Source organism: Lepus europaeus, chromosome 2 (assembly GCF_033115175.1).
Source record: "Lepus europaeus isolate LE1 chromosome 2, mLepTim1.pri, whole genome shotgun sequence".
NCBI classification, from domain to species: domain Eukaryota; kingdom Metazoa; phylum Chordata; class Mammalia; order Lagomorpha; family Leporidae; genus Lepus; species Lepus europaeus.
In genome coordinates, this window is record NC_084828.1 from 86,138,892 (window position 1) to 86,427,249 (window position 288,358).

General features: G+C 40.5%; 2 protein-coding genes across 2 annotated transcripts; one reads left to right on the top strand and one right to left on the bottom strand.

The window, feature by feature from the left end:
- The first annotated feature begins 917 nt into the window (after nucleotides 1-917).
- Nucleotides 918-101,183, top strand: ATP13A5 (ATPase 13A5). Its single transcript, XM_062181248.1, has 30 exons — nucleotides 918-986; nucleotides 2,504-2,677; nucleotides 3,205-3,351; nucleotides 3,575-3,645; nucleotides 3,736-3,816; nucleotides 7,165-7,234; nucleotides 10,004-10,138; nucleotides 17,022-17,094; nucleotides 18,371-18,499; nucleotides 24,611-24,781; nucleotides 27,312-27,469; nucleotides 29,021-29,209; nucleotides 35,802-35,863; nucleotides 38,023-38,173; nucleotides 40,922-41,008; nucleotides 41,600-41,756; nucleotides 43,830-43,947; nucleotides 60,376-60,500; nucleotides 61,596-61,756; nucleotides 64,316-64,441; nucleotides 65,865-65,944; nucleotides 69,672-69,714; nucleotides 72,850-72,959; nucleotides 74,838-74,934; nucleotides 77,483-77,555; nucleotides 88,611-88,785; nucleotides 91,065-91,267; nucleotides 96,461-96,549; nucleotides 98,800-98,880; nucleotides 100,923-101,183. Exons 1-30 carry the CDS (start codon nucleotides 918-920, stop codon nucleotides 101,181-101,183), a joined length of 3,666 nt encoding a protein of 1,221 aa, XP_062037232.1.
- Nucleotides 101,184-105,429: 4,246 nt separating this feature from the next.
- PLAAT1 (phospholipase A and acyltransferase 1) lies at nucleotides 105,430-131,369 on the bottom strand. The gene is made up of 4 exons (XM_062177369.1): nucleotides 131,269-131,369; nucleotides 120,568-120,706; nucleotides 112,636-112,901; nucleotides 105,430-105,670 (listed from the first exon to the last, which is right to left on the bottom strand). Exons 2-4 carry the CDS (start codon nucleotides 120,704-120,706, stop codon nucleotides 105,569-105,571), a joined length of 507 nt encoding a protein of 168 aa, XP_062033353.1. The 5' UTR covers nucleotides 131,269-131,369; the 3' UTR covers nucleotides 105,430-105,568.
- Nucleotides 131,370-288,358: the final 156,989 nt, after the last annotated feature.

Consider the following 288,358-nt stretch of genomic DNA (forward strand, 5'->3'; position numbering starts at 1 on the left):
GAGGAAATTTCCCCTGGAGGGTGATAGTCTTGAGGAAGGAACTCTTATAATGCTTCTCGTTTTGTAGAGGGGAAAATCAGGCTACTGCAGAGGAGAAATGATTTACTTAAGGTCACATGGTTGACACAGCGCAGAGCAGTGACTGAAACTTAACTCTTCTGTTATTTACCCAGGACCTGTCCCCCACATTTAAGACTTACTTTCAACAGCCCAAATATGAAATTAAAATAGTTAAATTGTTAATTTTATTAAATTAAAATTAAATTTTATTAAATTAATAAAATTAAAATATAAATATACAACAATAATATTATTGCATTATATTTATGTTATAATCTTGATCTCTTACAGAGGTATGACAAAAGCTAATGAAAATGACAACCTTGAAGATGAAAACTTCCAAAGAGTTAGGCCAAGAGAATTGTATACAACGGCATGCTCTGAAATGTCATAATTCCATGATCAAAAGTGCTATAAAAACTCAGTAAAATGTAATTCATCAATTTATTTGAGAGACAGAGGGAAGAAAGAGAGACAGACAGGGACAGAGAGCTCCCATCTGCTGGTTAACTCCCCCAAATACCCACAACTGCTGGGCCTGGGCTGGAACAGAAGCTGGGGTCTTGAGAGTTCAATATAGCTCTCCCATGTGGGAAACAGGGGCCCCATTCCTTGAGCCACTGTGGCTGTCTCCCAGAGCTTCAACGGGCAAGAGGCTGGAACTGGGAATGGAGCTGGTATGGAGCCCAGGTAGTCTGGGCTAGGGTGCAGGCATCTCCACTGGCGTCTTAACTGCCGGGCTGAATCTGTACACCCCACAACCTGTTTTCTTGACACTGTAGTTTTATGATCTGGATATGGGGGTCCAGAGTCACAGAAAAAAATAAAAAACAGCAGGATCCGGGATAATAGTAAAGATGTCATTCATCACCACCATCCCTCAGGGTCTTCAAAACACACTACAATTCAGTCTTCGAGATAAAAGAGTGATGTTATGAAATTTCCTTATAAGAGTTAAGAACAAGGAATCAGCTTCAAGTAAACAAAACTTCCTTTGGGAGGAGGACTATTTTTTTTCCCTAAAACCATATCTAAAGTTTTTATTCAATTTAAGAAAACTATTAACCAAAATGCTACTAAAAGTACAAAATTTTTAGCATGCTACCCTCCAGTTAAATAAATATAAACTGTGTTTTGAGGCATGTTGTGCCCAGACATAATCTCTAAATTTATATCATCATTTTTTAAAAGATTTATTCATTTATTTGAAAGTCAGAGTTACACAGAGTGAAGAGAGAGGAAGAGAGAGAAAGAGAGAGAGAGAGAGGTCTTCCATCCGATGGTTCACTCCCTGGTTGGCTGCAATGGCCGGAGTTGTGCCGATATGAAGCCAGGAGTCAGGATCTTCCTCCAGGTCTCCCACGCGGGTGCAGGGGCCCAAGGACTTGGGCCATCTTCTACTGCTTCCCCAGGCCACAGCAGAGAGCTGGATTAGAAGAGGAGCAGCCAGGACTAGAACCGGCGCCCATATGGGATGCCAGCACTTCAGGCCACAGTGCCGGCCCCCATCATATTGTTTTGAGAAACCGTACATTTATTCATACTTCCAGTCGTTCTCAATCACGCTATCATAAAATAAGCCTGAATGTGGATAAAGCTGGATACATGAGTGTGAGTCATATCCATTATAATTTTATCATTTTCTTCCAAAAATGATGTTAAAACATTTTATTGGGTCAACAACAGGAGCCACTGTGCACTTGCTCCTCATGTGGGATCTCTGTCCTTAATGTGCTGTACATTTTGATTTGATGCTATAACTAGTACTCAAACAGTATGTTTCACTTTGTGTGTCTATGTGGGTGCAAACTGTTGAAACCTTTATACTAAATTGATCTTCTGTATATAAAGAGAATTGAAAATGAATCTTGATGCAAATGGAAGGGGAGAGGGAGCGGGAGAGGGGAGGGTTGCGGGTGGGAGGGAAGTTATGGGAGGGGAAAGCCACTGTAATCCATAAGCTGTACACTGGAAATTTATATTAATTAAATAAAAGTTTAAAAAAAAACATTTTAAATATATTATAAATTAATTAATTAATTAAAATCTGGTCCAAAACATGACATATTTTGTAAAGACCTGAGATGACTCTTTTTCTTTTTAGAAGATTTGTTTATCTGAAAGATAGTGTTACAGAGAGAGAAGGAGACACACAGCTGGAGCTGGGTGGATCCAAAGCCAGGAGCCAGGAGTTTCTTTGGGTCTCCCATGTGGATGCAGGGGCCCAAGCACTTGGGCCATCTTCTACTGCTTTCCCAGGCCATAGCAGGAAGCTGGATCGGAAGTGGAACAGCCAGGACTTGAACAGGTGCCCATATGGGATGCTGGCATTGCAGGTGACAGGTTGACCCGCTATGCCACGGTACCAGCCCCAGTTTGTGTTTCTTGAAACAAAATGATATAGGAGAAAGAAAACTCGAGTGATCTTTGATTTACTCCCCAGGAGGTGTTTGGTTACCGTACCCAGCGTCTACGGCGAGCCCTCTGCCTCCTCACATCTGTGCTGACCTGTGGGCTTCTTCAGCTGGTATTCTACTGGAGGCCCCAATGGGGAGTATGGGCCAGCTGCCTCCAGTGCCCCTTGAAAGAAGCAGACACTGTTTTGCTGAGAACAACCGTATGTACTATGCTTATCTTTGTCAATTGTCATGATCCTGCTCGTCGCATCGCTTCTGCCAGTGATTGATCACTTTCCAGAGAGTGGATCTTCCTTAGCTAAAGAGCTTCCTTAGGCCAAGACAGGAGATGGCCAAACTATTTCTCCACTCTGCAGTCTCTCCTTTTGACCCAAGAATGAAGGGCACTTTCTCCAATCCAGCAGCAGAAATTCCTGTCATATCAAGCTAATGAGCTGAGCTCTTAGCTATTACACTATTAGTGACAGTGTTAGGACCCAAAATATGAGGATCATCAATTATCCTCCCCCTACCCCCTACCCCAAGTTTCTGATTCAGTAGATCTGAGATAGGACTAAAAATTTATCTTTTTGTTAAGTTCTGAGATAATGCTGATTCTCTTGTTTGGAATGAAGTTTTGTCCCAAACTTTGAGAATCACTGGTCCAGCACTTGGTAGGTAGTTGGTTGGTCTGGCACCTTATTGACTAACAATTTAGAATTTCACAAACTTTGTTTGCCTTTCCCAGGATGAATTTCAAAGGTATATGAGGAAGAAGGTTTTCTGCCTCTACTTATCCACACTGAAGTTTCCTATAAGCAAGAACCCAGAAGAACCCCTAGTGGCTGATCGCCACTCTGTCATAAACCAAGCTGTAATGAAGCCAGAATTAAAAGTAAGTAGTTCTAAGAGTGACATTATGGCATGTTTGCAGGGAAACAATAAAAATAAGTGTTACTGAATGAAAGGTCTCAACGCGACATTGTTGGGCTGGGAATAATGACAGTTATAAACTGAAGAAAATGAGACTTGTGACAACTTGCATTTAACCACATTCTCTTCTCTTGATGGGCTTTACCTTGTGAATGACACCTGTTCTCTAACATTTGTGATTGCAGCTGCGATGCATTCAAGTGCAGAAGCTCAGGTATGTTTGGGTCAACTTGGAGAAGAGATTTCAGAAAGTTGGGTGAGTATGACTTCTTAGCACTACATCAAGACGTGGGGGAAGAACCCTGCCGTGAGCTGAAATGTGGTTTCTGTCCTGACCACACCCTAGATTGTTAGAAGACAGCAACTCCTGCTATGACATCCATCATACATTTGGATTGGGCCTGACCAGTGAAGAGCAAGAGGTCAGGTAGGATTCATAATAACCCCTGAGAGTCCGCTCTGCCAGCAGAAAATGAACTCTCCAATAGGTCATCATCAGGGCGTTGTTGGCATAACGCTTCATCAACTTGACATAATCCCACTTCACTTATTGGCAGCAGAAAGATATTCTAAATTATTCTCCTCTTAGGCAAACTCATTAAAAAAGACCAAAAGAGTAAAGTAATCCAATAAAACTTGATCTCTTCTCCTTGGCTTGGAGAATAGTCTTCTTTGTGTTATCTTTCTCATTCTTTCCTCAGATACTTTCAAATAACTCCATAAACACCAGCTTCTTAATACTCCAAATCTTCAGAGAGACAATAGTGTGATTGCATTATATTGTGAACAGAGGATAAGGTTGTTTGCTCAGCTAGTTGTGTTATTCACTTTTGTGTCTGCAACACCAAGAGGAGATCCTGATTAATGGATCTCCAAAGATAGCTGCAGAATAAATAAAATGCATTCATTGATTTATTAACTAAATACCTGTAATGTGCCAGGTACTTTGCAAAGAACTAGGGATCCAAAAATAAAGATTTAATTATTGTCTAGGAGACTTAAACTGAATAGTGAGAGAGGTAAAACTAGTGTCACACAGGAGACTGTACCTATAGATGCACACAGATTGGGAAATGCTTACACAGCTTAGTAATTCACAGTGATATATGGTCCCTGCTTCCTTCAATGGCTTTTAGAGATGGCAGATCCTGGTGCATCTGAAAGGGAAGCATTACATATCATCCTCAGAATCTTAACAGTCACCTTTCTTTTCTCACTTTTTTTTTAAAAGATTTATTTATTTATTTGAAAGTCAGAGTTAGAGAGAGACAGAGAGAGAGACAGAGAGAGGGAGAGACACAGAGAGGGACAGAGACACAGAGAGGTGTCCCATTTGACAGTTTACTCCCCAGATGGCCACAAGGGCAGGGGCTGGGCCAGGCTGAAGCCAGGAGGCAGAAGTGTCTTCCGGGTCTCCCACGGAGGAGGGACCCAAACATTTGGGACACCTTCCACTGTTTTCCCAGATGCATTAGCAGGGATTCTGAGCAGGATCAGAAGTGGAGCAGTAGGAACATGAACTAGAGGTGGCTTTACCCTCTACACCACAATGCCCTCTCCACTCACTTTTTTTTAAGAGACATTACCTGCCTAAACTTTTTGGCTGTCAGCCAGAAACACCAACTCTTAAGAAGAAATCTGGTACTTAATGTACAGGTTTTGGGCTCCTTTCTTTTAGTCCTGTTAACTCGGTAGAAGCAAAGGTTTTTTATTGGGGTGAGAGAATGGAGGAATTCTGCATTGTTAGCTAGCAACCCTGTAATTCCTATACACACTGAATATAAGAATTCCTGATTTGTTGTTTTTAAAATTTCTCTCTTCCAAAAAGACACTTATGCTTGGAAAATATTGCAAAAGGCCATAGAAATTGTATAACTATACAAGATTTCAGATGCAATGCTTAATACATGGAAATACAAAGTTTTCAAAGTCATTAAAAACACACTGGTTTAATAGCACAAAATGTTTAAATGACTGATTTGATACATTTAAGAATTCTTGTTGATAGATGTAGATATATTCTGCTAGGAAACCATTTCTGCAGCCAAGATTTCCCATCCGTGTAGCTACTTCATGTTTGTCCTTATTTATCAATTGTCAAGCTTTAATAAACACCATACATAGTTAAATTTAAATCTGGTCCACACAGTGAAGAACATGACAATCTAATAAGCAAGAGAAAGAGTATCCTTTTTGAAATGTGAGGAATAGAGGAGTATTTCTAATATTTATAAACAGGCATATTTTATTCTATAGCTATGTCTATTTGGAAAGTAAAAGAGAGTATGTAGAATACGGGGCATTTGTTTCCATTGGCAAAACAGGCTATCAACCCTGTCTTTTGGATTATTGTGAGAATCCAATGGATTTTTGTAAGAACTTTGTGAATTATAATATGTTATACAAATATGAGAGCTTCTGATTGTATTGTTTATGTGCATTACCCCTTGTGAGTAATGTATGCACGAGATCTCCAAAAAACTCATGGAAATATGTTTTGTTTAAAGATATGCATGAATTTTTAAATTTAGGGTCATCAAAAAAACTTATCTTTTAATTCTATTTTCTTTTTTTAAAAGATTTATTTATTTATTTGAAAGGCAGAGTGACAGAGAGGCAGAGGCAGAGAGAGAGAGAGAGAGAGCGATAGAGATAGAGAGAGGTCTTCCATCTGCTGGTTCACTCCCCAGATGGCCTCAGATCCGAAGCCAGGAGCCAGGAGCTTCTCCTGGGTTACCTATAGGGGTGCAGGGGCCCAAAGACTTGGGTCACCTTCTATTGCTTTCCCAGGTCATGGCAGAGAGCTGGATTGGAAGTGGAGCAGCCAGGACTTGAACCGGCGCCCATATGGGAGGCTGGCACTGCAGGCATTGGCTATACCTGCTACACCACAGTGCTGGCCCCTACTTCTATTTTTCACAGACTTTTTGAAGTGTGCTGGTATATTTACAAGGTGATGAAGGTCATATATTATCTTTCACTTCATTTGGAGTCATTCATTTATACATTCATTCAGTTCAGTGCTAAGAGCCTGCCCTGGGTGCTGGAGATACCAAGGTAAATCAACATGATTTCAACATCAAGGGCAATGAAGAACACCTGACTATATGAAGAAACTATTCATTTATGTGTTTTTAGCACTCTTAAGATATAATCAGGTTTTTTTTTTTCATGATTTATTTCTTTGTTTGAGAAGCAGAGTTACAGAGCGATTGAGGGAGAAACAAAGAGACGTCTTCTATCTGGTTTACTCCCTAAATGGTCGCAATGGCTAGATCTGGGCCAATCAAAAGCCATGAGCCAGGAGCTTCTTCCGGGTCTCCTACATGGGTTCAGGGGCCCAACACTTAGGCCATCTGCCACTGTTTTCCCAGGCCGCTAACAGGAAGCTGAACTGGAAGTGAAGCCACCAGGACTTGAATCAGCACCCAGATGGGATGCCAGTGCCACAGCTGGAGGCTTAGCCTGCTAGGCCTCAGTCAGTCAGATTATTTTTCAACAAATAACTCACAATATTGCTATAACTTCATTTTGATTCCTTGGGTTGTAACAAAGGCATTTTTTTTATACTAGAAAAACAACTTTATCCATCATGCTCTGACTTTTCATTATAAAAGTGTGTGAGTATTTTAGGAATACGTACTTACACATTATTTTTTATTGTAAGCCACAAAAATCTCTAAAGAGCATAGAAGTTAGTGGTGATTAGTCAGGTCTGAACTCACTATCAGTGAGCTTTTAGGGGAGACACTAACGGATATTCAATCTCCTGCAGGAGATTAGTGTGTGGACCCAACACCATTGAAGTTGAAATCCAACCCATATGGAAGCTGCTTGTCAAACAGGTAACTAACTCATTTTTTTGAAGAGTTATTGTGTGTCCATTACTTTTTCCTTTCTGGCACTCAGGGGAATTTTAAGGAGCACATGAATGTTTTGATGTAAATAAACTTTGTGTTGCAAATTTTATCTATACTTATCTATTAATGGTAAATAAATTGAAAAAAAATTTATATACACGTTTCTTCTATGATTTATAACTGGCTCTTTTCAACAACTAATTATTTTCTATTGAAATCCATTTTAAAGTTTCTTCCCAGTATGAGGGACAGATTTCTGTTTCTAAAATCTGTTTATTTGATTGGTTAGGTTTTTCAAGTTTTTCATAGTGGTTGTAGTGGTGGTGGTGCAGTGGTGTCTTAGCTTGGTCTGCTATAATAAGTATTACAGACTGGTTTCTTTGATCAACATCTTTCTCATGGTTTTGGAGGCTGAGAAGTCCATGCTCAAGGTGTCTGCATGCTCAGTTCCCGTGGACGGTCCTCCTACTGGCTTGCAGATCACCAGCTTCTCACTGTGTCTTCACATGAGGGACAGAGAGAACTTGTGCTGGCCTTTGTCCTCCTATAGGGATGCTAACCCCATAATGGAGGCCCTACTCTTAGGGTTGAATCTCACCTTAATTACCTTCCAAAAGCCCCACCTCTAAGAGCATCCCAAGGTGGGACAGGGCTTTGCTATAGGGATTTTGGGGAACATAGACATTGAGTCCATAGCATGGGGGCAAGGTATGCCTTCTGTAATTTCTGAGGATTTGAAGCATATTGCTTTTGGTCTTTTTCGAATTGCTGTATTACTTCCATATCTTGAGAATGGCGTCTCCATTTGTTAGTGGCTTTGTTTGCTATTACCTTATTTTTCTTTTGTGCTTTGAATTCATTATTATTTCACTGTAAGTGAGGTATCTTTTTCCCACCATTTTCCTTCTCCCCTGTGCTTGCCTTTGCTGTTTTAAATTTTACTTTTTTGGTGTAGTTTTTGGTTCACGGTAAAATTGAGCAGGAGGTACAAAGATGTCCCATATACTTGGTGTCCCCACATGCATATAGCCTCCGGAAGTATCAAAAAGCAAGTAATTTTTTAAACTTCTTTTTTTTTTTTTTTTTTTGGACAGGCAGAGTTAGACAGTGAGAGAGAGAGACAAAGGTCTTACTTTTCCATTGGTTCACCCCTCAAATGTACGGCCAGAGCTACGCCGATCCGAAGCCAGGAGCCAGGTGTTTCCTCCTGGTCTCCCATGAGGGTGCAGGACCCAAGCACTTGGGCCATCCTCCACTGCATTCCTGGGCCACAGCAGAGAGCTGGACTGGAAGAGGAGCAACCGGGACAGAATCCGGCACCCCAACCGGGACTAGAACCCAGGGTGCCGGCACTGCAGGCAGAAGATTAGCCTAGTGAGCTGCAGCGCTGGCCCTTTTAAACTTCTTAATCAAGTACATTTTCTAATAGCCAAAACTCTCCCCAGTGTCAGTCTGGTCTCTTAGGAAAGCAGTTAATATTTTCTGGCACGTATTTAATAGACCTTTATTAGAAAATATGCAAGTAAGACTTTCTTCACATCTGGTTTCAAAAGAATACTGAATAAGGGACAAATTAATTATGATGGTGCTTCATCTCCAAGAACTATTTAACCAATTTTCTGCTGGATTTGTATAAACTCAAAATCCTATTATCATTAGTGCATAATCTACAATTAGAGCACTATGTACCAAGCAAACATAATAGCTATAATTTGTAAGTAAAACACTTGGGATGGAGATAGTAAGAAACATTAAGGAACAAAAGCTTTTTAGTGAACAAAATATATCTAAGGGTTTAAGAAACCCTTGAGATACAACCTATTAACTCATTAACAGATGCTGGTTCATTTTTAGGATTAAAAGAGAAATTAATTATAGACAGTTGAGGTAAGAAAGTGTACCAGTGGTTGGGTCATTATTTCATCTGAATTATAATAACCATCAAGAGACATTCCTCAAGAAGAGAAATCTTGCTTTGTTCTGCTCACTGTATGTGTATCATCCAACATCGCTCCAGCTCCTCAAATCTGTCCTCTGTACTTTAATCATTAATAGAAGTGTCAACCTAACCAAAATAGGAAAATTGTGGGAATTTAAAAACATGTGAAGTTACCCAAAACCTCTGGTATTTAGTATGAGATCAAAAATGTGCATGCATGGATGACTGGTTTCGGACCTGGACCTGGTGACACCATCTGTCCATCACTTGTCCTGGAAGCCTTGGGTAAGACCTTCTCTTCAGGATCCCTCCTGAAGGGAAAGGCCATGCTAAGTCAACCAACTCTTAGGGACCTTTGACCTAAAGAATATGTTATTTTAAATGACCCAAGTAAAAGTAAAATCTCTCATCTTCAGTGGACAACTTTATTAAATCTGTCCCATGTGATTATATGAAAAATAAACCTACAATAAAAATGTTCCAAATGGAAGTTCATTTTTTAAAAAAGACTGAAGCATGTTTGTCTTCCATTATATATTTGTTTAAGTTGGTAAATTGTTGGATTTTGTATCTGGTAAAATATTTTTGAAAATCCCAAATAAATAATTGAATTATTGAATTGTGAGCACGGCTCTTTATAATTAAAATAATTTTGCTTCCAATGTATCAATATCTATGTGCTTAACATTATCTATACCCAGATTAATGGAGTTTTATGTGAATTCTTAAATAATAAAGGTTACCTTATGTTGTGGAAAATGGAAAAAAAATTCTATAAAAAGATGACATTTTCTTGGCTCTTTTTGTACCTGCAGGTTTTAAATCCATTCTATGTGTTTCAAGCCTTCACACTCACGTTGTGGCTATCTCAAGGTTACATAGAATACTCTGTGGCCATCATCATCTTGACTGTTATGTCCATTGTCTTGAGTGTATATGATTTGCGACAGGTAAGAGTTGAAATCTCATTTGGATTTTATTACGTTGGATTCTATTTAGCATCTTGCTAAGGAAGGAAAGCTATGGAATTTCCATTGAGAGCAAGGAGTTGCTTTGTCAAATGTAAGTCATCAAAAAACAAAATGCAAGGGTTTACCAAACATGGCATCTCGGGAGAAGGGCATTAGAAAGGCCAAGTAGATTTTGTCTTTACCAACTCTGATTATCAATGGAAGTCTTCATGAATGCTGTCTTCAGATGGACTCTGAGAGTCAAGGACAATGGTGCCCTTGACTTAAATACTGCTTTTATTCTCCACATTTCGCAGACAATGCTTGTGACAAATTTCAGTCTCTCTCTTAAAATTCTTTCATAATGTCCATTTACACAATTGGAATTCAGGCATATCTTTCTTTTTACAATTTATTTGCTTTTAAGAAACATTAAAATGTTTTTTGAATAATAACCACTATATAAGTTTATGGAGTACAGTGCAATATTTTAATACACATACATCCTGTGTGTTGACCAGATCATGGGAATTAACATTTCTACCTCTTTGTCGTTACTTTACTACTGGACCTTGGAGTTCATCTCTTTTTTTCTGGCTAAGAAAATATATAATAGATTATTGTGGACTATAGTTACCCCACTGTGCTGTATAACACTAAGAACTAATTCCATCTATCTGACTCTGATCATGTATATATCCATTTCTTTAAGGGTACCCAAAAGAAATAGGAATTTTTGCTTGGAATTTAGGGGAAGGATTGTAGGGGAAAAATAGGTTTGATTCTATATACTCTGTAGGACAATGTTTCAGGGGGAAAATTATCTGACATTCCTGAGCTTCCAGCCTATGGAATCAAACTCTCCTTAGTGATAGATAGTAAGAATCTGCCATTTGGAGAAATTTTATAGCAAGTGATTATTGCATTCCAAATACCTAAAAGTTACTGTTATAAGGAAAACCACCAAAGAAGTCCAAACACCACCATCCCAAATACATGAATTTATTAATATCATCATCAGCTGAATGTATTTTCTCATCCTTTTTACTCTGTTAAGTGCACATACATATACAAATTTCTATAGAGATTTGATTACTTTTTAAATTAAAATAAGGTCTTACCATGCACATTAACCTGGCACTTCCATTTTCCACATTACTATATATAGGTAATGGCAATCTAGCAAGTAAATGAACAATTCCAAATCATGCTTAAAAATAAAGCTATGATCATCCATGTTATATCATAATTTATTCAACCATTCTGTTATTTGTGAGAAAAAAGGTTATTTCTCAAAAATTTTGCCACCACAAATATCATTGAATTAAACTTTACTACAGTATAGGTATGTTCTTACATATGAGTGTTTTTTTTTTAAAGTTTTATTTATTTGTTTGAAAGACAGAGTGTTGAAGAGAGAGAGAGAGAGTGTTGCAAGCAACAGCTTAACATGCTGCACCACATCCCCAGCCCCTGCATTTAGCATAGCAATCAAAAGCCCAGATACTGAATTGAAGGATATGTGTAATTTGAGTTTTAATAGATGTTGCTGTAAGAGGAGTCTTCAAAAAGTTCATGGAAAATGCATATTATGAAAAAAAATTTCATGAATTTCAAAATGGTTGCACCAAAATAAACTTCTCTTTGAATTCCATCTTTATGAACTTTTTGAAGTACCTTCATATTATTTTCTTGAAGTGAAATAATTCCTTCTCTCGGCAACATACAAAGCATCGATTTTCCCAGGTCCTGACCAGTATTGGCTATTATATATTAATACTTAAAAATGTTCAGCTTTGTGTGCTTTTACAAATTGATGTTTTAATTTACACTTCTCTGATTAACAGAGCAAGTATACACATTTCCTTTGTTTAATGGAGTTTTGCATTCTCTTCTTGTGTGAAGCTATCTTCTATGTGGGAAAGTTCTTTTTCATTCTCCCTTTTCTTCATTGGACTTTGACTTTTGCCATACTTTAAAAAAAATTTTTTTTTTTGACAGGCAGAGTGGATAGTGAGAGAGAGAGAGAGAGAGACAGAGAGAAAGATCTTCCTTTTTTGCCATTGGTTCACCCTCCAATGGCCGCTGTGGCTGGCGCATCGCGCTGATCCGAAGCCAGGAGCCAGGCGCTTCTCCCGGTCTCCCATGAGGGTGCAGGGCCCAAGCACTTGGGCCATCCTCCACTGCCTTCCCGGGCCACAGCAGAGAGCTGGCCTGGAAGAGGGGCAACTGAGATAGAATCCAGCGCCCCAACCGGGACTAGAACCCGGTGTGCTGGTGCCGCAAGGTGGAGGATTAGCCTGCTAAGCCACGGCGCCGGCCTAATACTTTAAAAATTATGTAGTGTCAAATATGGTTTTTTTCTCTCTTTCTTTTTAATGACTTCTGAGTTTCCTGATTTGTTTATGAACTTCTCCCCTTCCCGAGTTAGGTAATCCCTGCTTTTTCCATTTATAATTTGCTTATTATTTATTTTTAAATCCTCAATGGAATTTAGACATTCAGGTTCTGCATCTTTAACAGATCCTTAATTTGCTTTGCTGAAAACAGGGGCTGACATGGGAATTGCAGACTTGATGGCAGCATTGCAAAGTCTTTCTTTGAAAAAATGAAAAGGTATTAGAGGACAAACACTAAATCCATTAACAGCTGGTATTTGTTAATCAAAGCTTATCTGACGCAACCTGGAAGGCATCTTGTAATAATACTGTACACAAGGGGCCGGGCTCCTGAAGCTGTCTTTCAGTTTAGATCACAAGTCCTTAACAATCAATATCTTTCAGAACTATACAGTTCACAATGGGTCCCCACATTCGTGATTATGTGTGCGGGTTGCGGGAAGTGGCAAACTATAAAATGAAAAAGACACTATTTTTCTGTACTCCTGCCCCAGAGAGGGAAGTACTGGGTGGTCCAGGCGGCCAGGTGCCTTGCTCACACTCACTCAGAAACAGTAGCCCTGGGCTTCCTGACTCCTAGTCACGTACTCTACTCTCCCAGGAGCACAATCTCAAAGTGACCTGTGAACTGCGCAGCAACAGGGAGATTTGGGGATGGGGTTGGCAAGAATGAAAGAGGAGCCTCTATCTCCAGCTCCACATCATGCTACTAAGCCACTGCGAAGTTCGCCATTTCACTGAATTAAAGACTTAGCTAAACAAACATAAGCTTTTGAAAATTTAAGAGGAGAGGCATTTGCTGAAGTCCAAAAAGCTATTTTCCTGCATCTACCCTTACCGTCTAAGCTACAAACACTCCTGCAGACTAGTTTAGAGCAGGTGTGTGTGACAAGCTTGGCACTCAAGTACCTACAGTGCACTGCGCTTGCATGCTGCATTGCTGGGCTCTGCCATGGGTGGCTGCTGGAAACAGCTCTGAGGGCTTTGCCTTCAGTCATAACTGAGCAGGCTCAAGCGGCCCCTGAGTTAAAGCCCTCATTACTCGATGGTGGAGGAAATCAGCCACAGCAAACACAAGGAAGAGCAGCAACAGATGCTGAATAATAACAATATGCAGATTAGCCTTGGAAACTGATCCTGGTCCCACTGAACAGGGACTGCAGAAACCAGAGGGGGCCTGATGAAAATCAGGCAACGAGCCTCACAATCATAGCAAGCATCGCAGCGCTTGCCTTCTCCCGGCTGGTTAGTTGTCATAGAAACCTGTTTGTAGAGTTTCTGAGTGTGCATTAGCTCAAAGAGGATGCTTGTATTATCCCGCTCCAGCGCCGTTGGCAGAAGCAGAATAATTCGCTTCCATAAAATACCTATTTGCTGAGGATCTCCTATGTGAGAGACCCTAGTAGAGCCATAGAACTGCCCTGACAGCAAGGAGCTGCTTCGCCTGGCCATCGGTGCCCCAACACAGGTGGAGACACAGGAAGTAGAACGATGCATGTTCCTGGGAATGGTGGGGATGTTAGGAGTGGAGGTGGCATTGGAGCAGGGCTTTCTATGGAGGTTTAGAAAGCATCTGCTAGAAGCAAAGTGGGTTGGACATTCCAGGGAAGAGCACAAGCAGGTGCACGGAGCATGGCAGGTTACACAGAATGCTAAGTCTGTAACCCAGCCTTACAGTGTAGTGAGTTTGGAGAGCTGCAGTCAAGTATTATTAACTCCTACTTTCCCACTTCCAAATGTTTTGGTTTTCCCCCTCTTGAGTTATGCTGAAGTTGTCATGGCATTGACTGAGAAGATTCACTAAGCAAAACAATAACTTCGGATACACTTGGAAGGAAAGAGATTTCTCTCCTCACAGGAAGAGGTGCTGTTTTCAAACCCCAGATGAACTTATTCATCATCAGAAAAGGCTTTAGCATCAGATGGACCTAAGTTTAATGATCAGTCTTAATATTTCATAAAGGATGGTGAGAAAGCTACTTTAACATTTCTAACTCCATTGTTTTTGTTTCTTATATGTTCACTGGCGATCATAGGATTGCTTTGAGTATTAAAAAGAAATCAGACAATATAGTTGAAGCACTTGGAACATAATAGGTACTTGATATTTTAAACTACTTAAACAATAACAATAATTTGATGGGGCTGGTGTTGTGGCACAGTGGATTAAAGCCCTGGCCTGAAGCACCAGCATCCCATATATGCGCCGGTTCTAGTCCCAGCTGCTCCTCTTCCTAGCCAGCTCTCTGCTATGGCATGGGAAAGCAGTAAAAGATGGCCTTGGACCCCCACACCTACATGGGAGACCCAGAGGAAGCTCCTGGCTCCTAGCTTCAGATCAGCGCAGCTCCAGCCGTCGCAGCCATCTGGGGAGTGAACCAACAATGGAAGACCTTTCTCTCTGTCTCTACCTCTCTGTAACTCTGTCTTTCAAATAAATAAAATAAATTTTTAAAAAATAATAATAATTTGAGGGATGGGCACTGTGGCCTAGCAGGTAAAGCCACTACCTTCAGTGCTGGCATCTCACATGGGTACCGGTTTGAGTCCCGGATGTTCTCCACTTCCAATCCAGCTCCCTGCTAACGTGCCTGGGAAAGAAGTGGAAGGTGGCTCAAGGACTTGGGCCTCTGCACTCATGTGAGAGACCCGGAAGAAGCTCCTAGCTCCTGGCTTCAGCCTGGCCCTGCTCTGGCTGTAGTGGCTATTTTGGGGAGTGAACCAGTGCATGGAAGATCTCTCCCTCTCCCTCTCCCTCTCCCTCTCCCTCTCCATCTCATCTCTGTTTCTCCCTCTCTGTAGCTCTGCCTTTCAAATGAATAAGTCTTTTAATAATACTAATAATTTCAGTCATTTATGTACTTTCTAGATTTCCTTGTAAGCTAGGCAGAAGTTAAAATGGCAGTGACTGAAGGAGTTTGCTAAGCAAGAAGATAACCTCAGAGACATTTAGGAGGAAGGATGTTCATCTCCTTAGAGAGACCCATGTGTGTGACTGATTCATGCACAGGCCTGGTGGGCGTTTCGGAATCCTGCCTGACTCCAGGGTTCTAACTACAGAACTGCACCAACTTCGCCAACTTCGCAGCTGCTTCTATCATGGAAATGTGCAACCCAGCAGTCCAGCCCCAAGGAGCCGTGTGAGGGCAAATATGTAACCCACAGCTGCAGCACCTCTTCCTTTCAACTGGTCCAAATTAGTGACATTTAGCTTTTCGTGCCATGTGGAAGTAAAATATATATATTTTTTCCTTTTGAATGTTAACACTACATTCATTATGTTCTCTTAAGGTGAAAGTTACCTAATTGTGTGTAATGTTTGTTTTAGCTTAGTGACATCTATAACATTAAACATTATCAGCAGAATCGATCAAAATACTTTGACACTTAAAAAAGTCATATATTTGAATTTGAGGAAGCCGCATTTAAGTACTGTTGATAACTCAAAGCCTCTTCTAGTGAGAGGATCTAAGTAGCTGGCATCCATACTCAAAGGGGAAGTGCTTCCTAGGCAGCATAGTCCTGCTCCAGTTGGCCTGGCACTGAGCTCTTTCAGGCTACTGGTGTCCCATTGATCAGTTTGGGGAGCTGGATGGATGAAATCCCTCTGACCGCTGCCTTCCCATCCCATGCATTATCCTGGGAGACCTGCCTCCAACTATCTGGTCTCCTTCTATTTCCTCCACTTTCCATGGAGTCCTAGCTCAATCATAGCTTATGTCTCAATATCAGGAAAAGTTTTCTGGTTGTTATAGTCTCACAACTGCTTCTCCAGCAGCAACTGTCTTTTTTATATTATTATTGTTAATCACTAACACTTATGAGCTGTTAACTCGGTTTTGTACATAAAAGGCCTTGTAAGAATGAACTGACTTAAAACTTAGCCCATCTCCCTCTTCAGATAAGAAAAAAATGGGTTAAAATGGCTAAATAGCACCGAAGCAGCATCACTGGGATTTAAAACAGAGCAGTGGGAGTCCAGTATGCCGATTTATCCAGCAGGAAAGTTGGCTTCATAAAGGAAAGGATGGCTGCTCCATACGCCATCAAAGCAAAACCCAGATAGTCCCAGGCTCTTGCAAGTACAGCCTGGTAGAGATCCCCTGATGTTCCACAGACAAGGGGACAGAGGCACGGAGAGGGAAGTAAGCTATCCACAATCTCATTGTTCTTCCTTCTGTTGATTGTGTATCTTGGAGAAGCGAAGCCTTGGTCCCTGGTATTGATCCTTGGGACAATTGCTATACCTGGTTTTGCATGGGAGTAAAGTAGAATTAAACTCACAAAACATTGGCTGCTGCCAGTAAGGGGTACAGTGGAGGCAGTGGTTGGAGCAAGGAAGCCACGGCACCAAAAGTAGAACCTGAGTCCTTTGCCCAGAGTTGTTTTGGCTGTGACAGCAGGCTGCTCATTTTCTGTACTGAGATCTTGGGGTTTTCAGGATACGCACTCTCTAATCCTTGAACTTGACTTTAAATTGGCAGCAATCAGTCAAGCTGCACAACCTTGTGGAGGAACACAACAAAGTCCAGGTTACAATCATGGTCAAAGACAAAGGTAAGTGATATGTTCTGCTAGCTTCACCATCCTACTCTTTCAGGGTGGAATCAGTCTCTGTTTGTCCTTGATTATTAATTAACCAAGGAAGAAGGGCTTTTCTGATAGAACACAGGACTCGGAGTCGGTGAGACAAAGGAGGCATCAAAGATGTGAAATTTAAGGAGGCAAGGCCATGCAAATCCTGAGCCAGCATCTGCAGTGCCTGACAGTGAGTGCCTTGTTAGGTTTTATGTCCTAGGCCCCTAGCTTGCCTCCCTCTCATCCCAGCTCTGAACGATTCCTGTCCAGTGCCTGGGTCACTTCAAGTTACCACTGCCCTTCACATTTCATCCATTTGAATACGAGTGGATAAACTTTTTTTTGACAGGCAGAGAGAGAGAGACAGAGAGAAAGGTCTTCCTTTGCCGTTGGTTCACCCTCCAATGGCCTCCGTGGCTGGCGTGCTGCAGCTGGCGCACCGCGCTGATCCGAAGGCAGGAGCCAGGTGCTTCTCCTGGTCTCCCATGGGGTGCAGGGCCCAAGGACCTGGGCCATCCTCCACTGCACTCCCTGGCCACAGCAGAGAGCTGGCCTGGAAGAGGGGCAACCGGGACAGAATCCAGTGCCCCGACCAGGACTAGAATCCGGTGTGCCGGCGCCTCTAGGCGGAGGATTAGCCTGTTGAGGATAAACCTTTTTTAAGGACCTTTTGTTTCCCCAACGGACCATCTGGAAGGACCCTCCATCATGTGTTTTGAACTGCCATCTGGAACCTGGGCCTGGATGGGACTTCTGGATGCTGAATGTGCACTTGCCATTTGCTCTGAGCTAGCCTGAGGTGGGGTGGCCTTGGCTCTCTGCAGAGAGTGAGGAGTTGTACCCCAGGGCAGCAGGTGCTTTTTGAACAACTTACCTAAGGCTCCAATCCAAGGAGACAGAGATTACCATGGGGGATCAAGATCCCTGCCAACAAAAGCACACAGGAGCCAACGAGCACTTTTCCTTTGACTAAAGCCCCTGAGTACTCCCTGTGGGCAGGGCACTGGCTGCATACTAAGATCCAGATGGGATTCTCTTACTGAGCTAATCTTTTGCTGTGTCCTAAGAACCAGTTTCCTAATCCTTGTTCTCCTGGAATTTTCAGTTGAGAGAAAGAGGCTTGAGTAGATGAACAGGCAAACTGTTTGCTCTTGGCAAGCAGGTTAATAAGTATTCTTGGCCACTTTATTCATTCTTAAGTGAAAACAGGACAAAAGAAAAGCCAGGTCCTCATGGACACTTTGCTGTTGTGCAGGTTTACAGGAGCTGGAATCACGTCTCCTGGTCCCCGGAGATATTCTTATTCTTCCAGGGAAGTTTTCGTTGCCGTGTGATGCTGTTCTGATTGAAGGGAGTTGTGTGGTGAATGAAGGCATGCTCACAGGTAAGCAAGTGTTCTGGAGCCTCTGCTCCCCTATCCAACATCTAGGCCAGGTGTTAGTGAATTAGATCCATGTAGACTTACCTGCCTTCCAAGATGCTCATGAATAGATGAGGGGGACCAGCATTGTGGGACGGCGGGTTAAACTGCAGCTTGAAACACAGGCATCCCATAGGGGCAGCAGTTCAAGTCCTGGCTACTCTTCTGAGCCAACTCCCTCCTAATACACTTGAGAAAGCAGTGGATGATAGCCCAAATGCTTGGTCCCCTGCCACCCAGATGGGAGATTAGGATGGAACCATGGCTCTTGGCTTCAACATGGTCTAGACCTGGCATTATGGCCACTTGGCAGGTGAAACAGTGTTTGGCAGATCTCTCTCTCTCTCTCTTTCTCTCTCTTTCTCCATCCATGTTGTTCTGCCTTTCAAATATGTATATATGTATGTATATATATATATATATATTAAAAAAGTAACAGATGAGACAGACACAGTCATCTCTGTCCTTCCAATGGAGACATGATACACACAAGCAGGAAGCATTTAACAATTTCTAAGTTAAGCCACAATAGATACAAAACTAGAATTGTTTCATACCAAAGGTGATTAATTGCCCTATGGGTGAGGCTTAGAGTTCAGAGGAGGGTGAGACCCTATACAGTCTGAAGCATAATTTCCTTATAGATGTGAGATGAGTTTCTATATTATCCAAACAAAACACAGGCCAAAACACCAAACCTCCCACGAGTGGGAGGGTGTGGAGATTCTGCCCAACCCTGTCCTCCATGAATGGGAAGCTACTGAGACCCAGGTTTCCCGGGCTAGGAGTCAGAGCTGCACCTTAGGGCAGAGACACTTGACCAGTTCTAGGGTCCTTTGTGCTCATCTTTCCAACCGATCTCTCAGAGCAGGAGACTTGTCCTCTAATCACAATTCATTCATGCAGCCCTAGTTTTCATTTGTTGCTTGGAAAGTCTGCTTGTATGTGTGTAATTAGCAAGACATAATTTGTAAAATACTCTTCAGGCAAAAACAACCCTACAAAGCACAGAACATTCTAATGAGAGACCATATAGCCATACAGAAAAATAAAAGCTATTGGTCTTTTGTACTTACAAATTGTTGAATTTTTCTGTTTCCAAATGGTATAAGGATGGGAGGCAAAAAAGCACACACAAAACTCTTTAACATCTCCAAAATTTAATGGTCATCCCTTACAGTTTCCTGAATTGTGCACCACCAGCAGATTTCACTTTAAAAATGGGTCTGCTTAATTTAAAATTGAGACAAGAAAATGTCGTAAACATGAAGATGACCGTATAATTACCAAATACTTCTGTAATGCATTGAAATCTGGCTGCCTTCTAATAATGGTGATGAGGATTTGCATGCAGATCATATCTCTTATCCACAATGTTGCCATAGTACCGAGCGGGCCAGCCTCACACGCAAGACCTGCCCTGCTCACGCCGAGGCAGCCGCTGCTGCACGCAGGAATGGCTTCTCTCCAGCATGGCAGCACACACCGGGGGGTGGGGGTGGGGGAAGGGCTGGGAAGGCTCACTGCCCTGGCTCTGCTCTTTCTCTCTCACTGACTGCGGTGTACAGACCTTGGTAGATTCTCAGGAAAACTCAGAGTTCCACAGCAGTAGAAATGGTGCACACTACTGCGTTTGAAATGTACAGAACTGACCTAAAATGACCTTAAAAGGCCAGGTGGCTTTTCCTGGTGACTGTTTCCAGAAAAACAAAGTCAGTAGCATTAATATCTGTGCAACCTGAGAACTTATAAAAATACATTTGGAGACGCACACACACACACACATTTCTTTTTCATTAACTGCTTCAAGAAACTCTACTTCCCAGAATGATCTAAATACTTTATTGCATAGCCTACATAAATCCTCCCACTCCTGTGCTTGTTTGTGGAAAGGCTTCTGGTGGAACAACTGAGCACCGGGATTAGATTCCTGAACCAGCAGACGTCTTCCTGGGACATTTGTCTGTAAGTGTAACTCGAGTATTTTCTCCCTGTGTGCAAAAGTGGTTCTTAGCATACAGGAGTCTTTATGGAAGAATGAAAATAGCAACGACTGCATTCCTAGCATCTCTATAGCAACTTACATTTAATAAATAAATTTTACATCTCACTTCGTCTTGCCATAAAACAAATTAGAGTAGAAGTTATTATAATATCAGCCTACAAATGAGAGAACTGAGTTGCCACGAGACCAGGGCTGTGGAGTTAGCAAGCAAAAGAATCAGAACTGGGGGTGGCACCCGCTCCCAGACATCAAGGACCTTCGGTGAGGACAGCAAGGCTCCGGGGGGCAAAGCCGCTGACTTGGTTTCGGTGCCAATGGCTGGCATTCCCATCCACGGCAGCTGCTCCACCTCCTGCGCCTCCTCCCAGTGCCACAAGCTCATCTGTGCACCTGATTTTATTTTGGCTACAAAGTTCGCCTTTCCTGAACACATCCAGTAGGAAGGGTCTGGCGCAAGCCAGTTCTCCCCATCCTCAGCAGGTCTCCCAGCTCCTACCTGGGTACCCTGAGTTCTGCAAGACGTTGGCGAGGTGGGTGTGGGAGGGAAGCCCTTATACCTGTTGCTCCCACTCCCCTCTGGGTCTTGCAAACCTGACGCCTTCAACCCGGATGGTGCATGTTCTCATTTGCTGCTGTGAGGCAGGTGCCTCCTCTCAGGGCCACGAAACAAGGAGGTGTCCATGGGCCTCTCTTCCTCCTCGCAGTCCAGGGATGTTTCTGCAGCTAGCGATGCAGTAGAGGGAAGGAATGGCAAGCAGAAAGCTTTGTCTTCCCTCTCAGAAAGTCCCTGGACTATGTGATCCAATGATGAACGACCTTTGAAATTCCAAAGCCAGATACCAACGCTCCTGTCATTTTTTTTCTGCCTCTTTTCCCAAGGCCTTGAGCCCATTCATGATGTAGTTCCTCCCAAACAAGAGGAATTAAGAGGCAAAAAATAATCATCGTGAGGCAGGGAGGATGGAAATCTAATATTTTGAAACTTTCTCTTAGAATAGTAGCTCATTTTTCTTAGTCCTCACATGTATGAAGCATCCTGCTAACATTTTACATGTATTTTTTTCATGTAATTTGCAACTCTATCAATCTGGGTGCATCTGAGGCCTGGGGAGGGTAAGTGATTTGCCCAAGATCACACAGCTTAAAAGTGGTGAAGCTGGAATGTGGGTGCATTTGTTCATTCATTCATTCATTCATTCATCCCATGGGTGTTTAGTAGCAGGCACGCTCCTGGAGATACAGCCATGACGGAGAAGATACAATTTCTGCCCTCACTCTAGCTGACACTACAGGATGAGACAGAAGACATGAGAGTACATACATGGCACACATGTCAACAACTGTGACTTCTGCGAAGAAAATGCACAAATCCAGGCATTTTCGTTTCGAGCCTGTTCGTGAACCTACTACTTCTTCATTTTCTTAGGGTTAATTATGGGGCGGAGCGGTGGCACCCACCTCCTCCCTGTCTAGTCATCAAGTTACTGACTTATTTGAGACACACGTTCAGAAACCACGCAGGGACCTGCACTGGGTATTCAGGGCTTTCCATAAGCAGTTCTTTCACATCAATGTCAGGTCAGACAGGTGTAGCTGAGAGACCAAAAATGTTCTTTTTTTCATTTTTTCCTTTCTTCCTGTTTTTCACGTGCTTTCTCCCTTTCTTTGGATCATTCATTTCATAAAAGTCCAGAAATGCCTGCTATGTGCCAGGCACCGTGTTACCCGCAGGGGTCACCAAAATCACAGAGAAACATCCCCTGCTCTCAAATCCTGTGCAGTCCACAGGTATCAGAATGGAAATAAACAAGGACCGAGTATTTCAAACATTGGCACCGTGTGGCGGTCTCTGGTCCCTGGCGGATGAGGAAGGGATCTCCACTTGGTAGCAGAGTGTTCTCTGGGTGCCAGGAGGCAGCCCCACAGTGGAGAAGGAACCAGAAGTGCGTCCCTAAACTGTCTCCAGCCATCCTAGGAACCCCATCTTTAGTAGGAGAATTCATCCTTTCTTGGAATCCCAAGACAGACAAAGACATGAGATTTATTTATTTATTTATTTATTTATTTATTTATTTATTTTGACAGGCAGAGTGGACAGTGAGAGAGAGAGAGAGAGACAGAGAGGAAGGTCTTCCTTTGCCATTGGTTCACCCTCCAATGGCTGCCGTGGCTGGCGCGCTGTGGCCGGCGCACCGTGCTGATTTGAAGCCAGGAGCCAAGTGCTTCTCCTGGTCTCCCATGCGGGTGCAGGGCCCAAGCACTTGGGCCATCCTCCACTGCACTCCCGGGCCACAGCAGAGAGCTGGCCTGGAAGAGGAGCAACCGAGACAGAATCCGGCACCCTGACTGGGACTAGAACCCAGGGTGCCGGCGCCGCAGGTGGAGGATTAGCCTATTGAGCTGCAGCACCGGCCGAGATTTATTATTGATATGTGAACAGTGTAAAGAAAACATGGGAACCATCTCTGTATAAAATTATCTTATTGTAACGTTGTCTCCGGAATATTATCTTTAAATGATTTTCATCTTTGATTAATATCTGCCTGTCCAAATTCATTGTGTGAGTGTGTGTGTGTGTGTGTGTAAAACTGCACTAATATTGGCTCAGTGTAAGCTTATATTGTGGATTAATGGTCTGTGATCCAAAGGAAGACAAACATTTGAGGTTATTTACTAGTATTGGCCATTTACAAAGGCCGATTTTCAAAAAACAATGTGGCATGGTGATTAGAGATTTGTCTAGAGGTCCTTTTTCTTTTTCAAAGCCATTCTATAAAGCCACACAATGGGTGAATATCATAATTGTCTTAGAGAAAATGGTACAGGCACAATTACTTGGATAAAGAGTTTCCTGATCAATATGCAATCACTAATAAAAACTTTATAGCTTCTTGCACCTTAGGATGTAAAATAAGCATCATGGTAAAAAACTAGTTTATTAAACCATCATAGAAAACCCTGTAATTGCTTTTATTTAATTTATCCAATAATTCAGAAGAAATTTATATTTCAAACCTATTATATACAACTATGGAAAATGAGGTGCAGAAAATATGACATAGTCCTTGCCTTTAGCTATTGCCTAGAAATAGAGATAAGACCTAAATTTGTATAAATATAATCAGCATAATACTATTTCCAAATTAGAATGATGATGTGTTACCATGCTAATTGAACAGTTAGCAAAAGATTGATGAAATTTTAAATTCATTCTAGTGCTCTTTAAATCTAAGAGCCAAGCGATGTCATTAACATTTTTATTTTGTCTCTGAAATTAATCTTTTTTGAACTCAGAGCTAATTTTCCTTGTACTTTAAATATCCTGCTTTGCAGCCACCAAGGAAAGGCAGAGGACTGGGGCCAGCAAAGATTGGGAGTCAACAAAAGGAAATACATGTGTGCTACTTCGGCTGGAGCTTGTGTGGTGGGATAAGAGGCAATGATGTCTGGATTATGGTGGGCTTGGGCAATCTAGCAAGAGGGTTGGCCTTTATTTAGCAAGAGCAGTGGGAATACCAAAGGAATTTTGAGCAAAATAATGGGATGACAAAAGGGGGCTTTAATAGGAGTCACTTGGAAATGGTGTGGACGACCACACCTAGCTCAACTCACTGAGTTTAGGAGGTCACTCTTGTGTGTCATTATATTCCCAGAACCCAGCACAGGATAAGTGCTGAAAAATATTTGGTGAGTGAGCAGGTAAATGAGTGGGTGAATGACAGGAGAGCAATGATCATCCATCTACTTTATAGCTTTCATTGCCTAAAATGGTGCTGGGCTTGACACATACTTGGGAGAATAGTTACTGACAACTCAGCTCTCATAATCTGCTTTGTAGATTATGGCAAGAAGCCACACAGGCTAGCTGTAGGAAAGATGAGTCTGTCTTCAATAAATATCTGAACAGAATCAAGTCTACCAGCATCCCTAAGAACAATCATCAGAATCATGGAATACGGGTATTAAGACAGCATTTGTAGCGGTTTGTAACATTTCTTGAAATTGGCAAGTTCTGGTTTTCAGTAACTACTTGAATTTACTTAGAATTAACCAAATACCGTCTTCTTTAGGAGAAAGTATCCCTGTCACCAAGACACCACTGCCCCAGATGGAGAACACCATGCCCTGGAAATCGCACAGCTTGGAGGATTACCGGAAACACGTCCTTTTCTGTGGGACGGAAGTTATCCTGGTCAAGCCCTCTGGGCAGGGGCCTGTAAGGGCAGTTGTTTTGCAAACAGGTTAGTGGATCCCACTTTTGTAAACTCATTCCTTCCTTTGAAGTGGGGAAGAGTTGGAGCTGTGAAATATTGTTGAGGATTACAGAGTCTGCCACATCTGGTAATGGCCGTCACATCCTTCCAATCAATTGTATTCTAAGTTGTCCCCATTTGTAACTACATAACTCATTGTTGAAACCCTTGTATGTCATGAAGGATAAAGAGGGATGAAGCAAATTTGCTTAAAGATAAAGCCATGCTCCTGTCTTCGGTTGTGTACATAGCCCTCTCCTCTTTTCCCTCTGCATTTCCCCTGAGGATTACCAAGAAAGCGATGTCAACCGCAGTGACTGTGAGGATTTGCTCCTTTCCAAGACTTGCTTTCTGGGCTGAATTTCCAACTCTCTACTGGATACCTCCACCTGCATGCCCTATAGAGACATCGAGTTAAGCAAACAGGCGTGAGACCTTGCTCCTCCATTGCTTCTTTCTGCTAACAGCATCACCACTTAGCTAGTGATAACACCTCATTTCCCCCCATACCAAATGGGGTACCAGATCACAAAGATTCTACAAATTCTTCCTGAATCCTCGTTCCTGTGTTTCGTTTCCATGGCTGGTGTTCTGTGCTGGCTTTCATCATCTCATGTCTAAACTATTAGAATAGAAACAGTCTTTTGACTGTTTCCTTTTTACTTGGCCCCAACTTTTATCTAACCTGACCTTCAATCTGTCACCTAAGCACATTTCTAAGACACAGTTTGGAGCAGCCGGGACCTATCATGCCCAAAGCTTGTGTTGCAGCTAGCCATGAGAGTCCCAGGCTTTCACAATTTTCCCCACCAAGGCCTTCCATGGCCTGGTCCTGGTTTATCATTTCTGCCACCCCACAGAGTCACATAGTCACAGGTACAAGATACACTTTGAACCTTGGTATTGCTGGGTTTGGTTTGGTCTGTGATTCAATAACTGAACATTTTTTAAAAATATGCATTTATTTATTTGAAAGTTAGAGTTACAGAGAGAGAGGGAAAGACAGAGAGAGGGAGAAACACAGAGATCTTCCATCCACTGGTTCACTCCTCCAGATGGCCGCAATGGCCAGGGCTGGGCGAGGTCAAAGCCTGGAGCCAGGAGCTTTGTCTGGGCCTACCACATGGGAGGCAAGGTGCGAACACTTGGGCCATCTTCTGCTGCCTTTCCCAGGACAATAGTATGGACCTGGATGAGAAGTGGAGCAGCTGGAACGTAAATGGGCAACCAAATGGGATGCTGGCATTGCAGACGGTGGCTTTACTGGCTATACCACAAACCCACCCTCACTGAACATTTTTTAAATTAAAATGCAAAGTTTTTTAAATGTTAAACCTCTTTAGTGGGCATTAGAGCATCCCCAGTCTACTGCCTAAACAGAGGCTAACGGTAACACATGCTGGAAATCCCATGATTACTCATAAAATGCTCAGGCAGAGGGTTAGAGGAAACCATTCTTCTCCTCCACAGGCAGCAAAGCCACGTTTGAGGAGACCAAGCATTCATCAACAATGGGGATAAGGCATGATTTATAGTTACAGTACTGCCTCATCTCTAGAACAGAACAGGAAAAGATTTTTAACCAGTAATTTAGATGCTAACGAGTGTGCACTATGTGCTATGCCCTTAAGACGACAGAAGAACTTTGTGAGATAACCCTGAAGAAAGTCATGGACTGCTGCAGGAGACAGCTGGACATACAGCTAACTGCAACATGGAGAGAAAAAAGCCATAAGACCAAGAGTCATGGAGACTCCAGAGAGTGAGAAGTAGTGCTTTGGGTGCATGGCGCAGGAGTAGAGTTCTGGAAACATTGATTTGTCGAGGTGGCATTTTGAGCCATGCCTGATGGAGTGTGGAGGGTTTAGCCAATCACATCAGAGCTGGAAGGACATGCTAGTGTTTGCTTCCAGAGCACAAAAGGAGTGCCCAGGGGTCTCCCAGGGCCAGTGAGCAGCTAAGAGATCAGCTTTGCAAGCTAGGAGCAGATCAGAGGGAAGGGGACCTTGAGAGCCATGCCTGGAAATTTGAACTTCACTCTAAGAAAATGGGGGTTGCAGCAGGTGTTGAGCATGAGAATGACATGATCAGAGGCCTAAGCATATATATTTTTAAAGAAGCTACTTGCCTTGTGCATTCCTTTTTATTTTTGCTCTTTTTCAACACTGCATCTATTTTCAACATATATCTGCTTTAAAGTCTTTTCTCAGCATCTCACTTTCTTTGATTCTTCAGCTCCTTAGTCCTCTTTTCCTCCACCTTGTGAGTGAGTGAGTGAGGAGCTGCCCATGTGAGCCACTGAGGCACTGATGCCTTGAGCAAGAGAAATCAAACAGAACAATGTGAATGCTGAGGCTTGCTCCCGCTGGCCTGTAACAGCAAGGAATGCAAGCACACTTCGAAATCCCGGCAATGCTGTTTCCATTCCGTACTCCAATGAGTCACTTAACGATTCTTAATCATTCAAACCACTTTCAGTTTGGGGAGAAACTAAATTAATGTGATTATCTTCATGTAGGTTATAACACAGCCAAAGGGGACTTGGTGAGATCCATCCTCTACCCCCGGCCTCTGAACTTCAAACTATACAGTGATGCCTTCAAGTTCATGGTATTCCTGGCCTGCCTTGGTGTCGTGGGCTTTTTCTATGCCCTAGGGGTATACATGTACCATGAAGTAAGTATCAGATAAGTTTTTCAATAGTATAGCTTTTTCAAAGAGCTTGTCCTGTCTCAAGAGGGTTAGGCAAAGCTATCTCTTGATTTCATTGGGCAAAGAGCATGTCCAGTTGTAATTGTTACTGAACTTGGACCAGTATTTCCAATACTCAAAAAAATAAGTGCATGGCTAAAATGATGGTTAGTTTCAAAAAAGTGTAGTCAAGGTTGTAGAGGGAGAAGCCTTAATACTGAGAGCATATGAGAAATCTCTGAGCACAGCTTTGCGGGCTGCTTCTGCAGACCTGGCAGGGACCCTGACACACAAGAATCGGCCGATGCTATCACACAGGACTCACGTGTTTGTGCCCTGGTGCCTGACAAACAAAGGTTCAGATCCTCACACTTACTAGCATGTAGCCTTGAGGAAGTTTTTTTTTGTTTGTTTTGTTTTTGTTTGTTTTGTTTTTGTTTGTTTGTTTGTTTGTTTGGTAGGCAGAGTTAGACAGTGAGAGAGACAGAGAGAAAGGTCTTTCCTCCGTTGGTTCACCCCCCAAATGGCCACTACTGCCTGCATGCTCTGCCGAAGCGAAGCCAGGAGCCAGGCGCCCCCTCCTGGTCTCCCATGTGGGTGCAGGGCCCAAGCACTTGGGCCATCCTCCACTGCACTCTTGGGCCACAGCAGAGAGTTGGACTGGAAGAGGAGCAACTGGGGCAGAATCCGGCACCCCAACCGGGACTAGAACCCGGTGTGCCAGCGCCGCAGGCGGAGGATTAGCCTAGTGAGCCGCAGTGCCGGCAGAGGAAGTTGTTTAATTTTTCATGCCCAGGTTCCCTCATCTGTTATGTGGAAAAAATAACAAGTATTTATATTCTTAGCTGGTTGAGAAGAGTAATTAAATAAGATATCTGTCCCAACACAGCAGCTGCTCCAGTGTTACAGTCAAGTGAGGGAAAGCTCACTTGATGATTGTCTTCCCTACAGCTATGGCGAGAGCTAAGCAGAATCTTGTTCTAGATCTAGTGGGTTGGCATTCGATCAAACTGTGTTTTGAACACAGCACCTTCTCTGTGTCCAAGTCTGTGCTAGGCCTTCTTTCTAGAATGAATTCTACAATGAATTCGCAGATGAATTCAAAGCTGAATGAGCCACAGCTGCCACACCCAAGAAGTTCGGCCGCTGAGCCAAGAGATTTAGACACCAATGGCCAAGGCGCTGAGTGCAATATCACACCCAAGTTTAGCTCCAGCATCCTGGTAGCCTCCAATATGCTTGAAAGTAGGAAGAGCAGAGAAGGCATGGTGTTTAAGCGGAGGGCATGCCAGGAGGAGAGAGAGTCAGGAAAGGGCGGAGTGGACTTGGAATAGATGAGGGGTCTCCTTGCTTCTGCACTGGGAGGTAATGCACCCATTCCTTAGTCTCAGCCAGGAGAAGGCTAAGCCCTGCAGCAGAGCCAGAGAGCCCGCTCACTATGAACATGCTGCCTGAGGGCTTTAGGGTTCCTCGTGGGTTGCAGCGGAGGGTGCCTGGAAGTAAGCTTACCTGCATGCATATTCCTCCTCTCCCCAGGTGCCTCCAAAGGACACTGCAACCATGGCCCTGATCCTCCTCACTGTCACGGTGCCCCCCGTGCTGCCAGCTGCCCTGACCATGGGCATCGTGTATGCCCAGAAGAGGCTGAAGAAGAAGGAAATCTTCTGTATCTCACCCCAGAGAATCAACATGTGTGGGCAAATCAACCTTGTGTGCTTTGACAAAGTATGATCTGAAATTCCAGGTTGGAGGTTAATGGTTTCAAGGTGCCCCAGGGCTGGGGAGGGCCTTGGAGGGGAACGCTGATGCCAGAGGTGGTGACACAGTGAGTTAGTGGGAGATGACGTTCTAGAAGCCTGCTTCCCGGACTCTTTGGATAGTGGCTTAGCGGTTACATCATGATCCTTTTCTTGTGAAATTTAGTATTTTGCTCCTGTTTTGCACTTTAAAATAATCTCTTACTATAATGGCTTCTGTGGCTGATTGACTTTTTCTGGCAAAAAGTGTGAGGAAGATTTCTGTTCCCTGAAGCACTTTTCTGTAGCTGAAGTGAACATAGCCCTTTCTCCCTGTCTGCTTCTGGAAAGGAAAAAGGAGGGTGCACAATGGCCTGGGTTCGCATCCTCCTGCCATTGCTTTCCTCTTTGCTCTGGACTAAGGGAATTGACTCTGTGCATAGGGACCTGGAAAGCTGGCAGTGGAGGAGCAGATGCCGGGCCACGGGGGTGGGAGTAGGGGGGTGCACTGCTGCTAAAGGGGCAGGTCCCAAAAAAGCAGGTCCTATGGGGCACCTGGGGGAATGTCAGGGTCAGCTGCATGCTGTCCAGACCCTGCCCTCAGCTTGGACAGGTCACCTTGCCTGCTTGCTCGCTCTCTCTCGTCAATTCATCTGTATTTGAAGCATCTGTGTTTTGCCAGTTTGTAGTTAACCCCTTTGTCAGAGGGCCACTGCTCTGTGCAGTGCTGGTGGAGAGACCCATTCATGAGTTGCTCCCAACTCTTGAGCAGCAGAAGGAAGAAGCAGGGAGACAGGAGTGTAGATGTGATCGTGTCACAAGACGTGCGCTTCATAGACACGTGAGGAACGCATCAGGCACAGTGGTTACAGCCCCTCCCCAGGTGGGAGGCAAGCTCTGATCATCAGAGTGGGCCGCAGCTCAGAGGTGAGCAGAATGAAGGCAGGACTGCGACAGGCCTGCCCATGTGGGGAACAGAAGCCAGTGGGCTGTAGCTATGAAGGAGGTTGTTTGCTAGAGAATGAAGTGGAAGAGAGGGATCCCAAGTTAAGGGCCTGATATGCCAAGGGAGGCAGTGGGGCCTTGTCTTGAAGGAGAATGGAAGCCCTTCTCATTGTGTAAGATGACTACAGTGACATTTGTGTAGGTGTTTTGTTTATTCTATGTTGCTGGAAGCAATCGACCGAGGCCGGTGTCACAGGCTAAGAATTCACCAGAGCAGCAGCTAGGTTTGTTGAACACACTGCAAGGGAGCAGTGAGCTTGCAGGTGGGTAGGGATTGGCTACTGCTGTAACACAGAGGGGTGCGCCTGTAGTGTCAGTCCCTTCTTAGGGTGACTGTTGCCATATGCTTGCAAGGGGACAGTAGGCAGGACAGTCAGTGTCTGTTACAAAGTGGACTACAATCAAAGGAGTATATTTGTAACTGCAATAGTTCCTCACTGAGAATGGGTTTTCTAGAGATGAACTGAATTAGTCTGTTCAAAAGGGGAGGCCCAAGAGTTAGGGCAAAGAGGAGAAATATTAGCAGAATCATTAGGAGCAGGAGAGAAAATAGAACTTACAATTGAAATCTGAATTGTTTGTTCTGAGGCGTCACATTTCTTGATCAGCAAATGTAGGCATAAACGTCCATGAAGAATTATCAGGTTGTCACAGGTGGCTGTTATTCTCAGACACATCAGCCAGCCTTGGGTGACAATGTGTGAGAATAGTAAGTATCATGTCCCGTTGGCATCTCTTTTGAAATGGGGCCCTCTGTAGAGGGTGTAATTCTAACAGAGTTTGCTGTGTGAGTTACTATCAGGAAATCATGCAGAAGAACCCTTCCTTTATAACCTCTTGGTGTTATCTAATTTTGTTTAAGGTTGACACCAGTGACACCATCTTGATTTTCATTCCCTTCTTGAGATCAATAGCGTTTTCTGAGCATATGCGTGATCAGTCACCCTGGAGCTGGGTTCTGTGTTTCCCTCATTGCAGACTGAATTAGACCCGCCTGCTAATCTGGTCCAACATTGACAGAGATGATTTGACCACCAGGAGTCAGTGTCAGAAACCATTTCAGCCACATTTGAGCAGCAAAGAGAATTTAGAAGGAGTGGTGCTTAGGTTAACTTTACCTGGAGTCCACTGTTACACTTAGCTTTATCTGTTCTATAGGCACAGGTCATCATCTCAGAATGCCAGGGCAACATTATCTTGTTGGGAATTGTAGTTCTGTAGCACAGAGCTCAAAAAGGAAAATATATTACGAAACCAACAAAAGTGTCAAGATTAGCCGGGTTACAAACAATGAGTTAAACTAAAAGCATGTGTATTATAGTTTGTTGATCTACATTAAGCTAGTAACAAAAGTTGCTTTATCATATAATAATCTCAGATTTGAAAAATTCTCAAACTGAAATGTTATTCCAAGGCAGATTTAGATTTTTTAAACTATAGTTCCTAATCTTTTGAAGTTTTAGGGGTTACTAAGAAGGACAACTCCATTTACTCACTGCAATGCTGAGGGCCCATGAGGCCATGCATGATTTTTAGATTTGCCAGTGTTTTCAACTATATCTTGTTTTGAGTAGAACAGATTCTTACTGAACTTATGAAACAATCACATTGCTATGAAAAACCAAATAGCCTCATAAGTTTTGAATTTTGGAGGAAGTAAGTAGAGTAGAAAAGGTAAACCCTTTTATCTCTTTGCCAAAGCACTGTAAACAATAGAAATCACAGGTAAGTTTTCTTGAACATAGAAGCTGAGGCATTCAAATACAGAGCAAACAATATTCCCATCCATTTTAAAGCAGTCAGAAACCTGCAGTCAAGAACATTTGTTAACTCTTTAAGACTCAGCTTTCCCAAAAGGAACTGGAAAACACCAGAGAGCACAAGAGAGTTTACCCGAGAAGTCTGAATTTAACAGAATGCTGAGATCACAAGAGATTACCTTAAAGCTCACAGCAGAGATGGAGCTGAAGGACACATGTTCCCATTTTGGAAGTGTTTATTGGGGCTTAACAAAAGAAAACTAGAAAAATTTATTTTTTGGGTCTGGTGTTAAACTGATCCAAATTAAGGCAACTGTCACTTTCTTCAAAACCATTTAACCAGGGAGCAGGGCGCAGGGTGACTGTGTCAGTGGGGCACCCCTCCACGGAAGGGGAGCTACTGATGCTGCTTTGGTGAAAAGAAGCTTGGGTACTTCCTCAAGAAGGAAAGACTCTGATGCTGGGGAGCAAATCCAGGTTGGAAAGGGACCAACAAAGAGAGCCATACTCACCCTTGAACTGTCAAGTCTAGCAGTCCAGGATGGTTCTACCAGAGTGTCAGCCCAAAAAGGAAGGCACACGCTGGGCTTTCAACCTCGGTGAAGGACAAAGGGAGCCTATACTGGAATAGAAGGCGTCCTCACTCCTAAGGGCAATCGGTACCAAGCACCCAAGAATGGAGACCTTCCGACTCCAACAGAGATTCACCCTGGCTAACAATCCTCAGTTGCCCCTGCACAGGCAAGCTGTTCTCTGAGACAGAGTATGGAGAAGCCAGGTCCTCACCTGTGATTGCAATGGGTACAAGGTGTGTGAGAACAGGGGCCTTTCATTTCTGCCAGAGAGCGGCCCTGGCCAGGAACTTTCCGTTGCTCCTGCACTGGCAAACTGGTTGCTGAAGACCAGACTGAAAAAGAAGCTGTGAGCATGATCAAGGGGACAATGGCTTGTGTGGGTTCTCTCAGATGAGCTGCTGCTGCCTGTTGGGCCACACTTTGGAGGCTGGCTCCTGTGATTAGAAAAGTCCCCATATGGGTCATCAAAATGTCAAGGGCAGCTACTGATGAAGGCCAGCATCAGGGGTTCTGCCCTGGGGGCCAACCTCCACATTCTATATGGAGGAACTGGCAAGATGGGATGAGAGGGAAGGGGTTAGAGGGAGGGGACCATCTGAGGACAACTGAGGAGATCACTCATGGTCCTAGAAAAGAGGATAAGGACGGAGACACACCAGGAGTAGATTTGACAAGTGAGGGGAGTCTTGGTCCAACTTGGAAGTGGTCTGTATCTTAGACAACTTCAGTCCTCTTTCTCTTCCTGTTTCATTTGTAAAAGAAAGTCCTCAGTTATCACCAGTCAGGGGCCAGAATGGCTAATGTCAAAACAGCTTCATGTTAGATACATGATCAGATAACAACTCCCTGTAAGTTTTCTAATGGGGATTCTTTTACCTTACCCAGCAGTCTAGAGTATAGGAGGGAGATGGATAAAGCATATTTATTACATATTTGTTTCTAAAACAATTTTTCCCAGCAGCTGTTCCTTTTACTTCCTGTCTCAAACTGTGTCTTCTGTGTTCTCACGAGCTCCTCTGCTGTGTTGGTGGAGGTCCTGCTCCTGGGCTTTCTTGGTGAAACACCATATGCCCTGATGGCACATGACAGTGCCAAGACCTCTGGCTTGGGAATCAGCAACGGAAGAAATCCAATGCTGAATCCGACCCTTAGCTTCTGGGTGGATTTTTAGTCCAAGAAGGCTAAACCTCAATTTTCTTTGAGTTTCTTTCTAGTGTTCACATTAGAAAACTCCATCACCATGATGTTGCAATAAAGCACTCCACAATTAATAGAATATCCATCTAGTGTTGTTTCAATCCAGGTCTATTCTTGGGCTTCTGAGTACACAAGATTACTCCAAAAAGTCCTTAAAAAGTGGAATTCAAAGATAAGTTTATTTTGGTTCAAAATATTTTAAAATCCAGGCACTTGAGGAAACATCAGAAAGTTCATGGAAAACATCTATTATTTAAAAAAAAAACTGTACATGAATTTCAAAAGTTTTTACATCAAAATAAACTTCTCTTTGAATTCCATTCTCATGAACTTTTTGATGTCCTCTTGTATTTGTTCCCATGTGTATTTCTATTTTTTGTTGTACTGTTAAATATTCTCTATGACAAGCTCTTTTATGTTCAGGCCTGGGCTTGTATTTATGCTAAGAGATTTTCTTTTCCTATCTTATTCCCTTTAGAACCTCAACTATAATTTCATTTTCCTTCTAGTTTTTGTTAGTTTTATTGAATAAGGATCATTTTCACATAGAGAAAGTATATACTTCCATTTCTGTTCTGCTTCAGAAACATCTCTGTTTTCATGTTTGAAATATTGATGTTTAAAAACATAATCTTGTCATCAGGAAACTATTTCCGTTTGAATTAACTTGCTGTTCTTGAAATGGAACAACTCAAGAGGATTTGGAAACTAAACACACAGTTTGGGGCCCTATAACAGGAGGGAGATAAATGAAGCAAATAGCTTTAAAAAATAAAGTTGCTCAAGGGGTAACTCATGCCAACATGTTAGCTCTTTCTTTATGAAGTCTGAATGAATTAATGAAACAAAGACTCCTTCCTTTTTTTAATGTAGGACCCCAGAACAGGCATTTGTCTTTCCACATGCCTTGCATAATCCACCTAACAAATCAAGTGATGGAAGATTCCAAAAGGACTGCATTCTGGTCCTACATCTAAAATCTATAGTCCACTGTGTTCTTGGGCTGCTTACTTCACATCTAACTTGTGTCTACTTATTCTACTCAGTCATGAGACGGAGAGACTGTCAGCACTGCACCTTAAAACATTATGCTAATGTGATATGCTATGGGTAAAGATGACGTCATTTGATGGAAAACTAGAAAATTCAGTGTCTTACGACAGAGATGATCTTAAAAAGTCATGTGAGAGGTTGGAGTGTCAGTGTTGAAACATGGTGTTCCATGGTGCTTGGGAACACTGCACTGCTTGGGTAGTGCTGAGACAGTGGTGGCCACTCCACTTACCCTCCTCACCTTGGGCATTCAACAGGCCCAGTGCAGTGGGATTCCACACCAAGACACCAGGGTTGAGTTAACGGGCAACTATGAGCCAATGAGGAAATAGAAGTGATAGTGCTGAAAGTGCTGAGTTCTGTTTTGCTCTGTCTGCTATAATATCTGACAAATACTCTCACATAATACAGCAAATCACATCTCCTGACCATTTTCCTCTTGATTGAACAATCAAACTCATTCATGGACATTAATTAATATTTGTTATTAGCACTTAGTTTCTCTCTACAGTCTCAAAGTCCTTTATCAACAGTTTATTATCAATCTAGACAGTCATCATTTTTAGAAAAATTACTGCAAGCCAGATGGCAAACTGTGAACTAAACTGTCTTGGAAAGAAAGAAAAAATTCTGAGTTCTGTTTTGGAAAGACAAGAGTTGCCAATTAAAGCGTCAAACTTGGGCTGGTTTTGTTGAGTTGTCATGTACTAAACCTCCCCCGTTTAACAACACAGCATTCACAACAATAAACAAACAGAACAACAGAAAAAACACTTGCATTTTGTTGTCAAAGTTAGTAACTAGAATCACTAATTATGAACATGAGATTCCAGGGATCATTTATCACCTGATTTAAAATTGGATGTTTACAAACATGGGATTTTGACACCTGGATCTACCATTATTTTTTTGGAAGCTTGGGATTTTTTTTTATCATCATATAATTAAAAACTTGAAATCTTATGCTAATCCCAATTTAATTTTTATGCAGACTGGCACTCTAACAGAAGATGGGTTGGACCTCTGGGGGACTGTCCCTACTGCTGACAACTGGTAGGTCCCTCAAGTGCAGATGGGGTGTGTGATTGGTGAGGCTACTTTGGTGGTATTCAAATTATCCCTCCCTTCTTGAGGGATGGATATATAAAATAATTGGCTGGAACCCACTCCCAATTATTCTAACTTTAATTAAATGAGTTCTAAGTTCAGAATCAGATATAAGGAGAGTAGAACTTCAAAGTCCACATGAAAAATGAAATAGAATAAGGTGGATAATTAAGGGGATAAATGAATGTAACAGAAGAATAAGTGGAATTGAGACCAGGCTTAATTAAAAACTACAAAGGCTTCTTTCTGGATGGCTTAGTGGGACAAGTATTGGGGGTGGGAGTATTTCCAGGAAGGAATGACTCCATCTCTTCCCTCAAGGTGTTCACAGTTTAGTGGGATAAAAAATTACAAATTACAAATGCACCCTCTTTGAAAGTACAATACAGACTATGGGAATTTTGCTATTGAGACAGATGTAGCAGAATGAAGAGAAGCAGCAATAAGGATTAATTCAAGTGTCACAGTCCTGACTTTTATAACATCGTGGGTGCAGGTAGAAATTAGTTGTGACATTCAATGGATCAAAGAAAGTCACTTGATTGACATGCCCCTTGGGGCCAATTTTGATGGATGTGTAGCTAGAAATTTTACAGAGTGGCTAAAAGCTGGCAGTAGGGAGAGGAGAGCACAATCACATAGATGTATACCCCTGAAAGGGCTGGAGGGGGAGCAGGGCCCCTCCTTAGGCAGTATCCCCAAGCTGTATCTCCATTCTGCTGGACTGCGGCCAGTCGCCACTGATGTTAGCCTTGGGATACCCTGTTTTGGCTCCACACAGTGGCTGATGCTGCTGAAGTCAGCAAATGTCCTTTATGCTCTAGAATCCAGGACACGAAGGACATGAATATGAATAGAAACTGTACATCAAAGTAGAACCGGAGCAGACAGGACACTGAATTCCACACTAAGAAGTTTGGACTGCATCAGCCAGAGCATAGGGAGCCTTTGATGGCTTTGATCATAAGGGCTATGAGACTGTAGCTTCATCTAAGCATGCAGGGACTTCTCAAGAAAGTGATGGAGCCAGCTGCAGCATAAAAAGGGCAACCAGTGTGCTGTTGCAAAAGATACTCTGGGTTGGGGCTCGGTGAACTACCTGCAAGGTAACCCAACACAAGTGTCTCTGCTCTGTCCCAGCCAGATCTTAGTCCAGTCAGGCAGGGCCTCTATTGACTAAAGCAGTGTAAGGAGAAAAGGCTGCTTGCAGCTTCCATCCCTCAACTCCCTCCCTTGCCCTAACACTCTGAAGCTTTGGGGGATACGGAAACAGAGAGATATAACCCAACCACTATTCAGTTCTAAGGTGGGGGGAGAGGAAGGTGAACCTTACCAGTCTGTCCTGCCCAGGAGGACAGCAGGTGGGAGGTCCAGGCTGGGAGTTTCAGGAAATGGACCAAACTACACAGGGGTGACCAGTGAGCACCCTTAGAGCTCAAGCATGCTCTTACTTACCTGAAACCACTAGGTAGTCTTCTTCCTAACCCTACCGCCCTATTTATCTAGAGACTTCTGGCCTAGGGTACATGATGTTTTAGAGGTGGCTCTATAGGATGTGCAGCGGCAGCTCTGAGCTGCCTGTTCTTGTGCCTTCTAGAAACGCCGCCATTGTGTGGGCTGATTACAAGTAACTCAACAAATTCCCTGTGATGACATCTAAACCCTCTGCAGTTACAGTATTGATTGACCAGTGGCAAACTGTTGAGAAGAAAATTCATGTCCAACTCAAAGAAGGGTTTTTATAAATATCACTCTGCAGGCAGAATGGTCTGGTTAAAACTAAAGAAATTGAGTGAGCAGGGGCTTGAGGGCAGTGAAATCTCTGGTCTAGGAGAGAAATAGCAAGAAGTTTAAGTTGGCTCTAGAATTCAGGGCACGAAGGACATAAGGAAGAGTGGAAGCTATAGATGTAGGTAGAGCTGGAGCAGAGAGGACATTGAATACCAGGTTAGAGTTTGGACTTTATCAAATGGAGTGTGGGGAGCTTTTGAAGGGATTGGAATGTAAAAGTTAGGTGATTGTAGCTCTAATCTTAGTAAGATTAAGGGAAAATGTGAAAAAATATTTTATTGAAAATTTTAACTTTTAAATATTTTCTCCACCAGTTTCCAAAAAATCCACAGCTTTGTCTCAGGCAAGGCTTTGCCGTGGGGCCCACTGTGTGCGGCCATGGCCAGCTGCCACTCTCTCATCCTCCTTGATGGGACCATCCAGGGAGACCCCCTGGACCTCAAAATGTTTGAGGGCACTGCTTGGGTAAGATGGGAGTTCGTTCCACTGAATGAGCAGAACTTGAACAAATCCTTACTAGGGCTATGGCGGCATTCTCTCTTCTCTTTTTACTTATACAAAGGGAACAAATTTCATCTATACATACAGCTTTAAGAGCCTAATGATGTTTCCCATCCTACCCTCCCTGCCTTTCTCATGCCCACCCTAACTCCTCCTCCTTTTCCTACTTTTCTTTTAATTTTTACAATGACATATTTTCAAGTTACTTTATAATCACAAGGTTAAAACCCAGAGAAGATTCACAGTAATGCATGAATGCGGGTTTGATGCCACCAGCATTTCCCAAGCACTGCTCCAAAGAACTCTGCTAATGAATGCAACACGAAAGAGGGTTCCTTGATCAAATGAATTTAGGCACAGTTGTTTAAACAGTTAGGCTGATATCTTGACTGTAGGATTTCTGTAATATATGGTGATGTCATGTGAATACTCAAGAGGGAATATAATATGCAGCATTTACCAAAACTTTCTGACAATTAAATCTTACCGATAGGCCATAATATAGTACAAATGTTCTCCAAACAATTCTCAGAGAAACAGTCAAAGCAGTGCCATTGGTTGGTACTGAGCCCAGAAAATGCAGCTCTGCAACTGAGGAATTCAGTGGTTGATTTTATTTCGTTTACGTTTAAATAGCCACAAGTGGCTCCGAGCTCTGTTTTGTACACCACAGGCCTAGACACGGAACAGGGGGACCTTCATGCCAACTGGCTCAATCTCCTGAGCTGGATATGAATGGCAATTGGAGGGTAGAAACTCATCATGGATTCTGGCAACACAGTGTGAAGAGTTCTGCCCTCTGCCACACTCTGGCTGCAGGATCCTGAATCCAAAACCATGACTGAGTGTCTTCCCTCATTTATGCATTGGAGATAGCAATGCCTCATTTGTGGAGGTGTGGTGAGCTTTGAGAAGACGAACATCAAGGGGCTTTGAAGATTATGAAGTGACAAACAAATAGAAGATATTCTTTCATTTGTCCCTTAGTTTGTTAATTACATTTGCTGCCCTCCACAAAAAGCAAAGCAAAATAAAACAAAACTAAATATATGTGGCAGATCTATATAGCTGAAAAAGAATAGAAGCAATTGCAGGAGCATGATGGACACCTCGAAAGAAGCTGATAGAGGGGCCGGCGCCGTGGCTCCTCATTTGGTTAATCCTCCACTTGCGGCGCCGGCATCCCATATGGGCACCGGGTTCTAGTCCCAGTTGCTCCTCTTCCAGTCCAGCTCTCTGCTGTGGCCCATGAGGGCGGTGGAGGATGGCCCAGGTGCTTGGGCCCCTACACCTGCGTGGGAGACCAGGAAGAAGCACCTGGCTCCTGACTTTGGATTGGTGTAGCACCAGCCATAGTGGCCATTTGGGGAGTAAACCAACGGAGGGAAGACCTTTCTCTCTGTCTCTTTCTCTCACTGTCTAACTCTGCCTGTCAAATAAAAAAAAACAGAAGAAGCTAATAGAATGTTGGCTGGGGAAAATTTTTAGCTTTTTAGAGGCCAAATTAATAAAAGGACAAATAGAGTAATAGGGGAATTTCTTGGTATCAGAAAGTTAAAGTGAGAATACTTGCTGTGGAAAAATTGCGGACACAAAGCAAAACAGTAATAAGTCTCCTGGATCTTGATGTACAAGATCCAGTGTCCTCATTATAAAGCCATGTCCTTAACAATGTCCCTGGAATTAACATAGGGCTGTGTTACAAAGTCGTTGGTGTTATATGTGAGCTTGATCCTGGTCCTAGAAAGTGTCCCTTCTCCATCAGAAGATGGTTGATCTAAAGAAGCTGGGATCTTGTTTGGGAACATCTATCTTTAGTGCTAGCTCTGTAAGAACAATTGTACCTACCTCAAACAAAGAACAAAAATGCAAGGTTGTTCACTTAAAAAAAGTTTAAAGCTGGGTCAGAAGCAGTTTCAAGTTAATGTTCCTAACTTTGGCAGTTAGGAACATTCCACTAAACATAAGGGGAAAGGAACATGTTCTTACAAATTCCTGAGAATTTCAGTGCTAGAAGGGGTGTCAGGATATTCTTCAGAAGAAACTGATGTCTGGAGAACTGAAGGGATATGCTCAAAGTTAAGCAAGTTAATTGACGTAGTGGCAACTGAATAATATCTTCTATTTTCTGACCTTTAATCTTGTATGTATGACTGTCTTTCCCATATTGTAATGTTAGTTAATAGTGTCTTTTCAATGCTGTTAACTTCTATTGTAACATCCAAAGATTATAAATTTTCATATGTGACTCTAATTTGCTAGTAGCTGACTTGCTAACTCTCTAGTTAACTAAATTAGGAGAGTAGCATAGATACAGCATAAAGAAGTGATTCCATTGTAACCGGGCCCACTTCTGTGTCATCTGAAATATACTGTGCTCAGCAGTGTTGGAGGGTAGATCTGCACTGCATCCATCCTCCTGTTACTCAGCACAACCACTTAGGAGAAGCCACTGAGCTGTAGCTAACACTTCTTTACCAGTGCTACTTAAAATGTATTCATAATATTTCTGGCTTTTTGACATTCTACAATAAGTTCCTTAATATGAATCAACACAACAGCCATCTGACAATGACTGCATTAAGATAATTGGCCTGAAAGAAAATATGTGAAAAGGGCTTTGAAGAGATTAAAGTGTTATGCAAATAAGAAATATTTCTTTCTTATTATTTTTCTCCAAGGAATCTTATGAATGTTTTCATTTTATAACAGAAAATGGAAGAGCGCAATGTAGACTCCTGCAAATTTGGGTTGTCAGCTTCCAACATAACAATAAAACCGGGACCCAAAGCCAGTCAGGTATTATGTGCTTCTTCATATCATATGATGCTTACCCCTTAGACCTGGTGAAACTTCTCTGACTTTTGCATACTTTTATATTCCCATTACTTGGCCTTATCCTAACAATTTTCATTGGTTTGGTCACTTCTGAACTCATCCATGAATTTATTGAACAAATACTGAATAGTTACGTATGCTGAGGCACTTTTCCAGGTTTCAAAAATAAAATGTGATGGGCTCTGTGCTGGAGGAACACAGAGACTCAATTTAGGCCCAAATTAGTGTTATAGGGTATGCCAAGTGCTGTAACAAAGGCTGAAGAAAGAACTGTGGGAGACAGAGGTGGGAGTGACCAGGAGAGGTGACCTGAGAGCTTGGCCTGGAAGGTGATCAGGGTTTCAACAGACAGTCCAGGGATAGGGTCTTGCAGGCCAGACAGCTCATGGAAGGAATTACCTAAGAAGCAGCCAGACAAACCTGAATATTGTGACAAATGCACCACTTCATGATGTCGCTGGGCTCACTCCAAGGCAAACCCCTTTGGTTCTTGCGCATCTGCTAGACATCGTCTGAAGCTCTAAAAGCTCACTTTCTTTGATGCCCATGTAGAGTCCTGTGGAAGCCATCACCATTTTGCGTCAGTTTCCCTTTTCCTCAAGTCTGCAGAGGATGTCTGTGATTGCTCAGCTGGCTGGGGAAGATCACTGCCATGTGTACATGAAAGGAGCCCCGGAGATGGTGGCCAAGTTCTGCAGATCTGATACAGGTACTGGCACATTTCTCTCTCCAGAGGTGAAATGTTTTAGAAGACCAAGCACCTAAAGCAAACACAGACACACACACATGCACACACACACCCCTCCCCCCCTATACACACAAAGCTGCATGGTCCATGAATGCCATGGTGGTTGTTTTCTAGGTAGGTGGAAAGGGGGCCCAGTTGATCCTATAAGGTAAGAGTGACAATTTCAAGGCACAGAGGCAGAGAGTAATTTCTGGCCATCGTTCAGGCAGAAAAGTAAAATCCCCATGAGGTACCAGGGAGGGAGCATCAGGACCCCAGAAAAGGGGTCGATCCAGGGGTCAGAGAACCAGGTAGGGTGAGAATGAGCAGCAATTAGAAGGAATCAAAGGGAAAGTTCTGCATCCTAGACTGGTTTCACAGACAAGGGGCTCAGACAGATTGATGGAAGGAGAATAGAGAGAAAATAAATCTTTTAGAAAAAAAGTGATTAGAGGAAATTAGATCATATTAGAGCAGGCTAATTGATCATTTTCACAGCAAATTCATCTTTCTGGGCCAGGTTTTTAGCTGTTTTGTATTGTCTCTTAGTTTTACAAACATATGCATTCTCTAAGCAGCAGCCAAATTTATAATATTCTTGCATTCAAATGAGTTCATTTGGATAAAATTGGCCTTTTTTTCATCCCATCTTTCATCTATATTCTCCTTATGATAGTTGATAGCCATCAACTTGTGTACAGAATTCCTGATTTGGCAAATGGTTGCTTGAATTTCTTTATTTGGAGCCTGTTTTTAACCTTAGAGATACCTCCTTTTTCTCTTTGATCATCCTCATAACTCCCACTACTTCTAGCTTTCACAGATCATAGACTAAGCTTTGTTTTGTTTTGCTTTGTTTTGTTTGCAACCACATGGACAAAAGTGAGCATCATGTAGACATTTAAACTGATATCTGCTGCACCTGCTCTGTCAGTAAGAATTTGGACCACTACTTGCCACCGCTTCTCCTTGGGTTGCCCTTCCAAATCATCCTGAGGTCCCAACATTTGATCTTTGACATATGCTAACGCCATCTTCAGTGACTTAAGAAATAGAGAATTAGTGGCATCACTGAAGCTAGATCCCTACCTCAGGGAGTATGTTAGAATTATAGAAAGACTGAAATTAGTGAGGACGTAGAGATCTGCAGCCCTTTAATTTAGTAGCTGAAAAGTTGAGGTGCAGAAAAGACGTGATCTGATCAGGGACAGAAAGCCAGTTGGGATGGGATGGAGACTAGAACTTGATTACCTAAAACACTTACCCATCCTCACACCAATTGTGCTGTGCTTTGTTCAATAGCTTTATAAGATTTATAAATATATGAAAATAGTTGCAATTTCTGTGGCAAAACATAAACGTTTGCGTAGTGTCATTATCCAAAGCCAGGGTTGGCCAACTTTTCTGTACAGAACCAGAGCATACATATTTTAGGTTTGGCCAGCTACATAGTATATATCTCAACTACTCAACTATGCCTTTGTAGATCCAAAGCTATCATAGACAATAAGCAAACAAATGGGCATGACTGAATTACAATTAAACTTTATTTACAAAAGCAAATGGTGGTCAGATGCTTCTCAGTTTACTGACCCATGATCTAGAAAATTGTGTTTCTCTCATTTCATCCACGTAGACATAGTCCAATGGTCTATTCTCACTGAACCCAGCTGTATTTGAAACCTGATTTGCATAACACTATATGTGTACTGTAACAAAATACAATAGATAGGCTGGTGTAAACAACAGAAATTTATTTCTCATAGTTCTAGAGGCTTGGAAGTCCAATATCAAGGTACTGATCAATTTGGCTCCTGCTGAGGTGAGCCAAATTTTTCAGGTTTGCATATGTCCACTTCTTGCTGTGTCCTCACATAGTGAAGAGAGAGAGAAGAGAGGGAGAGAGAAAGATCATGTGTGTGTTCTCAGGGCACTAACCCCACTTGTGAGGGTTCCACCCTCACAAATTAATTACTTCCTTGCATCCTAGAATCTGTCTTAGGAGTGGGAAACCTTCAACTTGACTTCACACGTGCCCCTTCCTCTCTCTGACAGTGCCCAGGAATTTCCCACAGGAGCTGAGGAATTACACAGTGCAAGGCTTCCGTGTTATTGCCCTTGCCCATAAAGCCTTGAAGATGAAGAAGCTTTCAGAAGTGGAGCATTTAGCCAGGTAAGGGCCTTGGAAATTGGCACAAGGTCAGACTCTGTGCACACGGAGTGAATGAGTGACTATTCTGGAGGTAGACAGGGGGACACTCAAGTCACTGGGAGGTCTCTTGAAGATAGAGAAGCAATCACATTCAGATCTGAATCAGAGCTGATCAATTATAGGTGAGGCTGGGTCATGATGCTGGTTGAAATTTCTGACTCATATATGCCAGCGTGGTATCTCTGTTCTGCCCTACATCATGTCCACCATGATCTCAGCTCTAATCCCACCAAAACCACTGAATCCTTTAACATTAGAGCATTCTGTGACTGGCTTACTTGGTGTTCCATCTATAGAGACGTTGAGAGGAGACAGCACTTTGAAAGATTTTCAGAATCCTTAGACTTGGCTTCTATCAGGTATCAATACTATACCTTCTTCGGATGCTGGGGCAGTACTGAGTGCAAATTGAAGAAAGAAAATGTGGTATCCTTAATTACACTAAGAGGATAAATTGTCCTCATGAGAGGTTAATGTGTAGATTATTTTTTCACTCAGTATTCCTTAGCTTTTAAAAAAAATCTTTAACATTTTATTATAAAAATTACCAAATGTACACAAAAGTACAAACAAAATAAACCTCACATCAGATATTTCCATAGCCATTAATTTTATGCCACATCTGTTTCATCTATGCGGTCCTTCTGGTTTTTATTTTTAAGATTTATTTATTTATTTGAAAGGCAGAGTTGCACAGAGAAAGAAGGAAAGAGAAAGAGAAAGAGAGAGAGAGAGAGAGAGAGAGAGAGAGAGAGAGAGAGAGAGAGAATGAGATCTTCCATCTTCTGGTTCACTCCCTAATTGGCTGCAATGGCCGGATCTGTGCCGATCCGAAGCCAGGAGTCAGGAGCTTCTTCCAGATCTCCCATGTGGGTGCAGAGGCCCAAGGACTTGAGCCAGCCTCCACTGCTTTCCCAGGCCATAACAGAGAGCTGGATCAGAAGTGGGGCAGCTGGGAATCGAACTGGCACACACACAGGATGCCGGCACTTCAGGTGGTGGCCGCACCTGCTATGCCACAGCGCCAGCCCCTCCACTTTTAAAGATTTATTATATTTATTCAAAAGATAGAGTTACAGAGATAAGTAGAGACAGAAACAGAGAGAGTGAAATAGAGAGAGAGAGACTGAGAGAGGGATCTTCCATCCACTGTTTCACTCCCCAAAAAGCAGCAATGGTAGGAGCAAAGCCGATCCAAAGCCAGGAGGCAGGAGATTCTTCCAGGTCTCTCAAATGGGGGCAGGGGTCCAAGGATTTGGGTCATCATCTGTTGCTTTCTGATATACATTAGCAGGGAGCTGGATCGGAAGTGGAGTAGCTGGAATTTGAATTGGTGCCCTTATGGGATGCTGAAACTGCAGGCTGGGGCTTTAACCCACCGCACCACAGTGCTCGACCCCCAAGCTACATTATGAGTTCTGATAATCTCTTGCTGTAGTCTTTTGTGACCCTGTATGTACAATCACGTCATATGAAAGCAGGGATAATTTGACTTGCTCTCTCCAATTTGTATCCCTTTGATTTCTTTTTCTTGCTAAATTGCTCTGGTTAAAACTTTCAGAACTATATTGAATAGCAGTTGTGATATTGGGCATCTTTTATGGTTATGGATCTTCGTGAAAGGGCTTCCAAAATTTTCCCCATTCAATATGATGCAGGCTGTGGGTTTGTCATAGATTGCCTTGATTGTGTTGAGGCATGTTCTTTCTATATCCAATTTGTGTAAGGTTTTTTATCATGAAAGGGTGTTGTATTTTATCAAATGTTTTCTCTTCATCTATTGAGACGGTTATATAGTTTTTATTCAATTTGTTAATGTTATATATCAAATCTATTGATTTGCATATGTTGAATCATCCCTCTTGTTCCAAGTGAATCTTTCTGATGTGTTGTTGGATTTGATTAGCTAGTAATTTGTTTATGATTTTTGTATCAATGTTCATCAGGGACATTGAGCATAATTCTCTTTCTCTCTTGTATTTTTTCTGGTTTTGGAGTTAAGGTGATGCTGGCCTCATAGAAGGATATTGAGAGGATTCCCTCCATTAAAACTATTTGAATATACTGAGAAGAATTGGAGTTAGCTTTTATTTAATGGTTTTATAGAATTATCAATAAAGCCATCTGGTTCTTGGCTTTTCTTTGTTGTTAGAATCTTTATTATTGACTTCATCTCTGTCTTGGTTATTGGTCAGTTTTAGTTTTCTATGTCCTCCTGACTCAAGGTTGGTAGATTGTATGTGTCCAGGAATCTATTCAATTCTTCTAGGTTTCATGATTTGGTGACAAATAGTTTCTTGTAGTAATTTCTGATGATTTTTTTATTTCTTTGGTAACTACTATAATACCTTCTTTTTCATCTCTGATTTTATTAATCTGGGTCTTATCCCTTTTTTTTTTCATAAGTTGGGCCAAAGGTGTATCAGTCTTGTTTATCTTTTTAAACAAGTGGCTCTTTATTTCACTTAACGTGCTTTATCTTTTTGAAATACAATTTTGTTTATTTCTTTTGTAATTTTAATGATTCCTGTCTTCTGACCAATTTTGGGTTTGTTTTTTATTGTTCTTCTAAGTGCTTGAGATCCATTGTTAGATCATTTATTTGATGCTTTTCCAATTTCTTAATGTAGGCACTTATTGCTACAATTTTCTTCTTAACACTGTACTGCTTTTGCTGTGTCCCATAAGTTTGTATGTGTTGTGTTGTCATCTTCATTCATTTCTAGAAATATTTTAATTTTAATTTTGATTACTTCTCTGGCCCACTGTTCATTCAAGAACATATTGTTCAGTCTTCATGTGTGTGTGTATTTTCTAGAGTTTCTTTTGTTGTTAATTTCCAGATTCTTTTTATTGTGGTCCAAAAAGATACATGGTATGATTTCTTTTTTTTAAGCAATTATTTTAATAAAAGGAGAAGAAAGAACAGTAGTATGATAAAGCTTGAGAAACAACAAGATGATTGCATTTTGTTTGTTTTTTTTAAACTTTTATTTAATAAATATAAATTTCCAAAGTACAACTTTTGGATTAGAGTGGTTTTTCCTTCGCATAACCACACCCACTCACAAACCATCCCATCTCCTACTCACTCTCCCATCCCATTCTTCATTAAGATTCATTTTTAATTATCTTTATATACAGAAGATCAACATAGTATATACTAAGTAAAGATTTCAACAGTTTGCACCCACACAGACACACAAAGTATAAAGTACTGTTTGAATACTAGTTTTACCATTAATGCGCATAGTACAACACATTAAGGACAGAGATCCTACATGAGGCGTAAGTGCATAGTGACTCCTGTTGTTGATTTAACAATTGACACTCTTATTTATGACATCAGTAATCATGCGAGGCTCTTGTCATGAACTGCCAAGGCTATGGAAGCCTCTTGAGTTCGCAAACTCTGACCTTATTTAGACAATGCCATAATCAAAGTGGAAGTTCTCTCCTCCCTTCAGAGAAAGGTACCTCCTTCTTTGATGGCCCGTTCTTTCCTCTTGGATCTCATTCACAGAGATCTTTAATTTAGGTATTTTTTTTTTTTTTGCCACAGTGTCATGGGCTTTTTAGCCAGATCTGAATGCCTTAAGGGCTGATTCTGAGGCCAGAGTGCTGTTTAGGGCATCTGCCATTCTATGAATCTGTTGTATATCCTGCTTCCCATGTTGAATCATTCTCTCTCTTTTAATTCTATCAGTTATTATTAGCAGACACTGGTCTTGTTTATGTGATCCATTTGACACTTAATCCTATCTTTATGATCAATTATGAACTTAAACTGATCACGTTGACTAGTAAGATGGCATTGGCACATGCCAACTTAATGGGATATGGAATTCTATGGCACATTTCTAGTTTTACCATTAGGGGTAAGTCCGAGTGAGCATGTGCTGAATGTACATCTCCTCCCTTTCTTATTCCCACTCTTATTTTTAACAGGGATCAATTTTCAGTTAAATTTAAACATGTAAGAATAATTGTGTGTTAATTAACAAGTTCAATCAATGGTAATAAGTAGAAAAAGAAAATATAAAAAGGATAAAATAGTAAGCTGTTCCTCGACAGTCAGGACAAGGGCTGATCAAGTCATTGTTTCTCATAGTGTCAGTTTCACTTCTACAGGTTTCCTTTTAGGTGCTCAGTTGTCACAGATCAGGGAGAACATATGATATTTGTCCCTTTGGGACTGGCTTATTTCACTCAGATTCCTCCTTTTTTTTTTTTTTTTTTTTTTTGCAAATGAGTGGACTTCATTTTTTTTACCGCTGTATAGTATTCTATAAACTACATATCCCATAATTTCTTTATCCAGTCTTCTGTTGATGGGCATCTAGGTTAATTCCATGTCTTAGCTATTGTGAATTGAGCTGCAATAAACATTGAGGTGCAGATAGCCTTTTTATTTGCCAATTTAATTTCTCTTGGGTAAATTCCGAGGAGTACAATGGCTGGGTAAAGTGGTAGAGCTATATTCATGTTTCTGAGGAATCTCCAAACTGTCTTCCACAGTGGCTTTACCAATTTACATTCTCACAAACAGTGGATTAGTGTGCCTTTCCCCCATATCCTCGCCAGCATTTGTATCCCTTTAATTTCTTTTTCTTGCCTAATGTCTCTGGCTAAAACTTCCAGTACTATATTGAATAGCAATTATGAGAGTGGACATCCCTGTCTGGTACTGGATATCAGTGGAAATGCTTCCAACTTTTGCCCATTCAATATGATACTGGCCGTGGGTTTTTCATAAATTGCCTTAATTGTGTTGAGGAATGTTCCTTCCATACTCAGTTTGCTTAGAGTTTTCATCATGAAAGGGTGTTGTATTTTATCAAATGCTTTCTCTGCATCTATTGAGGTAATCATATGGGTTTTCTTCTGCAGCTTGTTAATGTGGTGTATCACATTGATTGATTTGCAAATGTTGAACCATCCCTGCATAGCAGGGATAAATCCTACTTGGTCTGGGTGGATCATCTTTCTGATGTGTTGTTGAATTCTATTGGCCAGAATTTTATTGAGGATTTTTGCTTCTATGTTCATCAGGGAAATTGGTCTGTAATTCTCTTTCTCTGCTGCATCTGTTTCAGGTTTAGGAATTAAAGTGATGCTGGCTTCGTAGAAAGAATTTGGGAGAATTCCCTCTCTTTCAATTATTTTGCATAGTTTGAGAAGAATTCCAGTTAGTTCTTTAAATGTCTGATAGAATTCAGCAGTGAATCCATCCAGTCCTGGGCTTTTCTTTGTTGGGAGGGCCTTTATTACTCATTCAATTTCTGGCTCAGTTATTGGTCTGCTTAGGTTTTCTATGTCTTCCTGGTTCAATTTAGGTAGGTTGTATGTGTCCCGGAATCTAACCATTTGTGATAAATTTCCCAGTTTGTTGGCATACAACTCTTTGTAGTAATTTCTGATGACCCTTTTATTTCCGTGGTGTCTGTTGTTACATTCCCTTTTTCATCTCTGATTTTATTGATTTGGGTCTTCACTCTCCTTTTTTTGGTTAGTTGGGCCAATGGTGTGTCAATTTTGTTTATTTTTTCAAAAAACCAGCTCTTCGTTTTGCTGATCTTTTGTAATGCTTTTTGGATTCAATTCTGTTGATTTCTTCTTTAATTTTAATTATTTCTCTTCTCCTACTAGTTTTGAGTTTGGTTTGTTATAGTTTTTCTATATCATTGATATGCATTTATAGCTCATTTATTTGGTGCCTTTCCAATTTCTTGATGTAGGCACCTATTGCTATAAACTTTCCTCTTAACACTGTTTTTGCTGCATCCCATAAGTTTTGATATGCTGTTTTGTTATCTTCATTTGCCTCCAGAAAATTTTTTATTCCCCTTTTTTATTTCTTCTATGACCCACTATTCATTCAGGAGCATGTTGCTTAGTCTCCATGTATTTGCATATGCTCTAGAGATTCCTGAGTTGCTAATTTCCAGCTTCATTCCACAGTGGTCTGAGAAGATGCATAGTATGATTTTGATTCCTTTGAATTTGTTGAGACTTGCTTTATGGCCTCATATGTGGTCAACCCTAGAGAAAGTTCCATGTACTGCTGAGAAGGATGTGTTTTCTTTAAGTGTAGGATGAAAAGTTCTGCAGATACTGTTATATCCATTCGGTCTGTATGTTAATTAAATCTGCTGTTTCCTTGTTGATTTTCTGTCCGATTGATATGTCCATTCCTGAAAGTGGAGTATTGAAGTCCCCTAATACTATTGTATTAAGAGTCCTAAGTCTCCCTTTAAGTCCCCTAACATATCTTTTAAATAGCCCAATGCCTTGTAATTAGGTGCATATATGTTTATAATAATTACATCTTCCTGTTAGCATTTGTGAAGATATTCATTGGTTTCCTTTTTTTTCTGCTGTGGTGGCTTTTCTCGTTGTACTATTACTCTGTAGATAAGTGGACTGTCTGCTTTCAGTGAATTTCTAGAGGCTCATGGTGGGTGTGTCCAGAGAGCTCTGTTCAGTTCTTCAGGGTTAAGGGTGTGCCTAAGGTGATACACCTAGGTTTGGCATGGTAAATCTTCTCTCTCTCTCTTTTTTTAATCAGAGAAGTAATTCCAGTCAGCTGAACTCTTTTTCTAGATGGCGATCAGTGCCTGAGCGCTAGCCCCAGTGGGTATAATATTTGTCTGCTCTGTCCCAAGGACCACAGAAAGGATCTGTGCAGTTCTCAGTGTAAGCTCAGATTCCCCTGCAATGTCTCTCACTGGGTAGCCAGGACCACCCAAGCTTGTGGTGTCTCCCAACGAGACCACTCAAAGTCTTAGCCACAACATGAGTTCTCCTACACACCCTCGGTGTTTTTTTCCACAGTGCCAGTTCAGAAGCTCCACACATTCTTTAGGTCTTAGTCTCTTGTTATTACTCTCCATCAGAGTCAGGTTTCTCTGCTCTGCTGATTGCCGGGGGCAGCCCTGAGCTGGCGTAGCTGTTATGTATCTCCAAAATGGCACTTGCTCTATCTGCTCATACACCTCTGTAAGGTGACTGGAGAGAGAGAATCGTATCCATAATGTCCTTTTTATTTTTTCTCCCCTCTAGTTAGGCTGGTGTAGTTTCCCCCATGGGGCTTCAAGTCTCGTTCCCTTTAGGCTTTTCCTGTCACTTTTCCACCAGTGTCTTGGCCACTGCAATCCCATCTCACCTCACTTTCCAGCGCTAGTGCAGAGGCTCTCAGCAGCTAGAGTCACGAGCCATGGGTGCCCATGCCCTCCACATAGGTCCACCATGTCCCTCTAACTTCAGAATTTTCTCTGCCGTTTTTCCCCTAACGCTTCCCTGAGACTACACTATCTCCATTTTTATTAATCTGTCTTCTCCTGGACTAGATCACTAAGCTCCCTCCCTATTCTGCCATCTTGGAACCCAAGATGATTGCATTTCCAGAATGATTTCAATGTTTTTGAATTTGTTGAGACTTGCTTTATGGCCTAGCATATGGATATCCTATAGAAAGTTCCATGCACTCACGAAGAGTGTGTGTTCTGCAGTTATGAGTTGAAATGTTCTATAAGTAGCAATTAAGCCCATTTATTGGTAATGTACATTAGCTCTGTTGCTTCTTCATTATTTTTTTTTGTCTAGTTGATCTGTCCACTGATGAAAGTGGGATGCTAAAGTCCCCCATTATTATTGTATTGAAACCTATGTCTCCCTTTAGATCCATTAACATTTCTTTTAAATAACCGGTGCCCTGGCTTTGAATGCATATATACTTACCATAGACACATCTTCTTGTTGAATTGATCCCTTAATCATTACATAATGCCCTTCTTTGTCTCTTTTAACATTTTTTTTTGTGTTAAAATCTAGTTTGTCTGGTGTTACAAAGGTTACTGCTGCTTATTTTTGCTTTCCATTAGTATGGAATATCTTTTTTCATTCTTTCATTTTCAGTCTATATCTTTGCTGGTGAGATATGTTTCTTGCAGGCAAGGAATAGATGGGCCTTGCTTTCTAAGTCATCCATCCAGTCTGTATCTTTTAATTAGAGAATTTAGGTCATTTATATTCAAAGTTATTATTGATAAGTAATGATTTGGTCTTGACATTTTTGCATAAGCATTCTTATTTTTATTTCCTTTGTATTTGTAGTAGGAGATTTGTGTATTCATATCCTTTCATAATGATGGCTGTATTATTTCTCTGTGTAGCACCTCTGTAAGTATCATTTGTATTACTGGATGAGTGGTGAAGAATTCTTTCAATTTCTGCTTGTTTTGGAGGGTATTTATTTCAACTTCACTTACAAATGAGAGCTTTACTGGGTGCAGTATTCTGGGTTGACAGTTTTTTTTTTTCTTTTAGCTCTTGGACTATGTATCTCCATTCTTTTCTAGCTTGTAAGATTTCTGATGAGAAATCAGTTGTCAGTCTAGTTGGAGATATTTTGAAGGTAATCTGGTGCTGCTTTGGTACACATTTTAGAATCTTTTCTTTATATTTTACTTTTAAAAGACTGACTATAATGTGATATGGCAAAGAAATTTCTGATCATGTCTATTAGGAGTTCTAGGTGCTATCTGTACTCAGATGTCCTTATCTTTCTCCAAATTAGAAAAATGTTATGCTATTATTCACTGACTATATCATCTAATCCATTCTCCCTCCACACCTTCAGGAACTCTTAAGATGAGTATGTTTGCTAATTTGATAGAATCTAAAAAATCTCTAACACTATTTTTTATTTTTCTAATTATTATTATTATTTCTTCTTCTCCTCCTCCTCCTTCTCCTCTTCTCCTCCTCTCCTTTCCCTTCTTCTTCTTCTTCCTCTTCTTCCTCCTCCTCTTCCTCCTTCTTCTCCTTCCTACTCCTCTCCTGCTCCTCTTCTCCTCCTCATCCTCCTCCTCCTTGTCCTCCTTCTTATTTTCTTATCTGAGTGAGAGAATTCCAAAGATTTGTCTTCTAGCTTGGATATTCTTTCTTCTGTTTCACCAATTGTGTTGTTAAGATTTTCCACTGTATTTTTATTTGACATATTCAATTCTTCATTTCTAATATTTGTTTGATTTCTCTTCAATGTCTGTCTCACCAGAATTTTCTCATCCATGTCATGTATGGATTTCCTTAATGAATGTGTTTGCTTCTCTGTGTTTTTGATTAATCTTATGAGCATGCTTTTGAATTCCTTTTTGGGCACTTCATTAATATCTTCATCTTCAGATTCTAATATTGAAATGCTGTTGTGTTCCTTCTGGGGAGTCATATTGTCTTCCTTGTTCATGTTTCTTATATTTTTACATTTACTTTTAGGCATTTTTGGAAACACTTGTTGGTTTTTTCTTTTTATAGTTCTTATCTTTGAAATATGCCTCTGTGGCTTAGTGGAGTGTCTTCTCCTTCAGCGGCTATCCAAAGGTGTATGCTGGGTGGGACCAAGGAGCTATTGCCAATGCTTAAGTGTGGGTTAAGGGTCCTGGGCAACAACTAAGTTGGGCATGGAGGGTCTCCTCTACCATCAGCAGAGGGGAGAGTATGATGGCAGCAGCTGGTGGGTCACAGTGTCAGATCCTCTCTTCCAAGGTGAACCAACCACCAACGGTGAGCCCACAGTGCCTAGGCATCTTACTCACGCAGGTGCATGAACTGCAAAATGATCTTTGGGCTCTTCAATGTGAGCACAGAACCCTGAGCCTCTGGAGCCATATATAGTGATTTCCCAAAGACCTAGCCATGCCCTATCACAGGCCCCATTGTGCAGTCACAGAATTCTCACAGTCACAGGCACAAGTCTTCCACAGTGATAGGGAGCAAGGGATCCACTCTCAGCCCCACAAGCCTCCTCTGTTCACAGAAAGAGTCATGGCATTCCCAGAGTCAGTTCCCTAACCAATAGAGGTTGGTTGGTGCTTCACCTTGGCAAGTTGAGTCTGGGCACCTTAATATAGTGAGAGGAGGGAGTGCTTCGTGGGCCTAGGTGGGTGCCCTACCCCCTGCCAACCCTCCAGGTCAGACACAAAGTCAGTGAGAACACAGATTTATCTCTCTGAGAGTCCTCTAGTGGCACACATACATATAACAGACACCTCTACTTGCTTTTTTTTTTTTTTTTTTTGACAGGCAGAGTGGACAGTGAGAGAGAGAGACAGAGAGAAAGGTCTTCCTTTGCCATTGGTTCACCCTCCAATGGTCGCCATGGCTGGCATGCTGCGGCCAGCACACCTCGCTGATCCTATGGCAGGAGCCAGGTGCTTCTCCTGGTCTCCCATGGGGTGCAGGGCCCAAGCACTTGGGCCATCCTCCACTGCACTCCCTGGCCACAGCAGAGAGCTGGCCTGGAAGAGGGGCAACCGGGACAGAATCTGGTGCCCTGACCAGGACTAGAACCCGGTGTGCCGGCGCCGCAAGGCGGAGGATTAGCCTAGTGAGCCGCGGCGCTGGCCTCTACTTGCCTTATTAAGATGGCATTTCCTCTCTGCTGACTGCCAGGTGCCTTGCTCCAAGGGAATATCTTGTCCAGCCACTGGTTGTGGGAGTTGCTGGTGGTGTCCTACTTGCTGCTGTAAGATTGTACTGTCCACACTGCTCTACAGTGTCTCTCTTCTTTTTGTAGAATTTCCACTGCAAACTTTTCTCCAGCTGTCCTCTGGGAATGGGATTCCTCTCTTTTTCTTCTACTATCTTCCTGTAGTCAGAATCAGAACACCTTTTCCCTATTCAGCTGTCTTGGATCTTTCTTCGGTTTTTCAAAGTTGTCACTAAATTATCTATGACAAAAGAGTAGAGAAATACTATGGCAAACTGTGTAGCAGTGAAAGTAGATACTGTTTATGTTTGATTTGTATTGTTGGTAGAGATCTTGATTTACATACATTAACCTCCACTTCTTGGTTCAACACTATTATTTGCAACATAAGTCAATCAGCTCTGAGGTAATCAGTAAACAGTGTCCCCTCCTTAAGCTCTTTCCACTTTCCCATCAATAAAATCTCTAAGGTCTGAGTGATCTCTACAGAGCTTTTTCTTTTTTTTATTTAGTAAATATAAATTTCCAAAGTAAAGTTTATGGATTACAATGGCTTCCCCCCTCATAATTTCCCTCCCACTTGCAACCCCTCCCATCCCCCGCTCCCTCTCCCATTCCATTCACATCAAGATTCATTTTCAATTATCTTTATATACAGAAGAGTGATTTAGTATATATTAAGTAAAGATTGCATCACTTTGCACCCGCACAGAAACACAAAGTGTAAAATACTGTTTCAGTACTAGTTATAGCATTACTTCACATTGGACAATACATTAAGGACAGATCCCACATGAGAAGTAAGTACACAGTGACTCCTGTTGTTGACTTAACAATTTGACACTCTTGTTTATGGCGTCAGTAATCTCCTTAGGCTCTAGTCATGAGTTGCCAAGGCTATGGAAGCCTTTTGAGTTCACCGACTTCAATCTTATTCCGACAGGGTCATAGTCAAAGTGGAAGTTCTCTCCTCCCTTCAGAGAAAGGTACCTCCTTCTTTGATAGCCCCGTTCTTTTCTATGGAGCTTTTTCAGCCACAATATTTTAGTCTTCAAAATGGAATCTGAAAGCTTATCTTGAAATATACAAATGAAATTCTGAGATTTAATGTTCCAGGTGTTGACTATTCTTGGGTAAGCATGAAGGCTCATAACAAACAAGGATTTTGCAATTTTTCAAACACAAGTTGGAATGGTGAATGTTAAACTCCTGTGAGAAGAAGAGATATATGGATCTAGTGATGGAGAGCAGCACATGCAAACACAGCTGTATTGTCATTTAAAAGTCACTAGTGAGACTGGCAATGTTATGAGTACAAGAAATGCAAAAATAAGGATAAAATGTGCTGGATGTCGAATCATCCCAGGTTACCGCAGGGACTATCAGCAGCTTTTTAATGCTTCTAAGAAATTTGCTACTACTTTTAAATAGGATAAATGGAGCGGGTCTTGATTATTTTTTAGTAATATTTTCCATTATAAAAATCAAAAACTTCTAAAAAAACTGAAGTTAAAAATGGACAACAGAGGAGTTTCTTGAGATGGCTGGGGAAAAAATCATCTCAAACTAAAAATCAGGAGAAACACTTCATCAAGATTTACTTCTTCATTGGATTGGTAAATTTCTGTTGAATTTTACTATGTGTTAGTTGCCCTTGGCACTGAGAACTCATTCAGAAGTGAATTAAATTAAATCCTTACCCTCATGAATCTTATGTCCCAATTGGAGGAAAGGGACAATAAAATAAATCTACAAAATACCATCTCATTGCTGTTTCTTAAATGCCCTTAAGATCATAAAAATAAATCAGGTTTGAGAATTTTTGAAAAGACAGAGCTCAATGTTTTGCATGGGATTATCAGGGAGGTCCGCCAAGGAAGGACATTTGAACAGAGATCTGGGTAAGGCAAAAGAATAAGGTGTGCAGATACCCAGAAGAACCTTATAAAGAACAGAAATAGGAGGTACATAGGCCCTGACACAGGTGTGGCTGAGAATGTTGTAGGCTGGCAAAAGGACCAATTGCCTGAAGTAGGAGGCAAAGGAAAGAATTGTAAAATGGAAGCAAAACACATTTGTCTAATTTTTATTTTACTGCCTATCCTTTTGGAGTCATAGCCAAGAAATCATTGCCAAGCCCAATGTCAGGAAGATTTCACCCTATATTTTTCTTCAGGAACTTCACAGTTTCAGGTCTCATGCTCAAATTTTTAACACATTTTGAATAGATTTTTGTGCAAGGTGAGAGTCAAGTTCCAGTCTTTTGCCTGTGGATATTAAGCTAAAACTTCTGCACAGCAACAGAAACAGTCAACAGAGTGAAATCACAACTTCTGGGATAGGAGAAAATATTTGAAAAACATATATATTATAAGTAATTAATATCCAAAATGTACAAGGAATACAACTCAATAGTTAAACAAAAAACCATAATTGAAAAATAAGCATTGGGCTTGAATAGACATTTCTCCAACGAAGGCATACCAATGGCTAACAGGTATATGAAAAGGTTCTCAACTTCATTAAGTATGAAGGAAATGAAAATCAAAACCAGAGTGAGATCACCTCATGCCTATTAAAAAGAAAGACAAGTGTCCACAAGGATATAGAGCAACTAGGACCCTTGTACACTATTGGTGGGAATGTAGGATGGTGGAACGGCTATGGAAATCAATATGAAGGTTCTTTAAAGCAGTGAAAAGAGAAGAACCATATGAATAATTCCTGCAATTACTTCTGCATAGATATCTCAAACAAATGAAATTAGGATCTTGAAGAGGTACCTGCACTCCTGGGTCCACTGTAGCATTGCTCACAATAGCCAAGACATGGGACAATCTAAATGTTCAGTGGGTGAATGGATAGAGAAAATACTATATATATATATATATATATATACAAATATTATACAAATACACACACACACACAATCAAGAATGTCATTGAGCTTTAAGAATTGAGGAGATCCTGTCATAAGAGGTAACATGGACAAACCTGGAGGATATAACACTAAGCAAAATACGTCACAGAAGGTCAAGTACAGCACGATCAGATTTATATGACATATCTTGAAATAGTCAAAACTATGGAACTAGAAAGTAGAATGGTGACTCTCAAGAACTGGGATAGAAGGAAATAAGATATTTTTGTTTAATGGATATAAAGCTTCAGCTATGCAAGATGGGTAAGTTCTAGAGCTGTGCTGTGTGATGTAATAGTGTTCCTAATAACAATACTGCATTATACACTTTCATTAAGGGGGTAGATCTCAAGTGCTCTTACCACAAGAAAACAAAAACAAAAACAAAGGGTAGAAGGAAACTTTGGGCTGTGATGGACATGTTTATTTCTTGAGCATGGTGATGGTTTGCAGGTATATGCATACTGCTCTGACCAATAAAATTAAATGCATTCAATCTATGCAGTTTTGTATAAGAATTATACATCAATAAAGGTGTTAAAATAAAATACAATGCTTTATGAAAATAATCAGAATAAATTGGTAAGGAGAGTTTTAGATCTTCTTTTTGGTTCTAGTTAATGAGAAAAGACTAGTCCAATTTATAATAGAAAGTAATGAAGCTAAATGATGGTAAAAATCTTTAACAAATCCTATATTAAGGTGGATTTTCTTTTCTATTATTCTCTGAGATCAGTAAGAAAAGATTAATATCTGATTATCTGAGTAGTCATCAAAGTTCTTAATACAAGATCTAAAACAATGTACAGCCACCATTCTGTAAGGTCCAAATTTATGGATTCAATCAATTGAGGATTTAAAATATTCAGGAAAAAAAATCCCTGCATCTGTACTGAATATGTGCAGATTTTTTGCTGCCATTATTCCCTCCCCCCCAAATAGAGAATAAAACGATTTACATGACATTTACTTTGCATTATTGGTAATCTAGGGGTAATTTAAAGTATCTGGGAGGGTGTGTGTAGGTTATATGCAAATACTACACCAATTTATGTGCAGATTTGAACATCTGCAGATTTGGGTATACACGGGGGTGGGGGTGTCCTACAACAAATTCCCCACGTCTCCATGGATACCGAGCAATGACTGTTGAATGAAGGTGTAGAAATTCATAGTCTGCTCCAGAGAGAAGGCACTTCATTGTGTTCCCAACCAAGTTTGCCTACTTCTCATCAAGACATCCAACTATGATCCTTTTCTTGAAGAAGGCGTACTGATCCTGAGTTTCTTTCTTTTACCTCCCAAGCACTACTAACATGACAGTAAAGAAACTAGAGAAGTGCTAAGTGCAGAAAAGAGAGCTAGAGTTGCTAACTGAGTCAGCAGGGTAGAAAAAATTATGTACACCATAGCCAGAGAGAGAAATGGTAAGAGAAAACTGGTTCACCTTTCATAGCCCCAAAGAGGCCCAGACTCAGATAAACCCTGTACCCTGGAAGATGAGGGTAAGATTCAGGCTGAGAATGAAGGACTGACTAATGGTATAGAGAAGCTGGATCTTAGGTCTCCCTCTCCCTACAATCTTAACTGCACTTTATGGAAAAATGAACACAATGAAAAATCAAGAGAGAACTCTCAGTCCCCACATTTCCCTCTTAGAAAGCCACCTGAGAGTCATTCCACTTCAGAGAAGAGGTTTTCTGTAGCTAATATAGCCCAATTAGATGCCCAGCCTCCAACTTCAAACTGTGAAATCTCTTCAGAGCCCTGGCCGATTGCATATATTTCCTGGAGGTGACAAATAGAGACCAAAATAAATGACCTGATATCTATTCAAATGGTGTCTTGTATGCACCATGAACGATAAGTGTCAAGTAACTTGAAGTCCAAAGGGAGGAGAAGTGGGAGACTTGGGGGAAACCTCTTAGAAATTAAAAACAATAACATAATGGTACTTAAAAGATTCATGGAAAATGTATATTAGACTTTAATTCAGTTTCTAATGAACTTTATAAGGTACCATCATATATGATTAACCTAAGAGCCAACAGAAAGAATCAAAGACAAGTACATTGTTCTTTATTCAAAACATGGGTTGATAATGAGAAAAAGCAACTCTTAAAATACTTAAAAGAAATTTCCCCTGAAAAGTAGATGAGGGTTGAGGTGGCATGGAGACAGGGACTATTGGTTTTCCCTATAAGCTCTTGATTCTTCTTTACTTTTTTTTTTTTTTTTGACAGGTAGAGTTAGACAGTGAGAGAGAGGCAGAGAGAAAGGTCTTCCTTCCGTTGGTTCACCCCCAAAATGGCTGCCACGGCCAGTGCTGTGCCAATCTGAAACCAGGAGCCAGGTGCTTCCTCCTGGTCTCCCATGCGGGTGCAGGGCCCAAGCACTTGGGCCATTCTCCACTGCCTTCCCGGGGCCACAGCAGAGAGCTGGACTGGAAAAAGAGCAGCCAGGACTAGAACCCGAGGCCCATATCGGATGCTGGCATCGCAGGCGGAGGATTAACCAAGTGAGCCATGGTGCTGGTCCCGATTCTTCTTTACTTTTTAAAAATTATTTACTTATTTGAAAGTCAGAGTTATAGAGAGAGAGGAAGAGTCAGAGAGAGAATCTTCCATCTGCATGTTTACTTCCCAGATGGCTGCAACAGCTGGGGCTGGGCCAGGCCAAAGCCAGGAGCCAGGAACTCCATCCAGGTCTCCCACAGGGGTGGGTCATCTGCTGCTGCTTTCCCAGGCCATTAGCAGGAAGCTGGATTAGAAATGGAGCAGTTGGGACTCAAGCCAGCATCCACAGGGGATGCGGGCATCATAGGCAGTGGCTTTATCTATTATGCCACAATGCTGCCCCAGTTTGTTTTCTAACATATGCAAGTATTACATTACCAAGCCTTAGAAATTTTAAAAAGAAGTAAATCCAACTGTTGAGATTCCACAGCTACACTCAATATTGATTTTCTCCTGAATCACAGAGAGAAAGTGGAGTCAGAGCTAACATTTCTGGGACTTCTCATAATGGAGAATCGCTTGAAAAAGGAAACCAAACCAGTGCTGAAGGAGCTGAGGGAGGCCCACATCAGGACGGTGATGATCACAGGTATGTGTGTAGAGGCCCAACAGGGTGACCGAACCCCAGGCATCAGAAAAAGATGCCGAGCTCAGTGAGTTCCTGTGACTGTGACAAAGAGAAAACTGTTCTGCATAGACTTTGTTCCCCTATGGTGCACTTAACTGTGTAGCTCCCCCAGCAGGACCAGGAGCTCTGGAGGCAGGGACCATAACTCGTTCTCTCCATCTAATGCCTGCTCCTCTTCTCCAGGATCTGGGCAGTGATGATGGGCTCACAGTGAATGGTTAAGCATTAGAATGGATGTGCTCTCATTGAGAATCAAAAATGAGAGCTCCATGTGGAGGATGTGAGACTGTGTTTCCCCAAGGTAGCAGGGTTAGGAATGGTGTATGATCATCAAGCCCAAGCATGGCCTAGCCCTAATTGCTGTTTCCCCTACTTATCTTAGGATGATTTTATACTATTAGACTGTGATCAGGTTATGTGCATTGCTAGGAGCTGTCTATCTCTTGAAGATACATCCATTTTAAAAGTGCTTAAACATTCCTTTTTTTATCTGTTTATTTCAGAAATACACAGTGGACAGATGCTAAATTTGTTGAGAGGGAGATACAAGCATGGTGCTCATTGGGGTAGCCTTGGGTAGGCAGGCAGATAAAATTGGTTATGAAATAAGTGACTTGAGGAGCACAAAAGTGACTTAAGGAGCACAAAGCATGGGGTTGGCACTGTGGCATAGCCTGTGAGGCTGCCACCAGTGATGCCAGCATTCCATATGGGCACCAGTTAGAGTCCTGGCTGAGCCACTTCCAATCCAACTCCCTGCTAATGGCCTGGGAAATCAGCGTAGGATGCCTCACGTCTTTGGGCTGCTGCTATATACATGGGAGCCCTGGAAGAAACTCCTGGCTCCTGGCTTTGGTCTGGCCTAGCCCTGGCCATTGTGGCCATCTGGGGAGTAAACCAACAGATGGAAGATCTATCTCTCTTTCTCCCTCTCTCTCTGTAACTCTGACTTTCAAAATGTTGGAAAAAAACCAAGCAAGTTGGAGGAGGGAGAGCTTGATTCTGGTTGTGGGGAAGAGGTTTGTTGAAAGCAAGCAGAATTCCTTTGTCTTCTAGGTGACAACCTTCAAACGGCCATTACTGTTGCTAAGAATTCCGAAATGATTCCTCCAGGCAGCCAAGTGATTATCGTGGAAGCCAATGAACCAGATGAGTTTGTGCCTGCCTCTGTGACCTGGCAGCTGGTGGAGAACCAGGAGACGGGACCAGGGAAGAATGTGAGCAAACGTTGGCACTGCACAGCCTTCTCTTCTTCAGAGTCATCACAATCGTGGCTCCTCACAGCTATCTGGAGTTTTGCAGTTTGCAGATTTTTCCTTCAAGCTTCTCAGCCCAGTTGCCCACTAGCATCACTTGGAGGAGTTTTTAGGCTTCCTGATTCAGGCTGAAACAATTAAATCAGAATCCCTGAGGTGGGAACTGGTATCAGCTCTTTGTCCAGTGATTCCAATGTGCTGTCATGGCTGACAACTACTAATTAATTTATACTCTCCTTTTTTTTTTGCCATTTGATCTTCACAATAACCTTATGAGTTGGGCAAATGACTCATTTTACAAATGAGAAAATGGAGATTCAGAAAAGTTAGTGGGGAGTGCGCATTTAGCCTAGTGGTTAAGCTGCCCTTAGTATCTGACTTCCATTCCCAGCTCTAGCTCATGACTCTGGTTTCCTGCTATTGCAGGCCTTGGAAGGCTCAAATGATTGAGTAGCAGCCACTCACGATGAAACTTGGCTTGAGTTCTCAGCTCCTGGTTTCAGCCTGGCTCAGTCTTAGCCACAGTGAACATTTGGGGAGCAAGCCAGTGGGTGGAAGCTCCCTATCTGTGTCTCCTCCTCTCAAATAAATCTATTAAGTTTTTTTTTTTTTAAAGAAAGAAATGTAAGCTCACACAAGACACAAACTGATGAGTTGCAGAGAAACAACTCAGACTCATCTGTTGTATTCCTCACAAATCCATGGACATTTAGATTGCACTGTACCTGTGACATGAAGTTAACAGGTCTTAGACTTCTCTAGATAGCAAGATACCTGTGCACTTGGACAAGAGTAGCTTTTTCAAATGATGAGAATGGGCTGTAGCCTGACGTTTCATCACTGCAGGTGAATTCAAAGACATGGCCTTCCAGGTGATGGATTGCAAAAATGCTCCCTTCCTCCAGGCTGGCAAGCCTTTCATATTAAGTATAGAGTGGACCTTTGTGTAATCAGGACCCTTTGTACAGTACACAAATGGCACAATTGTACAGAGTGGCTCTGCCTGTCCTGGAAAAGGTGCATTAACTTGGCTCAAACCCCAGTTGAATGGGCTGTGAAAGATGACAGCACTCTGCTTTCAGCAGATTCCTGGTGCTTGTTTCCTTGGGGATCGCCTTGCTTCCACATCAGTACACGTTGCCCAGATTCACCATGTGATAGAACTCAGCTCCCACACTGTTTTAATGAACAGTCCACTAATACTACTCATTCTTGAATTTAATGGCTTTATTCAAGTTTAGGTTGTTACTGGGAGAAAACTTCCTTTGCTCTGCCTTCCTCCACTACACTTCATCTTCCCACCTTCCCAGCAGAAGCAAAAAGAGTTTCTGTCCTTGTCTCATGAAAAAAGCTTAACAGCATCTTTCATGGGTTGTTTGTTAATTGGAGGTCTCAATATAGGGGTGTCTTACCTCGCTTCCCAATTCAGCATAGAAAATCTTCCAGATATGCATACAATGCTTTTCTTGATATGAATTTCTCTAATGAATACAATTTTCTCTCATGCTATACAAATGTAAAGCCTTCTGGAAAATGCTGCATGAAAAAACCATTACCAGCTATTGTCATGAGAAATGAATCTATTGTTATTTACAGCTGGGATAGAAGGCAGCCAGGGGAGACAGTGACAAGGGAAAAGACAGGAGGGAAAGGGTTTTAGAAAAGGATTAATAGTGGTTCACCAGAAGGTAGGGTGTGCAAGGGGATATAAACACTATGGAAAAAAGGGGTTACCTATTGGGGTAGGGTCACAACAGAGGTCAGAGATCAGGTGCTAAAAGAAATTAGGCATTAAAAATCAACTCAACTTAGAGAGAGAGGGAGGGAGGGAGGGAGAGAGAGAGGGAAACATAAATCTCCCATTTTCTGTATTCTTATTCTTCATATGCCCCCCACCCAATAGCCAGGACAGGGCCAGGCCTAAACCAGGAGCCAAGAGTTTAATCCAGGTCTCCAATGTAGGAGACAGGGACTCCGTCATTTGAGCCATCATTTCCACGGTGACTACTAGCAGAAAGATAGGCTCTGAAGCAGATCTGGGAATTTGAACCAGTCACTCAGATATGGGATTAGGCATAATTTTTTTTTTAGGCATAATTTTAACAGCCACACCAGATGCCTGCCTCAATGCAAAATTTTTGAACAAAGGAATAGTTAAGAGACCTTAGGAAATGTGAGGCTGAGTGAGGAGAAGGCAGAATGTTTCCTGTTCATCTTTATGATGATTGACTGGTGCCTCAGTGTGATTGCCTCAGTAGTCTGACAGCACATGTGTTACCTCCCAGGACAGGAACCACAGCACCTCATTGTCAGAGAGTCAGGTGTTCACATACTTTGGGAGGGGGGACATTCTGAGCTTCTTTTTCCTATAAGTTGAAGTTCTGTGGGAATTACTCATTATTCATCTGCCAATCCTCACATTGTTACGCAGCATGAATTCAGTTCCTTCCACACAAACCTAAGAAAGCAGAGATATGCCTTAAGAGCCACTGTGGAGTGATGATGCCCTTTTGATTTTAGGAAATCTCCATTAACATTGGAAAGGGCTCAGGCCCTGATGGGGAAAGACAGAGCTGCTACCATTTTGCAATGAGTGGGAAATCATACCAGGTGATATTTCAGCATTTCAACAGCTTGCTTCCAAAAGTAAGTACTAGGTAAATGAAGGGTTTTGTTTTGCCCTTCAAATGACTGAGGAAAACAGGAGAATCTCCCAGAGCCCGAGTGGACTTTTCATGAACAAGCAATAAATTTTGTTACAAAACTAAATAAGGTTTTGGAGTCATTGTAACATAGCCTAACCCACCTGGATTGATTGATAAATTGATCATGTGTATGATTATTATCAAAGAGGAATTGAAATAGTTTTATCCTGTTTTCATCTAAGATATGACTATAATTTTCCTTCCCAGTTAGCCAATTTTTCAATATAATTTTAATACTTATTGATTTTATGCATCACAACTTAAATCCTGCATATTATATGTTTAATTTACTAATTTTCAACCTAATCATGTGTTTCTTAATGATATCTTGAAAATAAATTCATAGTGTGTAAAAAAGAGAAAGCAAAAACAAAATAAAATGAGAAAATCAGTGAGCACAAAGGGAGAACAGTTCTGAAAGGGATGGTCTCAGTTGGAGAAGCACTGCTCCTGGAAGAGTTACCTGGGCCTACCTGTACCCACGGTCCCTCAACACCCTCGGCCTGCCCTTCAGAGTCTGAGTCCTGGTGTGTGCAGTCCAATCTCAGCCTCCCTGTTTCCCTTCCTCTCTACCTGGAGAACATCCAGACAATCCCAAACATGCCACCTGAAAGCCACCAATTCATGTCAAGCTGAGTTCTATTCCCTTCCTGTCTGGATCCTTAAATTACAGCAGAAGGAAACAAAGGCTCTGTGTTTTAGTTTCAAACTCATTTGTTATCTTGTGCTGTGTGTGTCCTATCTTAAAACAGCGCTGTGTGGGGCTGTGCAGTCAATGTGGTGGAGATCAATGGAGCATGAGCTGAGGGCAGTGACCATCAGCAAGAGGTCTTAAAATTTCTTTGTCTTGCCCCAAGGACCATAGCTTCTAGACCCCAAAGGTTCCCAGAAAGGCCTTAGCCCAGATTCCCCCTGTAGAGATGGAGAGCTGAACTCAGAGAGGTTAAGCTGTTTACCTTGGATTTGCACAGCTAGTTGTGATACTGCTGAGCATAGAACGTTGTTTCTCAACTTCTGGTGCGTTGCTCATCTCTCTGCTTGTGCTGCAATTACAGAGAAAGTGTTCGGTAAAAACAACTGTATTTCCTTCAGTTTTACCCCATATGCTCTGCTGCTTTTAGTTTTTATTATTATTAACCAGAGGTCATCCCATCTTGGAAAAATGGTCTGGGAAAAAGTAATCAAGTTGTGATGGAGGGTTAAAGTGAAGTTCAATATCAAAGCCTTAAATCCCTTTCTTGGAATTTTCTCTGATGACCCACCAATGCTGTATCAAATCAGTGGCCATGGGTGAGTTTCAGGCCTTGTATTTGAAAAGCATTCTTCTTCCTAATCTTATTGCAATGACCATTTTTCCTTTTTAGATTCTGGTGAATGGAACCATCTTTGCAAGAATGTCTCCTGGGCAGAAGTCAAGCCTTGTTGAAGAATTTCAGAAATTAAAGTAAGTGCTATTGCATGAAGGGAGAGTACGCACATGAGCCATTGCTGCTTAACGTGTCTCCAATCCTTGGAGGCTTAGCATAACACTACTTACTTATTGTTTCACAGTTCTGTGAGTTAGACATGCAAGAGGGGCTCAGCTGAGTCCCTGGCTCAGGCATCGCACAAGGATGTGATCAGGTGTTGATCAGAACTGTAATCATCTCTGCCTGAGTGGAGATGATCTGCCACCAGGCCCACTTGCCTATTGATGAATTCACTTCCTTGTGAGTGGTTGGACTAAGAGCCTCAGTATCTTACTGGCTGTTGAACAGACTCCACCCTCAGTCCTTTGCCACGTGGCCCATTTCATAAGGAAGCTCACAATTTGGTAGCCGGCTTCCATAAAAACCAGCAAGTGAGGAGCACCCTGGGGGTGGGGGGTGAGAGAGAGAGAGAGATCAGTGTCACTGTTGTTTATATCCAAACATCAGCAGTGACATCTCTTCCTCGTGAGGAACAACTCACCAGGTCCAGCTCACACTCAAGGGAGTGATTGCCAGGAAGTGGGGAGCATGGGGAGCCATTTTATGAGTTTTCTACTCCAGAAAGAATTTGCAAAGATTGGCTTACATATAGAGAAAAGATGGTTGAGTGTTTGTATCACTTGGAATGAGGAAAACAGGAAAGTGTGTGAGTTATTATCTGAAATCATTTCATGTAAGTCCGTTAGGAAAAAGAATGGACTGGGGCTGGTGCTGTGGCATAGTGAGTAGAGTCCTACTTGAGTTGCCGGCATCCCATATGGGTGCAGGGTTATATTCTGGCTGCTCCACTTCTGATCCAACTCCCTGCTAATGGCCTGGGAAAAGCAGTGGACAATGGCCCAAGTGCTTGAGTTCCTGCCACCCAACTGGGAGACCTAGAAGAAGCTCTTGGCTCTTGACCCATTGCAGCTAATCTGAGGAGTGAACCAGTGGATGGAAAATCTCTGTCTTCCCAACTCTCTGTAACTCTGACTTTCAAGTAAATAAATAAATCTGTTAAAAAAGGAAAAAGAAGACATGTGGACTATTTCTGGTGTTCTAGGCAAGAGGTGAAATATCACCCAATAGGGATTACATCAAAGGAAAGGTCTTTACTTTTTCTTTCAAAAGCACAGATGACCAAGTCACATCAGAGCTAACCAGTTCTTCTTGAGGGCAGGTTGACTTGTTACTTGCTGAGAATGTTAGAGTTTCCAGCCTACGCATTCCAGAAAGTAAACAGAAACAGAGATGAGTGAAACTTCTGATAATTGCTGCTAAGTCATGGGTGAAATCTGGAGACTGCCTTTTACCATTACATTTCATTGCACAAGCACTCGCAGGAATGTCTCAAAACTGCCTATTAACTCCCATAATCCTTTGAGGCTGGGTAGGTAATCAGCACCTAAAATGACTATTTCCCTCACATGGTCATTACATGATATTGACTGAAGAAAGTAATTTCACCTTTCTCAAATATCTGAGGATTTTTCCCGGCTTAAATGCTTAATTTTGAGAAGCTCTATTCCTTTAAAGGAAAGAACGGGGCGATCAAAGAAGGAGGTACCTTTCTCTGAAGGGAGGAGAGAACTTCCACTTTGAATGTGACCCTATTGGAATAAGATCAAAGTCAGCGAACCCTAAAGGCTTCCATAACCCTGGCAACTCATGACTAGAGCCTAGGGAGATTACTGACGCCATGAACAAGAGTGTCAAATTGTTAAGTCAGCAACAGGAGTCACTGTGTACTTGCATCCCATGTGGGATCTGTCCTTAATGTGTTGTCTAATGTGCAGTGATGCTATTATAACTAGTACTAAAACAGTATTTTTACACTTTGTATTTCTGCGTGGGTACAAACTGATGAGATCTTTACTAATTATATACTGAATCGATCTCCTGTATATAAAGATAATTGGAAATGGAAAAAAAAAAAACCTGGTGTTAAATTGGAAATGGCATAGAAAATTAATTAATTTTTTAAAAAAATAATATGTAGGATCTCTGCCTTTAATGTGCTGTACACTCTTATTTAATGCTATAACTAGTACTCCAACAGTATTTTTTTTTTACTTTGTGTTGCTATATAGGGGCAAACTGTTGAAATCGTTACCTAATTTATACTAAACTGATCTTTTGTATATAAAGAGAATTGAAAATGAATCATGATGTGACTGGAAGGGGAGAGGGAGCGGGAAAGGGGAGGGTTGTGGGTGGGAGGGAAGTTTTGGGAAGGGGAAGCCATTGTAACCCATGAGCTGTACTTTGGAAATTTATATTCATTAAATAAAAGTTAAAAAAAAAATCAGTTCAGGAAAACACATGCTGTTTCAGAATGAGCTGCCTTCCCAATTTCCCGATCTTCTTATTCATGTCTTCATCATCAGAAATGTGCAGAAGATTGAGTTCCCTTCCTAACTTCAGGGAACACTAGGAGATGTCTGATTCTTGATGTGATATAAGCATTAGACATGTGCTTTAAGCCTGAAGAAAGCAAGCCGTGTTCTAACAGCTATCAGGAGTGTTGATGTGCATCTGAAATTATGGGGGGATTTCATATACACGAGCTCAATAGTAGGTTGAATCATAGGCATATGAATTTAGCTATATTTGACCATTTGGCCAATAAGAGTGGTCTTTTATAATGCTTATTTATTTTTTCTCATTTTATTTGAAAGGCAGGCAGAGAGACAAAGATCTTCCATCGTTCATTCCTCTAAATGCCCACAACAGTTGGGCCATGCCAAAACCAGGAGCCTGGAACTCCATCCAGGTCTCCCACATGGATGGCAAAGACCCAAGTGCTTGAACCACCACTTGCCACCTCTGAGAGTGTGCACTTGCTGGAATTGGAAATGAAGCTAGCACTGGAACTCAGGCACTCTGATATGGAATATGGGCTTCCCAAGCAGGATCTTAATGGTTATACCAAAGTCCTGCTCCAAAAGTGGTCATTTCCTAAGTGCTGGCTAATAATAAGCCCATTCTAAGAGAACTTTACTTTTTCCCCTTATTAATATTTAAATTTAACCTGGTTTTTGAACAGTGCAACTGAATATCTTGTAGTGTTGTTATTATTCAATTTCTAGAAGGTATGTTTACTTATAATACAAGACAGTCTGCATAATGCATAGAATTCCTTTGACAGCAACTTTAATTTTTACTCTTCTATTTATATCATGTCTGCATATCAAACTGATACAAGTGGGGAGCATAGTATCTGGTTTTTACTCTGAGATGCATAACGGATGCTTGCAAGCATGTATGTCACTAGTTATATACGTTAAACTATTTTCCAGCTGTTTCTCTTCCTGGTCTCTGAACTCTATAAACTCTCAGCAGCAGTCAACAACAGAAGCACGGGCGGGTTATGTCCTGACATCTGAGTTAGATTGTGTGTGAAGCGTTATAACCATGACAGCATATTCTTCAGCTTGGCTTTGGTGGAGATACTGAAACAGGACTTCTTTTGAAGTGTGTGATCACTGTTTTTGCTGATGTCCTTGGTGGTATCCCTACCATCTCAAAGTAATTGATTGAAACTATTTAAATAATGCAATGGCCCTTTTCTGTTGGGGATATGATCTTCAAAGTCATTTTCATTCAGATTTCACACATGTTGGGGACACACACACACACACACCCTGCATGTGAATTAGTTATGATGGAAATTACTCAAGTGAAGTCTCAAGATAGTAACTTCTCTTATCCTTTTCCCTGCAGTTATTATGTGGGCATGTGTGGAGATGGAGCTAATGACTGTGGGGTGAGTAGAAAGGACTTCTGCTACCACAGGCAGCTCGCCGAAGCCCCTGTTGAGGAGCTCATGGTCCCTAGGTGTCGGCCTCTTCATCCTTCCTCCAGAATCCGCTGGCTTGTTTGGGTGTTTATAATTTCCTCCACCGGAGTGTGGGCTGCAGGTGGAGAGGAGTAAAGTAAGATGAGTCACGTCAGCTGTTCTCTGGCAACTCTTAGAGTAACAGGGTCGAGGGAAGACAACTTGAACTCTCTCCCTATGTCACACCCAGAGGAGACTTTACAAGACCACCTGGTTTAAATCCTCACGTTATCTGTAGGGAAATAACATCTCAGGGTGGTGAAGTAATTTTGCCCAAGGTCACACAGCTGATAAATTCTTAGTGATGATAAAGTTTGAAACTGATGATTTATGTATTAAATTGTGATAAATTTATTTATTCCTGTGAAAACTTACATTCTGGGTTTAGTTTATAAGTTAGCTTTTTTTTTCTCTCTGTAACTCTGACCTTCAAATAAATAAATCTTAAAAAAATCAGTTAGCTTTATTTAAAAACTTTCACACTGGGGCCAGCGTCATGGCTCACTTGGCTAATCCTCCACTTGTGGTGCCGGCATCCCATATGGGTGCTGGGTTCTAGTCCCAGTCGCTCCTCTTCCAGTCCAGCTCTCTGCTCTGGCCTGGGAGGGCAGTGGAGGATGGCCCAAGTGCTTGGGCCCCTCACCCACATGGAAGACAAGGAGGAGGCACCTGGCTCCTGGCTTTGGATTGGCACAGCGCCAGCCATGGCAGCCATTTGGGGATTGAACCAACGGAAGGAAGACCTTTCTCTCCGTCTCTATCTCTCACTGTCTATAACTCTACCTGTCAAAATTAAAAAAAAAAAAAATAGAAAAAAACTTTCACACTTAGTGAAATCCTAAAACAAAATATTTAGATATTGCAAAACATAAATCAAATTATTCTGAGATTATTTCTCACACACAGTAGAAGGACAGTGGCGTGCTTTGTATTTGGAGTTGTAAAGATACGATTCAAATAACAGTTTATATTGAGGATTATATTAGATAATTTATAGGCCCAGAAGAAAATTGCTTTTTATTTCCAAAGTTTATTAGATATTTAAGATCTGATACTCCTCTTTAATATTCCTCCAAAGGTCTGTGAAGAAAACCATGCTCATACAGAAGATTATTATAAATTTCTGTTTCATGAGAAAGAGCTAGTTGTTAATCTCTTCTTTAAAAATCTAGATGAGTGCAACCACCTGGCACTGAGGTTAAGATGGCATATCAGAGTGTCTGGATTTGATACCTGGCTCTGGTTACTGATTCCAGAGTCTTAATAACGCAGACCCTGGGAGACAGCAGTCATGGTTTCAAGCAGTTGGTTTCCTGCCACCCATGTGAGAAACCTGTAATGAATTCCTGGTTCCCAGCTTCGAGTTCCAGCTGGAAGCCACTGCAAACATTTAGGGAGTGAACCAGTACAGGAGAGCTTTCCCTATCTATGTCTGTTTCTGTTTCTTTTTCTCTCTTCTCCCCTCCTTTCTTCTCCCCTTCCTACCTTCCCTCCCTGCTCCTCCTTCTTCTTCTTTTTCTTCTTTTTCTCTCTCACCCCCTCCCTCTCTCACCCAAAATTAAAAAAAAAATTCCGAAGTGGACATTTGGTATAGACACCACCTTGGGATGCCCATACCCTACACTGCAGTGCCTGGATTCCAGTACCAGCTCTACTCCCAGTTCCAGCTTCCTACTAATATGCATCCTGGGATTTGGGTGCCTGCCCAAATGGAACGCTTATTTTGAATTCCCAGCTCCTGAATTTGACCTAGTCTAGTCCTGAATATTGGAGGATTTGAAGAGTGAACCAGCAAATGGGAGATCTTTCTCTATCTTTCAAATAAATAAACAATTTTTTAAAATCTAGAATGAATGCTCAGTCTTATTATGATTATATGGAATTTAGTACAAAATAAAGATACCAAATGCTAAAAATTCATATAGCGTCCACCCCACAAAGAGCTCATTGTCTGATGGGGAAAATTCATGAATAAAACTAACCTAGATATAATGCAGATGTTCTTATATCATATAGTTGAGACAGAAAATGCTAAGGAGAAAAGAGGAAGGAAGAAATGTTGTGATATTTATTGAAGTTGAATCTTGCAAGTATCAGCCAGATTGCCAGGTAGTTTGTGGTTCCGTGAAATTACAGAAGTTGAACATCTCATTCGAGACCCACACAGTTCTTGTAGGGCTAAAGGCTTGCTGGCCTGCCTGTTAACCAATCTTTGCACTCTCTGGAAAATTTTCAGAGCAATAAAAAACAAATTAGTCCTTATTTCAGAGGAACAACACATGGGCTTGAATGAGTGTGATGAATGCAATCTGGTCCCCCACTCCATCCCAGTGGTTAGTTGATTGGCTAGATCAGGCAGACTAGGGAAAGGTAGGGATCAAATCTTTTCCAGTTTATAAAGATGTCCTGTGGTGTGTAACAACTAAGATGGTCAAGGACCCAACCAATGTCCATTAACTTCTGTCATCTCTGGAAAAAGTATATTTATATATTTATATTAAATGGAGAGTGAGAGTGAGAGAGCAAGAGAGAGAGACATCCTATCCACTGGTTCACTCTCCAAATGCCCACAATTGGGCCTGGCTAAAGCCAGGAGCCCATTTCAATCCCGGTCTCCCATGTGAAAGGCAGGAATCTATGTACTTGAGCCATCACCTATTGTCTCCAGGGTGTGTGTCAGCAGGAAGCTGGAATCACAAGAAGAGCAGAGACTCAAACCCAGGCACTCAGATATGAGATGCAGGCATCCAAAACAGTGTCTCAGTACACCAAATGCTCATTCCTTAATGGATCTTTTGAGTCAGCACTTCCATTTCCTTATCACATCTACACACCCCACAACCAACACACACAGTCATGCACACACATACAGCACTTCTACTTGTTTCATTGCTCCCTTTTTCATTTGTGGCTTTGAGGATCAAAGGAGGGAGGGTATTCTAGGTGGAGGGATAGTGTAAACAGAGACCCAGGGATGAAAAGGTACAGTGTTATAATTCTATGATGTGAAGTGTTAGTGCCTTTCTCAGGAGTCAAGGCTGTACATTGGATTGATCTTTCCAGGCCTTGAAAATGGCTCATGCAGGAATCTCACTGTCAGAACAGGAAGCATCTGTGGCATCACCTTTTACCTCGAAAATAGCCAACATTGAGTGTGTGCCTCATCTCATCCGGTGAGTCATTTCTTCCCCTTCTGCCCTGGTAGAGGATGGGCTCGTTGTCTGGCTCTGGAGAGACAGAATTCAACTATAACAGATGTGGGTAAATTGCTATTAGTGCACCAATTAAAGGGGCCATTAGTGCTGCTTGAGAATACTGGTAGAAGCCACAACAAAGTGAACTTTTTGGAGCCTTCAAAGATAGGTGAGTGTGTTATGTGGACAGCTGAAAGCCTGACTAGATATTGATTAACTGATTGCTCATTTCACACTTCTCTCCTCCTTGGTTTGTGTGTTGCATGCTTCTTGGATATTTCCTCTGGAATTTGGGATGGGTTGCCAAACAAAGCCTGGATCCAGGAACTCCGTCCAGGTCTCCCACATGGGTAACAGGAACCCAAGTACTTGGGCCATCATCTGCTGTCTCCCAGGCCCATTAGCAGGAAGCTAGATTGGAAGTGGAACACTTGTGTTCGAATTGCTGCAGTACCACATTGCCAGCCCCAATGCATTTGCCCATTTTCTGCTGCTGTAATGAGATACCTAAGGTTGAGTAGCTCTTCAATGTCTATCACCTTCAAATACTATTTAGAATGTTGGACACTAGGGATCAAGCTTCCAATATGTGAGCACCCCATCATGTTACATAAGGAAGAGTGGTTGGCTAGTAGTTGGACTTTTAGCTTTTCCTTTTTATGTCCCTGTTGTGTCAATAAAGTCTTAAGTAGAGCAAGTACCCATATCACTAAGGACTAGAAATAAAGATTTGGTCATCTCCGATGTGAATTTGCTTCTTCCTGGGCATGAGGTGTGGTGGTTTCCCAAGTCCCCCCTCCCATTGCATGCTACTAACTCATCGTCTTCCCTTGGCCAGCATAACCTGACATCCAACAGATCTGAGTTGATTTTTTTTTTTTTTTTGACAGGCAGAGTGGACAGTGAGAGAGAGAGACAGAGAGAAAGGTCTTCCTTTGCCGTTGGTTCACCCTCCAATGGCCACCGCGGTTGGCGCGCTGCGGCCAGCGCACCGCGCTGATCCGATGGCAGGAGCCAGGTGCCTATCCTGGTCTCCCATGGGGTGCAGGACCCAAGCACTTGGGCCATCCTCCACTACACTCCCTGGCCACAGCAGAGAGCTGGCCTGGAAGAGGGGCAACCGGGACAGGATCGGTGCCCCGACCGGGACTAGAACCCGGTGTGCCGGCGCCGCAAGGCGGAGAATTAGCCTAGTGAGCCGCGGCGCCGGCCAGATCTGAGTTGATTTTTAAAAGGAGACAATGTCCACTTGTTAAAGTGAAGTTTTTAATGTGGTCCTGATCACTTCATCTCTATACCAGCTCAGATTATTACCCTGGGTTCTTGGGATGTTGAAGCCAGCAAAACCTATTACATCTCAAATATTAGAGTCATATCCACATTCCCCGAAAAGTGAGGGTACCCATCCATTATCGTTATGTCTCTAAGGGCCTCTGAAACACACACAGTACCATTCCTAGGAAGCATGTATTTTTAAGATGTAATGATCACAATTAAGTCCATACTTGACATTTTACACCTTATAATGTTGTGTTGTGTCTATAATATGCATGGTAATCTTTTCACTTCACTGACAGCTTGTTGGGAATAAGGACTGTGCCTGATTCCTTTCATATCCACCATAGCCCTTAGCATAATATTGGTACCTTATAAGCCAGAAATGAAAAAGTAAATAAGTGAGTGAGGTAATGATTGAAAGAGAAAGAGAATGGATGAATGAATAAATAATTGAGAGGCTGAGTCAGTGATTAAGTTCATGTATATCAACAAATTATAAAAAATCAAACTCCTTGTGAAACATAGAAACTGGGAGCTATGTATGACACTTAACCAATTATTACTATTATTTCTCAACAGAGAAGGCCGAGCTGCTCTGGTTTCATCCTTTGGGGTATTTAAATACCTGACCATGTATGGCATAATTCAATTCATTGGTACATCATTGCTCTATTGGGTAAGAACCAAAATCGTATGTTCACAGTTATGGCATTTACATCCCTAGTTTATTCTCTGAGGATATGGCTCCTAAATCAGATTTAATGTTTTATAAATAAATGGCATTTCTCAAAATAGCTATCTGCAAACTGATTTAATGGTGCATGAAACATGGGGTTACAAATAAGTAGATGTGGATCCGTTCTCTAGGGTGTTGTTTTTCTCCAGACAACCTGAGGCTCCTGACCTCTCTAAGTCCCAGTTGTAGTGTGAAGAGGGCTTCAGAGACATCTAAATATAATCAGCAAGAAATGGATCAGTGTCCAACTGTGGAATACTTTTGGCAAAAGACTGAGGAGAGATTAAAAAAGGAGGAGAAGTTTGTATTTGGCTTTGAAAGACTGGAATTCTAAAAATCTCCCATAAGAAGTTTTACTTCTGAACCTACTCAGAATTTATACAGTTGGGCATGTCATTAATAAGGGATTAGCAATTCTCTAAACTAAAAAAGTACTCTTTAAATGAAATACTAATAAGCTTTTAAAAATTGAATGGCTATACAAAAGAATTATGTATAGGTTGAAAGTCATCTCCATTATCCCAAAATTATAGCTTGCTCTTCAGTAAAATTATTCAATAGGCTCGAAGAACACTTCAGGAAGGGAGCTATTTGGCTTTTACCCTGGTATATTTGAGAGGGCTGGTGGATTACTGCTTGAAAGATCACACAGAGAGGGCTGAAGGGCAGTCTATAGGGGAGAAGCAGAAACCAGATTGGTCACCAGGAAACCTGAATTCAAGTTCTTCCTCTAACTACAAAACAAATTAGGTCTTGCCCTTGGCCAAAATGTGCCTATGAGAAATTGGGCTGGTCAATTATTTTCAAAGCCTTCTATAGCTCCATGCACACTCCTTGCAGAGTGAAAAGAAAATTAAGGCTGCTGCTGGAAAGTTCTCACTGTTCCATCTCTTCCAGCACCTGGGGGAAAGAAAGGGAAAGAAGACAGAGAAAGAATTGGAGATTGAGAGTTCATGGAGGAACTGATCGCAGTCTTTCAAAGCAAAACTCCAATTCCCAAGTCTCCACGGATGGAGTTAGAACCATAATCCACTTGGGAGTCATTCATTCTGATGCTTTAGACCCCAACAAGGGTGTCCCCCAAAGGCCGGAGCCAACTACCTCTGGGCCTTAGGTTCATCCTCTAAGAGGCCAGCAATATGAATATTTTTCACATGCATAAATCTGGTCTGTGATGTGCTCAGAACAAAATTACAGTTTAGCACTCCATCAAAATACACAAAGCAAATACACAGGCTTGGCTGCTAAAGGTGTTGTAAGGCAAGTTCTTAGAGAATAGTGATTTGACTTTTTATAATTAAATGCTTCAACTTCTTAACTGTGAACTTAAAAAAATTTTATGTCTTCATAAGCCTTAGAAAGGCAGGGGTACCAGACTGAAGGCTGCAATGGGCATACCTAAAGAGAGCCCTTGTTCAGTTTGTGAAAGTGAATGAACTCCAAAAGAATCAGGAGGATGCTCCAAAAGTTTAAAGAAAATGGAATTAAAAGATAAGCTTATTTGGTGCAAAAAAAACCACCCACATTGAAATCCATGCAAAACAGGAGATCTTTAAAATGTTCATGGAAAATATATATTATGAAAAAGCTATCATGGATTTCAAAAATTTTCTACACCAAAACAAACAAAATCTCTCTCTCTTTATATATATATACATATATATACACACATACACACACTATATATATATACTATGTATATAGTATATATGTATATGTATATATAGAGTATATGTATATGTATATGTATGTAAAGATTTATTTACTTCAAAGACAGACAGAGAGAGAGAGAGATCTTCCATCTGCTGTTTCACTCCCCAAATGATTGCAGTGACCAGAGATATACCAGACCAAAGTCAGGAACTTCATCCAGGTCTCCCATGCGGGTGGCAGGGGCCCAAACGTATCTATTGCCTTTCCAGGTACTTTATCAGGGAGCTGGGTTGGAAGTGGAATAGCCAGGACTTGAACTGGCAACCATATGGAATGCCGGCATTACAGGTGGCATCCTAACCCACTGTGCCACAATGCTGTCCTCCTAAATTTAATTTTAATTCCATCTCTTTATTAACCTTTTGAGGTACAGTTACATGTTATGATTTCAATCCATGGGTAAGGATGGAGAGCAACACCTGATAAGCTAATTAAAGCCTTGATTTCAAATTTCATGTTTGAAGACCTCCCAGAAATTTGCAGGCTTTAATATCTATTTTGAGAACTGCCCAGGTTGAGACTACCACTGACAAAATTAATGTCACCAAAAGGAGGTGGTTCCCTACATACTGACACTTGCAGGTAATAAGGAATTAAATGAACATTGGGAAAAGCATTCTATGATATTCTATTCAGTAAGATGCTAATGATTTTCAGTAAGTTATTTTCTCCTGAAGGGGCAAGAAAATTAACAGTTGCCTTCTAACTACTTAAAAAAGTCATGGGCTTGATAAAAAGTCTATTCTAAATGTTCACTTTTTTTTTTCTTTTTCAGCAACTGCAACTCTTTGGGAATTATCAGTATCTCATGCAAGACGTAGCCATTACTCTGATGGTCTGCTTAACAAGTAAGCCCTTCAGCAGAGCATGGTATTATTTGTATTTACCTATGGACTTCTAGAAATATGTGAACAAGTACTCTGAGAAAGAGTCACCTTTGTTACTAAAATGTCATTATTTTGAACTTTTTGAAAGTAGTATCGAGGGTGAGCAGACCCCTGAAGTCTTCCTAATAACAATTATCCCTTTGCCCCAAAATATGTATTCTGAATTCTTTGTAGGTTTGTGTCTTATGCATAGATAAATGAATGAGAAATCTAGAAAGGTAGTTTTTTTTTTTTAAAATAACTAAAAGGTCACTTTCCATTATTCAGCTATGCTTCACATTGACACAAAACCAGGTTTTTGCCAGGTTTTTGACGTGTGAAAACAAATGCTAGCATTTTATTCTAGTAGAATTCTCACAAAAGCAAGGTGTGGCTTACAGCAGCTATTGCTCATTCCCTTCCTCTGAGATGACACTGATAAAGCATTTCCTATCAAGGAGCTCAGTGCTTGATACTAACTCTTAATAAGTGAGAAAGGCAATGGCCTCAAAAGAGAGCAAAGAAAAAGAATGGCATTGTCATCTCTTTTTTTCCTTGTTCAATAGTGGAAGTGCTGTGAAAAATAACAGATAAGACATCAGGCAATGCAGGGTATTAATAACCTTGAGAATTTCATGTAGCATCTTAAAACATGAAATAAATATTGGAATCATGTATTATATCAACCTAATGACAAAATGTACCAGTATCAGAGATATAATATCAATTTTGATTCTTAGGGTTGAAATGTGTATTAATAGCTCATTAAATGTTTTTCTACATGTTGTTAATATTGATAGAAGTGGATACTTTTGAATCAATGATATTTCTTCTACAATGTTGGCTGTTTTCAAGCAATTTGCATTATTTACTTGTGAAGAATGCCTAAAAGAAAAAGGAACATTAGGAGGTTCCAAGAATAGTCAACTGTTTTAAGAACAGCCACATGGAGATACAAATCATGTACCTCTTCCACTACTGCAGAACTCTATGACCTTTAGAAAATTATTTATCACTAATTATAAATAAGTTCCTCATGTGCAGTGTCCTTTTAGGGTTTCCAAGATCAGATAAAAATGCTTGTAAAGTGTACAGCAGAGTGCAGGGCACCCATTTCAACACGAAGGATCTCACCCTGCACCTCTCCTCTTTTTCCTCTCAGGAGACTGGCTAAGTGGGTGAGCACTTGAAAGGAACTGGGAAGTGTCCCGATAAATAAGTATTACTAGATATCCATAAACATGGGTGATAGTGCTGGTCTTGTGTCAGAATTGTTATATGACCTTGAGCATGTTGTTTTGAGGTTTTACATACTTAATTTCGTATAGTTATGGATTTGAGTTCCAGGTGATGGGCTACTTTACTCTTTCCCGCAGCCACAGCTAGTTTATCCTGATGCTGGTTGGCCACCCTGAGAAAGCCAGCACCTCCTCCTGCAATGGGCTCAGTGGGAGGGTTGGGATGACTCATGGAAGGGCCATTAGTGTCATTAGGAGAAAAAAAAAACAGCCTCAGATGCATGGTTGATCAGAAGCTTAATGTTCTATCAGAGTGACAGCACGTTAGCCAGTTATTATTCACCAATCACACAGCTAGTTCTGTAAAGGGGCTGTAGTCTGGCGAGAATGGTGAAAATGTGAGTAGAGGCAGGAAGCAGATATTTCTGTTTACTTTTTACCCTCTGCCTTCAAACATTCTATTGCTTTTCCATCTCTGTAAGTTCGGGCATCCTAGGGGCAGATTATTTCCTGCTCAATTCCAGGCATTAAAATGACATCATTTTTAGATATGAAAAGTCCAGATATTATAAACAGCCATTTCATATTCCCAGCCAATTCAAAGCTTTTCTTCTCCTGGATCAAGATCGACTCATGGCTTGGAGCAAGCACTGGGAGAGAAGGTCATGACTTTGTCTTTACTTCCTTTGTGTGATCTACTTTCCATACTTGCTCTGGGGAATGAAGAGCAAAGGAGCTTTTAATTAAGCGAAAGTATTGTAGCTCTCTCCTGTCAGATGTTCTCTAAAGGCATCTACATTCAGGAAATTTGCATGATACTCATTGGTGAGTCCTTCAGAGTTCTCTGTGGATTGGTCTATTCTAGATCACTCCTGACATGAGCAGTTTTCTCTTCCTTTCTCTCTCTTTCCCTACCCACCTCAAACCTCAGGATTTCTTTCTGCAGCTTCTTCCTGGTGGTACTTACCACAAAGCCTACAGACTGCCCCACTGGGCAGATTCCCTTGAGGATAGCTCTAGTCTGGTTAATTTCCATGGTTTTCACACTTGACCTGCCAGGCTGTAGATGTGCAGCTTGCTCTCACTGCTGCCCTCTCTCTTCCTTCTGCTGTTGCAATAGAGGTGGGATAAGCAAGGTCACTGTGTCTTCTCAAAATCATTTCCAGTCTCTCCTAGAGTGGTTCTTGTGATTCTCTCATTGGATTGTGGTGATGCTGAGAAGAAAACCACAGTTCATGCTGTCCCTAACAATTCTTGAACAGAATTTCTGGGTGATTTCTACATGTTTCTCTTAAAGAGTCTGGACATAGATAATAGGCATAGTGGGAGCAGGGTTATAGTTGAAGGACCAATGTGGATCTCTCTTACTAGATACTGTGGAGATATGACAGTCATTTCTCTTGGCACAAAATTGGCATTTACCATTCTTTGCATTCAAACATGAGGCCCCTAAATTCCTCAGAGGATGGAAAAAGCTCCAATCAGCATTTTCTTACACAGTGTTCTTCTCTTACTGTGTGTTAGGCATTCTGGTATCTAGGGGCATTAAACAGTCTGATCAGTTATGTTTAGAGCTTAGTGGGGGATTCATGAACATGAACAAATAAGATGCAAGTGAGAGGCAGAAAACAGCAAGTGCTAATGCAGTTCAGAAAAAAGAGTGATAGTTTCTGACAATCTGAGTCAGAGAAGAGAAAGCAGCAGAGAAAGGAGATAGACAATGGGGATGATATCATGGAATAAGTAGAATTCATGTTGAAATAGGAAGATGGAAACATTTCAAATATGTTATGCTAAAAGAAGAGCCTTTCCAATAGAAGGAAACAGCATGAGAAAGAGAGAGCACTGATAAACACAGGGTATGAGGTTTTCAATTTGACCACACTCTAGGCTATGTGAAAAGAAACAGCAGGAGCCATGATTAGAATATGTGACTTGGGCCACATCACAGAGAATCTTGACTGCCAGGCTGAGAACTGTGGCCATTGATCCGAATTCTTAGGAGTCATCAACAATTGGATGGCCAATGTAAAATTACTCTTTGTAAGGCTCCTCACATCTCCAAGTTCTCTGCTTAAAGCTTTAAGCCTTAACCCTGAATTAGTACTTGGAAAAGACAATAACATCACATATTTAATAAACTTGTTCACATATATATAACTAATTTACATATCTGTATGTATGTGTGTGTGTATGTGTGTATATATATATATATATATATATATATATATATATCTTTCCTTATTCCCACAATATTTTAAGGCAACATACAAAGGCAGCTGATAAGACAAGATGTACTGTATCAAAGAGAAATTAAAGGAGAAAAATAAAAGATTAATTCATAAGGAAGTAAATTAGGAAAATTACTGTATCGAAGTCCAATTTGACCCTAATCTGTGTAGCAGTCATTTTGAAGCACGTTTGTTCCAATCACTTCTCTGTCCTCTTCAACAAAGTACACTCAAACCAGAGCAAGGAAATTAGGAGGGAAGTATTCAAGAACATTTGGGGTCAGATGTTTGACCTACAGTTGATACCCACATCCCACATGGGATTCCCAGGATTTTATTCTAGGCTCTGGCTACTAACTCTAGATTCCTGATAACACATACCTCAGGAGACAGTCAGTAGTGGTTCCAGATATTGGGTCACTACCACCATGTGGGAGACTGGGTTGAGTTCCTGGCTGTGCTTCAGCCTGGTCCAATCTCAGCCGTTGCAAGCATTTGTGGAATGAACCAATAAATGAGATCTCTGTTGATCTCTCTCTCTCTCTCTCTCTGTATCTCTCTGCCTCTCAGATAAGAAAGAATCAAGTTTTTGAAAATAAGGAATATAATTCCACAAAAAGTCTGTGAACAAAGCTCTGGGCCTGAAGAGAGTTAGTATATTAAGGGTCAAAAATGGAAGCTACTCTTTTTATTTCCAAGTTACCACCTTGTCTCTTTTTACTTAGTGTGTTCAACTGATAACTTCTACTCCCTTACCTTATAAATCATCCAAAAGATGACACTAGTACTGAGTCTCCATAGCCTTTTTACTTGTCTTGCACACCTAATGTTCTCAACCTCTCATTGTCCTGCTTGCCAATCTTTTGGAGAGGAAATTTACTTACTTGACTTAGGCAAGATGCCCACCTCTAATGGCCAATCATTCCTGGTAATGAAGGTTGGTCACATGATTCATTGCCATGAAGCCAACCACCTCATCATATGGAGGCTACAGTATCCCAAGAAAGAGGTATGGGTAGGATGCATTCATTACATATATATTAACCCCATCAATGCTTCAGTGGCTCCCAACCTTGCTTAAGTGTTGGTCCCCTTGGAGAATCAGATGGAAGATGCTTTAGACGTCTCATGATAAATACTCATCATTTTGTCTGTATATTATATGCATTCATGAGACTCCCAATATTTGACTTACATGTCTTAAAATGTTCATAATATAAAATTAACTAGTACTTTGGCATGTAAATTAGTGAAGTCACTATAGAAAATGGTATGGAGATTTCTAAAAAGATAAAAATAAATAAAAACCTAGAAAAACACTTGCCATATGATCCAACAATCTCACTACTGGGCATATACCCAAAAGATGAACATGTTGTATCAAAGAGATTCCTGCACCCCCATGTTTATAGCAACACTGTTCACAATAGCCAAAATATGGAATCAACCAAGGTGGCCATCATTAGATGAATGGATAAAGAAAATGTGGTGTGTGTGTGTGGTTGTGTGTGTATTTTAGCTATTAAAATTAAATGAAATTCTACCACATGCAGCAAAATCGATGCAATTGGAGAACATCATGTTGAATGAAACAAGCCCGACACAGAAAGACAAATACTATTTGTTCTTCCTTATATGTGAGAGCTAAAATTTTTTAAAAATCAAGAAATATACCAAGAAATAAATGACATGCCTGTGTGTATCAGTATTGCTATAAATATAGTTTGTCAAACTTTGTCAATTCTTTTTTTCCTTTAAATTTTATTTATTTATTTATTTGAGAGGTAGAGCTACAGACTGAGAGAGGGAGAGACAGAAAAAAGGTCTTTCATCTGCTGGTTCACTCCCGAAATTGCCACAATGGCTGGAGTCAGACCAATCCAAAGCCAGGAGCCAGGAGCTTCTTCCAGGTCTGCCCCGCAGATACAGGGGCTCAAACACTTGGGCCCTCTTCCACTGCTTTCCCAGGCCTTAAATAGAGAGCTGTATCAAAAGAGGAGCAACTGGGACAGCACCCATATGGGATGCCGGCACCACAGGCAGAGCCTTAGCCTACTACACCACAGTGCTGGCTCAAATTTTATCAATTCTTAAGAATGTTTTACTACTGTTATTTTAATGATATATGATTACTTTAAAATTTACCATATATGGGTGAAACGGTCACCTTTCCATTTGATTATTACTTATAGCACTTGCCTTCCATTCTGTTTGTATTAATATCACATTAGCATGAAAAGGAAAGCACCAGATGGTTAAAAATAAATAGAAGTAACCACTACTTAGAAGAAACACAATTAGATGACACCCAAATGAAGGTAAACAATTAAAAACTATACTTTGAGAATAGAGTTTGGAACTGTCACATTCTCTCACATAGCATGTCCTGGGCTAGGTTTATTAAGGAACAAAAAGTGGAATGATATGCTGTTTCTTCCTCAGGGAGCTCACGGTCTGCTGAGTGCGTGTGTAAATAACTAGATTTACTACGAGACACCTTGCACAATAGCAGCACGATGAGTAATGTGCTATGGGAACCCTGAGGAGAGGATGATTAATTCTGTATAAAGTACAGCACAGCACAAGTGTGCATTCCTCTGTCTGCAATCAGATGGCATATATCATCATCATTTTTAAGGAAACCCTAGACAATTCAGAAAAGTTCTTTTGGCTGCTGATCAAAAGTACTACAGTCCAAGCTTGCCTTTCAGAGTTCCTAATCTGATTCTTCTAAGATATAAGGTGCATCCTCATACAATATTCTGTAGAGTAGAGCACATGAGGCTACACAGACAGACTTGGAGTTCACATTATCATTGAGTCACTCGTTAGCTGTATGTCTTCAACCAAGGGACTCTATTGCTCAGAACTTCAGTTTATTAGATGTCAAATTTACCTGTTTGGTATTGCTTTTTAAGAAAATAGATAATATTTATAAAACACTTAGCATAACCCAAGGGACTTAAATTTTTTATATGTAGTTAGCTCTATGGATTCTCTGTTAGAAATTTTAACAGTCTCTAATATGCAAATGGCCAAAGTAGTCTGAGAAAGGACCCTCTATCATCAAGTTATTGCCACAGTAACACCAAGCCATGATACACCCCACTCATGGGTCTTTAGGTTGACTGTTATTCAGCCCATCAAGGTGAACTCAGCAGAGCCACTGGGCTTTAGAATGTAGGTCAGTTGATCTTGGTGTGGCCTTGGTTGGATTCACATCTGCTCCAGCTTTGTCATTCTGGGGCAGACTGAACGGAGAGACTGAATATATTCTTTCTGTGGCTCAGAGGGAGCAGAGCCAGAGAGCAGGCTTAGCCATGTAAGTGAACTTGAACTCTCTGTTGACATCTCTTTGGCCAGACAAAGTCATGCAGAGAAGCCTCAAATTAAAGGGTAGTAAAGTATAGGCCACCACACTGAGGTCAGTAGTTCAATCTGCTACAGTTCCTGTGTAAAAGAAAGGCAAAGGCTGCAATGAGCCTGTGAGAGAGAGAAGACCAGCGAGGTAAGAGCCAGATGTGTGGAGACACAGTTATTACACAGCTCACCCCTGCCCACTGCTTCCTTGTGAACCACAAGGCCACGTTCTGTGTTGCATGCTGGCATGCAGGAAGAACTCTGGGCACAGCAGCCTCTGTCCCCTGGGGTCTCAGAGCATGGTCTCTTTGTGTTTTTGTTGTCCCTGGTCACAGGCCACATCGTGTGCCTCTTCTTTGTGTACCCAAACAGTGACTTCTGACAGCAACTATCTGCAGTTGGGCCACACTCACAGGGTCCACAAGACTGATCACGGCTTAGACACCAGCCACACACTTGGGAGTTGTCTTCCCACCTATGTCTATGACTAGCTGGAGAAATGTCTTGGCGTTCCCATTACCTATTCAGGATCAACAATTTCCTGCCACAATGACAGAACTTGGAAAGGTGCTCCACATATTACTAATGTTTTAATACAGAAAGGGGATACAATCAGAAGCAGCCAAAGGGGGAGACACACAGGAGAGGATCTGCCAGGGTTCCAAGCATCACACTTCCTTTGTCCTTCTTCTGTGGAGTCTGGACTCTCACCCTGGCACAGAGAGGTGAGGAAAGTTCAACTGAGCGTCACTGTTGGGAGTTTTTATTGAGGTTTTTTATATAGCTGTGATTGATTGAATCATTGGCCACAAAGTTGAGCTCCAGTTCCAGCTCCTTCCCCTCTCTGGAGGTCGGGTATTTGGGTGGCTCAAAGGCCCAGCCATCTCATCACACAGATGGTTTTTTTGGGCATAGCCAGACCCCCTTTCTGAGTGATCACGGTAACAGCAACTCTCTTTAGTCCCACCATCAGTCATCAGCATAAACTCTCAAGGCCCTCCAGAGATAAGACACATCTATCACTGAGGAAATCACAAATATTTGGAGGACACATCTCAGGACCTGGGGGAAAACGGCCAAATTCCTAATTGCACCAGTAATCCTGCACCTTCTCCTGGACTTCAAACTGTTTGAGGACAGCTGGGAGGCCTTCTCACCCCTCAGGCTCTAGCCAAGCACCTGCTGGGGAACATTGATTGAACAGGTAAAGGAAAAGCCTTAGAAAGTCAGAGAGCTTTAGAACAAGTGAGTTGAAAAGTCTTTGGATTTCAGTGAGACGTCCTCACACACTCATGTGTACAGGAGAAAATGAAGGTGTAGAGAATTCACTTGATGACCCCAGAACACACCTTGAACAAATGGGAGGCCTCCTGTATTATGATCACAAACTGCACATCTGTTCCCCACCAGCCAGCCCCTACACGCATGAACACAAATGTAAGTGTGCACGCCCTGCTTTATTCCTCATATCAAGAAATCAGTGATAAGTAGAAAGAGGGAAGCAGCAACAGATATGAAGACAAGAACCCAAACAGCTATGATATAAACCCTTAAATGTGATTTTATCCTTCCTGAACTCTCCACACTTTATCCTCCTCAGCTCTAAAATTTAAAACACATTTCAGTTTCATCAATTTGTTAGATATATAGCTTCTAAGCAGTTTAAGGTCGTCTTTTTTGAAAAATACTTATTCTTTTCTATCTATTCCCATTGCCAATACCTTTAAATGAAAAAAAAATTCCTAGGATCAAAACTACAAAATATTTATTGACACTCTTAACTTGCAGCAAGATTTTTTTGTAAGTTACTTTTCCTAAACAAATATGAGGGGTACCAACAGTCCCTCATTCACTCATGCATCCGGGAAGCAACAGACCATAGCTCTACTATCTATCCATGCCTGGCACGTTGAAGTTGAATGAATAATAGAGTGAATACCTTTTAAATTACTTAGTATGGGAAGATGTTTCTGGCCAGATACCTGCTTGTTCCCTCCGAACACTCTACTTCCCCATCGTTGCTATGAGAGAGCATTAGTACTCTTTATTCTCTTCCCCTTTTCCACATGATTCTTGGTTCTTATGGTTGTGGAGAAAACATTTACATTATATTATATGGTAAATAAATTAACTATGCAAAATTTTTTAAAGTTTATTTATTTATTTATTTTTAAACTTTTATTTAGTAAATATAAATTTCCAAAGTACAGTTTATGGATTACAATGGCTTCCCCCCCCCATAACTTCCCTCCCACTCGCACCTCTCCCATCTCCCACTCCCTCTCTCATTCTATTCACATCAAGATTCATTTTCAATTATCTTTATATACAGAAGATAAATTTAGTATATATTAAGTAAAGATTTCATCAGTTTGCACCCACACAGAACATAAAGTGTAAAATACTGTTTCAGTAATAATTATAGCATTAATTTACATTGGACAACACATTAAGGACAGATCCCACATGAGGAATAAGTGTGCAGTGACTCCTGTTGTTGACTTAACAATTTGACACTCTTGTTTATGGCGTCAGTAATTTCCCTAGGCTCTAGTCATGAGTTGCCAAGGCTATGGAAGCCTCTTGAGTTTGCTGACTTCGATCTTATTCAGACAAGGTCATAGTCAAAGTAGAAGTTCTCTCCTCCCTTCAGAGAAAGGCACCTCCTTCTTTGATGGCCCCGTTCTTTCCACTAGGATCTCACTCACAGAGATCTTTCATTTAGGTGTTTTTTTTTTTTTTTTTTTTTTTTTTTTTTGCCAGGGTGTCTTGGCTTTCCATGCCTACAATACTCTCATGGGCTCTTCAGCCATATCCGAATACCTTAAGGGCTGATTCTGAGGCCAGAGTGCTGTTTAGGACATCTGCCATTCTATGAATCTGCTGTGTATCCCGCTTCCCATGTTGGATCGTTTTTCCCCTTTTTGATTCTATCAGTTAGTATTAGCAGACACTAGTCTTGTTTGTGTGATCCCTTTGACTCTTAGACCTATCAATGTGATCAATTGTGAACTAAAATTGATCACTTGGACTAGTGAGATGGCATTGGTACATGCAACCTTGATGGGTTTGTACTGGAATCCCCTGGCACATTTCTAACTCCACCATTTGGGACAAATCTGATTGAGCATGTCCCAACTTGTACATCTCCTCCCTCTCTTTTTCCCACTCTTATATTTAACAGGGATCACTTTTCAGTTGAATTTAAACACCTAAGAATAAATGTGTGTTGATTACAGAGTTCAACCAATAGTATTAGCTAGAGCAAAAAAAAAATACTAAAAGGGATAAAGTATTAAATTGTACATCAACAGTCAGGACAAGGGCTGATCAAGTCACTGTTTCTCATAGTGTCCCTTTCACTTCAACAGGTTTTCTTTTTTGTGGTTGGTTAGTTGTCATCGATCAGGGAGAACATATGATATTTGTCCCTTTGGGACTGGCTTAATTCACTCAGCATGATGTTGTCCAGATTCATTTATTTTCATCTTCTTGAAAGACAGAGGGAGGGCTAGACAGACAGATATTTTCCATCTTCTGGTTCACTTCCCAAATGCTTGCTAAAGCCAGGCAGAGCCCAGAACTCCAACTGAATCTCCCACATGGAGGAGCTCTATATATATACATCTATGAATATGTATATGTTTATGTATGTGTGTGTGTGTATATATATATATATATATATATATATATAGAGAGAGAGAGAGAGAGAGGAAGAGAGAGTGAGAGAGAGAATTTTCCGTTTGCTGGTTTACTCCTCAAATGGCTTCAATGGCTGGTACTGGATCAGACCAAAGCCAGGAGCTTCATCCACATCTCCTGTGTGGGTAGCAGGGGCCCAAGCATTTGGGTCATTATCAGCAATGGCAGGAAGATGGATCTGAAGCTGAGCACTCAGGACTCGAACCAGCACTCTGGTACGGGATTCGCCCATCCCAATCAGACGCTTAATCCACTATGCCACATTATCTGTCTCAACTACAGAAACTTATCCTATTACTTCTCATTTATGAAGGTAAAATCAAACCACAGAAGAGATAAAGGCTACTAGAATTTGATACACAACTGGGCAATGTGCTTGCATAGATGTAAACCTCCAATTTGTGTTTGCTGGACCTGAATCCTCATGAAAGACTCAAAATAATGTACATTCTAGTCTCTGATTCTCAATGGTAAAACTAACAGGAAACATTACATTTATCTTTCAGTGAGTTCAACTCATGCCTACCCAAAGCTGGCTCCATATCGACCAGCAGGACAGCTCCTCTCCCCGCCTTTGCTGCTCTCTGTCTTTTTGAATTCCTGTTTCAGCTGCATAGTGCAGATATCGGCATTTCTGTGTGTGAAGCAGCAGCCCTGGTATTGCGAGGCCTACCGATACAGGTGAGTCCACTTGCTTAACTTTCTTTCCAGAAGGTGATATAATGAGTATTCAATGACATTGTCTAACTAGGCTTGCAGATATATCCTAAAACTTTGACAAATATTTTGTCTCCAAACTGCAGAACACAAATGATATGACAGAACACAGTCAATGGGTAGACTGCTGGTATGAGCCATGTGGAGTGGGCGGGAAAAGATCTGTCACATTTGTTGCTGATAGATAGCTCTAACAGCTGGTGATTGGATAAATGTATTCCCTGGTGCTCTGGATGACATGGAGACCTGGGATCTGTAAACATTTCATATAGAGGGCCAGATAGCAGATATTTTAGGCAATGTGAGCTGGATTATCTTTTTGCAAGTAATCAACTCTGCTGTTGTAGTGCAAAATCCACCATAGACATTATGTAAATAAGTGATGTGGCTGTGCTCCCACAAAATGTTATTTATAAAAACAGGGGATGAGTGGGATTTGGTCTACAGGCTGTAGTTTTCTGGCCCCTGATATAGATTGTCAAGAGGGATTTGCTTAATTTATTTTGGGTTTTGCAAATGAATGTTAAAATTAAAAGTTGATGGTATCTTTGTTCTGATTGAATCAGAGCACTAGACTCAGGATAAAACTTTACTTCCCTGGGGTTTAATTTCTTTTGCTATAAATTAAGGGAAAGAGGAGGAGGATGATAGATCCTCAGCTTTACCTTTTCTGATGAATCCTCTCTCCCTATAGAAGACAAGACAGGAATAGAACTGCTACTTTTGAAACAGGTCAAATACAAACTCCCACTCACTCCACTCTGGTCCTGAAGGTATCAGAACCCCTGATAACAGTGAAACACAGATTGAACATTATCTAATGATGTCCAAGATTGCCAGTTACATCCAAAGTCCACCAATGCAAGTATTACTTGGGATATGAAATCCAATTTAGTTTCAAAACTAGATTTTCCCCCCAAAATTGGAGTGCATATACTGTACACTATGAATCTAGAGGACAGCATGGTATAGCCAGAAAGAAGTGGACAGGAAATGAGGGGCTCTGTGTAGCATGCCTGCGTCACTAACTAGCTTCTCTATCTTAGGCCTCCACTGTCTTTCCTGCAATAGAATTGTCCTGGCCTACATACTTTGCAATTTAAACTCTGTAATTCAAACTGTTTAGTCTGTTCATCCCTCTTTGTGTGACAAGGCTTTGTGATAAACTGATTGTCTCATTCAGCAAATATTGACTGCACATCTACTACATGGAAAGCACTTATCTTGCAAACAGGAAGCTCAAGATAATAAGAATTAATGAATTCAAACAGTTATCAGTTATTTAAAAGTTTCAAGCTGAATAAGGAAGCTGATGGAAACTAATTGGTGGGTTTGATTATTGAAAAAGAAATGAGAAAAACATGGAATTGGAAAAGCTAAGAAATTAAGCAGATACTTTTCTGAGAAAACATTATATGACCTCACTATGCTAGATGTCAATGATGTGTTGTAAATTTGGGTAAAACAAAAAGAAAAAACCAAAAAAAAAAAAAAAAGCATCAATAAATAATTACAAGAACAGTGAGCTAAATGCTGCACAAGAAGGAACAACATGTACCAGTTTCATTTCCCAGTGAAAGTACAGACATTTCAGATACAATGATAAGTGAAGAGTGAATATTATCTCAGACACAGGGACTACCATGTCCAAAGCAGCAAGTGTTCAAGCTGTGGCATTTGGGCAACAGGGTGTAATCCTGTATGTTAGCAGCATAGGGAGCATGGGTGGACTGGCGAAAGCTAAGGCCAGAGAGGTAAGCTAAGACTAGAAAGTGAAGGTGTTGTAGGCCAGTCTGAAAAGCTTGCACTTCGTTTTTCAGGGAAGTGGGGTCACGGACACCCCATAAACAGGAGTGTCGTGGCCAGATTTTTGGGGAGATTCTTTGGCTGTATGAGGATAGCAGATTGAAATGGGGAGATTCAAACTCGGAATACAAGTGTGGAAGGTACATTAACCCCAGGTAGAGAAAACAACACACATGTGCATTCATTTCACGTGGTGCCTCTACATTTCACATCGAAAGGAATTCTAGAGAAAATTGTCACTCAAACCCTGTCAGGACAGATCTCTTGTTCTAAATGGACCGACCACCAGGCAAAGAACAATTTGAACTTTGAATATTTCTGCTTTGTCATTGCAACAGTGGACAACATGTGTCTTGTTCGTTATTGGCTCAGATGGGTTGAAAGCTGAAGTCCTTTGGGAGTAATTCGTCCCCTAAATACTGGTGGTTCTTTTGTAGTGAGTGCTTTCTGGCCAACCAAAGTAATTTCTCAATAAATGGGAGTTCGGAAAGAAACTGGCCTGGAAATGCAACCCTGACTCCTGGCTCGATTCTAAGTTTTGAGAGTACCACATTGTGGCCCATCACCACGCTCAACTGCATCACTGTAGCTTTCATCTTTTCTAAGGGAAAGCCGTTTCGAAAACCCATCTACACAAACTGTGAGTATATAAATGTTACTTTTTTCCATATATTTTTTTTCTGTCTCTGGGAGTGCTGCATACCACCCAGTGCTGTGGGGAGAACTAATTGAAACAATTTATATAAAAGGCCTAGCATAAGGTACAGAAAAGGCCTAGTACTTAAAACAGATGCTCAAAACTTATTTACTTCCACATTATATTCTTTAAATAGGGTAAAGACAAAACCTAAACAAAAATAAAACAATGCAAAACCTCCATAACACTACAGTCAACACTGTTAGGCAAAGAAGCAGAAAAAAAATGCTGAAGCTTTGGATACACAATTTCAATTATTTTCTAGAAGGTTCATGCCACCTTATATTCCTATCAGTTGTTTGGAGAGGGTTTACTTCATAACAGCATATCCTACGTGGGGTATCATGCAACAGGAGTCACTGTGTACTTACATCTCATGTGGGATCTGTCCTTAATGTGTTGTCTAATGTGAAGTGATGCTATAACTAGTACTGAAACAGTATTTTTACACTTTGTGTTTCTGTGTGGATGCAAACTGATGAAATCTTTACTAAGTATATACAGAATCGATCTTCTGTATATAAAGATAATAGGAAATGAAAAAAAAAAAAACCTGGTGTTAAATTGGAAATTGCATAGAAAATTAATTAATTTTTAAAAAATATCATGTAGGATCTCTGTCTTCAATGTGCTGTACACTGTTATTAATGCTATAACTAGTACTCCAACAGTATTTTTTCACTTTGTGTTGCTATGTGGGGGCAAACTGTTGAAATCTTTACTTAATATATACTAAACTGATCTTCTGTATATAAAGAGAATTGAAAATGAATCTTGATGTGAATGGAAGGGGAGAGGGAGCGGGAAAGGGGAGGGTTGCAGGTGGGAGGGAAGTTATGGTGGGGGGAAGCCATTGTAATCCATAAGCTGTACTTTGGAAATTTATATTCATTAAATAAAAGTTAAAAAAAATTGCATCTCTAAGATCTTTTAAAAATAGTACCTCATTTGGTTTAAATTTACATTTCTTTGATCACCAGGGAGGATAAAAATTTTTCATATTCTTCGCCATTTCTTCTTCTGTGAATTATCTGTTTACATTTATAAATCTAATATTTCTAATGGATTACTATTTTTATGTATTTATTTGTGTGAGCTATTCCTTTTTGATTCTTTCTAATTGCCTTTATATCTATATATTATATATAAATATATAAACATACATATATAAATATATTATATACTATAAAATATATAAAATAATATATATTTATATATAAGTGCTATATTTAAATATATAATATAACTTACTATTTAAGTTTCTTTTAAATCTTTTTAAATCTAATGTAATTTTAGTGTATAGATTGTGGTAAAGGATATACATCTAGTCAACCAGTTTTCCCATTTTTTTATTTTTAATATTTCTTTCATTCATTCATTCCCCAAGTGAACATAGTGCAAAATTTATCATACTTATATTCACATGTTTATTATTTTCTTACATGCATCATTTTTATCATTTATTATAAGTTTATGTTATATATGTGTTATATGTTGTGTGTATACACGTTACATATTTATTTGATTCCTGATTATTTTTTATGTTTCATTGATATACCAGCCCACTCATGAGCTATCATTATAATTTTAAAATTATAGCTTTTAAATAAATTTCATTTAATAAGTGACAAGACTATTACATCCTCATTACTCTTCATTTTTCAAATTTTCTCACTCTTCCATTTATTTTTTTTCCAGAATAAGTTGAATTTTAAAAACTCTCCTTTGGGATTTTGATACTTGGGGAAGATTTTGCAGTCTGCCATTAGAAGCCTGTCATGCTTCTTTTTTGACTCCTAGTAAATATTTTCAGTTTTCTCCATGATGGAACCTTCACAAATATTTAAGAAATTAATCCTATGTATTTTATAATTTTTGCTTCTATTGCAAATTACTTTTTCCTATTATATTTTCTAACTAGTTATCAATAATACATGACCACTTTTACATTTATTCCCTATTCTGAACCCTTTCTGAACTTTGTGATTAGCCCTTGAGTCTTGAGTGTTTTGGAAAGATAACTGTTATCATCTGCAAGTAATAATGCTTTTCCTTTGTCATAGCTAAAATGCTTTTTCATATTTTCTATCTTGGCATATAATTCAGTTTCTAGGACAATGTTAAATGATAGTGTGATGGCACAAAGTGCTCTATTCCTTAACAAAAGTATTTCTCATAGATTTTACTCAAAAATATGATATTGAGTATTGGTACGAAGTATGCTATATCATGCAAAGAAAATACCTACCTATTAATCAGGAGCATTTATTTATTTATTTGAAAGGCAGAGACAGAGACAGAGAAATCCTCTATCCTCCTGTGAATCACATTTACTGACTTGCATATGCTGAACTGACTTTGTGTCCCATGATCATTTGATCATGGTGATATTTTTAATGTGTTATTGGATTTGGTTTCCTAGTATTTTGTTGAGATTCTTGCATCTAAGTTCATCAAGGACACTAGCCTGTCACTTTCCTTTGTGTGTGTGTTCTTGTCTGGTATTAGGGTAATACTAGTTTCGTAGAACAAATTCAGGAGGCCAGAGCTGTGGCGTATCTGGTAAAGCCACCATCTGCTGAGTGGGCAACCGATATGGGCACTGGTTCAAGTCCCGGCTGCTCCACTTCCGATCTAGCTCTCTGCTATGGCCTGGGAAAGCAGTAGAACAAGTCCTTGGGCCCCTGAACCCGCCTGGGAGACCAGGAAAAAAAACTCCTGGCTCCCGGCTTCAGATTGGCTCAGCTCTGAATGTTTTGGCCATTTTTGGAATGAACTAGCAGATGGAAGACCTCTCTCTCTCTCCCTCTCTCTGCCTATACCTCTCTGTAATTCTGCCTTTCAAATAAACAATTATTTTTTAAAAAGAATGAATTGGGAAGAATTCTCTCCTGTTGCAGTTTTTGGAATTATTTAAGAAGAAATGGTTCTTCTTTAAATGTTTGTTAGGATTCATCAGAGAAACCAGCTGTCCCTAGGCTTTTCTTTGATGGGAGACTTTTTTTTTTTTTTTTCCGACAGGCAGAGAGAGAGAGAGAGAGAGAGAGAAAGGTGTTCCTTTTCCGTTGGTTCACCCCACAATGGCTGCTCTGGTGGCATGCTGCGGCCGGCGCACCGCGCCAATCTGAAGCCAGGAGCCAGGTGCTTCTCCTGGTCTGATGGGAGACTTTTTATTCCTGGTTAATACCATTACTCATTATTGGTGTGTTTAAGTATTATAATTCTTCATGGTTTAATCTTTTTTTTTTTTAAAAAAAGACTTACTTATTTAGTTGAAAGGCAGAATTATAGAGCAGAGGAGAGAGGGAGAGGGAGAGAGGGAGAAAGGGTGAGAGGGAGAGAGAGAGGGAGGGAGGGATAGAGAGAGAGAGGGAGGGAGGGAGAGACATCTTTCATCTGCTGGTTCACTCCCCAAATGGCAGCAATGGCCTGATCCATGCTTGACAAAAGCCAAGAGTCTTGAACTTTATCTAGGTCCACAGGGGGCCAAGCACTCCGGCCATCTCCTGCTGCTTTCCCAGGAACATTAGTAGGGAGCTGAATCTGAAGCGGAGGAGGCAGGACTCTAGGATGTTGACATAGTTAAATGGCTGCATAACCTAAAGCGCCACAACCCAGCCCTATCATGATTTAATTTTAATAAAGTATATGTGTCCAACAAATTTTATACTCTAGAAGAAATGACAAATTTATGGAATTAAAGTAATTGGTTTCCTGCCACCCACATGGGAAACCTGGATTGAGTCCTGCCTATTACAGGCATCTGGGGAATGGACCAGCAGATGGAGGGCTCTCTCTCTCTCTCTCTCTTGCTCTCTGTCTATCTCTATCATCCATGTCTCTATCTCTATCACTATCTGTATCTCAACCTGTTTAACCTGCTTAAGCTTGACCTGCTATACCACAACGCTGGACCCAGATAGACACATAGAGACCATACAAAGCAGAGACATCTTTAGAAAGTTCAAAGAAAATACATATTATAAAGAAACTATGCAAGAACTTCAAAATATTTTTGCAAAATAAACATCTTTTAATTCCATTTTTTCCATGACCTTTCTTTTTTTTTTTGTTTTTTTAGAGATTTTATGTATTTATTTGAGAGGTGGAGTTACAGACATTGAGAGAGAGAGACAGAATGAAAGGTTTTCCTTCTGCTGGTTTACTCCTCAAATGGCTGCAATGGCCAGAGCTGTGTTGATCCGAAGCCAGGAGACAGGAGCGTCTTCCCTGTCTCCCACGTTGGTGCAGGGGCCCAAGCACTTGGGCCATCCTCCACTCCTTTCCCAGACCACAGCAGAGAGCTGGACTGGAAGAGGAGCATCTCAGACTAGAACCTGGTGCCCATGTGGGATGCCGGTGCCGCAGGTGGAGGAATAACCTACTGCACCACGGCGCCCACTCCATCCATGACCTTTCTTAAGTAAACCATGTGAAATTTAAGTTCCTAAAGGATGATGAAGGGGTTTTTGAAAAGAAAATGAGACTTGGACTGGGCTCTTGATGTTGAGAAAATCTGGGGTATAATTTGACAGGAAGAGCAACATCTACATAGGCATTTTGTGAATACAGGAATAGCAGCTGGGAGGTGTCAGGCCTCTGTGGAAGGGGCAGGCGTGGAGGTTTAACTTGTCAATCCCACATAAGGCAGAGATCTGTGTAACAAGGCTGGCTGGGGCCAGATTGTGAAAGGCCTTGAAGGTCAACTGAAGATACTTGACTTCATAAAGAAGAGAGCTGCCACCAGGAAAGCTGACTCTCCAAACCCCCCCCCCCCCCCCTCGCCACACACACGGCTCCCCAGCCATGTGGTGATAATGGACCAGGACCTCTCTGAGGACTGCTTAGATGAGCAGGTCACTGAAGCATGTCCCCAGCCCCAGGAATCCTCAGATAACTCCTTTATGGTAGTTACTGTATTTGATGAACAGCCTTCTATACACAGATAACAGGAAATATTTTAAGATCTCATCTTTATCTTATAAGCATTAGAACATATTTTAAAACACATGAGGATATATCCAAACATCTGAAGATATATCTGGTATTTGTACAACAGAGATAATTGGTTCTGCAGTGTGTGTCAAATTTATGAAACATTCTTTTAACACCTAAAAATGTTTGGTATTTCTTCAGATATATTTTCATTTCTGCTGATATCTGCATTGGGCCTCACAATCTTCATCATGTTTTCCAATTTTCAAGATATATACCATGGAATGGAAGTAAGTGCTACTTATTTGTACATGTGGCATGATTCATATGCTCCCTGGACCATATTTGCATTGCAGTTTGCTAGCCAATTATTACCATATTCGCTCTGGCTATTAAATATTGTGAGGCTATTTCTCCTTATTAGAAAAGCAAATAACATTAGGTGTCTCACATATATTTTTGTATTACAAGTATTAGTGTTATCAGTTGGGTCTATTTATCTCTTTCACACCTGAAGTGTTATGTTTGGATACTTTATTCCACTGTATTTTACAAATCCAATCAAACTAATGCACTGATACAATAACTCTAACCATCCTAGTTTATTTATTTTTAACACACAGTAGGAATCTTTATAACATAGTTGTGAAGGGAGAGAAAATGTAGATTTTTAGGCCAATTATGTTCTATCAGACATTGAGTGTAAGGAGATTTTTTTTTAGAGAAATATTTATTTGAAAGGCAGAGTTACTGAGAGGCAGAAGCAGAGGCAGAGAGAGAGAGAGGTCTACCATCTGCTGGTTCACTCCCCAAATGGCCACAATGGCCAGAGCCAATAGCTTCTTCTGGGTCTCCCACACAGGTGCAGGGGCCCAAGCACTTGGGCCATCTTCTGTTTTCCAAGGCACATTAGCAGGGAGCTGAATCAGAAGTGGAGCAGCCAGGTTTCAAACCAACATCCATATGGGATATCTGCATTTCAGGCGAAGGCTTAACCTGCTACTCCACAGTGCCAGCCCCAAATGTATGGAGCTTTACATTAGTGGACGCCATTTGATCCAGGGAATACTGAGTTAACAGTAAATTCACAGAGTTTATCAGACTCTTTCCTGAACTCAATATTGTGAAGCAAATAAAGAAAAATGGAAGATTGGCTCCTGACCTGCCAGCTATCGTTTTGCTGTGAAGATGCATCCCCATTTGAGTATCGATGACGTGGCCACCTGAGGCATTCATGCTTAATAGAGTGTGTACAGGTGTAATTAGGAAGGACACAGGAAGAAGGACTTCTCACTGTGGGTTGTGGCTGTCATGGGAGGCTTCAGAGAAGAGATGTAACTTGATCTGGAACCAGACAGATAGGCCACATGTTGCTAAGGAAGCGACAAGGATTTCCAAAGTGTGAGGACTGCCTGAGTGCTGAGAGGGTTGAAAGCACTGCTCTTGTCTTGCAAATGCAAAAAAATATATAGGATATTGGAGATAAAGAGCAAAAGCAGGGGGGTCCAGAAGATGGGCAAAAACTGAAGCAGTGTCCTGTGGACGATGAGGGGAATGAGGGGCAAGGATGCAGACTGAAGGAAGGCATGGATGGAACAAGGAAGCCAGTAACGTATGATGCCAAGAGCAACAAGGAATTACTGAGGGCTTTTTTCTGCAAGATATTTGAGACTGATTAAATGATGGCAGGAAAACTGTCTGAGGGACCCCAAGGACATGGAAAGAGATGCTCTTGGTAAATGAAATCCAAACCATCCATTCCTTTGCTGAACATTATGGAGCTCCAGAGTATGCTTGGCACTGGGATTACAGATGAGTAAGACGCAGCCACTGCTCTCGGGCAGATCAGAGACCGAGAGGGAAGCAGCACGTAAGTGAGCATTTCCGAGTCAAGTGTCTTCCCGGCCAAGAGCTGGAGAAGAGCCCTCCCAGAACAGGGTGAAGTGCAAGCCCTCCTCTAGGACCCGACCCCACTTCTCCCAACACCACCTCTATCCAATGTGCTAGATTGCACAACCCTGATAAAGGCAGCCTCCCCCTTGGGAGGCAAACTTGGAAACAACCCATATCAAGACATGGATGGGAATTTAGAGGGGGCCTTAGACCCTGCGGAGGGCCTGTGGTTTTGGTCCTTATAGGAGCTCAGTCCCACACCTCACTGTCCAGCCAAATTCTATTCTGCAAGGTCAGAAAAAGGGCTCTGTGACCACCTTTTTGCTACGGATGCAGTCATATGAAGTTGTGGTTCTCATACTTATTAAGTGAGTGTATTTGTGGTCAACTAGTGGCCCTCAACCTCTAAAAGGCAGTAGGGTGAGTGGGTGAGATTTTCAGAAAGTCTTAAGAATTGGAGCTTAAGTACATTTGTTAAAAAAAAAAAATAATGAACCTAGTCTCAATCACTTGCACCTCTGTTCCCTGGGAGATTATATCTATCTATCAGTTTTATTGAAAAGAAAATGAATTCCAAGTATATTTTCCTTTGTATGTTTTTATCAAAGCAGATGATAAAGTATAATGCTGGTCTTGCTTCTCAACAGTTCATTCCGACCGTAACTTATTGGAGGGTTTTGATTTTCGTGGCAGCCCTTACCCAATTCTGTGTGGCCTTCTTTGTAGAGGTAAATCAGTTTCTGTATGATTCTTATAATTGTTCTGGGAAGATAAAGAAAGTTTGCATTCTCAACAATGTTATTTGGGCAATCACTTTGGTCCCCCAAATGATAGTTAGGGTTTATAAAAAGTGCACGTGTTCCCTTTGGGTGATATTTCTTGGAGAATGATTTACAATTATTTGAAACTTGAATAGAATGCTACTTGTATCTTCTGCATAAAAAAAAAAAACGAGAAATTAAACTCTAATCTTGCATCACATGAAAGCGTTGTATTGTACTTTTCTAATATTCTAAGTAATCTAGGGGAGGTGAGACCAGGTGATCTTCCAACTCTAAAATTCAATGACACCTTTTGGAATGAAAAACTGCCTTTGGGAGGCCTTCCCTAATTAAGAGAGAAGGGAAGCCACTGCTCATTCTCATCAATTTCTGCCCTTGGAGGTCTTCCCCTGGAGCATTTCTCATCTGCTCAGTATCACTACAGGACTTCACACACCTAGGAAAACTCTCAGGTGCTGTTTTTAAAAGGGATAGCTGAAAAAAAAAATTCCTATAATAGAAGTAAGTCCCTTGGAAAAAGGGACCAACCACATTTTTAAAACTACGTTGTATATATGTATATACATATATTTGCATGCATAAAATATCTAATATACTAAAATAGTATTAATGATTTGGGGACTATTTTAAAATTTACCTTATATGAGTGAGGTTGAACATCTTATCATTTGATTATTGGTTATAATCTTTGCTTATTTTCCATTTGCACTATGGTATTTTTACTCTTTATTTGTTGAACTCTTTAGTAGTCATTAAGCCTTTGACTTAAATTTATATTATCTCAAAAAATAAGCTATCAAGTTTTTAAAAAATCACATATAAGTAAGTGCTAAACTTCCTTTACTGTTTAAATCAGAAATTCCATTTTTGAGAGTACATTTTTAAAAATAACCTAAAAGGAGAAAGAAAACACACATGAAGATTTTCATTATAGAATTAACTACACTGGCTAAATGTGACTAACTTTTGTACAGATCTTTGTATTTAGAAGAAACACTCTACAGTCATACCGATGATCAAAAAAACCACAGCAGTGTTCTCACCACCAGAAAAGAAAATATTTTAGAAAGGCTATCATTATACAAAAATTGTCACTGATAGAAAGTCTAGTGTAAACAAAGCCAAATGCAAAATGCTAGTATTGTTAATGTGCAGGAACTGGAATCAACGTGTAGCCAAAGGAAAGAAAACTTAGAAAACTTCAAATGAAAACCACTTGGTTGCTAGGGTTCGTCCAGTCATTCAACAAGCTTTTTTTTTTTTTTTTTTAAAGATTTATTTATTTGAAAGTCAGAATTACACAGAGAGAGGAGAAGCAGAGAGAGAGAGGTCTTCCTTCCACTGGTTCACTCCCCAGATGGCCGCAAGGGCCGGAGCTGTGCCGATCCAAAGCCAGGAGCCAGGAGCTTCTCCCTAGTCTCCCATGCAGGTGCAGGGGCCCAAGGACTTGGGCCATCCTCTACCGCTTTCCCGGGCCATAGTAGAGAGCTGGACAGGAAGTGGAGCAGCGAGGTCTCAAACTGGTGCACAAATGGAATGCCGGCGCTTCAGGCCAGGGCATTAACCCACTGTGCCACAGCGCCAGCCCCTCAACAAACCTTTAGTTGACAACTTCTATGTAACAGGCGCCAAGTAGCAGAACTAATCACTTTTTGTTTTCTTCTCTTGATTTTAGGTATTTTATTATTGCTATAATTTTGGTCAGGCAGTGAAATAATTCCTAGTGAATGATTAAGGCAGGAGTTAGCTGGAAGTCTGTGGAAATAAAAGGCTGTAAGCTTTCAGCAGATTTCCACGAACTCAGTGCCCCTTTGTTTCTTAAGGGAAAGAAGGAAGAGACTTCAAGGAAATGAAGAAAATGGTTGCAAAAACAGCAGCACTGACTGTGTCCTAGCACGAGGCTTGGGGAGGTGGGGTGCGGAGGGGGTGGCCTAACCACAGGGAGACCTGCCTGATGCTTTGATTGCTTTTCTCAACTGATCTTGCAGGATGCTATTCTTCAAAACCGTGAGCTCTGGCTGTTGATCAAGAAAGAATTTGGGTTCCACTCTAAAAGTCAGTACAGAGCCTGGCAAAAAAAGCTGGCAGAAGACTCTACATGGCCTCCCACAAACAGGACAGATTATTCAGGCGATGGCAAAAATGGATTCTACATCAACAGAGGCTATGCAAGCCCTGAACAGGTTCCAAAAAAACAACTCGGCTTGGGAGACCCAACCACAGAGCAGCACTTTTGGACTAGATTGTAATCAGAATTATCATCGTACATGTTTAACAGGATCAATTCTTTTCACCAAAACTAAGACATTGTGGACAGCTGGTGATTTCTCTTATTTCTCCACTGGAGCATTTAAAGTACATTTTTCAACGTATTCAGCCTTACAAGAAAGGACCCTCAATATACTTATTTTGACTGCATCATTTGCCATTGAAAGAGAGAAAAATGCATTTCTCAAATTATCATTTTTAATAAACTTGATTCACATTGAATAGCATTATCCTATCTAAAGTACACAGATTTCAAGGTAGTAAAATTAATAGTATGAATATCAGCAGAAGAAAAGAAAATAGGAGAAATGTCTGATCTTTGAAACTTTTTTTTTTTTTTTTGACAGGCAGAGTGGACAGTGAGAGAGAGAGACAGAGAGAAAGGTCTTCCTTTGCCGTTGGTTCACCCTCCAATGGCCGCCGCGGCCGGCATGCTGCGGCCGGCGCACCGTGCTGATCCGAAGCCAGGAGCCAGGTGCTTCTCCTGGTCTCCCATGGGGTGCAGGGCCCAAGCACTTGGGCCATCCTCCACTGCACTCCCGGGCCACAGCAGAGAGCTGGCCTGGAAGAGGGGCAACCAGGACAGAATCCGGTTCCCCGACTGGGACTAGAACCCGGTGTGCCGGCGCTGCAAGGCGGAGGATTAGCCTAGTGAGCCGCAGCGCCGGCCTTGATCTTTGAAACTTTTACCAATAGGTTGGCCCAAGCTTACTTACATTCTGTATTGATGTGTGAAGGACATCTATGTACCCATCTTACCTAATGTCACAAAGCTCCCTTTTTTGCTTCTTTTATAAGCTTTTAAGGGAGAAATGGGAATTAACATCAACTTCAGATTATTCACCTTTGACTATTAGAGTAAGCTCACTAAGAAAAGTACCTGTTATGTGAGTATCCATTACATGACAATTCATAGGTTCCTAAGCAATCTGAAGTTCTATTTTGTCTTTTAATTATCCAAGCCATTGTATTACATATATTTTAAATATTAGATATATTTTAAATGGGCATAGCATTTACAAAGATATTCTGCACACATTTACCTTTAATGTCTATGTCATACTCACTGTAAGAGGAAATTTATTCCTTGTGAATATTTAAAATTGTCTCCTAGGCTTTCCTTGTAATAATAAACCTAATTTTGCTAATTTACCAAATCTTTAACAGATCAAAGACAATTATTTAACCAGTCACTTTCCCTGGGTGCCAGTTATGTGTCTAAACCTGTAATATATGGTTTCAATATAGGATGGTCTTGAGTTTAAAATTCTGGTCTTTAGGATTGGCAACATTTTTAACATTTTAGCAATATGTAGTTATAAATTGCATTATAGACTGTTATACAAACCAACAGTACAAATATAAATTCTTATAAAAACAAAAACTCTGTGTTTACATTTTTCTTATGTTCACATGTCTTTGAGTGGTGATTTCCAACATAGTAGCTATGTTAAAGATAAAAATAAGGTGAGATTTTCAGCTTATGATTAAGAAATATATGTCAACTGAAAACACATGGTGGCTCGGTTTCCTTGAGCTGGCATTACTGTATTTAGTAATTTGGCTTTTAAAAGGTTCAATGGATACTCTATGGTATTTAGATAGCATAAAAAGATTTTTTTTTTTTAAATCTTCGATAAATGTACAACTTTTTCTCCTCCAGTTTTGCCAACAACCTCTCAGGTATGTGGTAGGTGATGACCTTTATTTCTTCTTTTAATAAGATCATGTTGAACTCCATGCCTGATTGCTAAAAAATTGTCTAGGGAAACGTTAAAAATTCTTGGGGAAAACAAATGTGGGAAAAGCCCAATGAGCATGACACACACAGGCTGCTCGGCTGCAGAGTGGCCACAGCCGCTGGACACCCCGAGAAATGCTGTGACCTCCAGCACAAGTGCTGTGCCAGTGAACCCAGGAATTTAATTTCGTGGTGAATTTGTGACATCATCCAGCAAAGCCAGGGCTGTCTTCAGGGTCAAGGACACCCTGAGTTCTCCAGAAAGGATTGAATTCAGGACCCGCATTCCAGTCCTCTCCCACTGGCCAGCGCTGTGATTCTGCCACTCCCACATTCCACTCTTTAGTTCTTCTGTTTTGAAAATTCAGCACACTTCGAGGAAAGAACATATTATGCTGCTGCCGGTCTCATCTCGCTTAGACAACTCAGAGAATGGCTCATTTTTTCTATTACTTGGAAGCAAAGCAGGAGAGGCAGAAGGATCCTGATTTGGAATAAATATAAAGGGGTAGTGTTTGGATCTTGGTCCCTGGTAAAGTCACTCACACCTCCCGAAAGGTGAGTGGAGGAACTTGGAGTGCGGGGGCTATCTGGACAGAGAGCTGATGCCATAAGAATGGGGCAGTGTTGATGGGGGAAGGTGGCAGGTGAGGGGCTCTCCGCCGGCACTGCCCCCAGCGCACAGCTCTGCCTATTGTCTGCCAGGCAGCCCTGTGCACCTGCAGGGTCCTCCCCAGTGGATTCACCAGCTACACATCACAATGTTGGGGGGTAAATTGCCTGTGTGTCATGGAATGAAAACATTTTTTTCCTTGCCTTTATTTCCTAAACAATACACTATAATGACTACTTCATAGTATTTACATTGCATGAGGGATCATAAGTAATCTAAAAGTGATTTAAACTATATGGGAGGATGTGTGTAGTTTACATGCAAATTCTAGGCCATTTTATTTTTTATTTATTTATTTTTTTTGACAGGCAGAGTGGACAGTGAGAGAGAGAGACAGAGAGAAAGGTCTTCCTTTTGCGGTTGGTTCACCCTCCAATGGCCGCCGCGGCTGGCGCGCTGCGGCTGGCGCATCGTGCTGATCCGAAGCCAGGAGCCAGGTGCTTCTCCTGGTCTCCCATGGGGTGCAGGGCCCAAGCACTTGGGCCATCCTCCACTGCACTCCCGGGCCACAGCAGAGAGCTGGCCTGGAAGAGGGGCAACCAGGACAGAATCTGGTGCCCTGACCAGGACTAGAACCCGGTGTGCTGGCGCCGCAAGGCGGAGGATTAGCCCCGGCGCCAGCCTAGGCCATTTTATATAAGGGACTTGAACACATGCAGCTTGCAGAATCCTTAGGAGGTACTGAAACCAATTCCATATGTACTGAGGGACCAATACACTCACATTCTTAGCTCTGCAGTTTGCTTTTAGACTATTTCTGGCCCTGGGATAATCTCTAAACCCAGTTAATAGATCCAAGAATTTTATTGAGTCTTCTGTTTAGCTACTTTATCTACCATATTTCTAGTTCTTTCGTTGTACCCTCCCCAATAAGTATTTACTGGCCCTTTTATTTTATGCCCAGTTTTGATGATGTTACAAAAGAGATGTCATTGGTTGGTACTGTGGTTTGTGGAGTAATGTTATAAAGTTTGATGTAATCCTATGCTTTTGAGACCTGCAGTCTAGTCTTCCTCACCTACAAAACTTCTACTGGAATAGTATTAAGAAGGTGTTTGCTTAATTCAACACATAATAAAGAAACACAAATAAAATCCTGATGCTTCTGATTTATGGTAAATTTTTTAAAATATAGGATATTGCTTCCTAGATGCCAGACTCTGAGCCAACATTTAATGATCTTTTGGCAAGGTTAAAAGGTCAAACCTATGAAATGTTATTAACATCAATTTTGAGTCAGAACTGATGCAAATGCTTTAAAATCCAAAGAGAAGAATAGGAGTTCTCTTTCTATAGATTTCAGTTCTATAGAAATAACAGCCCACTTCTGCTTTTCCCGTACTCCTGACAAGCAAGTAGTATCCAGGTAAGTTTCAGATTCGGATCTGAAGCTGCAACACAGCCCCTCCCCTTCTCACCTACACACATCTCCACAGGTGCAGAGAGACAGGGCTGCACCCTTGAAGGGCTTGTAAAACGGAGTTCCTCAAACTGCCTCACAAAACGCTGAATTTTCCAGTTTCTTTTCCAACAGAAAGAGAGGGATATAAATTTAGATGTCAATCCTAACAATTCAGGGCTCTTAACATTGCTTTCAAAACCACACATAAACAGTTCTCCCTCCCTCTGGCAAAGTAGCCACCCTCGGGGAGAAGGAAAACAGTATTTACAGTAGAAGATTAAATGTGATGTGATTTTGTTAAGATCTTTTGCCAGCTCACTCGAAAGACTACTGCTTCTTGTTCAGCTGCCATAGCAAATCTATGCTAGTAGGGGAAAAATGTCCTTGACTCAAAGATAAGATAGTGTCAGTAAGAGATTTATTAAAGAGCCTGCCATCCATCATTGGAATTTGGGACAATAATGATGCATTGAAAATAAGTATTCACCCTGGGTCTTTTTTTTTTCTTTCTTATAAATTCCTTCGGTTCCAATATCTCTTCAGTCAATTGTTAATAGTACTTTTGTCTTTGTCGTTTTGAAAACAAGCCCAGGAGGGAGAAGGCACCAACAGCAGCTGTCACAAATCCAATGGTACTTATTGCTCGGTTGGCCTGTAAGGAAACAAGAAATAAACACATCTTACTCTAAAGACATCTCAGTGTCCTCAATGAAGCTTCAGCTTGTTTCCTAAACAGAAGACCTATTTGAGTGTACAATGAATGAATGAAAGTTCTATGCAAGATTAAAATTCTATATACAGATGAAGATATCAATTTATAATTATACCAGATAGTACACAAAGGTATATATTCATCATACTCTTAAAGCATCTGACAGTTTATTTACTCACTAGGAATATGGTTCCCATTAATTATCAAGATACATGGTTAAGAGAGGCAGTACCATACCTGTTTTGCAAAAATTAGGGAAGTATCAGAGATTTGCCAGAGGTCATACTACCAAGATGTTTAGAGATAGGCTGAGTCTTCTGAAATCCATTTTCTCCCACTGCATAGCTCCTACATCCCAAACACACACTTTGGTTGGGTATATACCAGGGTGAGCAGTGTGTATGTGACTCTGTGTGTGTGCATGTGTGTCTAACAATGTCTGTTAGTGAAATAATTCTGGGGTGTGACCTGAGCTAAACACTCATCAGCTCTTGTTTGCTAGATATAATTTCTATTTTGACAAACAAACTTTAAGAAAAGTCAATACTGCTGTTAACTATTATGTCAAAAATTAATCTCTCATGTAGACAAAATAAAATAAACTACTCAAGCTCAATTGTCCATAAACGAGTGCAGACATTTATAGCTTTAAGGGTATTAATCATCATCCTGATGAGAGGATCTCATGAATATTCATGGTTTCATGGCACTCAGCTAATATTGACTTCCATCCACATGAGTTTGAGTGCAGTTTTATGACCCAGAGGCCACGTTCAGACACTTCTGAATCATCAGACATTAAGAAAACAAAATTTATGCTGTGGGGCTTAAGAATCAGAGCTTCCAAGTAAAGTGAAAGATTTTCCCCAAATGATTCTGGGCATCAGGCCAGGAGCTGGGAGGCCGGACCCAGATCATCTTTTGCCCCCAGTGAGCCTGCTACCCACACGTTAATGCAGCACAACACCACCTTCCTATCAGTAGGTTCCCTATGGGGACCAGGCAGGTAAGGCCAGGGCCAGGGACAGGGCCAGGAAAAGGTGCACACGCGGTGTATTCAGTGCTCCGTGTACTTGCAGCAGGTATCTCCTACACTCCACTACCCTGCAGTCCTACAGGCGTGAGGCCTGTAACAGTGACTCTCTGCCTCTGCTGCAGTCCCAGGTGCTGGTAATATGGCCCTGGCAAACGACTAAAACTAACAACTCTTAGTCTTCCTAATGCTTTTAATTTTATTTATTTGATTCTTTCTTGTGCATTTATTTTATTTATAACTTTAAACTAATCACTGCCTATAAATTATTTTTCCAGGAAAGAATCCAGATTCACTGCAGCGCGGAGTCACCACATAGCACACAATGGGAAAGAAGCAGCATGGAGATCTAGGAGATTCCACGATGCAGAGAACCGTGGCTGGTCAATGAAAACGGACAGAGGTGCAATTGGTGTCCTTAAGCCGAAGTGTCAAATGACAGGAAATTGCAGCTATGGGAAAACTGCAGGATCCAGTGGAAAGTGTGCCTTGGCTAGATGTAAGCCTCTAGAAACAAACAACGTTAGAGAAACTTCAGAAACCCAGGAGGCTTGGGCAGAGAATGGGCAGCCTCACTCCAAATCAGAATCCCTTGAGATTACAGGGCAAATACTATTAAAATAAAGCTACTTCAGGCAATGCATGCATGATTCTCAAATCTCAAACACTCATTTATTTCAAGTCTCATTTTTGATAGGAAAATCCCATGTAATTGGAACAATCATTAAAAGTTACAAACAATGGATCTGACCTGTAAGATTGTAAAATTTCATGATGTTTCTGCTGAAGCAGCATGCACAGCATCTTCTACTTTAAGACTTACTCAAGATTATAATATCACCAAATCCAACTCTACACACATTATTCTTTACAGGGCTTTGGGTCCATGGGTCAAAATAAAGGCCTCATTCTGAGGGCATTCTGAGGGGCATCTTCATGTCCCATGAAGCAGCAGCTGACTCTGAAGCAGCTGTGTCTAGACATCAGTGTTGTATGGTCGTAGATGACTACAGGGTTTATCAAACACTCCTTCCTAGGATGCGAGGGCTTTGGTCATATTCATCAAAGCAGTCAGGCATACTAAGGATTGGCTCATCCAGGCCTATTCAAGAGTATGTCCATCTTAGGAAAAAGTACACACATTAATAATTTGCTTGGACTATACCATTAAAACCTGCCTTTAGAAATTAAAGTACAGAAAAGATAAGCCACAGACTGGGAGAAAACATTTGTAAGAGATAAATCTGATAAGGTACCATTATCCAAAATATACAAACAATAGAAGAATGAACAACCAAGTTAAAAAATAGACAAAAGATATCGAGACATTTCACCAAAGATGATATGCAAATGAAAAATAGGCACATGAAAGATGCTCAACATCATATATAGTTGGGCAACTGCAAATTAAAACAAAGAGATACTACCATGTCTGTTAGGACAACTAAAGTCCTACTGTTGACCACATCAAATACCGGCGAGGATGTGGAGCAACAGGACTCACTGCTGGTGAGGATGCAAAATTTGGCAGCCACTTTGGAAGACAGTTTCTCAGTTTCTCACATAATAATACCTAATCTAACCATATGATTCAGCAATCGCACTCCTTGCAGTTTACCCAAAGGAGTTGAAAATTTATGTTCCCAAAAATGTTTATGACAGCTTTATTCATAATGGCCAAGAATCAGAAGCAAATAAAATGCTCTTCAATGAGTACACAGACAAACGGTGGTAGCTCAACACAAGGGACTATTATCCCATATTGATGAAAGAAAGGTTAACTGTCAAGCCATGGAAGTACAGAGAGAAACCTCAGATGCAAATTATGAATTGAAAGAAGCCAATCTGAAAAGGCCATATTCTGTTAATGATGCATAATGTATGATTCCAACTACAGGACATTCTGAAAAGGCAAAACTATGGAGATAGTACAAAAAACGTAAGTGTTTCTCAGAGAAGGAGGAATGGTTGGTATAAAGGGCAAGGAAACTCTTATGATACTTCAATGTTGAATATATGGCATTATAAACGTGCAAAATCACAGAACACACAACTCAGAGTGAACCCTAATATCATAAACCATGACCTCTGGCAGATGATGATATGTCAGTGTTGCTTCATCAGTTTTAACAAATGTACCATGCTGATATGAGGTATTGATCACTGAGAAGGTTATACATGCATAGGAAGAGAGGAAACTCTTTGTACTTTCAGCTCAAGTTTTCTGTAAACCTAAAGACAGCACTAAGAGACAACTTTTTTAAAAATACAGAAAAGCACAAGAAAGAAGATGGGGCCAGAATCTTTCCATTCTTCTAACACTTTCTATGTATATATAATTTTTAATTGTGTAAATAAATTTTATTCCACCTCCACTCCCCCTGAGAAAACTTTTGCAAGATCAAGTCCTGTAAAATTAAGGGTAGCAGGAAAAGTAATCTGATCTTAGTTATAATTTGGAGTGATATTGTTAATTATTGATAGTAATTAATTCAGGTAACACAGTTTCTGTCAGATTGAGATTTTATGCCAACAAAGATATATAAAATTCCTAAAATAGCATAATGAAAATAATATCCATCCTAGGCCTGCTGTTTATTGGGATAGATAGTATGCAGTACTGTGTGTTAAGAGATCTTGATTGTGTTTTAATCTTTTTTTTTTTTTAACAGGCAGAGTGGACAGTGAGAGAGAGAGACAGAGAGAATGGTCTTCCTTTGCTGTTGGTTCACCCTCCAATGGCCGCCGTGGGCAGCGTGCTGCAGGTGACGCACTGCACTGATCCGAAGGCAGGAGCCAAGTGCTTCTCCTGGTCTCCCATGGGGGTGCAGGACCCAAGTACTTGGGCCATCCTCCACTGCACTCCCGGGCCACAGCAGAGAGCTGGCCTGGAAGAGGGGCAACCGGGATAGAATCCGGTGCCCCAACCGGGACTAGAACCCGGTGTGCTGGCACCACAAGGCAGAGGATTAGCCTATTGAACCACGGCGCCGGCCGATTCTGTTTTAATCTTTAAAACAACCTTAAGAGTTAGACGAAGCAACTGCTATATTAGCTACAGAATACAGCTAATAAATGGTGAAGATGAGGTTCCAGCTCAGCCCAGCAACAGGTTCTTAAGGCTGCTGCATCACCTTCATCAGCTCTTGCTGGAGACAAGTTTTGCTGTTTGTTGTGGAGTCACTATTTTTGAGGGTCTTGAGTCTGAGTATGAAACATGAAAAGATATGAATTGAAAGTTTAGAATCAAACAAAAAAAAATGCTTCTAATCCATCCTCCCTTCTTTTAGCAACTGGTTTTCAAAAAAGAAAGTTTTTTAGTGACTTTATTGAGGCGTGGTTGACAAACAGTTGTAGATATTTAATATGTACAACTTGATGTGTGTGGAGGTAAGTACATATGAAATTATCACAATCAGTGCCATAAGTTATCCATCATCTCCAAAAGCTTATTCAGTCCTTTGTTGATCTTTGTTGTTTTGTTTTGTTAGTTTTTTCCCCTTTTGTGGCAAGAGCGCCAAACTCAAAAATCCACCTTCTTAGCAAGTTTATAAGTATGCAGTACAATACTGTCAATCATAACCTATGATGTGAAGCAGGTCTCCAGAACTTAGTCATCTTGAAAAACTGAAGTGTGCACCTTTTGACCAACTGTCGCCCATTTCCAAAACTCTAATAAGAAATAAAAATTGTTGAGTGCAGTAGACAACCTTATTCCTAACAAAGAAGACTAGGCATGAAACCTATCTCCTAGCTGTACTATTCGTTTTCAATGCAGAGGTGAACAGGAATTTATATGTGTCCTCTGTGTTCTGGCTCAAAAGCAATTTATTGTTACATACCAACAGAACAGATAATTTGTTATGCTAATGTGTTTCTTAATGAGCATAAATTACCAATTAAATAATTTCCTAATGAAAACAAATGTATCCTTTCATTATGTTTTATCTTCCATTTGTCCAAGTCTTCATAAAAAGAACTGTAGCCTCATTTCTTAGAAGTTTATATAACAGAATCACCATTACAATTTACTAGGAGGTAGAATAATGAGTTTAAAGTATTATTAAAATTTCCTGGCCTGCGCCGCGGCTCACTAGGCTAATCTTCCGCCTTGCGGCGCCGGCACACCGGGTTCTAGTTCCGGTTGGGGCATCGGATTCTGTCCCGGTTGCCCCTCTTCCAGGCCAGCTCTCTGCTGTGGCCAGGGAGTGCAGTGGAGGATGGCCCAAGTGCTTGGGTCCTGCACCCACAAGGGAGACCAGGAGAAGCACCTGGCTCCTGGCTTCGGATCAGCGCGGTGCGCCGGCCACAGCGTGCCAGCTGCGGCGGCCATTGGAGGGTGAACCAACGGCAAAAGGAAGACCTTTCTCTCTGTCTCTCTCTCTCACTGTCCACTCTGCCTGTCAAAAAAAAAAAAAATTTTTTTTTTTCCTAGTCTCGGGACCGGTGCCACGGCACAGTAGGTTAATCCTCTGCTTTCAGTGTCGGCATCCCATATGGGTGCTGGTTCTAGTCCTGGCTGCTCCTCTTCCCATCCAGCTCTCTGCTGTGGCCTGGGAAAGCAGTGGAAGATGGCCCAAATCCTTGGGCCCCTGCACCCTACATGGGAGACCGGGAAAAAGCACCTGGTTCCTGGCTTTGGATCGGCACAGCTCTGGCCGTTGCGGCCATTTGGGGAGTGAACCCACAGATGGAAGACCTTTCTCTCTGTCTCTCCCTCTCATTGTCTGTAACTCTACCTCTCAAATAAATGAATAAAATCTTAAAAAAAATTTTTCCTAGTCTTATTCTTCAAAGTTTTACTCTCGCTTTTTAAGTTTTCATATATAACAACTCCCTGAAGTTTAAAATCTATTAAATAACTTTCCATATGTATTTTGGGTGAAGAGGACTTCCTCTTGATAATAGTTTCATGTATCTGCCCTTTTATATCACTCCACTTTAATACATCTTTGGGTTGAAATACCAATGATGGAATTGATTGGCAGGGCTGAGAAGTAGAGAACGGGCAACTGAATTAAGAATGCTATTATTCAGGAATTTGCTATACTACTTAATAATGGTAGTAATTGACAAAATTACCAGGTACTTTAAAAATTAAGTCAATTAATCCATTGAAAGTCACCTGAGAGTTTAAAGAATGATAGGACCTATATAAAAGCACAAAATTTCACTGAAATTAATATTAGAAGGAAATAGAAAGCATTGGCAAATCCACCAAGACACATTATCAGTTGGCCTCTGTCCACCAATGGAAAAGAGTCTCAAAATAATGATTTATGTTTCTGGCAAATGAACTCCCACTTTAAAAACTCAACATGTTTTTCAATATACAAAGGTCTTCGAGAAAGTTTATGGATAATGGACTAAAAGATAAGTTTATTTTGGTACAAAAATATTGAAACCCATGCATAGTTTTTCCTGTGATATATTTTCCATTAGCCTTTTGAAGACCCCTTCTATGCAAGATGTCATAAATATGTTTTACACCAGAATAAACTTATCCTTCCCTTTAATTTAATTCTCCATGAACTTTTGAAGTAACTTGTATGAAGTTACTGATTTGAGATTGTTTTATTGTGGGAAAATAATGGCAGGGTGAAAGGCAGTAATACTGACAAAAAGCCAGGGCACTGATTCCACTTCACAATCCTTTTGGCTCAAAATTCACGATATCCAAATTTAAGTCTCTGTTGATGATCAATTTGCTGCATGATCTTGGACAACTCAGTTTTCCCTTCTCTGTCCTTCAATGTTTTTACATTTTCTTGTTCATTCTTTTTCATTTAGTTTGAGGCTTGGGGACCTTATCATACTCAATGGTTATCGTTTTCTTGAAGTAAGCTTTATGTATCTCCTAAAGAAAACTCACCTGCTCAGAAATTCCTTCTCCATAGCGAAGCAAAGTTACAAAGTGTTCGCAGTTGTTGACAAGTAAATCATAAGCAACTTCCTGTCCAATAATAAACTCTGACCGTTTCATGACTTCATCCACAGGGAGGGGGGAGTACATCTCATCATACTTATTGTTTATTCTATAGGTGTCATTTCCCACCACATCCTTCAAGAGCTGCATCTTCACCATGGCCTTTGTGCTGAACATGGACTTGGCACTTGCGAAGGATGCAGGAACTCCATCTGTAAGAAGAACCCAGGTTTGCAAGGAGCAATGACCCAAACCTGTGAATGCCAATACCACTCAAAGGTTTTGGAAATTCCTGGATATTTAGACCTAGTTCTGTCTAATGTAGCATCAAACCAATAAGCACTTCATCTTATCAGCCTTAAGCACTCATCCCACAAGTTAGCCACAACATTTACTATGAGTGAGAATATAAAAAAAACTTTTTGAAAGTTCATACTTTTCCCCTAGAACAAACTGGGTGAGAACATTCCACCAATTCTTAGGAAACAGGTTCCCGATTAGTTGGCACTATCGCTGGGATCTTAATGGAGGTTCCTAACATACCACAGATAAGATCATTGCCCATTTTTCTACAAAGCTCTCTCTCAGCTTTTGAACACTTCCAAAGTAACAGCTTGGTGCTTAGCAATAGTGCATTATGGGGCCGGCGCCGCGGCTTACTAGGCTAATCCTCCGCCTGTGGGGCCGGCACCCTGGGTTCTAGTCCCGGTCGGGGTGTCGGATTCTGTCCCGGTTGCTCCTCTTCCAGTCCAGCTCTCTGCTGTGGCCCGGGAATGGAGTGGAGGATGGCCCAGGTCCTTGGGCCCTGCACTCGCATGGGAGACCAGCAGGAAGCACTTGGCTCCTGGTTTCGGATCTGCGCAGCGCACAGGCGGCAATGTGCCAGCTGTAGCGGCCACTTGGAGGGTGAACCAATGGAAAAAGGAAGACCTTTTTCTCTGTCTCTCACTTTCTCACTGTCTAACTCTGCCTGTAAAGAAAAAATAGTGCATTATGATTTGTAGGATTCTTGTAGCACCTAAGCCACAGTCCCCACTTATACCTCTACATACACATTCAATTTTTTTTCAGAAAACTTCTACTTAATGAATTCAACTTCATGCATTTCATAAATATAACTTTAGGAATATAGTGATTTTCCCACTGCAGCTTCCCTCTCACCCATACTCCTACCCCTCTTCCTCCTCCCTATCCTATTCCCATTTTATTTTTTACTAAGATCTATCTTCAATTAACTTTATACACATACAATTAACTCTATACTAAGTAGAGTTCAACAGATTGTATGAAAAAAAATTGTCCCTCAATAGTTGAGACAAAGGCTATTCAAAGTCATTGCATTTTAAAGTGTTAATTTCACACCTATAGATTACCTTTTAGGTTCTCAATTAGTTATCACAGATCAGGGAGAACATATAGTATTAGTCCTCAGCATTGCATCTTAAAGTGTTAATTTCACACCTATAGATTACCTTTTAGGTTCTCAATTAGTTATCACAGATCAGGGAGAACATATAGTATTAGTCCTCTTGGGACTGGATTATTTCACTAAGTATAATGTTGTTCAGTTTGATACATCTTATTGCAAAGACAGTATTTTTTTTTTTACTGCTGTGTAGTATTCCATGGTGTACGTATCCCATAATTTCTTTTTCCAGTCTTCAGTTGATGGGCATTTGGGTTGATTCTATATGTTATCTATTGTGAACTGAGCTGTAATAAACATGAGGGTACAGAAAAATCTATCAAGTACTGATTTCATTTCCCTTGGGTAAATTCCCAGGAGTGGGATGGCTGGGTCATATGGTAGGTCTATATGCAGATTTCTGAGATATCTCCATACTGTCTTCCATATTGGCTTTACCAGTTTACATTCCCACCAACAGTGGGAATCCTTGCCAGCATTTGTTGTTCATTGATTTCTGTATGAAAGCCAATCTAACAAGGTTGACGTGAAACTTTACTGTGATTTTGATTTGCATTTCCCTGATGGCTAGTGATTCTGAGCATATTTTCAATAGTCTGTTGGCCATTTGGATTTCCTCTTTCGAAAAATACCTATTTAAGTCCTCTGCCCATTTCTTAAGTGGGTTGTTTGTTTTGTTGCTGTTGGGTTTCTTGATTCTTTATATATTCTAGTTATTAATTCTTTCTTTCTTTTTTTTTTTTTTTTGACAGGCAGAGTGGACAGTGAGAGAGAGAGACAGAGAGAAAGGTCTTCCTTTGCCGTTGGTTCACCCTCCAATGGCCGCCGCAGTTGGCGTGCTGCGGCCGGCGCACCACGTTGATCCGATGGCAGGAGCCAGGTGCTTCTCCTGGTCTACCATGGGGTGCAGGGCCCAAGCACTTGGGCCATCCTCCACTGCACTCCCTGGCCACAGCAGAGAGCTGGACTGGAAGAGGGGCAACCGGGACAGAATCCGGTGACCCGACCGGGACTAGAACCCGGTGTGCTGGCACCACAAGGCGGAGGATTAGCCTAGTGAGCCACGGCGCCGGCCAAGTTATTAATTCTTTCTCACTTGCATAGCTTACAAATATTTTCTCCCATTCTGTTGGTTGCCTCTTCACTTTGCTGAGTGTTTCTTTTGCAGTGTGAAAGCTTCTCAATTTGAAGTAATCCCATTTGTTAATTTGGCTTAGAGTGCCTGTGTATCTGGAGTCATTTTTGAGAAGTCTTTATCTATGTCAATGTCTATCAGGGTTTCCCCAATGTTCTCTAATAATTTGATGGTATCAAGTCATAGATTTAGGTCTTTAATCCATTTTGAGTGGATTTTTATGTAACGTGTAAAGTAGGAGTCTTGCTTCATACTTCTGCATGTGGAAATCCAGTTTCCCAGCACCAATTCTTGAAGCGACTGTCCTTAATTAGTTTTAGCTACTTTGTCAAAGATAAGTTGGCTGTAGATGCATGGGTTGATTTCTGATGTTTCTATTCTGTTCCATTGGTCTATCCATCTGTTTCTGTACCAGTACCAGGCTATTTTGATTATAACTTCCTTGTAGTATGTCTAGAAATCTGGTATTGTGATGGTCTGGCTTTATTTTTGTGGTATAAGTTTGCTTTAGCTATTTGAGGTCTCCTGTGCCTCTATATGAATTTCAACATCATTTTTTCTATATCTGAGAAAAATGTCTTTAATATTTTAATTAGGATCATGTTCAATCTGTAAATTGCTTTCAGTAGTATGGACATTAATGATATTGATTCTTCCAATCCATGAACATTAAAGATTTTTCCATTTTTTTGTGTCTTCTTCTATTTATTTCTTTAATGTTTTGTAATTCTCCTCAAAGATAACTTTGACATTCTGGTGAAATTTATTCCAAGGTATTTCATTTTTTGTTAGCTATTCTAAGATTGATCTTAGAAGTTCTTTCTCAGCTGTGCAATTGTCTGTGTATAAAATTGCTGTAGATTATTGTGTTTTGATTTTATACCATGCCACTTTACCAAACTCTTCTATGAGTTCTAATAGTCTCTTAATGGAGTCTTTTTTGTATCCCCTATATATAGTATAATGTCATCTACAAATACGGATAGTTTTAAGTCCTCCTTCCCAATTTGTATCCATTTGATTTCTTTTTCTTGCCTAATGGCTCTAGCTAAAACTTTCAGGACAATATTAAGAGTGGGCATCCTTGTCTATTACCAGATCTCAGTGGGAATGCTTCCAACTTTTCCCCATTCTGTAGGATGCTGGTCATGGGTTTATCATAAATTGCCTTGATTATGTTGAAGAATACTCCTTCTATACCCAATTTGCTTAAAGTCTTCATCACAGATGGCTGTTGTATTTTATCAAATGCTTTCTCTGCATCTACTGAGATAATGGTATGGTTTTTATTGTGCAGTTTGTTAATGTGATCTATCACATTGATTGATTTAGGAATGCTAAAAAATCCCTACATACCAGGGATAAATTCCACTTGGTCTGGGTGAATGATCATTCTGATGTGTTGTTGGATTTGATTGGATAGTATTTTGTTGAGGATTTTTGCATCTATGTTCATCAAGGAAATTGGTCTATAGTTCTACTTCACTTTTATATCTTTTTTAGGTTTAGGGATTAAGGTGATGCTGGCTTCATAGAAGGAGATTTGGAGGATTCCCTCTCTTTCAGTTTTTTTTGAATAGCTTGAGAAGAATTGGAGTTAGTTCTTCTTGAAATGTCTGGTAGAATTAAGCAGTGAAGCCATCCAGTCCTGGGCTTTTCATTGTTAGAAGGGTCTTTAATACTGATTCAATTTCTGTCTTGATTATTGGTCTTGTTAGGTTTTCTATATCTTCAAGGTTCAATTTAGGTAGACTGTATGTGTCCAGGAATTTATCCATTTCTTCTAGGTTTCCCAATTCATTGGCATACGGCTCTTTGTAATAATTTCTGATGACTCTCTTCATTTCTGTTATGTCTGTTGTTCCATTTGTTTTTCATCTCTAATTTTAATGATTTGGGTCTTCTTTTTTTTTTGTTAGTTGGACCTATGGTGTGTCAATTTTATTTTTTCAAAATTTGTATTGGGCCTATGTTGTCTCAATTTTGTTTATTTTTTCATTTCACTGAGCATTTGTACTATTTTTTGTTTCAATTTTGTTTATTTCTTCTTTAATTTTAATTATTTCTTTTCTCCTATTAGTTTTCAGTTTGGTTTCCTGTTGTTTTAATAAGTCCTTCAGATGCATTGATAGCTCATTTATTTGGTACCTTTCCAATTTCTTGATGTAGGCACCAATTGCTATAAAATCTCCTCTTAACACTGCTTTTATTGTATCCCATAAGTTTTTTTTAATTGTTTTTAACTTTTATTTAATGAATATAAATTCCCAAAGTACAGCTTATGGATTACAATGGCTTTTTCCCCCCCATAACTTCCCTCCCACCCACAACTCTCCCCTCTCCTGCTCCCTCTCTTCCCCTTCCATTCACATCAAGATTCATTTTCAATTCTCTTTATATACAGAAGATAAATTTAGTATATATTAAGTAAATATTTCAACAGTTTGCACCCACACAGAAACACAAAGTGAAAAATACTGTTTGAGTACTAGTTATAGCATTAAATCACAATGTACAGCACATTAAGGACAGAGATCCTACATGAGGAGTAAGTCATGAGGAGTAAGTGCACAGTGACTCCTGTTGTTGACTTAATAAGTTGACACTCTTGTTTATGGCGTCAGCAATCATCCTAGGCTCTTGTCATGAGTTGCCAAGGCTATGGAAGCCTTTTGAGTTCGCCGACTCTGATCATATTTAGACAAGGTCATAGTCGAAGTGGAAGTTCTCTCCTCCCTTCAGAGAAAGGTACCTCCTTCTTTGATGGTCCATTCTTTCCACTGGGATCTCACTCACAGAGATCTTTCATTTAGGTCATTTTTTTGCCAGAGTGTCTTGGCTTTCCATGCCTAGAATACTCTCATGTATCCCATAAGTTTTGATATGTTATACTTTTGTTTTCATTAGTTCCCAGAATTTTTTTGATTTCTCTTCTGATTTTTTTCGATGACCCACTGTTCATTTGGGAGTATGTTGTTCAGTCTCCATGTTTTACATATGTTTTAGAGATTCTTGAGTTGTTGACTTCCAGCTTCATTCCATTGTGGTCTGAGAATTTGCATGGTATGATTTAGATGTTTTTGAATTTGTTGAGACTTGCTTTATGGCCTAATATGTGGGCAATCCTAGAGACAGTTCCATGCACTGGTGAGAACATATTCTGCAACCTTTAAGGTAACAGTCAGCTGAGGTCATGCTAAGGTTCTGCTTTTCTTTAGCCAGTTCCTTTGGCCAAGAAAGTAAGTCCTAAACCCAAAGCTCACCTGCTAAGAACTGTCCACCAGATGTGGCTCCATGCCATGTTCCATCAACCTGTTAACAATTCCTGGTGCGCTGCCACTCAACCTCAGCTACCTTTATTGGAAAGCATTTGCCTACATTGCCAGAAACCTGTGTAGACTGGCCTGCCACTGCCAGTACTGGAGGCTAGACAGGTAATTACTCAGTTTACAGGTCTAATGCCAGACCATGGGCCCTCCCCGTGGCCTACGCTGCAACTGCTACACTCTGCATGTCCAGGTGAGCAACAAGAGGAAAGGCATCTAGGTAAACAGTTTTGAGAAATGTTCCCTTTTCTAGGGACTAAAAGTGAACTTTCATTTCCACTACTCTTCTGCCTATTTTCCTTCTCAGTGACGTAATATTTCCAGTTAATATCTCACACATTAAAGGTTCTTGCAAGTTGCAAGTCCTTAGGACATGTATGAGGACACTTCAAAAAGTGCAAAGAAAATGGATTTAAAAGATAAGTTTACTTTAATGCAAAATAATTTTGGAATCTATGCATAGCTTTTCAAGAATACACATTTTCCACGGATGTTTTTGAAGTAACTTTATATATCCTATTTAGAATTACTTTTTTTTTTTAATCTAGCCCAATGACAAAATTAGGAAATGGAAGTTTGGAGAAGTAAAGTTGCTTGGAAAACACACCAGAATAGTTAATAGAATCAAACTGAATTTCTATCTATAGGATAAAAGCTCAATGCTTGAAACCATTCATATGGATTCTAAGATGTAAAGTTACATCTTATGCAGGTGTGTGATGGAGCTTCTAGATAGTGTTCAAACCCCTAGATTCAGGTATCTGTAGGGCAGCACCACCTCTGCTCTTTCTGTAGTTTCCGTCAGTGCAGCAATGAATTTGCCTTTTTGTTTAAGCCAAGTCCAGCTTTATTTATGTTACATGAAACCAAAGAATTCATCTAAATACAGACTCCTAATATTCTGTGGTGAAATCATAAGTTAACTATTCTTCTATTCAGCATTAGCCATTGTCTATTTTTAAACCATTATAAATGGAACAGAAGTGAATACCTTAGACAGAAGTGTCCATCTACATCTTTAAATATATCCCCAGAATGGAATGCTAGAAGTACAAATGCAGGATAAGAGCATATGAACTCTTTTTAAGGCTCTTAGCATACACTGTCAAATTATTTTTGTGAACACCTTTATCCATCAACAGTTCCATCAATAAGATCTTTGTATTCCTTTCACTATATCCTCAATAACACTGACTGACATCACATTTTAGCTTTTGCTAATAAGACAAAAACTGTATTATTTTACAATTCCTAGATGACTAGAATATTGGAATTAAATCTGTGTGTGTGTGTGTGGAGTGTGTATAAGAGAGAGATAGAAAGAGATTCTTTTCTTCTTATACAAACTGTTCATAATTCTGCACTCACTTATTTGTGGGGATTTTGCTGTCCCTTTGCTCCAGGGCACTCTCCCCAGATCTCATCTGAGTGCTTTCCTCACCTCTTTCTTGCTTTTCTTCAAATGCCTTCTTATAAAATTTTTCCTCACCACTTCATTTACAACTGCAGTACCTCCATACCCCACCACACCATCCTCATCTGTTGTCATCCCATTTCATTGACTTCTTTTTTCCACATCACTCATCTGCACTCTGACATCTATTTCTGTAATTTGTTGATAGTCTTTTACACACAGGGGGATGTCTGTGTATCCCCAGGCCTAGAAGAGCATTCAGTATCTGCTAAGTCATCTATAAGTAGGTGTGCCATGTATTGAAATCACCGGTTTGTATGACATATAATGACTTTGAACCTCATCGTGTTTGTATACATATTGTCCCCACCTGCTTATTTAATTTTTAATTGTGGTATTTTTCATACCAAGAATTGGTGTTATTAGCCTTTGGTCTTCAAATACCCTTCCTAAACCTAGATATGCTGGGTTTATCTACCTGCAACATTTTGTTTCTTTTTGTTTGATGATTTCATTCATGACTCCTCATTCCAAGAAAACTAAAAAGTTTCCAGAAACCACTGGAAACAATCCTTACCTGTAGGTGCTATGTTAATAACATAACCATCACCTAAGTACAGTGCCCAATGCTGATAGCCAGGACGGAATACTTCAATCAAATCCCCTGGGTAGGGGTTGCCAGGGTAGGTCAAACTGAAGCAATCATTGAACTCCATCTGCAACGACAGACACAAAGAAGTTCTAGCTGACAGAACTTGCCCAGAGAGAATCAGCTTAAGGATCCCCCAGAGGCAAAGGCATACAGACCCATACCACTGTCTTTTTAGCTGAATGAGTCCAACACTGAAGCATGTGTGCACATGTAACAAATGGAGAAAGAAGTTGTCTGCCATTGCTTCTCATTCTGATGAAATCCAGTGTTGGGGTCTCAAGCCCAATGCTAGCCCCTGACCAGCAGGGGCAGTGCAAGCACTCCCCAACAAGGTGAACGGGAAGGGTAAGGTCGACGGGAGGAACCGCTTTATTGAAGAAGTGTACAGGCTTATAAAGCTTAGAAGGACATGCGCAGTAGGGGAGCCAATCAGAGAAAAGGTCATGCAGGCATGGGTGGACCACGCACAGGGGTATCTTAAGCAAAGTATAGGGATCACGCACTGCCCACGTGTCCAGAACTAAAGCAGACCTATCCCTGCCGGTGGTCTGATCTCAGGCAGCTGCAGACACGCCCTCAAACATCGGCCAGGCACCATATTGTAATGGAGATTTTAGGCAATGCTCAACAATCCAGTGGCACAAACATTTTATCATTCTTTCTTGGTAAATTTCACTTACCTTATACAAAATTTCTAAAGTGTTAGATTATAATATATGCCCTGTTTGGACTAGAAAGGGGAAAAATGTGAACTTAACAGATATCTGTTTTACTAGGTAAATACTCGGTCCATGACTATAGGAAAAGACAGGATAAAGTGTTTATGCTCGTACTGAGCAAGAGAAAGTCAGGAAACAAAAGCATAAGATCAGAAGTCTTTCAGTCTTTTAGCCTTTCATTTAGCAGCATAAAAATCAAGGAGCAGAGGCAAATGTGGATGCTGGTTTTCTGTGATATTAGAACTCTGAAAAAAAAAAAAAAAAGATATATTCCAGGCTCAGATGGTGCCCAGCCAGAAATTCAGGTATAGTGTAGGATACAGGATATTTCTTCCTTGTTAAGAACTTTGCTGTGGATTGGTAGTATGTGTAGGCATTCTGGCTTCCACTCACTACCAAATGATAAATGCGCTTTGTCATATTACAAACCACAGATGCCACCACTGAGTCCCATCACTCCCTTTACTGCCCCATTTACTGTCTGACTGCTCATTTCCTGACTTCAGAAGCAGTGCAAGGCGGTCCACAGCAGGAGTGGGACATGACCACAGAAAGGCTGGGGAGTTCATCACATTGATGAATATGTCTGAAAGTTCTAAGTTAGGTGAGTTTTTTTCCCCCTGCTAAGTCAATACTTATCAGAAAGAACATTTAAGTCTCTGAGGGTTGATTTTTATAAAAAGTTACATTTTCTGTGTACGACCTAAAAATAGAATGACTCAGCAAGAGGGAGTTAAGTATCTCTGTCATGAGTAGACTCAAGATCTAGTCATGAGTGGAATCAAGATCTAATGCTTTGTCGATGTTGAATCTCTAATTGACAATAGTGTGCCTTCTCATCTCACTCTACTACAGATTTGAACACTCAACTACAAAATAATTCTGAGTGCCAGAAATATAAACTTCCAAATCATTTAAGTTATAATTATAATAGCTCAGGCTAAGGACTTGGAATGTAGACTATGGCTTTTCTGGCACTCTAAAGATCTTTTTTTGCAGCATTCAATAATGGCAGGGTATTTTCCCAAGTATTTGTATACCATCTGTTGAAACTTCAATCATCATACTGCCACAGAAATGTGGCCAAATGTGAGCTGTCCATCTGTTGAAAAATAACTACTAAAACAACTTTATGGAAACCATCAAGTCTAACCACCCTATCAAACATGCCTGAGCCTCATCAATATGGCAGTTCACAATTGAGCCCCATGCGTGCTAAAAGGAAAAATAGATAATCCACTATAATATAAAAAAACACATTGACCAAGAAGAGGAAGCAGCAAACACACACCGCTGTTGACTGGAATTCCCAAATTCAGCCAAGTTTATAATGAGAACCATCATTTATACAGGGAGCACATGGTAGTCAACTTTTTTTTTTCCAATGCACTATCTCATTTAACCCTATTTCACTGAAAAACACCCTCACAATGATCTGAGCCTATCATATTATTATCTCATTTTATAGATAAAATGCTACAGTAGCACATACCAGCTTTTGGAAAATACCCACCAAAACCATTATATTAGAAAATATAGATGAAGAATAGCAGTGCAAAGTGTTAGTGATGCAAGCCCTTCTCTTGGACTTCTACTTACTACTTGCTAGTTCTTGTCAGTTTGGGCTGGTAACTCAGTCTGTTTCCTCATTATGAAAACAAGCATAAGAATATAGGACTGACTTGTTTATCTCAAAAAGCTTTTACAAGAAACCCTTTGTGAATGAAAAGCTGTTGCAAGTACTTTCTGGCAGGCAAGAGCCAGACAGGTGGATGGGAAGAATGAGGTGGCTCTTTGTGAAAGGTGCGGTTGGGTCACAGCCCATGTGGATTTCAGTTCCTCACCCTCACTTCCAATCAGGATAATTCTGAGATGGGTGATTCTGCTGCAAAGTCTTATGATAGTTAACACATTTTCAATTTCTGACACACAGTTTGCAAATTGATTTATGAAGTGTAAGTTAACTGATTTCACAAAGATTATTATATTCATGAAAACAGCTGAAAGGATAAGAGAGAAAGCATTTCATATGAGTAAGCCCTCAAGAATATAAAGGAGGGGGCTAAGAGTTGTGGGGCAGCAAATTAAGCCAGGTCTAGCAACACCAGCATCTCATATTGGAGGCTAGTTTGAGTCCCAGCTGCTCCATTCCTGATCCAGCTCTCTGCTAATGTGCCTGGGAAAGCAGAAGATAATGGCCCATGTGCTTGGTGCCTTGCCACTGATGCTGGTATCCTAGATGGAGCTCCAGGCTCTTGGCTTTGGCTTGACTTATCCTGGGCCACTTGGGGAGTGAATCAGAGGATGAAAGGAGAAGTAAACCAGTGGATGGAAGGAGAAGTAAACCAGAGGATGGAAGAAGTAAACCAGTGGATGGAAGAACTGCCTCTGTTTCTCTATTTCTCTCTCACTGTCACTCTGCTTTTCAAGTAAGTAAACAAGAAAATCTTCAAAGAAAAAATAAACTAAGTGAGGAGCCTACAGGCATATAATTGTATGAGTTCTGACACCAAACACTGAGAATCATGGCAATTTTGTGCAAAAAGGCATTTCAGATGTTATCCAATCCAATGGTCCCCCAGCTTCTTTTCAGCTGGGGAGACCTTGTATCAAACCACAAAACAGACTGAGTCACAATAACAAAAAGCAACACTGCCCTGGGTGGCATCAGGGAGAGTGTGAGAGCTCCACCTTCCCCTCAGCCTGCTGCTTCTGCTGCTGCTACTGATGCTCCCAGGAATCTTCCAGGAAGATGGTCTGAATGAAACCCAACCAATTCTAGTTCACCGCCCTACCTCTCAGCCTGCTGTGTTGTCCAGATAAAGGAAACAGAATTAGGGAATTTGTTTTGACGGGTCCCAATTACCTATTATACAAAAGGTTTTTAGCAATTGGTGCTGAAATAACAAACAAATGCAAATCTTCTCTCTAAATCTCATGTGTATCTTCTGCTTACACAAAAATTATTTCAGAAGAGATCACAGACCTAAATGGAAACTGTAAAACACAGGGAGAAAACATAGGAAAAACTTCACAAGATCTAGGATAAACAAAGAGTTTATAGATTGGTGCCAAAAGTATGAACCATAACAGGAAAAAGCTGATAAATGGATGTCCTCAAAATTAAGCACTTTTGCACTACAGGCAGAAGATCCAACTCAATAAAAAGAGATGAAAAAGGAAATGCAACAACAGATACCACAGAAACGAAAAGAATCATCAGGAATTACCACAAATAGCTGTATGCCAACAAAATGGGAAAATAGAAGAAATGCATAGATTCCCAGACACATACAATCTACCAAAATTGAGTCATGACAACACAGGAAACCTTAACAGATCAATAACCAAAAGGAAAGTGAATCAGTAATAAAGGACCTCCCAACAAAGAAAAGCCCAAGAACAGACAGCTTCATTGCTGAATTCTACCAGACATTTAGGAAGAACTAATTCCAATTCTTCTCAAGCTATTTAAAACAACTGAAAGTGGCCAGCGCCATGGCTCACTAGGCTAATCCTCCGCCTGTGGTGCCAGCACCCCCCGGGTTCTAGTCCCGGTTGGGGCACAGGATTCTGTCCCAGTTGCTCCTCTTCCAGTCCAGCTCTCTGCTGTGGCCTGGGAAGGCAGTGGGCCCTGCACCCGCATGGGAGATCAGGAGGAAGCACCTGGGTCCTGGCTTCGGATCAGCGCAGCGTGCCAGTCGTGGTGGCCATTTGCTGGGTAAACCAATGGAAGGAAGACCTTTCTCTCTGTCTCTCTCTCTCACTGTCTAATTCTGCCTGTCAAAAACAAAAACAAAACAAAACAACAACAACCACAAAAAAAAAAAAAAACAACTGAAAGAGAGGAAATCCTCCAAAATTCCTTCTATGAAGCCTGCATCACCTTAAATCCTAAGCCAGAAGAAAAAAACGACAAAGAGAACTACAAACCAATTTCCCTGATGAACACAGATGCAAAAATTCTCAACGAAATATTAGCTAATTGAATCCAACAACACATCAGAAAGATCATTCACCCAGATCAAGTGGGATTTATCCCTGAAATGCAGGGATATTTTAACATTTGAAAATCAACCAATGTGATATGTCACAATAACAAAAACTGAAGAATAAAAACCATATGGTTACCTCAACAGATGCAGAAAAAGCATTTGATAAAATACAGCATCCTTTCATGATGAAAACCTTGAGTAAGTTGGGTACAGAAGGAACATTCCTCAATACAATCAAGACAATTTATGACAAACCCACGGCCAGCATCCTATTGACTGGGGAAAAGTTGAAAGCATTCCCACTGAGATCCAGAACCAAACAAGAGTGCCCACTCTCACCACTGTTATTCAATACAGTCCTGGAAGTTTTAGCCAGAGCTATTAGGCAAGAAAATAAAAATTAAAGGGATAAAAATTGGAAAGGAGGAAATTAAATGATCCCAATTTTCAGATGACATGATTCTATATATAATGGATCCAAAATACTCCACTGAGCGACTACTGAAACTCATAGAAGAGTTTGGTAAAGTGGCATGAAGTAAAATCAACATAGAAAAATCAATGGCCATTGTATACAGATAATGTCATGGCTAAGAATGAACTTTTAAGATCAATCCCATTCACAATACCTCCAAAAAGAATTAAATACCTTGGAATAAATTTAACCAAGGATGTCAAAGATCTCTATGGTGAAAATTACAAAACACTAAAGAAACAAATAGTAGAAGATATTTAAAAGTGGAAAAATCTTCCATGTTCATGGATTGGAAAAATCAACATCATCAGAATGGCCACACCACCAAAAGAAGTTTACAGATTCAATGTGATCACAATGAAAATACCAATGACATTCTTCTGACATCTAGAAAAATTGATGCTAAAATTAATATGGAAACACAAGAGACCCTGAGTAGCTAAAGCAATCTTATACAACAAAAATAAAGCTGGTGGCATCACAATACCTCATTTCACAACATAATACAGGGCAGTTATAATCAAAACAACCTGGTACTGGCACAAAAACAGACTTGTAGACCAATGGAACATAATTGAAACTCTAGAAATCAGACCACACATCTACAATCAATTTATCTGTGATAAAGGAGCTAAAATCAATCATTAGAGTAGGGACAGTCTCCTTAACAAATGGTGCTGGGCCGACACTGAGGCGTAGCAGGTAAAGCCGCTACTTGCAGTGCCAGCATCCCATATGGGTGCCAGTTTGTGTTCCAGCTGCTCCACTTCCAATCCATCCCTCTGCTGTGCCTGGGAAAGCAGTAGAAGATGGCCCAAGTCCTTGGGCCCCTGCACCCACATGGGAGACCCAGAAAAAGCTCCTGGGTCCTGGCTTCAGATCAGTGCAGCTCTGACCGTTGCAGACAACTGGGGAGTGAACCAGTGGATGGAAGACCACCCCTCCTTCTCTCTCTCTGTAACTCTTTCAAATAAATAGATAAATATTAAAAAAAAAAAAAAATAGGGGCCGGTGCTGTGGTGCAGGCCTGAAGTGCAGGCATCCCATATGGACACCGGTTTGAGTCCTGGCTGCTCCACTTCCCATCCAGCTTTCTGCTGTGGCCTGGGAAAGCAGTGGAAGATGACCCAAGTCCTTGGGAGACCTGGAAGAAGCTCCTGGATTCTGGCTTTGGATCAGCGTAGCTACGGCCATTGCGGCCAACTGGGGAGTGAGCCATCAGATGGACGATCTCTCTCTCTCTCTCTCTCTCTCTCTACCTTTCCTCTCTCTGTGTAACTCTGCCTGTCAAATAAATAGATAAATCTTTTTAAAAAATGGTGCTGGGGAAACTGGATCTCCACATACAGAAGTATGAAACAAGACCCCTATCGTATACCTTACACAAAAATCCAATCAAAATGGACCAAAGATCTAAACCTATGATCTGATACCATGAAATTACTAGAGAATATTGGAGAATCTCTGCAAGACATTGGTATAGGCAAAGACTTCTTGTAAAAGACCCCAGAAGCACAGGCAATCGAAGCTAAAATTCACAAATGGGATTACATCAAGCCAAGAAGCTTCTATACTGCAAATGAAACACTCAGCAAAGTTAAGAGGCAACTGACAGAATGGGAGAAAATATTTGCAAACTATGCAACTGATAAAGGCTTAACATCCAGAATCTACAAAGAGCTCAGGAAATTCAACAACAACAAAACAAACAATCCAGCTAAAAAATGAGCAAAGGACTTGAACAGGCATTTTTCAAGAGAGGAAATTCTTATGGCCAGCAGACACTTGAGAAGATACTCAGGATCACTAGCCATCAGGAAAATGCAAATCAAAACCACAGTGAGGTTTCACCTCACTCCGGTTAGAATGCCTCTCATACAGAAATAAACAAACAGCAAATGCTGGCAAGGATGTGAGGGAAAAGGTACTCTAATCCACTGTTGGTGGGAATGTAAACTTGTGCAGCTACTGTGAAGACAGCATGGGGATACCTGAGAAATCTGAATATAGATCTACCATACAATCCAGCCATCTCACACCTGAGAATGTACCCAAACTAAAAGAAATCAGTATATGGAAATGTTATCTGTATCCCCATGTTCATTGCAGCACAATTCACAACAGTTAAGATATGGAATCAACCCATATGTCCATCATCTGTTGACTGGATAAAGAAGTTATGGTATATAAACACTATGGAGTACTACTCAGCTGTTAAAAAAAAAAAAGAAATCCTATCTTTTGCAACAAGATGGACACAACTGGAAATCATTATACTTAGTTAATAAGCCAGTCCCAAAAAAGACAGCTGTCATTCATTTTCTCTAACGCAAGGTAACTAATAGAGTAGCTGAAATGTAATGTATTAGAGTGAAATAGACATTTTGAGATTCAATGATTGCTTATAGTCCTGTCTGTTCAAAGAAACAGCGTTTTTTTGTTTAGTTTTGTTTTCTGTTTTCTGGTTTTTTTTTTTCTCTTCATACTATTTGTTGAACTATTTTACTTAGTGTAGGGCTAGCTATACTATCACTAGGTAAACTGAAAATAGATCTGTAAAAATTAAGAGTAGGAATGTGAGAAGGAGGAGGAGGAAGGGTTGGAGCATGGGCAGGAGGGAGGGGTGGGGGGGGAGTGTCACTATGTTCCTAAATATGTATATATGAAATACATAGAACTTGTGTAATTCAAATAAAATTAAGACAATTAAACACTTTTGCACTGCAGATGGTCCTGTTAAGACAAGTTCCATAGTAGAAGAGAATACATACAAGCTGCAGAGCTGAGAGAGAATATTTAAATCTATTAAGAACTCTCTAAATGCAACAGTAAAAACAAAAGAAACAAACGAAACACAAATAGAATATGGGCAAAGAATACAAAGACACATTTTACCAAAGATACGCAGATGTCAAGGAAGTCATGGTCAACATCATTAGCCACTAGGGAAATGCAAATGACAATAAGGAGACATCACAACACACCTATCAGAATACCTAAAAGAAAAAAACAGCAACAATGCCAAATGCTGACAACCATATGCAGGAATTGAATCACTCATTCACTAGTGGTGGGACTGTACTGTGGTACACTCTCAGAGCAGTTTGGCAATTTCTTAAAAACTGTATCCTGTAACCACTAATCCAGTAACTGCACTTCTAAGCATAGATCACAGAGAATGACAAAAACAAAGGCTATGTCCACCCAAAAACACCTTACAGAAACGTTTATAGCAGCTTTATTCATAATTGTCCAGTAACTGCACTTCTAAGCATAGATCACAGAGAATGACAAAAACAAAGGCTATGTCCACCCAAAAACACCTTACAGAAACGTTTATAGCAGCTTTATTCATAATTGTCCACAAATGGAATAAACCTGGGTGACCTTCCATGGGTACACGGTGTTGCAGGCCTATCATGCAGTATTACTAAAGAACAAACAGGCTATTGAAACATGCGAAAGCCAGAATGAATCTCCACAGCATTGGGCTGAATGAAGAAAGAAAAGCAATACCATTTGTAAAACACTCTTGAAATAACCAAATTATAAATCTAGGAACAGTGGTTGCCTGAGGTGAAGCAACTATCTGGGAGGGAGTGGGTGTGGCCATCAAAGGGCCATAGGAGGGGCTCCAGGAGTGAAGGGATGTCTTCAGACTGGTCAACACTGGTAACTAGGGTCACAACTGAGGAAACCCACAGATGAGTTAAGTGCCAAATCTAAGTCAGAGAAGTGCTGAGGAAACTAGAATTCCATTTCATGTTTATGTTTTTACTCCGACTTCCTGTTCCTTCTTTATAACACTGCTTAACATCACTCACCAAAGGAACTGCTGCAAGACATTTCCTCCTTTCCTTCTTCTCAAAGACCCATGAGACAAGAGAAGTTGCAAAACAAGGCAGACATATTTCAAACAACAACACAGGAAGCTTCCAACCTTCATATGCAGAACCAGACAGTTATGGGAAGTGGAGTCTTGCTGGGGAAGTCCCGCCCCTCTTTTGCCAGGGGGTGTTAGGTGGGGTTAGAAGCAGATGCAAGGTGCCTAGACTCATACCCTAGGCTGATGACTGTATTCCATCTGCATATGTGATTTGTTTTACTTGAACTATATTTACCAAAAATGACAGGACAATTAAAGTGCACTTATAAAGTCCTCTACCGCAACCTGTATGTGCTGTATTTAAGGGAAAATGGTAACAGCTTATTTGCATAGATTTGTATGAATCGTTTACAGTAAAGAATGGGAGGAAGGTAAGCCTGTAATCTTGGTATAAGCAATTTCCTGTTTCGGATACTGTGTTTATAGTTCCACATTAGTCCCTAGGGGTGCATCAGAAGAAATAAATAGAGAGGGACAGGTTGATTAACTGCTGCTCAGGTCCTAGAGGCCACCTGTACTCCAGAAATACAAACAGCAGGCTTTTACCAACGACTCCCCAGAATGCCACTGGAAACAAGGTCCCAGGTCACCACAGGCTACCCCTGGTGCAAGTCTCCCAGTTTGAATGGGACTCTTTTCCCATTCCAGCTGCACTTTCCACGGAGACTCCTGCTCCAGAAAACACCAGAGCTTGGCTAATTCACAGACCCACGGGGCTGCACAGATCCTTGGTCCCTCATTCTCATTCTTCAACTAAGGGTTTCCTCTTCCATCAAAACAGCTGACAGCAGCCACAGCACTGTCTAGCTGGGCTTGGAATCCTGATTAAGTGTCCGCACCTCGCCCCTTCCATAGACCTGGCCTTCTTATTCACCCCTGAGGTCCAGGGACACCAAACTAGTCACTGTTTTTCACACTCACCTGGAGCTCTCTTTCTAACACTGGATATTCCACCTGAAATGTTCATTAACAAGAGCCCCAAGGCGACCCACTGGTAGATCAGGGTCAGGTGCCCCACCTCCCCAGGCCCCCAGCATATCCGGAGCACGTGCCACACCACAGTGCGTCCCACTGTCTCCACCCGCCCCAGTGACTGGTGTTCCGCCTGGCGAGGACGGCTGGTTCGTGTTTCTCTCCAGGACTTGAGTTTCCAGTAGAGTGCCTGGCACAAGTAACTGAGCAAATAGTTAATAATGTATGAAAAATGAGTAACTTAAGCCTATTGAGGATACAAGTGGCTGCGTTTCTCCAGCCCAGGAGTCATATTAAAGTCCTGAATGCCAAAGTAATATCATCATCCCTGGTTCCAAAGGCTAATCTAATCACAATTGCTTGTATTATTATTCATGGTCGCTGCGTTGGGAGCAGTTGTTCCGGATCCCAGTTCCGCCACTTCCCAGCTGTGTGTCAGGGCAGTCACTCTCCTCCCCTGCTGACTGAGGACCCAACAGGAGCGAAGATCCGTTCAGGACCTCTGACCCTCCCAGCTTCTGTCCTTGGGCACCAAGTTGAGACACAGTGGCCCGGCCTCCCTCCCAGCGCCCCACACACCTCACTCCTCAGCCCGGGCGTCCCTCTAGGGGCTCCCCGGCCTCGCAGCTGGGGAGCCTCCTGCTAGCGGCCGCGGGATTCCTCCATCCGCAGCCCGGAGGAGGAGCTGACCCCGGTTCAGACCCCGTCCTGCAGAGCCAACGCCAGTCCCGTCGCGCGCCGCGGCGCCAACGCGCTGGGCCCGGAGCCAGGACGCTGCCGCGCACGCCCCAGGCTTCTGGCTCGCCTGCCTGCCCAGGGCGTTCACCTCGTGCGTCGCCTCAGCACACCCGCGAGCATCGCGCTGCGCGAGCCCTCTGCACGCCCACGGAAGAAGCTGCGCACTGACCCAACGGTCAAAGTGAGTGCAACCCCAGCGTAAATCTCCATGGCCACCCCCCTGCCAGGCGCTGGGGGCGTGCCTGCAGCCAGCTCCTATGGCACCTGAGGCTGTTGCTACTAAGATGACTGATCTTGCTGGGCCCAGAAATTTGGAACGCCACTCATCAGGCACACACATTCCCCGTGCGCTGGAAACACGCCACCTTCCAGCCCTACACCAATGCCTTTAGTCCCCAAGGGATCCAGTGCCCTTAACAGAGTGGCTTTAAAACCTCCCTGCTGTTCTATGAGCTCCTGAGCCTGCCTGATCCAGCGCCCCAACAGCGAGGACACACAGTGACTGTGGACCCCTCCCTGTCACGACCACCCCCAGCCCAAGATCAAGCTGAGAGCCAGGAGAAGGGAGACAGAACACACAAACGGAAAGCGTCCTCCCAGCATCAAGGTCGGCGAGGAATTTACCTGCCTCAGGATGGGGTGGGGCAGTCATGAAAGACGCAACTGTGGCAGCCCATCGCCCTCCCCGCCTGCCCTGCCCTGCCCTGCCCTGCTCCTGGGAACGGTTCTGGTTGCAGGCAGACAAGCAGAGCAGGTCCCTTACTCAGCAGGACTTGGGTACATGTGACAGATCATAGCCTGGCTGTCTCTTTCAGGCCTCCAGGAACACAGCCATGGGAGTTTAAAAATAAGCTGGGCAGGAACAGTATCCTTTTTCTCACTGCTAAAAAAGAGAGGCCCGGAATACTACCCAGCTAAGTAAGGAAGGCCTGGCAGACTGTGGCCTGAACTTTGTGGAGCACTGCATGGAACTAGCCTTCAAAGTAGTCAGCCCCTAGATTTTGTCTCTGATGAAAACAGAAGCTCAGCAAAAAGAATTTGTTCCTACTGGTTTGAAGGTGAAAACCACTCGTTAATTTTACTTGTTTTTATCACAGTGGAATTTAAGAAAACTTAAGAAAATATGCAGCTGTTTTTATAAAGGGATCAAGTAGGATTGTGAAGGTTAAGGGTGAATCTGTAGGCTCTGAAGCACTGGGTCTCGCCTTGCACCTTTGGAAACAGAGCATGTACAAAGACACTGAAAGCATTTGGGGTATAGGTACAACCCCTGGCCAGGTGGAAACCAGAATATCTGAGAGCTTGCAGCTTTGTTTCTAACGAGTGAATGCTTTTCTTACGTGTTCCCTACTTAATGTGTCTTCAGAGTGCTATTCTGCCTTCTTTTGAGATTTATCTCTTTATTTGAAAGGTGGAGTTACAGAGAGAGGAAAAACAGACAGGGAGAGATACCTTCCATTCATCCTCTAGTTCACTTCCCAGGTGGCCATAAGGAGCCAGGACCTTCATCTGGATCTCCTATATGAGTAGCAGGGGCCCAAGAACCTGGGCCATCTTGTGCTGCTTTCTCAGGTGCACTATCAGGGAGCTGGAGCAGCCAGGACTGGAACCAGGGCTCATGTGGGAGTGCTGGCATCACAGGCAGTGGGTTAGCCCTCTGTGCCACAATACTGGCCCTAGGACATGCTTTTTCTGCTTGCTTGCTTGCTTGATTTTATTTACTTGAGAGGTAGAGTTATAATGAGAGAGAGAGAGACAGAGAGAAAGGTTTTCTTTCCGTTGGTTCACTCCCCAAGTGGCTGCAACGGCTGGAGCTGCACCGATCCGAAGCCAGGAGCCAGGAGCTTCTTCCGGGTCTCCCATGTGGGTGCAGGGGCCCAGGGGCTCGGGCCATCCTCTACTGCTTTCCTAGGCCTCAGCAGAAAGCTGGATTGGAAGAGGAGCAGCTGGGACTGGAACCGGCGCCCAGATGGGATGCTGGCCGGCACCGCAGGTGGAGGATTAACCTGCTGCGCCACGGCGCCTGCCTCTCTGCTCTCTTCATGTCTCCAAGAGAATGCTCTAAACGTGCCTTTGCTGTGTGTTCCTTGGCTGTTTCAATGGAGTCGTCACTGGAGGAAGTTGTTCATGGTCTTCTATAGCAGACTTACTGTGAGCATTTATAAAGTCATCCCGCTGATGAGCTGAATTTATTATGTTTGCCAGGTTAATCTGTTTTTTCTAATCGGACACTTAATCATCCCTGCATTATGGATTCATGGATGTGAACTGAGGAGTCGTTCAGTCAGAGCTGGATGATAAATGATCTTTTCATTGGGGGGGTATTTATGATTAAGTGCTTTGTAATAGAATTAAAATGAAATAAATCTTGTAATTTTACTTCTAGATCCCTGCCAGGTGGTTCAGAGCAAATTCAGTTCAGAGTAAATTCAGCTGGATGCTGGAATGAAATTTAGTGGGGAAACACGGAGTGCTTTGTTGTTGGGGCAGCCCGAGTCTGCCGTTCGTTTCTGTAGATTGGAGAGAGAAAGAGAGTGGATCCTGCGGTGGGTGGGATTCTCAGGGGGAGCAGTGGAGAATGAATGTTGCCCTTGAGACAGAGTGAGGAATCAGTGACTTTGAATCCCAAGGATCATGAGGGTACATGATGGGAGTGGATGTCAGATGACACACAAATAACCGTTCTTTCGGAGATCATATTAAGTGCGGCACCGTGCGGCACCATGAGACACACTCTCGGGGGCTGCCTCGCTGGGCTGTGAGGGCTGAAGCGTATTGAAATCGCCATCAGGGACAGGGTTTAGTCATGTTCATTGTTAAATGGACGAGGGAATGAAGGCCAGGATCCACCGTCAACCCTGTTAGGGGCTGAAGGCCATTATTCACCTCTTTAACAAATGCAGACTAAACCCGATTGGCACTGAATGTTAGTAGACAAGAGGCAGAGACAGTACTGTTGTGGCTGTTTTATTATTAGCAGAGCACTTTCATGTCTTGCTGTCCTTTAATCCTTGCAGTACACCTGTGAGCCGCTGTGAGGTCCTGGGAGCCGCTGTGAGGCCTGAAGAGGAGAGCCTGGTACTCAGCATCCCCTGGGCAAGAAGTGAGGGCAGACCTGTTGACCTGTTGGTCGGGAGCTCTTTCCTCTACCCAGACTCCCTCTTCTAGGGTTTAAACAGCAAAAGCAGAGCCTTACTTTCAGATGAAGAAAGGAAATGTAGGTTGGCAATATTGCATTGAGTATTTCAAAGTAGCCAGAAGAAAGGATTTTGAATGTTTCCACCACAAAGAAATAATAAATAGGCAAGATGATAAATATGCTAAATATCCTGTTTTGATTATTACAGAATATATATATATCTAGGAGCAAGGAAATGGGTCATACCCAGGCCCATTCTACTGTGCCCCGTAACTATGGACAATTATGATCTGTCAAACACAAAATAAACTAGGCTGAGCCAAGTCTCTGGGGCAATCCAAAGGGCTGGATGGAGGAAAAAAATGATTTTAATGGCACCGGTCAGAGACACAATGAAAAATCAAAAGCTTAATATGAGTAATAAAGAATAAATTCAAACTATGATTGGTCAGTAGACATAGCACAAGGACATTCTTGGAAATGACATTTAAATTTCACTATATTTAGGAAGAAAAAGATCTGAATGCAAACCTAATATTCCTATTTCTACTGTCCCTGTTTGCTTCTCTGCATTTTAAATTCCAAGCAAGTCACCTTATTTATTAATTGTAACATTTACATAGTCTAACTATCTATCATTTAAAAGTGATACTGACAGTGTAGTTAAGCCTTGATTGTCTTTTATGAGCCTAATAAATAAAAGCACATCCCTAAGAAGAGGCCACAGATATAAAATATTTCAGGGACTTTGCCCAAAGGGAAAATCATACAATGCATTTGGAAAAATATAATTCTGACTTGTTCTGTATAAAATGCTAAATTTCTGCACAAAATCTTCAAGCTCAAGTGTTTACAGGACTCTTGGTGACAAGAAAAGCGATAGTAAATGTGCTTTAGCTCTGAAATTCACGTATCCATGGAAACCTGTGAAGTTCTGTAAGTGCACGCACACAGTCTACAGTATTTATCGTAGGGCTGAGGCAGCGACCAGAGGTTACTATACTGTGAAAAGCTGCAGCTTGCTGGCAGCTCCTCAACACAGGCAAAGATGGGGCTACTTTCCCTCTGCTAGAAGGAATCATGGAAAACTTCAGAAATCTCTGTCATTACTGAGAAAAAAATATTTATTTATTATATTTGTATGTTTCAGAGTACAATGTCCTTAAATCACATTTCTAATTACAAAAGACTTGAATAGCCATCAGTGTTTCTTTGTCTGCATTCATTCATAGTTACATTTTAAAAACTCTTCAGATTTTCAAAATTTCTTGAGTCCAGAGAGAATGCCACAAGTTTTATTGAAGTGATTACTCCTGGGAATTTCAATGTGTTCATGTTTGAGTTTCCTGATGTAAATGGCTGCAAATTAAAGAGCATAGTAGTGTTGTGGGTGGCAGAGAGACAGGATTTATTTACATGCGAAGTGAAAGCCCACACTCCAGAAAGATCTATGTTCAACAAGGTTCAGGGCCATCCCTTTACATGATCTGGAGGCCTGAGGAGTGATGAGTGGGGTGGAGCTCAACTGAAAATTCAGAGGGTGGAGTTTGGGGAAGGGCCTGGTATGACCCATTTCCTTGCTCCTTGTTTGAAATCTCGGAAGTGTCATGGCATCAGGTGCATGATGGGAGTGGGAGTGTTGGCCATGATAATTTTAGTATGATGACATTATAATGAGCTAAATGTCATTGCTGGTAGAGCCATATTGGACACTTCAAGCCCGTGCCAGTCCTAGGTGTTGTAATACTGGCAGCTATAGTTTTCCAGTGCACAGAAGCAGTGTGAGGGGCTGTTTGTGGGGTCCGGGTGGGGCTGCAGTACTGGCAGGGCTGCAGGGAGGTGCTGCAACTCAGCTCCTCCTTGCTGTCTCCTTGCCTATATCCATAGCATTTGGGGGAAAATTACCTACACTTTTGAAGTATTTATACAACCAAAGACTGATATTTAGGACTGGCATTGTGGCACAACATTTTAAGCCACCCCTTGCAATGCCAGCATCCCATTTCAGAGTGCTGGTTTGAATCCTGGCTATTCTGCTTTCAATCCAGCTTCCTGCTAGTGCACTTCCTGGAAATGCAGTAGAAATGGCCCAACTATTTGGGAGCCTGCTACCCATGCAGGAGACCATGATAGATTCCTGGCTCTAGGCTTCAGCCTGGCCCAGACCTGGCTGATGCAGCCATTCTGGGGAGTAAATCAGTGTATGGAAAATTTCTGTCTTATTCTCTCTCTCTCTTTCTCTGTGTGTCTCTCCTCTCTGTCTCTGTCATTCTGCTTTCCAAATAAATATCAAAGCTTTTAAAAGGAATGATATTCTAATAAAATTAGTAAGCAATGCTATTAATAAAGCTGTGTTCAGGCAGTGCTCAAGTTTTTAAACACAAACACACACTTAAAATTTCATTTTGTTCTTTCATCAGTCTTGATAGTTATCATTATGCTCATTTTCCCTTCCATTGCCAAGTCCTGGATTCTTTCTCATATGTTTTTCTAGATTTTAGTTACTTAGAAACGTCGGGCACCAGCCATTGACTATGAGGAAGCCGAAGGGCAGAGCAAACGATGCTGAAAGAACTACAAGGAGCACAAAGTAAAGCAAAGAAAAGCAGGGATCAGGGGGCTCTTCTCATAATAGTGCAAGAGCCCTACGGTCTCTTGTTTTTCATTTTGATTGAGTTCCAATGATTCAATCATTAATGTCGTACATGAACGGATACAATAGCGTTGAAAGTAAGCAAATAGTTCGAAACTCATTAAACCTACGGGGAAAGAAGCAAGGTATAAACAAAACAATTACAATTCTCTAACCAAGCTTCTGAATTGGAGGGCACCAGGTTGTCTGGTAAACAGGCAACCCACACCACAGCAGGGAGCAAAGAACCCAGGTGCCATTGCCCCAGGTTGCCTATGGCAGTGGCATCTGGCTTTCTGTGTCCATTGTTATGTGTCTGACTTGGAAAGGTCAGACCTGCAGCAGTCCAACACCATCAAGATGCTTGGAGCTCATTACTGATTTGCAAATTGTAAGTAAAAACTATGCTACATAGCAACAAAAACTCCAACATGGAAATGGTGTACACTTTGGTTGAAACACATTGAAAAGGAAGGAAATTACTAAAAAATTCTTAAAAATACTCGTGTTTTATCTTCACAGAAATTTTCTCTTTAAATCCTTTTCATTTTTTTAAAAGATACCCTGTTCACTACAATAGCCATTTGAATTATGGCTACTGACACAGGTGAAATATTTCATTATATTAGGTTACATAAAATGAACTTAAAAATGTATTTCTTCAAAAGGCATAGTGACAGGAGGTTGGATATGGTGGTGGTGGGGGGGTGGTTAGGAGAAGATAGAGAGACAGAGACAGAGACAGAGAAATCTGATGTTTCAGTTCCCAAATGGCTGCAAAGGCCAAGAGCCAGGAATTCCACACAAACACTTGAGCCAATGTCTGACAAATTAGTTTACCTTTTAAAAAGATTTATGTGTTTATTTGAAAATCATAGTTATATATAGAGAGAAGGAGAGGCAGAGAGAGAAAGAGAGGTCTTCCATCTACTGGTTCACTCCCCAATTGGCTGCAACAGCCAGAGCTGTGCTGATCCAAACCCAGGAGTCATTCTTCCAGGTCTCCCATGCAGGTTCCGGGGCCCAAGGACTCGAGCCATCTTCTACTGCTTTCCCAGGCCATAAAAGAGAGCTGGATCAGAAGTGGAGCAGCTGGATCTTGAACTGGTACTCATATGGGATGCTGGCACTACACGCGGTGGCCTCACCCAGTATCCCAGAGCGCCGGCCCCACTAAATTATTTTAAAATATACATGTGCTGGGGCTGGTGCTGTGGCACAGCGGGTTAATGCCCTGGTCTGAAGCACCGGCATCCCAAAAGGGCGCCAGTTCTAGTCCCGGCTGCTCCACTTCTGATCCAGCTCTCTGCTATGGCCTGGGAAAGCAGTAGAAGAGGACCCAACTCTTTGGGCCCCTGCATCCACGTGGGAGACCCAGAAGAAGCTCCTGGCTCCTGGCTTTGGATCGGCGCAGCTCCAGCCATTGCGGCCAATTGAGGAATGAACCAGTGGATAGAAGACCTCTCTCTCTCTCTCTCTCTCTCTCTCTCTCTCTCTCTCTTTCTCTTTCTCTCTCTCTGCCTCTCCTCTCTCTGTGTGACTCTGCTTTCAAATAAATAAATAAATAAATCTTAAAAAAATAAAATAAAATATACATGTGCCAATCATTGTATCTCTGTTGGATAGCCTTGCTCTAAAGAAACTATTGAGAGCTTTCAGAGGGATCTGTTTTTTTTAACCATTTGTTTAATACCGGGCTCACTCACTCTTGCACTTGGCACACCATACTTTTCTCCAGAATAAACAGATTAGTCACTCTGATTGCTTTTGCATAAAAGAAATGCTTTAGGTTATCTTTCTCTTTGTGGACCAGGTTTCCCAAATTTTCTCTCATACAGTTCTCCATAGAAAAATCCCATCAATCCTCATCTCTTTCGTTTTGATTTCTGAGAGCCAATGAGGCAGAGCTTTTACCCCTGCAAAGTCCAGTCAGCCCCCTCCACTCAGGACACTGGGTTTTCCAGGAAAAGGACACCAGATGGTAGCAGATAAGCACCCAGGAAAGATGTACCACCCCATGTGGAAATACTGGGCTACTTCTAACTATAATTGGAAAATAGCTAGGGCTTTATTGTATGATCTTTTGCATTATTTTTATAATCTGAACTCAGATTATAGGCTGAATCCTAATCTCAGTATGTATTCTTTAATGTGCAGTCTGACTGTAGCCAAAAATTTTTCACTCTCTAGGTCTCAATTTTCTTTTTATTCTATTTTTTTTAACTTATTTGACAGGTAGAGTTAGACAGTGAGAGAGAGAGAGAGAGAAAGAAACGTCTTCTTCCGTTGATACCCCCCAAATGGCCGCTGAGGTCGGCGCTGTGCTGATCTGAAGCCAGGAGCCAGGTGCTTCCTCCCGGTCTCCCATGTGGGTGCAGGGGCCCAAGCACTTGGGCCATCCTCCACTGCTTTCCCAGGCCACAGCAGAGAGCTGGACTGGTAGAGGAGCAGCTGGGATTAAAAGCCGGTGCCCATATGGTATGCCAGCGCCGCAGGTGGAGGATTAGCCAAGTGAGCCACGGCCCCTCTACTATATTTTAATGGAGTTTAACGCTTTAGTAAATTTTACAGACATGATTATGTAGACATGTATAGACATATCCCTGTCCAAGAGTTTATAATGATCCCAAACTCTAATGATTTGGGTAAACTCCTAAAACAGAAAAAAACACATGAAGAAATAATGGTTTTTCTTCTGGTTATATTCATAATACTTTCAGTTGCAAATAGGAAAACACCACATCAACAATGGCTTAAACAGTTAGGATTAATTTTTCTCATATATTAAGAAATCTGAAGCTTTGTTCTTGCTAGAACAATCTGATGAAATCCACCCCAGACCTGCTGGTCTGACCTTCAAAATACACCTAGAATCTAATCTTTCCCATGTCAATGACTTGCAACTTTATCCTGCCACTATTACTCTTGTCACATTTTCCTAACCTATCACCCTGTTTCCTCTCCTGCTCTCCTTTAACGTTGTGTATATCCAGAATCCAGAAAAGTTCTGTTAAAATTAAGTGCCATGTTGCTCAACTGCTCAAGATCTTGTAAAGATGGGGGTGGCATTGTGGCGTAGTGGGTTAAGTTGCCTCTTGGGATGCCTGCATCCTGTTCAGAGCGCCTGGACCAGCACCTCTGCTGCTCATCCAGTTTCCTGTTAATGAGACCTTGGAGGCAGGAGGTGATGGCTCAAATGCTTGGGCTCTTGCCACCCACATAGGAGACAAAGATGGAGTTCCAAGTAGAGGCTTAAACACAGTGCCAGCCCCTCTCCTCTAAAAGACTCCTATCTCAAATGAGTCTAGAAGGGACATTAGGATTTAGATGACCCAAGTAGACGCCCATCTTCATGTCTTCCCCATGCTTCCAGTGGCTTACCATACTAACCCCCGAGTGAGGACATGCATGTCATGGTTGGCATATGGGCCAGGAGGTGAGACAGTAACCTGAGTTGGACTCCAGAGTAAGGAGAGAAGTATAGAAACCCTCCTTACATTTCCATCTGAAGCCTTGGGTGTCTACGGCCCCAGTTCTCTGACTCAACAGATAATAATGGCTCAGAATCAGAGGATGTGAGAGCCTTGGCTTTGACACAGGGCACCTGTACTACCAGACTGTCAGGTGAGCCCTTCATTATGTAATTACACAGTTGTCATGTCACTGCACTGTTTTCTCCTATAGCCACTAGAAGTGAAAGAAGAACTTTTCACATCTGTAACGGCATGGATGGTGGCATGTGAGGCGTGCATTCTAAAATGAATGACATTTGAATACCCAGGCATTCAGATTCTCTGTGATGAGAAACATGAAATACAACTCATGAAATTTTTTTTAAAGATTTATTTTATTTATTTCAAAAAGAGTAACAGAGAGCGGTTGAGACACAGAAAGAGGTCTTCCATCCGCTCGTTCACTCCCTAGATGGTCGCAATGGTCAGAGCTGTTCGATTTGAAGCCAGGAGCCAGCAGTTTCTTCCATGTCTCCCATGTGGGTGCAGGGGCCCAAGGACCTAGGCCATCTTCTACTGCTTTCCCAGGCCACAGACGAGAGCTGGATCAGAAGAGGAGCAGCCGGGACTAGAGCCGGTGCCCATATGGGATGCTGGCACTTCAGGCCAGGGCTTTAACCCACTGAGCCACAGTGCCAGCCCGATCGTGAAATCTTTTGACATACGTTGTGCCTGGGATAAGGGCACAGGTCTATCACCCCTAGGTCACAAAGAGCTCATCTTAATATTAAATTGGCAAATTTTTCAATCTGGCAGAAAATTGCTTTCAGTTCTTCTAAACAGTCAAGAAAGAAAGAGCAGTTTGCTCATGAGAAGTGAACACACTGCCCTTGAGACAACATGGTTTTCAAGTAAATTCGTATACTTGTCACGGATGAACTCTTGACCAGCCCGATCCCTGCTCGGTAAGAAGGAGCAGTGGTCTGTCTCCATGCGGAGCAGGGTGACCATGGGCAGGCTACTGAACCCCATTCTCCATTTCCACCTTCTCCTGTGAAGACCTAGCTCTTTAGGCTGATAAGATCATTAAACAAACTAATGAAAAATAAATACTTAGAGTAATGCTAGTGACTACTTTGCATTAGCTAGTTTTGTTTTTGTTTGTTTGTTTCTTTTGCTACCCAAAGCTTATATGTTGTCAGTAAGTAGAAACTTTAAAGAAAATGTGAAAAACAAATCTTCAACAAAATAGACTGAAGGGCATAGGGGAAAGAAATATTTTGTTTCTAAGTAAAAAAAAAAAAATTGCAAAACCCATTAACAAGAAATTGTAGCATGACATTTATTTCAAAAGATAGAAAAAAAATTGTTCATTTCTCCTTGCCTTAGACTATATGTAAAATGTACAACTAGACTCTTCACTGAACTGCCTGGAAAATTTAGTCAGAAAATAGTCATTCAATCCAGAAAACTAGTTCCAGGAAACCAAGATTTTAGCCTGAGTGACCATTTTTCCCTGCCCAAATTGATTGTTTCCATTAGAACCAGAAAGCCAGTTGAATGGGTGACTCCTGAGCTGTCTGGAACAGCCTCTCACTCCAATTTTTTTTTTTTTTTTTTTAAGCAGACAACTAATCTTTGCTCTCCCCATGGCTGCCTGGAACCAGTTTCTTGAGGCTAAACTTTGAATAGTGATTCTTTGTGCCTTATTGTTAGAAGAAGCATCAAGAATCCTTGGACTACTGGTTTTCGGTAGCTGTCTTACCCAGCTGATGCGGTCAGCTTAGCAGCCCAGGCTCCTTTGTACAAAGCACAGAGAGGTTATCTGACACAATGTGGCCTGGGAGGGAGTCCACAGCCCGAGTCTCACACCCTGAGAGTGCTACGTCTTTGCCCCGTGGCTGCCCTGTGACAGCTTATCCGTGCTCTTGTGAGGGACTTAGTGGTGTGTGCCCAGAACTCTCTCCTCACAGTTCACGACCTTGTTCCCACAGTCTCTCATGGCATATTCAGGTGACCACGCGAAGTAACTCCTGATCTGGTTGGAAATAGCACAAATATCCCTGAATGCTTGGAAACTACTGAAAGAAGAAACACATAAGAAATAGAAGCAGCTTTACGCAAAAGGAAATACAAGAAAAAAATCTGTTACTCTCAAAGCATTCAGTATTTTGCTGAATTAATTTCTTCTACCCATCATTTAGCACCACCCATCACAGTTTGACCTCCACAGCAGTTTTGTTGTTGTCTGTTTTTTTTTTTAAAGATTTACTTATTTATTTGAAAGACAGAGTTACACAGAGAAAGGAAGAAAAAGACAGAGACAAAAATCTTCCATCTACTGGTTCACTCCCCAAATGGCTGCAACAGCCAGGGCTGGGCCAAGCTGAAGCCAGGAGCTGGGAGCTGCTTCTGGGCCTCCCACATGAGTGCGGGGCCCAACTACTTGAGCCATCCTCAGCTGCTTTCCCAGGTACATCAGTGGGCAGCTGGATCAGAAGTGGAGCAGCCAGGTTTCAAACCGGTGCCCATTGGGATGTTGCCATCACAGGCAGAGTCTTCATCTGCCCTGCCACATGCCAGCCCCTAACACAAATTTGATCCTGTCACTACCTTGATTAAACTCTTCTCTATCACCTGGAGTAAATTCCTCAGCCCTTCACTTTGCCCTAGACGTCTGATCCCATTACAGCGTTCAGACTTCATCTCCCACTTCTTCCTTCTCTAACCGAGTCATTCCTACACCATATGTTCTGACCACACTGGGCTATTTAAAATTTCCTGCCCATGACAGATGGCATCTTGTCTCCATGTCCATCATGCATTTTATGCCTCTTGTTTCAATGGCAAAACCTCCTTGCATTGCAAGGTCCAATTAAAACCATTCCAACTATGAAGCAGAATTTGCTTCCTTTTATTCACTGAGCTGCTTTCGTAATTTCTAAAATAATGCTTATCCTACATGCTTTTTCCCTCTCCCCCAATAGATTGTGAACACCTCACTGTTAAAGCTGGTTGTTAGCCACTTTTTTGTCCCTAATACCTAGTATAGGATTGCAGGTGTATGATAGTTCAGTATACCATACAGAAATGGAAAAAAAATGAACAAGCCTGCCTTCTTTTATTTTCTGTCTCTCTTTCCTATCATTCTCACCAGGGAGCAATTTTACTAATCACAAGTGCCAGCTTTCCCTGCTCTGAGTCTCCATCCCTGCGAGACCTCAGATATGAGTGAAAGTGAGGGGCATTTCACTTAGTCCTCGAGAGTAAATGAAGAATGATCTATGGAAGCTCCTAACAAAAAATTGTAAGTTGATAAAAACAGCTGCCCTACCTCACCTGCTGTCATCAGGACCGTTCCAGAAGCTGCTGGCAAATTCAGCTCTCTAACAACTCAGAAGCTATTCAGCTGCCTCCCTGCTGATTTGCTCTCTGGCATAGCTGAAAAGGCACCGGCTTGTAGTCAGAAGGCCTGAATTCTGGTCTTGGCTCGGCAGCTTGAAATCTATATGTCTCTGTGGAGGAACTGAGTCTATTTCTTTGTGTGCAAAGCAGAGGAAACAATCCATACCCCTGCCCTGCCAACCTCACTAGATTCTTATAAAATTCAGAAGTTATAGAGAATCTGAAATTACTTTACCAAAGGAAAAGTACCAAAAGGATGAAAGGGTATAATACATTGTTTATCTCTTATTGAAGGATATCCTAGGCTTTCCACAATTGTTTTCTTTTTTTCTTCAAAATATATTTCATTTTTTAAAGTTTTTATTTAATGAATGCAGTTTTTCATAGAAAAATTTAGGAATATAGTTGTTCTTTGCCCCATATCCACCCTCCCACCCTGACTCCCATTCTACCTCCCTTTCCCTCTCCCATCTTCTTCATCATGGTTCATTTTTACTTTGATTTTTTTTTTGACAGGCAGAGTGGACAGTGAGAGAGAGAGACAGAGAGAAAGGTCTTCCTTTTCTTTTGGTTCACCCCTCAATGGCCGCTGCGGCCGGCGGGCTATGGCCGGTGCACCACGCTGATCCAAAGCCAGGAGCCAAGTGCTTCTCCTGGTCTCCCATGTGGGTGCAGGGCCCAAGCACTTGGGCCATCCTCCACTGCACTCCCGGGCCACAGAAGAGAGCTGGACTAGAAGAGGAGCAGCCAGGACAGAATCTGGCACCCCGACCGGGACTAGAACCCGGGGTGCTGGCATTGCAGGCGGAGGATTAGCCTATTGAGCCGTGGCGCTGGCCAGTTTGATTTTATATACAGAGGACTAACTCCAGGTTAGACATAGATTTCAACAGTTTGCACTCATGCACACACACAGCATATAGAGTACAGTTTGAAAATAAGACTTGCAGTAGATTCTCATAGTACAACTCATTAAGGACGAAGGTCCTACATGGGGAGTAAGTGCAGTGACTTCTGTTGTACCTTTAACAATTAACACTCTTACTTATGACATAAGTGGTCACCCAAGGCTCTTGCCATGGGCTACCAAGGCTATACAAGCCTTCTGTGACCATAGACTACATCGGTATTTGAACATGGCCATAAGCAAAGTGGATGTTCTCTCCTCCCTTCAGTGAAGAGTATATCCTTCTTTGATGATCCTTTCTTTCCACTGAGGTCTCACAGAGATCCTCCGAGTGGGATATTTTTTGTCACAGAGTCTTGGCTTTCCATTCCTGAAATGGAAATGTGAAATTTCCATTCACAGGCCTTTCAGCCAGACCAGGAAGCCTTAAAGGTTGATTCTGAGGTCAGAGTGTTATTTATGCTGAATGTCATTCTAGGAGTCTGTTGTGTGGACTGCTTCTCATATTGGACTCTCCTTCCTTTTTAATTCTGTCTATTATTATTATCAGGTACTTGATGTTATTTATGTAATCACTTTTACACTTATACCTGTCTATATGTTGACTTTAACATTTAATACGATCATTTTAACAGTTAAGATGGCATTTATAACACCAATTTTAATGGGTTTGGGATCCCATGACAAATTTTTAGGCTGTACCCTTAGAAGTAAATCTGTAGGACTGTATGCAGAACTACACTGCTTTACAGCTATAGACTACCTCCTCCTTCTCATTCTCCCTCTTATTTTTTACTGGGATCTTTTTCCAATTGACTTAATAAACATAGGATTAACTCTGTTACACAAAGAGTTCAACATATAGTATGAAGAAGAGAAAAGAAAAAGAAAGAAAGAAAACAGAGAAAAAAAGGAAATACAAAATGAAAGTAACAATAATAAACTGTCCCTCAACAGTCAGGTTAAGGACTATTCAAGTCATTGATTCTAAAAGTGTCAATTTCACTTCTATGGTTTTCATCTTAGGAGCACTATTAATTCTCACCAATCAGGGAGAACATATGGTATTTATCTCGTTGGGAGTGGGTTATTTCACTAAGTATGAACTTTTCCAGCATACTCCATTTTATTACAAATAACTGGATTTCATCCTTTTTTACTGCTGTGTAGTATTCCATAGTGTACATATCCCACAATTTCTTTATCTGGTCTTCAGTTGATGGGCATTTAAGTTGATTCCATGTCTTAGCTATTGTGAATTGAGCTGCAATAAACATGGAGGTTCAGATAGCTCTTTTGTTTACTGATTTCATTTCCCTTGGGTAAATTCCCAGGATTGGAATGGGCTGGGTCATATGGTAGCTTTATATTCAGATTTTAGAGGTATCTCCATATTGTCTTTCATAGTGGCTTTACCAGTTTACATTCCTACCAACAGTGGGTTAAGGTGCCCTTTCCCCACATCCTCTACCGCATTTGTTTTTTGTTGATTTCTGTATTAGGGCCACTCAAATGGGTGAGGTGAAACCTCATTGTGGTTTTTATTTGCATATCCATGATGGCTAGAGATCCTGAACACTTTTTCTTGTGTCTGTTGGTCATTTGGATTTCCTCTTTTGAAAACTGTCTGTTTAAGTCCTTGGCTCATCTCTTAACTGGGTTGTTTGTTTTGTTATTGTGGAATTTCTTGATCTCTTCATAGATTCTGGTTATTATCTTTTATCAGTTATGTAGTTTGCAAATAATTTCTCCCATTCTGTCAGTTACCACTTCACTTTCCTAACTGTTTATTTTGCTGTACAGAAGCTTCTCAATTTGAGGTAATCCCATTTGTTCATTTTGGCTTTGACTACCTGTGCCTCTAGGGTCTTTTCCAGGAATTCTTCACCTGTGCCAATGTCTTGCAGGCTTCCCCAACGTTCTTAATTAATTTGATGATATCATGGTGTAGATTTAGGTCTTTAATCCATGTTGAGTGGATTTTTGTGTAGGGTATAAGGTAGGGGTCTTGCTTCCTGCTTCTACATGTGGAAATCCAGTCTTCCCAGCACCATTTGTTGAAGAGACTGTCCCTGCTCCAGGGATTAGTTTTAGCTCCTTTTTCAAATATAAGTTGGTTGTTTGGATTGATTTCCAGGGTTTCCACTCTGTTCCATTGGTCTATCAATCTATTTTTGTACCAGTACCAAGCTGTTTTGATTATAACTGTCCTGAAGACTAGTATTGTGATGCATCCAGCTTTGTTTTTGTTATATAAGATTGCTTTAGCTATTTGAGGTCTCCTGTTCCTCCATATGAATATCAGCATCAATTTTTCTAGATCTGGGAAGAATATATGATATTTTGATTGGTATACCATTGAATCTGTACGTTGCTTTAGAAAGAATGGACATTTTGATGATATTGGGTCTTCAAATCCATGAACATGGCAGATTTTTCCACTTTTTTGTATCTTCTTCTGTTTCTTTTTTTAATATTTTGTAATTCTCATCATAGAGATCTTTGACATCCTTGGTTAAATTTATTCCAAGGTACTTGATTGTTTTTGTGGCTATTGTGAATGGGATTGATCTCAGAAGTTCTTTCTCAGCCATGGCATTGTCTGTATACAAAGGCTGTTGATTTCTGTGTATTGACTTTGTATCCTGCTATTTTACCAAACTTTTCTATGAGTTCCAATAGTCTCTATAGTGGAGTCTTTTGGATCCCCGATAGATAGAATCATGTCATCTGCAAATAGGGATAATTTGACTTCCTCCTTCCCAATTTGAATCCCTTTGATTTCTTTCTTGCCTAGTGGCTCTGGCTAAAACTTCTAGGACTATATTGAATAGCAATGGTAAGTGGGTATCAGAATATCCCGCTGCTATACCGCCATCTTGCCCTGCCCCTTGGCCTTTCCCACAGTTGTTTTCTTCAGGAAGAGCAAATTAATTACAAAGGCAAAAATACAGGAATTTCTTTAGGAAGACCAAGTCCAATACCTGAGACATATATTATCCAGGTGAAAGACCAGCCTCTAACATGGATATCCTGGGACCTTCCCTGCTTAGTTTCCTTTCAAAGCCCATTGACAACTTGTCACCACTGGTACCATTTGTTAAGGTTAGGATCCTGGTCCAAAGAAGGCATGGAGATGAACAGTCAAGGCAGAACAGAATTTTATTTCATAAGGACAGCATTGTGGGTTCTGAAGTAGGATTTCAGTCCACTTGGGAAGCAGGCAAGGACACTTTGAAGGTACTTGCTGGGAGGCAGTGGTGTTGGAGGTGCAGAAAGCCACAGTGGCAATAGTTGACCATGATGGGGAAGGGGAGAATTGGACATGCAGAAAGCCCAGTTGGAAATTGTTGACAGAAACTGCTCATCCACAATGTGTTATTTTGATGGGTTGGAATGTTCCAAGTTGGTCACTCATAAAAATGAATGCTGAATACTGGGGTAGCAGAATACTGGCAGATTTGGATTTAACTATTTGCCGGGGAAATAAAATTCCACCAGGTCTTGGGGTTAGCCTGCTGGATCCTCACACCATCCATTTGTCAGTTTGGAGAAGTATTCATTCATGTCAGATCACGTGTCTATACTCAGCATCATCATATGTTTTATTTGTCAGATCACCTGTCTAGACTCAGCATCATTGCATGTTTTATGTTGCTACTACAGAATACCTGAGCCTCTGGCTCACAGTTCTGAAGGCTGGGAAGTCCAAGAGCACAGCACTGCCTTCTTGTGAGGGCTTCTGGTGCTTCCTGTCAAGGAAGAAAAGTGAAGAGACAGCAAGTGTGAAAGAGTGAAAACATGAGGGTGGCCTCACTTTCCAACAAAACATTCTTGCAGTAACTAATCCAGTAGGTCCTTGAGAACCAGAGCTCACTCAGTCCCATTAATGCACTAACCCTGTTATAGTACACGAATCCCTGATGAGCAAGATGATCATGAGGCCCAAACTCCTCTTAAAGGTTGTACCACCTCACAACACACTTACCTTGGGAATTCAATTTCCACATGGGTTTTGGAGAGGATACACCACATCCAAACAACAGCATTCAGTTTAGTCACATAGGTTCAGTTGGGCATTTTATTTGCCTATAGGTCAAATAAAATTAATGTCCTAGAAATAACTGTGTACCTATCAAAGATATGATTAACCTGTATAGACATTCTTGGTTACAGCATTTATACAATGAGGTAGTTCTGTCATTGAGGTAGTTCTGTCATTGACATGTAACAGAATATGTAGTCTTAGTCTGCTTAGAGTAGGATGATAAGATTATTTTGGTTAAAGACACTAAAACTTTGCTGGGTAAATGATAAAGAAAACTGCTTAGAGATGCGTAGTAACAGCTAACTCTTATGAGGTGGTCACAGCATGCTACACAATCCTCAGGAATTCTCCTACATTCTGTTAACCAGTGGCAGTCCTTTGATGGAGGTTCTGCTGTAGGAACATGTTTTCATTCCAATTTTTATTCCAAATCCTTACCCCCATGTGAGATCAGAATTCAAAGCAGAGGCATAACTGCATAAATGAGAGCAGGATTTATTTAACATATGAAGTAAGTATTCATTCAGGCATGAATGCTGATAACCCCACAAGGAGAGATGTTGCTGTGGATTCGTTCTGAGAGGAGGAGCATGGTGGGGGCAACAAGTGCGGAGTCACCACACAGACCCCAGGAGTCAGGTGAAAGCAGGCCAGAGGTGAGCAGCCCGCAGACTCGTATATTTCAATTGCTATAGCAGCTTATATAGCCAAGACCAGCCAATCTGGTCAAGGGGCGGTCTATGCACTAACCAATCACAGACTGTTGCCAGACAGTTTCCGAAGCCATGCAATCACAGCTTGTTGTCAGTCAGGCTCCATTGCCATGTGGTTTCCAAAGCCATCCAATCACAGCCTGTTGTCAGGCAGTTTCTGTTGCCAGTGGCCATCTTGGCATGGCCTTCTCATTCCACCACATTTCCCCCTTTTCATTTATTTTTGAGCAATGGGAGGCATAATTCTTGGAAATACCATTGTTGACCTTGTTTCCATGTGATCTCCATATGCAGCTGTGCCTGTCTTAGGTTGTCCCCCAGGGGATCTTACCCATCATTGACTAACCAGTGCTCAAAATGGGAGACCACAGGATTGCTTGCTCAGATGGGGTAGGAATGAAAAACAATGGTAATCAGGACTGACATGACCATACACAGGCTGTGGGCCATTTGAGTGGCTGACCAGAGCTAGTGGGGGTATGAAACAATAGTGGATGTGGCCATGGGCAGTTTCTCAGGGTAGGATGATAGGGCAGGTGTGTCTGCTAATAAGGCGGACTCTCAGTCTTGTTCAGCTGGTTCTGGTTGACTGTCAGTTGCAGGCTTGATATTTGTGGCTGGTACCCAAATGGGCTGTCCTGCATTCTCTGTAAAGACATAAGCATATCCTTGACCCTTGGTTAGCAGAAGCCTTTCTATGGGTGTTGGAGTCCAGGGCCTGAATTCTGTGTTCACTTCAACATTAACGGCAAACATGCGGGTGGGATGGGGTCTAGCAGCTGCCCTGAGAGCCTGGGGTGCCTGAGGACTGCCACAAATGTGGGGATCCTCACTGGGTGCGGATTGGATGACCTCTTGTAGGTTATAGCCTGGAGGTCATCTGTGTTTATCCCACAAGATTTGGTGGGTGGCTGACTAGGCATTGCTACATTGTTTGCTACCCTGTTTGCTATATCACTTGCTGCATTGTTTGCTACATCATTTGCTACATTGTTTGCTGTCATGTCATTTTCACTGTCAGAATTCTTTCTCCCTAAGTCATCAACTGTTGTCTGTGAGGCAGACTCCTGGAGTGACAGGCTCTTATCACTCACAGATTCATTATGTTTGGTAATCTGTGTGCACTTCTGAGAGGGGAGTATCTTTCCCATGTGTGAGTGTTTTAAGAGCAGCACGCCACGCCAACTCTAGCGAAAGGAAAGACAGACACAACACCGCTGCCATAACAAAACAAATTCCTAGCACCTCAGCGGCTGATGGCATCATGCAGGGGGTTCCCTATGTTAGACAGAACAGACAGTGGTGTGTCAGATCGTACGTAAGTCCTGTGCTTAGTGGGGGACTTCCTTGATTCGTTAGGTCAAGGCCATATGCCCACACGGTGTCTCCAGAGTGTCACCTCTCTCGAGTGAGGGAAAATGACTTGGTTCCGAATTCTGGGATGATTAGTCCCTTATGTGAATTCGTCGGGTGAACTGAAAGTAAAAGGAGGAGCTGAGAAGCAGTGTTACACTTCTGGGCAGTGTGTGCCTAACCTGGGGTCACTTAGACCGAGGACAAGGACAAGGAAAGGGGTGTAGGAGGGGGTTCTGTGCTCACCCTCACAGAACCGAACAGCACACAAAACACCAAGGGGCCTACTTCCGAAATCAAGGGGGGACCACACCAAGTCCAACATGCTGTCTCTCTCTCAGTCATGTTGGCATGCCTGATGTTGCTATGGATTCGTTCTGAGAGGAGGAGCATGGTGGGGGCAACAAGTGTGGAGTCACCACACAGACCCCAGGAGTTCAGGTGAAAGCAGGCCAGAGGTGAGCAGCCCGCAGACTTGTTTATTTCATTTGCTATAGCAGCTTATATAGCCAAGACCAGCCAATCCAGTCAAGGGGCGATCTATGCCCTAACCAATCACAGACTGTTGCCAGACAGTTTCCGAAGCCATGCAATCACAGCTTGTTGTCAGTCAGGCTCCATTGCCATGTGGTTTCCAAAGCCATCCAATCACAGCCTGTTGTCAGGCAGTTTCTGTTGCCAGTGGCCATCTTGGCATGGCCTTCTCATTCTACCACAGAGAGATACTTCACTTAAAAGGGCAGAGAGTGGTCCATGAGGAGAGAACATGAGAGACAACAAGAGAAAGGGCTCGCCACAGTCCAGCAGTCCCCTTTATGGGATAAGACGCGGTACTCTAACTGGATATAAACATGAGGTGGAGTCTGGGCAGGGTTTAATGTGCATGAGATTTCCCGAGTGCTTCATGGCATCTCCAGGTGGAGCTCAGCTCACACCTACCTGTTTATCATGGCATCTCCTCCTTCCCAGTTCTGGAAGAGATGCAGGTGTATCATGGGAAGGTGGCTGTGCTGGGGTGGCATTTAAAGGTGTACAGTTAAAGTGCAGGGCTACAGAAAGAAATTATGGAAAAAAAATCTTCTGCCTCATTTATTTCTATCTATTCCCTATAGCAAGTCTATTTTATAGTTGAGGAAAATTAAGTCACACAATTTGAATAACAGCTAAAATTTCCCTTATAATTGAGAGAGTTATTCGGGTTTGAAAAATATATGTAGGGGCCGGTGCTGTGCCATAGCTGGTAGGGCCATCGCCTTCAGTGCTGGCATCCCATATGGGCACCAGTTTCCGACCCAGCTGCTCCACTTATGATTCAGCTCCTTGCTATGGCTTGGGAAATCAGTAGAAGATGGCCCAAGTCCTTGGACCCCTGCACCCATGTGGGAGACCTGGAGGAAGCTCCCGACTCCTCGCTTCAGATTAGTGCAGCTCTGGCTATTGTGGCCAATTTGGGAGTGAACCAGTGGATGGAAGACCTTTCTCTCTGTCTCTCTCTCTGCCTCTCCTCTCTGTGTAACTCTGACTTTCAAATAAAATGAATAATTTTTTTAAAAAATGAAAAATGTATGTATATATTTAATCTATATGATTTCTTTCTATAATCAACTTCAATAGATTGAGGTTGATAGGAAGAAAGATATGGGTGATAACCTGTTTTTCATCATGTTTTTAAAAATTATTTATTTTATTTATTTGAAATACAGAAGTATACATATAAAGAGGGGGAGAAAGAGAGATAAATCCTTCTGCTGGTTCACTCCCAAAATGGTTGCAACAGCAGGGGCTATTCCAGACTGAAGCCAGGAGCCAGAACCTTATTCTGGGTCTCCCACATGGGTGCAAGGGTCCAATCATTTAGGTCATTTCCACTGCTTTTGCAGGCACATTAGCAGGGAGCTGGATTGGAAGTGGAGTAGCCAGGACTTGAATCAGAGCCTCTATGGGATGCTAGTGCTACAGGCAGTGGCTTAACCCACTATGCCACAATGCCAGCCCCATTTCATTAAATTTTATAGTGACTCATTGTCCATCAAAAATTATTTCTCCATTTCTTAGAAAAAAAGCTGCTGCCTTTATTTGAGCTGACAATATATACATCAAAAACTTATAATTACCTGCTAATTAATGCTATATAAGGCTAAATAGGAATGTTTTAAGTAATGAGGTGAAAAATGGAAAGATTACCATAGAATAATTTTGTGGTATTCCCTAGAAAAGAATTTCATACAACTGTGAGGCAAATCCTTTGTTCCTGCTTTTTCATCTCTGTTGTGTGAGATACAGACATAATGACTGGAGCTCTAGTGGTTATATGGACCATGAGGTAACCTCAAGGGGAGAAATCAGTCATATAATGAAGGAAGGATGGAGCCTGAGGTCCTAATAATTTTCGGAGCATTCATATCACTGCTGAACAGCCTACTCTATCTTTTTACATTAGAAGAGTAAGTCCTGAATATGTAAGTAGATGTTTTAGTTTTCTTTTTATGTCCAACCAGAACAAATCCTATTTGATACGAAGATTACCTGGAAATTTTCTGTATTCATCTCTGTTTTGTGGACATTTCACTGTAGATTAGGAGCTCAACTACAGAGAAATTCCATAATTAATTCAATTCCCATTGTTAACTTCTCAATGAAATAGAGAAAAGAAGTTTTAGTTAGAAAAAAAGAATCAGTTACCAGTTAAAATGAAAGTTGGAGATTGAATTCCTTTCCTAGCCCTAATTAAGATGATTAGTCCAAAATTAACCTACTTAAATTTCTATTATTGTATGCATTTACATTTAGGATTGTTCTCTCAATTGCTTGAGAAAAGGACCATTTTATCATAATATTCTTCATTGCTTAAAATCTAAGGATAAAAAATCTTATAGAATTTAAATAATAAACAAATTCATAATAAAAAAAAACTCCAAAGTTAACTGAATTTGAACCCAACAAAGAGAAAGATAGAAGCTGTTTGTTTTCAGTACTCTCCAAGATAGATACGTTGTAGGAGGTTTGTTCTTCCTTAAATGCCTGCCAAAGTATTTTCTGTACTATTCTACTACTTTCTGTACTATTATAATGAATCACACAAGTCATCCACATTGCACTAGACTTGTAAATTGACTGCTGCTGGCCATAAACCTCAGCGGGCACTTGTTTGGGTCTAAAGCAAATCATCAGATTTAAACCCCAGCACATTTCTGAGGTCTTTGCCCTTTTCGTGTGTTTCAGGACATCCTGACATACCTCTGCTGCAGAGTGTTTTGAGGACATGGACTTCTGGTGAGAGTGGCAGGCACTCCGGGGACCTATTTGCTGGTGAAGCCTGTGAAAGTTATTTTGCTCAAACAAAACTTTAAAGCATCTGGGTAAAAAATCGGAAAACCCAATAGTGTGGTATTGGAACAAAACCACCCCTTTCTTCTACCCTTCCCGTAGAACCAGGTGGAGACTCCACTCTCGACCACTGCAGCCAGGAAGACACGGCTCCTTCTCTTCCCGACTCCCAGCTGGAAGGCTTTCTTTTTGGGAGGAGCAGGGCTTTAGTTTGTCATCCTGCCTCCAGCTACCAGCTATTGAGGAGAAATCACCAATAAATGTGGTCAAAAGTGGGGCCTTCCTCCCTCCCTCCAACTCCAGGAGTGGAAGTGAGACCCCAACCTGCATCAGTAATGACTGGAGCCCTGAAAGCCTTTCTTTCTGTTGGAGGTGTTGGTTTCATGCCAAGAATAGCAAGCCTGGGAGACCCCAGCTACTGACCTAATTTCCCTTCCACTCAGTATTCGGCTCCTTGAGTAAAAATGTCAGCCAAGGAAGAGCTGTCATTGCCCCATCTGCACATTCAGAGCCCTGGCTCTGAGATTTTCTTTTCTTTTCGTTTCTTTTGTTTGTTTGGTTGGTTGGTTGGTTTTTTTTTTTTTGCCTGGGGCAGGGGAAGCAAACCAAGCAAGAAACTATTGTTAGTCTCTTCCCCATAACTGACTTCATTTGCAATAATATGTAAAGAAATTTCAACATAAAGGCACTTTCAGGAACAGTAGAGGTTGGAGTGAAAGACCACAGGGAGGAGATAGCTGAAGATCTAGCCTAAACTGTAGGCCAGATACTCTGCAGGAGAGAACCATGAAACAAGATCTCTCTGAGGAACCTTCCTGGGGTAAGGACACACATTGAACATATTAGGAACTGTTCTGTCAAATGAACCATAATTTGATTTTTGTGATTTGTAGAGGAATTTATGCCTAGAGCATTGCTGGAAACAATAGGACACTCAGTAGGCAAATGGCTGCAGGAGGTGGTCAGTGGAGAGTGACAGCTAAGTGTGAGCATGGAAAGAGTGGAAGCACCCCTAAAAGTATCACTACCATTCCAAGATGACTCTAGGCATATTCAAACCTACAGCCCTGAGATTTTACTAATATAGGCAGTCACTAAACAAGTAAACAAATAACAATAACAAGCCTCAGATGATGGGACAGTGCTCAGAATTACAGTATATTACCTAAAATGTGCAATTTCCACGAAAAAGTATAAGGCATACAAAGAATCAGGAAAATACTATGCATACATCTGAGAAAAACAAAAACAGGCAACAGAACTTTCCATCAAAGTAACTGGATGTTAGATTCATAGAAAATAATTTCAAAGTAGCCATCATACATATGTTCACAGTACTAATGGGAAGCAAGATTAAAGGAGTAAAGAAAGGTATGATGACAGCATATCAAATAGAATATATCATTAGGGACAGGTGTTGTGGTACAGTGGGTTAAGCTGTTGCTTGGGACACCCACATCCAATACTGGAGCGGCAGTTCAAGTTCCAGCTACTCTGCTTCTGATCCGGCTTCCTGCTAAGGCAACTAGGAGGGCAGCAGATAGGCAACTTACTGGTGACCTAGATGGAATTCCTGGCTTTGGCTTTGACTTGGCTCAGCCACAGCTGTTGAGGGCATCTGGGGAATGAACCATAAGATGGAAAATCAATTGCTCTTTCACTGTCACTCTACCTTTCAGATTTTTAAAAAAAAATATTATGTTAATAAGACATAGAAATTATTAGGAAAAAAAACTCACCAGAGGGGCTTATTACGCACCCCTCTTAGTTATAAAACCACTGAATTTACCGTCTGAGAAAGAGAACAGTTATTTTTTAACTACAGGCCAGTAGGAGAAATGGGCAACTCACTTTGAGGTCCATGTCAATCTTTCCATACAAAATTTGGGAATTTATTGAGTTTTGGTAGGTTGCAGAACTCGATGAAACAAAGCAACAGAACATCATAGGTGCAGAGTAAAGGGAATGGGAGGGTCCTCTGAGCAGGGTCCTTGACAAATCTTGTCTTTATGTGCATTGGACATTCAAAGATGGCTCCTGAAATATCATCTGAAATGTATCATTGAACATGATAACCAATCATAAGGTAACTCTGCCCACCAGTCTGAGTTGATCTGCCCAGGCTCCAGTTACAAGGTTGACTGTAGTGGGCTCTGTCCAATTTTATCAGTGGCCCTTGAAAGAGAACTCATCCGATTCCTTTGCCTAAGCAACAATTATGGGATTGTAAGTTACTACGCAACAGGAATGTACAAGTCATGAGAAGTTGTTGTTAAACAAGGGGAAGGAAATCCTTTGTTGTTCATGGTTTAGGCTCAATAGTAGATTCTACCTGGTGGAAGAAAGAATTTGTGAATTTCAAGATAGATTGATTTAAAAACATGAAAATCTGAAGAAAAAAGAATGAATAAAAGTAAGCAGGGCCTTAGAGGGATGAGGGTGCTGTTAAACACATCAACATATACATAATGAGAATACTAGAATAAAAGGTGAATAAGAAGAAAAAATTTCAAGAAATGACTGAAAACTTTCCAAAAATTTTTTTAAAACCTATATATCTAGGAAGCTCAAATAATTCTAAGTAGTGCAAGCGCAAAGCAATTGGCAAAAGAGAATATCATTGTAAACGTGCTGGAAGTCAGACCAGGAAAAAAATATTAAAAGTAACAAGAGAAAATAAAATGACATGACACTTATAACGTGGACTCCAGTAAGATTAGCAACCAAGTTCCCAGCACCCACAATGGAGTTCGGAGGTCAGTGGGGTAACATACTCAAAATGTTAGGTAGGAAGTTAGAAATTAGCCTATGTGCGTGACAGGGCCTGAGGAAAACAGAAGTTTCTTCAGAGAGGAAGGCAACAGCCTCAGAGGCAGCCCAGTAGTTTACACTGCAAAGTCCCGCCCAGACCCTGAGAACTTCACAGGGGGTCTCAGCCCTCCCCCAGGGGAAGCTCCCCAGGAGAATCCTCTCTCCTCTGTACCAATGGGGTATCAAGCTCCTCCAGCTGGGCTGCCCAGTCTGAGAGCACTGAGTAGTAATCCCTTGGGAGAAATTTCACCTAATTCACACTCAGCAAACCCTTAGTCCTGGAGGAGGAGGAGGGGAAGGAGAAATGGTGGGAAGAACTGAATCACTTTCCGAGCTGCCTGCCCGACCTGCCAGGTGTATTCTCTCCATTAAACCCTGTAACCTTGCTGTCCCCAGACTGAGTGACTGGACACTCTCTCTTGGATTCTGTCCCATCTGCTCTGAAGGATGCCCTACCCCCAATAAACCTTGCTACCTTGCTTACCACTGCTCTCTGTCGCACTTCTGAATTCTTTCTTGTGTTTAGACAAGAACCTATCCCTGATGGAGCAAGGTCGTAAGCCTCAGCCATTGCAGGTTCTGGTTCCCCTGCCTTCTTCAAGAGATCAGCTCAGCTTCTCCTCTTGTGTTGTCCACCCCACCACCTGCATTCTCCCCCAGCTTTGGAAGCCACAGGGCCAAACCTGAAGAACCCGTATGGAAATGCTCACCTCCACCTACTGCCACCCAGCCCACCTAAGCTATAAAAAGGTCCAGCCTGCCAAGGGCCCTTTACCAAGTGTTCTTTCATTCTGTGTACACGCTGGCAGTTGATTGACCTCTGCAAGTTTATCTTCTCAGAATAGACTTGTTCTGCACAGCTTTTCTGCACATTTGGTGGCCCGTGTGAGGAGGCACCACTCTGTGCCTCTTCTCCTTACAGTCCCACCCATCTCAGCTAATAAAAGTACTTAAGGAAAAAATGGTAATTCAGGAATCCTGTACCTGGCAAAGCTGTCATTCAAAGTGTGAAAGCGATATAAAGAGTTTCCTAGAAAAACAACACTGAACTTGTTACCATCAAACCTTCCTCACAAGAATTGCTTAAGGAAGTTTATACAATGAAAGTAAATGCCTCCAGATATTCTTTATTCATTTCTACACACACATACACGGACACACAAAACTATGAGTGCTGCTAAAGGTGATTGTGTAATTACAAAATATACTATAATGTATATTTTCCTTCTTTCTTCTACTGTAGATTTAAAAAGCAATTTTAGGGGAGATCATTTGGCTTAGTGGTCAAATCATCCACATCCCACATCAAAGTACTGTTTATTATAGATAAACACCAATATTTGGTAATAATAAAGGGATCAGTTGAGAGGAAGTTATAACAAATATATATGTAGCTTATAGCAGAGCATGCCAGTTAAAAAAATCTAACAGAAATGAAGGGAAAAAGAGAAAATTCAAAACCGAGATGGAGACTTCAATTCTCAATTTTTAATAATAGATAAACCTAGGCAAAAGATTAACATTGAAAAAAAACTATAACAAACTATTCCTAATAGCCATTTATTAATTTTTTCACTCAACAACAGAATATATATTCATCTCAAGTACACATGGAATTTTATCTAAGTCCAGTCACATGTCAAACTATGAAATAAAGTCTCAATAAACTTAAAAAGATATAAATAATACAGCATGTTCTCTTGTAACAATGAAATGAATTTACTAAGTCACTAAAGGAAAATTGGAAGAAACTCACAAATATGTAGAGATTAAACATATTCCTAAATAGCCAATGAGTTAATAAAGAAATTCCAAAGAGAAATCCAGATGGAAATGAAGATATAACACACTAAAGCCTGTAGTGTGTAACTAAAGCAGTACTCCCATGAAATTTATTATTGTAAATCAATAACCTAGCCTTCCATCTTAAGACACAGGTAAAGGAAGAGCTAATTAAACACAAAACAAGCAGAATGAAAGAAATAACAAGGATTAGAGTGGAGAGTGATGACATAAAATGAGAATATGATAGATAAAAGAAATTAAACCAAAAGTCCTTTAAAATGATCAACAAAATTGACAAACTTTTACCAAGTCTGATGAACAAAAAAAAAAAAAGCTCAAATTTTCAGAATCAGAAGGGAAAGAGAGGATATATCAACTGACATTACTCCCCCAAAATAGATTATGAAAGAATACTGAGTAATTGTAGAATAAAAAATTAAATAGCTAGACAAAAAATATGTGCACCTAGAACAACACCAACGATTAAAATAGACTCAACAGAAAAATTCATTCTGAAGAGTTTGGATTAGTTGGCAAAAAAAAAAAAAAAAAAAAAAACAGAAAAAGCTTAGGCCCAATGGAGCCACTGCTGAATTCTACTGAAACATTCAAAGAATTAATACCAATTCCTCACAAATTTTAGGGTGAGAAGGAACACTTTCTAACTTATTTTATTTGACCATTATTACTCTGATACCCAAATTTTAAAAAGCCCACATAAAAGGAAAGCTACAAAACAGTATCTCATGCTAATATAGAGGCAAAAATTCTCAAGAAAATTCTAACAAACCAAATCCAGCAACATTTAAAAAGAACTGCATGCCATTACTATGTGAGACTTATTCCAGAAATTCAAAGTTGATTTAATATCTAGAAATAATAGAATTAAAAACAAACCAAAGCAAACACATGAAAAAAACACATGATGATCTGTATAGACACTGTAAAAGTGTTTAATAAAATTCAACATTGCTTTCATGATTAAAAAAATGCATAAAACTACAAACTTTCTCAACCAGATAAATTTCATGTGTGAGGAATTTACATCATGTACAATGATGAAAGACTAAATGTTTTCTTTATAAATGAGGAATAAGACAAGAATGTTGGCCGGCGCCGTGGCTCAACAGGCTAATCCTCCGCCTTGCGGCGCCGGCACACCGGGTTCTAGTCCCGGTCGGGGCACCGATCCTGTCCTGGTTGCCCCTCTTCCAGGCCAGCTCTCTGCTGTGGCCAGGGAGTGCAGTGGAGGATGGCCCAAGTGTTTGGGCCCTGCACCCCATGGGAGACCAGGATAAGCACCTGGCTCCTGCCATCGGAACAGCGCGGTGCGCCGGCCGCAGCGCGCTACCGCGGCGGCCATTGGAGGGTGAACCAACGGCAAAGGAAGACCTTTCTCTCTGTCTCTCTCTCTCTCACTGTCCACTCTGCCTGTCAAAAAGAAAAAAAAAAAAAAAAAAAAAAAAGAATGTAACTCCTTGCTGCTTCTATTCAGTGTTATTCTGAAGATTCTAACTATGACAGCTGTGAAAGAAAAGTATAAACAACAGCCTGATTCAAAAATAGGAAACAACCCTATTCACAGGAGAAATAATTTTGTGTATGAAAAATCCTGGAGAATTCACTAACACTTTATAACTAAGAAACTGTTTAACAAACTTTGAGGATACAAAATCAACATATATATATATATATATATATATAAATTATATTTTAAATGCATATAATGAACAACTGGAAAATGAAATTAAGAACATTTAATTCATAATAGCATAAAAAGAATAAAATACTTAAGAATATAATTAACAAAATAAATGTAAAGTTAACACTCTGAAAATTACATTTCTAATTTGCAATGTTGAATAAAACTTTGTTGAAAGTAATTAAGAAGATCTAAACAACTGGAAAACTAGCTCACGGTCATGGAATACTTACTATTGTTAAGAAGGCAGTACTCTCTCAAACTGATTAACAATTCCATCTGACTTCTTTGTAGATATATTAATGAACTCATTCTAAAATTAATATGGAATTTGTAAGGAATCCAAAAAGGAGGAGGATTCACATTTCTTCAGCTCAAAACTTACTACAAAACAACAGCAACAAAGATATTGCTATACCAGCACAAAGATGGAAACATAGATCACTGGCACAGAATTATGAACTCAGAAATGAACTCACACATCTACAGTCAACTAATTTTTAACAAAGCTCCCTAGAGTGTACAATGGGTGCAGGGTATTTTCAACACATAATACTGGGACAACCAGATAGCACATGCAAAAGATTGATGTTGGAGTCTTTCTTCATTGTATCTACGAAAACAAAGTTCCCCATTTAAAAACATAAAAACTCCTAGAAGTGACCTCTCTTTTTCAGCCACCCCTTCTAGGACCCCTCTGACACTGCCAGGAACTTTCTTTTTCATTTTTGCTTTCTCTTTCACTTAATAAATTTTCTTAGCATTACTCACATTTCTTTGTCCATGTCCCTAAATCTTCATGGACATGAGACAAAGAACCAGTAGAGAGAAAGAATTATAACTCAAAAGAGCTGCAACATTTCTGAAAATTAGATGGAAAGAAAAATCTACACCAGCACTGTAGTCTGAATTTAATTTTTTTTAATTAATTTTTTTATTATTATTTGACAGGCAGAGTTAGACAGTGAGAGAGAGAGAGAGACAGAGAGAAAGGTCTTCCTTCCATTGGTTCACCCCGCAAATGGTTGCCACAGCCGGCGCGCTATGCCAATCCTAAGCCAGGATCCAGGTGCTTCCTCCTGGTCTCCCATGCGGGTGCAGGGGCCCAAGCATTTGGGCCATCCTTCACTGCCTTCCCGGGCAACAGCAGAGAGCTGGACTGGGAGAAGAGCAACCGGGACAGAATCTGGCTCCCATATGAGATGCCGGTGCCACAGGCGGAGGATTAACCTACTGCGCTACGGCGCTGGCCCCTGAATTTAATTTTTTTAAAGATTTTATTTATTTATTTGAGAGGTAGAGTTATAGACAGTGAGAGGGAGAGACAGAGAGAAAGTTCTTCCTTCCATTGATTCACTCCCCAGTTGGCTGGAGCTACGCTGATCTGAAGCCAGGAGCCAGGTGCTTCTTCCCGGTCTCCCATGTGGGTGCAGGGGCCCAAGAACTTGGGCCATCTTCCACTGCTTTCCCAGACCACAGCAGAGAGCTGGATCAGAAGAGGAGCAGCAGGGACTCCAACCAGTAACCATATGGGATGCCGGCACCGCAGGCAGAGGATTAACCTACTGTGCCACGGCACCGGCCCCTGACTTTACTTTTAGTTGCTCCATGATGTATGCATGTTCTTATTCCTGTGTATGTGTGTGTGCTGAAAACTTTCCAGCTTCTTCAAGCATGTAGTTAAATCATAATCAAATCATCTGATTCAGTATTACTGCAGAGATCTGTTACAGAGCAGGGAAAGAGTTGAGAACTCCACTAAGAAGTTCAGTTGTGTTCTTACCTCTTTTAGCTGTCAAGTGGAATAGTTGAATGTGCAGGTTTCTGCTCTATTTAAGCCCGAATAATCATGTTAGATCTCTCTTTTAGGCCTTGCATGGAGTTGCAGCTCCCTGCTAGGAGAAAAAATAGGGAATGCATTATTTTTCCCATTAGATATGTAACTTTTAAGTAAGCTATATCTTACTTGCACAGGCTTACTTAGACAGTTTGGAATATGACACCAATGAGACTACTTATAGTCTACTGAAAATATCAACAATTCAAAAAGAGCCATTGGTTAGGGAAGGCCAAGAATTTCTCAGGACAAAAGACGAAGATTTGAACTGGTTTGTTTTATCTCACCTCATAATACTAGAAGGTTGAAAAACTTTATGAAGTAATGAAATAAAAAGATAACATGCATTTTTTACAACATTGTAAAGCCCTCTCATAAGCTCTGTCTCATCCAACCTGATTCTTCAAAGAACAACATGAAATTTCCAGTTAGGTAAGTTAGGTTAGGAGTGATTTTTTTAAAGATTTATTTTATTTATTTGAAAGACAGAGTTACAGAGAGCACTAGAGACAGAGAGAGAGGTCTTGCATCCAGTGGTTCATTCCCCAGATGGCTGTAATGGCCAGAGCTGCGCTGATTTGAAGCCAGAAGCCAGGAGTTTCTTCCAGGTCTCCCATACAGGTGCAGGGGCCCAAGGACTTGGGCCATCTTCTGCTTTCCCAGGCCATAGCAGAGAGCTGAATCTGAAGAGAAGCAGCTGGGGCTAGAACTGGCACCAATATGAGATGTCAGCATTGAAAGCTAGGTCTTTAACCCACTGTGCCACAACACCAGACCCAGAATGATTTTTCTATACTTGACTGTCCTCTCTAGTGCAGATATCCAAGTAATTACTTTCTATTGAGGTTGGCGGCATTGTGGTACAGTGGATAAAGGTGCAATTTGCAATACCAGCAACCCATATGGGTCCTAGTTCAAGTTCCAGCTCCCTAGTACTGGCCTGGGAAAAGCAGTGGAGGATGACTCAAATGCTTGGTCCCCTACCCACATGGGATGAGGCTTCTGGAAGCTGGCTTTGGCCTGGCCCTACTCTGGCCATTGCTTCCATCTGGGAAGTAAGGGGAGCAGATGGAAGATCTCTCTGTCTCTCCCTCTCTCTTTCTCCTCTTCTCTCTTTTCTCTGTGTATTTCTTTCAAATGAATAAATATATCTTTTTGAAACTTATTTTCTATTTAACTAACTGAATTAAATATAGACTCATTTCACATTGAATAAGTTATTAAAGCAAATCTCATTAAAATGCATATTTAAAATACATTGTGTTTTGATTGCTTTTGAGCAGTACCAAAAATTAAAATTATTCATCTAAATACTCAAGAAAAGGTCATATGAAAATATGTGTGAAGAAAGTCAGTTGATCATAATGTGTCCACATGAATACCAGTACATTATAAATATTGTCATCTTTTGCAAAAAAAGTGAAAGGGAAAGCATTCTTTTATTAAATTGGTGGGTACTGTTTTTTTTACCAAGTATAAGTAATGTACTAAAGAGTATTAATTAAATGTTATTATTCCATTAGTTGTAATTGAATAGTAATAGTAATAAAGTACTCTGTGTATAAGGAATCATTTTTACTTCCTCTGGTATTTTACTGGTAGTTTTACCCTTAATTACATACAAGAAGAAAAACAGATTGCATTATTGTGCCTTATTTAAATTTTTTACTGAAATAGAGAAACAGAGCTTAATTTTTTTTTTTTTTTTGACAGGCAGAGTGGACAGTGAGAGAGAGAGACAGAGAGAAAGGTCTTCCTTTGCTGTTGGTTCACCCTCCAATGGCCACTGCGGCTGGTGCGCTGCGGCCAGCGTACTGCGCTAATCCGATGGCAGGAGCCAGGTGCTTCTCCTGGTCTCCCATGGGGTGCAGGGCCCAAGCACTTGGGCCATCCTCCACTGCACTCCCTGGCCACAGCAGAGAGCTGGCCTGGAAGAGGGGCAACCGGGACAGAATCTGGCGCCCCGACTGGGACTGGAACCCGGTGTGCCAGCGCCGCAAGGCTGAGGATTAGCCTATTGAGCCGCGGCTAAATATTTTTTTAATCTGAAAAGTCAAATAAATGTTAGCCTATGGACCATGTAAGTATTATCTTACTATGATTTGGTGGTAGATTTGCTGCATTTTCTGGAACAGATCAATTACATATTCTATACTCTGAATTTATTTCTAAAAGACAGAATAAAATGTTGAATCATTTCTCCAAATTATTTTAAAGATCACCAAAACAATCAAATAGTTTCTTTTGCAGTTAAAAGGAGGCAGCATAATGTTTCTTAATCTGACCTCAAGTGCTTCTTTATTCTAGGGAAGCTGCAGAATTCATATTAAGAGAAACATTGCTTTTTCATTTGTGAAAAAATATTAGCCTTTAGTTACAAGTAGGAAGGCCCCAGGCTAGTTCTGGGATAATTGGCATTGAATTATTCTGCATAATAGAGCAAAAGACAGCAGTTTCTCAGTGGTGGTGGCAGTAGGGGTGGCCTTGGGGGAAAGAGGTCCCTGTTGCAGGACACCAGCTGAAACACTTTAGAACAAAGACCAACAGTGAAGTTTCAGCTGGAATCATTTTAGCCAAACCTCAGTGGGAATTAGTTACAACTGGTTACTTGTTGTTCTTTGGGAAGCAAAGGCATCCCATTTTAGGACAAAAGGAAACCAGACAGGTCTAGAATCTGAAAGGAAACATCAAAGTAATGGAGAGCTGAATTATGAACCTCAGTTTGGAGTCATGAGAATTTTTTGCAAAATTCCTACAATGAAATGTAATTGTGCTCATGCTTTTTTTCTTTTTCTTGGGGGGGGGGTAATAGCTGGAGGATGAAATAATAATAATAATAATAAATGATAACAATAAGAACTATAACTCTTGGGGCCGGCGCCATGGTTCACTTGGTTAATCCTCTGCCTGTGGCACCGCCATTCCATATGGGGGCTGGGTTCTAGTCCCGGTTGCTTCTCTTCCAGTCCAGCTCTCTGATGTGGCCCAGGAAGGCAGTGGAGGATGGCCTGGGTGCTTGGGCCCTGCACCCATGTGGGAGACCAGGAGGAGGCACCTTGCTCCTGCCTTCAGATTGGCGCAGCACTGGCTGTAGCGGCCATTTTGGGGGTAAACCAACAGAAGGAAGACCTTTCTCTCTGTCTCTCTCCCTCACTGTCTAACTTTATCTGTCAAATAAATAAATAAAAAGAACTATAACTTTTGGCAGTTCCTTAAAAAGTTAGAAATAAAATCATCATATGATTCTACAATTCCAAGTTGGAAAATACATCCAGAAGAAATTTTTGTAGATTTTCCTGTGCTGTCAAATTTTTATAAATGTTACAGCTTTTTTATGTTGCAACTCTTTTCTCTCCACTAGGTTCTTTGTCTCTTGTCCATGAAGATTTAGGCAGACAGATGAGGAATTGTGACAAATGCAAAATGTCTGTTAAGCAAAAGGAAAATCAAAAGTGAAGAGAGGTGACCAGAGCTATGGCACAGTGGGTTAAGCCACTGCCTGCAGTGCCACCATCACCCCATATGGGTACCGGTTCAAGTTTCAGCTACTCTACTTCCTATCCAGCTCCTTGCTAAGGCGCCTGGAAAAGCAGCAGAAGATGACCCAAGTGCTTGGGCCCTGCACCCAAGTGGCAGACCCAGAAGAAGCTCCTGTCTCCTAGCTTCAGTCTGGTCCAGCTCCAGCAGTTGCAGCCATTTGGGGAGTGAACCAGTGACAGACGAACTCTCTCACTCTGTCTCCCCCTCTGTCACCATAACTAGGCCTTTCAAATAAATAAAATAAATGTTTTTTAAAAAAAGGTGAAAGAAAAAGCTGCAGGCAGTGCCTGGAGGGGTCCCAGAAGGAATTGCCAGGTGAATAAATATGCAAATAAGGTGAAAATCTATGAGTCATTCCGGGAGTGGTTTCCAGAATCATCATTTTTGCATAGAAATACCAAGGAGCTATGACTGCTCAGATGTCAGAGCCAGAGTGCCTTGTTTTACCTAGGGAAGTTGATAGAGTGCTCAGACAGCTGCACTGTGGTGCAGACATTTGGCTGATGGTACCTTGTCTGGTGATCCCAGTGATTTCATTATTCTTCCATGGAACCCTTGTCCCTCTCTACCTGCTGGTAGAATCTGTTTTCTGTCTCTATTAAAGTGAAAACAAGGAGTCAGATGATTGTATGTTTATGCTCATAGTAGCATTATTCACAATAGCCAAAATAGTATCCATTCACAAATTAATGGATAAACAAAACACAGTAAACACATAGGTCTTAGTGTATTTATTGTTGGTATAACAGAATACCTATGGCCAAAACATTTATGGGAAAAACAGGTTATTTGGCTCATGGCTGTGGAGGTGATGAAGTCCAAGAGCTGCTCAGCTTCTGGCCAGGCCTCCTGCTGCTTCAGCTCACGGCAGAAAGTGGAAAGAAAGTGGGTGATGAGGCTGGCGCTATGGCACAGTGTGTTAACGCCCTGGCCTGAAGCACTGGCATCCCATATGGGTGCCGATTCGAGACCTGGCTGTTCCACTTCCAATCCAGCCAGCTGCTATGGCCTGGGAAAGTAGTAGAAGGTGGCCCAAGTGCTTGGGATCCTGGCACCCACGTGGGAGACCTGGAAGAAGCTCCTAGCTCCTGGCTTCGGATCGGTGCAGCTCTGGCCATTGTGGCCATTTGGGGAGAGAACCATCAGATGGAAGACCTCTCTCTCTCTGCCTCTCCTCTCTCTGTGTAATTCTGACTTTCGAATAAATATATAAATCTTGGGGGAAAAAAAGAAAGTGGGTGGGTGAAGCAGGCACAGATGTTAGATAACCTTGCTTCATAATACTCAGTCTTGTGATGAATGATAGTTCCATGAAACAAGAACTCACATGAGAAAGGCATTTATCCATCCATGAAGATTCTGTCCCCATGATCTTCCACTAGAGCCACTATTTCCCGACACCACTGTATTAAGCAATTAAAGTTCCAATACACAAACACTACGGAATATGCTCAAACCACAGCAATGCACAATGGAATATTATTCAGCCATAAAAGGAAGGAAATTCTGACATATACTACAGCATTGTTAAAACTTGAGGTTCATGCTAAGTCAGTGACAAAGAAAAAATGGTATGATTCCACTTATATGGGTACTTAGAGTAATCAAATTCACAAAGACAGAAAGTAGAATGGGGTGGCCGGCGCCGCGGCTCACTAGGCTAATCCTCCGCCTTGCAGCGCCGGCACACCGGGTTCTAGTCCCGGTCGGAGCACCGATCCTGTCCCGGTTGCCCCTCTTCCAGGCCAGCTCTCTGCTGTGGCTAGGGAGTGCAGTGGAGGATGGCCCAAGTCCTTGGGTCCTGCACCCCATGGGAGACCAGGAGAAGCACCTGGCTCCTGCCATCGGAACAGCGCGGTGCGCCGGCCGCAGCGCGCTACCGCGGCGGCCATTGGAGGGTGAACCAATGGCAAAAGGAAGACCTTTCTCTCTGTCTCTCTCTCTCACTGTCCACTCTGCCTGTCAAAAAAAAAAAAAAAAAAAGAAAGTAGAATGGGGTGAACAGGGGTGGGGGAAGGGGAAAAAGGAGTTATTGTTTAATGGATACAGATACTTCAGCTTTACAAGATGATAAATTCTGTCGATGGGTGGTGATGATGACTCTTCAGCAATGTGAGTATTATGGGTTAAGTCAGATTCGTCTCACAAAAACACATGCAGCCATGTGGTAGTATTGATGGTTGATTGCCTAAGAATGGAAACATGGCCTAGTCATGGTGCTCAGGAGGTAAGACCAGTGGGGTCCTTAGGATCTTACGAGTATACCCTTGGAGGGTGGTTCTGTTACCAGAAAAAAATCAGGCTCTAGCTGCTCACCACTGGACAGCCAACTCATCAGAGATAAGAGTTGATAAGAGGAAAAGGTTTAATTTTGAGTAGTGGTCTTGGGCAAAGAGTGATCTCTCTACCATAAATGTGCTATTTCTGCCAAACAAGTCATCAAAATTTTTTTTAATTTTATTTTTTTAATTTATTAACACAGAGGACAGATTTCATGTAGTTCATAAATACAATACTAACTATATAGTGATACTTTTCTTTCTTTCTTTTTAAATTTTTGTAATAACATTTTTAATTTACATTATAGTCAAAGGCTTGATGCTCCACTAAATAAAGAGTTCAACAAGTAAAATGTAGAAAGACCACTGTTCAAAGGAATATAAACAAAGGCCAGAAACAGTAATGAAATCCCAAGATGTCAATATCACTCATATACAATAAATTTTTATATTCTATTTATTAGCTACAACAATTGAGAGAAAACATATGATGTTTATTTTTTTGTGCCTGGCTTATTTCACTAAGCATCGCTGTCTCCAGCTGCAACCGTTTTGTTGCAAAGGACAGGATTTTATTCTTTGCTATTGCTGAGTAGTGTTCTATTGTACATAAATGTCAGATTGTCTTTATCCTGTAATCAGTTGATGGATATTTATATTGATTCTATATCTTAGCTATTGTGAATTCAGCTTCTAAAAATTTTGGGGTACAGGTAACTCTTTCATATTCTGATTTCAGTTTCTTTAGATGTATTCCCAGTAGTTGGATGGCTGGATCATATTGTAGATCTATTTTTAGGTTTATTAGGAATCTCCATACTGTGTTCCATAATGGTTGTACCAGTTTACATTCTCACCAGTAGTGTATTAGGGTACTTTTTCTCTACATTCTCAGAAATATTAGTTATTTTTTTGATTTTTGGATGATAGCCATTCTAACTGGGGTAAAGTGATACCTCCTTGTGGTTTTTATTTACATCTCCCTGATGGCTAGTGAGCCTGAGCATTTTCTCTTGTGTCTGTTGGCCATTTGTATTTCCTCTGAAAAATATCTGTTCATCTCTTTTACCCATATCTTAACTGGATTGTTTGCTTAGTGGATGTTAAGTTTATTGAATTCCTTATATAATCCAGATATTAATCCTTAATCAGATTAAGTTCCTTATATAATCCAGATATTGATCCTTAATCAGATGCATAATTAGCAAATATTTTCTCCCATTCTGTCAGGTGCATGTAGCTTTGCTGAATATTTCCTTTGTTGTGCAAAAGCTTCTTGGCTTGAAATAATCCCATTTGTCTATTTTAGCTTTTATTTTCTGTACTTCTGGATGTTATCCAAGAAGTCTTTGCCTATGCAAATGTCTTACAGCATTTCCCCTATGTATTCCTCTATTAATTTGATGGTTTAAGACTTTAGGTTTAGATTTTTGACCTAACATAAGTTGATTTTTAAAAATAAGGCATAAGGTAGGGGTCTTGATTCATACTTCTGAATGTGGAAATCCAATTTTCTCAATACTGTTTATTGAAGACTGCCCTTTCTCTAAGGAGTGATTTTTTTGCTGTGTATCAATGATCAGTTGATTGTAGATGTATGGATTAATTTCTGGGGTTTCTATTCTGCTCCTTTGGTCCACATGTCTATTTCTGTGCCAGCACCAGAATGTGTTGATTATAACCACCCTGTAGTATTTCTTGAAATATTATATTGTGATGCCTCCAGATTTGTTTTTATTATTTAAAATTGCTTTGACTATTTGAGGTCTTTTGTGTTTCCTTATGAATCTTAAGATCATTTCTTCTAGATCTGAGAAGAATGTCCTTGATATTTTGATTGGGATTACATTGAATCTGTAAATTGCTTTGGGTAGTAATGACGTTTTGATGATATTCTTCTAATCAAAAAACATGAAAGATCTTTCCACCTTTTTATGTGTGTGTTTTCTGTTTCATTTTTTAATGTTTGGTAATTTTCATTGTAGAAATCTTGCACATCTTTGGTTAAATTTTTCCCAAGGTATTTAAAATCTTTATAGCTATTGTTGTGTGACTTATCTTATGAGTTCTTTCTCAGCCATGACATTGTTAGTTTATATGAATGCTATTGATTTTTGTGTGTTAATTTTATATAGTGCAACTTTGTTGCATTCTCTTTTGAGTTCCAATCATCTCTTAGTGGAGTCTTTTGTTTTCCCTAAGTAAAGGATCATGTCACCTATAAACAGTGATAATTTTACTTCCTACTTTCCAAGTGTACCCCTTACACTTATTTCTTAAATGCTCTGGCTAAAACTTTCAGAACTGTATTGAATAGTAATGATGAGAATGGGCTTCTTTTTCTGGTTCCAAATCTTAGTGGAAATGCTTCCAGCTTTTCCACATTTAGTATGATGCTGGTTGTGGGTTTGTCATATATTGCCTTGATTGTGTTGATGTATGTTCCTTTTATATCCAATTTTTAAAAGATTTATATTATAAAAAATTGTTATCTTTTATCAAATTATTTTTGTGCATCCATTGAGATAATAATATGATTTTTATTCTTCATTTTGTTAATGTGATGTGTCATATTTATTGACTTGCATATGTTGAACCATCCCTGCATTCCTGGGATAAATTCAATTTAATCCATTTAGATGATCTTTTTGATGTGCTGCTGGATTCAATTAGCTAATATTTTGGGGGGATTTTTGCATCTATATTCATTAAAAATATTGACTTATAGTTCTCTTTTTTGCTGTGCCTTTTTCCAGTTTTGGAATTAAGTTAATGAATAGAGTTTCTATTAAGTTAATAGAAAGAGCTTGGGAGAATTACTTCCATTTCAATTGATTTGCATAATTTAAGAATTTGGGTTGATTCTACTTTAAAAGCTTGATAGAATTCAGCAGTGACACCATTTGGTCCAGGTTTTTTCTTTGCTATAGAACTCTTTAACATAGCTTCAATTTCAGCCTTGGTTATTGATGAATTGTCTGTCCTTGGAAATGTGCCTCTGTGATTGCAGTCATGCCTGTGGCTTTCAAAAGATATCTATTGCTGTGTGCTTGATGGGGAAATGGTATTTTAGTCAGGGTTCATGGATTCACAGCCTCAGCCATTCTTTGTGCCAAGGTGAAGCAGTTGATTCACTGCCTAGATTGAGCTCACAATGCCAAGAGTCTCACCCACTCAGGTGTACAAACCACTCAGAGCACCTATGCATTCCATAGTGTTAGCACTGAGCCCCCATGAGGGCTCTCCACTCATGAAGTTCTGAGCTTCCAGATTTGGACTGAGTGAGTACACAGAAACCAGCCACACTCCAGGCCCTTCTCAGTTCCAAAGCCTATGTAGAACTCCCACAGTCACAAGATTCCCTCAGTCACAGGTCTCAGGTCCCCTACATTCACAGGGTGCAGAGGATCCATTCTCTGCCCTGGGAGCTGTCCTTTCCCTGGAGGGAGCCTTCTGCAATTCCCTGAGTCAGGACAGAGGTTCCTTGAAGTTCTGCCTCAGCAAACTGACCCTGGTGCTTTGATGGAGGTAGGGGTGGGGTGTAACCATGAGTTAAGTGGATGCTCTGCCTCCTGCCAGCTCTCCAGGCTTGACTCAAAGACAATGGGGACCTCAGGGTTCTCCCTCAGACAAAATTGCCCTTCAAAGGAGTTGTAGCAGCCTCCTCTTGCCTTGATCTGGAAAGATCCTGTTGCCTTGCCAACCACCGACTGCAGGAGTCACTGTTAGTATGCTGCTGGCTGCTGTGTACACTTTCCTCACTGGTCCATGGAGTCTCCATTGTGTTCTGTAGCTAATCCACTGACGACTCCTCTCCAACTGTCCCCTCAGAAAATGGTCATTTCTTTGTTTTTCTGGCATTTTCCCATGGCTAAAATCAGTGTGTCTTCTCTCTACTCAGCCATCTTGTATCTCTTCCAAAAGCTTTTTCAAGGGAGAGTGAACATTAGAAAAAGAATGAGTCCATTCAATCAATAATTAGGCAAATGTCTGGGGTATCACTCAGATGCAGGCTTCTTTGGTGTGGAGATTATCTGTTTGCAGTTGATGGTTGCAGGTATCTTCCTTAGCTGGTTGTAAGGATCTGCCATTTCTGCTATGCTCCTGAAATTCTTATGAAAACATTATTCACAAGAATAGCCATGGGTAATGCACAAGATTAGTAGCTGACTTTTGTTAGTTAAAATATGAAAGAAGGGATAGAATTCTATGTTAAGGTAAAAATGTGAAAAGAAAGGAAGAAAAGATGTATTTGTTACAGTTCTCATAAAAGGATTGGTGTTTTTTTTAGTTCAAATTCTTCCTGACACTTCTTTCTCTCTTTTACCTGGCTTGCTATGTGATTGCTTTTCTACACTTGCCATGGCAAGATTCCAGCAGAATAATTGACCACACAATCCTGTACTGTTACCCCCAAGCTATAAATTGAAATAAATCTTTTATTTCCCAAGAAGCTCTTCTCAAGTAATTTAGTTAAAATAACGAATAGTGGACTAATGTAGAAAAATGGTACTGAGAAGTAAAGTCATTTCTGTTAACTACATCTGGAGATGTGGAGGAGACTTTGGAGCTGGTTTACTATGAAAGGTTTGAGGAGTTTGTGAGACCAGGCTAGAGAAAGCTTAGTATATTGTCCACTGAGACTTCTGAGTAATTCTGTTGAGGACTCAGAATGCCAGTGAAAATGTATGCTGATGAAGTTTCATATGGAAATTAGAATCCTATTGTGAGAAGACAGTAGGCAATTAGATTGGTCCTGGTGGAAAAGAAGAAAGAGGAGTCCCTCTAAGAGGGTGCAAAACGCTTGCTTTCCCCCAACAGTTCAAGATCAAAGTGCTGAATCCACTGCATGTTTCTCCCCAAAGAAGACAAAAGTACCTATGACATGAAGAGTAGTGATAAGTGAGGTAGCAAAGTTTAATGAAGAGAAGTACACCTGACAGACCAGGTGGGGATCTCAGTAAAGGACTGAGAGCCCAGTCTGCATTCATACTGGAGTTTCTAAGGGCATGGGGTCCAGGTCTTCACTCCATTTTTCCTTCTCCTCCCACTTCTAGACAAAATAAAAAGTTTGCTGGATGCCAAGTAGATAAAATTCCTCCCAAGATTTTATTACCCAGTGTTAGAAGATTGGGTAGCCCTCCTTCTGCCAGGCAAGGTAGAATACTCCAGGGTCTGTCTTGGAGGAAGGGTGTGAAGGTTTTATTATCTAACTTTATCAGACAGAGTGGTCCATCCAGCCTGGGCAGAGAGGATTCTCCTGGGGAGAGTTCCATGGCAGGGAGAAGGCAGGGACCACCCATAAAGTTATAAGTATATGGGCAGGAATTTGTAATATGAAGTACTGTATTGCCTCCAAGTGTTATTCCCAGATGTTATTCCCTGGGTGTTATTCCCAGGCTGCTAGATAGTGCTATGTTCCCATTCCGTTACCCCAGAAGCTTTGCTTTCCTTAGGCCCTTCACACACACAGGCTAATTTCTAACTCTCCCTGAAGGTCACCCATATTATTTCATAGCAAAAACCTGTCTACATTGTATCCCTGTCTAGAGAGTTTATGGGAGGCTGAACTTAATGATGATGGACTAGGTTGTTGGCTGTTTGGTGGAAGAAATTTCAAGGCAACTTATGTAGGCAGGCAGATAGAACAAAATTGATTAGATTTGTGAAGACTATGCCTTCACCATGCTCCCTCCATGGTCTCATGTCCCTAACTGATCTCACCTGAATGCCCACCTGCCCATCAGACTATGGAATTGAAATCAGAGATGACCACCTAAAATCTATACAGAAATGTGGCCCCTTAAAGTTCCCCAGAAGTGCTATCTGGGATACCACATATGCTACTAGAATTTGGGGTGCCATTCAATTTCACCATATACTTATTAATAAATCCCCAATATTAATATGCCCAAGATGGTTCTTGCCTAATATTTAGAGAAGAATTCTAAATATCAGCACAGATAAACGAAGCAGCATGGTACATTTTAAGCTTTTATTTAGTGAGAAAGATGCATAGGAGAGTGAGAGCTTTATTAAGAGAGAGAGGTAAATCTGGGTTCAAACCGAGCACCAGGAACCAGCCATGTGGAGGAGCATCTAGGCCAGGAATCCTAGGGTGGGTGGCCTGAAGGCCACGTGACCTGGAGGTGCAGGGTTACAGCAAGCCCCCTCCTGGCAAGAGGCCAGGGCCAAAGAGAAGGGCCAGGACACACCATGTCCCAGGCTTTTAACCCACTTCCAAAGGGGAGTGATTAATTAACCTGGTGGGCATCCCAAGTGTGGCCAGGTAGGGGGATAAGCTCACACAGGGGCATGGTGAAGGTATAGGTAGGGCGTGAGGTCACACAGGGGTGTGGTGAAGGTGTGGTCTTCTGGCTCACAAACCTAATCGATTTTAACCTGTATGCCTGCCTACTTCATTCTCCCCTCAGAAACTCCATCCCTTAATCCTAAGGGGAGTTGATAGATGTCGAATCATCTCTTCTGTAACTGCTTCCTGCTTATGAGGGGCATGGTGTGGGCACTGCCTATCCAGGGTTTGGAGGTCTCTGCCTATCCTACCTAACAAATTTGCTTTGTGAGCTGGAGCAGTCTCAGTCATTGCCAACATCTGTGAACCATGCATGGTTAGTTGCTCCCAGAAGTCGAGTTCGGAAACATATAAGTTTGTTAATTAGTGTAAGCAAAACTGGAGTAAAACTGATTATAAGTGGGGTGTCCCTTTAGATGAAAAAAACATATCTTACAGATCACCAGTCAGTGGGTAGTGATAGGCTATCCTTAACGTAGATTATAAACCCAATGAGCTCGAGTATAGAGAATTATAAATAGAAGAAATTATCAGGTAGCTTTATCATCAATAACAGTTCCCAGAAATAATCAAGAAAGGCAGGTACAGCATGTTTGCCTTAAGGAGACAAAGGCAAAAGCTTTACTTACCCTTTTTGCTTTGAAGTACTTACGGTTTCCGATTGGCTTATAGGAACAGTCAGGCATGTCTTTCGCATTCACCTGTGAAGACTTTAGAGGTAGAAGTTTAATCCTAATTTCAGAGGTAGTTGTGCTCAATGGTACCTGGTAAGGTTCCTTTCATTTACGCTGAAGCTGATCTGAAGAGGATCTTCTTCGAATGGCTTGCTCAGGAATTTCTAATGTTGGAGTTTTCTGTTAAAAACCCCTTGATTCCTTGGAACACCTTTGCAGCTCCGTTGTCCAGCATAGTGTTTCAGAGGCTTTTAAGCAAACACAAGGCTTAGAATCCAAATCCTGAAATCCATAACAACTTTTGCAGCTACCCTTTTCGGTATGGAGACTGCATCGGGGCATCTTTAAAGCTATACACAAAAGCTTGGAATCCAACTCTTGGAATCCCAAGTCCACAGAATTTTGCCATTCTCAGAAATCTCGGCTGCCTTTAATAGCTGACCCTATGTTAAAACACATGAGATAGGAATCTTACACAGAGACATGTTTCCAAGTTTTTTTTTTTTAAATAAGTGTTTTTTTTAAAACTTTTATTTAATAAATATAAATTTCCAAAGTACAGCTTTTGGATTACAGTGGCTTCCCCCCACCCCCTATAACTTCCCTCCCACCTGCAACCCTCCCATCTCCCATTCCCTCTCCCATTCCATTCACATCAAGATTTATTTTCAGTTATCTTTATATTCAGAGATCAATTTAGTATATATTAAGTAAAGATTTCATTAGTTTGCACCCACACAGAAACACAAAGTATAAAGTACTGTTTGAGTACTAGTTATACTGTTAATTTATAGTGCAACACTTTAAGGACAGAGATCCTACATAGGGAGCAAATGCACAGTGACTCCTGTTGTTGACTTAACAAATTGACACTCTTGTTTATGTTTTCAAGTTTTTACATTTGATGCACTTAATAAACTTTAAAGAAATATCTAGGAATATAGGCAATAGAGTTTGACACGTAGAAAGAACTAGAACTTATGATGCACAATATCATACAATAAGACAAAATAAATCTTTGGGATCATGTTTTACCATTAATGTTAATATTGTAGTTATTTTAAGAACAGATATCCTACATGGGAAGTTAGTACACAGTGACTTCTGTTGTTAATTTAACAATTGACACTCTTACGTGTGACGGCAGTGATCACGTGAGGCTCCTGACATGAACTGCCTAGGCTATGTAAGCCTTTTGTGTTCCACAATCTCCATCAGCATTCAGAGCAGGCCATACACAAAGTGGAAGTTCTCTCCTCCCTCCAGAGAAAAGTACATCCTTCTTTGATGGCCACTCTCCTCCACTGGGATCTCACCCACGGAGGTTCTCCACATATGGACACTTTCTCCACGAGTGTCCTGGCTTTCCACGCCTGAAATGCTCTTGTGGGCTTTCTAGCCAGACCAGAATGCTTTTAGGGCTGATTTTGAAGTTACTGAGTGCTACTTAAAGTGATTGCCACTCTATGAGTCTGCTGTAAGGACTCCTTCCCACTTGGAGCATTTACTCCTCTTTAATTTTATTATTATTAGTAATAAACACTTAATCCTATTGACATAATCACTTTAACACTTAATCCCACCTATATGATCACTTTAAAACTTAAGATGTTACCATTACCATCTAGCCCAAGGGGATTTGTGATCCCATAGCAAATTTTAAACTGTACCCTTAGAAGTAAGTCTGTAAGAATGCATGCAGTGCTACAGAGCTTTGCAGTATCTCTGTAGGACCTGAGAAAATAAAAATGGATACAGCTCTTCAGGAGCTTAATACCCTTAAGCATTTTACATGGATACATTGTATTAGCTATAACTCCTTAATCCCATCTAGTTGAAGGGTCTCCCAATTATTAAGTGTAGATCTTTCAAGGAGTCTCCAAAGGAGCAGATGTAGAACTATCCGTAGTTAAACTACTTTGTAACCTGGGGAGACAGAAGGTAAATAGGGCTAAGCTTTCGGCCCAGTTATATCTCTGATCATCTACCTTAACCAATAATCTGATATCTCAGTGCTACTATGCCTATTATAGAACTTATTGCATATATATCATACCAAGGAAATATAAACCACCCAGTCTGAGAAATGCCACTTCAGACTGTTAGAATCCCACTCTGGAGGCAAAAACAACAAACTGAAATGAAGGGTATCCACTCTGGAAATGAAAATTAAAAAAATATGGTTTAATGCTGCTCCAGAGATGAAAAAACGAATGAATAAGTGGGATTCGCTCTGAAGGTGAAAATAATAAAAAAAAAAGATTTAATATACATTGTTCTATTAATCAGGCACATAGCATGTGGTGGGCCATGGGGGCCGCCATCTTGGGGCAGAAGTCCCACCCTCCACGACAGGAAGTAGAATGTCCTCCATGTTTGAAGCTCCTCCTCCCTGACACTAACACGTTTCTAAGCAACCAGACCAGTTCTCCAACTCAAAACTCGCAATTGAAAGCTTGTATGATGAGGCCCAGGGACAAAGAGAAATGTTTTAGAACTTTTTATTTTTTAGCTGCTGATACTAGTTAAAAACTTAACCTTAGAAAAGCACGTAAATTGTCTTTGAAACACACTACAGCCAATCTAGAGTCCTTAGGAGTTTTTTCTACGTGTAAATCTGTTTCCTCTCTTATTACTTTGCACTAGCAACACCAGCAAAGTCCTTAAAGACAGAAACCGTGGGGGGGGGGGGGGGGGGGGGAAGTCCATGCCTTCCTTTTTGAAAGCTACCAGCAAAACAAAAGAGAAAGAAAGAAAAAAAGCTTGCTTGTCATTTGTGTAAGTGAGCTGCTCTTCTCCCACAGGGCAGGGTGACTCTAGCCTCACTCCATGTGGTCGACTACCACACTAGGCTCCTCTCCTGGCACAGATCTCAGCTTGCTTTAAGCGTGTTATGGCTGCTGCCTTTACACTCCAGCGGGGGTGGTGGTGGGGGGGTGGTGGTGGTGGAGCTAGCTCGAGACATGGGTGGAAGTGCAGCTCCCTGTGGGTCTCCCAAAACTGGGAGGCCAGATCCAGGGCACCCTCAGCATGCAGATCTGGGGGCACTTCGTACCGCAAGTCTGGTCATCTTATTCCTGCCTTGCTGCCAGCACCAGGGTTGAAGAAAAAGACATGCTCTTCCCCAGTGAAGTTCATGAGAACAACCCACCAGGGTGGATGCTTTGGAGCCCTTCGATCCCATGGCTGGGTGTGCAGGGAAAATACCAACCCAGATGGAGAGAGAGAGGGTGCAGGCAGAGAGATAGGGTCAGAAGCCACAGGAAGTCCGCTCTCACCATGCTGCCTAGTTTTAAAATTTCTTAACAATCAGTCCCTTCTTCAAAATTATAAATCCCTCCATAAAAAATTGTAAGTCCCTTCGTGGTCGTCATATGCAATCAGAGGTGACCCCCTAAAATTTATACAGAAATGTGGCCCCTTAAGGTTCCCCAGAAGCGTCATCTGGGGTGCCACATATGCTACTAGAATTTGGGGTGCCATATGATATCACCATGTACTTATTAATAAATCCCCAATATTAATATGCCCAAGATGGTTCTTGCCTAATATTTAGAGAAGAATTCTAAATATCAGCACAGATAAACGAAGCAGCATGGTACATTTTAAGCTTTTATTTAGTGAGAAAGATGCATAGGAGAGTAAGAGCTTTATTAAAAGAGAGAGGTAAATCTGGGTTCAAACCAAGCACCAGGAACCAGCCATGTGGAGGAGCATCTAGGCCAGGAATCCTAGGGTGGGTGGCCTGAAGGCCAAGTGCCCTGGAGGCTCAGGGCTACAGTAAGCCCTCTCCTTGCAAGGGGCCAGGGCCAAAGAGAAGTGCCAGGACACACCATGTCCCAGGCTTTTAACCCACTTCCAAAGGGGAGTGGTTAATCAACCTGATTGGCTAGTGGGCACCCAGGTGTGGCCAGGTAGGGGGATGATCTCACACAGGGGCATGCTGAAGCTATCAGGTAGGGTGTGAGATCACACAGGGGCGTGGTGAAGATGTGGTCTTCCAGCTCACAAACCTAATGGATTTAGCCTGTATGCCTGCCTACTTCAGAACCACTCCCCTTAGAAAGCATACAAAAGGTGAGGGGCATCCCAAAATCGCTCTCTGCTTTTGCTTCACTACTTGTGCTAAGCTACTTGTGGCTGCTCATAACCAAACACTTGCTGCACGCAGCTCCTGGCCTGCTCTCTGTTTGGTATGGACCCCAACTTAGTTTCTAGACTTTTCTTTCTCCCTTAGATAAGGCCCTCATCTTCCTATGCATTTCTCTCTCTGAATAAAATTCTTAAAACTTACCACGTTGCCTGGTCTATTTGAGCCAGTATTCAGAATTCTCTGAATATATTGTAAGAGCCCACACAGCTTATGAATTTTGAGAAATATTAGTAAGTAAAACGGTTCAAGGCAGCCAAGTGTCCAGGTTGCACATGGGTGTTAACAGCTATGCTTAGTGAAACTGAGACACAAAATATTACCATGAATGTGAGATACCATCAGGCCCCACTCCTCTAGTGCCCTTCCTTTAGTTAAACTATTTGAGGAAGTGGGCCCTATGAGGTTATGATCAGATAACACCTTGATAGCTGGTATTGTGTTGAGTTTCATTTAGAATTCCAAGCCCAGGGCAGAAATCCCACTTGGCCATCATAAGTAGTACCTAAGTAGTATAATACTGGCCATCCAGAAATCTGGACATGAACTGAACATGAAACCAGGCCAGTAACTACCATGACTCTAACGTGTCCCTTATTGCCCAGCCAGCGGCCAACATGCAGCTGCCCATATTCTTAATTACTGTTAGCCCTGACCTCGCCTGCCTTTTAGCACCCACTAAAAACTCAAAGCACCCCTATTCAACAGGACACTACTTCTTGAGACAGAATCTGCTATCCCTTCACCAATTGACAGATTGCTTTTCCCTCAAACCCGCCCTCATTATTTTGATTTGATACGGAGGACCAGGACTGAGCTTCAAGCATCATCAGTACATTGTACAGTGAGAATTGGGAGCAAAGGGACAGAGCCAAAAGATTAGGAAAATTTGCAGTCTGGCCAAAGAAAAGAAAGAAAAAGGTTGTTTGGGACAGGAAAGTGAGGTTGAGAAACTGCTTGCTAAAGAGATTAGTTCAGACAAAAGGAAGCCATGTGTTAATTAGCAGGACAGTGAGGAGAAAGAACCTGAAGGCATTTCAGAGAATTTTGGGATTGCCTTTCCCATCCCAGGCATACATGTGCAAATTTGTTTCAAAGATCTTCCAGGGCTGAGTCTGTCCTTTAAGTGAGGACCTCCTTACCTGAGACCTTGGTGCTCTAAATTCTGGTTTGCCAGGTTCAAGTGGGCCTCCTGCTGGTCTCAGATTTTGGAGTTCTCCACCTAGTGTTGGCTTTGCAGGAGTGCAGAACTCAAGAGTTACAAGGTTATGGCAGCTTCCACCAGGATTTCACAGGAAAGCTTGGAGAGTCAGGCAGAGTGGTGCTTAAGGGCTAAAACCCCTGAATGGAGCAATGTGTATGAAGCTGTGAGAGTGGAATTGCAGGGGAAACTCACAAATGGTAGATGTGCCAGTGATGTGCGGCAACCATTAGGAAAGTTTTCAAGCAATGTTGGAGTCCAGCCTGGGAAAACCAAAGACTTCATCAACCAGTCTCTGAGAGCAGCCATGTGGGAAAAATCCAGCACATCCATGGAGGCATGGGGATGGCCACCCTAGATTTCACAGTGGTTTGGACAAACTGAGAGCACAGATGGGTTCCAGGGGAAAATCACTGCAAGGGACTTGTACTAGAACAGTGACCAGAGGAACTACAGAGATGAGATTCCAACCCGTGCAAACTGAAGCATGGTCTACAACCAAAACAGCTGTAGAGGTGGGGTAGCCCAAGTCAATGGAGGCCCTCCCACAACACAGTATGTTGATGCTGGATATGGAACATTGGGACTTCATGTTTGCTTTGTGGGATTTTGATCTTGCTTTGGCCCAATTAATCCTTTCTAGTTCCTTGTCTCCCCTCTTTGGAATGAAAATGTATAAATGGACACTTTGCTTGCTTCATCATTGTTATCTTGGAAGTGTGCCACTTGATTTTAATTATACAGGGTCACAACTACTGAAATCAAACTCCTATAACATAAAAGCAGGACCCAGCCTCTTGTCTGTTTCCCTTAGCCCAAAACGTCCTTGCCTGTCCTTTATCAAAAGGAATTGCTGACTTGAGGCAATAATAAAGCTCTCCATACAGGATTCTAATCACTGGACTCAAGGAGTCATTTACTTTTCCAATAGACAAGAAACTATATGTAATGCTATTGCTTAGGATTATTGAAGATGATTAAGATGGTAAATTTTACACAAACTCAAAAAACAGCTACAAAATCTAACATTTATTGAATGCTAAAATGTGGCAGATACCTTTGTAACTTCTTTTTCAATAGAATCTCACTGAATTCACACAGAGCACATCAGTGAAATATTACGATCTCCATTTCACAGATGAATAAACTGTACATAGGGATGTTAGGAGACAATTCCTAAGTCTCTTGTGGTTCTATACATTGAATGAAAGCACTGGTTACCTTTATTTCCAGACTATTACCCCAAGTAAATTTGTATAACAAACACAGTGGAAAATAAAGGTAGTTTTCCTTTTATATCCGAAAAGTAGGTTTGCTTGTTGTCCAGCAAAAAGCAATACATATAAAAAAAAAAAAAAAGAAACAAATGAAATGTATCCCATCAGAATAAAAGCCAGGCAGACTTTCTGCTCATTACAAAAGATTTGGGCTCCCACCAATCAAGGTTCCTTTTCTGTCCAGTGTGCATGTGGACATCTCCAGCCCTCTGCATCACCCTGTAGCAATTAGGGCTCAGAGAATGGACACTAAGTTCATTACTGGGATATAGGATTCAGACACCACAGGTAGATGCCAAACCCACTTAAACATAGCACCGGTGCCTAGAAATGCTTTTAATCATGTTCTAACATTCCCTTAATGATGACTAACATGACATTACTCTGAATCTGAGTATTTAGTGTTTCTCCCCAGGGTCACCTCTGTAGAGTAATTAAGAGCATGAGTTCTGGAGCCAGACTGCCTTGATTGTAATCTTGGCTCTGCCCTCTTAGCTATATGAACCTGGGCAATTCACTTATGCTCACTGATTCTTTATCTTCACCTGTAAAATGAAGAAAATAATTTTGACAGTAGATCATAGGTATTGACATGATCAAGTAAATTCATTAGTGTGTCATTACAGTCCCATTATTTAAGAATAAAATCACATTTTCAGGGAAGGCATTGTAGCTTTTTTTGGCTTTGCATTCCACAATATAAAATGCCCTATTTTAGGAGATTAAATGAGTTCCTTCATATGAAACATTGTGAGAACTACCTGGCACATAATTAAGCTTTCAGTAACTGTATCATTATCTATCTCTTGGAGAAATTTATTTATTTATTTACTTATTTGAAAGGTATAGCAAGAGAGAGAGAACGACAGACAGACAGTGAGAGATAGAGGGAGATCTTCCATGCCTTGGTTGGTCAGAACAATCAGGGTTGGGCCATGCCAAAGCCAGAAATTGGGAACTTCATCTGGGCCTCCCATGTAGGTAGCAGGACTCAACTACTTGAATCATCCTCTGCTGCTTTCCCAGGTTCATTACCAGGAATCTGGATCAAAAGTAGAGTAGCTGGGACTCAAATCAGCACTCCAAAATGGTGTGCTTGCTTCACAGGTAGCAACTTAACTCATGACACCACAATGTTGGCTCTATGGGCATTTTCAATTCTCCTTGTCTCCATGGCTACACATGTGTTACCTCAGTGTCTCACCATTCAGCAGCTAGTGAGTACTGCTGTATTCCTATCTATTCTGCCAACTATCAATGTCTGTGACCCTCTTCATAATTGATTTAGAAATATTAGAACAAGAAGCAAAGCAGATACTTATTGCATCTCAGTTATCTCAGGGCTGTATTCAATGTCTCCACAATCAAGTCCTGATTATAAACCATCCACTCAGTCAGCCCTGAGTGAGTCTCGAGATTTCTCAAGTGGAATCACTTGGAGATGTACCTCAGCACCCACAAATACCCCTGCCAGCACCTAGGGGCCGGTGAAGCTGGAAAACTGCCACCAGTGTTGGTGGAATGGGAACAGTTCAGCCACAGAGATTTCCACTATCATCCTTACCAAGTGACCAAGGCAGAACACCTTCTGTGTGACACTTAGGTGGAAGAGCTCCTCAACCAGGTTTCTTCCATTCTCAGAGGAGTTCAGGCTTCAACAATGCAACAGATGGATCCCCGGTACATTATACAGAACTGCAGCAAGATGAGTTTGGGTCTCAGCACTGTGTGTTTTCAGGACTGCCATTCTCCTCTGACTGTTTCGCTAGGGCTGGCCCCCAGTGACAGATTCTTTCCAATGGTCCATTGTGTATCTCTTTGAAGAGTGTCAGGCATGTATGTCTGAACAAGAGCGGGGGTGGTGGTTCAAGGTTTTTTACAAAAAATGGCTACTCTGCAAATTAGTGGCTTCATACAGACATTTTGAGGATGGCAGAATTAGAAGAGAATGAGCATATCCAGTGATGGGCAAGGTGTAGATCAAGTGAGGATCCAAAATGGTTCTGCTATCCTGAAAAAGAATGCGGTAATTTCTTTAAAAATTAAACACACACATATCCTATCACCTAGTCATTCTACTCCCTAGATTTAACTAAAGATGTGTAAGTTTGCAATCATATAATGAAGACTTGTATATGAATGTTTGTAGTATTGCATACAGTAGTCAAAACCTGGAAAGAACTCACATTTCCAACAGATGGACAGGTAAACAAATTATGGTATATTTTATTTCTTGGAACATTATTTGGCAATAAAAGGAAACAAACCACTGAGACACAAAATAGTCATAGACAGATCTGAAAATGATTTTGTTGTGTGAAAAAAAAAAAGCCAAACAAAAACTATACATATGGGGCTGGAGTTTGGGTGCAGCATGATAAGCTGCTGTTGTAATACTGGCATCTCATATCAGAGCACAGATTTGAGTCCTGACTGCTCGGCCTCTGATCCAGCTCCCTGCCAATGTGTCTGAGAAATCAGTGGAAATTGACTAAGTACTGGGGCCTCTGCTACCCATATGGGAGGCCCAGATGGAGTTCCAAACACCTAGCTTTGCCTTGGCCCAGACCTGGATATTGCAGTAATTAGGGGAGTAAACCAGCAGATGAAAGATCTCTTTCTCTGTTTCTCCCTCTCTCTCTGTCACTCTGCCTTTCAAATAAAGAAAGTAAATCTTCAAGAAAACAAATAGCAACAACAAAATTGTTTACATCCAAGCCTGATTTCATTTACATAAAATCATATAAAAGTTACCTATTTTATAGTGACAGAAATTAGATCAGTGTTTCCCTGGAGATTGGACAGGAAAAAAGTTACCAATGGCATCAGCAAATTTTGCCAGTGATGTATATGTTCATCATCTGTACTGTAGTGTTCTTTCATGTGTATCTATGGATGTCAAAACGTAAATCATTCACTCTAAATATGTCTGGTTTATTGTATGTCAATCACACCTCTATAAAGCTGTGTTACAAAATGGACAAGGACAGGCACTAGTCTCCTTTGAGGAGAGAAGGTGAGCGTGAGACTATGCCAACAGAGCAGAACAAACCTCCTCCCTTCTGATTAAAAGAGAAAAAAAAGATATTTTCCATGCCCAACCTGGGTGTCACCTTCAACACTTCCTTCACCCTGGAGCAATGAGCAGAGATCCCTGGCCACACACAGCACATGACCTGGGTATTCACTGAAAATGTGGACAGTACACTAAGCCACTGAGGCATAGTCCAAAGATAACTCTATCTCAGGGAAAAAACAAAAACAAAAACAAAAAAAGAAAGAAACCGACAAGTATTTCTATAAATACCAAATAACAAACACAGCAATTCAAGAAACAAGAATAAGGAAGACAACATGACACCCCCAAAAGAACACTTCAATACTAGAATGTGATGATCAAAAGATTGAAGAAATGCCAGAAATGAAATTAAAAATATTGATCATAGGATTACTTAGAAATAATCAGAAGCAAATCCATGAACTAATGAAATCTGTACATGACATTAAAAAAAATTGCTCCCATGAAATTGAGATCTTAAAGAGAAATCAAAATGAAATCTTAGAAATGAAGAATCCAATAGAGCAAATAAAAAATGCAGTGGAAAACCTTAACTACAGACTCAGTGAAGCAGAAGAAAGAATATCCTCCTTAGAAGACAAATATCTGGAAATTTTACAGCCAGATCAAAAAAAAGAACAAGAAATTAGAAAAATAAAAAAACACTGTTGGAGATCTATGGGGTACTATCAAACAACCCAACATTCAGGTCTTAGGAGTTGCTGAAGTTATGGAAAGAGAGACTGGAATAGAGGACTTTTTAGTGAAATAATTACAGAAAACTTCTCTAATTTGGAGAAAGAAAGGAACATCCAAGTACAGGAACTCCTAATAGACCAGAAAATATCTTCACCACAACATTTTGTAGTCAAACTCTCCACAGTAAAACATAAAGAAAAGATTCTAAAACATGCAGGAGAGAAATGCCAGATTACTTTCAGAGGATTTCCAATTAGACTCATAGCTGAGTTCTCATCAGAAACCCTATAGGCTAGGAGAGAATGGTGAGATATATTCCAAGCCTTAAGAGAAAAAAAACTGTCAAATCAGAATACTGTACCCAAGAAAGTTCTCATTTATGAATGAAGGTGAAATAAAGACCTTCCATAACAAACAGAAATTGAAAGAATTTGTCACCACCCATCTAGCCTTCAAAAAGATGCTTAAGGATGTGCTACACACAGAAACACAGAAATGGTCATCACTGCGAAAGAAAGTGAAGGCAGAAAATTTCCCAGTAAAAGTACAAAGGAAATCCAAAGTAAGCAATGGGAATATTTATGGGAAAATGGCAGGGCAAAGTAGTTACCTATCAGTAGTCACCTTGAATGTAAATTGCCTCAGCTCTCCAGTTAAAAGACACGGACTGGCTGAATGGATTAAAAAACAAAACCCATCTATTTTCTGCCTACAAAAAATGCATCTCACCAACAAAGATGCACAGAGACTGTAAGTGAAAGGATGGGAAAAGATATCCCATGCTAATGGAAACCAAAAAAGAAACCTTCCTAATATCAGATAAAATATCAGAATTTATTACAAAAACTGTTAAAAGAGACTAAGAAGGGCACTATGCAATGATTAAGAGATCAATTTATCAGGAAAATGTAGCTATTATAAATGAATATGCACCTAATTACAGGGCACCTGGCAATTTAAAAGAAATGTTAATTGATATCAAGGGGGACATAGACTCCAAAACAATACTAATGGAGGACTTTAATATCCCACTTTCAGCAATGGATAGATCAATCAGACAGAAAATCAGCAAGAAAACAATAGAGTTAACTGACACTACAGACCAAATTGACCTAACAGATATCTACAGAACTTTCCGTCCTCCAATTGCAGAATACATGTTCTACTCACAAGTTCATGAAACTTTCTCTAGGATTGAGCACATTGTAGGCTATAAAGCAAGTCTCAGCAAATTCAAAAATATCAAAATCATACCATGCATCTTCTATGACTACATGGAATGAAGCTAGAAATCAATAGCTTAGGAATCTTTAGAACATATGTAAAAACATGGAGGTTGAACAACATGTTCCTGAATGATCACTGCATGGAAGAAATCAAAAGAGAAATAAAAAAAAATTCTGTAAGCAAATGAAAATGCCAGTACAACATATGAAAACTTATGGGATATGGGAAAAGCAGTATTAACAGGAAAGTTTACAGCAATTGGTGCCTATATCAAGAAATTGGAAAGGCACCAAAAAAATGAGCTACCAATGCATCTAAAGAATCTAGAACAACACCAGCAAACCAAATCTAAAACTAGTAGGAGAAAAGAAATAATTAGATCAGAGAATAAATCAACAAAATTGAAACAAAAATACAAAAGATCAGCAAAATGAAGAGCTAGTTTTTTGAAAAAATAAGCAAAATTGACACACCATTTGGTCAACTAGCCAAAAAAAGGAGAGAGCACATCCAAATCAATAAAATTAGATATGAAAATGGAAATGTAAAACAGACACCACAGAAATAAAAGAATCATCAGGAATTAATACAAAGAGCTCTATGCCAACAAACGAAAAAACATAGAAGAAATGGATAGGTTCCTGGACACATACAACCTAATTGAGCCATGAAGACACAGAAAACCTAAACAGACCAATAACCAAGACAGAACTCATATCACTAATAAAGACTCCCCCAACAAAGAACAAAGAAAATCCCAGGACTGGAGTGGGAGTAGGAGAGGGAGGAGGAAGAGGGTTGGGAAGGTGGGTACTGAGGAAAGGATCACCATGTTCCTAAAGTTGTACTTATGAAATGTATGAGCTTTGCATTCCTCAAATAAAAGATTTCTGGGGGGGGGGGGGGGATGAGCACAGGTAGAAAATGTGCCATCCAATGGCCCAAGTGCTTGGGCCCTGCACCCCATGGGAGACCAGGAGAAGCACCTGGCTCCTGCCTTCGGATCAGCGCGGTGCGCCGGCCGCAGCGGCCATTGGAGGGTGAACCAACGGAAAAGGAAGACCTTTCTCTCTGTCTCTCTCTCTCTCACTGTCCACTCTGCCTGTCAAAAAAAAAAAAAAAAAAAGAAAAAAAGAAAAGAAAAGAAAATGTGCCATCCAACCCTCTTCTCCAGAATTGTATGAGTGCTGATTTCTTCTACCAAAACCAAAACATACTGCTTAATGTCATTACTTCCTTCTTAAGAGACTGAGAACTAGCTCACAGAGCACAGACCTGGCCATATTTTGCTTTGTGTTCCTAGCAACCGTAGTATAATGTTTGGAGGCCTCATAGCCACTAAATAAATATATATAAAGTGAGTGATGAACAAACCATATAATTAATTGAATAATTATCAGTGACAGCAGACTTCACGCACTATTATTTATGTGTGGTTCTGCAATTGCTAACTTCCCACTTCCTAGGATAAATTTCTTATTTTGACAAGACAATACTTTTCACTTCAGAATACCATGAAGAAGATCTATGTGTGTAAAAGAGGCAATTCATTAAAGAATCTAAGGGTCATTATTTGTCTGTCTTCAAACGTAGCATTAAGGTGACCTCTTCTGAGTCTCTGCAGCAGCGTTACAATTTGGAATTGCAGCACAACACCTCCTGGTTGCATTTGATAAAGTGCTTGCCAACATTCACAACCTAGACATTAAGTGGGAAAGTATCTGTAAGTAAGAGAAAGCTCTGGACCAGGAGATTGGAGGCTGGTGTTCTGGTCCAGAATCTGTCACACTTTGACTATTTTAAGCTGGATAAACCACTTAGTCATCTGTGGGCTTAGTTTTCCAGTCTGTAAAACATGGTTGAAGCAAACATTCCATTGTGTATATATAACATGTTTTCTTTATCTAGTCGTCTGATGATGGACACCTTGGTTTATTCCAAATTTCTGCTATTGTGAACAGTGCTGTTATGAACATGTGGTACAGGTATTTCTTTGACACATTATGTTCAAGTCTTTTAGATATAAATCCAGTAGTGGGATTGCTGGATTATAGGCCAGTCTATTTCTAGTTGTTTTTTTTTTTTTTTGCCTGTTTTTATTTATCTATTTTTTCATTTATTAAACTTTTATTTAATGAATACAAATTTCCAAATTACAGCTTATGGGTTACAATGGTTTCCCCCCTCCCATAACATCCCTCCCACCCACAACCCTCCCCTTTCCTGCTCCCTCTCCCCTTCCATTCACATCAAGATTCATTTTCAATTCTCTTTATATACAGAAGATCAGTTTAGTATATATTAGGTAAAGATTTCAACAGTTGGCCCCCATATACCAACACAAAATGAAAAAAATATTGTTGGAGTACTAGTTATAGCATTAAATAACAGTGTAAAGCACATTAAAGACAGAGATCCTACATAATATTTTTTTAAAAAATTAATTAATTTTCTATACCATTTCCAATTTAACACCAGGTTTTTTTTTTTCATTTCCAATTCGCTTTATATACAGAAGATCGATTCAATATATAATTAGTAAAGATCTCATCAGTTTGTACCCACACAGAGACACAAAGTGTAAAAATACTGTTTCAGTACTAGTTATAGCATCACTGCACATTAGACAACACATTAAGGACAGATCCCACATGGGATGTAAGTACACAGTGACCCCTGTTGTTGATTTAACAATTTGACACTCTTGTGTATGGCGTCAGTAATCTCCTTAGGCTCTAGTCATGAGTTGCCAAGGCTATGGAAGCCTTTAGAGTTCGCTGACTTTGGTCTTATTCCGATAGGGTCATAGTCAAAGTGGAAGTTCTCTCCTCCCTTCAGAGAAAGGTACCTCCTTCTTTGATGGCCCCGTTCTTTCCACTGGGATCTCACTAACAGAGATCTTTCATTTAGGTCTTCTTCTTTTTTTTCTTTTCCATGGTATCTTGGCTTTCCATGCCTACAATACTCTCATGGGCTCTTCAGCCAGATCCGAATGCCTAAGGGCTGATTCTGAAGCCAGAGTGTTGTTTAGGACATCTGCCATTCTATGAGTCTGCTGTGTATCCCACTTCCCATGTTGGATCATTCTCTCCCTTTTTGATTCTATCAGTTAGTATTAGCAGACACTTGTCTTGTTTGTGTGATCCCTTTGACTCTAAGACCTATCAGAGCCATCGAATGTGAACTGAAATGGATCACTTGGACTAGTGCGATGGCATTGGTACATGCCACCTTGATGGGATTGTATTGGAATCCCCTGGCACATTTCTAACTCCACCATTTGGGGCAAGTCCGATTGAGCATGTCCCAAATTGTACATCTCCTCCCTCTCTTTTTCCCACTCTTAAATTTAACAGGGATCACTTTTCAGTTAAAATTTAAACACCTAAGAATAATTGTGTGTTAATTACAGAGTTCAACCACTAGTACTAGAACAACAAGAACAACAACAACAACAAATACTAAAAAGGATAAAGTATTACATTGTACATCTAGAGTCAGGACAAGAGCTGATCAGGTCATTGTTTCTTATAGTGTCCATTTCACTTCAACAGGTTTCCCCTTTGGTGCTCAGTTGTCACCGATCAGGGAAAACAAATGATATTTGTCTCTTTGGGACTGGCTTAATTCACTCAGCGTGATGTTTTCCAGATTCCTCCATCTTGTTGCAAATGACCGGGTTTCATTTTTCTTACTGCTGTATAGTATTCTATGGAGTACATGTCCCATAATTTCTTTATCCAGTCTACTGTTGATGGGCATTTGGGTTGGTTCCAGGTCTTAGCTATTGTGAATTGAGCTGCAATAAACATTAATGTGCAGATGGCTTTTTTATTTGCCAAATTAATTTCCTTTGGGTAAATTCCAAGGAGTGGGATGGCTGGGTTGTATGGTAGGGTTATGTTCAGGTTTCTGAGGAATCTCCAAAATCTTCACACTGTTTTCCACAATGGCTGCACTAACTTACATTCCCAACAACAGTGTGTAAGTGTCTCCCTTTGTCCACATCCTCACCAGTATTTGTTATTCTTTGTTTTTGGGATTTTAGCCACAGGTGAGAGGATATCTCATTGTGATTTTGATTTGCATTTCCCTGGGGGCTAGTGTAGTTTACCATTTTTTTCATATATTTGCTGGCCATTTGTATTTCTTCTTTTGAGAACTATTAAAGTCCTTTGCCCATTTCCCAGTTGAATTGGTTGGGCTTTTTTTTGTTTGTTTTTGAGGGTTTTTTCCCCATTTTTTAATAAGTTATGTAAGGTGAGCAAATTTCACATATTTCATATATACAGATTTAGAAGCATAGTGGTACTTCCCACCCAAGCCTCCCAGTCACCCATGCTCCTACCCTCCCTCCTCCTTCCTTTCTTACTCTTTCTTTTATAATTTACAATGACATATTTTCAGTTTATTTTATAATCATAAGCTTAACCCTCCATTAAGTAATGAATTAAACAAAAAGTATTAAAAAAAGACAAGGGCTATTTGAGATTTGAACATTTTTTATACCCCTTGTTAAGTTTTTTAAGTTGCTGATATACTTGGGGTATTAATCCTTTGTCAGATAGATAGTTTGCAAATATTTTTTTCCCATTGTGTTGGATGTTTCTTTCTGTTGGGCATTTCTTTGGTTGTACAAAAGCTTTTGATTCTGATATAGTCCCATTTCTTTAGTCTTGCTTTAGTTGCCTGTGCTTTGGGGATTTTATACAAGAAGTCATACCCTGCACCAATGTCTTGGAATGTTTCCCTTATATCAGCAACTTCACAGTCTCAGATCTTAAATTTAGGTCTTTAACCCCTCTTGAGTTCATTTTTCTATATGGCAAGAGGTATGGGTCCAGTTACATTTTTTTATGATTTATTTATTTTAAAGGCAGAGTTACAGACCGAAGGAGAGACAGAGACATGTTTCATCTACTGGTTCACTTTCCAAATGGCTACAATGACCTGAGCTGGTTGGTCCAAAGTCAGGAGCCAGGAGCTTCTTTTGGGTCTCCCACATGAGTGCAGGGTCTCAAGGACTTGGGCCACCCTCCACTGCTTGCCCAGGTACATTAACAGGGAGCTGGATTGGAAGTGGAGCAGCCAGAACTTGAACCTATGCCCATATGGATGCTGGCACCACAGGTTACCCACTACATCAAACTGCCAGCCCCTATCTAATTTCATTCTTCTATATATATATATAGATCCAGCTTGACCAGCACCATTGTTGAAGAGACTATCCTTACTCTACTGTAAGGTCTGAGCATTTTTGTCAAAAATCAGTGTATGTATGAGGATTAATTTTTGGGCTCTCTATTCTGCTTCATTGATCTGTGTATCAGTTTTTAGGCCAGTATCATGCTGTTTCAATTACTTTTTCATTGTAGTATGCCTTGAAGTCAGTTGTTGTGATGCCGCCAGCTTGATTTTTCCTTTTCAGCATTGCTTTGGCTATTCTGGGTCTTTTGTGATCTCATATGAATTTCAGGATTGCTTTTTGCTAGTTCTGTAAAGAATGTCATTGTTATTTTGATAGGGATTGTAATGACTGTATAAATTACTTTAAGTAGTACAGACATTTTAATGATATTGGTTCTTCTGATGCATAAGCAAGGAATATCTTTCCATCTCTTTGTGCCCTTGATCGATGATTTCTTTCAACAATATTTGATAATTTTTATTATAGAGATCTTTCATGTCTTTGATTTAATTTATTTCTAAATATTTGATTTTTATGGCTAATGTGAATGAGATTTGTTACTTGATTGCTCTTTCTGTGAGTTCGTCGTTAGCATATAAAAAGCTACTGTTTTTTGCATGTTTATTTTATAAACTACAACTTTACTGAATTGGTTTTTCAATTCTAACAGCTTTGTGGTGGAGTATGTATATTTTTCCATGTATACCATCATGTCGTCTGCAAACATGGATAATTTGACTTCCTCTTTTCCAGTTTTGATGCCCTTTATTTCTTTCTCCCTAATTGCTCTGGCTAAAACTTCCAGCACTGGTTTTGGAATTCCCTAGTTTATTAAATCTCTTGACCTTAGCTCTGCCATCTGTGAAGTTGCAGGCTCAAAAGTTTTGACAATGAAGACTTTCCAAGTCTGTAGTTTCTTTTGGGAAAGTGTTTCCCAAAACACTGTAGGCTTCAGATCTGTTTGCTGTCACTCATCTCCATGCGCCAATGACCATCCTGAAGTAATTTCCTAGACAGAGTGCTCACATCTGCTGCATTTCCTTGCTGCCTTACCCCTGTGCTGAACTCTCTGAATTTATCTGCACGCTGAAGCAGCTCTAATACAGACTTGGGTAGGAAGGGAATATCGTTAATCTGATCTGTGATACAGAACTGGTTTTTCTTTGAATTGATAAGTCTTTTTTTTTTAACTTTTATTTAATGAATATAAATTTCCAGTGTACAGCTTATGGATTACAATGGCTTCCCCCTCCCATAACTTCCCTCCCACCCGCAACCCTCCCCTCTCCCGCTCCCTCTCCCCTTCCATTTGCATCAAGATTCATTTTCAATTCTCTTTATATACAGAAGATCAATTTAGTATAAAGATTTCAACAGTTTGCACCCACATAGAAACACAAAGTGAAACATACTGTTTAAGTACTAGTTATAGCATTAAATCACAATGTACAGCACATTAAGGACAGAGATCCCGCATGAGGAGCAACTGCACAGTGGCTCCTGTTGTTGACCCAACAAATTGACACTCTAGTTTATGGCGCCAGTAACCACCCTAGGCTGTCGTCATGAGTTGCCAAGGCTATGGAAGCCTTCCAAGTTTACTGACTCTGATCATATTTAGACAAGGTCATAAAAGACAGAGTGAGGATAGTAACCAATGATCCTAAGAGTGGCATTTACCAGGTTTGAACAATTATACAGCATTAAGTGGGGAAGAGGACCATCAGTACACACAGGTTGGGAGTAGAGCCATTGGTGGTAGAGTAGAGGTTATGATTACAAAGGAATGAGGCCCAAGTGCACTAGACAGGGCCTAGAACAAAGGACAGAGTCATTATTAGAGGAGCTAAGAAAGGTGCTGTCTAAGCTACAATTAAGTTTTCTGATTGAGAGGCAAATAGAACCTGATAGAAGGGGCTTGATAATAATCTGGTGGGCTTTAGGCCTTGTAAATTCAGAGGCCCAGACCTATCTATCTCTTCACATGGGGTATATCCTAAGGGAGGTGTGAACCTCCTAGGGGAAGGCACTCTGTTGACTTTCATGACTTGGCTGGCCTGGGAGGAGAGCTGGCCAGGTAAAGGCAAGGGGCATCTCTAACAAGAAATTTACAGTTCTTCCTGCAATGTTGCTGACCCTACTTGGCAGTCCCCTCAGCTACAGTGGTCACTTTGGAAGTTGGGCTGAGTGAAGGGCTTTTCAGCTTAGAGCCAATAAGATCTGTGGCTCTGACCTGGGCATCCTTCGACTCCAGGGCAGGTCCATTTCCAGTGATCCAACTCTTCCCTCAAGCAGACCCAACAGGCCAGTCCACTGCAGTGGCTTTCAATGTGGTAAGCCTGGGCTTCAGCAGAAGTCAGCTTGTGAAGAGCCCTGGCAGCTCTGCCAAGAGTTGAATTGATAAGTCTTTATTGAGCATCTATTGCTGAAAACGTTTACATGTATAGATGCTTGGAGTTCCAAAGCACCTAGCTTTTCAGACTCAGATTTGTAGATGCCTATCACCTTTTACTTCTGCTTTCAAACTAGCAAATCCTTATAGATGCTTTTTTATATTTAGAATACTTTCCTAAACGCACTAATGCATACAAGGCACACACAGGTGTGCTGGCTTTCACTTACTTATTCCCCTGGAACTACACATTTAAAAGACACTGGTTCTGCCTTCCAAGTTACCACAGGTGACAAGTGATTATTAACAAAAGTTTGCCACCATACAGCATGCATTGTCACTCTTCCAGCCTCAGCGTATTTCTTTTTAACCTGGCCAGGGCTTGAACATTAAGCCAAATCCACATATTTTAACTTTTGGCCCAGAGTTCTACTTCTGGAGTCAATCTCTGCTTGACTGTTATGGAAATAAAACAATCACACCATCAAGAAGACTGTTTCACACACATAAAGACTCACTTCTCTCTCTATGTGTATATATATACATATATGTGTGTATATATATATCTACACACACTACACACACACAGATCATCCATCTGTTGGTTCACTCCCCAAATGGTCACAATGGATAGAGCTGGGCTGATCCAAAGCCAGCAGCCAGGAGCTTCTTCCAGGTCTCCCACGCAGGTACAGGGACCAAGCACTTAGGCTATCTTCAAATGCTTTCCTAGGCTCTTGTCAGGGAGCTGGATCGGAAGTGGAGCAGCAGGGACTTGAACCAGTGTCGATAAGGGGTGCCAGAACTGCAGGCAGAGCTTTACCTGCTGTGCCATAGTGCCAGCCAGTCCCAGCAATCCTCTTCCAGCAATGGAAGCAGCCTCCAAACACACATGCTTCATTCCTTCTGTCCACTATTGTAACAGCCCCTTTGGTTCTGGTTCCTCTTGCCCACTTCAAAGTCAGTCTCAGGCTGGATGACCTGGATGCTGGCTTTCACTCCACCTGTTCTAAAGGAGTCTTTGCTGGTTTCCCTAGATCGGAGATCCCTCTACCCAGGCATCCTTCCATTTCAATCACCAGCCTCAGTTCATGGTCAGCCACAATTTTTTTTGACCAACCTTTCAGTGGGCTTTGTAGACTTGAGAATATCAGGTGCTTGTGCCAAGGCAATCATTCTATTTTAACGCCAGAGCCTTGAGAGCAGAAAGCCCATTTGTCTTGGCACATCATGGAAACTTCTCAGTCACAGCTACCTAAGCATTTTTGCTTGGAGTCATGAATGGCCCCAATCTTTTCCATCAGGTTCCCCAGCTTTTCCCTTTTTCAACTGAACCATGTCTCTTTATATTCTGTATTTGATGCTTAGCATCTGGGGCCTTATGATAGCAGATGGACCATGGCTTTCAGCATTGGCCAATACATGGAAATAGTGAACAACCTGCCCAGGAACCTGCCTTCCAAACAAAAACACAACCCAGCCAAGTAGAGACCACATCTCAGTCACTTCCTTGATCCAGCAGACCACTATGCTACTGACCTACTCACTGCTGCACCAGAGCATTAACCCAGGTTCTCCAGAAACAGAGCCCAACAGCGTGAACGCATGTGCTCGGGCAGAGACCTAGCTTTGTTTTCTGCTCACTGTTTTTCAAGCTACTCTCTCCAAATCCAGATTTAGATACTGACTCTGACTCCCAGTTGGTGAGATATTTGGATGCCTGTCACTATTACACTGACCTCAGTCCCTGGCTGAATGTCACCACCTCCCTCCCCAATCTATCAGGATGCTCTGTCAGTCAGAGAACCCCAGCAGACTCCACATTTGGGGTCAGCCTTGGGACATGTTGGAGAAATAAGTCATTTTGGTAGAGCCTATGTAATAAATGTATTCTTCTCTCTTCCCTTTTGTATTCTGATCATCTATTCATGCAAAGTGCCTAAGATTTTACTGTATGCCAAAGACTATGTTAGACTCTTGGAACAAAACAGGTCCATGTCATCATTGAGTCTACAACATAATGGTGGGGAACAACTCTTTAAAAATTTATAAAAATTGCTATGTATTATAATAAGTACATGCAAGGTGAGGTGGGAATGTGATGGCAACCAGCTGTGCTTTTCCCACCTCCCTCCATCTATAGTTCCTTTAGGGATCTCTGTATCTCCTCAGGCAACCCCTACTTCTATGCCAAAGGGACTCAACTCTGTGCGTGAACTCTGTGTGGAAAGTTGGTGTTGAGATAACAATTGTCTGGGTACACACCCTATCTATTGTGGAAGAGCAGATGAAGTGATTTGCCTGCTTCTTCAGGCAATGATTTCTTCAGGGAATCATGTGGGAGAAACGGCGAAGTGAGGTTACCAATACCATGAGTTTAAAAATGTTGACGTGAGAATAATAAAAAGGGACACATGTTATACTCCCACACACGTAAAAGAGACTTATACCAAAGCACAGAAACAGTCACAGGAAGCTAATACTCTTGCCTATGCAATCACATGAGTCTAAAGCATGTGTCAGAGTCCCTGCCCAAACGAGGCAGGGTTATGCTCTTTCACCTTGGAACGCCCTAATGTTTTGTGACTATATAACCGTCCCTCACTCTTCCCTGGCCACACTGTCCAAGAATTCTGATCAGCTTCTTTCACTGTTTTTTTTTTTTATTATTATTTAGGCATCTGACAAATATTTATGGAGTGCCTACTGTATGCCAGGCTCTCTGCTAGGGTGGAGACATAACCATGTCTGAGGGCGGTGATCCATGCCCTTATGGAGCTTCCAGTCTAGTACTGTAGCTAGTATCTACTGGCTAGCCCTGGAGGCAGGCAAAGCTGAGCGGGAAGTAGGAAATGAATAGTAGGAGTTCTAGTATTTAACTTTGATGTGCCAAGTACTAAGTGCTTTACTGATATTCATTCACTTGATAATCATCACCACCTTAAGGGTAAGGTTGCCTTATTTATTTTCCTTTTTATTACCCTTATTTTACAGAGGAGAAAATGGAAATTCTGAGGCATTAGGCAACATGCCCCAGACCACAAAACTAAGAATTGGCAGTCTTTGCCGAAGTCTGTGCCCTTGGCACTCCACTCTTGAAGTTTCCTAAACCAGAAAGCTGAAGCCAATCACCCAGCAAGAGATAACTACATTCCCACCTCCCCTCCAAGACTGAAAGTTGAGGCGTAAGAAATGGAAAGTTTGATTAGTGGGTTCCTCCTAAGCCTCACAACCAGTCAGGGCAACATACAATTGGGCATTGGGTCCAAGAGTCTTCCTTATTATTTCCTTTCTGAACCACTTGCACTGATCTACCTCATGTTCCACCTTCCAGTCTGTTCCTCATCTTCCTGGCTGTAGACTGGAAGTGTCTCTGCTCATTCTGAGAATTCCTGCTGCAGTTCCACCTGTGAGCTCCAGCTTCCAGTCTGGACCACCTTCCAGCCCTTCTCTGCACAGCTCTATTGCTCGGTCTCAGGAGCTACACTTGCAACTCTCCAGATTCACCTGGTCCCTGGGCAGGACGAGGGCACAGAGAATCCCTTTGTGTGTCTGAATATGATGCTCAGACAGACAGAAACAGTGAAGTTGCATTGGAGGTCCAGGGAAATGAAGGCTTTGATCTTTGTTTCTTCCTTTCTGTTCTTATCTAAACTGATAATGCTATTGAAAATAACATTGAGCTATATCAGGAAATCCTTTTTCACTTTGTGTTGAGCTTGGTTTAAGGAGAAGTAACATAGCAACTGGATTTTTCTCTCTGTGTCTTTGTTAGCATCTGGAATCACGATGTCTGTTTTTTTCTTCCTAGTTTCATTTAGGGATTTAGATTCTGGTTCTCTGTAAAGTTCATTGTATCTGGGGAGAAAGTCTCTTTCCTGCCTATCAGAAAACTGAGTTGGAATAAAGTTTCAGGAGAAAAGTCATCACCTTTGTCACTTGACAAAAATTAAAATGTTGGTTTTCACAGATGACCCTTTGATTATGACTAGGGGAATAATTTTAAATCTTCAAGGCAGAAGAGTATAAACTGTTCTATTTACAGGTGTAAAGCTAAAATGAAACTAGATGGCTTGACAGCCACATTTTCCATTGTTTTTAGAAAACATCATTGTGACTTCTAGCCAGGGAGGAAATGCTTTATAAAAATGACGTGCTTACTACTTTTTAGTCAATGTCATTGTATTCAGCAAGGTTTGTAGAATGTCAGAGCTGAAAGGAAACTCCAAAATCAACTCGTCAGAGGTTAATTGAAGAACCAAGTTGTGCCTTGGTCTTGAATCTGACTCTGCCAAGTCTCCTCACATCTGTCACCTCACTACTGTTTCTAGGCAATCCTTAGACAAGCGGCAGCAGGCAACACCCATCAACCAGCTGGCCCAGAGCCTTGTGTGAGTGCTTGAAGGAGGAGGCTCTTTCTGTAAGAAGCACTTAAAATAATTTAATTATTAATGGAAAGGAGAGATTCAGCTGCTGCTGCTGCTACTGCTGGGGGCTCATCATTCTCATGTCTTCAGTAACACATCATTTATCAAACAGCGTGATCAGATGATAACTTCCCAGAATAAAAAATGCTGACTTTATTTTATAGTGTCTAAAAATGCCTTTTTCTTTTGAAAAAAGTAAAAGTGAAATACATGTTTTCATAATGTAAAGTTGCTCTTCTCTCCTTAAAAGTCTTTTTTATTATGCATAGATTGTTTATAAGGCCCAATTACAAACTTAGCATTGGTAATCTATGCATATTTACACATAAACCTCTATTTCTTGAGGATTTCTTAGAATAATTTGAGTGAAGGTATATTAAAGAGAAGAAGAAAAAGCTAATGTTAATTTCCATCCAAAAATTAATTTTAAATAGTTGTAATCATGCTTGCTTTCTAATTAGAAATATACATTTTTAATAGCATTGATAATAGTAATCACAGAGCACCATTTTCCAAAAAGTGATCAGCTGTTCACTACTTCTACAAGACAATCTGTTAAAAACAGATTCTGTGGCCAGATGAATTTGAAATGTAGACGACATAGTCCCTTGAAAATTTACAATGCGTATCAGCTTTTCAACACTCTAAAGTGCCCCACTGTCAAGAAAACTGCATTTCCCATGCTGTTTTATCACAGAGCCATTTCACTGTTTCATGGAACACAGTTTTTGAAAACAATGCTACAGATAATACTTTTTAAAAGACCAATAAGATGTATTTTTGTAATTATGGGTACACAGAAAACATTAGAGTAAGAGGAAAAAAAATCAGTGTTGGACTTCTGCTACTGACAGATCTAAATTCAACTTTAACAAATACAAAAGATGATGTAAACTATGAAATGACTGTGTTTAGACACTGGACAACATGCCTGATCCCTAAGAGAAGAAAAATAGATTAAAGTAGTCTGAGGATGAGTGGTTGTTAGCCTTGGGCACTGTCTAGTGGGTTCAGGGAGTCAGCTCAACAGAGTCGATGCAGCTGAGAAACAGGTTCAGAGTCTGAAGTGCAACCTGAACTTGAAGGCAAGGTCCTCCCAGAAAGGAGAAGTTGCACAGAGGAGGAGGAGCTTGGAAATTTACATAGAGGTCCTTCTGTCCTTGGTCAAATACAATCTATCAATACAAGTGGGAAGTTCAGTGAGACCAGGTAGAATAGAGCTGTTGCATTGTCGAGAACCAAAGTAAACTCAAGGGAGGCTTCTGGTAGTCACACATTGGATGAGGAGCCACAGGGTTCTAAACCATCTTGAGTGAAGAGGAATTGCTGAACATGGTAGACTTTCTTTTGACAGATCAGACTCTGGCTCTAATCTAGGAGCCACAGAGACCTGCCTAGCAGAGTTAATAATAATAATAAAAAAAGTCTCAAAGGCCGCTCTGCAGGTAAATTACAGCATGCTCCAACACAATGTAACCCTCTTTCCAGGAAAAAAACCTAGACTCTCCAAAATGAAGTCTTTAAGTGTCAAGGACACAATAAAAAATTACTTGCTGTTTATTTTTTTTAAAACCAAGATATGACCCTATCACAGAAAGTGGTGGGTGGTGGTGGGAGTCGATAGAAACAGACCCTGAGATGACCAAGGTGTTGGAAATAGCAAATACTTAAATCTGCTATTATAGATATATTTATAGACTGAAAGGAAAGATGGATATAATGAGTAAACAAGCTCTCAAAATGAAAACTACAATGCCTGAAATAAAAACAAGAAATGGCAATAAGCTTGTAAACACATATTCTTCCTTGAACAAACACTTTTGAAAATGTAGTTATGACTACCTATAATAAAATTTTTAGTTCCATGTTTAGATTCTGTACTTGAATTTTTCAGATTTTGAGATTTTAAAAGAAATCCCAGAGCAGTGAAAATTCCTATAAGCTGTGACTGAAAAAAGACATAGAGATTCTATCTAGATATAAACATTAGAACTTGGCTGTTAATGCAAGTTATAAATGATTCATTAGCTGGTTTAACTGTGAGGAGTCAAAAAGAATAGTTTTCTTAGTGAGAAGCCAAGAAAGAAAAAAATATATAAGCTAAAAATAGAAACAACAGTAAGTCATAAAAAAATATGGTCACCTACACAAAAGGAGATTTATATTATTTCATAGTCAAGCAAAGCCAGCTTTTCACATTTTAAGGAGACATTTGCCTCCCTTGGTTTTATCTTTTTGTGTTACACTGCAGGTCCAGGTGGCAGAGCACACCTACTTTTGCCAACTATTTTCTATGGAAATCTTACAAACTGCCCTGTTCAGGAAGGCCAGTCAGGTCTTGCTCGATGAGGTATGTGAGGGCGTAAAGAAGAGTAATATCCTGTAGCCAGGATTCTCCTTGCAGAAATGAAGTTCTGCCTCTATTCCTGAGCCCAGCGACCTAACAAGGGGAGATACAGCCTCAGTGCACCCTGCAGGGGAAGGTAATTTGCTAACAGTGACATGGTTAACACTCACCAGCATATGTTAACGACAGGCTGTAGACCCACTTTGGTTAGTTCAACATTGCTTTAAACATCTCTATAGTAGTTACTTTCATTGCCCCTTCCTCTCCCAACATACACTACTGTCTGATAATTTTTTTTGTTACTTTACAGGCCATCTTTTATTTAATCAGCATTAAAGACTCAGTTGGAATACCACTACAGAAGATTGCATTAAAGAACTGACTTTATCCCAGAGTCTTTAATCATGTATTACATGGACATTTTACTTTTGCTTTTTTAAAGATTTATTTATTTATTTGAAAGCAGAGTTACAGAGAGAGAGGAGAGACAGACAGAGAGGTCTGCCATCTGTTGGTTCACTCCTCAAATGGACCTATCTTTTAAAATTGTTGATTTGAGGTCGGTGTTGTGGTGTAGTGAGCTAAACCTCCGCCTGCCATGCCAGCATCCCATATGGGTGCTGGTTCATGACTCGGCTCCTCCTCTTCCATTCCAGCTCTCTGCTATGGCCTGGGAAAGCAGTAGAAGATGACCCAGGTGCTTGGGCTCCTGCACCCACGTGGAAGACTTGGAGGAAGCTCCTGGCAGATGGAAGACTCTGTCTGTCTGTCTGTCTGTCTCTATCTCTGTAACTCTCTCAAATTAATAAATAAAATCTTTAAAACAAATTTTTTAAAATGTAGATTAAGGGGCTGGCACTGTGGCTCCCTTGGTTAATCCTCTGACTGCAGCACCGGTATCCCATATGGGTGCTGGGTTCTAGTCCCGGTTGATCCTCTTTCCAGTCCAGCTCTCTTCTGTGGCCTGGAAGGGCAGTGGAGGATGGCCCAAGTGCTTGGGCCCTGCACCCGCATGGGAGACCAGGAGGAAGCACCTGACTCCTGGCTTCGGATCGGCTCAGTGTCAACCTTGGCAGCCATTTAGGGAGTGAACCAACAGAAGGAAGACTTCTCTCTCTCTCTCTCTCACTGTCTATATCTCTACTTGTCAAATAAATAAATTTTAAAAAAAGAACTTCCCTTTAAAAAATGTGGATTAACATATAATACTTGTATATTTTATAGGGTACAATGCAGTATTTCAACACATGCATACAATGTAAACTGATCAAATCAGGCAATAAGCATTTCCATTTCCTTATCTTTTCTTTATGCGTGGAGCCTACCAGCTCCTCCCTTCCAGTTCTTGACATAGCATATGATATATTATTGTTAACTATAGTTATCCTACTATCCATGGAGCATTAGAACTTATACTCCCTACCTCTTTGTGTTTTGATGTCCAGTATTCAACCTCCTGCTAACTACCTTCTCTCTTCTCAGCTTCTAGTAATTGCTATTATACTGGAGATCAACATTTTAATATTTACATTGTGATAGAGACTTTATATTTGTTTTTTCTATGTCTGACTTATTTCACTTAAGACAGTGATCTCCTGTCCCATCTACTTTGCTGAAGATATAAGGGATTCATCCCATTTTATAAATTATTTGAAGACAGAAAAGCAGACAGAGATAGTGTGCTCCCATCCACTGGTTCACCTGCCAAATGCCCACAGGGGTCAAAGCCAGGACCTCAGAATTCATTCTAGGTCTCCCATGTGGGTGGCAAGAACCCAATCCCTTTGAGCCATCAACACCGTGAGCTGGAGTCAAGAGCAGATCCGGGTACTGAACACAGGCACTCAGATATGGGACCCAAGGAATTCCAATTGGCATCTTACCTACTAGGCCAAATATGTACTCTTTCTTTAATGCCAGAATAATAGTCTTCTGTTTTGTGTCTGTATCCTATATTCTCCTTTCATTCCTCAATCGATGGACACCTAAGTTGATTCTGTATCTTGGCTATTGTGAATAGTGCTGCAATGAACACAGGAATGCAGCTCTCTTTCACATGCTGATTTCATTTCCTTTGAATATATGCCCAGAAGTGGGATAGTTGGGTCATATGGTAGGTCTATTTTTAGTTTTTTATGGAATCTCCATATTGTTCTCCATAATAGCTGTACTAATTTGCATTCCCACCAAGAGTGTATAAAGATTCTCTTTTCTCCACATAATTGTCAACATTTATCATTTTTTGTCATTTTGATAATAGTCATTCTAATTAGAGTAAAGATGATGTCTCATTGTAGTTTTGATTTGCATTTTCCTGATGGCTGGTGATATTGAATAATTTTTTTTCTTTTTTTTGAACATCCGTATTTCTTTTGAGAAATATCTACTTTTTGAGAAAGATGCTTTGTCCATTTCTTAGAATTGTTTGTGTTTGGTTTTTGTTGCTGCTGAGTTTCTTGAGTTCCTTATATATTATAGAATCAATCCTTTGTCAGATGAATGTTGGCAAGCATTGCCTATCATTCTGTTGGTTGTATCTTTACCTAGTTAACCACTTCCTTTGCTGTGCAGAATCTTCTTAGTTTACTATAATCCTGTGTGTCTAGTTTTGCTTTTATTTCCTGGGGTTTTCGGGTCTTATGTCCCCCCAAAATATTGCCTATACACATATTTTAAAGTGTCTCGCTTATATTTTCTGTAGTAATTCCATACATTCACGTGTTATTATTAGGTCTCTGATCAATTTTGAGTGGATTTTTGCATAGGAGAAGAGATAGTGGAGGAGGACTTAGTTTCAGTCTTTTGCATGTGGCTATCAAATTTTCCTAGCACCACTTATTGAAGGAATGGTCTTTTCTTTAGTGTATGTTTTTGGCAAGTTTGTTGAGAATGAGTTGGCTGTAAATTTGTGAATTCATTTCTGGGCTCTCTATTTTGCTCCATTGCTCCGTATTTCTGTTTTTATGCCAGACTCATGCTGTTTTGATTACAATAACTCTGTGTTATATCTTGAAATCAGGTATTACAGTGCAGCTAGCTTTGCTCTTTTGTTCAAGATTATTTGGCTATTTGGGATCTTTTGTTGTTCCATACAAATTTTAGGATTTTTTCTATTTCTTTGAAGAATGACATTGGTATTTTGATTGCATTCAACCTGTTATTCACTTTAGGTAATATGGATATTTTAAATTAGTAATTCTTCCAATCTATGAATGTAAGAGGCCTTCCCATTTTATTGTGTCCTCTTCAATTTCTTTCACTAGTAATTTTGACATTTTTATTCATAGTAGACTTTTGAAGGTATTTTGGGGGAAGCTATTGTGAATGGAATTGCTCTATAGGTTTTTTTCTCAGTAAGTTCAATATTGGTGTTTAGACTATTTTTAATTCTCATCAACAAATAAAATGTTATGCATTAAGCATGGGAGTGATGTAGACAAATCTGGTAAATTTAACAAGGTTCAACTTATATAGCAACTAAATAATTTTTTAAATTATAGTTTCATTTAAATCTCTTTGTGCTGTTGTATCTTTGGAGATACAGATGAAAATTATCATTTTCATTGGACACACAACCAAAGTAAGGCCTAGAACCTGAGTTATCCGAAGTCACAAAGTTTGTTGGTGACAGAGAAGGGAATAGATTCTATTCTCCCATTGTCTGGCTCTGTTTCATATTTACTGAATTATCATGTATCATTTATATGTCTATTCAAACTAGTTACCCTTTTAAGTAGGAAACTATTACAAATTTTGAATTTTATCTTTAAAATTCCCATTTAACCCATAGGAAAGCCAAACCTCAGAAGTGTTGACCAGCTTGCAGACAAGTGCAAGGGAGAAGTCCCTGATAGTGCAGGGACAAGAGTACACATCTTATACAATCTGGGCTCTGACCCTACTAAGGTCATTGGTTCCTCTAAGTCCCAGCGAAGGAGATTTTCACATCTAGGAATTAGAAAATCATACAGTAAACATTATCAAAGGCAGTAGATTTACTGATACTCTCCCTTTGCTGCTTTCCACATCAAAGACCAGGCTCTAGTTTACTGCCCAGGGGCAGGAGTTGAACTCTACACCAAAACAAGACTTGGGCGTCTGTCTTATGTGGGTGAAGATTCTGACCACTGTGAAGGATTAGCCCTCTGACAGTAGTGAGAATGTCAAGTGATGTTATTTGGAAGAAAGACTGCCCTTTCCAGCCCAGAGGGATGCAGGGGAAATGAAGGTATACAGGACAGAAGAGCAATCAGACTATAGAGAGGAAGCTGCGTTAGATGAGCTATAGCAGCTCAAGAGCAAAGTAAACTCTGCCCTAGCCCCTGTTTAATGTTCTGGAAACAGTTCTTTGGGGCTGAACTCCCCATGCAAGGCACATCAACATAACTCAGGCAACATAATTAGTTAGAAATAGATCTTGAAATTTAGTTTTCCTTAGCATCAAAAAATCCTCACTTAGAATACACATTTGTATTTCCAGCTAAAAGCTAAACACATGTAGGTGATCAGGAGCAGTCCTTAGGCCCTCGAGGCTCAGGTAGACACACATTTTTGCTTAAAGATTTAAGTATTTATTTGAAAGGTAGGGTTACAGAGAGAGAGAGAGAAAAGAAGATACAGAGATCTTCTATCTGCTGGTTCACTCCCCAAATGGCCACAATGACCAAGCCAAATGCCAAGCCAAAGCCAGGAGCCAGGAGCTTCTTCCAGGTCTTCCATGTGTATACAAGGGTTCAAGTACTTGGGCCATCTTCCACTGCATTCCCAGGCACATTAACAGGAAGCTGGATCAGAAGTGGAGCATCCAGGATCCTAACTGGCACCCATATGGAATGCCAGCAATGCAGATTGCAGTATAACCTGCTGTGCCAGAGTACCAGCCCCAACATACATATACATTACTTCCTAATGGGAGGTCCCATAAATAATACATTTGAGATACAGGTGGCTTGCCACTGAGCCATATAACATTGGGAAAGGAAATCCCACAGTGGAGTGCAAGGCCAGACTGCTTGTGGCAGAGTGCTGGGTAGAGGCATGGCAGAGACAAGAAGGTCTACAATGCCGGCAAGAGTAGTTTCAAAGAAGCAACTAGGGAGAATCAGTACTCTGTGACCAACTCAAGAAAGAGTAAGACATTAGCTGCAACTGGAGACAATAGACAATGGCTCAGAGACCAAGGGAGCCAGCAGATGTTACAAGGAAGGAAAGTGGATCTGATCTGATCTGATCCCCAGCCTTCCTCAAAATTGTGATGTTATATAAATTGCTCTCTTATACACACACACACACACACACTCGCATACACACGAAACTCCTAGATAATCTTAGGCAGAAAAGCAGAAAGAAAATAGATTCAGGTAGAGTATATTTGCCTTAAGAAGAAATGGCATCTGAAGGAATTGTTTAAATCATTGCATTGGTGTAGGACTTTTCTTCTTAACTTTTTGCAATAATCTCAAACTTCCCCAGAACTATTTGAGAATAACTTGCTGAAATGAAGGTAACTTTTAAAGAATTTAATGTAACATAGTTCCAAAAAAATTAGAAAACTCTCCTTCATGATGACAGTACAGTACTCATGGAAATTCAGAAAATTAACATTCATAAATTGCTATCATTTCATTGTCAGGCTCTATTCAAATCTCACCAGTTACCACAATATTCTTTATATAAAAAAGAAGCAGTTCAGAGTCATATGATGTACTTCTCTTTATTTCTATTTGGAACACTTTCATGTCCTTGAATCTGTTGAAGCTTACAGACTAGTTATTTTACAGCAGAATATCCCTCAGTTTAGATTGTTCTGATGTTTCTTGACAGTGACATCTGGTAGTTTATCCTGGGCAAGAAGATCATGGGTATGAAACTGTGCTGCTCATTGCATCCAACCAGGTGGCATGCAACTTTCAACTCGTTCCATTACTCACTTTTTTTTAAAAAAAGACTTATTTATTTATTTGAAAGTCAGAGTTACACATAGAGAGAAGGAGAGGCAGAGAGAGAGAGAGGTCTTCCATCCACTGGTTCACTCCCCAGTTGACCACAATGGCTGGAGCTGCTCCGATCTGAAGCCAGGATACAAGAGCTTCTTCTGGGTCTCCCACGTGGGTACAGGGGCCCAAGCACTTGGGCCATCTTCCACTGCTTTTCCAGGCCATAGCAGAGAGCTGGATCAGAAGTGGAGCAGCCGGGACTCAAACCTACACCCATATGGGATGCTGGTACTGTAAGGTCGTCAGAAAACACACCAAACACCAGAGTAAGGGGAAGGGTTTACTGGGGGAAAACTCAGCAGACCAGAGGGAAGGGGCAAAGAAGGAAAAAGAGAAAGCATGTCCGGGAAGCAGGTGTAACATCCCTTTTCCAGGGGACGGGCAGGGAAGTAGGAATAACGAATCCCATTAGGTTGGGGGTGGAGCTTGACACCTGGGGTTGGGTCATGTGGCTACCTGGCTTTCAGCATGGCATCAGGGGCTAGGGCCTAGGATGTAGATCAGAATGTAGATTGCACCATAGATAAGACTGCACCATTTCACTAACAGGCACTGCAGGTAGTGGCTTTAACCGCTATGCCACAGCACCAGACCCATGTTCCGTTACATATAATGTTTACTTTGATTACTTGCTTAAAATCTGCCAGACTTATCCTCGAGAAAGTTACTCTTTTTCCCCTTTATAATTAAGAGGCCATTTTGTGGAGAGGTCCTTTGAAATTATGTAGATCCTGTTCTTCAGTTTACTCGCCAACTGGCTCATTTCCTGATTGTGTTTCCTCAGAGGGTCATGGCCCTGTACTATCATTGTTTATTGTTGTGCCCTGAGTCCTTTGGATGCAGCCCCATCATTATCTGAGCACTTCCTTAGTTTCCTGGCACATCAGGTGCCCCAGGTACTGATCTACCTTGTTTAGTTCCACCCATGGCTTCAGGACTGAATTGTTCAGAAAGAGAAGAGGCAAAGAGTTATTCATAGAGGGAGAGGTGTTAGGATGCCTGGGTTCGCAAAAGACACCTCCCTTGGCTGGTTAATTATATTCCACCTTTTGTTTATTCCTCCAAGGGGCTTCCCAACAGAGCTCTGAAACAAAGAAGTGACATTGGTATAGGCAGGCAGATAGGGCTAAATCGATTAGATTTGGAAGCTGGAGACCACACCTTTGTCCTTCCCCATCTGTGATCTCACGCCCCAGTGTGACCCCACCTGTACACCCACATGCCAATCAGATTAGGTAACCATGCCCCTTTGGGGGTAAGTAAAAGTCCTGGAGCATATTGGGCCCCTTCCTTTTTTCCCCATGCCCCAGGCGCCTTTTGGCCGTTTCTCCACCTTTGCTTTCCTGCCTGTGCATAGACCTGTGGCTGCTCATAATCATAGGCTTGCTCCACATGGCTCCTGACCTGCTCTATGCCAGTATGGACCCAGCTTAGCTTCTAGACCTCCTTCTCCCCTAATTAAAGCCCTCGCTTTCCTGTGCACTTCTCTCACTGAATAAAACGTTGAAAAACTTACCATGTCACCTGGTCTGTTTTGAGCCAATATTCATACTTCTTATCTGAATAGATGGCAAGAACCCACAGGATTATTAATATCTAAAATTATTAATAAGGCTAGTTGATATAAACATGAGTCTGTTTGGGGACCTTTTTTTTTTTTAAAGAAAAAGCAGGGCTGGTGCCATCTCAGATAACAGCATTTCACACTTTGTTTTCTAGAGATCATTAGCCAGGTGACAACATTTAGCATCTTCAAGCTCTAAAAAGAGCTGCTTTTTCATGTAAAACACTTTACTTAGGTATCATAAATTTTTAACAATGTTTTCTTCCAGAGGAATGATATTTTGAAAGATATTCATTTTCTAGGTTTTTTTACATTGCTGTTAATGATGGAATTTTTACTAAATATGCTTTATTTCATAATCAGAAAAATCACAGACATGTAAGAAATAGAAGTAACAAGATGATGAATGAGGAACTAGTGAGTTTTACTAAAATATTACATTTCTTTTTTTCCTTTTTTTTTGAGGTAAAACATTATACTCGGTAAGATGAACAAATCAGTATATAACACTGAGGGAGTTTTACACCTGTATACATTCCAGTTGCTACCATGTGAATGGACGTAGAGCATGTCTATTTATTATACAAGACAGTGTCCTTGCAGCTCTTTCCAATCAATCCTTCACCAAGAAAACTGCTATTCTGACTTGTATGGCATAGGTTATGGTCAAGAAGCAGATGCCTGCTCTCCTGTGACCTTTATGGTACAACGCCACTCACAACTTACTCTGTGTGTCTCAGGGAACGCACCAAAAGAGCTTCATGGGCACTTTCAGTTTCACAATTCTAAGAGAGATGTGATAAGTGAGGTGTTTTCTTCTACCAGCCTTTAGTAAATGAGCAGGAAAAATTATTTCCCAACTTCCAAGTCTAACTCCATATACTGAACACCAGGACTGCTATATAAGTTAGTTCCTAAATGGAATTGAATAAAGTTTATTAAATTGAGGAAGAGGTTCTTAATTCTGAAATAGCAAATTAATGCTTCATTCCCTCATTCATTTATTCCGCCAACACTTTTTCCAATTACTTGCTACCTGTCAAACATCATGGACTCTACTGAGAAGGTACTGATAGTCACAGCAGCGCCTGCTTTTCAGTCTAGTGGAAGTGATACTGATTTCCTTATTAATATTTCCCAGATTTAATAAGCCTTGTGGGTTCTTGCCATGAATTCAGAGAAGAATTCCGAATAGTGGCTCAAATAAACCAGGCAGCATGGTAAGTTCTTAAACTTTTTATTCAGTGAGAGAAATGCATAGGAGAGTGAGGGTTTCAAGGGAGAAAGGAAAGTCTGGAAATTAAGTTGGGGCCACACCGAGCAGAGAGCAGGTTGACAGCCACATGCAGCAAGCCTTTGGTTAAGAGCAGCTACTGCTAGCAGCTCATCACGGGCAGCGAAGTGAAGGCAGAGAGCGCAGGAGGCCCGACGGCCACGTGCCCCGACAACACGGGGCAACAAGGACAACCAAGGTCCATAATAGCGAAAAGGGCAAAAGAGAAAAAAGGGGGGAAAGGGCCGCAAGAAAAAAAGGGCTGGGCCCACGTGTTCCACTTCCAAAGGGGTGTGGTTATGTGGCGTGATTGGCAGGCAGGCACTCAAGTGGGGTCAGGTAGGGGGATGAGGTCACAGAGGGCCGTGGTGAAGGCGTGGTCTTCCAGCTCACAAGTCTAATCAATTTTATCCTATCTGCCTGCCTACATCAGGATGCAAACATGGTCCTATAGCAGTGAGAGAAGGAAGATACACTTCTAAAAGGGGACAAAATTCACCTTTAGCAGGGATCAGTAGAGATTCTGAGGAGGAAAGTGATTGGATATTTGACCCTGAATGATGAGGAATAGTTGGATACACAGAAATAGAGCTTATTTATTTATTTTCAAAGTGCTCTTCTATGAAAACGACATGCTCTATCTACAGAGCTTGCAAGAGGAATCCTTTTTCCAGCAAGATTAATGGTTTTGTGCTACGGTCCCCAGAAATTCCTCCTGATTTATCCTCACAGCTGCAAGTTGACAGGTCATCATTAAGGCACCTGTTTGAGTGAAAGATTAACATACACAGATCTCTCATGTGTCCTATCAATAATTCAACACATTTAGTGAAAATCTCAGGGCTGCTATATACTAGGGTCTCTGGTCACACCCCTCTGGGCTATGCTGTGCCCACCCAAAGGACTCTGGAGATTTCTAGCTGGGCTGAGCGCTTCGAATGAGCTCCACCAATGCACAAGTGGCATTTCCTCGTGGAGGGAAATGGTCCGTCATAAACGTTGTCTTCTTCTTGTAAAGCTGGTGTGAGTGCTTCCTTATTGATTTGAGGTTTGTGGTATTGAATCGGGAAACACTGAGTGGCCTGAGACCTCATTCACTGAGATTTTCTAATTCAACATCTCTTGGGGCTGCTCCTGTTTTCACTCTGTGTGAAAAAAAAAATCCTCTTATGAAGGCGGCACATCAGGACTGGGATCTTGGAGGAACACTGGGAATAGGAAAGTCACAATGATCCATTTTCATTGAGATGTTCATTCATCTTAGATAATGTATTTTTTTTTTCCCCACAGGCAGAGTGGACAGTGAGAGAGAGAGACAGAGGAAAGGTCTTCCTTTTCCGTTGGTTCACCCCGCAGTGGCCACTGTGGCCGGCACAGCGCGCTGATCCGAAGCCAAGAGCCAGGTGCTTCTCCTGGTCTCCCATACAGGTGCAGGGCCCAAGGACTTTGGCCATCCTCCACTGCACTCCCAGGCCACAGCAGAGAGCTGGACTGGAAGAGGAGTGACTGGGAAAAGAATCTGGTGCCCAGACCGGGACTAGAAACCAGTGTGCCGGTGCCGCAGGTGGAGGATTAGCCTATTGAGCTGCAGCGCCGACCAGATAATGTATTTTTAAAAATGAATTATGCACCATTTGAACTGCACTACCTTGAGATTTTTTTTATCAAACAGTATAAATTTTCATTTTAAAAATAAATCTTTTTTCAATAAACACGTATTGATCCCCACCTCTGTGCTAGGAGTGGACACTCCATGGAAAATCAGAAAAGAGATGATCACAGTTTCCAGAATGGAGTATCATTCTTTGAACAGCACCCTCTCTGTACCAGGCGTTTTCCTAGGTGCCGAGGAAAAAGACAGGTGAACTACAGTGCTACAGAGGTCCCGTCTCAATTTTTCAATTTCTGGATACAGAAATGATAGCTCAGAAAGACTCTGTACTTTAACCATGGTCATGTGGCTGGTAAGTTACATAACTAAGACAAGAACTTTCTCTCCTTGATTAGTAGGTTTTTCATGACAAAATAAAAAAAATAAGTCTGTTTCTTAGGAATAAAAGCAAATCTGACGAAGACTTTCCTGAAATGGACTTATACTTTGAGAGGCTGGGAACTGTTGGCTAAGGAACTTACATGAGCTTGTGTTATTGTGTTTTCTCAATGAAATCATATTACATTAGATCCATTAGATTTTATTCACCAAAATGTATTCATGGACAGTTTACACAGGCTAGTGTAGGAAAGTCAGACAGCTAGCTCAATCAATTAGGAAAGAATATATATTGTTAAGAAGAATACATTTTGCTGTGGGGTTTAATTTGCAAGAATTTATTTATAACAAAAATTAGAAGAAGCAGAATATGATTTGTTTTTAAAAGAGACAATTGCTACTATGTTACCTGGGATCATGAAATAATTTCAAATTAGTAAATTTTTTATCACCCCTGGCCCTATTGGAACTGGAATTTGGGGTGCTATATGATATCACCGTGTGTTTATTAATAAATTCCCAATATTAATAAGCCCATGTGGGTTCTTGTCAAATATTCAGAGAAGAATTCTGAATACCAGCATAAATGAATGAGGCAGCATGGTACATTTTAAGTGTTTATTCAGTGAGAGAAATGCATAAGAAAGTGAGGGCCCTGTCTAAAGGGGAGAGGTAAATCTGGGTTCATATCGAGTGCCAGAAACCAGCCATGTGGAGGATAATCTAGGCCAGGAAGCATGGGGCGGGGTGGCCCAAAGACCACCTGCCCTGGAGGCGCAGGGCTGCAGCCAGCCCCATACTGGCAAGAGGCCAAGGAAAGGAAGGGGGTGGGCACACTGTATCCCAGGCTTTTAATCCACTTTCAAAGAGGATTAAATTAAATTAATTAGCCTGATTGGCCACTGGGCATACAGGTGTGGCCAGGTAGGGGCGTGAGGTCACACAGGGGCATGGTGAAGGCGTGGTCTTCCAGCTCACAAACCTAATCAGTTTTAACCTGTATGCCTGCCTACATCACTATCAATAGAAATGTCACTGCTATTGTCGTTGTTGTTGCTCTAGGTGGATCTCCTACTTTCCCCAGTTTGGGTCTGATTTGAAGAAAAAGAAAATAACACCCTAGTCTTATACCATCCTACATTTGCACAGAACTACAAATCACTATTGTTTTAACCTTGGTTTCAATGCTCATTCTTGACTTTTTTTTTGCAAACTCTGATCATGTATTTACTATGTGGTAGGGCATTGCACTGCAGTGGTGATATGAGGGTGAACAAGACATAATCCTCTGTTGAAGAGATAAGTGAACAAGCTCTTCTATTCCTGGATAATAAAAACCACTGGAAGGTGCTGGGGGAGAGATTAGGAGGAGCCTCTGATCCAGACATGAAGGTGACTTCCCTTTTACTCCTTTTTTTAAAACGATTTATTTTATTTATTTGAAAGACGGAGTTACAGAGAGAGGTCAAACAGAGAGAGGTCTTCCATCCACTGGTTCACTCCCCAGGTGACTGCAATGGCTGAAGCTGTGCCAATCCGAAGCCAGGAGCCAGGAGCTTCTTCCAGGTCTCCCATATGGGTGCAGGGGCCCAAGACTTGGGCCATCTTCTACTGCTATCCTAGGCCATAGTAGAGAGCTGGATTGGAAGAGGAGCAGCTGGGACTAGAACCTGCACCCATAAGGGATGCTGGCACTTCAGACCAGGGCGTTAACCCACTGCACCACAGCGCCGGCCCCCTTTTACTCCTATTCCAAAACCTGAGTACAAGATAGCTGTGCTTTACCCTCATTGTTTTAAAGAAGAAAGAGCTTCAGAACATTTGAGTGACCTCTTCATTCATTCAGCTCTTCAGCACACATTCATTCATGCAACACAGGGCTTGCTAACTGTTAGGTACAGCCTTTGGCATGGAGGATACAGCATTGGACCAAAAAAAAAAAAAAAATCCCAGTGGCTAGGAACTTTACATTCATTTGAGAGAGGTAAAGCATACAGAACATGTTGGATGTTGTTAAGTTCTTGAGAGAAAACTTAGCCTATGAAATGTAGAGAAAAGGCTTGGCAGATAGTAAATTGCTATTTTACAGAAATGAGCTGAAGAAACTCTTCCCAATGAGATACCATTGAAACTCAGGATAGAAGGAAGAAGTGAGGAATCGAATCCTTCAGAGGAATGGCATTCCAGCTAGAGGGAACAGCAGGTGTGAAGCACTTTATTAAGTGGATGTTTGATGTAGCAGTTAAAACATTGTGAGACATCTGCATTCCATATCAGAGTATGGAGGTTTGAGTCTTAACTCCACCCTCAATTCTAGCTTCTTATTAATACACAACCTGGGAGGCATCAGGTGATGGCTTTCGCAGGTATTTGGGGACTGAACCAGCATATGTAAAATTTGTCTCAGCCTATTTCTCTGTGTGTGTGTGTGTGTCTGTCTCTCGCTCTCTGCCATTCAACAAAATTAAATAAATAAAGTTTGAAACAAGAAAACAAAGCCCTTGACTGTGCTTGACATGTTTGAAGATCAACATGGAGCTTATCATGGCAGGTGCAAAGAAGGAATCACTGATTAGATTTCAATAGCACAAAAGCACAAAAGTAAAAGCCACTGGAAGGTGGAAGCTGAGGAGTGAATATTTTTCACTTACATTTTGAAAGAATCTTTCTGACTATTGAGTGTAGATTCAGAATAATGGAATGGGGGAAAGGGTAGCTCATTTAGAAGGTCATTTAACAGATAGGTCTATTGAAGACCCTGGCACTTGTAGCTGGGTGGAAGGGCATAGGAGTTAAGAGGTGATCTGATTCTGTGAATACAGTCACAAGTCACTTAATGATGAGGATATGTTCTAAGAAATGCCTTGTTAGGCATTTTATCATCTTGCAAACATCATAGAGTCTACTTACTCAAACCTTGATGGTGTACGTCTATCACGCCATGTGGCCTCTTGATGTAATCAAGAGAGATGGGTAAGCAACTTGTATGAAACTGTTCTGACACAACACAGCATAACCTTCGATAGTAAGCTTTTTTGAAGTAGAATTACACTCTAAAATAATGAAAGAAGTATACTACAGTAAGCACATAAAACAGAAACAGTTGCTTACTGCCACAATCAAGTATTGTGTGTTGTACATACTTGTATTTGCTATACTTTCGTTCAACTGGAGCACAGTAGGTTTGTTTACACCAGTGTCACCAGTGTCACATGAATAATGGGTTATGCAATGCCATCAGCATGTCTACAACATCACTAGGCAACAGGATTTTCCAGCTCTTCCTTAATCTTATGGGACCCTCATTTTATATGCAGTCCTTCACTGACCAAAATGTCTTTATGGGGTGCATAGCTGTAGTTAGATGTTAAAGTTAACAGGATTTGCTGATAGACTGAAAATGAGCTACAGAAGAAAAGGGGTCAAAGTATTAAAAGGGGTCAAAGAATTACAAAGAATTATGAAGGCAAACAAAACTGGCAGGGGCTCAGCGAGATCTACTGGTCAGATTGGCAGCTAATAAACCAATAGAAAAATAACCATGGTTACACTTCGAGGGAAGTATCGAAAAGGAGACAACAGAATGCTACACAATAAGAAGGAACACCTACTTTAGCAAGGCGAGTGTTCCAGGCGAGGCTCTGGCAAGCACAATACCCCTGAGGTCTCCGCAGAAAAGGACAGAAGCCAGGGTGGAGACCAATCAGCCCAACTCTTACACCTGTTTGTTTTTCACTCTTAACATGTTCTAACACAAGGGATTTCACAGCGTGATCTGTGGACCACAGAGTTGCCTGAAACCCTTTTAAGGTTACAACAAGGTCAAAACTCTTTTCAGGCCAATATTAACACATTGCTTTTCATTTTTCATATGAAGTCTGTCACGAGTATACAGTGTTTCCTAGAGGCTATACACCATGATGTTGCAACATATTCAATGTAAAGCAAATATGAGAATCCAGCTGCCTTCTGTTAAGCCAGACAAGAAGAGGTGTTCAAAAATATATAGTAATGTCACTCTTCTTGCAAAATTATTTTCATCTTGTAAAAGAATAATTTTTCATAAGCTGCCATTTATATTCACATGAGAGAGGGTTGTTACAGTCCTTGTAAACAAACTAAAGATACTTGGTAATGGTAATTGCTCTCTACTGATTCTAATATCAATAGGTTTAAGTCACAAAAGCAAAGGTTCCTGGGTGCTCTGTAATTTTTAAGACTCTGAGGGGTCTTGAGACCACAAATTTGAGAACTGCCTCTCTAGTATTAATGGTAAGGCTCTCACAAATTTAGTACATGATCTCTCAATATAAAATCCCTTTAACATTCCAAACCCTCCTTATAAGTCAATAGAAAGAATTGTTAACATTTATTGTTTACTATATTCTCGGCATGTCCTAAATGCTTAGGATATTTTAATCAATTTAATCCTTCCCTTCCAACAATCCTCTGAAGTGAGCAACTCTATTATTTCATTTTACAATGAGAATATCAAGGAATAGAAACAATGAAACTTGTCCCAGTTCACACAGCTAATAAGTGATAGAGTTGGGATTTGATCCCAAGTAGTCTTGTTCCATAGACAACATTGTTAACCATCAGCAGACATTTAATAACTGTGAAAAAATAAAGACTTCGTCTCAATGCTTTGTAAACCTTCCTGGCAGGGCATCATAGTTGCTCCCTCTGGTGAGGGGATCTGAGTCAGGCAGAAGAGTGGCCTGAAATATCACGTGGTAGGAAGATGAAAGCCCTGGGTAGAGAGTGGTGATAATCAAACCATGGAAATTCAACTCTGCCATCAAGTCCCATAGGCAAGAATAAATCAGGATAAGAGCCAAGGCCACAGAGTCTACTGCTGTGTAAGCACTGCTTAGCTAGAGAAAGAGCAAAGAGAGGAGTGAAGCTCACGTTTGCTCCATGCCATCTAAGAAATCAGTCACCTCCAGGCACAGTGCTTCCTGCCCCTCTGATTTTCAGAGATGGCTATATTGTCTGGAGTTCACATAGACATCTCAGTTGAGATTGGAAAACCTTCTCTTTTTCCCATCCCACCCAATAAAGATCACTGAATTACAGGTTCCCAGGTAAATAATGAAAGGAGAGCTGGACTACCCATGGCTTGTTTCTACTTATGAAAGAGTTCATAGAATTTTTCATTGGAATTAATATGATTTCATAGGTGAACTATCTGGTGTAACATCAGGTTAAGGAAAATACCCATACAAGAATATATTTAGCAATAACATAGGCTACTTGGTGGGCTAAATAATGACACATGGTTTGCAGAATTTGGCTTGAAGAGTCTTTTAACTGATAAAAAAATCTGAAATGCACATTTATTGAAATCAGATATAAAATCTAAATAAAGGATGAAAATCTCATTATATTCTACTCTGAATAAATATCACTGAAAATGCCATTTGAAGTTTTTAGCTTAATAGAATTAAATGCAATTTCTACTCTTTGTATACTGCAACTTCAAAGTAGAAATTTTTACACATGAGAATTCAGCTTCTTCTCCCACAAATTGCTTAACCTCTCACTCCTCTCCACTAAGATGAATATATGTTATGTGATGATGTAATGGGTGAGAAGAAAAAAACTCAGAGAAGCCTCCTTGACTGATAGTGGAAAGAGATAACACAAAATGGACACTTTCCTTAGGACATATTTTCAGTATTTTTTTGTACCTTTCCCAATCCATTTCCATTCCTAACTTGCACAGGTAACATTATCTTAATAGTTTTAGCATAACTGGATTTATTCCTAAAAATACATTGTGTCATTTTGCATGCTTTGAACAATTAAACAAAATTATGTGCTGTTCTGCAACGTGTTTTGTATTCTGCCCTTTGGCTCCTGAGATTCCTCCCCATACTTGGGGTTCCTTCCTCTATTGGGTAGGACTCTATTACTGCCTGCATCCATGTTTTCTGGGCCCATCCTCATTTAGAATAAAAATTTGGTTATTTCTCATCTTTTACATCATTAAGATACTTCTATGACTCACCTTATGTATAAGAGTTTTACCGCAGGTGCATAAGAATGACTTAAGATCATGTACCCAGGGGTAGAATAGCAGAGCTGTGAGGGATCCGTGTCTTCATCTGCACTCAGCAACATCATCTACTTAATTAATTACCGAGGATAAGGAGTTGAAATCTCCACCATGATGACTGATCTTAGAATTTATCATTGCCTTTCCAATAATTTTGGCTTTATAGCTTTATATTAAGAGATGAATCCTTGCACATTTATTGTGAATTTATGAATAGCAATGTCTGATTTTCTTCATATTGCCTTATGTTGTCTTGTTTTTGTTGTTTGTAGATTTCCTCCCCCTTGACTTATTTTTGATTAATAAATTATTGTGGATTGTCAAAATTGAGTTTTAATTATTTCCATTCTTGTTTTGGAATCCCTTTGACAAGAAGACTTTGCATTTCTCTATAAGATGTGAAAGAGAATCTGTGTCATTTCTTTTTTTTTTTTAAAGTATTTATTTATCTGAAAATCAGAGAGAGAGAAAGATATATTCCATCTGCTGATTCACTCCCCAAATGCCAGGGCTCGCATTGGTGGTATAGTGGCGAGCATAGCTGTCTTCCAAATGCCAGGGCTGGAGAAGGCCTAATATAGCTGCTCAGAGCTCCATCTGGGTTTTCCATGTTGAGGCAGAGACCCAAGCACTTGAGCCATTATCTGCTGCCTTCCAGGATGTGCAGGAAGTTGGATTAGAATGAAGTAGCCAGGACTTAAACTAGGCACTCCTATATGGGGTGTGGGCTTTCTAAGTCAGCCCTAACTGCTGTGCCAAATGCCTGTACCACTGGGCCAATAAATCTAGGTAGCCCAAGAGTCAGCAAACTATAGCCCATGGTCCAAACCTGACCTGCTGTCTATTTCTGTAAATAAGACTTGTTACAATATAGGCACAATCATCCATTCCTATTGGCTATGAATCTTTCTGAAACTGCAGAGTTGAGTGGTTGTAACTGTGTAGCCTACAAAGCCTGAAATATTTAGGAACATTCTAGGAAAAGCTTGCCAGCCTCTAGATCTAGGCCTCAGGAGCCTTTGTACTCAACTTGTCCAGTTGTCATGTGAATGGGATCAGGCTGCCATTTTTGGAAGCTGGGAGGCTACAAGGACCAGGGTTAAGTCCTGGATAAAGCCATCTTGGCCTAGCCAGCTCAGAGGGACAAAGTGCCTGATGACATTGCATAAGAAATTTGATCCAAAACCAAAACTTTGACCTAAATAAGCAGAACTGCCTGGTTAACTCATGAGGTAATGAGAAATAACCAATGACCATGGCTTTAAGATACTAAGTTTTTTGCAGCTGATACAGAGGTTTGGTCTGCCTGATTGCATTGTTTCATTTTTCCCTCTGGCAATTGGAATTTATACCTTCTATTGCCTTCTATTTTTATATTGCTATGCTCACTCTTAAAATTCCATTTGCAAAGTCTAAAGTTAATCATTATCTTTTTCTCCTCCATAAATAATGCAGGGACCTCAGGTGAATTTAAGACTGATCAGCCTCCTCCCAACTCCTATGCTATTATTGTATAGAACTTTGGTTCTACCTATGCAACTCCACAGTTAGACATCATCACCATTCTCTTTTTTTCACTGTTGAGATTTATTTAGATTTATTCAATTTAGCTATTTATTTTCTCATTATTCCTTCTTGCATATCAAACCTTTCATGTTTCAGAAAGGTTTTTAGTGAGAATTTGTTATTTATACATTCTGCTATTTACATATTCAATGTGTTCTATTTTGCCTTTATTATTGAAAGATATTTTACTAAGTATACAGTTCTGAATTGAGAGTCACTTTCTCCCTGTAACTTGGAGGTACTATTCAACTCTCTTCTGGCCTCCATTCTGGGTTTTCTCTTGGGAAACCAGCTGCCATGTTCACATTCAGTGGCTTTAGAAAACCGGTTTCCCTGTACATGTGCTTTGACTTCTCGCTTTTGGTCTTTATGCACCACTACACTGTACCTATTTGTGATTTTTTTTGGTTAAGTTTCACTCTTCAGGATTTGTTTAGTTCACTGAAACCAGAACTGTTTTTAATACATTTGAAATGTTTTGGAACATTAATGCCTTCCATAGTGACTCCCTCCTACCGTCTCTCTGCCTTTGCTTTGTAACTCCAGTTGGAAAGGTAACAGCTTTCTTGTTCTCTTCCACATTGCTTATTCTCACTGTCATGAATTACTTTTCCTCTCTGGGAAGAATTTTGAATAACATTTTGTATATTCCATTTTACTGATTATTTTCTCGTTTATATTAAAGCAGTAAAAACATGTAAGATTTTAAGGAGTGAAAAAACATATCATAAAATTCACCCTTTCGAAGTATTTTTAGTATATTCACAAAGTTGTACAGCCATTATCACTAATTACAAAACATTCTTATCACCCCCCATAAAAGCCCACTATGCATCAGCAGCCATCTCCTTTTCCTAGTCTCCAAATCCTGCTACTCATTAGTTCGCTTTCCGTCTCTATTTGATTACTCTGAGCATGTCATATACACTGAATCACATACTACGGGATGTTTTGTGCCTGGCTTATTTATGTAGCATAATTAATTTGAGATTCATCCATGTTGTATCAATATTTCAGTCATTTTTATTGATGAATAATATTGAATTACATGTATAGATCACATTAGGCTTCTTCACTCATCAGTTGATAGACACTTGGGTTGTTTCTACTCTGTACAAACCATAATGAATAGTGTTGCCATGAACATCCATGAACAAGTTTTTTTTCAAGATATTTTTTATTTATTTGAAAGGCAGAGCTACAGAGAGAGAGAGATGGCAGAAATGACTGAGGCTGGGCCTGGCCAAAGCCAGGAGCCAGGAGCCAGAAGCTTTTTCTGCATCTCCCATTTGGGTGCAGAAACTCAAGCATTCGGGCTATCCTTTGCTGATTTTCCAGGTGCAATAGCAGAGAACTGGATTGGAAGCGGAGCAGCTGGAACTTGAACCAGTGCCCTATGGGATGCTGGCTCTACAGGTAGTGACCTAACCCACTATGCCACAACACTGGCTCCCTTATGAGCAAGCTTTTGTGTGACATTTGTTTTTGATTGTCTTGCATATATACCTAGAAGTGGGACTGCTAGGTCAAAAGGTAACTCTATGTTTAACTTTTTGAGGAACTATCAGTTTGCTTTCCAGTTGCATTATTGTACATTGCCACTAGCTGCATATGAGAGTTCTAATTTCTCCATAGCCTGTCAACACACTTTCAATATTCTACTTTTAAAAAATTTGTGATTGCCATCCTACTGGTCATAAAGTGGTTTTCACTGTGAGTTTGATTTGCATTTTCCTAATGACTAATGATGTGAGCATCTTTTCATGTGCTTACTGGCAATTTATGTCTTCTTTGGAGAACTATCAATTCAAATGTTTTGCCCCTTTTAAAATCAGACTGTTTTGCTCTTTTTTATTGGAAGATTTCTTTATATAGTCTAGTTACTAAACAATTATTATTTATATTATTTGAAAATATTAGCTCACATTATGTAGCTTGTCTTTTTACTTTCTTGATTGTGTTTGTTTGAAGCACAAACGTTTTTCATTTTGATGAAGTCTATCTATTTTTTATCACTATTTTCATTGTCATACCCGAGAGATAATTGTCAAACAAAAGATAACAAAATATATCCATATGTTTTCTTCAAAAGTTTTGTGTTTTTTGCTCTTAGATTTAGATATTTAATCCATTTTAATTAATTTTTGTAAATGGTGTGGGGTAGGAGACAAACTTCATTTTTCTGCATATGGCTACCCAGCTGAGCCAGCACCATCTGTTAAAGAGGAACAACAGGTTTTCAGACTTAATGAAGTCTCCTTTATCTATTTTTCCTTTGGTTGCTTGAACTTTAGGTGTCATATCTAATAAACCATTACCTAGGTCACAAAGATTTACACTTATTAGTAATATATGGAATAAATTTAAATATGCTTTTTTTTTTTACTGCTAGAGGATCATTTGTGTTTTCCCAAGTCCACCAGATCAATTTTATAGTCTCTTTTTCCTTAGTCAAATTTTGCTTTCTGGGGTGAGCATCCTGGCATGGCAGTTTCAGCTGCTACAGGAGACACCAACAACCACTATAGGAGGGCCTATTAGGTCCTACCTATTCTACTTGTGAACAAGCTTTCTGCTAATGCATTTAGGAAGGCATCAGATGATGGCCCAAGTACTTGGATTCCTATCATCCTTGTTGAAGTCCTGGATGGGAGTTCCTGGATATTGGCTTCAGTTTGGCCCAGCCCCAGCCGTTGAGGGAACTTGGGAAGTGAATTAGTAGATAGAAGATTGACCTCTCTCCTTCCCCTCCTCTCTGTCATTCTGCTTTTCAAATAAATGAATAAACAAATCCTCTAAAAATTCCTGTGTATTATTCATGGTAAACATAATATAATCTGTTTAAGTCCACTAATCGCACATTTGAAATTTCTATTATTCTAATTCAATTGTCTGTTATTTTTTGCTGGCTTTGGCTTGCCCTGTTTTATGTGAGTGCTTGATAGTCTTGACTAAAGGCCTGGGATTTTGTCTGTGGGAATCTCAGATTAAAGATGCATTCCCATAAAGAGGTTTTCTATTTTCCATTTCAGAAAAACAGAATCACAACAAAGCTAGGTCCCCTGTATTCGTATGATTTGGCAGCTGAGGAAAGGTATTCAGGTATCTGAGTGGTCAGTTTTCTGGAAATGAAAGTCCTGAAAGTACTTTCTACCTAATATTATATGTTAAACTACTACATATTTAATCCACTTTTAAGAAAGTCTGCTCCAATTTCTTTCTCCCACAGCACCCAGTATCACATAGTGTCTAGAAAAAATGCTTTAAAAAATGAATGAATTAATGTGAGGATATAAACACGGTAAGAGGCTCTGAGCTGCGGAGTTTGAGGATCCTGAGTGTCTGCAGGAACAACAATAATCTGTATGTTAGCCATTCATAGTCAAAGATGTAGGCACTTTTGCTCACAACATAGGTAGATGATGCTATGATCATTTAAAGGTGAATTATTATAAATGTACCAGGGGTCTTCAAAAGATTCATGGAAGATGTGCATTATGAAGAAAACTGCATGGATTTCAAAATTTCTGCATCAAAATAAACTTATTTAACTTATCAAAATAAACAAGTTATACTAACTTGTTATATGTGTGTGAACAGGATCCGATTTGAGGCACTAAGAAGGGTAAGACATAATTGTCAAAAGAGCATCTATCTGAGCAACATGGATTCTGTTAAAACTGATACAGAAAAATCAGATTTATGATGAAACGTGGGTAGAAGAATGGTGAAATCATTGACACTTTATTAAAAGTTCATGAGAACAATCCCCTCCCCACCAAGAAATTGGCAGTTTATAAATGGATAATGTATTTTAAGTTGGGATGAGAACAAAGTTGAAGATAAAGGTCACAATGGCAGGCCATCCAGATCCATCTGAGAGGAAAAATTTAATCTTGTTTGTTCCCTAATCAAAAAGCACCAAAGATTAACAGAAACAGTAGCCAACACCATAGACATCTCAGTTGGTTCAGCTTTATGGGTGTTAAGATGATTGTACCCAGATCAACTGCAAACAAGAGCTTTCAGTGGACATTTTAAACAAGAAGGATCAAGGCTCTGAAGCATTTCTTTGAAAAACTGTAATAGGAAATGAGACATAGCTTTACCAGTATGTTCCTGAAAGACAAGGCACAATCAAAGCAATGGCTACCTAGAGGTGCAAATGGTTCAATCCAAGCAACAGTGGTCAAGAGCTAAGGCCATGGCAACAGCTTTTTTGAGATGCTAAAGGTGGCATTTTACTTGTTGACTCATTCATGGTCGAAGAGCATTAACTGCCATAAGGATGTTTTGAGAAAGTTATACAAAGTGAGCAGAAAAACACTTGGCAAATCTTCACCAGAGTCCCGTCCTTCTCTGCCACCACAATATTCCTGTTCATTCTTCTCAAGCGAGGGTCATTTTGGAGGATTTTTTATGTGAAATCTTTATACATCCTCCTCACAGTCCTAATTTGGTTCTTCTGCCTTTTTTTTGTTTCCTAATTTTAAAAACTTTAAAGGGCACCCATGTTTCTATATTTAATAACATAAATTAATAAAGCTACTGACAGGGTTAAATTTCCAGTATCTTCTAGGAACAGACACTAAATGGCTGGTGTCATAACCTACTAATGTGTCTTGAACTTATTGATGCTTTTGTTGAAAAATAAAGTAAGCATTTTTATCTTTTCATTTCACTTACATGAACATTATGAAATCTCCTTGTAGTTACTGCAAACTCATAAAATGTGTCTTCCTTACAATTCTTCCAGTCACCAAATAATAAAATTTTAGGCATTATCATATCTGTGTTGTATTTTCTAGTAAACTCAGTTTCTATTCATAAAGTTTGATAACCTTTATGTTAACATAGTTACAGATAGATTTTTAGTGGCATATAGATTTCTTGATGAGATTGAAGACTAAGTTCCTTTCTGGGAATCGATTTCATATTTGAATGAGTCACTTGTCTATACTCTCCTTTTTAGTGGTGCAATATAGGCCAGGCAGTTTGTGTTGCAAGCAGCTGTTGCACTCATGATCATCCGTTAAGGCATAGCTTCCTTCTCTCTCACTCAGTCTCACATGTGACTAAGACGCTACTGGAACAGCCAGAGAATAAGGTACCTAAACACTCTTCCCTTCTTATAATTTCAATCATTGGAAAGAACAACTAATTGGTAGAACAGGGAAGAGTTTAATTTTCAGTTTAATTTTCAGAACATTGAAATAAATGAATCAAATGCAATAAAAGGTGTAAAAGGACTATAAAAAGAGAAAAGCCCTGTAAAAACAAAAGCAATTGTTTCTATTATCAAGATATTAATATTGAAACTGATAGCATTCAATAGCATATTAAGGACTTGGAATTTGTTTTTCATCCTTTGGGCAATTATAAGGACTTTAAAAAGTAATATTGTAAGGATTTTTCTATAATTACTATGCTATGTCAAATTAGCACCCTTACTTTCATACATGGAGAGCTAATAAACCATAGAAACATACGGAGAAGTCTCTATTTTGCTCCTAATCCTTAAGGTAATAGCAAGCATATATGCCACTGAGAAGGCAGGGAGCTAGCTACAGCATGTGTTCACAATTCAGAACCTATACTGTGAGGGAAGAAAAACAGGCTCCCTAGACCAAAGAATTAAAAGATGATTCACGGTGGCAAAACCACCTGCAGTGGTTTTATTGGTGTGTGAACTGCCCTCAGTACCCTGGATGTGGCGTGGGGAAAATCCCCATTGTCCACATTGGCCTCTCAGAAGTTTCATTGAAAGCTTTCCCCAAGGAATATTTCTGCATTTTGTCTTTGGGTTTATGCTCCGTGGTGGTAAATGGATTAACACAGCAGTCTCTGATAGTATGATGGATGGAGTCAGAAGAGCAATCTTCTAAACACCCTTTCCTTACTTGATGGATGTTTCTATTGCCGTCTCTTCCCTCGGGGCTCTTTGTGTGCAAAATCTCTCTTCTGAAGAGAGTTTTCATTGCATGCTATTAGTACCAAGAGGATTTACGGTCTTTTTGTACAAACAGCCTTTCACCATTTTGTAGGTAAAGTCTGCTCTGGCACTCATGCAAAGTGATGACCTAGTTTTTTGGATCAATGAAAGTGATGTTATAGTTTTTTGATAGATGCTTCTACAGGGTTAACATTTTTAAGTGGAACACAATTAAACGTCAAAACAACAGCACTTGTTTTCTCCTAACCAAACTAAAGTGCAGCCAAAACTCAATTTCCATCTAGAGAAGTGTTTGCCTTCTTAAGACACTTAAACAAATCCTGTGGTATGCCTGTTCTATCATCAGCACCTGTCAATAATCAGATTTTGTTCCAGCATAAACTTCCTCTGGAGCTGGAGTATACATTTTGATTAGCCTATTCAGCATAGAGTCTCCTCCATGACACCTCTCATTTGAACCCTTGAGAATCTGGGCCCCTGTAGCGAATTAAAAAGAAGTTTCCAAGAGCAGACATAAAATTTGGGAGGGAGGGATTTCTTTTAAACAGGCAAGGATTTTGTTGTGAGGCGGAGAATTTTATAAAAGGCTATTATCAAGTTGAACTCTTGTTTCTTTCTACATATCTTGTATATATTTAAAATATATATTACCTCTGGTAGCAGAGATTTGAGATTATTCTGTGTTTAAATTAGGAATGGTGAACAGGTGACATAGGGATAAATTCCCTTTTGAAATTTGGGGAATCTCAGAGCCTCCAGCTGACAATGTTTGAGAATGATTTCCTTTTGGCAATGGTGCCTGCTCCACCTGGCCAGGAAAGAGCAGTTAGGCAACAGAAAAAAAGAACAAGAGGCCCCAGGCAGTTCCCTTTTGACTTTTCTGACAATTCCCAAATTGAGAAAAAGTGATCCAAAATTTCATGCCCAAAAATAAAATGCGAGAATTTGCTGATAGTGAGAATCAGTACCTGCCAAAGCAATCTTTAAAAAAAAAAAAAAAAAAGTACACAGCTGGCGCCGCAGCTCAATAGGCTAATCCTCCACCTGTGGCGCTGGCACACTGGGTTCTAGTCCCGGTCGGGGAACCGGATTCTGTCCCAGTTGCCCCTCTTCCAGGCCAGCTCTCTGCTGTGGCCCGGGAGTGCAGTGGAGGATGGCCCAAGTGCTTGGTCCCTGCACCCCATGGGAGACCAGGAGAAGCACCTGGCTCCTGGCTTCGGATCAGCGTGGTGCGCCGGCCGCAGTGGCCATTGGAGAGTGAACCAACGGCAAAGGAAGACCTTTCTTTCTGTCTCTCTCTCTCACTGTCCACTCTGCCTGTCCAAAAAAAAAAAAAAAAAAAAAAAAATAGTGCAGAAACTTAGTGGAGAAGGGTGTGATATTGAGGTCACCATTGGGAAAGGTGGAGCAGAAATCTTTTCAGTATCACCCGGGGCATGAGGGAGGCAAGGGAGGAAGCCACATTCTTTCCCTGCCAGAGTAGTCAGCATGCAAAACCCAGGTGTAGAAGGCAGACTATGGATTGCGTTAGAAGCAGATCTTCTACAAATGTTGTCTGGGGCCATGAGCTCATCTTCACTCCCTCTGCCTCTCCTGGAGAGAAAAATCTCCTCTGGTTCCAAAAGCCACCCTCTGAAGCAGGAGGAGAGTAGAAACCTGAGTTGGTAATATTTTAACCTATGCTGACTTGGAGAATCCCTAGAGTGGTGTAGGATAGAGTGCCTGTTTTAGGCAGACTGTGCAACGCCCAATGAGATCAAATTGAATTACAGAAGTCAAGTTCACCTGAGACCTGTGATATGCAGAAACTGAAATTTAAGAATCTAAAATTTATGTCCATTTGCTTTCTAAAAAAATCGAGTAGGTGCTGGGGCCGGCGCTGTGGCGCAGTAGGTTAATCCTCTGCCTGCGGAGCTGGAATCCCATATGGGGGACGGTTCGAGTCCCGACTGCTCCTCTTCCCATCCAGCTCTCTGCTATGGCTTGGGAAAGCAGTAGAAGATGGCCCAAGTCCTTGGGCCCCCGCACCCATGTGGGAGACCCGGAAGAAGCTCCTGGCTCCTGGCTTCAGATCGGAGCAGCTCGGCAACTACGGCCATCTGGGGAGTGAAGCAGCAGATGGAAGAGCTTTCTCTGTCCATCCCTCTCACTGTCTGTAACTCTACCTCTTAAATAAATCTAAAAAAAAAAAAAAAAAAAAAAAAAAAAGAGTAGATGCTGTGATTTGAATATGGTTTGCTGCCTCCCGAAACTCACCTTGAAGTGTAATCCCCATTATGAGGTCAAGGAGGCCAGCAACATAATAGGACTTTGGACCTTAGAGGTCAGGCCTTGGGGAGGTGACTAGGATTGGATAAGGACATTAGGCTGATGTCCGCATGACTGAAAACTTGTGGCTTTGTAAGTGGGAAAGAGTCCAGGGAAGAGCTGCACCTGCTCCCTGTCTTGTGCTATGTGATTACCCAGGATGCTGCCAGGGAGCCTATCACTAGACATAGGCCCTGACCTTGGACCAGCACTGTGAGCCTTGATAAATAGGTTGTTTTTCATAACTTACCCAATCTGTAGGAATGTGGCATTAGCAACGGAAACAGCCTGATAATATACGAAACCGAAGCGCAGTGAAATAGTCCTTTAAAGTAAAATACAAATATTCAACATGGGGGATCACAAGCGCCAGCAAGAAGTTATAAGAAAGTTTACTTAAATGTTTACCAGTTTTATCGATAAATATAGTAGATTCAAGAAAAGGAAAAGCTGGAGATAAAGTCAAAGGGAACAAGACCTGGACTATTTATCAGTGAAAAGTTATGTTCTTGAAGATTTTTATAAGCAGATTTCAGAAAAGCAAATTCTCATGGATCCTAGGACACTTTTAATCCAAATTAAACCTGAGACAAAGTGGAAGAAAAGAAAGTACCAGCTTTGGAATGGAAAAGAAATAAACAAGACCTAGCAGTGGATTGTGGGATTTGCTCTGGACAGTGAATGATGCCTGGTAATCAGGTTCTTGACTTTTTCTTGAGAAAGAATTCAGGAATAAGCAGTAAATGCTTTATTTAGACAGTAAAAGTATATACTCAACAGAGTTCCATCTCACTTGGAGGGAAGTGGCCTCGTCTCTAAACTGGGTCTAGTATTATATTAATGAAAGGGGAGGTACATTCTCATAAAGTAGAGGCATATTCAGTGTTTTCTTGGGAAATAGATGGTGGTTCCCCAATTTCTAGCTACCGTGCACTCCCCCATTTTTTCCTATATTATCTTATGTTTTGTGTCCTGTGACTGGTAGATGTGTGATTTAAACAGCTATTATGTTACAATGAGTATGTAATGAGCTGTAGGTCCACCCAGGTGAGCGTTGGTCCCCAAAACCTATATGTAGCTGGTCCAGGAAAGGGGTCTGTTTGTCTCCAAGAGTAACCAATCATGTATCCTGTAGGAAGTTAGATGACAAGAACTACCCCCTGCCCCAGGGGCCCATCAACTCCCTCAGCCTCCCTGAGTACCTTGAAAGGGGGAACTTACCTATTATTCAATAGATACAGTTACACCATACCCCAGTCTATATGCTCCCAATGACTCTCCAGCTACTCAGGGAAAATGTGGGACAGATGCCTTTGAATCCACACAAAGGATGTTTGCTGGGGGAAAATTATTGTTGTAATACAGAAATCATCAATGGAAAAGACAGACTGTCTGGTTAGATATGTTCAGGGACATGTTTCATTGAATATTATCATTTCCACTTTCTGCTAACGCAGAAGTGTTAATGCTTCAAGTGTGTTTTCAGTGGACTCTGAAGAATAGAACAATAACTATTTGAAAATAGTTTCAGCTCTGGATTTAATAACCAGAGACTCTATTTCTCAACACAGACTAGAAGAACAGATTTTAATAGCTTGTCTCTGTTAAAATCTTAATTCCAAAATGGAATGCAGCTGGGGTTTTTAATTGCTGTCTTGAATATTCTTTTATTTATGTGTTTCATTCTTTTGTTTTCTGAAAACCAAGGAATGGATTAAAGTAAAATAAACCCAAAGAATGTTACCTCACATGAACCTTTAGACATTTCTAGGACTTAGCTTGATCTAATACTAAAAAGTGAAGTTTACAAAATATTGTAAGAAAATTCCAGTTCCTACTGCCTGTCTTCCATTAGAAGGTAAGGCTGAATTCCTAAGGTAATATTTTATTTTGCAAACTCACTTTTCTTTGCAAAAGACTTTTTAAAAGCCTTGGCTGGGATATATATGAACATTGTTTCCAGGCATTGTATAAAGATTTCTGCAATGTACTGAAGAAGTATTTCCTACCTTAGCACTCTGAATAGCATATTCCAAGTCAGTGTAGGCTGGAAGTCCAAAGGAGTTTGGTGAAAAACAATAACACCAAATTATCTTAATCACCAACCCTTTCAGATGTATTTCATGAGTGTATGAAAAATTAAAATCACAAAGAATTTTTCAAAGATGAAGCATCTTTGTCATTTATGTTTGTTTTCAAGGCCCTAACATATGGTGAGCTTGCTAAATCAGTCCCTTATTATCACAATCAGTAATAAGACATAGAAGCTGAAGTGCAGTGGACACTCAGAACAAAATGAGTCATGGGTAAATGAGAAGGCGTTCAGAGGCAGCCTGACATCCTGGGAGATGAAGTAGCCTCAGTTGGCTGCTTCTCACTTTCTGCCCCTTCTCCTTCCTCCCACCCTAGTCTCTGTCTTCATCTCCTCATCCTGGAGCAAACACAGCTGCTCCTAATTGGATTTTCTGTCTCTGTGGTCTCTTCCTGTTTGTTCTTTGTGAGTTTTCCTAAAACATTTTTACCATTTTATTTTGTTTTTAAAGTTTTGTTTACTTATTTATTTATGTAATTGAAAGGCCGAAAGAGAGAGGGAGAGAGAGAGAATCTTCCATTTCTTGGTTCACTCTCCAAATGGCCACAGTAGTAGTCAGGACTGGGCCAGGCTGAAGCCACTAGTCTAGAACTCCATCCAATTCTCCCACATGGGTGGCATGGGACCAAGCACTAGGGCCATCTTCTGCTGCTTTCCCAGGGTAATGCCCCTGGGAAACTGAACTGGAAGTGGAACAGCTGGTACCCATATGGGATGCCCTCATCACAGGCAGTGGCTTAACCCACTGTGCCACAATATGAGTTGCTCATATTTTTTTTTTTTTTTGGAACATTCAGGATTTCTTAAAATAAAAGCTTCTGGAAATCTTCATGGAATTGTCTCATGCTAACCCTCACTTTAAACTGATGCCCAGACAGTTGAGATGAAAATGCTATAAATACAGTCGCCTATGTCTCTGTCCCAGAACTTGCAATGTCCTTCTGTTATATCTGGTGCTAATTTCCTCCTCTCATTCAAGTCTGTACATTCTCACCTACTCTCATATCTCCAGCTTTATCTTCCATAATCTCAGCCTATCTGTGACACCAACTTTATTTCATATGATCTCAATACCTATTCCTGACATCCTTGTTTTCCTGTATTGTAACTACCACGTATACTTCTCCAAGTACGATTGATAATCAACACTTGGTTAAAAAAAAAATTCCATGCATTAATGTTACAGGACAACTTGAACACTTTTGTGCAGTTCCATTCTCTTTCTAAATTTCACGTGGTAACAAATAATGTCTAAAAGTCTTTTTATTTCCTTATTTTCAAGGAAATAAATTACAGGTACTATAATGATATCAAAAAGAAAATCCTGGTGTACTCTCAAAGTACAAGCAAATGATTTTTCACTCAAAATTAATACAATTAGAAACACAGTGTATATACTGCCTTTTGTGTGTCATGACAGAGAAACCACGTATTCAGAAATTCCATGAGAATTAATCTGATGGAATAATGTTTATTTCAATTCAGTCAACTTTTAGTTTTTACTACACAATAAAGATTGTGCTGGTCAAATGGGAAAACTCAACACTCTCCTTCAAGAATGTAAAATCAGGTGGGAGAAACATAAATATTAGTTAACATATAAACTGGAAGGTCGGAGACATGAACCAGATTTGTTTTGTCTGAACAGAACAGGTGAAGATTCTTGGACGAAGCTACATGGGAATTGGCCTTACAGGGTTTGTAAGATTTTCTAAAGCAAGGGAACATTGGCAGAGGCAAATCTGAGTCTACTACCCAGCATCACATCATGTGATGACCTATTTAACTGTCTTTCTCCTCCTCTGGAGTCTTAGCTCCTCCAGGATTAGACTCCTAGCTGATTCATTTTGCATCCCCAGAAACCACCAAAGGCCTGGTCCACTGAAAGCTCTCAGTGAGAATTTGTTGAACTAATCAATTGACAGCTGTTAGACTGCTAGAAATTGTATTGCTTCTGTACCCAGGGGTTGATTAATGAAGTTTCACTAAGTTTGTACCAAAAATTGGATACAATGAATTAAAAATATAATAGAATCCTTCCACTCATATCCATTATATCTCTGTTGAGGCCATATGATTTCAACATTGTTCTTTATATTTCCTAGTTTTTATGCACAACACTGTACTCGGCACTAACAGCATAAAAGCAAGACGAAGGAATTCACCCTGTAAGAATCAGACAATGTCTTTTTCAGGCCAGGCCCCTCCTGTCTAGAGTTTTAAGCTCAGTGAAAGATCTCATTTATTTTGTTTGAGGGGTTGTGTGAGGCAGTGAGAAGTATTGTGTTAGCTGGCGATTTTTAGAAATAATATGAGGTTAGAGTACGATTTGTGATTCTCCTATGGTCCCAAATGAAAAATGCCCAAATCCTATTCTTTTGTGATCACTTGTACCTATGGGCTTCCCCAAAGACCACACTAGAAACAAAAAACATTGGAAAATCAGAAACACAATGCTGCTTTCCTAATGGGTATATGAGTGCTCAATAACTCCTCAGTCAAACCTATTTTTTAAGCTAAGCTGTAGCACATAGTCTAGACTTGAGCTTAGAAGGGGCTTGTAGGTCCCTACCTTCTTCACTTTACATTCTGGGATCAGTGTGCATTTTCAGGCATAGAGATCTGCAAGGCAAGCTCTGACATAACTCTCCATTCGATTTCAGATACCAGGGGATGGGAAAGAAGAAAGAAACCTGGCAAGGCCTACATCAAAAAAGCAGACTGTGTGTATATCTGAAAATAGAAGAGAGAGGTGCAACAGTCAAAGTTGCTACTTTTTAAGGAACACTGACAACAGGTCGCCCAGTGAATATCCTAGATTCTTTTTTTAAAATATTTATTTATTTATTATTTGAAAGAGTGACAGAGAGAGAGGGAGAGAGAGAGATCTTCCCTCTGCTGGTTCACTTCCCAACAGCCAGGCCACAACAGCCAGGGCTGGGCCAGGCCATAGCCAGAAGCCAGGAACTCTATCTGGGTCTCCCACATGGCTACAAACTCCCAAGTACTTGGGCCATTATCTGCCACTTTCCCAGGCATATTATCAAGAAGCTGGATTGGAAGCAGAGCATCTGGAACTAGCATCAGTACCGCTACAGGGTGCTGCAGTCACAAGCAACAGTTTAACCCACTGCGCCACAATGCCAGACGAGAATGTTCTAGATACTGACCGATGTATCAACACTTCCTCCCTCAAGAGGAGAAATTAATAAGGGTATGGGAATGGTAAAGACAACCAAGTATGTCCATTCTCTAGTGCCTATCATGTTCACATGCTTAAAAGCATTTTCATTTACACTTCTCTTTAGAAATGTGCATTAGCAGTGGATTTTCGTTCCTTTGTCAAATATTTATCAAACAAATTTCCATGTGCTAGGCTGACTGTTAGACACTAGAGATGCAATGGCAAATGAGATAATCAATATTCCTGCCTTAGTATTCTTTGTAGTCTAATTAGGAATAAAAAGAAGAACAAACAATTACAGCATAATATAAAAGTGCCATTATAGGGAAAGTACGAGGCAGCATTGGAAAAAAGAATAGGGGCGATTGTTCTAGAGCTGATGGCAGTAGGGTGGCCAGGAAAACTTCATAGTGGAAATAACCATGCTGAGAACTGAAGGAGGAGCTGCAGGTAGGTGAGTGTGGGTGGCGTTAGGTGTTGCTTTTGCTGGTTTGGCATCCATTCATTCATCTTCTGTGATCAATATTCTGATTTACTTTTTAAAAAATTTTTTAACTTTTATTTAATGAATATAAATTTCCAATGTACAGCTTATGGATTACAATGGCTTCCCCCCCATAACTTCCCTCCCACCCGCAACCCTCCCCTCTCCCGCTCCCTCTCCCCTTCCATTCACATCAAGATTCATTTTCAATTCTCTTAATATAAAGAAGATCAGTTTAGTATATATTAAGTAAAGATTTCAACAGTTTGCACCCACACAGCAACACAAACTGAAACATACTGTTTGAGTACTAGTTATAGCATTAAATCAAAATGTACAGCACATTAAGGACAGAGATCCCACAAGAAGAGCAAGTGCACAGTGACTCCTGTTGTTGACCAAACAAATTGACACTCTAGTTTATGGCGCCAGTAACCACCCTAGGCTGTCCTCATGAGTTGCCAAGGCTATGGAAGCCTTCCAAGTTCGCCGACTCTGATCATATTTAGACAAGGTCATAAAAGACAGGGTGAGGATAGTAACCAATGATCCTAAGAGTGGCATTAACCATGTCTGAACACTTATACAGCATTAAGTGGGGAAGAGGACCATCAGTACACACAGGTTGGGAGTAGAGCCATTGGTGGTAGAGTAGAGGTTATGATTACAAAGGAATGAGGCCCAAGTGTGCTAGACAGGGCCTAGAACAAAGGACAGAGTCATTATTAGAGGAGCTAAGAAAGGTGCTGTCTAAGCTACAAGTAAGTTTTCTGATTGAGAGGCAAATAGAACCTGATAGAAGGGGCTTGATAATAATCTGGTGGGCTTTAGGCCTTGTAAGTTAAGAGGCCCAGGCCTATCTATCTCTTCACATGGAGTATATCCTAAGGGAGGTGTGAACCTCCTAGGGGAAGGCACTCTGTGGACTTTCATTACTTAGCTGGCCTGGGAGGAGAGCTGGCCAGGTAAAGGCAGGTGGCATCTCTAACAAGAAATTTACAGTTCTGCCTTCAATGTTGCTGACCCTACTTGACCATCCCCTCAGCTGCAGTGGTCACTTTGGAAGTTGGGCTGAGTGAAGGGCTTTTCAGCTTAGAGCCAATAAGATCTGTGGCTCTGACCTGGGCATCTTCGACTGCAGGGCAGGTTCATTTCCAGTGATCCAACTCTTAGCAGTGCTGCCAGGGCTCTTCACAAGCTGACTTCTGCTGAAGCCCAGGCTTACCACATTGAAAGCCACTGCAGTGGACTGGCCTGTTGGGTCTCCTTGAGGGCAGATCACTACAGATCAGCCATTAATAGGCCTGCCACCCATTGCTTCTGATGCCTAGCTTTCTTTTCCTCCTGGGTTGTGTTCAAGCAGACCAGAGGATGCAAGTCAACGGAGTGCCCAAGTCCCATCTCTAATCTTCGGTGGCCTGAACTACAAGTCTATAGTCACATGCATGTTCTGTAGTAGTTTTTCTAAGGTAGACAATGCCCATGAGGAAAATTATATTCTCACTTATAAACTTTCTTTCCCTTTGGTCTGAAAGGAAGGTTTTTTCTACTTACTGTTTACTTTGTTGATGGCGAAGTAAATCTAGCTATGAGATTATTATTTAAGTTCTTATTTTGGCTATGCTATTACAGAAAAATGTTAGCCATCTCTTTTATAAGTTCTAAAGATTAAATTGTGCGTCCTACAGATTCCTTCATAATAGAATTAGTTTCCTACCTTGAAGAGAATAGAGAAATGAAAGAACAAGTTGGGCTTAGAATAGAGAAATGAGGGAGCAAGTCCTAGATTGCTTGCTGACAGTAGCAATATTACATGAATACTTAGCAAATAGTTTCAACCATTAGATAACAACTTAATAAAACATTTACCAGAAGGTCCAATGCCTTCTAGAAATTTTAAGAATCATGTATTTGAAAACACCTCTTAAATATCTAACATGGTGTAGTTTGTTTAACCAGTAAACGTAAGCACAACCATATAAAATGTTTTTAGCTTCTTTCTACTAACAAGTATAAAACATATGATACATAGATTCAGGTCACACAAATTAAAATTTATCTTTGATTAATTTTAGCAGCTTAAATTTATGGACAATCTTATCTATAAGCCAATTAAAATAAAACTCTTAATAAAATTTTCCCATGTGGACATACAATATGTACACACGTATAACATAACATAATAGACCAATATAGCAATTTTAATAATAGCTTTTAAAATCTGTAACTCTTTTTGTAGATTGCCAATTGATTTGAATTGCTTTTTCTTTTTAGTAACCTCAGTTAACCATACTTTCTCTCAGTTGGTACTGTTAATACATTATTGGCTTCATCTGTTTACAGAGCCATCCCAAAGTACTGAATACAATAGAAGTGGCTGGAAAAAGTCCATAGGAACCTATAGGAGGACAGCTAAACACAGAACCAACAATGCTTTAGTTTTATGAGCAGCACATCATATATGACTGTGGATGACAAAAGACTTTAAGTTGCCATGTTTAAAATTATAAACTCATCAACCAACAAGAGGTACTTGCTTACTTCACAGTATTTTTGAAAGCACCTGTAGGATTTTACAAGTTTTTAACCCTTTAGGCTTCTGGGGCTTTCTCATTAAGATAACTATCATGTCTAGTAACACAAGATCATTAGACTTTTTAATTCTCAAACATTTGTATTAATAGCATTTTCCATTATAGAAACTTAAAGTTTAGTACCATGTCACATCTTGACAGTACTTCTAATATAATCCAAATAGCCTGATTAGTTGGTGTCTCTATAAGATGAGAGACATAGGTCCTTCGATTTTTTCAGTTGGGCCCAAACTGGAAAAACCAAAATCCAAGATTTACTGGAAATTTTAGTCCAGATTGTTTTGAACTTTGATTTTTTGAATGCCTGTCAAGAATGCCAAGAAGGCTCAAAATCCAAAATATCTGGTTGAAATAAGATTCCTTAAAATCATGACATAACATAGGCCAAATTTGATAATTGTTACAAGGTGATTATTCAAATCTTTGAAAATAAGCACATATTTAAATAATTCATAGCTCTTAATAAAAATGCAGCTGTTTTTGAACAATTAGAATTTAACAGACATCAAGAGAACATAATAGATTTTTTTTTGACAGGCAGAGTGGACAGTGAGAGAGAGACAGAGAGAAAGGTCTTCCTTTTTGCCGTTGGTTCACCCTCCAATGGCCGCCGCGCTGCGGCCGGTGCACCGCGCTGATCCGATGGCAGGAGCCCATTGCTTATCCTGGTCTCCCATGGGGTGCAGGGCCCAAGGACTTGGGCCATCCTCCACTGCACTCCCTAGCCACAGCAGAGAGCTGGCCTGGAAGAGGGGCAACCGGGATAGAATCCAGCGCCCCGACCGGGACTAGAACCCGGTGTGCCAGCGCCGCAAGGCGGAGGATTAGCCTAGTGAGCCGTGGCGCCAGCCAATAGCTTATTTTAACACATTGCTTTAACAGAGCATCAGAGTTTAATTTTATGTCAAAGAGAAATTGAGCTTCCTGTGATCTTTTGCTGTGAGGTTTCCTTCCTTTACCTTCTTTCATATTGATGACCATGTTTCTGTGTTTCTGTGTGTAACACATCTTTAAGCATCTTTTGCAGGGCAGGACGAGTGGCAACAAATTCTTTCAATTTCTTTTTGCTATGAAAAGTCTTTATTTCACCTTCATTCACAAATGAGAGCTTTGCAGGATATAGTATTCTGGGCTGGCAGTTTTTCTCTCTTAGTACCTGGGCTATGTCTCGCCATTCCCTTCTAGCTTGTAGGGTTTCTGATGAGAAGTCTGCTGTGAGTCTAATTGGAGATACTCTGAGAGTGATCTGACGTTTCTCTCTTGCACATTTTAGAATCTTTTCTTTATGTTTCACTGTAGTGAGTTTGATTACAACATGTCGTGGTGAGGATCTCTTTTGGTCCTGTTTATTAGGGGTTCTATAAGCTTCCTGTACTAAGATGTCTCTGTCCTTCTCCAAACCTGGGAAATTTTCTGCTAGTATTTCACTAAAAAGGCCTTATAATCCTTTCTCCCTCTCCATGCCTTCAGGAACTCCTAGAACCCGAATGTTGGGTTTTTTAATAGTATCCTGTAGATTCCCTCAATATTTTTTAGATTTCTAATTTCCTTCTCTTTTCTTTGGTTTGCCTGTTTCCTTTCCTGTTCTCTGTCTTCTAAGTCCGATATTCTCTCTTCTGCTTCACCCATTCTATTTTTAAGGCTCTCTAATGTGTTTGTCATTTGATCCATTGAATTCTTCATTTCATTATGATTTCTCATCACTATCACAGTTTCTTGTTCTACTAGTTGTTTCATTTCATTTTGATTCCTCCTTAATATTTCATTTTCATGAGAGAGATTTTCTATCTTGTCCATTAATGATTTCTGTAGTTCAAGAATTTGTTTTTGAGAACTTCTTAATGTTCTTATCAATTTTTTGAGATCCGCTTCTTGCATTTCTTCTATCTCATCATCTTCATAATCTTGAATTGGGGTGTCTTTTTCGTTTGGGGGCGTCATAGTGTCTTCCTTTTTCTTGTTACCTCGGTTTTTGCGTTTGTTGTTTGGCATGTTGGAGATATTTGGTTTCTTCACTGTGGTGTTTTTTCTTGTTATACTATGGCTGTGTTAAGTGGACTGTCTGCTTTTGATGGAGCCTTAGAGGCTTGAGATGGGTTTGGCCTGAGAGCTCTGTTTGGTTCCTCAGGGTTGAGGGTGTGTCAAAAGTGACACTCCCAAGTTAGGCGTGGTAAATCTCTCGTTCATTCTTTTTTTTTTTATTATTCAAAAGGGAAGTAATTCCACACAGCTGAATGGAATTGGAGGTAGTTAGCAGGCGAATGATATACCCACAGGAGCCAGAGATCAGAAGCTCTTTCCCAAGGACCACACAGGGAATCTCTGCTGCCCTCGGTGTGGGCTCCAATTCTCCTGCAGTCTCCCACTGGGTTGCCAAGTTAGATCCTAATCTCCTGTTATTTCACCCCCCCAGAGTCAGGTTTTTCTGCTAGGCTCAGGGCCGGTGCAGACCTGAGGTCACCCTGCTTATGACGTATGTCCAAAATGGCGCCTGCTCTTTGTCTTGCTCGCCTTTGAGAGGTGAGCAGAGAGAGAGAAACTCATGTCCGTATCAGTCTCTCTTTTCTCTCTCTCTCTCTCTCTTCTAGTTAGCCTGGTGAACTTTTCCCCACAGAGTTTCAAGCCTCGTTCCCTCTAGTCTCCTCTTTCCGCTTTGCCCACTGGTGTCTCGGGCTATTGAGGTTCGGCTCACCTCGCGTTCTAGCGCTGGTGTGTTGATTCTGCCGCTGGTGTCCCGAACTTGGGCTCCCACGCTCTCCACGCAGGTCCACTGTGAATCACTAGTTCTGGAAGAGTTTCCTCTGCTGTTTCTTCCCCTACTCTTCATTGAACCTACAGTATCTCCACTTTTATTAAACTGTATCTTCCCGGACTTTCAGTGTGCTCCCTTCCTATTCCGCCATCTTGCCGCTCTCTCTGATTTCACTTTGGACAACCACCCCTCCTCATCACATTCAATTCATGAAGTTTGATTAAGTCTGACCTCAACCACACACTTTATGGGTCAGAACATTGTTCAGATCCAGCCAATCAGAGTATTTCATCCCTCTGTTCAACAAGGAAAACCCTCCTCTGATCTTCACCATTGGTTCAGTTATAGGCATATAACTCAGAGAGTCCGATTCCCACAGCATGTGCTAACGCTATTTGACAGAAGACCTTCAGGTGCACTTAAATTGCTATCTTAGTAGGCTCTAAAGCTGGAGCTTTGTGCAGATACGTACAACACCATATCTGTGCCTATTCGTGGGAGGCACAAAGCATAGAAAGTGGTGAGGGCATGTGCATACCACCTGCATTCATAAGTATCTGCTTCTACCAGGAAAGCAAAATCTTCCTCAGCAGCTTCACTCATGTTATCTTTGGGGCTCACTGCCCAGAACTCAGTCTCAGGGTCCATCCCGCTAGGAAAACAAGGAATAGGATTTCCATAGTTAGCTTAGGCCATTCATGGCCTATAGCTTAATGTTGATTAGATTGCTGTACTCCCTAAAAACGAAAACAAACAAATAAAATCCTTGGATTTCATTGGTCAGGAAGGAGGGGGAAGGGATATTGAAAGGAACCAGCTGTAGTGGACACAGTGTGTGATGTTATTGAAGATTCATAATACTCTGTAACTTTTCCAGGGTTGCATTAATATAATACTACAAATCATAGTAATTAAAACAGCATGGTATTGGCATAAAAAGAGATTCATAGACCCATGAAATAGAATAGAGAACCTAGAAGTAAATCCATGCTTCTGTAGTCAACATGTCTTTGACAAAGATGCAAAGGGCATGTATAGGAAAAAAGAGTATTTTTAACAAATTGTACTGGCTGAATTGGACATTCACATGCAGAACAACAAAACCATATACAAAAAACAACTCAAAATGAGATAAAGACCTGTATGTGAAACCAAAAATATTGAAACTAGTAGAATAAAGCATAAAGAAATCAATTCAGGAAACTGGAATTGGTAAGGATGTTTGGAATCAGACTCAAGAAGTGCAGAAAATAAAAACAAAAATAAACAAATAGAATTTCATCAAGCAAAATAGTTTTTGTGCAATGAAAGAAACAATCAACAAAGAGAAGAGACAGCCTGCAGAGTTGTAGAAAATATTTACCAGCCATACTTAATAAATAATAAATAATCATCAGAATATATAAGGAACACAAAGAACTCAGCAGCAAATAATAAAAATCCAATTTAAAAATGGGAAGAGGATCTAAACTGACATTTCTGGAAGAAAGATGTGCATACAGCCAAGAGGTACATGGAAAAATGGTCAACATCACAAATCATCACAAAAATATAAACCAAAATGAAATATCACCTCACTCCAGTATTACTGGCTATTATCAAAAAGACAAAAGTTTAGAAGTATTAGTAAGGATGTAGAGAATAAACAAAGTTCCATAATTTGGGGAAAGAAAGGGATGACCAAATACATAAAACAAGCACATAGAACTCCTAATAGAAATGACCAGAGGGGCTGGCGCTGTGGTGCGGTGGGTTAAAGCCCTGGCCTGAAGCGCTGGCATCCCATATGGGTGCTGGTTCTAGTCCCGGCTGCTCCTCCTCCGATCCAGCTCTCTGCTGTGGCCTGGGAAAGCAGTAGAAGATGGCCCAAGTCCTTGGGACCCTGCACTTACGTGAGAGACCTAGATGAAGCTCCTGGCTCCTGGCTTCAGATTGGTGCAACTCCGGCCATTGCAGCCATTTGGGGAGTGAACCAGCGGATGGAAGACCTTCTCTCTCTGTGTCTTTACCTCTCTCTGTAACTCTATCTTTCAAATAAATAAAATAAATCTTTTTTTTAAAAGAAAACATTGGTGACAAAGGAATAAAACAACAGCAAAGCTCAAAAAATGTATTTAAATAATAGTTAACAGATATCAAAACCTCTGGAAGCAGCAGTGGGAATAGGATTTTTTTTAATGTATAACAATTTATTTATTTATTTTTCATAAATACAACTTTAGGAATATAATGAGTCTTCCCAACATATCTGCTTTCCCACCCATACTCACGCCATATCTCCTCCTCCATCTCCTATTCCCATCCTTATTTGTTACTAAGATCTATTTTCTTTTTCTTTTTTAAAGATTTATTTATTTATTTATTTGAAATTCAGAGTTACACAGAGATAGGAGAGGCAGAAAGAGAGGGAAGAGAGAGAGAGAGGGAGAGAGAGAGGTCTTCCATCCAATGGTTCACTCCCCAGTTGGCTGCAACGGCTGGAGATGGGCTGATCCAAAGCAGGAGCCAGGAGCTTCATCTGGGTCTCCCACATGAGTGCAGGGGCCCAAGGACTTGGGCCATCCTCTACTGCTTTCCCAGGCCATAGTAGAGAGCTGAATCGGAAGTGGAGCAGCCTGTACTTGAACCAGCGCCCATATGGGATGCTGGAGCTTCAGGCCAGGGCATTAACCCACTGCCCCAGATCTATTTTCAATTAACTTTACACACATACAGTTAACTGTATACTAAGTAAAGATTCCACAAATTATATGGAAAAAAAAAAAAAAGAACTGTTCCTCAATAGTCAAGACAAGGTCTGTTCAAAGTCCTTGCATCTTAAAGTGTTAGTTTCACTCCTACAGATTACCTTTTATATTCTCTATTAGTTATCACAAATCAGGGAGAACATAAAGTATTTGTCCTTTTGGAAAATATTATATACCTTGGACTCTATGCCAAGCTAAGCTATGTTAGAGGTGAACTGCTAGCACTGCGGCAGAGTAGGCTAAGCTTCTGCCTGCAGTGCTGGCATCCCATTTGGGCTCCGGATCTTGTACTGGCTGCTCTTCTTCTGATCCATCTCTCTGCTTATGGGAAAGCAGTGGAAGTTGGTCCTAGCTTGGGCTCCCACACCCACTTGTGAGATCCTGAAGAAGCTCCTGGCTCCTGGCTCCTGGCTCCTGGCTTTGGACCAGCTCAACTCCAGCCATTGCAGCCATTTGAGGAGTGAACCAATGGATGGAAGACCTTACTCTCTGATTCTCCCTCTCTGTAACTCTGCCTCTCAAAAAATATTATTTAAAAATGGAAAACATTCTTGCATTTGCTTTAACACTACAGAAATGAAATGTTTAGAAGGACCCATTACATATTACTGGTTCTGTTACAGTTTTTTGACTTTGAAACCATATTTTGTCCTCCATAAAACTCTACCTGATATCCAATGGATCCTTCTTCACAGCTGCTTGTTTTCACTTATAACACTCTTCTTAACTTTGTTGAGAATAAGAATAAAATTATTTCTCAGTAAGTCTGCATCTTCCACTCCATCTGTTTTAGGTCCAGAGCAGCTCTCATTCTTCTGTGTGCTTCATTTGAATTGCAGCTTTGATTTTGTCCAGGTTCTTTACTTTTCTAGAATCAGTGCCTCTGTGAAGAAAAGGATCCATTCTTTTCCAAAATCAGGTCCAATTCCAGTAGAGGTGCATTTTTACCAAAATTGTTGGTTCTTACATAATTCTTTTATAGAGGGGACTTGGATTTAAAAACTCCTGAGCTTCCTGAATGCATTGTCTGGTGTGACTGCCAGGCTTGGGGTGGGAGTCCTAACACATCCTACATCAGAGTCAAACATAGCAGGCCAGGAAGAGTGGGCTAAGATGAGGACCAGTTACACAAGGCTACTTTTAAAAGTTTCTGGAAATGAAATTAAATGAAGCATATTTTCAATTTTTTTTTTGACAGGCAGAGTGGACAGTTAGAGAGAGAGACAGAGAGAAAGGTCTTCCGTTTGCCATTGGTTCACCCCCCAATGGCTGCCGCAGCCTTCGCGCTGCAGCTGGCGCATTGCGCTGATCCGAAGGCAGGAGCCAGGTGCTTCTCCTGGTCTCCCATGCGGGTGCAGGGCCCAAGGACTTGGGCCATCCTCCACTGCACTCCCTGGCCACAGCAGAGAGCTGGACTGGAAGAGGGGCAACCAGGACAGAATCTGGCACCCCGACCGGGGCTAGAACCCCGTGTGCCGGTGCCGCAGGCAGAGGATTAGCCTATTGAGCCACGGCGCTGGCCTGCATATTTTTAAATTTTTTTGAAATCAGTACATGTGGGGGTTCAAAAAGCTCATGGAAATTGTTTATTGTGAAAAACTATGCACAGATTTCAGTTTTTTACACCGAAATAAATTTATCTTTTGAAATGAATGAATGAATTCTCAGAGAGAGAGGCAGAGAGAACTTCCATCTGCTGGTTCACTACCAAAATGCCTGAAATGACTGCAGCTGGGCCAAAAGACAAGGGTCAGAAATTCATTCCAAGTCTCTTGTTTGGGAGGCAGGGGTCTACCCACTCCAGCTATCATGTGCTGCCTCCCAGGATGTGCGTTAACAGGAAGCTGGAATCAGAAGAGCAGATGGGACTTGAAGTCAGGCGCTCCAACAGCAGATGTGGTGTCTTAACTGCCAGGTCAAATGCCAGCCCCAAACGTTGCTTATAGTTCCATTTTTCCTCAAAGTTTTGAAATAGTCTCATGCATAGGGAAAGAAGAAGGACAGATGGGAAATTGAGGCCTGGATAACTCTTCAGCTGACCCACAGCCAGTTACAGAGTTGCTGAATATGATTCCTTTGGCCAAAGGAAGGGGTGGTGTAAGGCTTGAACTCTATAGGTAGGAATAGATACAGAGGCAATGGTGAGTATTTAGATGGATTTATTACCAATAATTATAAAGGCAAAGGAAGAATGAGATTTATTTTACCCTCCAAGATTATCTTTGCTTAAAGCTCCATCTAGTTAATTTTATTTGAAAATAATTAGCAAACATCTGGTGTTCCATAGCTATTTCCCTCCCCACAACATAGATTCTTTTCACTTGGGTGAGCATCTACGGCACTTAAGTAAGAAAGAAATCTCAGTTCCTTATGTACGGTTTCTTATGTGCGTGAGTGATCTATCTTGCTCAGCTATAGCCCTAGTAATAAAGTTGTGAGTTCAGTTCACTGTTTTTGCAGCCATTGATCATGATAAACAGTACTATGACTCTGTAAATATGTGAGATCACTTTAAGAATGTTAGAAGGAGGTAATCAGTCTCCTATTCATGTTGTCCTCTCGTCCTTGATCAATACCTAGAAGTTAGAGTTTGGAGCTGAGGTTGGAGAGACGAAATCAAAGCTCTCAGAGCCATCTGAAAAAGAATATTCAAAACAACAACAACAAAAAAGTCCATACAGAAAGTCCAACTGAAGAATTGATTGAAGAACCTAAGTGAAGAGCTGGCATTGCAGAAAGGGTTAATAAAGGATACCAGAGTGAGACCACACATTGAGAAGTTTGCAGAGGCCTAGGACATTTATCCCAAATCCTAGTTGAAGACATTAGGGCCTTAGGCATGAAAAGGCACAGAAACATTAAGAGTACCAATCCCATTCCAACATTCCCCTTCTCTCATGCTTTCTTCACTTCCCCTTTGCAAAAGTTCACAGTATGAAAAGTTATGTAAAGTATAATAATTCTGTGTCTATATTATATATAGTATATTATACATGTATATTTGAGAACAGTACCAATAGTTATTGCTGTTATTTTCTATAAACTAATTAGCTAGTAGCTTTGAGCATGAATTTTGGTTTAATTTTCATCATAACATGAACAAAAAGATAATATAATTGTTGCTTGAGAGGGATATTAATTTGTTATGATTTTGTTCATTAAATTAAGAGAATTGTTTGTATGGAACATATGTGGACCACTTAGCAATGCAGTAAAAAAAATCATCATTCTTTGCAAATCTTGAAATACTTCTGTTAATTTTTAAATCTCTCAGCCATTTTTTATTTAACAACATCCATGATAATAGGAATCTCAAGTGGCCTTGGTTGAGGTTTGGCATTTGCTTCTGGAAACAATCCCAAGACATTATAAGCCTGGGCTAAATTTTTTTCTAACTTATTGGTTTGGATGTGTCAAGACAACAGAGGTAGCATAACCTTGAACCAGACAGCATACACATTCCTGATTACCAATGCAAAGGGCAGAGTTGCATCTACCCAGAACCAAGGCTGAAACACACAATTTTCCTGCTGGTGAACTGGTTAGATTACCTGAAAACTTTACCTTGTTTCATCCACCAACTTGTCTATTCACTTCACTAATTCATCTTCCTCCAATTTTATTAGCTTCTGATACATTGAATAATTTCTTGAAGCTGATGTTGCTTCATGCTTTCTGTCTGGATGTTTGTTTCTTCAACTCTTGCTCTAAATTCTGGATTCTGCTAGTGATTGTAATTTGCTTTTGCTAATTTAGATAAATATGCAACAAAGTTCAACGTAATCCCAAAGACCCTAAACTCAGATGCAGATCCATAGGTCCATCGTTTTTGTTTAATTCACCTGAAGAATCAGGGAAAGGAACCAGACCATGCTAGGCAGGCAAGCTGTCTTATCCATTCCTGCTGCTATAACAAAATGCCTTAGATTAGGAACTTATTTCTCATGGTCCAAGACCAAGGCACTAGTAGCTCTGGGGTCTGGTGAGGGCTTTCCATCTGCTTTCTGGATGGCATCTTTCTGTTGCACCTGCATTCTCCATAGGAGGTAAGCACTGTATCTTCACATGGCAGAAGGGAGAGAAAAGCAAAAGTTACCAGGTTGTTCTTCCATAAAAGCACTAGTCCATTCATGAAGGAGAGCCCTCTGACTTAGTCACTTCTCCAAACCTCCCACTTCTTCATACTATCACTTCAGAGGGACACGTACACTCAAATCACAGCAGTAGAGATTCAAGAGGAGTTTTTCTAAAATGTAAAGGACTGAAAATATAGCCCTTGAAAGGAGCCTGGGCCTGCAGATGGGATCAATGCTGAGGGACATAAAGAAGGAGAAGAGTTGAAATTGTGGTATACAAGATGGTCAAATTAGATTCTGTCATAAATGAGACAGAGAAAAGCAGGAGACCACTCATCTTGTGCAGGTTCCAACATCCCAGGTTTGATGAAACTTCCATTTCTAACTTTTATCAAAAATGATTGAGACCCTCCAATCCAGAAATTACATTTCTGAATATACACATAATAAATTGAAAGAAAGCACAGTATCAAATAAATATCTATGTACCCTTGTTTATAGTAACGTTATTCACAACTGCTAAGAATTGGAAGCAACTCTAGTGTCCATCACTAGATGAATTGATTAGCAGTATGTGTTCTATACATGCATTGGAATATTATTCAGACTTGAAAAAGTAAATTCTGATACCTAGCACAACATGAAGGAACCTCAAAAACATTATAGTAACTTAAGTAAACCAGTAATAAAAGGGCTAATAGAGTATGATTCCACTTATATTAAGGTGCCTAGAGTAGTCAACTTGATAAAAACAAAAATTAATAAGCACAAAACATTGGTGGCTGCCAAGAATGGATGGGAGGGAACAATGAGGAGTAATGGTTTAATGGGTACAGAGTTTAAGTTGGGGAAGATAAGAAGGTTCTGGAAATTGATGGTAGTGGTAGTTGTGCAACAATGTGATTATATTAAATAGTGGTTAAAATGGTAAACATCATGCTATGTATACTTTAATAAAAGTAAATATAATAAAATATAGTATAAAATATAATAAATAAAAGAAAAGGAAAAATGAGTTTGAATGCAAAGATTGAGTAGTGGAGATGTCAGCCTACATCCTGTTTCCCTTGGGAAAAGTTCACCCATGGGCATATAGATGGAGACTATGGTTGAATCTAGTTGTGCAGGGTGGAACAAAACATAGTTAGAAGAAAGATAGTAGGGTTCAATTCCTTATATATCTTGGCTCCCAGAACCAACAATAAATGAATGGATTTTACAAATAATTTATAGTTGTCCTATCAATTAAAAGACTGATACAACATGCAGTATTGGTCATGGTTCTCCAGAGAAAAAAACTCTACAGGTATATAGGTATATGTATAGATATAATCTAATATTCTCTTAGAAATATGCATAAGCATAGATGTGCATAAAACTAAAATTTCCTTGTGTGCATTAGTTTCTGTCAGTTGATGTATAAATTTGTATTTATGAATTTGAATGAGATGCAATAATTGATGTTGATTGAGAAAGCTGTCAATTTTACACATAAAAATAATGAAATATTTCAAAAATAATTATTGAAGTTCTTGATTGGTGGGATTGCTTCGATGACATTACAACATCCTCAGTGACTAAATTATGAAATCTAAGCATTGGAGAAAACTAAGTCTTTTTTTTTTTTTTTGGCAGGTATAGTTATAGACAGTGAGAGAGACAGAGAAAAAGCTCTTCCTTCCATTGGTTCACTACCCAAATGGCCGCTGTGGCTGGCACATTGCACCAATACGAAGCCAGGAACCAGGTACTTCCTCCTGGTCTCCCATGCGGGTGCAGGGGCCCAAGCACTTGGGCCATCCTCCACTGCCTTCCTGGGCCACAGCAGAGAGCTGGACTGGAAGAGGAGCAACCGGGACTAGAACCCGGCACCCATATGGGATGCCAGTGCCGCAGGCAGAGGATTAACCAAGTGAGCCATGGTGCTGGCCCCCCAAAATAAGTCTTTACTTCAGTCATCATTATAAGAATACGTAGAACACTTAACATCTTGATCGCAATGCCACCTTGAGCAGTTATCTATACTGGTTATCTATAGTTATCTATACAGTTATCTATACTGACACTGTTAGCCAAAAATGTTTTGATTCCTCACTGACCTCCTTTGAAGGGAAACACCTGCTCCCACCCTAAATGTGCAAATGGTCACACATGCAATCTGGAACCTTACAGTATTGAGAAATTATGGTTTCTCCACTAAGTCAAACTTCTAAATTTCAGTTCCTAAAGATGTGACAACTAAAAATTTTATAATTCTCCAGATTGTCTTGTATCCAGATATTCATTCAGTGACAATTAGTGACCAACTATGTTCATTTTCCTTAAAATGAGGAGATTTCCAAGCATGAGATTTGTGTGCTAAATTCAGGAGAGTCCTGACCAAATGGGAATAAACTACTCACCTAAGATATGCTACTCTAGTTAGCCTCAGCATTAGCTTACTATTGACTTTAACATCTACATGGAAATCTATGTTTGATGTGCTTTTGCGGCTAAATCTTGCAATTTGGGGTAGAGTTATGATCTAGTACAGCTCCAAACACTTCTCTAGCCTAAGTAGCTAGGAGTCTAGAAGAACCAGGAGCACCCAACCTAATGGCATAACACAAGGCTGGACCCCAAATCTAAGGATCCAGAAATCAGTCCTGGAAACCATGAGTTTCTTCAATTTTAACATTATAGTCTGTGATTCCTAATGCTGGCTTTCTGTAAGACAAGAAATTTGCTTCTTGTTTTCACTTCTTAGTCTGATACTGCAATTTTCAATTCCCTGCTCCTATGAGGGGTCTCCAAAAAGCTTATGAAAAGTACATGTTATCGAAAAACAATGCATGGATTTCAAAAAAATTTTTGTACCCAAGTGAACTTATCTTTTTAATTTTACTTTCGATGAGCTTTTAAAAGTACCATCCCTCATTTTCCTTACCTGAGTCCTTTAAATATCTGTTTTTGTTAGTTGACAAGTCAATGTATTGCTCTAGAATTTTAAAGAAAATGTGGTGTACTGGGCTGATATTGTGGCACAGCCAGTAAAACCACCACTTGCTACACTAGTACCCATTTTGGGCGCCAGTTCATGTCCCTGCTGCTCTGCTTCCAATCCAGCTCCCTGCTATGTGCCTGGGAAAGCAATGGAGGATGGTCCAAGTACTTGGGCCCCTGCACCTATGCAGAAGACCTAAAAGAAGCTTATGGCCCTTGGCTCCAGATCAGTCCATTTTCAGTCATTGCAGCCATTTGGGGAGTGAACCAGTGGGTAGAAGATTCTCTCTCTCTCTCCCCCTCTCTCTCTCTTTCTCTCTTTCTCCCTCTCTACGTAATTGTGTCTTTCAAATAAATAAATAATTTTTTAAAAAAGAAAATGTGGTGTACGTACATAATGGAATACTTATTCAACCATAAAGAATGTTATCCTATTATTTTCAGCAGAATGGATACAACTGGAGGATATCATATTACATGAAATAAGTCAGACTCAGATAAATACCATATGTCCTGTCTCAGATGTGGAAATTAAACAAAGAAGGTAGATCTGGGTATAAAAGAGTGATTACTACCTGTTAGAAAAGTTGGAGGAGGAGAGAGAAAGGTTAAATACTGAGTACCAAGACACAGCCAGATAGAAGTAAGTTACAGAGTTCTACAGCACCATGAAGTGACTATAGTTCACAATAACCTACTATATATTTTATGAACAAATATAATAGAAGAGCTGGAAGGTTCCAAACAAAGGACAGTGAAAAGAGGGAAATATTAATCATTTGGATTCGGGTAGTATATACTGAACTATCACACTCTACCCTATAAATATGTATAATTATTACATGCTAATTCCTTAAGGAGATGGAAATGGTAACCTGATATGAACATCACTCATTGAATATATGTACCAAATTATCACACTGTACACCATAAATATGTAGAATTAAAATTTTAAAAATCTTCTGCCTATCATTCTAGACCCAAATACACTTAGCACAATACATAGACACATGATCTCCTAAATTCTATTCTAGAAATTTAGGATTCTAAATCAGAAGGTTTCACACTACTTGACTACACACTCTTTATTATCCAACACAACAAAGAAAGGTAAGTACTCACAAGGCTGTTTACAAGGTTGGTTATATATATATACATATATGTATATATATACATATATGTATCACTCTATATATATTAGATATATATCACTCTCTCTCTCTCTCTCTCTATATATATATATATATATATATATATCCTACATGACACTGTTGCTGATTACAAATTAGTCAAGCTGATTTATTACTGTGAAGATTAATAGTAAAATCTCTGACTGCATCAGAACTTGTTTGAGAAATACAGAGCACTTACATGGACTAATTCAAACTTCATAACAATGCAGAAAGTTATGAACTATTGTTTCCAGTTCATAAGTATAGGGAGAAATAGAAATATGAAGGGTTTCTTCCAGGGTCACTAACTTTTGGATACAAATCTAACACTATAGTACCTATAATTAGACATTCACAATGAAAAAGAGGAAAGATTACTTCAGGTTTATAACATTAGTGAAAAGGAACAAAAGAAATAGCCAATACAAAACAGGATTGAAAGAATACAGTAATTGATGTGTTTTGCTAATAATCTTTACCCTCCAAAAGAATGTGAATAAGAATCTTTACCCCTTTCTAACAGCTTTTTCAAAAAGTTCACAGAAAATGCATAGTATGAAAAACCTTTGTATGAATTTCAAAAATTTCTTGCACCAAAATAATCTTATTTTTAATTATAATTTCCAAAAAAAGTTTTTGAAGAATTTTTAAATATCATGGAGGCCCTGTTTTTGTTCTCTAACTCTCTCTCCATAAATATGTATATGTATATAAATATTATGCATGTATTCAGATAGATGATAGATACATAAAGATGTAAACTTGTGCATGTGTGTATAAAGGCATGGAAAACACCAGTATATAGAATTATATATAAATGAATTATGTCCATGTTCAAGTCTATTGAAAACTGAGATACCCTGTGCAAACAATATATTTCATAGAAATATAAATGCTAATGAGACTGCTTGATTCAATGAGAGCCATGCAATGTCAAGAGTTATATTACTTATTAAAGAAAAATTTCATTTGCTAAAAATGTAGTTAAAAGATATTCATTTCTTTAATATGTCTAGATGACTTTGGCCAGGGATACTTTATTTTGTTGACTGAATTTCTGTACATAAAATGTGCATTAAAATTGAAAATTTGAAGAACAAATTAAATATTTGTCATAGTGTTTACATTTGGGTGGTGATGGCCCATAATTTGATTGCAAAAGGAAAACAGATATAGAAATAGCATTACTCATGGAAATGGAACTTGCCCAACCTAGCTCATTTTTCCCTTTTATTCTATCACATGTCTTTTGGAGCTCTGACTGCATACTCAGCCTTGGGTTAAAGAGAAACTTTAATTCCAATTGAAAAACCACAAGAAATCAAATAAAAAGTCAAAATAACATATTCATGTTGTTTCATTTTGTTTTATATGTGGTTTCTATCTTATTTGCTTATTTGTTGCTTCTTTTCTTGTTACTTTTAATTAGACTTAGTCAACTCTCTATTAGTCTATATCTGTTTGAACCAAATACTCAGTTCCTAGGAAAAATACTAAGTATGACAGTATTAGCCGCCACTTGACTACATTGTCTATTATGACTAGGAACCTCACAGACTGCAGAATATGTCATGACATGAAAAATGAAGCCATTGCCTATATGTCTGTAATGGAATTTAATTGATTAGACATAAGTTTGGGAATTTGCCAATAGTTCAGATGATTGATAGCAACTCATTAAATGGTAAAATAAAGGTTTGAAATTTTTTATGTCAGTATATTTTGTAGGTGAAACAAATACCTTTTTTCTTTGATTATTCATGATTGTGATGTGCCTATGGAAGAAACTAGAACAGCATTTTCACAGTTACAAAAATCCATTGCGATCAAAAGACCATGGTATGTAAATATTAATCTCAAAACTAGTGCTCATTTTTTTTCTCTTTTAACAAAAAGAATTTTCTCCTTTACAGATAAGAATTACACTCACGAATTGTGCCTCAATCATTTCCATTGAAAGAGATTTTAAGGAAATTATCTTGAAAAAAATAAACCCAGCATAACTCACTGTAATATTGAGTGTTATATGCCTGTTCTTGGTGATTCACAAACACACAAGTGCTTATTCGTCTTATTTCTCCCACAAAATTTAACGTAATATTTTCATATATTACATGCTTGGTAAACATTTGTGTGTTGAGGCCACAAGCCAGCACTTTCCATTCTGCTAGCATCCATACTGCTGTCTATATAAACCTGGATCAAAGCAGGATCTCCTTGTGAAAAACATTTGTTTGTGCAGAGTTGTTTCTGTGCTGGTATCCTTGAAAGTATAGGGAGTTGGAGCTTGTTAAATTTGGAGCAATTCTTATAGTTACAAAGATAATGACAAGTAAGCTGCAGCTGAAGATCTGTGAATGGTTATGGGTCACAAAGTGATAATAGCTACTGACCTTAATTTAATGTACACTGTACTAGTCAAGGTCCTCCAGAGAGAGAGGGAGAATCGACAGGATATATTAAGCATTTACAAGGGTACTCCAAAATGTTGTTGGAAAAATGGAATTGAATGGTAAGTTTATTTTAGTACAAAAAAAACTTTGAAATCCATGCATGGATATTTCATAATACATATTACCCATGAATTCTCTGAAGACTCCTCATGTATGTGTGTGTGTATGTGTACTTCAAAAATTCATAGAAGATGCAATTAAAACTCATTCATTTTGGTGCAAAATAATTTGCAATTCATGCATAAAAGATGTCTCAAAAAAGTTTGCATAATACATCTTATGAGAAAATAATTCATGTATAGAGAGAGGGAGAGATAGATTCTTTCATCTGCTGGTTCACACTCCAGATGGCCACAGTGGCCAGGACTGTGCCAAGCCAAATCCAGGAGCCAGGAACTTCATCCAGATCTCTTATGTAGGTACAGGTGTCCAAACACTTGAGCCATCCTCTGCTATGCTTCTCAGGTGCATTAGCAATGTGCTGGGTGGGAAGTAGAGCAACTGGGACATAAACAAGTGCCTGTATTTGATGCCCCATCCTTCACCTGCTACACCAGAACACCAGCTCCTACACATTTTTTTTCTTAGAAGGCATTGTTTCATTGATAGTTCTTCAACTCGACAAGCATATATTTAACTTTCAGTATGATCTTGATCACATTCTTCTTCATATATGTGGGGGGGGGGACTGCAAGCTGGCCACCTGTGGGAACCTCCTCTACATAGCTTGCAGCAATCGGTCAACCACAAGGCCTACGAAAACAGCCAGGTGAAACAGATGAAACAGAATGGACTCTGCATAAACAACTAGGAGGAACCAGGTGAAACAGATGAACCTTCGACCTGAGGCTATACGTGCCCTTTCATCTGATTGGACGACATTAGCATAAACTGCACGTGAAGAGAACCGCTATTGGCTGTGGAGCACATGCTCCACGGGACTTGGGATATAAAGGGACATTGGGATCTGGGTGGGGCGCGGCCGCCGCCCCTCCTCCTCTTTTCTCCTCTCCCCTTGCCCTTTCCTTCTGTCTCCACGAATAAAGTTCCTTGAGAACCGAGAAACAGTGACCATGTCGTGACTGCGTTGGATCCTCGCTGGCGAGGGTCCGACATGTGTGTATCTATCTATATATGTGTATATCAATACCTGTATCATCTATACCTATATCTATGTCTATATGAATACTTGTTATTGTCAAATACTGTGGAAAGAACTTAGAGGAAAGAAAGTTGACTAACACAGAGTCATGGTCTGCAATTCAACTTACATCATTTTTGGGGAGATAAGATGCACACATCTAAAAAAATAGCTAATACAAGATAGCATATTCAATATCATGTTAGTGCTATAGATTATGCTTTCATTTTAGAGAACATTTTAGTTCACAAATCTTAAACATGTAATAGAAATTTCTGTCAAGTTATGAGCTGTAATAAAAATTTGAGCCATCTGATTGATTTCTAAAAATTTTCTCAACTTCTCCATGAATATAACGCAAACTGCTGAAAACACTCAAAGTTCTCTAAAGAAAACAAACAGCATTGGAAATTTCATCAAGCAGAGTCAATAACTGTTAAAAATTTGGGTATAAATGTCCATATTTTTCTATATAAATGTAAATATAGATACAATTGAATTTCAATGCATGCTGTTTTCTGGCCTGCATTTACATTATGTTGCATTTAAAATACATTATAAAACTGCAACATATTGTGAATTTTTCTCTCATGCTTAAGAAGTTTTTAACATTCATAGTGTTTAATATTACTAGGCTTATAATGAAAACTATAGATTTCCTGAATATCTCCCTGTGGACCAATTCTTACTCTCCAGAGGGAACCACTTTTAAATTTTCAGAGATTTCCTTTGGTGCATAGTTCTATTTTTCTAAATTATAAGCATGTGGCTATACTGTTATTTCATGATTTTTCTGTCTTTACTATTATCTGAGAATTTCCTACAAGATGAGAATTTTATCTTCTGCGTGAAACCCCCATCTGTTTTCAGTTCCCCAATATTGTCATAAGACCTTTTTGATTCAGTCAGTGTCTTATCCTCTGTTTCCTGGAAAACAATGACGTGTACATGCTTTATTGGAGGTTCATCCCAAAACTCAAAAGGTAGGGAAAGAAGAAAGGAAGCAAATTTAAGAGCTGGTACACTACTGAGCAGCTGTATTCTGACAAGAAACTCAGTCAATTACTTGACCATATAGGAAGTGTCCAGAAGGAGATACCAAGATATGTATAAAGAACACATAGATGGAGAGATAGATAGATGATAGATATAGATAGATAGATCATAGATAGATGATAGATATGTAGATTCCATGCTGAGAACTCATCAAATCCCTTCCACCTGCAAATTAATCTCCTTCGCTCTGGCTTGTTTCCTTGTAATATTTGTTGGTTAATTTTCTCTCCTCCATTTTGGGTTCTCTTTTTCTGGGACTCCTGTCATTTGGATCATGAATCCTCCCCATTCTGTATTTCTTTCATTTTGTTCTTTCTGAGAGGATTCCTTAACTTTATCTTCCAACTCTCTACTGAATTTTTTATTTCTGATATCAATTTTTAATTCCTAAAAATCTTTTCTTAGGCTCTTTATACCCCTTTAATAGAGTCTTCATTTCTATTCCTGGATGCAGTCTCTCCTCTCATATCCTCTGCTTCTCTGTTCAACCTTAAATGTCAGTGTAGCCAGGACTCAACCATCAGATAGATCTCTTTTCTGTCCACATTCCTTCCTTATGTGGTTTAATTTACTTCTGAAGCTTAACATACTATTTTTATCCTGCTGATTTCACCTTTCACTATACTCTATATAAATAGCCATCCTTTCCCATTTGCCATCTGCCCCATAAATCTCTATTCATTTCCCTTCCTTTATTTTCTTTTTAAAGAAGACTTACATGTATATGTATGAATGTGTTTGAAAGGCAGAATGACAGAGAGAGAGATGGAGGGAGTGATATTCAGTCCACTGGTTTACTCCCCAAATGGCCACAATAGCCAAAGCTTGACCAAGTCAAAGACAAGAGCCAGTAACTCTATGTAAGTTCCCCCATGGTTGGCAGAGGCCCAGTTACTTGAGCCATCATCTGCTGCCTTCTCAGGCACAATGGCTGGGAGATGGTGTGATAGAAAAATAGCTGGAACTTAAACCAGTGCTGTAATATGGGATGTCGACACTGCAATGGTAACTTAACCCATTGTGTCACAACCCCAGCCCCACTTCCTGTATTTTTTCATCATTCCTATCACAATGTAATATGATTCTAACAGATGGTCTATAGTACAGTATAATACATCATACTACACTATAGTGTACATTATGTAAGTTCCACATGCAAATTATCATTGCGTATTTTGTTAAATAGTGTAAGGCTAGTTTCTAATAAGGACATTATGATTCATAAATATTTCAAATAAATATCTTTGAGAATATGAAGTCAGCTTTTTAAAGGCTTGCTTCTCCTTTTTAAGCTTTTTCTGTATCCTTTAAGCTCTTTGTATTATAGATTATTTATCCTTGGTGACACACAAAATAATAAAAATCTAAAATATAGATTGGAAATTATGAACTTAAGAGGACTCCATTGCCTAGTCAGTATCTGGGTGACAAACAGAGATCTAGATATTTTTGTTGCAAACCCCAAATGCCAATATCTGTGGTCTTTTTTATTGAGTCAACCCATTAACCATTATAAGTGTGAACAGAGCTGTTATTTACCATGTATATGATGATTTGCCATAGCATTTTTCCTTTTTATTTATATTTTTATTAATTTAAGAGAATGGATTTTGTGTATATTCCAGGTACAATTCTAAGAAGATAACCATATATCCTTCCTTTCCTCCCTCCCTCAATCCCTCTCTTTCCTTCCTTTTTTTTCTTTAATTTTGGAAAGGAAATGTTTTAAATCCACTCTATAATCACAGGCTTAATGCGCCACTAACCATAATACTCAACAAATAAAAAGTAGGCAGACCACAGTTCCACAGGAGTATAAACAAGGGCTAATAATGACAATCATATCATAAGATATCCATTTAAATCCCATACATATTCTTGTGTTCTATAATAACAGCCATTTACCAGATAAAACACATGAAATTTATTTTGGGGGGGCTGACTTTTTCACTAAGCATATGGTTTCCAGTTGCATCCATTTTGTTGCAGATGACAGGATTTCATTTTTTCTTATGGCCAAATAGTATTCCATGATGTGTATATATACCACATCATTTGATGGATACCTGGGTTGATTCCATTCAAAAGATGTAGGTATTATCAATTGAGCCACTATAAAAATAGGAATGTAGGTAACTCTTTCATAGGCTGATTTCACTTCATTCTGATAAATTCCCAGGAGTGAGATAGCCAGGTCATATTGCACAACTATTTTCAGTTTTCCGAGGTATTTCAATATTGTCTTCCATAATGGTTGTACAAGTTGATATTACCACCAACAATGGATTAGGGTACCTTTTTCCCCACATTCATATCACCATTTATTCTTTTTGGATTTTTAGATGATAGTCATTCTAACTGGAGTGAGGTGATACCTCATTGTGGCTTTTATTTGCATTACACTAATGGCTAGTGATCCTGAGCATATTTTCATGTGTCTGTTAGCTGTTTCAATTTCATCCTTTGAAAAATGTCCATTTCTAAACTGGATTGTTTGTTTTGTTGTTGTTGAATTTCTTGAGCTCTTTATAGATTCTGGATATTAATTTTTATCAGCTGCAGAGTTTAAAAATATTTTTCTAACATTCTGTCAGTTGCCTCTTCAATTTGTTGAGTGTTTTTTAGCAGTTGAGAGACTTCTTAGCTTGATACAATCTCATTTGTCTATTTTTGCTTTTATTTCCTGTGTTTCTGGGGGTCTTTTCCAAGAAGTGTTTGCCAGTGTCTTTCACCGTTCTCCCAGTGTTTTCCTCTAGCAATTAGGTGGTATGAAGTCATACATTTAGATCCTTGATCTGCTGTACATTGATTTTTGTATAAGGTGTAAGCTAGATGTTTGCTCCATACACGCAGAAGTCCAATTTTCCCAGCACAATTTGTTGAAGAGACTATCCTTTACCCAGGGATGTACTGATTTTAGCTTGTTAATCAAAAATTCGTTGTAGATGTGTGAATTTCTGAGATTTCTATCCTGTTCCATTGGTCTACATGCCTACACTTGTGGCAGTGACAGACTGTTTAGATTATAATTGACCTGTAGGAAGTCTTGAAATCTTGTGTCGTGATGTCTCTGGCTTTGTTTGTTGTTATATAAGATTATTTTAGCTATTTGGGGGCTCTCATGTCTCTATATGAATTCTAACATCATTTTTTCTAGATCTCAGAAGGATGTCCTTGGTATTCTGATATTGAATCGGTAAATTGATTTGTGTATTACAGACATTTTGATATTAATTCTTCTAATCCACAAACTTGGAAGATTTTTCAATCTTTTTGTATCTTGTTTTATTTCTCACTTTAATGTTTTGTAATTTTCAATGTAGAAATCTTTCACAACCTTGGTTAATTTTATTCCAACAATGTAACAGTAGATAGCACAGAAATAAAAGGAACCATCAGTAATTATTACAAAGAGCTGTATGTGAACAAATTGGGAAACCTAGAAAAAATGGGTAGATTCCTGGACACATGCAACCTACCAAAATTGAGCCATGAAGATATAGAAAATCTAAACAACCCAATAACCAAGATGGAGACTGAATCAGTAGAAAAACCCTACCAACAAAGAAAATCCTAGGACCCCATGGCTTCACTGCTGAAATCTACCAGACATTTAAAGAAGAACTAATTCCAGTTCTTTTCAAGTTATACAAAATAATTGAGGGGCCAGCTCTGTGGCATAGCACATAAAGTCTTTGCCTGCAGTGCCAGCATCCCATATAGGTGATGGTTCAAGTCCCATCTGCTCTGCTTCTGATCCAGCACTCTGCTGTGGCCTGGGAATGCAATGAAAGATGGCCCAAGTGCTTGGATCCCTGCACCCATGTCAGAGACCCAGAAGAAGCTCTTGGATCCTGGCTTTGGATCAGCACAGCTCCAGTCATTGTGGCCAAGGAGAGTGAACCTAGGATAGAAGACCTCTCTCTCTCTTTCTCTCTCTCTCTCTCTCTCTCTCTCTCTCTCTCCTCTCTCTGTGTAACTCTTTCAAATAAATAAATAAATATTTTTAAAAAACCAATTGAAAGGGAGGGAATCCTGCAAACTCCTTCTATTAAGCCAGCATCATGTTATTTTCTAAACCAGAGAAAGATAACAGCAGAGAAAGGGAACTATAGGACAATTTCCCTGATCAAAACAGACACAAAAATCCTCAACAAAATACTAGCCAATTGAATCCAACAATACATCAGAAAGATCATTCACCAGGACCAAGTGAGATTTATACCTGGTATGTATGTATGGTTCAATATTCATAAATGAATAAATGTGATACAGCACATTAACAAACTGAAAAACAAAAATCATATGAATATCTAAATAGTTGCAGAGAAAGAATTTGATAAAATACAACATCCTTTCATGACTTTCATGATGAAAACATTAAGCAAATTTGGTATAGAAGGAACATTTCTCAACACAATTAAGAAAATTTATGACAAACACTCAACAAACATCTTATTGAATTGGGAAAAGTTGAAAGCATTGCCACTAGGATCCAGAACCAGACAAGGATACCCATTATCACCACTACTATTCAATATAGTCCTGGAAGTTTCAGCCATAGCCATTAGGCAAGAAAAAGAAATCAAGAGATACAAATTGGGAAGGAGGAAGTTAAACTATCCCTATTTGCAGATGATATGATTTTATACATAGGGGAATCTGAAAGTCTCCACAAAGAGACAATTAAAACTCATAAAATAATTTGGCAAAGTGGCAGTATATAAAATTAACACAAAGGCCGGCGCCGCAGCTCACTAGGCTAATCCTCCGCCTTGCGGCACCGACACACCGGGTTCTAGTCCCAGTCGGGGCGCCGGATTCTGTCCCAGTTGCCCCTCTTCCAGGCCAGCTCTCTGCTGTGGCCAGGGAGTGCAGTAGAGGATGGCCCAAGTGCTTGGGCCCTGCACCCCATGGGAGACCAGGAGAAGCACCTGGCTCCTGCCATCGGATCAGCGCAGTGCGCCGGCCGCAGAGCGCCAGCCGCGGCGGCCATTGGAGGGTGAACCAACAGCAAAGGAAGACGTTTCTCTGTCTCTCACTGTCCACTCTGCCTGTCAAAAAAAAAAAAAAGGAAAAGAAAAAAAAAATAAAATTAACACAAAAAAATCAATAGCCTTTGTACACACAGAAAATGCCAAGACTAAGAAAGAACTTCTAAGATCAATCCTATTCACAATAGCAACAAAAAATTAAATACCTTGGAATAAATTTAATTAAGGAAATCAAAGATTTCTATGATGAGAATTATAAAACATTAAAGAAATAATTAGAAGAAAATACCAAAAAATGGAAAAATCTTCCATGTTCATGGATTGGAAGAATCAGTGTCAACAAAATGTCCCTACTACTGAAAGCAATTTATAGATTCAATGTGATTCCAATCAAAATATCAAGGACATTCTTCTCATAACTAGAAAAAATGATACTGAAAATTATATGGCATCACAGGAGATCTGAATAGCTAAAGCAATCTTAACAACAAAAACAAAACCAGAGGCATCAAATTTTAGATTTCAAGACATGCTACTAGGCAGTTAAAATCAAAACGCCCTGGTGCTGATAAAAAAAAAAAAAAAAAAAAAAAAAAAAAAAAAAAAAAGATGGGTAGCCCAATGGAACAGAATAGAAACTCCAGAAATCAATCAACACATCTACAACCAACTTATCTTTGACAAAGAAGCAAAAAATCAAACCCTGGAGCAAGGACAGTCTCTCCAACAAATGGTGCTGGGAAAACTGGATCTCCACATGCAGAAATACGAAGCAAAATCCCTACTTTACACCTTACACAAAATCCACTCAAAATGGATCAAAAACCTAAACCTACAGCCCAATACCATCAACTTGACAGAGAACATTGGGGGAACCCTGCAAGACATCGGCATAGGCAGAGACTTCCTAGAAAACACCCCAGAAGCCCAGGCAATCAAAATCAAAATTGACAAATGGGATTACCTCAAATTGAGACTCTTCTGCACTGCAAAAGAAACAATCAGCAAGGTAAAGAGGTGACTGACAGAATGGGAGAATATATTTGCAAACTATACGACTGATAAAGAATTAATATCAAAAATCTATAAAGAGCTCAAGAAATTCAACAACAAAACAAAAAATCCAGTTAAGAAATGGGCAAAGGACTTGAACAGGCATTTTTCAAAACAGAAAATTCAAATAACCAACAGATACGTGAAAAAATGCTCAAGATCACTAGCTGTCAGGGAAATGTTAATCAAAATCACAATGAGTTATAATGGTTCTCATTCAGAAATCAACAGACAATAAATGTATGTGTTACCACTGTTGGAGTGAATTAAACTGGTACAGCCTCTGTGGAAGACAGTATGGATATACCTAAGAAAACTGAAAATGAACCTACTGCATGACTCAGCCATTCTACTCTTGTGAATTTACCCAAATCAAAAGAAATCAGCATATGAAAGAGTTATCTGTACCCCCATGTTCATTGAAGCTCAATTCACAATAGCTAAGATATGGATTCAACCTATATGTCTAAAAGCTGAAAAATAGATAAAAAATTATAGTATATATATATATATATATATATATATATACTCATCTGTTAAAAAAATGAAATTGTGTCTTTGCAACAAAATGGATGCAACTGGAAACCATTATATTTCATGTAATAATAAGCCAGTTGCCAGAAGACAGATATCATATTTTTCCCTGATCTGGGGTAACAGAGTACCAAAAATGTAATGTATTGGAGTGAAATGGACATTCTGATATTCAGTGATTGTTTACAGCCTTTGTCTCTTCTGTTGAGCAACAGTGCTTTTTTCTTCATACTATTTGCTGAACTCTTTACTTAGTGTATGGTTATCTTATGAGTATAAAGTTAATTGAAAATAGATCTTTATAAACAAAATAGGAATGGGAATAGGAGAGGGAGCAGGAAAAAAGTTAGGCATGTGGGTTGAAGGGATGAGAGGTTCAAAAGTATCACTATGTTCCTAAATTTGTATCCATGAAATGCAAGAAATTTGCATACTTTAAAAAATTGGTTTCAAAGTAAAAAAAAATTAAATAAATAAATAAATAAATTTATTCCTAGGTGTTTAAATTTTTTGTAGCCATCAGTCATGGCATTCTTTGTGTATACAAAATTTATGAAAAAAAAAGTTTAAAAACATTGAGTATAGTAGACACATTCCTCAACACAATCAAGGCAATATATGACAAACCCATAGTCAGCATCATATTGAATGGGGGAGATGTTTGAAGCATTTCCACTAAAAGGCAGAATCAGACAAGTATGCTCACTTTCATCATTGTTCTTCAGTATAGTTCTAGACATTTTAGCCAGAGTCATTAGGCAAAAAAATAAAGAAAGAAAGAAAAAAGAAATAAAAGGGATACAAATTAGAAAGGAAGAATCCAAATTTTCTGTTTGTAAATGACATTATCCCTATATACCAAAAACCAAAAGATTCCACTAAGAGACTGTTGGAACTCATAAGAGAGTTTGGTATAGTTTCAGTATATAAAATCAATTTTAAATATATTGACAAATATGCCAGACTACCCAAAAATACCCCAACCTAGCAATAGTCAATTACAGCAGGGGTCCAGCACATCTACTAGGATCCTGGCTCAGCTCTACTGCCAATATCAATGATGATGACAAACTAACAGCTAAGCATTTTCCATATATAAGCCACATACCCATCATTTAGGGAGATGGTTGTTCATATTCACTGTGCCTTAATGCTCTTATTTGAAGTATGGCCTCCTCACACTTGTTCCGTATTATTCCTGATATCTTTTTTCCCTTAGCCTGTGTATTTCATCATCACAAAAGGCAAATCTCAGGTTTCTGCCAAGGAAAGGTGAATTCTACATGCTATTTATGAAGGCTTCGAACTAATCTTTTATTCTTAACCCAAATTTACACCTTCGTCTTCAAAAATTCCTAACATATCTCATTCTTGAAAATTCTTAAAATTTGAAGGTAGGTAGACCAGCTACTTGTCCTTTTTTTCCCACCTCTGCTGACTTAAATTTCAAATTTTTCTTCTTTTCAAAATGAGAAATTCATCCATGTACTTTGTAGATTCTTCAGATTTTTCAATGAATATCTCCTTACAATTCTTTTCTTTTAAGTTTATAATTTTTTTTTATCTTTTAATTGGGCTCCAGGAGAGACTGGAGATACTGTATTCAATCCACTAACTTAACTCTATGTTCTGACCAATAAATCTTACCCATTAGCATTTAATTCAATCATATGTTGTTCTTATGTATAAGAAGTACTACATAGCCAACATCCAAACATAATGGCCATGACTCCTTCAGCTGAAAAAACATAAATAGCTAGATGAATGAAAGCAAAGTCTCTATCGAAAGGAGTTAGTCATCAGCTTGATTCTAAAGATATTCCATGGGATTGAAAAAAATAGTGACATCTTCTAAATGATTCATTTGGAGGTTGTTTAAAAGCATGGAGTTCCTGATATTACAAACAGTCTCTTTCTAGAATTTTTATTGAATTATTTGTACCATTTATTGTGGAACAGCTGCAATTCAAAACAAAGGGATCTTTATTACACATTTGTTAAATACTTAATATTTTGTCAATTTTATCTGCTTGGGTTTTTTCATCCTTTTTAGCAAGCTCGGATTTTTCTGACTTACTGAACTAGATATAAATGAGTTCTTTTAATCCACGAATTAGAATAAAACTTATTACATTGGGAACTTGGTTTTCCTAGTTTTAGGAGTGCACTGGCTACCCAGAAAAACAGAATTGAATAGGCTTTAAGAATGGTATAAAAAGAATTATGAACTTCAGAAACTTTTTAAAAGATTTGAAAAAATTAAAAAGTAATGGTCATTAAAAGACAAGGTTATATCAGAGCTTGAAAAAGATAAGATCATTTTGAAAACTTAGTGGTAACATAAACAAAAAAAAGTCATACTTTTAGTCAGTGAGCATATTAACTCCAACTGCATAATTGGGAAGAATTTTCTACTTCTAGAAATTTGAAGCAGAGCCAGCCTTTCTCTGTATAATACAGGCCATAGAGTAATTTTTCAAGTTTCCTTTGCAGTTCAATTACAAAACACATGATCCAAGCTGACCAATTACATTCATTCATGTGGGAATTTTATTTATTTATTTTCTAGGTTTCTCCTAGTTTAATGTGCCTCATGTTCATTCTTTTGGCAGCAATTCACTTATTTCAGTACAGTATGTGCTCTGAATTTTAATTTCATTTAACCTCAGGGAAAGCCTGCAAACATTTTGGAAAAATAATTTTCAGCATAATGATAAAAGAAATGAAGGAAAAGGAAAGTCCAAGAATGACAGAGAGTCTACTCTTTTCTAGCTTACAAAGCAGAGGACCAACAACTGGGTACACCCATACCAGGAGTGGGCTTGGCATCGCCCTGAGTTGTGCCTTTTTGTCAGTTATTTCATGTGGGAATTTCAATCAGAAGCCATGTATGCAATGAAGTAGGGCCTGGGGCAAATCTATTTAATTGTCAAGATGGCCAGGGGCTGCATCCACATTCAGCATCCCAGGGATGATGATGTCCAGTGTCATCTATGCCCTTGATGGCAGCAGAATCTTTCACAGACCAATTCTTACTTTAATTCTATGTCTGCTTCTCCAATCTTCCTGGTAATGCTCCAATATATTTTTGTTTAATAAAGTACTTTTCTGCTGACTTCCAACAGATTCAATTTCTAAAAAGCACTAGCAACTGTTTTAAACTATAAATATGTTCCCTCTGGGGAAGGTTGGAGTTAATCAAGAAGAATTGTAGTGAACTATTTTAGAGGACTGCACAGGTTGACCTATGTTCTTATTCCTTTTGTTTTACAGTGTAAAACTCTGTTTTTGATAATGTTCAAATTCTCTTTGTCTTAGACTGTATTACAGTCTTTATTTAGAGGGTATGCTTAGAAATGCATTGGATTTTTTTTTTTTTGTAGTACCAGGCTTGCTAGGCATTAATGAAGCAATACATCTTTGATTCCAAAGTGGAGAAAACAGAAAAATTCAACTACAAGTTTGTTTTTTTTTTTTTTTTCAGATATGATGCCAAGTAGCCACAAGCAGACTCACAGATCAAAATGAGGCTGCCAAAGTCAACCATCTTCAAACTGCTCATTCACTAAGGTTGCATGCACAGGCTTGCTCTTTCTCCTTTGCGTCCTCAGCTACTTGACATGAGATGTAGATTGTTGTGGTGGGGGAAGCGGCATGCATTGGAAAGGAATATAATAGATGTTACAATCCAGGTAACGGCCTACATAAATCTTTGTGAAAGCTTCTTCCTTGGAGCTGTGTTTGAGACATCGAACCACCTACTCCCTGCATGGTGAGTGGGCACTATGAGATCAATAAAATATGCTAAGATTATACAAGCTAGAAAGACACTGTACCCAGGGAGTTGACATCTAATAAATGGAGGCCCATAAAGCTCCTGAAGAAAGGAGAGGAGGTTCACAATTGCTGCCAACAGTGTTAAAAATTGGTAGATCGATACATAAAAATAATCACAAAGAAAACCCTGACATAAAGACTTAGAATGAAGTTATTCAAGTATTAAATGTGATTCCCTATAATCAACTTATTGTCTATCCTCTGCTTGTATTGAGAAAAAAGTTTAGAGTATGGGTTAAGTGTATATGTTCAGGAAGCATCCAGTTCAATCTTGCTTCTACTATCTGACTGGCCTTGAATAAGTCACTGATTCTCTCTGATCTGCAGTTTTCTTGTTTATAAAAAAGTCCTTAAAAACAACAAGTTCATAGTATTTTGAGGATTAATAAAACAATATGTCACTGTATATGTCAAACACATAGTGAGTGTGTCCTAAATTCAGCAGTCACTACTCTGATTGATAGACTGAATTTTTAACCTTGATCACAGGGCCTTCTCCTGGGCGGGCCTCTGGCTGGCTCTGTGCCTGAGTCAGCTGCAGGGATCTGTCACTCCTTATGCTTTGCATTTTGGTTGACTTGGTTCTCTTGCTTAACACTTTTATTCATGCTCCCTTCATTCTAAAACACATCTTGTCCTATTTTTAATTTTTTAATTATAAGTTTCCATGCTTATGTCAAAGAGAATTTCAGTGTTATCACATTCTACACTATTGGAAACAGCGAACTAAAATGTTCAGCACTGTCACTCAAGCCCAGTGGTGGTCCTTCACCTATTTAGTGTCTTAGACTTGTCATCCATCCTAATGCAGCAAAGTCAAAGAACTGGTAGAAGTTCTGCCTGGAGGGGTTTCTGGCCCTCCATCAGCCTGAGAAGTCTGGAAACTGTCCTCTTTGTTTCTGGCCTATTAAACCAACCCACTAACTCAGGAATCACAAAACTTATAGTTTCCAAGGTATGCTGCAAATATCAGCAGACACACAGATCAATAATTCAGGGTTTACTCCCAAATGCTTTTGTTTTGATATCATCTCCACCCAACCCCAAACTTGGCATCTTTGGCTCCTTCGGATTTCTTTATTCTAATATTTACTTCTTAGCTTTGTTACGTTGATTCTATCTTGGCCCACTCTCCTAGACCCATGCAATTACAATAGGAAGAAAATTATCCCATCATTCAGTTTGAGCTTGAAAAAAAACATAATTTCTGTTTAAAATCACTCTTCATATTTGTCTGTGGCTATACTGAACAGCATTTTAGATACATACTTTAGCTGAGTTCAAATTCTACATTTTGTAATTTGTAGCTACACGACATTAGTCAGGTATAATAGCCTATCTGAGCCTCCAGTTATCACTTGGAAATTGATGCCCATATTGGTAAAACTAACATGCAAGGATCAGATGAAATATGTAGTTTTTAAAATCCTTTTTGTAAACTAGTCAACACTAAAATAAAATAGCCAAGAAAAAGTAAGCAGTTAATAAAAGGAGCCATCAACTCCCTTGTCCAAATTAAAGATTTTTTTTCTTAAGTTATATTTCTTTTTCCTTTTTATATTTTTAATTCTATTTTTAAATAGTTGTTAACAGATACAATGTGATTAATGGACACAGTTGTAGGAGCATAATGATATTCCTTTCTTCCTGCTTCCCCTCCTCACAACACTCTTTCTTCCTCACTTTCTTTGTCTTGTTTTTTTTTAGTTTTTGAGATAACATATTTTAAAATTACATTGCAAAAAAAGGATTACTACTTCACACAATAAAAGTTTAACAAGTAAAAAGCAAATAAATCCTAGTTTTTTGGGAATATAGACAGCAGCTATAAACAATCATTGAATGGAAAAATGACCATTTCACTCATATACAGAATATTTTAAAGTAATCACAGATCATTAAAACTATAGTAGTATAGCCTGTTTTTAAAGATTTATTTATTTATTTGAAATCAGAGTTGCACAGAGAGAGAAGGAGGAGCAGAGAGAGAGAGGTCTTCCATCCGCTTGTTCAATTGGCCGCAACGGCTGAAGCTGCTCCAATCTGAAGCCAGGAGCCAAGAGCATCTTCCAGGTCTCCCACGTGGGTGCAGGGGCCCAAACACTTGGGCCGTCTTCTACAGCTTTCCCAGGCCATAGCGGAGAGCTGGATTGGAAGTGGAGCAGCTGAGACTGGAACTGGCGACCGTATGGGATGGCAGCACCGCAGGCGGCAGCTTTACCCACCACACCACAGTGCCAGCCCAATAGTATAGCATTCTTCATCATCGGTTTGACAAATGTATAGAACAAAGTTCTTTATTTTGTTTTGTTTTGTTTTTGGACAGGCAGATTTAGACAGAGAGAGAGAGAAAGAGAGAGAGAGAGAGAGAGAGAGAGAGAGAGAGAGAGCTCTTCCTTTCCGTTGGTTCACCCCCCAAATGGCCTCTGTGGCCGGTGTGCTGTGCCAATCCGAAGCCAGGAGCCAGGTGCCTCCTCCTGGTATCCCATGTGGGTGCAGGGCCCAAGCACTTGGGCCATCTTCCACTGCCTTCCCAGGCCACAGCAGAGAGCTGGACTGGAAGAGGAGCAACCGGGACAGAATTCAGCACCCCAACTGGGACTAGAACCCTGGGTGCCGGCATTGCAGGTGGAGGATTAGCCAAGTGAGCCATGGCGCTGGCCTAAAACAAAGTTTTACAGAACTACATTTGCAGCAATATTGATAAGCACAGACTTTTCTATTTTTTTTTTAAACTTTTATTTAATGAATATAAATTTCCAGTGTACAGCTTATGGATTACAGTGGCTTTCCCCTCCCATAACTTCCCTCCCACCCGCAACCCTCCCCTCTCCCGCTCCCTCTCCCCTTCCATTTGCATCAAGATTCATTTTCAATTCTCTTTATTTACAGAAGATCAATTTAGTATAAAGGTTTCAACAGTTTGCACCCACATAGACACACAAAGTGAAACATACTGTTTGAGTACTAGTTATAGCATCAAATCAAAATGTACAGCACATTAAGGACAGAGATCCCACATGAGGAGCAAGTGCACAGTGGCTCCTGTTGTTGACCCAACAAATTGACACTCTAGTTTATGGCGCCAGTAACCACCCTAGGCTGTCGTCATGAGTTGCCAAGGCTATGGAAGCCTTCCAAGTTTGCCGACTCTGATCATATTTAGACAAGGTCATAAAAGACAGAGTGAGAATAGTAACCAATGATCCTAAGAGTGGCATTAACCAGGTCTGAACAATTATACAGCATTAAGTGGGGAAGAGGACCATCAGTACACACATGTTGGGAGTAGAGCCATTGGTGGTAGAGTAGAGGTTATGATTACAAAGGAATGAGGCCCAAGTACGCTAGACAGGGTCTAGAACAAAGGACAGAGTCATTCTTAGAGGAGCTAAGAAAGGTGCTGTCTAAGCTACAATTAAGTTTTCTGATTGAGAGGCAAATAGAACCTGATAGAAGGGGCTTGATACTAATCTGGTGGGCTTTAGGCCTTGTAAGTTAAGAGGCCCAGACCTATCTATCTCTTCACATGGGGTATATCCTAAGGGAGGTGTGAACCTCCTAGGGGAAGGCACTCTGTTGACTTTCATTACTTGGCTGGCCTGGGAGGAGAGCTGGCCAGGTAAAGGAGACTTTTCTATTTTTTTCTTTTCTGTCTTTTACATTTTTAGCTCCCACATATAAGTGAGAACATGTGATATTTGTCTCTCTGGGTCCAACTTATTTCACTCAACATGATGTCCTACAGTTGTGTCCATTTTGCTACAAATGGAAGAATTTCTTTCTTTTTTAATAGCTGAATAGCATTCCATGGTGTGTGTGTGTGCGTGCGCGCATGCACGTGTGTGTATGCAATGTATATATATAGCATACACATACATATAAATATACTGTATATTATATACACATATGTGTATATATATATTACTATGTATATCCCCTTGTGTGCTTGTGTGTGTGTGTGTGTACGCCAAGTTTTCTTTATCCATTCTATCTGAAGATAGACATCTAAGTTGGTTCCAAATTTTGGCTATTGTAAAAAAAAATAATGATGCAAGTATCTCTTTGATATATTGTATTCAAGTCTTTCCCATTTACACGCAGTAGTGAGATTGCTGAAACATATAGAAATTTATTTCTAGTTTTTAAAGAAATCTCTACCCTGTCTGACTAATTTACATTCCTACCAACAGTGTATTGTGTTCCTCTTTGTCCACATCCTTGACAGTATTTGTTACTCTCTGTGTTTGGGGGTTTAGCCATTCTAACACGGCTGAAATGATATCTCATTGTGATTTTGATTTGCCTTACGCTGATGGCTAGTGATGTTGTGCATTCTTTCATGTTTGTTAACCATTTGTATCTCTTCTTTTCAGAACTGTCTGTTGAAGTTCTTTGCCCATGTCTCAAATGGATGGGTTGTTTCTTCTTATTTCCCCAGAAAACTTTTATTGAAGGAATACAAACTTCATACATCTCATAATTACAATTTAGGAACATAGTTATCCTTCCTACTGTGCCTGCCCTCCCATTCACACTCCCACCCCCTCTCTCCTCCCCTCTCTTATTCCCACTCTTATTACCAAGATCTATTTTCAATTAACTTTATACATGTATGATTAACTCTATGGTAAGTATAGTTCAATAAATACTATGAAAAAAAACCTGTTCTTCGGCAGTTGAGACAAGGGCTGCTCAAAATCGTTGCTTCTCAAAGTGTCAATATCACTTTTACAAACTGCCTTTTAGGTCTTCTATTAGTTATCACAGGTCAAGGAGAACATATGGCATTTATTTCTTTGGGACTGGATTGTTTTGCTAGGTATGATGTTTTCCAGCTTCATTCATTTTGTTGCAAATGTCAGGATTTCAATTTTTTTACTGCTATGTAGTATTCCATGGTGTACATATCCCATAATTTCTTTTTCCCCATCTGCAGTTGATGGGAATGTGGGTTGAGTCTATGTCTTTGTTACAGTGAATTGAACTGCCATAAGCAAGGGGTGCAGATAACTCTTTCATATGATGATTGCAATATTTGGGTTGACGGTTTGTTTCTCTTAAGACTTGGAATATATCTTGTCATTCTCTCCCAGCCTGTAGGGTTCCTGATGAGAAGTCTGCTGTGAGTCTAATTGAAGATCCTCTGAAAGTAATCTGGTATTTCTCTCATGCACATTTTAGAATCTTCTCTTTATGTTTTATTGTGGTGAGTTTGATTACAACGTGTCATGGTAATGATCTTTTCTGGTCATATCTTTTAGGAGTTCTGTGTGCTTCCTGTAATTGGATGTCCCTTTCTTTCTCCAAACCAGGGGAATTTTATGCTATTATTTCACTAAAAAGGCCTTCTAATCCTTTCTCTCTTTCCATGCCTTCAGGAACTCCTAGAACCTGAATGTTGGATTTTTTAATAGTAACCTGTAGATTCTCAACAGTGTTTTTTAGTTTTCTAATTTCCTCTTCTTGTCTTTGGTTTCACTGTATACTTTCCTGTGCTTTGTTTTCTAAGTCTGATATTCTTTCTTCTGCTTCACAGATTCTGTTGATAAGGCTCTCCGCTGCATTTTTATTTGTTCTATTGAATTCTTCACTTCATTTTGATTTCTCCTTAAGATCACAATTTCATTAGAGCAATTTCTTTCATGTCCTGTACAGATTTCAGTAGTTTGTGCATTTGCCTCTGATTACTTTTATGTAATCTTATGATCAATTTTTTGAATTCCATTTCTGACTTCTTCAGTCTCTTCTGATTTCTTCAGTCTCTTCATCTTCACATTGTAGTATTGAAGTGTTAGTTTTTTTGGGGCTGTCATGTTGTCTTCCTTATTCTTCTTACTTGAATTGCTGCATTTATTATTCAGCATTTGTGGAGATACTCATTGGTTTCTTTTTTGTTTTTTCCCTGTGTTGGCTTTTATCTTTGGATTATGCCTTTGTGGATTAGTGGAGTATTTGCTTTTTTAGTGAATATCAAGAGGTATTTGGTGGGTGTGGCCAGAGAGCTCTGTTCAGTGCTCCAGAGAGTGTCCTAGGTAACACCCAGATTGGATAGGGTAAATCTCCTCTTTTGTATTTTAGTTTTTTTTTTTTTTTTAACAGAGGGGAGGTTTTTCTGTTCTATTGGCATAATCTCACACTCACCTACTCTCCTCAAAGGAGACCAGTGCCTTGGCACTAGCGCTAGTGGGTATAATATTCATCTGCACTGCCACAAGAACCACTCTAAGGATCTGTGCAGTCCTCGATGTAAGCATGGATTCTGCAGCAATGACCCTCACCAGGGAATCAGGGAGCTCTGAGCATGTGGAGCCTTCCACAGTGACTACCCAAAGTCCCAGCCACACAGCCCTGTCATGCAGACACAGTGTTTTCACAGTCCCTGCACATAAGCTTCCCACAATCATGAGCACCCAGCCCCCTGTCAGTTCTACCCACTAGAATCCCCGCTCAGCTGGTTGCTGGACATGTGGATACAAACTGGTGCAGCTGTTATGTATATCTAAAATGGTGCTTGCCCTCTCTTGGCTTGTTACAGAACACTGGTGCAGGGTGGTCGGGAGAGAGAAATGTGCCCCCCTTTCTTTTCCTCTGGTTGGACATGTATACTGTCACCCACGGGACTCTAAGCCAGATTCCTGTCAGCTTCTTCCAGCACCTTTATTGCCAGTGCCTTGGGCAACTACAGTTTGGTCTCCTCTCACTCCAGAGCTGGTTCTAAAGTTCTCAGCTGAGTCCCGAGTTGTGTGTGTTCATACCCTCCACATAGATCCACAGTGTCCCTTCAATTCGTACGGGGATTCCTCTGCCGTTTTTTCCCTAACTCTTCTCTGAGACTGTAGTTTCTTCACTTTTTTTAAACTATCTTCTCCTAGACTAGAGCAGTAAACTCCTTTCCTGTTCCACTATCTTAATCCAATCTCTAGGTTGCTTTTGCTGTTGAGCTTTTTAAGTTGTTGATATATTCAGGATTACTAATCCTTTGTCAGATAGGTGGCTTACAAATATTTTTTCCCATTCTGTTGGTGACTCTTCATCTATTGATTGTTTCCTTTGCTGTGCAAAAATTTCTAAGTATGATGTAGTCCCAATTATTTAATTATGCTTTTGTTGCCTGTGCTTTGGGAGTCTTGTACAAGAAGTCATCCTCTACACCAACATATTGGAGTGTTTCCCCTACATTTTATTCTAGCACCTTCATAGTCTGAAGTCTCAAATTTAGGTCTTTAATCCATCTTGAGTTGAAATTTTTATGGATTTAATTTCATTATTCTACATATGTACATTCAGTTTTGTCAGCACTATTATTGAAGAGAGTATTCTTACCCCACTGTATGGTCTGAACACTTTTGTAAAAATCGGTTGGCTATATGTGCATGGATTAATTTTGGGGCTCTCTGTTCTGTTCCATTGATCTATGTATCAGTTATTATACTAGTATCAAGTTGTTTTAATTACTATAGCATAATACTATATACATAATTACTGTATGATTTACAGTCAGGTACTGGGATGCGTCCAGCTTGATTTTTCTTGTTCAGGATTGCTTTGCCTATTCTGGGTCTTTGTGGTTCCATTTGAGTTTTAGGATTGTTTTTTCTAATTCTGTAAAGAGTGCCATTGGTATTTTGGCAGGGATTGCATTGAATCTATAGATAGCTTTAAATAGTATAGACATTTTAATGATATTGATTATTCTAATCTATGAACAATTAATATCTTTCCATTTTTTATATCCTTGATGATTTTTTAATCAAAGTTTGATAATTTTCTTTTCTTTTTAAATTTTTTACCTAGAAATCTAATTTTTTAATTTTTTTAACTTTTATTTAATAAATATAAATTTCCAAAGTACAGCTTATGGATTACAATGGCTCCCCCACATAACTTCTCTCTCACCCAGAACCCTCCCATCTCTGGCTCCCTCTCCAATTCCATTCACATCAAGATTCATTTTCAATTATCTTTATATACAGAAGATCAATTTAGTATATATTAAGTAAAGATTTCAACAGTTTGCACCCACACAGAAACATAAAGTGTAAAATACTGTTTGAGTACTAGTCATAGCATTAATTTACATTGAACAACACATTAAGGACAGAGATCCTACATGAGGAGTAGGTACACAGTGACTCCTGTTGTTGACTTAACAATTTGATGCTCTTGTTTATGGCATCAGTAATCTCCCTAGGCTCTAGTCATGAGTTGCCAAGGCTATGGAAGCCTTTTGAGTTTGCCGACTTTGATCTTATTCCGACAGGGTCATAGTCAAAGTGGAAGTTCTCTCCTCCCTTCAGAGAAAGGTCCTTCCTTCTTTGATGGCCCATTCTTTCTACTGGGATCTCACTCGCAGAGATCTTTCATTTAGGTTTTTGTTTTTTGTTTTTTGTTTTTTTCCAGAGTATCTTGACTTTCCATGCCTATAATACTCTCATGGGCTCTTCAGACAGATCCGAATGCCTTAAGGGCTGATTCTGAGGCTAGAGTGCTGTTTAGGACATCTGCTATTCTATGAGTCTGCTGTGTATCCCACTTCCCATGTTGGATCATTCTCTCCCTAATTAGTATTAGCAGACACTAGTCTTGTTTGTGTGATCTCTTTGACTCTTAGACCTATCAGTGTGATCAACTGTGAACTGAAATTGATCACTTGGGCTAGTGAGATGGCATTAGTACATGCCACCTTGATGAGATTGAATTGGAATCCCCTGGCACATTTCTAACTACCATTTGGGGCAAGTCAGCTTGAGCTTGTCCCAAATTGTACATCTTCTCTCTCTCTTACTCCCACTCTTATATTTAACAGAGATTACCTCTCAGTTGAATTTAAACACCTAAGAATAATTGCGTGTTAATTACAGAGTTCAACCAATACTATAATTTTTAAGGTATGCAAACTTCATGCATTTCATATATACAAATTTATGAACATACTGATACTTCCTACTCTATTATCCCTTCAGCCCAACTCCCACCTTTCTTCCTCCTCCTTCTCCTATTCACATTGTTATTTTTTACTAAGAGCTATTTAAAATTAAATTTATACATATAATATTAGCCCTACACTAAGTAGAGTTCAACAAATAGTATGAGGGAAAAAACTGTTCCTCAACAATCGAGACAAGGGTTATTCAAAATCATCACATCTCAAAGCATCAATCTCACTTCTATAGATTACCTTTTAGAAAGGTACTCTATTAGTTACCACAGAGATCTTTCACTTCTTTGGTAACATTTATTCTTAAATATTTGATTTTTTTATGGCTATTGTGAGTGAGATTTCTTTCTTGATTTCTCTCTCTGTGAGTTCATCATTAGCATACAAAAAGGCTACTGGTTTTTTGTGTTTATTTTTTATTCTGCAACTTTACTGAATTGCTTTATCAATTCTAGCAGTTTTTTTTTTTTTTGGTGGTATATTTAGATTTTTCCATGTACAACATCATGCCATCTGCAAGGATAATTTGACTTCCTCTTTCCAATTGTGAAGCCTTTACTTCCTTTTCCTACATAATTGCTCTCACTGAAACTTCCAGTACTATATTGAATAAGAGTGGTGAAAGTGGACATCCTTGTCTTGGTCCTGATCTGAGGGTAAATGCTTCCAGTTTTTCCCCATTCAGTATGATTTGGCTGTTGTTTTGTCATATGTAGCCTTTATACTTTTGAGGAATTCCTGGAGGGTTTTTATCATGAATGGGTGGTGAATTTTATCAAATGCTTTCTCTGCATCTATTGAGATGACCATCTGGTTTTTATTCTTCATTCTATTGATGTGATTTATAAAATTCATTGATTTGCAAATGTTGAACCACCCTTGTATTTCTGGGATAAATCACACTTGATCATGATGTATAATCTTTTTGATGTGGTTTTGAATTCAATTTGCTAGTATTTTGTTGAGAATCTTGCATTTATGTTCATTAAGGATAAAGGTCTGTAGTTTTCTTTTTGTGCCATATCTTTACTTGGTTTTGGTATGAAAGTAATACTGGCTTCATAAAAAGAGTTTGGTAAAATTCCATCCAGCTCAATATTTTGAAATATAGCTTGAAGAGGAAGTGACTCCAATACTCTTGAGGCTGTATTTCTTGAGTTGAATCCTAATTCCAGACTCTTAAAATAAATAGAAACAACAATCTCCAGGCTCAGCAAAAAATGAAATTTTTGCCACTTTTGTTCTTAGAATGTTGGCTATGTTTCTGTATATAAAACACATTTTATTATTACTATTAAGAACATATACCTAAATTTTTTATCATATCCCTTATAACAGAAAGCTGAGAGCTGATCCCCTCATGTAGCATGGTTAATAGACAAGTTCAGGTTCCTATAAATGTGCAGGTGCTTGTTTATGGTAATATCATAGATTGGGTCAATCGACACCAGGTTGAATTAAAGATACGGCGGCCATTAGAGAGTGAACCAACGGCAAAGGAAGACCTTTCTCTCTGTCTCTCTCTCTCTCACTGTCCACTCTGCCTGTCAAAATAAATAAATAAATAAATAAATAAAGATATGGAATTTCATTTGCAAGTGGGAAGATTTGAGATGTGCAGATCAATTTCTGTTCATTTTGGACTGCCATATGCCACCTGAATGGCCAAGGAAGGACTTGTGACATACCCACCTCATGAAACTAAACAGTTTCTTCCGGAAGTAAGAAAGGAAATATTACAATATTAACATTTGAGTTTTTGGCCAGCGCCGCGGCTCACTTGGCTAATCCTCCTCCTGAGGCACCGGCACCCCTGGTTCTAGTTCTGGTTGGGGCACCGCATTCTGTCCCGGTTGCTCCTCTTCCAGTCCTGCTCTCTGCTGTGGCCCAGGAGTGCAGCAGAGGATAGCCCAGGTCCTTGTGCCCTGCACCCGCATAGGAGATCAGGAGGAGGCACCTGGCTCCTGGCTTTGGATCGCGCAGTGCTCCAGCCAATGCATCGGCTGCAGCACACCGGCCATAGCGGCCGCTTGGGGGGTGAACCAAGGGAAAAGGAAGACCTTTCTCTCCGTCTCTCTCTCTCTCACTGTCTAGCTCTGCCTGTCAAAAAAAAAAAAAAAATTTGCGTTTTCTTTAATACATACCTCTTCCCAAAGCCTAAGGAAAGAATTGATTCAACTGAGAATCAAAATGCTTTCTAATTATGCTGTTTGATAGAAAACCATAGAGTAATTAAGGGATTGATCCAGTTACATGGAATACACACTCCCACCCTTCACATAGTTAACTTGACATTTGCTGCTCAGTCCCTGAGTCTTTGTTCTCTCCAAAATCCTCTTACACACCTCTTCAGGCAATTTCATTTATCATAACTTGTACTGTTGCCAACATTTCCCTGAACATTTGCTTTTCTTCCACTATGAAATTAACTCAGATGTGACAAATGAATTTTTGAGCGAGCTCTGCCTGTGTGTGTGCCTTTTGACTGTGAAGTGGTTTTGTCACTGAAGGACATGGTGTTTCTACACTGTGTCTCATCTCCTGAATCCTCAGGCTGGACAAGGAAGAAGGGAGTGTGGGTCCTTTAGTCACAGATCTTTGAGGCTTAATAGGAATGGACGGTCAGCTTTATCTCCCATGCCAAATCCAACATTTGAGCGAGTGCTGCAAAGTTATGGTAAGGATTGTGAGAATGAGTCTAACCTTGGTAGGAAAAACTGGTTGTTCTTGATGAGGAATGCTGGCTGTGGGCTCAGGGCTGATAAAAACTGCATTTGTGCCATGTGTTTACCTTCCCCATGAGCACTCAGGGCCTTGAGTGTTGCAAACCCATCTGCCTAGGAAAGCAGAATTATAATTCCTCTTAGCAGGGATGAAGGAGGGCATAATTTTAAATGTAGGACATTTATATAGTACTTTTCCCTTTTCAAAGGATTTTTCCTATCTAGGAATATATCTGATCTTTCCCGTCCCTACCTACTTTGTAGCTGCTATCTCCCGTTAATATGTACAACTACTGCTAATAAAATATATTTTGCAAAAGCATGGAACTGAAATGTTCAGATTAGATTTGTGCAGCCTCTGAAGAATGTGCAAATCTCCACAGAGAAACACACAAACCCTCACTCACAGCCAGTATGGGCACGCTCATCCTCTTTGTTCTTCCTTGTCAGCCAGCCTTTGTGAAAGCTTTTGCTCAGTTGTCATTAGACAGAACTGGAAAAGGCAAAGAGTTGTCTCCAAATAAAATACAGTGAACTTTATTGGAAACAGCATATCATGCTTCATTTGTAAATTGATGTTAATCTGAATGCTCAGTCTAATTTCTGGAAGAAACATCAATGCCTTTGCACCCTATCTCGTGCAGCATAAACACTAAGGTGGCTGTTCTTCTAAAGAATTAACTTCTTTCTTAAGGGCAAAAGGCTAGATTCCTTCCCAAGGAGTCTTGCCAATGGTTCTAATTAGAACATGCAAATATATGTATGCAAATGAAACCATGGGCCACAGAATTTCGATGAATTGAGGAACAGTTTGGGTAAAATAAACTCCTTCCGCAATGTTTCACCAATGTCATCCAAAACTCTTGCTGTTTTGAAATAAAGGACGTGTAAAGTTTCTTCATTCCCCTAGCTTAGTAACATATGTAGGAGAATGATAAAAATGCACATGAATAATTTAAAATGTATACTCCATTTTTCCCTTATTAAAACTCAGTCTCCAAAGAATACATGAGATAAACAACATTTTCTCATGTTACAAATGAGTAGCCTAATGTACAGAGAAGCAAATGAGTGGCTTGTTCTACTCCAGACTAAAAAATAGTAAATGTAAAATTTGAATTCATCTTTGTTCATGCCTTTCCTCTCCCTTGATGGAAGCAAATGCTACTTTCCAAGTATCTGATATTTCATAGATTAAAAATTCCTTTCATTCAAGTATTTCAATTCAAGGATTTAGTAATCATCTACTTTGTGCCTGCCAAACATTTTTCCAAGGACACAAGATATAAGGAAATTGCCCTATTAGCATTTATATTACTGGTTGGATGGAGACAACTAATGAACAAGGAAGCAAACAAATCAATGACATAAATTCAAATCAAGATAATTACTACAAATAAAATAAAACAGTAAAATGTGATCAGCTGGGACCAGTTGGCTGTTATAATGGAGTGGGCAGGTGTGAAATATTTGATGGAGTAGAAAATTCTTTGAAGAAAAAAAGGCATCAGATGAGCCGAGGCAAGGCTGACGGAGAGCAAGCAGGGAATATCAGGAGGATGATCCCTCCATTCCTGATGTGGGAGAGAAGTCTGAGAGGTAGAAAGAAAGCTCCTGGTACAGGAACCATGTGAACAAAATGAGAGAAATAGAAGATGATAGTACAGAGATAAGCAGGAGCTAGAACAAAAAGGATCTTTAGGCCACTTATTAAGATTGAATTCTAATTGATATGAGATAACTTCGCAGGATTTTAAGAACATGTATTTCCCACAATAATCCATAATGGAAGTGTTATCCTTATTTAAAAATCAGAAACCTTGGGAATATCAAAGATGTACCTACAAAGACATAATGAATAAATGAAAAAACCCCATGGTCCCAGTCTAGGCATAAGTCCCTGTCTACTGAAGGTGTGAATGGAAAAAAGTCTCAAAGGAGCACAGTACCAGGACCTCATGTGACTAAAACTTGAGTATAAATGATGACTTTCCAGGGCAGATCCACGAGCACACTTATTACAGGAAGCCTCACAACTATTTGGGTCCATTTGGAAGGCATTTCCAAATCTCTGAGGGCCTTTTGTCTCAGGTTGATGAAATAGTCTATTGAAGTTATTATTGAATATTTAGCATTATTGAATTTCCTAGAAAGCCTGGTTTGCTTGATAGATTGCTTTGGGAAAGCAGTCAACAAAGCCAAAACTAGGGGGATGAAAAACTGTAACAGTCATCAAGCCACAAGCACCATTCTCTTTCCACCCTTTCCTCCCACCTGTACTGCCGATCAGGGATGACAATCCACAGTGTGGCTGGCTGAGGTGTAAACGGTCCTTGCAGTAGATCCTAAAACCTCGCTCAATCATAAGGCACCTAGAGCATCTTTATTGCCTCCTCCTCTTTCTCCCTGAGGCCATTTACATGGGATCATTCATTCGTTCGTTCGTTCACGGAGTGTCCACTGCTCTACAGACTGAGTATTTTGGGTATGTATATTAATGTCACATAGTTGGGACCTTAAGGCTCTAACAGCCCAGTGGTCTCCTCTTAGCTCCCAGACTCACCATCTCTTCATGTGCCACCTTCTGTTCTAATTGCTTCCTTTAAACTGAATCCACTGTACAAAATTATTGGAGTTGGAGCAGAAAAGTGCAGTCTCATCTTTGGTCCATTTTACCACTTGGTCTTAATGATCCTCAGAGACACTGGGGAAAGAAAATAGATAGGTTCTTAGTTGTCTCTTTCTGCTGAACGTACCATCCTCCTTTATGTTCAAGATCTCTACACTTCCCCTTTCAAAAATCTTTCCTCTGAAACTGGATCCCTTTTCCTTTGCCTAACCTGCTTCCAACTCTCATGAGTTTTGTTCAGAAGAGGATAAATCACCAGTGCCACTTAGAATGTCTCTCTTCTCTCTCTCTCTCTCTCTCTCTCTCTGTCTGTCTCCCTCTCACTCTCTCTCTCTCTCACACACACACACATTATTAATAATGATTCATTGGTCTTTTGATTGCTTAGCTTTCTCTGCAGAATCAAGTCCCTGATATTTCTCCCACAAAATTTAAGCAGTGTGAATTTTTCCTGCATTCTGTGGTTTTAAAAAGCAAGACTAAAAAATGGCTACTAATGAATAATAGCTGAATGGGAGAAATCTGTGAACAGTCACAACTGATGGTGACCGTAACCTTTCCTGTGTCATGTCATCATGTTTTGCTAGTACTCAAAGTTTTAGAAGGCTATATTTGAAGGAACCTTAGAAATTATCCAAACATATCACCATTGCACACTGAAGAAACTTAGGCATGGATCAGAAATAACCACTAGAACTTCTATAAATTGAAATTGTGGAGAAAAATAAGTTTTCCATGTGCATGAAAAAATCTAAATAAAGGGGTGCTTGTAAGAATATTATCTATGTTTTTCCTGCCATCCCACATTCTGTTATTCATTTCCCCTAACCATCCTTCATCCAGAACATTAACTCCCCTGCTCTCCTTAGGTTTGCCCAGATTATATGACATGAGAGTCATCTGCATTATTTGCACCCTGTTCATGAACCCTGGCCCGTTTGGCTGGAGTCCAGAGAATCAATTTACCCTTAAGACCCAACCTGGGGCCAGGACAAGGCCTAAAACAACTCTGCCCTATTTTCCCAATCAACATTAGGAACCAGTTTCAAAAATGTCCTATTCCTTTGAATCATGAATCAAACCTCTACACTCCATCACAAGCACCATTTATGACCTCCAGAGATGTTTTAGTTCTAATTTACATGAATTTGTCACACACTAGATATTATATTCATGCTCTGGGCCTGCTCTCTCATGCCCAAAGATTAAACCTATGAAGGTATTTCAAAAAATTCTTGGAAAATGTATATTGTGAAAAAAAAATTATGTTCAGATTTCAAAAATTGTTGCTCCAAAATAAATTGCTTTTAATTTCATTTTCCAAGAACTTCTGAAATTCCCTCATAAGGCCGTATTTACCTCTATCACAGTCCCAGCTCACTCTCTTGCTCCTTAACCCATTACTGAAGCCCTAAAAGCTAGCATCAGAGGTATACACCCGTGCTGGTTAAAAATGTGTCCATTTTTTCTGAGTAATACTTTTTAAAGGAATTTATTAATATATTAGATTCTCTAGGTCACAGCACATGCACAATATAGCATAATTCTCATTTTAATGTGATATTAATATATTTTTGTATTAATACATTAATTAATATATTTTGTATTAATGTGATATTAATACAAAGAGAATGGATTCAATGAAGTTCATAGATACAATTCTAAGAATGGCACTTTCCTCTTTGCTCCCTCCTTGGTGAAGATCATTCTTGAGGATACTTTCTGTTTTGTGTTCCTCTGCCTGTATCACTGTCCTCAGTCAAACACATCAATCACTTGAACTTCAGCATCTCTGGCAGTGTGTTTCTCTACAAGAGAGATTTACATTGTAAGCCTCGCTCTTATCCTATAGTACAGTGATTCACAGCCCTGGCCGTGCATTAGAATCACCTAGGAGTCTTTCTAGAATTACTGATGTCCAAGTCCCCTCACGACTCATTAAATCTGAAACTCAGAGCATGGAACTGAACACTGACATTGCCTCCCCAGAAATTTGAAAACTTGAACCAAGTTTGGCAACTACTGCCTGGATAAGGGTTGTTTGGGATCTGGGGAATCTTGGATATTGAGTAGGTACTATTTCGTTGGATAAGCCTCTTTTTCTGGTACCACAAATAAGCATATCTTGTGAATAACTCTCTACTTTGCCTATATTCTAAATAAAGTTCCCTGAAGGTTTATATGGCCTAACATGAAAGACTTTGTGTTTTATTTCTCAAGTATTTCTGAAAGGACAATTAAGTTTACTGTTATTTTTAGAAATAAGTTTAAAGTATTCTACTACCTAGCCCCAGTCAACGACAGGGAAGAATTAGTAGAATCTTGGGGAAAATGGAGACAGAAGTAGAGATTTCAGAGATGTGGTCAGACATCTTACCAAGAGAAATGGGGCATGAATTCTGTTTAGTTCAAAGGTGTGAGGTAGAACTAAGAGGACTAACTAATGGGAAGAGATTGGGGCAGACAGTCATTCAAAGACTTCGGACAGGAGAGAGGGAATGATGGGAATTGGTGCTCAGGGGTGAGTTGGCATTAGAGGCCCTGTCAACTGAATCAGGTATAGGGAAGATTTATTTAAGTCCCCACTACTTTGGAGGAAATGAAAAAAAGAAAACCTGGATACCCAGGAGACTGGAAATTTTGGGGAGTTAGATTTCTGCTTCGGAGTACTACTAAACCGTTGTGCTGAGATTAAGTCTACTTCAACTGGTGGTAGGAGGAAAGTTATTGATACATTGGTTTGCTGTCCCCTAGCTGATTCCAAGAGAAGGGACAGAGAAGCCAGCAGAGAGGTGAATCTGAAGTTCATTATCAAGAGCTGAGATATAAAGCCTGAAAGCAGAGTTTCAAGGGTATCAAGTGGCCGAAGAATATATTGAGCTTACTACAGTTCCCTGCAACACACTGGGCAGGAACTGAAGCTTTTAATTTGAATATTACATGGAAAACTGACTGTAGAAACTAGACAATTTGGAAACTCACAGGGGCAAATATCTGGATAACAGACAGTTATGAATGCTATTGCTTTGGGAATGAAAGAAAACATTTAAGCATTTAGGTGTACTAGCCAGAATGTCATTGAGATGTAATAGTGACAGAGATATAACAGAGAGAAAATTATTCCTCTCTCATGGCAGGGGTTTTGTTTAAAGTTTGTGAACTTGAGAGTGGAATGGTAACTATAGTGGCTTGAGTCAGCTGTGATACCATCCATACTGTGAAAGCATCATGTAGTCAATTTCCCACATAATATGACTTTTTTTTTCCTTTTTTTTTTTTTGACAGGTAGAGTTAGACAGAGAGAGAGAGAGAGAGAGAGAGAGAGAGAGAGAGAGAGAGGGTCTTCCTTTTTCCATTGGCTCACACCCCAAGTGGCCTCTATGGCCAGCACGTTGCGGCCGGCGTGCTGCGCCGATCCGAAGCCAAGAGCCAGGTGCTTCTCCTGGCCTCCCATGCGGGTGCAGGGCCCAAGCACTTGGCCATCCTCCACTGCACTCCCGGGCCACAGCAGAGAGCTGGCCTGGAAGAGGAGCAACCAGGACAGAATCCGGCGCCCTGACCGGGACTAGAACCCGGTGTGCCGGCGCCGCAGGTGGAGGATTAGCCAAGTGAGCCGCGGCGCAGGCCCATAATATGACTTTTCAAGGAAACATCTGCTGTGCTTAAGATGGAATAAGCTTTATGTCTGAGGGCTATTAATGGAAAAATGATCAATGACACCGTTGTCTGAATGATTACCTACTTCATTGTTTGTGTCTCCCTGTATTTAGATAATATACAAGGGTAGGAATGTAATATAGCTCCTTAATCAATAACCAAGATGACAGTACTTAACAGGTATACTTCTCTTGATTTTTAATGTGATTGACAAGTACAAATAAATCTGTCTCAACAATATGCCCAACTTGTAAGAAAACTATAACCCAGCAGAAGCCTGCAAAATCACCAATTTATATTACCTCCAAGTTTAAATCCTCAGTTTTCCTAGTGCAATAAAGCTTAAATTTGGTTCTCCAACTGGACTCTGATTATCTCAGTTGACAAGCTCAAAGATGGACTACATGCTCTCCTTTCTGAGACACCATTAAGTGACTACAGGATGTTCTATCGACAAACAAGGGAAGAACCTTGAGAAGGAAGAAAAAGAGACTCGGGAATCAGGAGTGGGACACAAGCTAACTCCCAGGATGGCAGCTGTGTAGTAGGTTTGTGTGCAAACAGTTCACACTGGCACCAGAATGTGGAAACCTCTGGAGTGGGGTGGTCTTTGGGAAGAGGGAGGTGTGGATGGGTACTCAGAAGTGTGAAATGGCATTGGGCTTGTTGGGATGTTTGAAAAATGGTCTACTGCATAGAGTCAAAACTTATTTTCATAGTGGTTCTTTTTAACCATGACTCATCCTGAAGGTTGTTTTTAACCATAATTCATGACAAAACTACATTAAAAACATGGGGTTGGGAAGATGGAGAGAGTATAAGAACATTAAATTCTTATCCACAATACTAGAAAGGTAAGGGTTAATGTCTAAAATAGAGAAATGAAGAAATTTTCAGTGTCAACATATTAACCAAAATAAAGGACTACCAGAGAAAACTACTAAATAGGGTAAAAGCATTCCTTTACAGAGTGTTGAAGTTCTAGAGGAGGTATCAAAACTTCTCATCAAAACTGAGCCCAGTGTGTTTCTTTAACTGGGTGCATGGATTACTCTGATCAAAATAAAATTTTAATAATTATAATTAAAATTTAAAAAACAGAAGAGATGGATAGATGGCTTGGTTATGGAGATACTGGAAGGGAAGTCCCTGTGGAATCATGCACCAGATGACAAGATTGGTTTGTTTATCCTTGAATGTCCTCATTTCTGGGCTCTCCATCCTCTCGTTTAGCATAGTGTGTGCAGTCCAGCTCAGCACAGGCTGAAGATTCCAGGGTGTGTAGGGGGCCAGTGTGAGATGTGTCAAGAAGCACAGAAGATTAGAACAAGACATAATCTCGTTCCTGCTCACATCAGTGATTGTTGTAAAATCCAAATCTGGGAGTTCAAGCAGTGTAGATGACAAACCATAAAACTGTGTTTCCAGAAGAATTTAAGAGGAAACGTCCCACTGGTGGTGGCATTACTTGGTGACAGCCAGGTTTAATGTTATAAAGTTGATGTTGATGGCCTAGTGACAATTTAAGAGCCTTTATTTCCAAAACCGTGTCTTTGCGGATTCGGCCTCTGTCACCGAGACTAGAATCCACCATCCCTGGCCACGTGCAGGTCAGTGGTCACCCACCATGGCGTTGCTGTGGATCTGAGTGCCTCGACTTTGGCTCAGGCAAAGCTGCATTCAAGTCTGCCTTGTCAATGACTCATCTGTGAGACCTTGGATATTTTACTGATCTCTGTTACCTGGATGTCCTCTACTACAAAATGTTGATTACAGCCATTTCATCAAGATGTTGCAAAGGAGGAAAAAAAAAGTGATTCACATGAAGTGTTCACGCAGTGCTTCATGAATCTTAGCACTACCTATAGCTGCCCTGTGACTCCAGTCCCTCGGGCTTCCCAGTGTCCAGCCCACTTGGTGGTCAGCAACCGGGCAGTGTGCTCTTCCAGCTTCCTATATGCTGCAGAGCAAGGGGCTGCCATTTGATCCATGTTAATTATCTTGTGACCAGTTGAAGTGACACAGTCATTATTCTCCTTGCTGGCAATGAAAGAGACACACTCAAGGAAAGAGCAGCCAGGGCATCTCTCTGTCTCTGCAAGCTGGCGGTGCTGAACAGGATAGCTAACCCACAAGCTGTCCAGAACCCAGACTCCCTCAGGGAATAGGGATGCTGATTTCTCTAAAGCTGCTAGCCGTGAAAATTCTTGCAGGCTCAATGAGGCTGAAATGTGTGCTGCAGGAGAAAGACAAATATGCCTTGGCTCTGGGAGTGTTAATGATGTTACGCCCCATGTGCTTCACCAAAGGAAAGAGGAACCAGCTGCCTTCAGAGTTGCCGAGTACCTGGAACATGCCCAAGGAAAGATAGTCTCATTTTTTCATGCCCTGCATGCCTCACTTCTCCAGAATGCCATGAATACAAATGAAACTCCATAGACCCACATCTCAAGCACACAGACAGGGGCTTGCCTCGAAGCCACGGAGATCATGAGTTTTCCTCTGGCTCTGTACTTCCACCCCGCTTCCTTCTCTCAGGTTCTTCAAGCCTTATGCTGACAACTACAGGTGTTCTCTACTTGTGTTATGTTTTGGGGGACACTCAGTCCTGGGGAGGCTCAGCAGCCCTCCTGTCACAGAGGGGCAGGTTTCCTGTGTGGTCTCTACTCAGCTCCTCCCCTTTGCCCCAACCCCTCTCAGAAATCCCTTCTTTCCTTTTGCCTCCAGTTTCCAATAGCAATTACTATATGTGTATGACATCACTCTTGAGAGCTTTTATATCATTTGATTCCTTTTGTAGATCAGTTGCTTGCTTCTGAGTATCTCTGTGGTCTCCAGCTTCCTAGTATCACCTAGAAACACTGGGCCCCATTCCCCATAGCGCTGGCCCTGACGTGCCTGCTGCAGGGAGGGGCTTACCTTCTCTCAGTGGCCCTCAGGACTTTGCTTCTCTCCTTTGCCTCGTCTGACTTCTCCCTTCTGCTGAATATTCTTTTGTAATATTATTTGACAGGCAGAATGACAGGAAGAGAGGGAGACATGTGTGCACACACACACAGGTGAGAGGGAGTCCAACTTCTAGTTCACTCCCTAAATCCCCAAACGGCTGCAATAGCCAGGACTGGGCAGGCTGAAGCCAAAAGCCAGGAAGTCCATCCAGGTCTCCCATGTGTGTGGCGAGGACCTGAGTACTTGGACCATCAACTGCTGCTTCCCGGGAGCTTTAATGGAGAGCTGGCTCTGAAGAGGAGCAACCAGGACTTGAATGGCACTTCAATATGCAATGCAGGCATCACAAGACATGGCTTAATCTGCTGCACCACAACACCAGACACCATGTGAACTCTTATCTCACTCCTGCAACTTGGGTCCCCTTTTATGCTACTTTGCTCTATCCAGGCAACATCCTTCTTCCTCTGTTCCCTTAAATCATCACAGATTCAAGCCATTGTGTCTACCATGGTATTACTAAGAATTGCGGTAACCTATGATTATAGGGCAAACACAAAGTAGGCCAACTCAGGAAAGCCTTCTTTACTCAAATTACTCTTTTTCCTCACTCAGACCTTTCTTTTGAGACAAGGTATTCTAAAATGGCAGTATGTGGGTCAAATACACACACAGACATATTTTGTTTGGCTAGCATAGCAGTTAAGTAAAATTTGGGTTAGTTTCCAGCATTTCAAAATAAGCCTATTGACCTTTCTTGAAAGACTGGAAGATCTGATGGTGCTGTGTCTTTACTGAGGGCAATGCCTGGCTGAAGCAGGGCAGCAGTGTCCTTGGCTCAGGCCCTGCCCTCTGGGTACCATCACCCCTCTCCTCATTGGCTTCCAGCTGTGTTACTCGCAAGGGCTCTGCGTGGCTGCTATGTTTTTCTTAACACAATTTCTTTTCTTTTTTAAAGATTTTATTTATTTATTTGAAAGGCAGAGTTACAAATAGAGAAAGGGAGAAACCAAGATTAAAGTCATCCATCCACTGGTTCACTCCCCAAATGGTCGCAATGGCCAGAGCTGGGCTGATCTGAAGCTAGGAGCCAGGAGCTTCTTCCAGGTCTCCCACGTGGGTGCTGGGGCCCAAGCACTTGGGCCATCTTTCACTACTTCTCCAGGCTATAAGCTGAGAGCTGGATCTGAAGAGGAGCAGCTGGGACTCAAACCAGTTGCCCATATGGGATGCTGGAGGTTTAGCCTACTACACCACAGCACCTGCCTGAATTTATTTATTTATTTATTTTTGAAGGGTCTGTTCCCTTTCTCTAAGCACCAACAAAGAATTCTATCATTCCTCTATCTTGTAGAGCATTTGCCTCTGCTGTGGTCTGAGTGATTATGTCCTCCACCCCACTCCTCTGCCAAATGCACATGTTGAAATTCTCACCCAAAGGTGGATAAGGGGTAGAGGCCTTTGTGAGGCAGTAATGGGTCATGACAGCAGAGCTCTCTTGAGCTGGACTTGTGCCCTTATATAAAAGAGACACTGGAGAGCTGGCTAGTCCTTCCTACCATGTGAGGACACAGCGAGGTGGTGTCAGCGATGAAACAGAGAGCAGACCCTTAGCAGACTCCTTGACCTTGGACCTCCCAGCCTCCAGAACTATGAGAAATAGATTGTTGTTGTTTATAAACCACCCAGTTTGTGGTATTTTTGTTAACGCAGCTCAGATGAACTAAGCCTCTTTCACACAAACTTATTCCACCCAAAATAGCCCAAACCAAAAAGTCCTGTTGAAATCCTTGGGATTTTTCCCTCCACAGGACCTGCCATTTTTGATATGAATTGTGCCCTGACATAAGAATCGCAAAGCTAAGAGTCAAAGCCAGCTCTCCCGACTCGTGGTGCAGTACTTCCCCACTGGGCTTAGTACAGCTGAAGCAGTCCATAAACTGGGAGAGCCTTACTCTAGAAGGTGGATTTAGGAGGTGGCAAGGGAGGAATCTGCACTTATGGGCACTTCCCAGCCTGTGAATTCTCTCCTTATCAGCAGGAAAGTGGGCGATCTGCTGGTGCTCTTTGCACACACTCTGGCTTTCAGTGGTGACTTTGTAAATCACAGAACATCCCAGCTGCAGAAGAATCCCAGAGATCACCTAACCCAACAACCTAATTTTATAAATGAGAAAATTGAGGTCACTCACCCCTCTAGGCTGCCTCAGATGTTCTTTCTAAACAGAACATGCTCACTGTGCCTGTACACAGATTACTGGACAAGATAAAAGTGGGTAATTTGTCAT

Excerpts from the sequence above, each read along its gene's own strand:
- ATP13A5 (XM_062181248.1), top strand. The coding sequence starts at position 918 with ATGTCATTCATCACCACCATCCCTCAGGGTCTTCAAAACACACTACAA. Across the intron at positions 43,948-60,375 it reads GAAGTGGAGCATTTAGCCAG|AGAGAAAGTGGAGTCAGAGC; the intron begins GTAAGGGCCTTG and ends CCTGAATCACAG. Across the intron at positions 69,715-72,849 it reads ATGGAGCTAATGACTGTGGG|GCCTTGAAAATGGCTCATGC; the intron begins GTGAGTAGAAAG and ends TGATCTTTCCAG.
- PLAAT1 (XM_062177369.1), bottom strand. The coding sequence starts at position 120,706 with ATGGAGTTCAATGATTGCTTCAGTTTGACCTACCCTGGCAACCCCTAC. Across the intron at positions 112,902-120,567 it reads TATTAACATAGCACCTACAG|ATGGAGTTCCTGCATCCTTC; the intron begins GTAAGGATTGTT and ends TTCTTCTTACAG. Across the intron at positions 105,671-112,635 it reads GAGAAGGAATTTCTGAGCAG|GCCAACCGAGCAATAAGTAC; the intron begins GTGAGTTTTCTT and ends GTTTCCTTACAG.